General features: G+C 35.5%; 3 protein-coding genes across 10 annotated transcripts; 1 reads left to right on the plus strand and 2 right to left on the minus strand.

Annotated features, from left to right (window-relative positions):
- Positions 1 to 6,537: 6,537 nt before the first annotated feature.
- Positions 6,538 to 48,076, minus strand: LOC128232625 (serine/threonine-protein kinase Nek9-like). Of its 3 annotated transcripts, XR_008260560.1 has the most exons (33): positions 47,994 to 48,076; positions 41,826 to 42,508; positions 40,922 to 41,077; positions 39,497 to 39,597; positions 38,143 to 38,325; positions 37,543 to 37,625; positions 37,105 to 37,205; positions 35,282 to 35,397; positions 34,794 to 34,897; positions 34,189 to 34,308; positions 33,548 to 33,689; positions 31,530 to 31,658; positions 29,911 to 30,036; positions 29,510 to 29,607; positions 29,005 to 29,083; positions 28,650 to 28,804; positions 27,664 to 27,804; positions 27,211 to 27,333; positions 26,055 to 26,241; positions 24,186 to 24,401; positions 23,336 to 23,576; positions 22,840 to 22,995; positions 22,317 to 22,437; positions 20,114 to 20,239; positions 19,595 to 19,709; positions 18,193 to 18,456; positions 17,748 to 17,845; positions 17,019 to 17,162; positions 16,044 to 16,128; positions 15,512 to 15,631; positions 9,115 to 9,219; positions 8,628 to 8,807; positions 6,538 to 8,463 (listed from the first exon to the last, which is right to left on the minus strand). XR_008260560.1 is itself a non-coding variant. In XM_052946290.1 (32 exons), exons 2-32 carry the CDS (start codon positions 42,148 to 42,150, stop codon positions 8,718 to 8,720), a joined length of 4,350 nt encoding a protein of 1,449 aa, XP_052802250.1. In that variant the 5' UTR covers positions 42,151 to 42,508; positions 47,994 to 48,076; the 3' UTR covers positions 6,538 to 8,717. The 3 variants fall into 3 exon arrangements, 2 of the variants coding, with proteins under 2 accessions (XP_052802250.1, XP_052802251.1); XM_052946290.1 differs by having other exon boundaries at positions 6,538 to 8,807; XM_052946291.1 differs by having other exon boundaries at positions 6,538 to 8,807; positions 41,826 to 42,613; positions 47,994 to 48,064.
- Positions 48,077 to 78,210: 30,134 nt separating this feature from the next.
- Positions 78,211 to 186,333, minus strand: LOC128231230 (neurofibromin-like). 6 transcript variants are annotated; one of them, XR_008260320.1, is made up of 64 exons: positions 186,203 to 186,333; positions 181,083 to 181,226; positions 175,267 to 175,350; positions 174,484 to 174,552; positions 173,346 to 173,464; positions 171,129 to 171,235; positions 168,848 to 168,918; positions 168,054 to 168,129; positions 167,589 to 167,695; positions 166,115 to 166,180; positions 165,183 to 165,362; positions 164,257 to 164,469; positions 163,342 to 163,491; positions 161,396 to 161,512; positions 160,748 to 160,864; positions 160,023 to 160,102; positions 159,245 to 159,428; positions 158,543 to 158,729; positions 157,644 to 157,717; positions 149,143 to 149,304; positions 148,711 to 148,796; positions 148,300 to 148,392; positions 147,243 to 147,414; positions 146,643 to 146,782; positions 146,282 to 146,354; positions 145,071 to 145,207; positions 143,493 to 143,645; positions 139,662 to 139,778; positions 138,084 to 138,262; positions 137,163 to 137,374; positions 136,503 to 136,586; positions 135,744 to 135,928; positions 134,995 to 135,087; positions 130,553 to 130,689; positions 128,237 to 128,411; positions 127,571 to 127,717; positions 125,052 to 125,144; positions 124,869 to 124,907; positions 123,126 to 123,293; positions 122,399 to 122,522; positions 122,001 to 122,138; positions 115,780 to 115,944; positions 115,038 to 115,139; positions 114,318 to 114,636; positions 112,277 to 112,460; positions 111,549 to 111,636; positions 110,633 to 110,839; positions 110,359 to 110,476; positions 109,089 to 109,229; positions 108,326 to 108,546; positions 107,868 to 107,929; positions 106,989 to 107,121; positions 105,683 to 105,763; positions 105,175 to 105,315; positions 104,186 to 104,312; positions 101,579 to 101,666; positions 99,026 to 99,204; positions 98,087 to 98,511; positions 96,807 to 97,079; positions 96,298 to 96,398; positions 95,290 to 95,429; positions 88,406 to 88,491; positions 84,760 to 84,806; positions 82,798 to 82,889 (listed from the first exon to the last, which is right to left on the minus strand). XR_008260320.1 is itself a non-coding variant. In XM_052943764.1 (63 exons), exons 1-63 carry the CDS (start codon positions 186,260 to 186,262, stop codon positions 82,554 to 82,556), a joined length of 8,772 nt encoding a protein of 2,923 aa, XP_052799724.1. In that variant the 5' UTR covers positions 186,263 to 186,333; the 3' UTR covers positions 78,211 to 82,553. The 6 variants fall into 6 exon arrangements, 5 of the variants coding, with proteins under 5 accessions (XP_052799724.1, XP_052799722.1, XP_052799723.1 ...); XM_052943764.1 differs by lacking the exon at positions 88,406 to 88,491 and having other exon boundaries at positions 78,211 to 82,889; positions 107,007 to 107,121; XM_052943762.1 differs by lacking the exon at positions 88,406 to 88,491 and having other exon boundaries at positions 78,211 to 82,889.
- Positions 178,366 to 214,419, plus strand: LOC128231231 (protein spinster homolog 1-like). Its single transcript, XM_052943767.1, is given in 14 exon segments — positions 178,366 to 178,794; positions 190,928 to 191,086; positions 191,914 to 191,940; positions 191,943 to 192,115; positions 192,598 to 192,749; positions 193,877 to 193,943; positions 195,792 to 195,928; positions 202,057 to 202,185; positions 202,811 to 203,006; positions 205,468 to 205,533; positions 206,105 to 206,203; positions 207,101 to 207,281; positions 209,444 to 209,467; positions 212,749 to 214,419. Coding segments are annotated over 14 exon segments (1,587 nt in total). The 5' UTR covers positions 178,366 to 178,721; the 3' UTR covers positions 212,853 to 214,419.
- Positions 214,420 to 249,859: the final 35,440 nt, after the last annotated feature.

Here is a 249,859-nt window from a genome sequence, read left to right on the forward strand (position 1 = left end):
AGATATGACAACTATGCGTATTGGCTCGACATGCCGTGGCCAGTCGTCGCACGAACAAGCCGCACCGGAAGTACAGACAGCACTCACTAACATTTTGTACGTTAAAGACTTACTCCAGGGCAGTTTCTTTTTTATGCAGTGTATTGAATGTCCACTATTCTATACTCCTATTGATCATTTACATGAATAAAGCTTTAACAGTGTGGTAGTATATACTGATAATCCGGACTACCTGTGAAGGTTTATTGAATTGATACTTAGGCTAAACCAATAATACCTTAAGTTTCCTGTACTACATTGTATACACATTTAAATAGGTGTATATTATTTTTTTATCTTTCTACATAAACACTTATTTGATATCATAAATATATAGCACACACATTATGTTTACACACACCTTCAATCTAGTGAGGGGTATAGTTATAATAGCTCTCATTTGAAAACATTTAGCATTTCTGTCTCAGAAGTTTTGTCTAAGATATTATATTTATTTGGCTGTGTATTGTGCTTAGTTTTTCATGCTGTAGTGTTATACTTCATACTGTACCTAGAAACTATAATATACAGCATACTTTGCCTTTGATATACAGTACATATGCACTACCAATAATTGTTTAATACAATATGTATTAAGTGTTAAATGTCAATGAAAAATGCATGCACTTATGTCAAACAAACATAGTTATAATGTTGTTTTTATGTACATTTAGAAGTTGGTATTATAATACACATACTTTTTATAACTCCTAAAAATTGATTAAAAAACATGTATTTTTGATAGCCTTACATTACACTATTTTCAAACAAACATAGTTACAATGTGTTTTTTATTTACATTTAGAAGTTGGTATTAAAATACACATACATTTTAAAACTCATAGACATTGTTTAAAGACATGTATTTTTGATAGCCTTACATTATTTAAAAATATCATAAGTGACCGACACAAACATATAAAATTTCAGTATTTTATTCTTGAAATATTAGAATAATTACAATGCTGGACAACAATTTTAAGGCTTAACCCAGACTTTTAAGTTAAAGTACAATATATCTCCCTACATGCAGTTTTGGTGTTTTTCGAGCATGCATTCATGTTTTTCGACCAAAATATGCGTACCTAGGGGAGTAATTATTAAATAAGCCTCAATGTTTTGAAACATGTATAATGTTTGATAAAAAGATATATTACTATATGCATTGTCATGATGCGATAAACATTCAATATATAAAACTATTTGTAATTACAAGTGAAACATTTTTCTCTCTTTTTCCTTTGTACAATATATGTTTTAGTACTACACTGCCCTCTTAAGATGTCAAACTAGTAATTAAATACGTGTAATTCTCTTTATGTTTGTATGCAGGTTGTTCATTGTAATTTTGGCTAGCATACGTTAAGCGTTTATAAATAATACATGCATTAAATGTAAAATATTCATATATAAGGTGTGCATATTCAAGAAGAATGATAATGACAATTCATTTCACCACACTTCCTATCTACATAAGTACATTTTCTGTGCTTTTGCTTTTGTTTTTCACTTAATATGATTTTTAGTTATCACAGTATTTTTTGTAGTACTAAGTGGTTTTCATTCGTTTGCAATCTACGTCTAAAGGAGTGTGTTTTGTACTTGACTTTCTATATAGGTAGCATTAATACTTTTTGGTCTTCACTTTTTAAATATTATAATCAGCACAGTTTATTTTGTATTGTTAAGTGGGTTTCATTCGTAAGTATACTTCGTATAAAAGAGAAAATTGTGAACATGAATACCAGTTATAACAACCATGCCTGTAGATGTATGTACTTTTAATGTTAATGGCATAGGTTCTCGATCTAAGCGCGAAGAAGTTCTAAGCTGGTTAAAAACAAATAACTTTTCAATATGCTTGCTACAAGAAATACATTTTTTGTATTTTTCACATACAGTAAATAATGTTGATGACTGGAAGAAACCTTGGGCAGGCCAGTGCTTTCTTAGTGGAGACAGTACAAATAGTAAGGGCGTGGGAATTTTCTTAAATACAAACATCAATTACACAGTTGAAGAATATAAAGAAATAATACCAGGCCGATTACAGCTTCTAAATATCAAAATAAATGATATGAGTATAATAGTTATTAATGTTTATGGTCCGAATTCAGATGATTTAGAATTTATACAAACTTTAGAAGAACATATTGACGTCTACAAGGATAAAACTCTTTTAATAGGTGGTGATTTTAATACTGTTTTAGACCCTAAAGTAGATAAACTTAACGGTAACATAACAACGCATAAAAATTGCAGGAGACAGCTTAACATGATACTAGAAAGTTATGATATGTGTGATATATGGCGCGTCAAAAATAAAGACAAACGGAGGTACACATGGCACTCTAATAGCAAACCAACAATTTTTTGTAGACTTGATTACTTTTTGGCATCAAATGAACTCTTCAATAAAGTTATCGCATGCAAAATAAAACCCGGTTTTAGATCTGACCACTCACTAGTAAGCATACAAATTAATTTAAATGAAAATAACCGAGGTCCAGGATATTTTAAATTTAATAACTCAATCCTTGCAGATAACAATTTTCAAAATCAAATCAAGCGATGTATAACAGAGATCGTACAATTAAATAGAGAATCAAACCCAAATACCCTATGGGAAATACTTAAAGGCCGCATCCGTGATGAATCTATAAAGTATTCAAGCAATAAAAAGAAAACAACAATAGAACATGAAAAAGAAATTTTGAAAAACATTACTAAAATTGAACAAGAACTTCTGGAATCGAACAACGCCGAAATACTGGATAAACTTAATCAAGAAAAAGAAAAACTCGATAAAAATTAATGAAGAAAAAATAAAAGGTATATTACTACGGTCTAAAGCAGAATGGATAGGTTTTGAAAAGAACACAAAATATTTCGCTAATTTAGAAAAGAAACGTGCACAGCATAAAACAATCACACAATTAAATATTGATGAAAATATTGAAACTGATAAACGTAAAATATTAGAGTATGTAAAGTCGTATTATGAATCTTTATACAGACAGGACGAAAATATAGAAGACTCTATTAATTCACGATTTCTGACAAACATTACAAACACTATTACTGAAGAAAACATGCATCCCGAACATTTATCAGAAACTGAATGCTATAATGCTCTTAAAGATATGAAACTTGATAAAAGCCCAGGGTCTGACGGTTTGACTGCAGAATTTTACAAAATGTTTTGGAATGAAATAAAAACTTATCTAAAAGCCTCACTCAATTTTTCATTAGAGAACGACAATCTTACTCAGCTACAAAAACAAAGCGTCATAACACTTCTTCCAAAAAAAGACAAGGACACAAGTAACATCAGTAACTGGAGACCTATTTCCTTATTAAACATTGACTATAAAATAGCTTCAAAAGCAATTGCTAATAGGATAAAACCCCTGCTAAATAATATAATCGGTACTGAACAAACAGGATTTATAAAAGGAAGATATATTGGGGAAAATGTTCGTATTTTACAAGAAGCTATTAATTTTGTAAATGAAAATGATATAAATGGCCTCATATTTTTTTCAGACTTTAACAAAGCATTCGACAGCTTAGATCACAAATTTATGTTTGAATGTCTTAGAAAATTTAATTTCAGTGAAAATATAATTAAATGGGTTCGATTATTTTATAAAATTGCAATGGCTTGTGTTACCAACAACGGTTATCTTTCTGACCTTTTCAACATTAAAAAAGGTGTACGCCAAGGATGCCCGTTATCTCCGTACTTATTCCTAATCTGTATAGAAGCGCTTGCTGTTGAAATCAATACAAACAAAAATATTAAAGGTATAAATGTATATAATACAGAACTGAAACAAACCTTATTTGCTGATGATGCCAGTTTCCTTATGGATGGAACACAAAAATCTTTCGAAGAGCTTATGATTAGTCTAAACGATTTTGGAAAAGTTTCAGGGTTAACATTAAATAAAGCTAAATGTGCAGTTTTACGATTAGGTCAACTTAAATACGCTGACATACCGTTTTGTAAGAAATATAATTGGCAAATCACCAAAACATCTGCGCTAGGCATTACATTTACCAACGGCACAGTTGAGATGGAAAAAGTAAACTTCACTGATAAGATTTTAGAATTTGAGGCATGTCTTGAAAAATGGAAATATTGGAATCTTTCGTTACTTGGCAAAATCACTGTAATCAAAACGTTTGCGTTCCCAAAACTTCTGTTCCCACTAACTGTCTTGGAAACACCATCTGAGACATGTTTAAAAATGATACAAAACAAAATGTACAAATTCTTATGGAATGGAAAACCCGATAAAATATCAAGAAATCAAATAATTCAAGAATATGAAAATGGTGGTATAAAAATGCTCAATATATCTATTTTTGTCAAAGCAATTAAAGCAAGCTGGGTAAAAAGAATTGTTTTAAACAAACAATCTATATGGGTTAAATTATATATGCAAATGACCAAACAGTTTGGGGAAGATCTAATTTTTAAAAGTTGTATGGATCCGAAAAGCACTCAAAATCTTAAATTAAAATCTGTTTTTCTCACAGAAGTCATACAATCATGGGCATCGTTTACATATAAGACGGATACTGCGATCGTAGCAAAAGAAATGATATGGAACAACAGCAAAATAAAACTCCCTAATAATAAAACATTTTTTTACAAAGAATGGCATAATAGGGGTCTAAAATATGTCGAACATTTGTATGACTACAGAAAAAAAACTTTTTATGACTTTAACGACTTATTGAGACTATACGATCTTGGTACACACGATTTTTTGAAATACCATGCTTTAATCAGCAGTATTCCTGATGACTGGAAATTCCGGTTGAAAAATGAAGGCATATCATATAACACACCAACTTACTTTGTAGATAAAATGGAGGAAAATACAAAAATTAGTAAACTAGTCTACAAGAATCTTATTATACAACTTAAACCTGAAAATAGAACTCGAGAAGAAAACTGGGAATCTCAATTTGATCTTAACTCTATACAATGGAAAAATGTGTACACACAGGCGCTCAAACTAACAATAGATACGAAACTTCGGGAATTCCAATATAAATACATAATGAATATCCTTCCAAACAATGATAAGCTTTACACGTACAATATTGTTGCATCAAGGTTATGTGATTTTTGTGTAATGAACATCGACTCAAACATCCATATGTTTTGGGAATGTCATATTTCGCACACGTTTTGGGGTGAATTTAGAACATTCATAACAAACTCTTTCAATGAAGTGAGCTTTAGAGAACTATCATATAAAACCATTAGCTTTTGTGATTTAATGCCAAACAATGAAAAATTTGGTTATCAAGTAAATTTTATGATACTTCTAGGCAAATATTTCATTTTTAAATCAAAATGTGAAGGAAAAATACCAACATGTGCCAAGTTTGTCCAATATCTCAATAAACGACTAAAAATAGAGAAAACAATAGCAACAATGAAGAATAAAATCAACACCTATAATAGACGATGGCAACAATTAGAACACTTATTATCTTAGTAAAACAGCTCCAGTATATAGTAGTATTGTAAAGCGGATTTGAATGAAATATCCAACAAAGAACTGTACTTTATAAGATCCATTCTTTTAAAGCAAGTAGGTTTTTTAAAGTTAGTAGGTGTTTTTTTTTTCATTTTTAAATTTAACATTTATATTAGGAACACTATTCCGAAACATCAAATACACACCACCTCTCCCATTTTTTTTTATTTTTTTTGTCTACCTTTTTTATTTGAAAACAAGTCCCAAACGCTAATAGGAATTTTCAAACAAAGAGTTAGATCAATATTTATTTGTTCACATTGATATTATTTAGTATAACGGTTTGTATTAAATGGTATACATATATAATTATGTCATTTATAAATGTTTGTATGAATGAACATTTGGGCAATAAAAAAACAGAAACCAGATTTTTAGTCTAGCATATGTAAATGTTGTGGTTTATGCTCAAAATCGAACAATTCGGATTTTTATATAGTTTGTTAATCAGTTTGACATTGTTCATTTTTCTGAAACTTAGTTAGACTATTCTGATAGCATTTCAGTTAATGGTTATAGATTTTTTGGCAAAAATCGTGAATTATTTAAAAGGAAATCTGAAAATGTTGGTATTTTGATTAAAAATAGTTTACTAAAGCACATATCTGTACTCATTGTTAGTAACGAGAATTCTTTATGGTATAAGTTTAATAATACTGACAATATCTTTGCAGTTGTCTATATACATCCCGAGCGATCACCCATTCGGGTCTTTTCAGAAAGCGTATAATTGTGTGTGGTGGGGGGGGGGGGAGAGAGAGAGAGAGAGGGTACATGAATGTGTTGAAGTTCAGCATAACAACGGCATCAATACGATTGTAAACAACTGTGAAATAAGAGTTTGTTCGATGGACAAAAAAAATGGGAAAAAGTTATTTATGTACAAATGAACCAGTATGCACCTATGTAATTCCGTGGATGAACAAAAATGTTGATCACTTCAGCATTTTATTGCATAAATTCAATAACACATTTTCTTTTTGAAATACATTAACAAGTAAATTATACAAAATCAATAACAGTGCTCAACATCAAAGCAACAATTGGCCCTATTTTTAACACGACCTAATTTTTTAGTTGCCACCGGACAACCATTATTTTTTTCTCCTTTTGTTTTAAACATTTTCAGTAGTTTCTTGCGTCGGGCAGACGGTAAATGTTCTGTCTTTAAAGAAAGCTCTAGTTAACGTCAACAAATACTAAATGGTGCCGGTTTTAAGAGTGAAAATTAAAACACAAATCTACTTCAAATAGAAAATGCAGACCTAACAACCCTATTTTTAAGGAGATTGGGGGGGGGGGGGGGCAGAGCAATCGGAACCAAATATTTTGTAGCCACAGTCACTTAAAGGGAATGAACTCCTGCTTTGGTGTCATATGACCTGTACATTTATAGTGACATTTAGCCTAAAAGATTTTCTGACATTGTTAGACTGCAGTAAAACATAGCTTTTTATGTTAGATTGTTGGTAGAAATGACCCCTTTGATACAGCTGAAGAATATTCGTATTTTAAATAGGAACAATGTCACAATATATTTCACAAGTCATATGATATCAAAGCAGGAGTTCATTCTTTTCAAGTGACAGAGGTTATAGCTACGTGTTAATAAACACTCCGAGTTCATGAAAAGAATGTCAAAGCCTCAGCCAACCAGCAGTTCAAGACAAAGATAGTCAGTTGTTATGGGAAAATTAAGACTAGCTCAATACATTGATACACTTGACATTAAACAAAAAGTAAGCAAAACAGTCAGAATACATAGAGATGTAAAATCTGTATAAAGCTAAGATTCAGCAACAGTAAACGTAAAGATCATGTGGCCAGCACATTGGATATACAAGTATAATTGTACAAGTAAACATATAAACATACAGTCTTGGTATAATCAATACATTGTAACTGTTATATATCAAAATGGAATGTTAACTAGTGTCACTGTAAATATATGTAATAATACAATATATATAATATCAAAATGGAATGTAAATAACTTGTGACAAAAGTGTGCACTTTCAATTGACAACTGAAAAATAAGCTGTAAAAACAAAAAATAATAATATATCACTCAATGCATGGAGCATCAATAAAAAAACACATCACAGTGGTAACAAAATCTTAACATGAAATTAGCTCAGTTATGTATAAGTCTGCACCTATGAACATTTGTTGTAGTGGCTCTTCTCAGCCATTCTCGTCCACCAGAGTCATGTTACTATGAGTTGGATAACCATTATCAAACTTCTGATGCTTGAAAATGTTCTCAGTAGGCTGATCTCAATGTAAGAGTACATTTACATATAGGGCAATACACACACACACACAACTTCAGTACATTCAGGTAAGAAGACACACATGCATTCATTAAATGTGCAGTATCGTATTGATATTCATATGTAATGTACTAGTAACTACATTAAACACATTTACAGCAGTAAATAATATTGTAGTTTTTGTACCCTGATTTAAAACATTGTTTTCTACAATTTATTCTTCTCAGACTGACTACAATGAGAGAGTAGTGTAGTCCACAACCTTTCTTCAGACTACAATGAGAGAATAATGTAGTTCACAACCTTCCTTCTGACTACAATTAGAGAGTAATGTAGTTCACAACCTTTCTTCTGACTACAATTAGAGAGTAATGTAGTTCACAACCTTTCTTCTGACTACAATTAGAGAGTAATGTAGTTCACAACCTTTCTTCTGACTACAATTAGAGAGTAATGTAGTTCACAACCTTTCTTCTGACTACAATTAGTGAGTAATGTAGTTCACAACTTTTCTTCAGACTACAATTAGAGAGTAATGTAGTTCACAACCTTTCTTCTGACTACAATTAGAGAGTAATGTAGTTCACAACCTTTCTTCTGACTACAATTAGAGAGTAATGTAGTTCACGACCTTTCTTCTGACTACAATTAGAGAGTAATGTAGTACACGACCTTTCTTCTGACTACAATTAGAGAGTAATGTAGTACACGACCTTTCTACAGACTACAATTAGAGAGTAATGTAGTTCACAACCTTTCTTCTGACTACAATGACAGAGTAGTATAATCCACGACATTTATCATTACTACAATGAGAGGGCAACATAGTTCACAACCTGGAATATCACTGTATCACACAAATTCTGCTTTCTGAGGACCCACTAACTCTTCCAGCACTTAGCTTTTTCTTGTTCTGTAGTTTGATTAGCTGCTCCTATACGTAGATGAAAAAGAAGCATGTTTATTTTTCTGTTATGTCATACATCACATGATTCAAACATGACATAAGAAATCATGTGTCAGACTATTAAAGTACCGGTAAAATAAATCAACCTAATTAGTAATAAATGTGCATTGAAACCATAATTTCTAGCAGTATTTTTAAAAAAGGTTTTCATGTAGCTATTCTGACGAAGAAGCTTGAATGCTACATTAATGTGTCAAAACTAATTTAAACTCATTGAACTCATTGAACTCATTGAACTCTTCCATATAATACAGTAGCACTCAACAGTTCCTACCTGCATTGAGTTTACGACCCTTTGGTTATCCTTGAGCTGTGAGGTCTGGGATTGTAGCTCCGTCTTTAGGAGTTCAATCTGTTCCTGTAGGCCTTTCTCTCGCTCCTAATAAAGTATGTGTGTTTTTTTTCATTCACAAAAATAGATAGTTGACACAAAATAGTGATTAATTACACACAAAAAACATTGTCTATGCAATAAGATAAAACTTTTAATTTATGGAACAATTAATGTGGGGTGTGGTCTTACCCTATATTAGAAATTAGAGATATTAGCGAAACAAATTTGTCAGTCATTAGGCACTTCCCCTACAAAATACCAAAGATAGAAGGCAATACACTATCCACAGTATACCACAGCTAGTAGGCAATGCACTACCAACAGTGTACCACAGATAGAAGGCAATGCACTACCCACAGAATACCACAGCTAGAAGGCAATGCACTACCAACAGTGTACCACAGATAAAAGGCAATGCACTACCTACAGTATACCATAGATAGAAGGCAATGCACTACCTACAGTATACCTCAGATAGAATGCAATGCACTACCCACAGAATACCACAGATAGAAGGCAATGCACTACCTACAGTATACCTCAGATAGAATGCAATGCACTACCTACAGTATACCACAGATAAAAGGCAATGCACTACCCACAGAATACCACAGCTAGAAGGCAATGCACTACCAACAGTGTACCACAGATAAAAGGCAATGCACTACCTACAGTATACCATAGATAGAAGGCAATGCACTACCTACAGTATACCTCAGATAGAATGCAATGCACTACCTACAGTATACCTCAGATAGAATGCAATGCACTACCTACAGTATACCACAGATAGAAGGCAATGCACTACCTACAGTATACCTCAGATAGAAGGCAATGCACTACCTACAGTATACCTCAGATAGAATGCAATGCACTACCAACAGTATACCTCAGATAGAATGCAATGCACTACCAACAGAATACCACAGCTAGAAGGCAATGCACTACCAACAGTGTACCACAGATAAAAGGCAATGCACTACCTACAGTATACCATAGATAGAAGGCAATGCACTACCTACAGTATACCTCAGATAGAATGCAATGCACTACCTACAGTATACCTCAGATAGAATGCAATGCACTACCAACAGTATACCACAGATAGAACGCAACGCACTACCTACAGTATACCACAGATAGAACGCAATGCACTACCTACAGTATACCTCAGATAGAATGCAATGCACTACCTACAGTATACCTCAGATAGAATGCAATGCACTACCTACAGTATACCTCAGATAGAATGCAATGCACTAACTACAGTATACCTCAGATAGAATGCAATGCACTACCTACAGTATACCTCAGATAGAAGGCAATGCACTACCTACAGTATACCTCAGATAGAATGCAATGCACTACCTACAGTATACCTCAGATAGAATGCAATGCACTACCTACAGTATACCACAGATAGAACGCAACGCACTACCTACAGTATACCTCAGATAGAACGCAATGTACTACCAACAGTATACCACAGATAGAAGGCAATGCACTACCTACAGTATACCTCAGATAGAAGGCAATGCACTACCTACAGTATACCTCAGATAGAAGGCAATGCACTACCTACAGTATACCACAGATAGAAGGCAATGCACTACCAACAGTGTACCACAGCTACAAGGCAATGCACTACCTACAGTATACCTCAGATAGAATGCAATGCACCACCCACAGAATACCACAGATAGAACGCAACGCACCACCTACAGTATACCACAGATAGAAGGCAACGCACTACCTACAGTATACCTCAGATAGAAGGCAATGCACTACCCACAGTATACCGCAGATAGAAGGCAATGCACTACCCACAGTATACCACAGATAGAAGGCAATGCACTACCCACAGTATACCGCAGATAGAAGGCAATGCACTACCCACAGTATACCTCAGATAGAAGGCAACGCACTACCTACAGTATACCTCAGATAGAAGGCAACGCACTACCTACAGTATACCTCAGATAGAAGGCAACGCACTACCTACAGTATACCTCAGATAGAAGGCAATGCACTACCCACAGTATACCTCAGATAGAAGGCAACGCACTACCCACAGTATACCTCAGATAGAAGGCAACGCACTACCTACAGTATACCTCAGATAGAAGGCAACGCACTACCTACAGTATACCTCAGACAGAAGGCAACGCACTACCTACAGTATACCACAGCTACAAGGCAACGCACTACCTACAGTATACCTCAGATAGAAGGCAACGCACTACCTACAGTATACCTCAGATAGAAGGCAACGCACTACCTACAGTATACCTCAGACAGAAGGCAACGCACTACCTACAGTATACCACAGCTACAAGGCAACGCACTACCTACAGTATACCTCAGATAGAAGGCAACGCACTACCTACAGTATACCTCAGATAGAAGGCAACGCACTACCTACAGTATACCACAGATAGAAGGCAACGCACTACCTACAGTATACCTCAGATAGAAGGCAATGCACTACCCACAGTATACCACAGCTACAAGGCAATGCACTACCTACAGTATACCACAGATAGAATGCAATGCACCACCCACAGAATACCACAGATAGAACGCAACGCACTACCTACAGTATACCACAGATAGAAGGCAATGCACTACCTACAGTATACCTCAGATAGAATGCAATGCACCACCCACAGAATACCACAGATAGAACGCAACGCACTACCTACAGTATACCACAGATAGAAGGCAATGCACTACCTACAGTATACCACAGATAAAAGGCAATGCACTACCTACAGTATACCACAGATAAAAGGCAATGCACCACCCACAGAATACCACAGATAGAAGGCAACGCACTACCCACAGAATACCACAGATAGAAGGCAATGCACTACCTACAGTATACCTCAGATAGAATGCAATGCACTACCTACAGTATACCTCAGATAGAAGGCAATGCACTACCCAAAGTATACGCCATATAGAAGGCAATGCACTACCTACAGTATACCACAGCTACAAGGCAATGCACTACCTACAGTATACCTCAGATAGAAGGCAACGCACTACCTACAGTATACCTCAGATAGAAGGCAACGCACTACCTACAGTATACCTCAGATAGAAGGCAACGCACTACCTACAGTATACCTCAGATAGAAGGCAACGCACTACCTACAGTATACCTCAGATAAAAGGCAATGCACCACCCACAGAATACCACAGATAGAAGGCAACGCACTACCCACAGAATACCATAGATAGAAGGCAATGCACTACCTACAGTATACCTCAGATAGAAGGCAATACACTACCTACAGTATACCACAGCTAGAAGGCAATGCACTACCTACAGTATACCTCAGATAGAAGGCAATACACTACCTACAGTATACCACAGCTAGAAGGCAATACACTACCCACAGTATACCACAGATAGAATGCAATGCACTACCTACAGTATACCACAGATAAAAAGTAATATCTCACCTCCTACATGAATGACACTATCCGATTGGCCTAGAGCGGTCACGTGCACGACTTGTATAATCCATAATACTCCCCCCCCCCTGTAATTTCCAGTATGTTTCATACCACCCCTGTAACTTTCATACTCCGAAAAAGACATAACAAAATGGCGGCCGAAAAATTTGTACCTTCACTCTCTGGCTTATCCTTTCACTGTAGGGGAGCTAACTCATGCACGTTATTGAATATCCATTTTATTCAAGCAATCTGTTGTGTGTAACCGACTGTTTACATGAGTCAATGGTTACAAAATGGCGACTAAAAACGGATTACAAGCATGATATGGAACCACTGTTGGTGTATATCACATACCCTACCCACCCCCAGCTACTAACAGTGTAACTAATAATGTACTACCAACAGTATACCACAGATAGAAGGCAATGCACTATACACAGTATACCACAGGTAGAAGGCAAAACACTACCCACAGTATACCATAGATAGAAGGCAATGCACTACCAACAGTATACCATAGATAGAAGGCAATGCACTACCTACAGTATACCTCAGATAGAAGGCAATGCACTACCTACAGTATACCATAGATAGAAGGCAATGCACTACCCACAGTATACCACAGATAGAAGGCAATGCACTACCCACAGTATACCGCAGATAGAAGGCAATGCACTACCCACAGTATACCGCAGATAGAAGGCAATGCACTACCCACAGTATACCACAGATAGAAGGCAATGCACTACCTACAGTATACCACAGATAGAAGGCAATGCACTACCCACAGTATACCGCAGATAGAAGGCAATGCACTACCCACAGTATACCACAGATAGAAGGCAATGCACTACCTACAGTATACCACAGATAGAAGGCAATGCACTACCTACAGTATACCACAGGTAGAAGGCAAAACACTACCCACAGTATACCACAGATAGAAGGCAATGCACTACCTACAGTATACCATAGATAGAAGGCAATGCACTACCCACAGTATACCACAGATAGAAGGCAATGCACTACCTACAGTATACCACAGATAGAAGACAATGCACTACCCACAGTATACCACAGATAGAAGGCAATGCACTACCTACAGTATACCACAGATAGAAGGCAATGCACTACCCACAGTATACCGCAGATAGAAGGCAATGCACTACCTACAGTATACCACAGAAAGAAGGCAATACACTACCAACAGTATACCATAGATAGAAGGCAATGCACTACCCAAGTATACCGCAGATAGAAGGCAATGCACTACCTACAGTATACCACAGAAAGAAGGCAATACACTACGCACAGTATACATGCACTACCCACAGTATACCATAGATAGAAGGCAATGCACTACCCAAGTATACCGCAGATAGAAGGCAATGCACTACCTACAGTATACCACAGAAAGAAGGCAATACACTACGCACAGTATACATGCACTACCTACAGTATACCACAGATAGAAGGCAATACACTACCCACAGTATACCACAGATAGAAGGCAATGCACTTTGCACAGTATACATGCACTACCCACAGTATACCACAGATAGAAGGCAATACACTACGCACAGTATACCATAGATAAAAGGCAATGCACTACCTACAGTATACCACAGAAAGAAGGCAATACACTACGCACAGTATACATGCACTACCCACAGTATACCACAGATAGAAGGCAATGCACTACGCACAGTATACATGCACTACCTACAGTATACCACAGATAGAAGGCAATACACTACCTACAGTATACCACAGATAGAAGGCAATGCACTTTGCACAGTATACATGCACTACCCACAGTATACATGCACTACCTACAGTATACCACAGATAGAAGGCAATGCACTACGCACAGTATACATGCACTACCTACAGTATACCACAGATAGAAGGCAATACACTACCCACAGTATACCACAGATAGAAGGCAATGCACTACGCACAGTATACATGCACTACCTACAGTATACCACAGATAGAAGGCAATACACTACCTACAGTATACCACAGATAGAAGGCAATGCACTACGCACAGTATACATGCACTACCTACAGTATACCACAGATAGAAGGCAATACACTACCCACAGTATACCTCAGATAGAAGGCAATGCACTTTGCACAGTATACATGCACTACCCACAGTATACCACAGATAGAAGGCAATGCACTTTGCACAGTATACATGCACTACCTACAGTATACCACAGATAGAAGGCAATGCACTACCCACAGTATACCACAGATAGAAGGCAATGCACTACGCACAGTATACATGCACTACCTACAGTATACCACAGATAGAAGGCAATACACTACCCACAGTATACCACAGATAGAAGGCAATGCACTACGCACAGTATACATGCACTACCTACAGTATACCACAGATAGAAGGCAATACACTACCTACAGTATACCACAGATAGAAGGCAATGCACTACGCACAGTATACATGCACTACCTACAGTATACCACAGATAGAAGGCAATACACTACCCACAGTATACCACAGATAGAAGGCAATGCACTTTGCACAGTATACATGCACTACCCACAGTATACCACAGATAGAAGGCAATGCACTTTGCACAGTATACATGCACTACCCACAGTATACCACAGATAGAAGGCAATGCAATACCTACAGTGAACCAAGCCGTCAGGGATAAAGGGCAATGCACTTCCCACAGTTAACCCATTCACAATGGTAAGATGGCTATGCATCACAGTAGCCCTGGCACCATGGTTAAAAGGCAATGTACTTCCAAATGTAAACCCAAACACAATGGTGAGAAGGGAATACCGGTATGTAATTCACAGGCATTACTGTACAACATGAACCAGGACATACTTTAGCTCTGTATTCAGTCTCTCGCCTCAGTTGCTCCTGACGGGCAATATGATCCCGTTCAAGTTCCTGGAGACGCAACTCAGCTTGGGCTTTCTCCTCACGAGTCGCTCGTAACTCGCCCTGAAATCATACAGCTTTACATTTACCATTGCAGTGATCTCAATACTTCATAAATAAGGCTTTTGCTAATTGATTTTAAGATACTGTCCAGCCACAAGTACAAGATAGCTCTACACTGCATATTTAATACAATTCTGTTCAAGTTGACTTTAATATTATATAAGTTAAAGCTTATTACATCCAAAAAACTATAATTAATTCAAGCTTTAAACGGCAAATCATCCATTTTTCATAAAAGATATAGATATAACCAATACCTACAAATATAAATATTGTTAGATTTCCCTACATAACATACAAAATCATCTCATCACAAACTGGAACAGTCAGTTTTCATTACCAAGACAAATATTGCACTTGGAAGTTCCTTGCTATGAGCTACTATACTTCAGAATGATTACATAGTACATACGATGAGAGCCTCTTCCCTTCGTTTCACGGTGACATCAGAGACAAACCCTCGTGCTGCCAGCTGCTCTTTTAATGCAACATCTTGTCTGCAGAGAGTGATAAAATCTATTTTGAGATATCTGGGATAAACTTTACTTTTACCTTACAAGGTCATAAAGTGTAAGGTCATAAAGTCATAATAAATTGACCTTTACCTTACAGGGTCATAAAGTCATGATAAACTTGACCTTTACCTTACAGGGTCGTAAAGTCATGATACACATGACCTTTACCTTACAGGGTCATAAAGTCATGATAAACTTGACCTTTACCTTACAGGGTCATAAAGTCATGATAAACATGACCTTTACCTTACAGGTACATAAAGTCATGATAAACTTGACCTTCACCTTACAAGGTCATAAAGTCATAATAAACTTGAACTTTACCTTACAGGGTCATAAAGGCATGATAAACTTGACCTTCACCTTACAAGGTCATAAAGTCATAATAAACTTGACCTTTACTTACAGGGTCATAAAGGCATGATAAACTTGACCTTAATATTTCAGAAGCAAACATTCTAACAGAAGAGTATACAAATTGGGCATGTTGTCTGTACACTTTTAACAAAGATGTATTCCAAATAGTTTAACAAGTAACCTACTTTTTGACCTAACATGACCCATCAGTAACCTTGGCCTTAAGTCCACAGATACATTTAAAATTTAAACACTGTTTCATGGTTCTTGGTTATACATGTAACATATTAACAAGGTTTATCTATTTTTTGACCAAATGACCTACTTTTCCAATAACGTCAACCATAATCAAACATGATTTACACTTTCTGAAGATATATTCTGAACAACTTTCATGATCATTAAGCAGGAAATGTAGCTATTTGAGTTTTATCAAGCAAAACTGAAGATGCACAAGACAATGGATAAAGGAACACAATAGCTCATCATGGGCACTTCTGTCTAAACTTAAATACCTGACATGGCCTCTATTCTGCCTGAACCTGTTATGCGCCCACTGTGAAGAGTTGGAGGCACTTTTCACCCTCTGTCCAGCTCCAACTGTACCTTGCCTAGGCCCTTTCCCACTTGTGTATCCAAGCATGTCTGTCTTTGCCCTACTGTGAACAAATATATCAAAATGGAAACAAAATATAGAGATATTGTTCTTATTTTATCAAGGATGATGACAGACCAGAAATACCAATCTTGAAAATCTTAAACATCTTTGAGACAAGGGATTTAGACCCAAAGCCAGGTCATATAAGGGGCTTAGATCCTCCTTAAAATTGTTTTCAAAGCTATGTATATTTAATGGAAATATCCAGCAAAAAACAAATTTAACAAGTTTATCATACTCTGAAATTGATGATCACAATCCTGATTTCAGGAATTGTATCCTCCTTGTATATTATGATCATTAAAGTTATGAGCAATGTGTGATTGCAAGGATTTTAAAATAAAGCTATGTATATCCATTTCAAGCTTTTTCTGGATGTATGTTATGCAAATGTCCAGCAAAAAAACAAACTGAACAAATGTATGGAATTGAAAGCTTTTAATCTTAATCTTGGGATTAAGCCTGAACTTTTCCTCTCTGTACACTATAATTATTGAAATTATGACCAATGCTTTATTGCAAAGTTTTTTACATAAAAGAGGCAAAGTTTTGAAACCAATATATAAGGCTATAGAATATCTTAGACCTGGAGAGCTTAAGGTCCTTGTTGCTGCTGTCAGAGTGGGTAGAGGTTTCTTCACTCTCTGTGGCGACACCCCACGTCTTGCTCTCGCAGGGTGAGGTCTGTAAATATGGTGTATAGATAGAATTTATGTCATCTAAATCAGATATATCAAAATCCCAAGTCCTATAGTTACTGCCAAAAGTTGCCAAAAGTTTACATGAATTATTTCTGCTATCAAAATAATGTGTGAGAGGTGTTTTTGTGGTGTAGATGTCAGCCTTTCACACAATAATCTGTTGGGTGGAGCCTCACCAGATATATGTTCTCATGGACTCTCAAAATGGACACCAATATTGGAGACAAACTCGAGCGTGATTCTATAGGTAATCTGCTCATGCAAAATCATGATCCATTAATTAGTATGAAATATAAAGAAATGTGCACATGTATGGAAAACAGTCCTTACCTTAATGACTATAGAAGGCCTAAGGTCACTGTTCCTGGGAGTTAGATTCTTATCAGGTGGCAGTTTACATGGTGTGAGGTCCCTGTTAATCTGTATACTGGACATGGAAGTGTCAAACGTCTTGGGTTTCCTGTCCTCTTCTGATTGGCCACTCGTGTCGTCTGCTAGATGGCCATCTGACTCTTCAGTCTTGAGGTCAGCTTTCACCATCTCCGATACACTCAGTTTGGTCTGGTCCAGCTCATTTTTCAACCAGGAAGGTACCTGTATTAAAGATAATAAAAATCCTTTAATACAGAAGCATACATTCTTCATCTCTAATATATTCAATAAGCAGAATATAAGCGTAAAATGCGACAGGGACATCTATGAAAGGTTTTACATTGTTCTGTTTCTTGAAAGAAGAAATAGACAAAATTTATTGCTCTTATTAAAAAAACACACAATCATTTTCAAAGGCTTATGAAATACTGGAAAAGACAACAGAGTAGTCAGTTGTACAAAGATTAGTTAACTAGATAATTAGAGCAGATTGGTCATGTTAAGTAGGTCATTGACCACTGCAGTTCTGAAAGCGCTGGGATTGGCAAGCCTGTGCACGCATTTATTCATCAAATGTCAAAAATGTTAGCCAAAAAACTGTAAGTGCCTGCAAGTCTTGCAAATGTGAAATGGTTGTTTAGGAAAGTTTACCAGGCCCTAATTTCTCGAGCTTAACAGGCTGAAGTAGCTTATTTCAAATAGTTAAAACATATACTAAAATGTGGTTTTGGTAAATGAAATATGGTTATTTGTGATATCCATAAAAGAAATTCCTATTTAAGGATGAATAACTCTAAATGAAGATAATATTACGCGAATTATAGACAAAGAAAAATAGTGGGATTAGCTCAATCCTGTAATAAGGGACTTAAGAAGTTTCGAGAAATTGGGGCCAGTTTATTACAATTTTTTAAGCCTGGAACCAGTGTTTGAATTGGGTTTTATTTAATGACAGATTGTTAAGTCTCTTTTAAATAATGCGAGATAACACACCTTTATCAGGTTATGTTCTATTTTAAAATGAAATTTAAATTCTAAATAAGGCCGAAAAACATTTTTTTGTTTCAGATTCAACACAAAATAAAATAAGGGTAGGTAGATGGGGATTTTATTTTTTTAGTTTTAAGGTAATTTTGGTGACATCTGGTCTGTTTACATACATAAAAATATCGCCAATTTGTCCAGGTTAATGTTAAATAGACACTTTAAAACAGTACATGGACATTTCTTGCCAGTAAAATAAAATACAAAATAGGGATTAATAATGTTTAAAAAAAAGGTTGACCAGTGACAATACAAAAATTAGGATCTTGTTTTTTATGCCTATAAAACAAATACTCGGTATTAGAGAGCCACTGACCTGTGTGTCAATCTCTGAGGTCTCTGATGAGTATTCATCTCCTGCCTCTCGGCTGGACGCAGACATTCCTGCACCTGCGCTGGGCACCGGCAGGGTAGAACCACTGTATCGCTTCCTAGGTAACAACATCAGAAATAAATAATTATATGTATCACACCAAAAATTAATGTAATATATAACAAAAGCTCAATTTAAATACATGTTGATGTTTTTGTCACATAGAACATTAAAACAGTTTTCTACTTTTCAAAATAAGATAGCTTTAGCACTGGTCAACATTTAAATAAGACAACTACTTCCTTCTATGTGAAAGAACATACACTGTCATGAATTTAGAATAATCACATAACAGTGTGATTGCTAGATATTCCACAATGATCTACTGTTTCAAAGAGTTTACATTTTTTTCACATTTAACACTCTGAACATAAAACCCATATAAAATCACAATGTCTAACTAAAACTGCTACCTATGATGAAAACCACATAGTATTTTTAAGTAAATGATTTTGTACACACCTTATGCCTCGTTTCTTCCTAGTACGTTTTCTAGGCGGTGGGGCTGTAGTCTCCACATGTATGAAGATGTTCTCTCCATGACAAATAAACGAGCTTAAAGTTAGCATCTCCTCACTTGGAACAATCCTGAAATCAGAGGGATTGAAAAATGAATTCTTATGAGGTTTTCCTCTTTTGGTTTTGGCATTCAAATGATATCTAGACTTTCATGTGTCAAATAGGTTTGCAAGCTCGCATATATAATACTGCATGACAGCACATGAACGCTCATGTGTCCAATACAAGCACTAGTCTAGGTTTGCAAGCTCGCATATATAATACTGCATGACAGCACATGAACGCTCATGTGTCCAATACAAGCACTAGTCTAGGTTTGCAAGCTCGCATATATAATACTGCATGACAGCACATGAACGCTCATGTGTCCAATACAAGCATTAGTCTAGGTTTGCAAACTTGCATATATAATACTGCATGACAGCACATGAACCCTCATGTGTCCAATACAAGCACTAGTCTAGGTTCGCAAGCTCGCATATATAATACTGCATGACAGCACATGAACGCTCATGTGTCCAATACAAGCACTAGTCTAGGTTTGCAAGCTTACACCTGAGCATGTATACTGCATGACAGCACATGAACTTTCATATGTAGCCACTCATGGGTTTGCAAGCTTGCACCTTAGTATGTATACTGCATGACAACAAATGAACTTTTATGGGTCAAATACAAGCACTAGTCCACTTATGGGTTTGCAAGCTTGCACCTTAGAATGTATACTGCATGACAGCATTTGAACTTTTATGTGTCAAATACAAGCACTAGTCCACTCATGGGTTTGCAAGCTTGCACCTTAGAATGTATACTGCATGACAGCATTTGAACTTTTATGTGTCAAATACAAGCACTAGTCCATGCATGGCTTTGCAAGCTTGCACATGAGCTTGTATACCGCATGGCAGCACATGAACTTGCATGTGTCATATACAAGCACTAGTCCACCCATGGGTTTGCAAGCTTGCACCTAAGCATGTGAACTGCATAACAGCACATAAACATACATGTGTCGAATACAAGCAGTAATCCACTCATGGATTTGCAAGCTTGCACCAAAGCATCTGCATGGCAGCGCATAAACTTCCATGTGTCCAACACAAGCACTAGTCCTCTCATGGGTTAGCAAGCTTGCACCTAAGCATGTAAACTGAATGACAACATGTGAAATAAAAATGTACATTCATTATACAGCATGACAGCATATGAAATAGGAGTGTACATTCATTATACTGCATGGCAGCATATGAAATAGGAATGTACATTCATTATACTGCATGACAGCATATGAAATAGGAATATACATTCATTATACTGCATGACAGCATATGAAATAGGAATGTACATTCTTATACAAGTATGAGATCCTTGGAGTTGTTACCATGCAATATAAGCAGTGGTTTATTGTTGTCCTATATTCATGACAGCCATCTTATCAACACATGTATGTTATGATCAAAACTGCAAGTTAATATCATTAATAAGCTAGAAGCTAGAATATCCATTTTCAAACTTACAGTTTTATTGTCAATTTAGGCAATGTTAATTTGAATTTGCAGATAAAACTTTCATTTTAGTTTGTGACTTTTGCTACACATTTAAGTGAAATTTTTCATTTAACAATATTCTGCGATATGCTCAACGATAAGATGGCATTCTTTTCTAGAAGATTCTTAAAATGTGCATCAGTATGATGTGTGCACACAGCTGAGCTAGAGGACTCTTTGATTTTTTAACAAAATGCATGGTAATGAAATATAATAATATAATTCAAGGATTTGCAAATGAACCATGGTGTGAATACAGTGAAGTTTACCTATTCATTCAATGTACATGGCATATTTGTTTACTTCAAGTAAAAACATGAGTATCAATACTAAATAACAATGATTGACATTTCATCCATATACATGAATATCGATATTGTAAACATGCATCAAATCTGAATTTTGTGAACTTATTAATTAATTAATGTGTACTAAGTCAGATGTTGACATCTGTAATGGATTCACAAGATATCCCAACTTTAAAGATTTATGATCGGCACTTCACACAAAACTAAAGCTATATACCGTAAATCATATATGTATAAAGCTACTTCTCTTTGAAAGACAGAGCAGCTTAAACAAGGAAATCATATTTTTACTTCATAAGGTGGTCTGGCGGGAAGATGATCTCAGAGGCATCCGGTGAACCTCCTTCGGAATCTTTCTCTTTCTCCTTACCATCTCGACTACTGGCACTAGTGGACCGTCGAGGCACATTGCCTGTAATAGGGAAACCAGTGAGTAACAGCTAAAAACTCCAGACAGGAATATGTCTTCAGTATAGCTACTTTAAAGCAACACATTTTGGAGATACTTTGTAAGTAACTGTTACCCATTCATCGGTCAAAATGCATAATAAGAGTGCATTAGAGCAAAGCGAAAGGCTCAATTGTCTTTTTAGTTGAAAAAGGGGTAACTCAACATTTATTAAAGCTAGAGTTGTGTGCACTTTCTCTTGCAACATGTGTATCAAGTTTAATGTTAATATCTAGCCAAGGTTAAAGTTTATAAACAATGATGCTGACAACATGGCCAATATGACACCAAAAATATGAAAATATCACGACTTTTTTTCTTTTCAAATCCAACAAGTTGAAAAATATGCAATTCAAAATTATATACTGAGGGGTCTGAAGCCAGTTCGTGCTGCATTTTCTGTGTTCCCAGTACTATCTCCCACTATTCCACTGTCAGCCACACTGTTGTCACCCGTATCCAGGCTGGTCTGTCTATCCACACCACCATCTCCATCCATCTCTCGATCAGTAAGGCTCGCACCTTGAACAAAGCCCGGTTTTTGCACTAGGACCCAGGATTCATCAATTCCTTGACCATTACATTCATTAATCACTGATGGATCTACACATGATTTAATTTCTTCTATACTACTGTCATTTCTAACAACAGCTTGTATCATTAGGGAAGTGGTACCTCTAAAACATACCTACACTTGTGGGGGTGCATTTTGTTTTGAAAAAAAAATCTTACAGAAAAAAATAATATTTTCTTCCAAAAATAAACTGTTTTTAACTCTTTTGTTTCACTGACTATAATAAAAAAATATGATATTTGCAAAACAAATTCATCATTTTTAAAAATAATAATTATCATGTAATACCGTCAACACTAGGAATACTGATGCCACTAGTTGTGCTAAGCTGCCTAGAATGGCCCGCATTCCTGGGCGTCACTGACTCCACCCTCATGTCATCCTTCTTACCATCAGCAACACTTGACCTTGAGCCAAGGTCATCGGTTGCCTGGGAAACTGTGGAAGGGTCCTTAAATCGGAGACCCCAGTAGTAGATCTCATTCTCATTGGTGCTGGCAACAGTGTAATGTTCACCACACTGGACCCTCTGAAACATGAAGTTCGAATTCAATTTGAATATATTTAACAAATAGACAATATACTAATAACTTTTCAACATTTATTTCAGTCATACTACAAATGCCAATTTTGTATTCTACAGATTTAGAATAAGATTATTATCAATAATATTGTATGAATAATTATTTTACTAACTTGACTGCACCAAAAACCAAAACTGTTCAATGAATTCTAGGAAGTTTTTTCTAAAAATTTAAAATAAATAAGTTTTATAATATAAGCTTGTACATCCCAGTATACTGTACAGCCATACATTTAAGGTCATAGTGGTTCCATAACTATTGTAAGAGAACTAAATTGTGATCTGCAGCATCAGTTTTAATAGGGTTCAAATCTAAAAAAAATCATTGCACTCGCATTTTAGCCAAATACTGCCATCCAAAATCTGAACACGAAATTCCAGTCTACAATGCGCACTTAACGTAACATGCTTGTCTATGCGTTATCATTTCATGTGTGTTTAAGTGTGTCCAAAATTTTGCAAGTAACCTTGAAACTCAACACACATTTTCAATTTTCAATTACAATCTGTGAATATGTGAGTGCTAAATGTGAGCTCTGTTTTAACCATACTTACCACAATATTTTTGTCCATCATTGCCTTAACCTCCACCGGAGCGTCGACAGGTTTAGTTTCCCCTACCCCGAGTTGACCTTCAACATTCCTGCCAAACGACCACACAGTGCCTGACTCCACAATGACCGCTGTATGATGCCGACCCATGGAAATGTCTATCATGCGATGTCTCAGTGCTCGAACCATGGTCGGCACTTTCTGACCGTCAACTTCAGTCTGTACAGAGATAATGACTTTAATGTAAAATAACATTTTTTGACATTTAATATGGAAAATTGCAAGCAAGCTAAGGGCAAAAGTATACATATAGAGCTATGCAAATGGCAGACCAACTTTGCAAGCCTAACACTATATAAATATTGTTTTTGGCAGTTACATAGCTAGACTTGTTACAATACTAGTATTTATAAATGGGGGTTTAAATTGATAGCTACCTGGCCACAAATTCCCAGTTAAAAAAGCATCAATATATCGCTAATATTTTTCTATCTGTACACAAATCATATGCTTTTTTATCAACATACTTATGAATTAAAATTAAAAAAAGCATTTGTAATAGGGATGCAAACGAATGGCAAAATTGATATTCGAATATTCGGTAACTCTTTCGATCGAATATTCGATTACCGAAATACGTATTTTAGAAGATGTATTAAATATTATTATTATTCGCTAAAGCAATAGCCGGGGCGTTTTTTACCCTACTTTGTCGTAGCCAGACGCGCAACGGACCCTGATTTCCCCAAATGAGCCTTTGAAATTCTCCATTTTCAGGAAGAAAAAAGCAAAACATTATAAACAACAAATTGAATGATTCAATTCCGCTGCCTTTTGAAAACAATGTGAAATTAGATGGATTCCTAGTCAAACAGTGTTTTGCGCCTATGGAGGGTCTTTCCGTAGGATAATCAGCCTCGTTCTGAGATTGACCTCTAAATTGACTAAATAAAGATATGGAAACCCCAAACCAACTCGGTTCTAGTAAAATAATTAAACGAAAACATAAGTGTATTGGACTCAGCTATTGTACAACAAGAGAGGAAATATATCCTAAAATCCATTTCAAAGCACGAAAATTGTATCGAAACATGGAAACAGTTTATTTAAAAAGCACATATATGCAACAACATTTTTGTAGCACATGGCATTCATATCATCACTTCCATTTGCGCTTTGTTGTACAGTAGTTGCAGCCAAGACAATACATTGGTGTTAAAGCCGATCCCTAGCTAGTTGTTGTAAAAGTAGGGGGACCTTTTATAGTACCCGGCGTTATGTACCTAAATGACACATGACGCGTGTCTAGTCATCACATTCACACCTCTGGCATAAGGGGCCAATCATTGTAAAAACAAGACAAACGAACTTTATAAACAACATCAGCGTTGTAGGCAAAATGTGTTTTATTCTCTTTATTGAACTTTTTTCGAATATTCAATTTATTATTATCATTTTAACAACTTTTTTAGTTTTTGTTTGTCTTGGAATGTACCAATTTCTGCGAAAAAATCTGCAAACCAATGATTTAAGACTGCTGACAAAAGGTCAGATCGCAGATGTTCATATTTCCGTTCGAAAATTAATGTTTTATGGCTAAAAGTGTTACTAAGGGTTTAAGAAAAATGAATAAAACATCAATTTTTGAACTTAAATATGAAAATATGCGATCTGATTTTTTGTCAGCAGTCTTATATCACTGGTTTCCATGCATTTATGCATAAATTGGCTCATTCAAAGACAAAAAGTAAAAAAGTGCACAAAAGTTGTCAAAAGATTCGATTTGTGAGAGTGCCAAGTAGCAAAAACTTGGACTTGTAGATCAAAACTCAAATTTTCATGACTGGTATATGATTTTAGAGCAGTTCTTACCCTGGTAAAAATGTTCCTCATGGCCGCAATGAAGCCTCGTCTGTTGTTGAGTGCCAGTTTATTGTGCTGATTACTACCACACGCAAATGCACACCCTTCGTCTGTTAGCAACATTGTGCCGTCATACCCACAAAATACCTCCCGAATCAACACTGACTCTGTAACTGTAACCTTCATTGGCTGACAACTGGAAATAGGAAGAAAAGTTGTTATATATTAAAAATGATGTTTTTTTTTGCATGGAAATGATATAAATCATATAAAATAATTTATCTTCCACTTTTAGCTGAATTGAACTCTTAGAGGGACAGTACAAGTAATTCTCAACTAGTATTAAAGCTGCACTTTCACTGATAAATACAGTTTTAAAAAATTTCCAGTTTTTATCACAGAATCAGCTGATTTTGGTATCAATGCCTTCAATTCAGTCATATAAGATAAATCACAATAGAACAGATCTCAATTGTTCCAAAAACGGCCAAAACATCAATTTTCATAAAGTGTTAGTTACGTGAAATTTGCTCAACATGACAAAAAACAAAAAGGTTGTCAAAACGAGTTGCCTGTTGCTCATGCAATGTATATTAGGCTTACACATAATCTGTTCGATAAAATCCTTCTTAAGCTTTGAAAGTATTTTGCTCAACCAAATTTTTACCATAAAAAATCCACAAGACCGTCTGACCCCTTTCAAACTATAAAATAAATATTTTTAGCCATGTTCAACTGGAACAAACTTAAGACAGCATTATGTAAACGCATCGAGGTCACCTTACAAAGAAATTATTGATGAATCAGCAAAGACAATAGGCATTCACAACAGCTCTCGGGGCTTAGGTGAGCTGACATTAGTGCCACAGAGGGAACACCAATGTCTGTCCGTATTTTTTTCAAAAGAATGAAAAGCATAACTTAAAAACTATTGAAGCCAGAGTAAAGGACATTGCTTGACATGTGCATATTGTCTAGGGCATTATATTAACCAAGTTCTATTTATATGATCAAGGGTAAAGTTTTGGGATAATGATAATGATGATGACAACGCCAACGACGAGGATATCACCAACAACAACACCAAAGCTATCACAATACCTCGTAACACTGTCTCAATACCTATACTGCTTAAACGTATGAACATGTGTGTTAAAGTACTAACTGGTTATCCTCTGTCCCCAGTCCAAGCCTACCAGCTGCCCCATTGCCCCAGGAGAAGATCTCCCCCTCACTCCCCACAACCACAACATGGGAGGGACCACAGGCCACGGCGATCACATCCACACTGAAATATAAAGGTGTATGTTTACTCAGTTTGTCCACTAGTGCAACTTTGTAAGTGGTATAAGAGGTAATACAAAACCTTGGTGACTATCACTAGAAGTCATACACTGCTTGTGGCAGCTTTTGTTTCAGGTTAATCAACCTCAGGTTATAATATTCCAGAACAAAGTGCACACAATAACTACACATGTACATGTAAAATGTAAATGCTTGAGATTTATGTCTTTGACTGCTTGGCTTTTCAAGAATAAAGGGTTTTCTACTATCTAAGACAAAAAGAACTTCTAAAACAGATTTAAATGCTAGCATTATCGTATTTAAAAGTGCATACCTGAGCAATGACTCAATGAGGCGTGGCCTATATGCAGCTGACCAATCAGCATGCCCGAGACATCCCTGGCTTCCATCCCCACATGTGAGCACAATCCCTCGGTCACTCGTGAACACACTAAAGCCCTCACCACAACATGCTCTGGGGAACAAAAAGTTCAAGTATATGTTATATCCTATTATTTTCACTGCTGATATTTTCACTGCAGTGAAAATATCAATTTTGTGATTTTCACTGCTCTGAAATATTTTGGTTCCCATGTTGCTTAACAAAAATAACGTAACCTTCACTATGCAGGGTTGATTTTGTTTTAATGACATCACCTAAATGACGTCATGATGGTTTGTTTCTTATGGCAATTCCAAACTAACATCAATTAAACTGGCATTTTTCTTAAATTTAAGTATAAATGAAACAGAAATGTTTAGCTGTCAAAAATAATTTCAGCGACTGATCCAATAAAATGCAGTACTTCTACAAACAGTGTAGGTATTTCAACAAATATACGCTCATCATTATCTCAGGTATATAGTCAAGGTTAAGGTTAAGCCAATGGCGAGAGATGGCCATGCCACAACTGGCCTTTTGACCTGTCCCCCCATGTACATGTATACACCTCACAACTAACCTTGTAATGGATTTTTCTGTGGGTTCCTTTGCCAGTTTAGGTTTAGCCAAAGATGTGAGACCAGTATGCCCCAGCTGACCTTTGACCTGTCCTCCATATATACATCTGACAAATAACCTTGTAAAAGTTAAGGTTTACCTTGTAATGGATTTCCCTGTGAGTGCCTCCACTTTAGCCAATGAGGTGACGTTGCCTTGTCTCAGCTGACCTTTGACCCATCTATACACCTAACAACCTACCTTGTAATGGATTTCCCTGTGAGTGCCTCCACCAGTTTAGGTTTAGCCAATGAGGTGAGGTCACCGTGTCCTAGCTGACCTTTTGAACCATCCCCCCAAGTATACACCTGACATCTTACCTTGTAATGGATTTCCCTGTCAGTGCCTCCACCAGTTTAGGTTTAGCCAATGAGGTGAGGTCACCGTGTCCTAGCTGACCTTTTGAGCCATCCCCCCACGTATACACCTGACTCTCTGTGGTCACAACAATCACATGGTCTGCTCCAACTGCCGTCTGAAACAGTGTTTTATCAAGTGCAGTTCTTGTTATGTCCCACATGAAGTACCTTATCTATTTTATGACTAAAATTTGAAGATAATGATGACGACCATTTAAAAATTAAGGACAAAAAAACATTTTTTTCAGTTTTAACTTCGGATTTTTAACATCTATAAACTACTATTCATTCACAGCTATATATTAAATGTACTCACAGTTCTTATCTTGACTTTTGGGTTTAACTCAATAGGTGTCAACTCAGCAGAAGCACTGTCAAAGTAGTACAGTATTGACCTGCAAAAATAGAAGTTATTCCATATGTGCAAGTCACATATACATGTAAATACAGCTACTGCTGATAATGATTAAAGTTGTGGCTTAAAGTCTATTTAATGATAAGATCCAGGTATTGAGTCCATCCTTAGTGAAGCTCAAACCCAGAAGAGTTACAGAAGAGGCAGACATCTATACTATTACAATGGTGCTTTAAATTTGGGAGACTATAATAGAAAGTACATTTCACCTTAACTTTTCTGTTAACATTAGGAAACAAGTGTTACTATTACAATCCATTAACCTAGTTTTCCTCGTCAGTGATGGATTTTATGTATATTTATAATACCCAGTAGCTGTTTATATTTTCATCCTGGTCTGTGGTTGTCTTCTCTTCAACAGCTGAAAAAGACAGCCTTCTACTACCAATACTCTTAAATATGTTACCTGGTTTTCTTCTTGGGTGAGGCATGTTGTGGGTCTCTGTGGCTGTCCAAATCTTCATCCTGGTCAGTGGTCGTCTCTTCCTCAAACTGCTTCAAGAGCTGGTGAGAAACAGTGACAATTCAGGTAAAGTTAAGATTCATTTTAAGTTGCAATGGTCATTGCATGCTTAGTTATTGGAAATACTGGCTGGATTAAACAACTAAAAAAATCAAGTGGAACATGTTTCACTGAAGGTAAATCCACATGCTATGGCGGTCACTTCCACCAAACAATTTAAAATCTGACCATGAATGAGAAAGATATGGACCGGACAAAAATGGACCGACCATTGGATGGATGGATGCTTTGTAAAGCAAGGATATAATAAATAAACTGCCATTTCATTCAAAAGGATCTCTTACCTTTGGTATATGGGTGTATAGGAGATCATGAGCAGACGGTCGGACGGCTGGATCCTGTGACAACATCAGCATGACGAGATCTTTGAAATCCTGGGAATAGTTGCCCTTCACTGGAGCAAACTGGCCCTGTTATTATACACATATAAAGTGAAAAACTGGCAATGGAACAGATTGCTGGATTCTGTGACAATATCAGCATGAGAAGATTTTTGAAATCCTGAGCGTAGTTGCCCTTCACTGTCGCCAACTGGCTCTGTAATAATTAGGGATGCAAACGAATGGCAAAATTGATATTCAAATATTCGGTAATTCTTTCGAATGAATATTCGAATATTGGATTACCTAAATCCATCCTTTAAAAGTTGTAGTAAACTATTATAATGTTTGCTAAAGTAATAGCCGGGGCAATTTAGCCTAACCACTACGCGTGGTGGACCCTGAATTTCACCAAATGAGCCTCTGAAATTTCTCATTTCAGAAAGACAAAAGTAATACATAATGAACAAAGAAAATAACAAAGTCTTCTCATTATATTCCTCTATCTTCATTTTTGTAAACAACATGAACTTGGATGGATTTCTGGTAAAACGGCGTTATGCGCCAATGGAGGGTCTTTCTGTAGGACAAGCAGCCTGGTTCTGTGATTGACCTATACTAAATAAAACTATAGAAAAACCAAACCAACTTGGGAACTAGTTTATTCCTTAATTGGCACAGGCATTTAAATTTAATTAAAATAAAATAAAATCAAAATTAAAATAATTGATTTTTTGTGTCACTTAACTTTTAGCCAGTTATTGTAAAATTACGGGGACTTTTTATAGTACCCATCAATTTGTCCCTATATGACATATGATGCATGTTTAGTGTATTGTCATCACATTCACACCTCTGGCAGTATAGGCCAATCGTTTTTAAAAAAAGACATACAAACTTTAAACACAACAACAGAGTTGTAGGCAATAAGTTTATAATCATATTTATTCAACAACAAAACATCAAATATTCTAATACCGATTTTGACATTTGAATACCAAACTTTTGATCGAATATTCGAATATTCAATGATTTGTTTGCATCCCTAGTAATAATACACATATAAAGTAAATCATTGGTAGTGGGACAGATCACATGACATCAACATGACAATATCTTTCAAAATCCTATGGAAATCAGCTATACAGTCGAAACTCGTTGGCTCAAACCATATTAAAAGGACCGATTTTTTTTTACTCATTGCTCATAACAAATTTGATCGGATGGCTCGATATCTTAAGGGTTGATATTTCTCCAAGCTTGATGACATTTTCACGGTCCCAAGCAATAATTTCACACTTTGTTTTGTTTGCTTTGCTCGATGTTATTTATAAGGGCTCAGTTAAGAATTTCACACCTTGATTTGTTTGCTCGGCTTCATTTAGCACAAAGCGCTAGTCCATTAGATCTGCTTTATTGGTATCATAATAATTATCAAATTTAAATAGTTTAACAGTTTGAGCAAACTTGCCATCATTTTAATTTTTGTCTTTAATTGGCACAAGTACAACTGTCAAAATTATGTCATTACATGTATTAATCTCAATGCATTATAATAAGGCTTCAGTTTAAGGTCTTTGTACCTTCATGATTTTGTTGACAAGCGCTGGTAAGTTTGTGCCCTCAAATGTTTTCTGGAGACACGCCATCTCGTATAAAATACATCCTAGGGCCCAGATGTCTGACTTGTCATTGTACGGCTTACCCTCACACTGTAAGCATAAAACATATACAAAACATGTATAGTAGGGGTTTAGCTAAAGAGTTTTGGAAGGGTGCTGCACACTGTCCTTTTTATGTAGCACCCTTTTGTCCAAATGGAGATCAGCATGTGCACCCTCCTGCCCACATGGAGACCAGTATGTGCACCCTCCTGCCCACATGGAGACCAATATGTGCACCCTCCTGCCCACATGGAGACCAGTATGTGCACCCTCCTGCCCACATGGAGACCAATATGTGCACCCTCCTGCCCACATGGAGACCAGTATGTGCACCCTCCTGCCCACATGGAGACCAATATGTGCACCCTCCTGCCCACATGGAGACCAGTATGTGCACCCTCCTGCCCACATGGAGACCAGTATGTGCACCCTCCTGCCCACATGGAGACCAGTATGTGCACCCTCCTGCCCACATGGAGACCAGTATGTGCACCCTTCTGCCATCTTAGAATTGAATTCTTAAGATAACAAAATATTTCTTTTGTTTTAATTAAAACATATATCAAGATGATAAATACATACAAACTTTACATATTTGGCAGTTAAAACCTGACATTACATCAATTAAGCACAATTCCTAACATTATATGTCACATTCATGATATTCCAAGTTATGCACGTTCCCAAACAATTTACCCCATTCTCTGTTTTATTACCCTGACCCTTCTCTGCAGTGCAATTTCCTTTTTAAAAGCTGGCTATATTTAAAAACCCTATGTATATGGAGATTAGAACATGTTCGTGCATGTGAGTTTGTGCCCTGAAATGTTTTCCGGAGACATGCCATCTCTTACTGGTGCTTTTTTTGTGTAATGAAATGAAACATATTTTATCATGCAGCATAAACCAATATCATTAAACTCAGATCCTCAATATTCACTTCATACTGCTACATTGTGTGTGTAATGAGGCAAACTTCATAACGTGATTCTAATGAGATTGTGGCAATATTATGCAAACTTGTCACCCCTAGCACAATATTGCTTTCATTTTGCAGAATAAGCACCAACTTTTTTTAACAAGCCTTTTCTATTTAAAATCCAGAATTTGAGCAAGCCCGGAAACTGGCTGAAAGTAATTTATTAGTGTAGAGCATGCGGGCTCATGCTAATTCCGACCACTGGTTGTGTCCGAACAATTTGAATTCTTAATTTAAACATATTATACAGACATTACCGTAATATTTGTATGATATATTCAAATTTAGAATTAACATTGATTACATGCAGATTTTAAATCTTGTGTGTGATTTGCGCAGAATTTATTTTCATTGAAAATTCAGCAAATGTTGCCACCATGCACTTTAGGAATATGTTACCATCTCAAAGTAGGGTCATTATTCACTAAAGTCTTTAATCGGAGCTTGAGACACCCGATTATGTATATTAGGTTTGTTGTAAAATCGCACTAACAAGAGCAATACCAATAAAAATTGCTGTATATATTACAAATAACTTGTTCTCCAGTCAGGCTCTTTCCAAAATTGCTAAACTAAATATGTTTTAAAAATTTAACAATTTACTTTTCTCAAACTGGGCCAAGGGGCTGATATTATGAGCTGTCTCAAGTTGGAGTCTGGACTCAAAAAGGCAACTTTTTAAAATGCTAAGATTACATTATTTTGATATACTTGAAATAATTGTGAAATGTTTGAGTGATAATATATACATTAGTTTAACATTATTGCTCCACTAAACGGTTAGCTTTGCAAGTCTGAGTCTCCAGTCACTTTTGGCTTGAGACTGCTATGTAAACACAGCCCCATAATTATGTACATGTAGTAAGGTGTGCCTAAAACCGGGCTAGCCCCCTTAGAAGCTGCAGACATCATTTTCAATGTATCATTTGACCATGATAAAATAATGATTTTGCTTTACCATCTCAGGACTTATGTAGTAGGGCGTTCCAAGGACAGTGTTAGCTCCCTTGTTAGCAGTTGACATCATCTTGGAAATGCCGAAATCTCCAACCTTCACTACACCCTCCTTCGTAAGGAAAATGTTGGCCGTCTTCAGGTCTCTGACAAAAGTTTTGAGTGAATACCATCAATAAATGAAAACACTTGGACTGAAACTGTTCAATCATTTAGGCTTATTAGGATATTTCATGCAATGCATGTACTGTTTCTTGCAAAACTAAACAAATGTTCTATTCACAGGGGACACACAGACAAATTTTATGATTTCCTAGCCAATACATAATATGTACATAGTACTGTGTATTTAGTATATTTATGCTAGGAAAACATATAAATAGTTTGCTTCTCAGTTCCTTGTGGTTTTATTACACTACCATTGAGGACTGTAACTCTACTGAATTTGGTACTTACATTTGTACTGATATTCTAAAAACTTTAAATGTAAGTTTTTATAAAGTAATTCATAGAAACAAGCATAGGAATACTTGATTTGAAATATCTTAATATGTATCTTCAATAAAACAAATGGTTTGCCAAGATATGGCCCATATTGATGTCTATGAAAAACGTACTTCGTAGCTTCTCTTGTCTTAACCGTACCTATGGAGGATGTTATGCTCGTGTATATATCGTATAGCGGAAACAATCTGCTGAAACATGGTGATCACGTCTCTTTCTTCAAACGGCTTCTCTAGGCTAGAAAGATGGTGGGCTAAGGTCCTACAAGGGAAACATGGCCGCATTAGACAATAAACTGGAAATGGTGCAGAAACACTTTATATGTCAATATTATATGAATATAGATTTACACTATATGTAATCAAGTTCAGACTTTTGCCAAAAGTAAGGGTATATCAGCAAAAAATATGGGGAAAAAAATATCAAAACAGTCATATCTCTGTCTAAAATTGAACGATTTTTAAAATATATGCATCTTTGAGTTTGTGTTGAAGTAAACTTTAAAATAATAAAGAGTATGCCATTATAGCTCAGGGTTCTTTTTCATTATTGTTACATTTGAAGCCTCTTACATAGGCATTTGGTAAAAGATACTATATAGAGCCAAGCTATGCAAAATTCAAAGTTTGAGCAAGTCTGACAAACTCTTTTCTAGTGCAGTTCATCATACTCAAGCTGAATTCAATATAAGTATAGACTAATCTAAAATATTTCCTTTCTTATAGGAATAAATTGGTACAATCTACCCTCCATCTGCATATTCCATTTCTATCATGATCACCCCATCCTCCTCAAACGAGTCAAAGTAGCTGATGATGTTTGGGTGTTCCAACATAGCAAGGATGTTCACCTGCAAATGAATATATGTAATAGAATGTTATCTGTATATGTTAATATATATGATTGGCTCTTAGAGATTCATTTAAATAAGCCACTTGGACTGTTACTGTGTCATAATCATAGGTCCAGAGCAAAAATATGAGAATAATGAATACTAAGCAAAAACAATGATTTTAGGATTTGGGACGAATAGCAAAATAACCACTGGACTCTCACAACAAGATAATTTGTAGCCATATGTTTAGTATCTAAGTGCTCTGTTGCCACATTTTTGTCTGGCTTTATGACAATGAACCAAACTAACATATGCCTTTGCAAGGAATTAAACTCGCTATATCACTCGTACAGATTAGCTAAATCAATATCTTCATCAAAGACCAGCTCCCAATCATACCTCATTGAGAGCCATCTGTCTCTCCGCAGCCTTGAGATCGTGCAGGTTGATTTCCTTCAGTATGACCAGAGAGTCATCATCCTTTTTCTTGTATAGCACAGCAGCTCCATACGCACCTGCATGACGTAAATGTTTCATACGCTATTGAATTGATATGAAAATATTTACACAAGTTCTTGAGCACAATAATTAAGTAATGAAAACTATCAGAATTTTATTTTATTGAGGGTCAAGTATCTTAAGTGTGTTAGTCATTAAAGGGACAAGAAACCAGATGATAGCATTGCCAAAAAAAAAAATCAACACAAACTTTCACAAAATTGAAATTGTTGTGTACAACACATTGATTCTTAGCTACTGATGTATCACATTGCTTAGACAAATGTATCTGTCTAAGTTTTTGCGTATTTTTCCTATTCAAAATTTATGGGGTTTGTGTACCACGTCAATCCTAGTAAATTAAAATTAATGTCAGTATGTGTATTTGTACTAATCAAGTGACTTTGACATGCTAAATATACACACTTCAAACTGGGTAACTATTATACCCTATTTTTAAATGTGTAAACTCAGCTGAGACAGCGACCAAATAATATTTTATCATGTAAAATTATATATTATCGGCCTCATACTAGCTGGTATTGATAATTCTAGGCTTGTTTTAAAGAAATACTGTATTTGCTGATTTTTGGACCATCTGGTGTCTAGTCCCTTTAAAATGACACCTAAAAAAATAGTAATGAACCTATCAGAAAAAAAATAGCTTTATCGTGGATCAGATAGGTTAAGTGTGTTATTCCTTTAGCCTTTAATTGACAATTTCACTATTCTATTTTTTTTAGGTTTTGATGCTTGATGACACAATTCTGGAAATTCTAAGCATAGTACCAGATTAGCACATTACATGGACTTATAACTTTCTCTGTATTGATTAGGTAACATTATCACTGTCGGATGATTTAATAATTAAGGCCTTGCTATAAATATCTGTTTGATTTGGATAACAAGTCCATACCTATTAAAAGCTGCTGACTCTAGTGATCCTTTACATTTTTAAGATAACCATTTGACATTTTGAGTTTCAAAGAGGAATTACCTGGTAAGTCATATTCTACATTTCAATAAAATTAGAAGTTACAAGTCAATATGGACCAATCGCGATGCTCATTTGTAAGGCCTTAATTCATTGTCTGTGGAAATATGTCTATGAAAAGGAAATTGCACTCTCAGAATCGAACACCATGTAATTTAAACATGGTGAGTTACAGTAAAAATTTCTGAGAGGAAACAATAAAACCGGCATGTCGGTAATTACTAAACTATATTTGTCAAATAAAAAAAATAGACTTCAGGGACCTTTTCGTTAAGGATCTTATCAAAAGCTCACAAAATCTTAATAATGAGAACATATTAAGTAAAATCTTAATAATTAAGAAGGGCGAAGTAGGAAGTGCAAGAGCGGGGAGAAAATCCTTCTTTGTCATTAAGATTTCACTTACGGCAAAGACTGTCAGTTTGATCATTAAAGGGACAAGACACCAGATGATACAATTGCAAGAAAAAAAGATATGTATCTGTACTAATCACTTGACTTTCACAAGCTAAATATACACACTATAAAATGGGAAACCATTATGCACTATTTTTAAACGCGTAAACTCAACTGAGACAGCAAAAAAATATTATTTCAAACATGCAAAGTGATGTATTATCGGCCACGTATTGACAATTCTAGGCTTTTTTTTGAAATAGTGGAAATGGTGTATTTGTCAATTTTGGGACCATGTGATGTCTAGCTCCTTTAAAAAGACTCAACCACAAACCTTTGCCAACAATCTTGATTTTCTCGAATCCAGCTAGTGTCTGCTGTTGCTGGCCGCTCCAGCCTCGTAGTTTTTCCAGCCGGAAATACTGTTCACCCACACTGCAAGTATAAGATAGCTAGACTAAGTCCTAGGATGTATTTAATGATTATGTCTCATCCATAGATGAGATTAGGCCAAGTAAAACATTGGGTACGAATGGTCTAGTGGTATAGGTGGCCAACCCCTGACCCAAGTGTTTGTGGTTTCCATTCCCCCCCCCCCCCCCCCTCTTCCCACCACCGCATGAACTTTCTCATGGTCATCAGTACTGATTTATACCAAGGAAATGGTCTTGACTATTATTATTATTATTATTATTATTATTACTATTTTTATCATTATCATTAGCAGTAGCAGTAGTAATAGTAGTATTAATAGTAGTAGTATTATATGTACCTTGGAGATTTTGTACCATCATCGGAGTTGTTACTTTTTGCTGATTCGCTACCTCCAAGATCTTTATACAACTTCACTGGAACCTAAGAAAAACAGTAAATAGCTTAAGGTGTTTTATAATGACAGTTTCATAAGTATTTTTAAGTTACCATAACTTCAGGGCTTAGCAATTGTATTGTAAAACCTATATTAAAGGAGCTGGCAACCTTAAAATGTTGCAACTAGCTAAACTGTGAAATAATTAAGTGAAAGACCTTAGGAAGTGGAGTGAAATTTGGTGGAGTTATTGAAATTTTCATATTTCTTGCAGAAGGCAGCCATTTAAAGTGGCTATGAATCATAACCTCTCCAATTAATATGCATAACTTTAATCTCTCATTAATCTTCAACATACATGTCTCAACTTTGTTGTCTTAACTACGGTAATATTTTTTCCGATGATGAAAATATTCCATATACTATAAAACAGTTAGCTTTAGCTTGAACAAAGTGTACAGAAATTGAAATCCATACTGCATACAATGTTCTTCATCGGATATATAATATAAATCATATTGCCTGGTAAACTTATTGAAAAACAGTCACTTCCCAAGCACCCACCCCAACACAAGCCTCTATCTCCCGGTCCACCGATCCCCCATCTGTTTGCAGGAAGAGACTACACGCGAGGAAATCCAGCCTCGCCCCAGTGTTCCCGTTGTCTACATGCTTCTGGACGAGGCTAGTGAAAAACTCCCTCAGCGACTTCTTCTCCATTATGCTTTCCTTGTTGAGCAGTTGGAGCTTAAAGGGATATGAAGACGTTCGATTTAATTGTCAGACTTTCATGACAAAAGCATTATACAGTCCAAACTCGCTGTGTCGACGTCGGATATCTCGACTTTCCGATTATGTCGACTTTTTTCTCCGGTCCCGAATTTATTCCTTCTTATTATATATAAAATAAATCTGCTTGTGTCGATTTTTCTATCTCAATTTTTTCGCTATGTCGACCTCCTATTTCAGTCCCAGTGGTCGATTTTCACATATTTTCCTTGGTTCTTATGTCGAACTGGATATCAATTTGTAGGTGCAAAAATTTTCATGAAGGTTTGCGGCATGTCGCTAAATTACCGTGCGTGTCAAAATAACAAACTGTCATGATTGGAGGTTAATTGGCAAGTGTGAATAATTAAAGTTGTTTGTTTATATTTTTGATTGATCAAGCTATACATTGAAATGCACAATTTAGGTCGACGATGACATCATCGGAAATTCGAAAACATTGAAAGTTACGTGACGAAGTAATTTCTCTACTCTGCATGTACTAAACAGTCGTAACAAATGTACTATTTAAAGTTGTTGTCAGATCTGCTGTTCCATTTTGTACCAATATAAAAGTGTATTTGATTATGGTTTTATATCTGATTTGTGTAATCCTTAAACGCGAATTAAATAAATTTGGCACACATAATTTATTTTTTATCACTTTATTTTCCAATAATACGTTTGCTGTTTCCACAACTGTTACAAGATCGTTCAATTGCAGAAGTCAGATGTCGGATATATAGCACATGCATATGAATGCGTTGGTATTGGTGATACTTTTTTGTTATTCGGATGTGTCGAATGTTCGTTATCTCGACTTTTTTCCCTAGGTCCCGACAAAGTCGACATAACGAGTTTCGACTGTATATTGCTCAAGATGTATCATCAAAACACAAATGTTACTATTCTGATTACTCTATTGAGTTGGGTTTCATGTAATGAATTGCCTTGCTGCCGAAAATGCATAATAAGTATGTTGGGTTGGGATGTGTATTTCCAGACCATAACTTTTAACAAGCCCAGTGAAACCACCACACTGGAAATGGAGTTGACCATATTTTTACGTCTTAAACACCTCCAATCTCCAGGATTCTGACAAAGTTCACTGCTCAAACATTAAAGAAATATTTACACATTTTAACAATACCTTGTCATCCTTGCCACACACTTGCATGGATAGCCCAGAACAGCTGAGGATAAAGGCCATGCTCTCACACTTTCTGCTACCAAGACTTCGAGAAACCAGCTCTACAATAAAAGAGTTATGTATTCATGACTGATCAGAAACGACCCGTTGAATGAACAAAGCTCTGATCATTTCTGGCAATAATATTCCATAATAGTGATATTTTTGGGTGCAATTTACTGCCTTCTAAAGGCTGTTTCCCCTAGCAAAAAAGTGTTCTTTTTTTCCCAAAAGTTCATGATATTTTCCCAACTAATTGAATATAGATCCTGTAAATGAATAAAAAAGCAATCAATTTATTAATTATAAACAAAACCTTGATAATACTAGCTCTTTTACAGCATGCACAAAAAAGTAAAAACATGTATATTTGCTATAATATTTGCTATTTTAGCATGATTTTGTATTTTTCCAAAAGTCGAAAAAAATCCCAATTTGGAAGGAACAGGCGGTGAAAATAATTCCAAATAAAATAACTGCATTGCTTGTTTGATTCCAATAAAACACTTAACATGACCCAAACATTTGACTTGATCATCTCCTCTCTGTAATTTATCAAGACAATTGTAAACAAGTCATGATACTTTTATATCCATTTCTTAACCAAATACGGTTTTCACAGGTGTTCTTCGATCTCTTTGGTCACTGATGAACATTAATTAATTTCAATTGATAGCTCTGAGTTTGCACTTTTGTTGGCCTTTCCTGACACTTACCATTGTGGCTAGACTGTAGATATAAAAAAGTGTGGGTGTGTGTGTGTGCGTGTGTGCATGTGTGTGTGTGTGTGTTAATGTGTGTGTGGCTGTGTGCGTGCATGCAGACGTGTGTTTGTTTGTCAGAGTGCCGTTTGCGAGTGTGTGATATAGTTTGTACCATTCTTGTTCATTTTGGAGTAAATTTAAATATATTTCAACACTTAAATGCAGCAATAATTTGCATCGTTAAAGGCCCATAATATACTGTAGGTTCATGTGAAAAGATAAAAAAAAAAAAAAAAAAATTATTTATTATCATGTAGAACTCATATGACTTTAAAGATAAAAACAAAAATAAAAGCATATGATTTAGGTCCAGATAAAAAATTATCAGCCTTTATAAGTGTTTTTATTAATGAATAGTTACATGCCCACACATTCTCCAGTTAAAAAAGGTCCAAAATGTTTTTTTGCCATACCTAAATCATAAGCATTTTTTTCTTTTGATCATTTTAGTCAAATGAGTAAAACACAAAAATGAATTTTGAATTAAAAAAAAAAAAATGCATCGACAAATATTGGGCGCATTTAAGTACCAATTTAATGACATTGTAATTTTATAAGGCTACTGATTTCATACTGTAAAAGACATAATGCCATTCAAGAAATGAAACATAAAGTGGCTTACCAAGTATGGCATCAAGTGTGGAGGTGTAGTATCTATACTGGATGAAGACAACATTCGGCTGGAGGGCCATGCGGATTGCAGAGGTGTTGCGAACCTTGCTTGACACAATCACCAGTCTGATGGGGGCAGTTTTCTCCACATCTTCATCCTTGTTGCCTGAATGAATGGGAAATGATAATGAGAGCCATACTAAGAATGCTGCAAGTATAGTTTACACTGCTCCTTCCCTAAGAGTGCAATGTTAACTCATAGTACATGTTTCCAGTACATTGTTCCTTTTCATTTTGTCACCCATTAAAATTATAAAAATATACACCTAAATCGTGCAAACCTTTTTTTATTTACTGTCGCTTTAAAATCAAATCAAACTCAGTCATAATTGTATACAGAAAAGATATTCCCATGTTGTACCAACAGAGTGAATTGATCAAATTTGGACAGTTCAGCTTTAACACAGGAGATAATATTGCCATCTGACTGTTGTTCAAACTCCAAAAGTTGAGATATTATGGCAATAAACGTTGTAACCAAGTTTGGTAAAGATTGGATAACAAATTCTAGTTTTAGACAGCAGACATGAAAGTGTGCGGATGATGTCAGACATGATACAAGTACCTATATGTCTGCCATGCATGAAAGTGTGAGGATGACATTAGACATGATACCTATAAGTACATGTATATGAGTCTGCCATACCACAGTGGCTCAAATTTTGGTAATTAAATGTTTATTGACATTAAATCTGGTGACCGTGCTGGAAGACTTTGTTCATCATTCCATCCACAAAAATAAGCATTAACAATGAAACATAAAATGTGAACCTTATACTGGTATAATAGTTTGTCTAAAAAAATGGTCATAAAATTTACAAAATAGAAGATGTAATTAGATCATGATCAAGTACCTGCACCCTGGTCTTCAATATCCAAAGCCTCATCCTGGTACGATATCACCACTTCTTCATCATAAGTCTTGCTGTCACATGAGCCAAACGACCCTACCGAACCTCTGTTGTTACTATAGTCATGCGAAACACTGCGGACATGTTTTGGCTTGGAATTTCCATCCACATGAGAGCTAATAGCTCCTGAAGGAGGCTTTGAGCGCAAGTCATTGTCCACACTAGCCTTGAAAATCTTGCTCTGTGCTCCAGGATCAGGAATAAAATTAGGGTGGTTCACTGCCACTGCTCTTACATTGTCACTAAGACCTCCAGAAGATTCAGACATACTTGTAATACAAGTAATATATCACTATAGATTCACAATACAGTTCTTACACTATTTAAAGAATATGGATGTAGACTCTCATCTGTTATGTAACACTATTTTTACTTCAACACTGTTCAGAAAATTATTGACCTGCTAACTGGGCAGCAGTACGACTTTGCCCAAATAATTGTATGTTGACAGATTTTAGTATGATTTTTGCGATGGCAAATCCATTAGGGATTGGAAGAATTCCGTATAACACGTCTATTATTTTAGACTACAGTACGATTTAACTAGTCCATATAAACAACCGCTTCAGTTTTTGGCGATTTTTGATTTGGCGACTCTACGCGTCCATATCCCACTTGTTGTTTTCCTAGCCAAGAATGAGAGATACCAGCGCTTAGTATATTGAGCAGAAAGATAACGGGTTCCTGCTATATGGTTTCAAAATGGCAATGCTTTATTGACAGAAGTCGATCTAAATTAAGTATTTGTGTTTCATTAAACATGTAAGAGTAATAAGTAATTTTTTACGGTATTGGCTAAAATAATTAAAGTGCCACTTTTGGGCTATTTCAAAAAAAATGGTTAGAAAAGTTGAAAAATGGTCTAAATTTAAATCATAATAAAATACAAGGCTGTATGCCTAGTTTTGATAAACAATCTTTGTAGTGTACAAAATAGGTTTTAAATGGAGAAAACAACTCATATTAACATTTTTATCAAACTTTTATCTAACTAAACATGGAATAAAAACACACAATACATGAACACCTTCAATGTCATTTTTTCTTCAAATAACCTGAGTTAACATGTCTCCCAATTATTATTTTAGTAGCTCTAATGGCAGCATACATTAATAGAATGTTGAATTTACTCAGTCGCTCCAATTTCCTGAAAAATTTGATTTTTTGTACTTTTTTTACCAATGAAATGTGATATTCAAAGGTATTTTTTTATTTTCTATTCAAATTGTGCAATTAAATTTAAAAAAAAATACATGTTCATAGAATTTAAACAACTAGAGATTGCTTTTTCGAAAAAGCGCATGTCTCCCCCATTGTGTGGTCGTAGGTGAGAAATAATCAATGATGGATCCCAAAATCAATAGGGGCCATCAACTAGTCATGACTAACTGGCATACCAAGTATGAAGTTCCTGGGTGTAAACGTTCTTGAGTTATTGAGCAGAAACCGGTTCTTCACCTCAAGGTCAGTGACCTTGACCTTTGACCAACTGATTACAAAATCAACTAGACATCATGACCAACCTCACTTCAAAGTTTGGTGAACCTAGATCAAAGCATTCTCCTGATATTGCACGGAAATATTTTTTTACATTAGAGGTCACAGCGACGTTGACCTTTGACTTTGTGACCCCCCATAATATAGTAGTTTTCTAAACCTCATGATCAACCTCCCTACCAAGTTTGGTGAACCTAGGTCAAACCATTCTCAAGATATTGAGCGGAAATGTTTTTTACATTGGGGGTCGCCGCGACCTTGACCTTTGACCTAGTGACCCCAAAAACAATAGGGATCTTCTACACCTCATGACCAACCTCCCTACCAAGTTTGGTGAACCTAGGTCAAACCGTTCTCAAGATTTTGAGCAGAAATGTTTTTTATATTGGGGGTCGCCGCGACCTTGACCTTTGACCTAGTGACCCCAAAAACAATAGGGATCCTCTACACCTCACGACCAACCTCCCTACCAAGTTTGGTGAACCTAGGTCAAACCATTCTCAAGATATTGAGCGGAAATGTTTTTTACATTGGGGGTCGCCGCGACCTTGACCTTTGACCTAGTGACCCCAAAAACAATAGGGATCCTCTACACCTCACGACCAACCTCCCTACCAAGTTTGGTGAACCTAGGTCAAACCATTCTCAAGATATTGAGCGGAAATGTTTTTTACATTGGGGGTCGCCGCGACCTTGACCTTTGACCTAGTGACCCCAAAAACAATAGGGATCCTCTACACCTCACGACCAACCTCCCTACCAAGTTTGGTGAACCTAGGTCAAACCATTCTCAAGATATTGAGCGGAAATGTTTTTTACATTGGGGGTCGCCGCGACCTTGACCTTTGACCTAGTGACCCCAAAAACAATAGGGATCTTCAACACCTCATGACCAACCTCCCTACCAAGTTTGGTGAACCTAGGTCAAACCATTGTCAAGATATTGAGCGGAAATGTTTTTTACATTGGGGGTCGCCGCGACCTTGACCTTTGACCTAGTGACCCCAAAAACAATAGGGATCTTCTACACCTCATGACCAACCTCCCTACCAAGTTTGGTGATCCTAGGTCATGCGGTTTTCCAGTTATCGATCGGAAACGAAGTGTGACGTACGGACGGACTGACGGACTGACGGACTGACGGACTACCGGACTACCGGACTACCGGACTGACGGACAGGGCAAAAACAATATGTCTCCCCCAGAGAGGGGGAGACATAATAACAAGTAACATTTACAAAAACATCATAGGAGGCATTATGATTTCACTTCACAGAAGAAAAATAAAAACAGGAACAATATTTTAAGAAATTGTTACACTCCTGACATATGTAGATTACAACCATTAAATAGATTTCACTTAGTATTTCTCAGTATAAATCAAAGGAAATGCAATTACAAAGTAATTGATAGCCAGTGAAACATTATAAAACAAATTTAGCAAATGACAAATTGGGATTTTACATAATCTGAGAAAGGTTTTTCAAAACCATACAAAAGTGTTACTGTTACTTAATTCTTGCTCAACTTGTAAAAAATTGCAAAACTCAATTGAAATAACAGTTAAGTGCTACAACAGTAACACTTTTATCTCATTTAACTAATGGTATTCAGTGTTAAGTAACTAAATACAACTGTTCCGAATTGTTACACTCCTGACAAAATATCTCAAGTTCAAGTTACTATGTATCATATTTCAATTTTAACCCCAAACTGAGACACAAGTGTTGGCAGTGATGGTTTTCTTAGTATATCATTCCTGGGATGGCCATGATATATCATCTGCATTTGAGCAGGTGTACATCCCATTGAAGGTAGCTCACTGCATAAATCTGATCTAAATATCTGAGCGATCATCCACTTTTAAGACATGTTCATTAGAAAGTCATATTTTACAACATGTATATAAAATATCTGTCCTATCATATATGATGAATAATATACCCGGTAATAATATAAATTTATTGCACATCTAGTGTTGAATATTTATTTTACATTTGCTACGTAAAGAGACTTACGCTAATACAGTGGCACTAACGTGACACTTGATATATATTGTGGCCACAACTTAGTAAATTGTGTCACCAACTTTGTAACTTGAGGCCACAACCTTAAGTACCTTATATGAGGCCGCAACTTATTAAACCGTGGCAACAATTTAGTTACTTGTGACCACAACTAAGTAACAACTATTAATTTCTATGTTGTGGCCACGATTTAATAAGTCATGGCCACAACGAAGTAACTAAGTTGTGCCCTCAAGTTACTAAGTTGTGGCCACAATATCAATAAAGTGATGTCACCTCTGTGTCACTGTAGAGACTTCTTTCTGCATTAACTGTCAAATTATCAGCCACAAAATGATCCGGTACAAATTGAAAGAAATGGCTCATACAGATTATGAATATTAGTCTGCACCCCAATTCTCACAGTCCCAGGTATAGTGTCAAAAGGACATTATCATACTGATATGTCAGACAGCTCTCTATGGTCAGTAAATTTGCCTGGGCTGCCCTTATCGATTCATTTATCTGCTGTTCTAGACTTCAGTTTTGAACTTAGTAATTGGCATTTAGGTACTGGTACATGACTTCCATTTATATGCAAGGTGTCTCTTTTGTTGGGCATGATTCTGGAATTCAAGAAAAAAACTGTACAGCTTATCTTTCCAAACTGCTTTATATGCTTTTGGTTTTGACAGTGTACTTTCAATTGAGTATCTTTCATCATTATTCTTCATGTATCTATTTAGACATGACTTTCTTCTGGCCTAACTATTTTTCTTGTTTGCAGATGCCAACTTACTTTTGACATTTTTGTTCTCATACTTTTGGACAGCTTACTTTGCTTACTACAAGGGTTTCCTCCACCACTTCATGGTCATCTTTGTCAACCAACTTTGATCGTCTGTTAGCAGTTGCCTTATTCAATAAAAGCTTTATTGTCTTGGCCCAAGCTCTGGGGTTTTCTAAAAGATTCTTCATAACTCGGCAATTTTCTGATTTTTGCTTGCTTCTCGTGTTTCCTGTGTTTTCTTATTTCTTTTTCATTTTTTTAAACTAATTTTGAACATTGTCATTTTTAAGAGTTTCTCTGTATTTCCTAATTCTTTACTCTGATTTACTTTTAATGACTTTCTTCCTTGTATTTAAACTTTTCTTGTTTCTTAGTGCCCTTTTGAAACCTGGAAGGCTTACAATTAATTTGTCCCTATTTTCTATGATATTTCTTCTGTAAAAAAATAGTATTCACACTCATAACCAATACTTGGTCAGGAGTGTAACATTGAAGGACATGTCAATAGTCATGCTGGAAATTAAAGTCACATAGTTTTAAATGAATTAAATTATAGAACAGGGTCATCAGTTTGCCTCATTGTAGCCAAAAATACCATTTGTTGATTGTCTGTCACTGTATGATTTTTCTTTTTGTTGCATATTAATTAAGTTGTTTTAAATTCAAACATTTTTTATAACATTTATACGCATAAATTGGTTAAAACTTACCTTATTTACATCAGATTGAAAATGTATCCTTCACTTCTCATTTGTAATCTTAACATTTGTACAAATATACTGTTATACTTCTGAAAATGATGATATAATAATGTTCCAAAAATTCGCGAAAAAATGTTACACTCCTGACGGGCACGTATAATCTACATGCTCAGTAACCAACCACTATTTTCACTCATGATAATTTTTCATGATCACTCCATGACATAGCCTTCCAGGAAACACCCTAATTAGTACATTTGTTAACTGTTCCCCAACACTGTGTTTCATTTTATACCAAATGTTACACTCCTGACATTTTTAGGCCAGCTTCTTTCTAGAAAGCTAAACATCAAAAAGAGTAATAACACACACAAAATATTGTACGCATGAAATAATGATATATTAACCTAAACTTTAAATAAAAAGATTGTAAGTTATATGATAATTCATCCAAGCTATACTTTAAAAAGATTTTTTTAAAGAAAAAAAAATGTGGAAAAATTCCTAACACACATTATCAGTATCAGTAATATTTCATGCATAAAAAATGGAATATTGCTTAATTTTTTATATTACCTTGAGGTCAACATATGTGTTTTTCTGGTTAATAAAGTTATAACATTGTCATTCGCCAATGTTGTTTACAGTAATGCTTTGAATTGAGTGCTTTTTGTAAAGTGTCACGTTTTTTTGTTACACTCCTGACAATTTTGACCTGTTTTTGGTGCATAACTTTTTTTCCGCTAAAGCTAATTCAGTCAAACTTCCCAGACTTTTAGATGACACAGAAATACAAGATATGGGGAAGAAGAAATGATGATACTTTGTATATTATTCATTTTATTTAGGAAATACTCAAACTAGCCATTTTTTTTGAAATAGCCCTTTTGTGTTTTTATTTAACAGTGAAGTGTTAAGTATTGTGTAGTAACAGTTGAATAATAATTTACATTTGTATGGATCAGTCGACTTGTGGCGTTTAGGGAACAAAATGAATATCCAAACATAAAAGTTCCCAAAACGCATTATTGAGGCAACGACTGAACTGAACAACGTTTAGTAATTCTTTGAGATTCTGTCACAGTAACTGAAAATGTTAGTCAGAATTTGTACGTACCAAACCATGTCAGTGACAAAGAAATAGTTCTTTTATACAAGCATAATTTCACTTTGAAATTTTGACAGGAACTCCAGTGTAAACAATAAACCAAATGTACACGAATTTATATATCGTCATCGACAGAATAACACATCGTCATCATCATCATCATCATCATCATCATCATCATCATCATCATCATCATCATCATCATCATCATCATCATCATCATCATCATCATCATCATCATCATCATCATCATTAACAACAACAACACCAATAACACCACCAACCACCCACATCATCATCATCATCATTATCAGCAGCAGCAGCAATAGCAGTAGGAGCAACAACAGAACCAACAGAAGCGGTGATGGTGGTATGCGTTCATGTTGACATGTAGGGCTGGTATTGGGGTAAATTGTAACCGAATTCGTGGCATATTTGTGATGGCGTCCGCCTGCGGGTCGAAGGTTCGAGCCAAACACAGGCTTTGCTTTGATATGGTAGGTTGCTGACCAAGAGTTCAATGGATGAGTGCTGATTGCCTTCCTGTCAGACAACCAGCATACAGGGTTGGAATCGGGTGTAAAAATATGTATCAATCAACTGGAGCCATGCCATGATTATAACAGTCTCAGGTCCAAGTCTAGACTCAGACTCAAAAAAGCAGGACAAGCAATTATCTTTATTTCAAAAATGAATATTAATAATTGTTCAATTTCAAACAATAATAAAATTCAGCAAATTTCATTATCATATTAATTCAACTAAAAAGAAAGCTACAATGAAATAAATATTTGCAGTCTAAACTCAAATTTGAGAAAGTAATCATGACTGGCCTTTGGTGTCTCATGAATAAATTAAGAGGGCTTGCCCATCATTGGAAGCAGTTATACCATTAAACTGAAACAATCTCTTTACTTTTTCTTTACTTATTTATACATGTTATAATTGTTAGCATACATGTATGGTGTACCAGTACTGCACCAAGCGCCCGCCTCCATCACGTTCGTGGCAGTAGATTAATTGCTTTTAATTCAAAGTGTTTTTTAATCTGATCAAAATTTTGTCCTCATATTCCCTCTTCCATTACCGTAAGCAAATAAGTTTTGTTCCAAGAACTTAATAACAATTAAGCACAGGAGACATGAACTTTCAAATGATTGAGGTTTCTACATTTCATCAATGTCGAGCCATTGTCCAGCATGCAGTGTGAAGGGAATGTTGCAACTATTTTGAAATATTTCGTAAATATTCTTTGTTCTATTGAAGGTCGAATTACGTCCATGAAGTATACTTTTCTTCACTTCGGTGGGGTGGTCTGATTTGGACTGGACATACTGGTTTTTCGATTGGCTCTGAGTATATATTATTTAAATAAAATTGATAATTAGAAGGTCCCTATCAAATAATTACTACCTACTAAATATAACTTTTAATGCAGGTCATGCACCATCATATAAGCATCTATACCAACCCCTGTAATTGCTATGCTTAATTCAGTCTGATGAAGGATGTCTACGGTGCCCCTAAAGACACCCGGCACTTCATTTTATTCCGTAAATTGTTTGAAAATTCGATTTAATATTTCTTAATAACGAAATGTATAACGTAATAACAAATATGACATTTCGAAAATAAGAAATAATATTTCGTAATGATGAGTGCATTTATAAATACAAATAATATTACGAAATAATGATAAGTGTCGGGTGTCACTTCCCAGCCAGCGAAACATATGCGGCCCATATGGGACCCACATGGGTTACCACATGGGTCCCATGTGGGCTATCCATCTGGGATCCACATGGGTTTTGCATCAGGGCTCCATGTGGGTCCCAAGCCCATATGGGTTGAATATGGGACCCATATGGGCCCCACATGGGTTTTGGAACATGGCTCGATTTGGGACCAATATGGGCCCCACATGGGTTTAGGAACAGGGCTTGATATGGGACCCATATGGGTCCTACTTGGTATATGTGGGCTGTATATGGGCCTAGGCAATAAATTTGAGGTTAATTTAGTTATAACATGTTATTATATCTCGATTCCAATTACCTAAAAATATTTGATCTCGAGTGTTCACCTATTGCATAACCATCCTTTCATTGGTTATCTAGACTGACAGCTATGTTGTGAAGGATAAATGACATAATGTCAACATAATATTTAATACACAACAAAATAGCATTTACTCTTATTAAGTTTATTAACATGAAAACATTAGAAATGCAAAACAAAAGATGTACAAACTGAAAAAATAAACACAAATTAAATACTGACAATGTTAGGATTATGCGTAATACTAGTAATATAAAAGTTTGACACACAAAAAATGTGACTAAACTTTAGGGGCACCGTAGAAATCAATTATAACACGACAGTTTGAATTAATGAAGGTATCCTGATAACGTCGAGGTATACCAGAAATCAGTGGCATAATCGTATGCTAAAATATTCTGTTAAATAACGTATTGTTGTTTGTGCAATAATCAGATAAATTCCCTAAACGAGAATTCATATCACAAAACCTCGTAAAATTACCCCTTTCCACATCGTATGTTTGTCTTGTGGTTATTATAGTATCCATGATAATAATATAAATACCATTTCATTGATTGCATCGTTATGTTTGAGGGCACAATGTAACAAGCACTTCAAAACCAGGGTTAGTGGACATTTAATCAATTTATCAACTCCTCATGTCATTTAAATCTGCTAGTTTTTGTGTCTTAATTTGGCTTATAACCTTTGTCCAGACTGTTATAACAACGATATGAATGTAACACTTCGTGATAAAGACCACGTCTGAAAATGCGAGTTTTGAAAGGGGTATTGAAATATACTCCGGAAAAGATATCCTTCAGGAAGAACTATATATTCAGACAGCTTTGACTGCAACCTCGTTTTGATTGAGACTGCAGTCTCAATTTGATTGATATTGCAGCCTCGTTTTGACAGTTTGATTGAGACTGCAGCCTCAGTTTGATTGAGACTGCATTCTCTTCTTGATTGAGATTGTTCCCTCGATTTGATTGAGACTGCAGCCTCGGGTTTCACTGAAACTGTGGTACAGTCCCAATTTGACTGATATTGCAGCCTCGTTTTGACAGTTTGATTGAGACTGCAGCCTCGGTTTGATTGAGACTGCATTCTCTTCTTGATTGAGATTGTTCCCTCGATTTGATTGAGACTGCAGCCTCGGGTTTCACTGAGACTGTGGTGCAGTCTCAATTTGATTGATATTGCAGCCTCGTTTTGATAGTCTGAGGCCTCGGGTTTGATTGAGACTTTGGCAGTGATTGGATTGAGACTGTAGCATTGGTTTTACTGAGACTGTGGTCTCGGTTTGGTTGAGACTGCTCGGTTTGATCGAGACTGCGGTTTCGATTCGAATGAGACGGTGGTATGTGCGACACTGCCATGAAGAGAAAAGGCAAGTTAAACCTTGAAAATAAAAAAGGAGCCAGTGGGTCTTTCAATAAACTTGAATAGCTGTTGCTTACGTTCGATGTCGACAATAGTACAAGTCAATAACCAATTAGATATATATTCAAGCAATATGCATACATGGCTGGTATAGCATCAAGGGTATCAAAGTAATTATGTAATTGAAAGTTAAAACATCAAAGTAGAATACATAGAAAGAAAAGGAATGCTTCTTTTACTTCCGTGATTAATAACTGTTTGGTATGAAAGATTATCTAGATAATGTCAGTATCGAAATGTGTGTTGCCAAGTGTTTATTAGTTAATCACGAACCTCTTTGAGATGTACAAGTATTAATTGTAAACGCTCAATGAAGATCTATTTGGAACATATTTCAGGAAATGGAGTAAAGAACCTTAAAGAGGAAAGTGTGTTTCCCAAATGATATATCTTTATTGTAACCAGAATGACCATGGATTTAATTAATGTTTGGATAAGTGAAAGGTTGAGAAATTAAACCCAGCTCACACCTATTGGAATCTTGTTTTCGATAGTGGTTAAATTCAACAAACTTCACACCACCTGGAAACCTGTGTTCGAATGTTCATAAACTTAACCCAGTACACTCCACCTGGAATCCTGTTTTCGATAGTGGTAAAATTTAACCCAGTACACATCACCTGGAATCCTGTTTTCGATAGTGGTAAAATTTAACCCAGTACACACCACCTGGAATCCTGTTTTCGATATTGGATAAATTCAACCAACTTAACACCACCTGTAATCCTGTTTTCGAAAGTTCATAAACTTAACCAAGAACACACCACCTGGAATCCTGTGTTCGATCGTGGTTTAAATTAACCCAATACACACCACATGGAATCCTGTGTTTGATAGTGGTTAAAGTTAACCCAGAACACACAACCTTGGAATCCTGTCTTCAATATTGGTTAAATTTAACCCAGTACACACCACCTGGAGTCCTGTCTTCGATAGTGATCCTGTCCCAGTTCACATCACCTGGACTCCTGTTTTCGATGGTGGATAAATTTAACCCAGTACACGCCATCTGGAACCCTGTTTCTGATGGTGGTTAAATTTAACTAAGTTTCGATAGTGGTTAAATTCATCAAGTACACACCATCTGGGATCCTGTGTGTGATAGTAGTTAGAGTAACTTATAGATAGTGGCATAAACAAACATATTGGTTGTCTTTATCAAAAAAGGGCTATTCTATTTTTTTAAAATAGGGCAGATAAAGAAACAACTCCAAATAATGTTATGATGATAAAGACATTTTTGGATATGTTTAGTATTTAATTTTGGAGATCTTCAGATAAATCAGTGTACGTTCTATTTTCGGTAGATCGTCAAAGTTGTTATAATGTTTATGTTGGTAAACGTTATATCACAAAGATTTCACAGATCATTTAAAATGCAATATGTTGATGATATATAAAAAAAATCATTAACATGCAGGAGATTTTTTTAAAATATTTACTTTAATAAAAAAACAACACGAAAATGACCACAAACGTAACGTTATTGTTAACGTCAATTATTTCCATGCTGTTGTTATTGCGATAGAATAGTTTGTGTATGTGATATCATACATGCATTATTGTTATTAAAGTATTTTTTCAAGTGTTCCAAACTGTTCTTACTTTTAAGCAATTTGGATTTGAATAAAGAAATGCACCACGTGTCGGTTATACCATGATTTCATTGGCAAAATTTAGACTAAGAACAGTCTGGAAGTTATGGGAGCGGGATAGTTTGAGTAAGAACATAATGGAATGATAAATAACCCCATTATTTGACTTACTGACTGTTCAATAGAGGTTGAAAAGACAATACCAGGAATACATGTATACATTTCTCTCGTTGACCTAGACTGGTACCCTCATTCTATTTTCTCCAATTTTTGTAGGAAAAGTCACGTAGGGTACCAGTCTAATTTGACCCCCAAAACACACTTTAAACGTCGTTTTTGATTCTTGTGACATGAAACCAACTTATGGCATTTTTTAGGCTACAAGGCGTATCGAGCCAATCATCGAGTTGAATCAACACTATAACACGAATAACCAAACTATAAAACTCCCTTTAATGAATATAGAAACGTGACATTAATAAAAGAAAAGCTCGAGAAAAAATGGTATTTGCGGTTCAAAGTGAAACTTATTTCATTAACAAGCGGGAAATTGCCTGAAACACTGAGCATTACGATTCAAAGGAAACTTATTCCATTAACAGGTAGGCAATTTCCTGAAACACTGTTTGTTATTGAGATGACAAAGATTCGATCTACTATGTGATAGCGGAGTTTTTATTCATGCTTCAGGATTTTATAAAACAATGCTGTAGTATAGTTCAAATTGTTTGCAATGTTTTGATGCAGTAAAAAATGGCAATATTAAAGGGACTAGACACCAGATGGTCCCAATATCGGCAAATACAGTACTTACCACAGTGGCTTGATGACTCATTAAAGGCTCATTAAAGTCACGATAAATAATTTGACAAAATTCAAAAATGCCTTATACTGTAATATGAATTACAGTATAGGGTATTTTCAAATTTTGTCAAATCTCATTTTATGTTTATGGCAAGGTATTATATTGATAATATACATGTTCAAGTATGTATAAAATATAATTTTGGCTAGTTGAAATCATTTATTGTGACTTTAATGAGCCTTTGTCATCACGCCACTGTGGACAATCCCAGTAAATTTCGATTTGAAAAAAAAATACGCAAAACTGCGAAGTATACATTTTGTGGTTAGCGATGTGATACACCAGTAAGTAAGATCCAATGCGTTAAACACAACGATATCAATTCTATGCTATATATAGAATATTGCTTTGGTGTTTGTAATATTTGTTATTTTCAACAGTTTAATATCAATGAATATTACTGGTCCCTTGTATAATAAGTAGAAGACATATAGGGAATGCAGTGCAGATTAGTTTGCCGAAGAATAGCATAAGGAAACACAGGTAAAATACATATAGAATGTATTAGCAGATATATATGTACTGATCTTAAGTCAGTACTTTATAAATGCAATTTTAATATTGATTATGGATCTCATAATTATGATATTTTCGTCGACACTAAAGCCATCCATCGATCCTTTCTTGTTTATCGAAATGGATTTATTGCGTTTGAGTATTAGACATCCGTTCAAAAGCCAACATGCATTTATTAATGTTCTTATTCCCTTTTAAACTTAACTTCTATTAACTGCACGAATCCATTATTTCTGGGGTATTGATTCCGAACATAAAAGGCAGAAACAAATCATAAAGTGCAACTCTAAGCTGTATGATGTGACGTTATGATCAAATCACAATCTTATTAAGTTAATTGACGTGTAACCATGCAATATAACAGTGCAGCACATTAGACAATGAAGTGCCGTAGCCAGAGGCACATTTAAACCGAGGCAGTGCAGAGGGGTCCGGAAACATGCGCCCTCCTATTTTTTTTCTATGACTTCTCTTAGATTGCCATTGACGACACCGGCCCTGTCAAACCACCGTAAAATTCGTATTATTGGCACTTTATATACATTTTCATTTTTAATGAGCGAGCGTTAAGAAAAGAATTTCATAGATTCATAGATTGGTATTAGAACCTAGGGACGAGCTCGGTGTAAAAAAGTGGGATTTAGTTATAAAATAAGCAAGCACTGATTCAAGATACATCATATATATAACATTTAATTTTGTTTTCTGAATCAAAAGCAAAAAACAAAACAAAAAAACTTCGATGTCCGGAATCTCAATCGCAGATTAAACGTGCAGTGTATTGAAATGTTTTATGAACAGATATGAAAGTCAAACGATTAAGACAAGCGTCTAACATGGTTGATCGTTTCCATGTTTTGAGTCTTCTGAAAGCGCCAAAACTGCGTTCGCACGAACAGGAACCCACAGGTAATTTTAAAATTAACTTACAGATTGCATCAATGGTGGGGAAGTCGTTTTTTCAACACATTTAAAATCCTTCTTTGAGAGACGCAGGCGTGTTTCCATCTTATAGCGTTAGTTTAAAATTTGCTTATATTATTATCATAGGAAGTTCGTTTGAAAATGTTTGATTGATTTTGTATTCAAAGCTTAACGGAAGATGGTCATGATTTCCAGGTAACAAATATGTCCCCTCTTTTACGTCTTCCAATTGTTCAGGTGAAGTTAAGTGCTGTATTTCGTGGTTCAAACTAGATAGAAGTGATTAAGCTTATAATGGTTCATCACTGATGTATTTACACCGTCATTATCCCTTTGATTTTGTCTGATTTCCCTGGCAATATAGTTATTTGTACAGCTATTATATTACTGTCCTGTCATAAATATCTATAAAATAGTCTTATAAATGCAGTTATATACCGCTTTCCATTGACTTCAAATAACTTGTCACATCTTTTTCGTTAAAAGTATCTTTACTGCGATGAATATATGTTCATAATGGGTAGGGTTCTAATGGAATCCTTTCTTGTAACCGAGAGAATAGGGAGAGTCTGTCCTTTTGAAGTCCACTGAAATATGACATATTCGTTTCCTCCTCAAACTGTGGTGAGTCGGCTCAAATGTCAGACACTGAGCTTTTACATGGCATGTGTATTTTGCGGAGTTGTGACAAGTAAGTTGTTGAAATGTGTTCATAAAATTGCAAATTGATGGAACCTGAGTGCATAAATAGACAACTATTTGATTTAAACAATAATTTCTACAATGCATGACATATTGAGCATAAAGATCAAGGTCAGTAATCCGAGCCTGAACGACAATTGCTTGGCCACTCACTGTCGATGCACCATCAAACACTTTTCCTCGAGAATTGTTAAAAGACTATGTTCCATTGTAATTGGCTCCAGCGATGTAAAAACTACGCAATATTTGGTTTGGAACGTTTTTCATCATAAGTGCTTATCCAGTTCATAAAAAGGTTAGTACTTCCGTCCCCGCTGTTTTGGACTTTTAACCATCTCCCTCTGAGAGGAATTCTCCCTAATGAAAGATTTATAATAACTTAAATTATGTCCATGTGGACATATCTGTGTTTGCTTATTTAAAGGCCGAGTTAAATCCATCAAAAAGTGACCCCCCACCCCCCCCCCACCCCCACCCCCAAAAAACAAAACAAACAACAACAACACACACACAGAAAAAAAACGTGTATTGTACACAACCTCTGTGTATTGATATAAATCTAATTGCCTAATTGTCTTATCAGATCTCTGATCTGAATATCATGCTGTGCAATTTTTGAAGTTTTATTATATAAATGGACCCTAAATGGCCCTGAGCCAATAAACAAATAAACAGGAAATTGGCCCCTACTGTGACATCAGTGCAATTAGCAGGAGATGCACAGCAGGGGATTTTCATGCCAAATATTCCTTAAACTAGGCCTTCAACAAGCGTGCTCTATACATAGCAACCGGGCTTTTCATTCCCTTAAATTTCATTAAATGTTTATATATTTGAGAGATGTTGCCGAAATTTAAGCATGTATAAAATGGAACATGCAAAAATTCGTTGATAAAATGTGTATATATTGTCTAGGCTATTATAAATATACAATATTTGAAATTCATGCGGAATAAATGTTTATATATTTGATACATGTAGCCGAAATTTAAGCATGTATTAAATGGAACATGCAAAAAATCGTTGATAAAATTTGTATTTATTGTCTAGGCTATTATAAATATACAATATTTGAAATTCATGCGGAATCAATTGAATAATACGGAGTGCCATTCTATTCATAGAGCGTGCCCTCAATGCGCGAGCAAAAAGGCATTGCTGTAGGGTTTGATACATTATACAGAGTCCCGGCAGTGCTAAATGACAGCAAAGAAGGTGCCTCGGTTTGGCTCAGTGTCTGTTGCTACGGCATTTTTCATAGTTAAATGTAACATTAATTGTAGTCGGTTCACGAAGTCAGAGGTCGATCTTATTAGTCTTCATTGAATTAGTTATTTTTATTTATTATATTTATTTGCTCTCTAAATATTAATCGAGGCAGCTGCCTCAGTGTGCCTCAATGTGGCGACGGCGCTGTCAGTATATTAAAGCGACTCGTTCATGGTTTGTAAAAATGCACTTTGCTATTATAAAATAATAAAGTGTGGCGAATCGTGAAGAGTACTAAAACTAAGATACTGACGGCTGGAACCCTTCAACAATTGTTGATATATGCTCGAATATTGTCTTTGAAGTCCACTATTTTGAATTTCGTTACTAACGAGATTCCACAAAAGGCTGTTGCGTGATTGGGTGATATTATCACGTGGTGCTACCAATATTTCCATAAAGTTTAAAATCATCAGCTGAGCATGAGTGTCTGTGTGCGAGTGGATAAAGTGTCGGCTTTCTATGTTTTTCTTGACTGTACTGGTGTTTGTTCGCATCCCACTACAACTGGGATGGACTTTGTATACTTTAATTGTAATTTTTTTTCTGCAATTTTGGTAAAAAGTGTAAACCAAAAAAAGTTTTTTTCCTGTAACGAATCTCAGGACAATTATTTGATAAAATGTTTTACTCTTTGATATCATAATTGTAAAAATATACCAAAATGTAAAACAAATTGAGTTGGAGACCGGTTTCGAACCGGTGTTGCCAAAATTGCAGTACAGTGTTGTAACCACTGTGCTACGAAGGCTTAAATTAAGGGATTAAATATTAAAGCTTTATATCTAACTTGATAATATCACGTGATAACATCGATTAGCCAATCACACATAAGGAATGAATTCTACTAGGTTGACATACCTAGTAATATTTGTTAATGGAAAAATACCAAAAAACTGCGAAAAATAATTCTAAAGTAAGTGGTACTTCAGTAAGTGTGTTTCAATACATTCGACAATTTTCTTTTTTCCCCGCTATTTCATCATACGGAGTACAGCCCCTTTAATTGTAATGTAAGTGTTTTCAGATGCATTAGCGAGAAAAAATATGTTGATGCCAAAACATGAGCGATTCCCTTTAAACAATACTACGGAGACAAGTCCATCAGCCACAAAACTAGGTAAAACATTAAGTGTGTTAACAAAAAGTTAAATACCAGGATAATGCTATAATTTAAAAAAGACACTCGTCAACGCCAAATGAATAACAAAGTAGCTAATGGCCCACTTTTTTAGTACTGGAGGTAAAAAAGAACAAATCTGTTAAATCTGATCTCGTTCAATTGAATAAATTAATGTTTGAAGAGTAAAGAGAATTACTTCAAGGTGTATTTCTATTGGCAATTTCCAACTACATAAAGATTTATTTCAATTGGTAATTTCTAAAGGTGATTTTATCAGAGGATTAAAAACATTGAAAATTCTGAACAACAAACGTATCAGAAAAGAGACTTAGTAAAACCAATTATGGTTAATTCTCAATTCTGTTATTTACTCACTGTTTATGCATTACATCACACCTTATTTTGTATTTATGTTATACATCTCTCTAGCTCAAATGCTTATTTACTTTGTTCAATATTTCCTGCAATAAATACTGGCTAAACCAAACGTACCAGAGTATTTTATTAGCGCTTCATTGGGGGTAATTGACAGTAAGTATTGCATTACCAATATTAATTGTTGGCATTGCATAAACCATGTTCTGTAAACATCAAACTTTGCTTTGAAGTTTAACGAGAAACGTGATGATTCTCAGGAATGGCGTTTTTAAAGCTGCACTCTCTCAGATTGACCATTTTTACAACTTTTTTTTTATTTTTTGTCTTGAAAAGTGCATTTTTTGCATAAATATCTCGAAACCAATAATAAAAGATCGCTGACAAAAAAATCAGAACGTAGATTTTCATATTTCTGCTCGAAAATTAATGTTTTATGGCTTATACCGTTTAAGGAAAATGCATAAAACATCAATTTTTGAACTTAAATATAAAAATCTGCAATCTATTTTTTGTCCGCAGTATAACTGGTTTCCATGGATTATCGCAAAAAGTTGCTCGTTCCAAGACAAAAAGTAATGTTTAAAAGTTAAATCGGTGAGAGTGCAGCTTTAAAAAGAAAAACATCTCTTTGAAAACGAGTATGGGTGTATATGCTCTAGGTAGGACGACTAGCTAGTATTTCTTTACGTGACGCTAAAGTGTTAATTTTACCCGTTCTATATCAACCTATGTTCAAACTGAAATGGTATATTTTGGATAAAAACACAGTTTTTAGTCACGCAATTTCTATTTTCACTTTGCAAAAAAACAATCTTTCAGCTTATACATTCAATAACGGTTTTGTTAAGGCCTCTAGAAACATAGGTTTAAAAACCAAGAGGAGCTTACAAGTCTTGCCTCCAGGAAGGCGTATTTATATTACGATAAGAGTGATACAAACCTACATACCAGGTCACAATATCCTTCTAAAATACAAAATACTTCGAGAATCCGCCATTTTTGTTCCACACTGGACAAGTCCCTTTTTTAAATTTCCGCAAAAAATAATGTACATTTAATCTCCTGAACATGTAAGCAACTTAACAAAAAGGTAACAGTCGATGGATCTTTACCTGGTGTAATTTTGAAATAACATTACAAATGGCGGTTCAATTTGAAATGTAAAGGCACATTCGGAACTCCTCGGCTATTTTATCGAAAACAACCTCGGATGTATGCCGGTACATCAGTTGAAGTAGTCCTTAAATTTTTGAATTATATCATTAATTAAATGTAGTGTTTAAGAGTTGTATTCATTGCTCTCGGTTTAAATTGATTGCCATTGAAGTGTATTATTGCAAACCTAATTAAGATTCACAAGAGATAAGTCATAAAGTTTAACTACTAAATACGATTACTACCCGATCTATTTGCAGCGGACTTAAACGTACCACTTTTTGAGTATGTAAACCGTCCAAATACATCCGAGGTTGTTTTTTGAAAATAATGGCCGAGGAGCTCCGAATGGTAAAGGCAAAGGAATGGGAAAGGGTATAGAAGGGGCACGATATAAGTGTTTTTAATTGTATGTTTTCTTTGGTTGAACTCAATCGACTTAGATAGAAAGATATCAGCAATAGTTTGTCGCTGGGGAAGTTGCAGACTCGCAGCTATTAATTGAATACCCAATTTATAAAGGCAAATATATTTTTCTAACTTTGCATAAATTATGTTTTTGATTTTTTTTTATCATTAGGATCAATTAAGTAATACATACTTATGCATTTATGTGATAAAAAAATGTTTGCATCAACACATGCTGTGCACTTTTTAGTACTATTTTCTCTTTTACTAACAATAGTGATCTTTTTTAAAGAAGATTTCTAAATTGATCATGGTCAATGTTTGGTCAATGGCGATGTTATGTTGTTTACTTAATTTTAAGGGTACATACAAGTTAGAATAAAGTCATTACAGAAGAAATAAGCCAAATGGTTCCCGAGAAAGAGTCAGCTAAAGACATTTAAGACAAAGAACAACAGACAACATGCGGCCACAGAAGTTCAACATGATCACTAAACTAGGGCTCTGGTGAGCTAAATGGAGCATTACTAAATTAACATATTTAATAAATTGCACAGAACGACTCTTTTACTGCCATGGAATAAGACAAGCTTCAGTAAAACGCCTAATCATGGGCAAAAATGTGTCATTTATAGAAACATTTCTCCCTATATGATTTAATAAAGTAACGGAGCCAGTAGCTGAATGATTTGATAACATAATGAAGCCAACAAAACTGTAGTTGAGAAAGATGTATAACATATATAAATGTTAAATATCGACTTCAGATATAACGATGATATTTAGCACTGCTATTCTATTTTTGTTCCTATCCATTATTCTTTCTTATTTTTATAGATTTATGAGTCTGGTTTATTGTTTTATGTTCAACCGAGAATATACAAATATAACGCCGTAACAATGCAAAGTATAAATAAGAAAATCGTTTTAAAGTACAACATTAAAAATTATGTGTTCAGTAGGTAACCCAATATGGGATACACGAGGCAAGGGAAACTATAATATACTGTATTATATAATATATCACATACTGGGTGACCTACTAACCCCAAAACGTATATATCACAATTCGACAACCTGTTTACATATGTAAGTAATTTTGAATGCTTAGTTTAAAATAGGGAAAATAAGCCAAAAGGAAAGGGTGCTTAGCAGCCAATTGTATAAAACTGGTTAACTTTTTGGTTAGGTCAAAGTTAGCCAAAATGTTTATTGATTGGTCAATATTCATAAAAAATATTTTCAACCAATCAAATCATTTAAATGTGCAAACTACCCTAATGATAACCTGTGAACAACTTATCCAATATTTATACAATTGGCTGCTGGTGGTATAATTGTCTATTTGAGGGATACTTATGTAACAAACGACACTTTGATTTTCAAGATTATTGACGATATTATATGACATTGTATTTAAATTAATGGTTCGTCTTTTGGTTTAGATGATGATCTATATGCTTATCGTGTGTTATAACGTGAATAAGTAGTAGGCAAAGTTTAATTAAAAGACATACGTTTACGCTTAAACGCAGCAAGTCGGATTACGATCGTGTCACAGATGATATATATATGGTTTGTTACCCGATAATTATATAACTAATGTTACTTTAGCGCAGGGTTCAAAGGATAAAGGCAGCATAAATAATTACGGAGTAATGCTATTAGATATATGTAATTAGACCGGATTAGGAGTAGGAGATGATTTTACAGCATGTTAAATACATAAAGACTTGATAACTCCGAAAAATTAGATGAAATATGGTGAATGCGAGATCTCGGCCGTAGAAGTAAGCTATCTGATAATAAGTTGGAAACAAAGAAGTAAATTGAACCGCGGTATAGGAATGCAAAGTTATATTGAAATATGTTAAAATGTTGTGTTTAAAACCATCGATATATCATTACATACCTTTGGACTGTATTTCAAACCGAAATAACCCCAATGAACCTTTTGAGAATGTATTTGATTTCAAAGATAGATAATACAAAAACGAATTAGATGTTATGTTAAATATTTTGAATACACCCAGGTTCTGAAGGTTTGTTAAAGCTATTTCGCAATAAAAACAAATAAATGTGTTGGACCCGACATGCATATAAATGATTTTTTTCATTCATGGAAAGTCTGTGTTGTTTCCGCAGCTTCTTGCTCTTATAGTTAGTTTTTTGGCTTGATATTACCAAAATGGCTATGTATTCTGATGCCGATGAATTAAATGAGATGAGTATTTATTTGTTAATCTGTAAACAGTTTGTCGAATAATGATATACACGTTATGGGGTTAGACGGTGACCCGACATGGGATATACATGAACAAAGCAATATGGTTTCCCTTGCCCCATATATCACATATCGGGTCACCTAGTAATCCCGCGACTTATAATAGCCATCTATTTCCTTAACAGAATCTACTGAAAACTTTACCCAGTAAAAGCATTATATCGGTTAGGTATTAATATCATTATTATAATATTAATCAGAAACTGGATTTGTATGCGTATGATTAAGAAAAATAGCTTGTATACATCTTTAACGAAATGTAGCACAGTAGATTTTGCAAGACTACTGATAAATGTATGAGATAAATCAATTGCTTGTCTTATTCAAACAATCATGCTTTTATAAAACTTTTAAAATGAAAATAATTTATATTCAAATTTGATTAAACACCACTGTATTATTAGTGGTAAAACACTTGAGCACCAAATATAAAGTCATTAGTTCGATTCCTCGGTCTCACAATAAAACTACTTATAACAGTCTCAACAACAATGTCATATACTGGAGCACGGTCAAGGCCATACAGTGACCGATCTTAGCATGGTAACATCTTGTCCGTGTACTGTGCCCCACAGGCAACCCAATCGGAACACTTCGGCCATCTCCGTTAACAACGAGCCTTGGATGTATGTCGGTTCTTAGTTGAAGTACGCCGTAAAATTGATAATAATAATATCAATCCATTACAGTGGTTTAACGTGTAACTTAAATAAGTATGTCCAAATGGATTTCCAGTTAAGTAAACTATTGCATAAACCAACACAGCCTAATTGATAGTTGCGTCGTTAAATAAATTTACACCCCATCCACGGTGTATTTCCATTAGTGCGCCAAAGGTATTATAAAATCACAATCCTGTATTGCTGGGAATTCTACTTGTCACAAATGAAACTTTGCTTCTTTCTTCCAATTGGGTCGCAGTTGATGGTTGTACTCTATTGCTGCATTTTGAAAACAAAAGCTTTAACGCAGATCTTCCCTTGGTTGAGAAACATATAAAAATGACTGGATCAGACACGACAATGAGGTACATTATAGACATTGCCAACACTCTTAATTCAGCATATTTCTCGTTCCTTTCTTGGTCGCGTAATGTGACGGCGAAAAGCACGATCCAAGGCAACAACATTCCACAGTTAACAACCACAATGCAGATCATTGGCTTGAGGATGGCAGTCGAACGTTTGCGATTGTAAGATACTAAATTCTGATTGCCTGATGAATTCTGCTGACTTCCTCCATCTGAAAAAAGCAATTAAATGAACAGGTTATTTATGGATTGCTCTGTGTTCACGAATTTATACCTACAACATTTATTCTGTGATAGAGTTTTTACATTTTGCTTGTTTTTCATCATAAACCTACTATAATATTGACATATAGGAGGTTGCTTGTCAAAAACTGGTGTAATAAGCGACTATAGTACACTTAGTCCTGCTTTGGAGGCTTTTTTAAGTCATAATGTATGAATATGGACTGTCTGTTGTACCTGTAAACTGTATGTTGACTGTGGTTCGTAAAGCAAGATCACATATTTTTTGGTTGCTTGATTTGTTCTTCCATTTACAATGCGTTGTTTTACCAAACAACCAATACATTACAATCAACACATGACTTTGAGATCTTCAAACACAGTTAACATAACTTATAGAAATAACTGTATTTGGATAGAATATTGGTGTTACCGCCTTGAAATGGGCAGCTGAGTTAACATACCTTTAACATGCGTCGTTTTAAGGGATTTCATACTGACGACAGTGTGACGATATATGATGACATAACACGTGACCATAATAATTATGGACAGGATGGCTGAGCCAATGATGGAAAACACGATATTGAGGACAACCTCGTCCATAAGCCGGGTCCACAGATGACAATAGTGGTCGTCGATAAACTCAGTCTGTGCGCTAAGAATCACAGAAAGACAAAGCACAACAAAGAGGACAATGTATACTTTGTTTCCGATCACGTGGTCTCTGTTTCGTTTTGTAACGTAGTCACATTGTATGACAGACAGTAGCGCAGGCAGTAGGTGTCCAGCGAAGATTGTAATAAAAGTGAGGCTCTCTTGAATAACACACGTATGAAACACCATTGTTGACGTGTCGAAGAGCATTGCAAACGCTAGTGGTATGCAAGTCGTAACTGTAACGATGTTTTTGATTGCCATTGCAATAAGGACGGGGTTTAGATACGGCATGCCAATCTTTTTTCGGTACACTGCGTAGCAAATGAAGCCATTTGCAAGAAACCCGAGTACCAACACAACCACAAGGATGAAAACAGAAGGAATGGTTGTCCACAAATGGAAATATCTGGAAGAATAAGCAGTATATTGTTATGATATTGAATTACTTTCAGTTTCTGTTGATTATATCTATATCTGATAACGTTCCAAACAAAATTTCAAATGTGTATATCTAAACATATATTCTTTCTGTGGGAGTATATTTTGTAATTGTAATTGAGCCTGTTTGCTCAATTTTACCACTTAACAGTTAAGAACTCAAAAGCTAGGAACACCACTATATGACTGACGGAAATGACAAATTATGTATGATGTTGGTGTCTTGTCATGCATAGCTTTTATTAAGTATCTAATAAGTTTTGGATTAAATTAGTGACATTAAAAAAAACAGTATCAGTTTAATGAAGGTGCTCGATGCAGCAACAAGCTCGTTATTTTATTGGACAATGTTAAATTATTGCTTGCTGATTACAGTTGTTAACAAAACAAGAGGCACATCAGTGCCTGTGCTCCACTGGCCAAAAGGTTCAAGCAAAGACCACCTAACGAACATTTTCGTCAAGTTTCATAGAAATACAATCATCAATTTTTGAGGAGAAGTTATTTAAAAAAAATTTTTACTTTAATAGCTCTGGCTGCCATGTTGTGCAGTGGACCGAAATGATTTGGGCAATTTGAGTAAAGGAGCACCAAACAAACATTTCTGTCAAGTTTTATCGAAAAAAGGTCATCGGTTTCGACGACAAGTCGTATAAAGTTTTTTTTATTTTTTAGCTCTGGCAGCCATGGTGTGCAGTGGACTGGAACCATTTAACAAATTTTGGTTAATGACCACCCAAGGAACATTTCTGCCAAGTTTCATCAAAATCTGATCATCGGTTAACATTTAATCTGAATAGATTATGAAGCAAATATCTAACCTGAACAAGAACTGACGAGATAGAATCGACTTGGTGTTTCACTTACACTTTTCGGCCATTTAAGTTACTAAAAATAGCTGTTTCATAAACTTTCAGAATGTCACTTAAACGAAAATTAATGTTCAGTCTATATATACTTTCCTATGTATAAATGTAAGGTTTTTAAATTGATCTTTTTGTGAGAACTTTATGCTTATATGTTTACTCATAAATTATTATTGTTTAAAAATTATTTAAAGATGCTATACGTGAAAAATTAAGACATTTTTTTTTCTATTAAAGGGAGGTAATTCAGTAGTAAAATGTAATCAAAGCTATTAAAGCATGGCATTTCTTTTCTAACCATGTTGATATTATTACAGTCTATTCAAGCAAGATGCCTTTTGTTTTTACATAGTACCCATAGGTTCTGAAAAACAAGGAGCACTATTCCCAACAGAAGGATGTCACTCCCTATCACTGCATGAGCATCATAATAAAGAAATGTTTACTCAAACTGCAAGCTGCTCAATTGAAATAGGTATTTACCTCAAGCATACAGTTTTATAATGTGGCAAAATAGTCGGACTACTAGATTGTCATTCGGACTAGTAAAATATGCCATTATGCTAGTCCAACTGGCTAGTAGGTTAAAATGTTTTTCGTGAAGACTGCGGACGAGAAGTCCTTAAAGGTTTTTCTATTTTTAACTCTCGCAGCCATGTTGTGCAGCGGACCGGAACCATTTGGGCAATTTTGGTTAAAGGGCATCCCGATGAACATTTATGTAAAGTTTCATCAAAATCTGATAATCGGTTTCTGAGAAGATGTAGTTTAACGTTTTTTTCTATTCTTAGCTCTGGTGCCCATGTTGTGCAGCAGACCAGAACTGTTTGGGCTATTTTGGTTAAGGACTACCCAAGTAACATTTCTGTCAAGTTTTATTGCAATACGATCATCGGTTTCTGAGGAGAAGTCGTTTAAAGATTTTTCTATTTTTACCTCTGGGGGCCATCTTGTGCAGTGGACCGAAACCATTGAAGCAAATTTGATAAAGGACCATCCAAGGAACATTTCTATTAAGTTTCATCAAAATCTGATCATCGGTTTCTGAGAAGATGTTCTTTAAAGGTTTTTCTATTTTTTTGCCCTGGCAGCCATGTTGTGCAGCGGAAAGGAACCGTTTGAGCAATTTTGGTTAAGGACCACCCAAGGAACAATTCTGTCAAGTTTCATCAAAATCTGCCTATCCGTTTCAGAGGAGATGTCGTTTAAAGATTTTGCTATTTTTAGCTGTGGCGGCCATATTGTGCAATGGACCAGAACCATTTGAGCAATTTTAATAAAGGACCATCCAAGGAACATTACTGTCAAGTTTCATCAAAATCTGCCGAACCATTTCAGAGGAGATGTCGTTTAAAGATTTTGCTATTTTTAGCTCTGGCGGCCATATTGTGCAATGGACCGGAACCATTTGAGCAATTTTGGTAAAGGACCACCAAAGGAACATTCCTGTGAAGTTTTGTCAAAATCCGCTTATCAGTTTCAGAGGAGATGTCGTTTAAAGTAAAAGTTTACGCACGCACGCACGCACGCACGCACGCACTCACGACGGACAATCTGTGACGACATAAGCTCCATGGCCTTCGGCCAGTGGAGCTAAAAATATATATATACATTAATTGTAGTTTGTGATTTTTGTTCTTGATCTCAATTGAAATCGAACGTGCAAAATTATAATAGTGCACTTTTTTTTTACATCGGATACTTAAATCGAGGACGTACATTGACAAGGTGGTCAATAAGCAATATCTAATGCAATATAACTTGTTCAAGATGAACAAAGTTTACACACAATCAAAGGATTTACCTTGGTATTAATTAATACGTGAAAAATAGACAAGTGATATATGCACAAAACAAAATAAATTCACGACAAGATGCATTCAGTTACTTTTGTAGCATTTACAATATAATACATACAATTGAGATGAATATTTTCATTTAAGCAATTATTTAAAATGCAAACCGTTCAACTAAACAAGTTCAGAAAGAAACATATCATTGACAAGTTGGTAATATGCAACATTGTCATTACGCCCTTAAACCGGGTTAAGCTTTTTTTCTTTTTAAGACTCACTTAAATAAGAGAAAAAAATATACTATTGATCAAGCACGAACCATCTTTTTACTGCAAACAAAGATCACCAAACGCGACGAAATTTAAAAAAAGGCTTACGTTATAAACTCTCCATGCTCTTCATCATGATTGTCCTCTTCCATCTTGCTGCAGTACAATGGCTTCTGCTAGTCCGTAATAGGTATACCTGCTACACTGGCGTCACAGATCGCAGCGATATTGAATGAATCCTTTAATGGTTGAAGTTGATACGTCCAATATTGCTGCTAGACAATCATGGGTAAAGTAATTTGTGAAAACATTTTCTAGCATTCGACTGATATGTGAAGTATATGTATTTGTAAAAATGCATTATATATAGAGGTATAGATATTCCAACCAGGCCAGAATAGTATTATGTACACGAACAAGATTCGTTAATAAGGGTGTTACAGTTAAATGTACTAGCATGACATATGTTAAAGATGAATTATAGTGTTTGACTAACTGGAACTTGTTGGCGCTTCTCAAATAGTTTTAACAGATTACTGGTTGCATAAGGCCTCTTGAACGCTTCTTATTGACCATTTGTCTGTCAGCGAAAGTGGCAACAAAAAGCACGACCTTTATTCAAATGTAAAATACAAAAATATGTTAGCAAAGCTTGTCCTCCTATAATTTGAATATTGAACTGAGTCGACACAACAATATTTCCAGACAAGAAAAGAAATGTACACTTTGTAATTTGAATGATATAAAACATTAATTCCTTTTTGTTTTAGTTTGTGCAACATTCGACGGACTTATATCCCGAGCATTTATATAAGAAATCGAAATGTTAATAAAAAATAGCTTTTTTCTATAGTAAGACTTTCAAGATAGAGACTCAAATGTACGAGTATCTATAAAGACATTCTCACATACAGTGCATTCGGAGCTCCTCGGACATTTTTTTCAAAAACAACCTCGGATGTATATGGACGGTTTACATACTTAAAAAGTGGTACGTTTAAGTCCGCTGCAAATAGATCGCGTAGTAATCTTATTTAGTAGTTAAAATTTATGACTTAACTCTTGGGAATCGTAATTATGTTTGCAATAATACACTTCACTGGCAATCAATTTAAACTGAGAGCAATGAATACAACTCTTAAACACTACATTTAATTAATGCTTTTATTCAAAAAAATACGGACTACTTCAACAGATGTACCGGCATACATCCGAGGTTGTTTTTGAAAAAATGGCCGAGGAGTTCCGAATGGCAAACAGTGCTGTTAACATTTGTTTGATATTGATGTTTGTTTTCTGTATGTTGTTGTGTGTTTGTTAGTATATCAAATTACTTTAATACACACTGATTATTGTATAAACCTTTCCATATGCATAACATATACTATCCATGCATGTCTTGTTTTGTTTTTGTGTCCAATCAATCAATCATTCAATCAATCATGCGCTGTGTATGCTTTAGTTAAATAAACATGCTGTTCTGTTCTGTTCTGTTCTATCCAAAACGTTTCCACTTAATCTGTTAAACAAAAACATAAAATTCGTTGTTCATAATTTTCACTGCAATGTTGACAAAGGTCGATATAACCATTCAGTTTGGTAATAGTGTCATATAACACCTGCAACATAGCAATGCCTCAGCGGTTTAGCGGTAAAGGCCTCGTATAGACACTAGACCTACTTCCTAGCTAAACTTTATTATTTATTTGCATCAGTTTTGTTCTGATTTTTCTATTTGTTTTATTTTATAGTGTATTCGTGTTTTAAGAAGGCCATAACAAAACTTGTCGTCGACAAGTTCATAAGTTAATAAGTGGTCCTTCAGAGCATGTTTTCATGTATGCGTTATGTCAAGGATAAAATATTTTCGGAGACCATTCTACAGGTGGTTAATTCAGAATATGTACAAACAATTCTAAAAACAAAGCCATAATGAGTTCGAATGTTTCTTCTTAAACATGGATTTTCTGTTTATAGTATGTAACATCCGACTCGTAAAATAATGTGCCCATTGAATTATCGGTAACGACAAAGCTTGCCATATATCAAGAAAAAGAAATATATCGACATGGTAAGATGAGAATCTGTTGCATTATGTGTCCGTTGACATATTTTCAATATTCGTTTAAAATATTTTGTCCGAAAGGCATTGTTACAGCATGGCATTTAGTCTTCATTATAAGCTTTTGATTTATTTCATTGTCTGCCGACATCATGTAAAACAACACAACTTTGATATCATTATAAGGACACTCAAGTGTCCTTTTTTGGCTACCGTAGTGTCTTAATTCTATCACACTATTGTAACTATGGGTGGTATGACATTGGAGGATGCCTAGCAGTTTCACCTGCGTCATGGCAAGGGTTTATTGTGTTGCTTTTAATGTTCAATACATTCAATTTCTTGCATCAGAAATGTATAATTAATTTTTACTATGGTAACCATGCAAGATTACCCCGCTCTGCGGCAGCTTGATGTCAGGATTAAGATCAATTATTTTTGTACGAATCCGATTAAGATGATCTACAAAAACAGTTATTAGAATATTTACATTAAAAGTTGTACTACCGATATCAAATGTCAAGTAAAAAAAGTTTTAATTAAAAGAAGAATATTCTCAAACTGTATGTCAAATGCAAGCGTCAGAGAAATGTCAGATTTGAATAGAATTTTGATCGCAGCTTGTACAGCACATATGAGTAACATGTTTGAATATGTAAAATTTAACATCGTTATTGTTTGGATTTTCAATGAACTGACCAGATTGAGTAATATAATCGTAACCAAGCTACAATAATAGACCCAGAGACAGATAGACAGACAGACAGTTAATTTATGAATAGTGCAATGTGCATCGTCAACAATACCTGCTTAAAATGAAATATGTCAAAACGTGTATAATCATAGTAACACACGAGTTTATAAACAAAAACATAACAATTTCATTCGGTATACTTTTTTTTCAAAGTATACCGGTGTACTTTTTTACTCAGTGATTCCAATACAATTTGAACTTTAGTGCAATAATGCAGTGCCGTGCTGTAAAACTAGACAACTCCTATTATACTAAACGCTCCGTTCTAACGATTGATTAAGAGTGCTTTGTATGAAGCTAAGAACTAAATGTGTGGGTGATTTAATGGACTTAAATGCCACTGTTTTCACTTTCAGACTTCTCTGTGTTTGCACTTTTGTGTTACCCAATGACAATCGAGGATTTTTCAAATTTTCTGTTCATTAAATTAACGTAGATCGGCTACATAGATCGCCACAATTGAACTCTAACATATACAGTGTGAGTTTACCACGTGATAAATTACGTCATATATTATGCTACGTCGGAAGACGTCATTTGCTTAAAGCTGCACTCTCACAGATATACCATTTTTACAACATGCGTTATCTTTTGTCTTGGAAAGAGCAATATTTTGCGTAAATATCTGCAAACCAATGATATAAGATTGCTGGCAAAAAAATCGGATCTTACATTTTCATATTTCCGTTCAAAAATTAATGTTTTATGGTTTAAACCGTTTAAAAAAATGCATAAAACATCATTTTTTTTACTTAAATATAAACATCTGCGATCTAGCTTTTGTCAGCAGTCTTATATAACTGGTTTCCATGGATTTTCGCAAAAATGGCTCGTTCCAAGACAAAAATATATAAAAAGTTGTCAAAACGTTCAAACTGTGAGAGTGCAGCTTTAAAATGAAGACTTAAAACAAATATAACTTTTCTTTTTCTCCACCATTTTAATAATCATCATCATCATCATCATCATCATCATCATCATCATCATCATCATCATCATCATCATTTATCATCATCATCATCATCATCATCATCATCATCATCATCATCATCATCATCATCATCATCATCATCATCATCATCATTTATCATCATCATCATCATCATCATCATCATCATCATCATCATAATAATCATAATAATCATAATCATAATAAAAAATAACAATAACAAGAACAATAACAACGTGTATTTACTAGTTAACACATGCATTGAATCCCATTTAAAGGACTCAAACGTTTTGCAGTCTTAAAATCTTTAATTTTGTATGTATTTTTTACTTTTAAAAAAAACTTGTGTTAAAACAAGAGATCCAATGTTTACAAATGCCACAGAAAAACAATCCTTTTATGTATGAAGCGCAATCAAATAAAAATGAATGCTTGAATGAATTTCAAAATGTATTTTTCAGATAAGCGTGAACCTAAACCTAGTTGAGTTGTTTATTTCATCAAAATGATAAAATAAATGAATTTAAAAAACAAAACGATGTTTCCAGCATGCGATATATGAGATAAATCATTTTAAAACAATTCATTTCACAAAACAAATAATAGCATTTTATATATTTTTTACGAAAAATCAATTTGTTTAAAAGTTAAAAACATTTTACACTAAAATACAATACATAGTATGTACGAAAAAAGTACACCTACCTTTTATAAACCAAACAAAACAATGATACTGTTCCTTGTGCGAGTCAGGAATATGAAATTGAGATTCAGAACCTCTATGAAATAGAAGCAAACATTATCAGTTTTTGTTGTTATTCAAATCAAGGCAGCAATGATGTTCATAATGCGTCGGTTGGTTCAAATGAAAGGGAAATTTCTCTCGATATTACTATTTGCATAGTAAGTGTGTGTTTACAAAAAACTTAGTTGTATTTGCTCAACTTGAAAATCGAGTTTGGAAAGGAAAACAATGTATGTGCCGTGAAATAAAGTCTGTAGATAAAACCTTTTGGCTTTCTTTTTGTACTTCAATATACTCTGTGAAAAACGGAAAATGGAAAAGGGACGGAAACTTGCAAGGAAGTTAATTTAAAATATGTTATTTGATATATTTTTTAAGTAAATGAAGTAAATTAAAGCATTCCTCTGGTGTTATCTGCTTGGAAAATCATTTGCTAATACCAACAAAAATATCACTCATAACATCAGAAATGAGTGAGGTAAAAGATAATTGCGATAATCACGTACCATATATTGCCGATTATATTAAACAAGGAACTTTGTTTTAATAATTATTGTATACTTATCAAAACAAGTATATCAATATAATACTTCTCTAAAATCTGTAATTTGTTGAAAGAGATCAGACAGTTACCTTTAAAACATTTTTGTTAATATCCTTCGAAATACCTTGGAATAAATCAAAGCACTGAAGGCGCTTAAATAGCGTTTTCAAGGAAATCATAATTGCAACTCAATTAAATGAAATGTTTGAAACGGTTGGGGAAAGACTGGGTCGCAAGTAGACAGCTGAACAGTAACTTGAATAAAGACAATTAAACATGTTTTGACTTGTATGAGATAGCACTGTGAGTTAGTTTTGTGGTTACCAAGCCGGCCAAGTGCGCTTCCTCCGGGTACTCAAGCCTTCCCCAAAACATAAGGCCGAACTCTCGCGTAACATCGTGCCATCGACAGTGATAAATATAATGTTGTTTAATATGCTTCACAATCGTGGTGTTGAACATTATCGCCATGAAAAAATGTTGACCGCTGATTAAAAAATAGACTTTTATAAATAAATAAATAGATACTAACCTAAAAAATTAACAATACCATGTCCATCGTTAATCAGTTTTCAGGCAAAAATAATTGTTGACTTATGCTCCTTGTCGTAAGTTGTCATTTGCTTGCAAAGTTTTTGTTACCTTTTTGGCGATTCATGCAAATTATTCAAACTCAGTTAATGTGTAATCAAAGCAGAACCGCAAATACCCGTATACTCCTTTCAGTTTGTTAAAGCCATATGACGCTTACGAACGACACGTAAAGCGTCTATCAATAAAGAATTTAAAGGTAGAATGTTTTAAAAAATACTGCTATCCAAATGGCCACAAAATTGTTTCAGCCATTATGTATAACTGTAAATAAGTTTAAACAACTTAAATCAATTTATTGGCTCAATTGTATCTCCTTTTTTTATATCTGGGAGGCTATTTCCGGAAACAAGTAGTCTACCCCATCTGGCGACCGTCTATTCCGGAAAAAGTAGTTTACCCAACCTGGTGACCGTTATACAATTTCCGTTTTTTGCACACTCATTCAGGTCATTGTATTGTAATAACTTGTTTCATAATCGTTGGAAAATATATAAGTTTTAACTAAACTAGGAAAAGGCCTGTTTTAGAGGCAAGTCAAAAGTAATGTTCAGCGTCTAATACATTTTGATAAAGAGGCGTTTTAATGTGTATTTGAATAGACTCCGATATATGCAGATGATCACCTTAATCAGAAATAAGCAATACAAATTATTATTTACGTTTTTTTTTCAATTAACTACTGAATTTGAAAAACAACAACATTATTTTCTGTTGGAAGCGTATAAAATATAAAGGTTATCGGATGTGTATGTATATATTTAAATTAAAGGGGCAGTTTTGAATGTTTCTGATGCTCTCTGAGCTCTTACGAGTTTGATGGAAAATTAGTTACTTTATTCAAATAAATTTTTCATCAAAAAAATAAACAAACATAAACTTATTAATTACTTGCTGGAATATTACCAATAATTACACCATCATCCTCAGTTTGTAAATACTTTGCTGTGCGAGTATATGTCTCTCAGTCGTTTGATTAGGTATTGAAATTATTGACACTGGTGGCCATGATCTGGAAAATGATTTGCTATTTACTTTAATATTGAAAATTAATCTCAGTGGTATCCGTGCCGTGAAATACTCATAAAGTATATTATCAAGAAAACAAGCTTTATTGCTACATAATCTCTTAACATCATTTCCCGGTCACTTATAGGATAATTTTCGTACACCAGAGCGATGATGCTATGCGTTCGATTTATCATTATGAAACCTCTGTTGAGTGAGAATGTTATAGGCTCAGCTTATCCCATTATCGGATTGGTATCGAAATTTTCCACATCATGATTGTCAGCTCTGACATCGACTTTAAACATCTATATTTGACATGAAATCATTCCCTTTTACACATATGATGAATGCTTTTACGCGAACGATAAATGTTCGTTTCCCATAATTAATGCATGTTGCAAAATTAGGATTTGTTTTGACTGCCTTTTGTAAGATTTCATATATGTGTAAATGATTGATGAATGATTTTAAATGTTTATGTGAAAAACTACAGAAACAATCTCAGTAGCCAAAAGTTTAAACATAAATCCCGTTTAATAGCACAGGGTAAACGCCAAAGACATAGAACACAACACAAAACAAAAAATCACAAACAAGAACATGGAACAACAGCACAAACTGCACAAACAACACAGTGCATATGTAATATAAAAAAAACTAGGTGTGTTTATCACGGATTGTTAGGTGTCGTCTTGGAACGATCAGTAAAATGTAAATTTACTGGTCGTTTAAACCAGTGTACGTGCACAAACCTCACTCTCATCCCAACACTCCTGAATAAAGTAAAAAAGTAAAAGGTAAATCTTATCAAAGTATTCATTAACTTTACATTATCATTGAACAACAGCATGGTGGTTGGTTTAAATGAAATACTTTCCTCTGAGCCCTGATTGATAGTGCTGAATATCGCATGTTTACAGTGTGGAAGTTATAATTTATATAGTTGGATGTGGCTGTTTACTGGCATCAAATAGTTTTAACACGTGAATAAAGAGGTGAACTACATCGAACAATGTCTTATTTTGCTCTTCCTCAGTTTTGAATTAAACGACTTTAAGAAAGCTTTAAAACCAGAAAGTGTCAATGGTTTGTGCTTCAACTAGGAGACTATTCCAGGCTGAGATTGTAGATGTAATGAATGAATGAATTCATATACAGTGACGTGTGTTTGTGCGAAATATTTATGCGAAAAGCTAAAGAATCCAGCTCAGTGGCAAAAAGTTTAAACATAAACCCGGTTTAATGGCACTGGGTAAACGCCAAAGACATAGAACAAACAAGAAACATTCGAAGGCTAGAAATATTGGATGAGTGATATTGGTATGCTTGCCCGACTGTCTGAGTAACCAAACTTGAAAGGAGACCGCCATTTTTCATTTTATAGAATAGTACAAGCTTGTGTTTTTCACGCCTTGTATCTAAGCTCTCAAAGCCAGATTTAAAGTGAAACAGTCGCAGAGATAGCGAGTACAACCAGTAACAATTTGTTCCCATTCGTTTCGAATTTTGTCGAGATTTTCTTTCATACTGTGTACAATTATTCCAGATCACGTTCGCATACTCCAAGATTTGCCTAATAAAAGAAAGATAAATAGCCTCCAGATACCTCCTATTAAGTAGATAGCTTAGACGTTTCATGATGTTAACTTTAGACCAAGCTTTTTCTTTAATATAGTTAATATGAGTATGCAAATTGCCTTCATCAGAAAGAAAAATACCTAAGTGTTTGTGAGATTCAAAACGGAATATCAGTGTCAAACATGTACAAAGGCGGGTGAATGGGTTTGTTTCTTTTCCGAGATATGGCCATTGATCCTGATGTATTGGGATTGAACTTAACAAGCCACTTATTAGCCCAGATAGATATTATGTTGATTTAGGTCTGTAGTTTTAAAGATGCATTCTTGGTGAGTCCACTATAACAATGAGTCATTAGCAAATAAGTTGATAATTGTATCTCGTTTGCTATATCATTATGGTAAACAAGAAACAAAAGAGAAGCCAAAATTGAGCCCTTACGAACTCCAGGTTCGATTGATTTTAATGATAAAATGGCTCCCGGAATGACATTGGCGCCTTTTCTATAGGTAGTTGAAAATCCAAGACAACAAGCGACCACTAAGACCTGCTTTTTCGAGTTTATAAAGTAGGCCACGTTGCAAAACGTTAAAAACTCATAGTATTTCGTAGTGGTCCTTAGTGTTCGTCTACTAGCCATGGCTATGCTACATACCAAGTTTAAGCTACGTTTGCCGTTTATTTTTTAACCAGGTTTCAGCGAAAACCAGGTAATTAGAATCGGGATGTCGTTGGGTGGGCGTCAAACATTTGTTTCTGCCAAATAACTAAAGCGAGCATTGATGGATAGTAATGAAAGTTGGTGTGTAGGAAGCTTATGTGAAGAGCAAGCTTTGAATTGCTTTTGATGGTCAAGGTCAAGAAAACTGTTCCTAAAAATAAAAATAGTTTCCGCCATTCATGGATAGTGATGAAGAAATTTGGTGTGTAGGTTGCTAATGTAAAGAACTAGCTTGGGATTGCTTTTGAGGGGCAGGGGTCAAGGTCACTGTTACAAAAAAATGCTATATGCCAAATACTGTAAGGAATTTATAGATAGTGAAGAAATGTTGTTTGAAGGTAGCTTATGTGTGGAGCTAGCTTGGAACTGCTTTTGAGGGGAGCTGGAGTTAAGGTCAAAGTCTCTGAAAAAAGGGAAAATGTCTTCCGCCCATCAATTTTAGTTATAATTGATGGATAGTGACGAAAGTTGATGTGTATGTAGCTTGTGTGAAGAGCTAGCTTGGGATTGCTTTTGTGAAGGATGTGGTCACGGTCAAGAGGTTACTGCAGCTAAAAATAGAATGGTTTTCGCCCAATACTTAAGCCTGTTACGTTTTCCTAACTCATATATGAACTTAATTGGCTTTAATTTCTGATTTCCCATATTAATAATTTAAAACCTTGTTTCTACGCATTGCGGCGTTTCTCGTTCAATTATTCATCGGAAGCGGATTTTCAGCCCAATGTCACCATGACCTTGACCTTTGACCCACTGCTCTCAAATGAAATAGTTCATCTACTGGTCATGACCATGCCGCCTACCATAGTTCGCGCTGCCTGTGCTTGGACGTTCTTCAATTATCAATGGTAAACAATTTTGACCTTACTTTTGATCTCCAAATCGTTATGGTTCATCTACATTGCCGTCATGACCAACCTTCCAAACAAGTTTGAGGTCCCTGTGCCCCAGCGTTCACAGTTATTGATCGGATATTGATTTTCATTTCAATGTACATGTACCACGACTCTAACTTCAAAATCAATAGGGTTCATCTAAAGGTCAAGACCAACCAGCCTACCAAGCTCGAGATTCTGGGCCCCAGTATTCTTCACTTATTGATCGGAAACTGAGTTTCAGGCCAAATTCCCTACTACCTTGACCTTTGACCTAAGAATAGTTTTGGTACTTGGCCTGAGCTTTTTTTCAGATTTTGATCAGAAATAGATTTGTCTATGGTATTTGGGGCTAATCCAATTTTTTATACAGATCCATCTAAACAATAGGAGAGAGCAAAAAATAAGTATTGGTTTTCTTTTTTAATACTTTTAGATCGATCACAATAATAGCACAAACTGTAAAACAATAATAAATGATCATTACAACATATAAATGCAACAAGTTTTAAATGTGCACCATGTATGATTCACAGCTTGTGGCAAGCTTCATGTTAAACATACATTGACAGTTCTAGTGTTGTTGCTCCAGGTTACACTATATGTTTAAATTCCAAATACTTGTTAAATATTGAACATAGTTGAAAGTTGAATAAGACTGTGGTGGAGATGTGGACAAAATGGGACTTATGCTCAGTGTAGCCAGACATTTTCCGAGAAGTAATTATAATAGTTATCCGTTTACATCTGTTTCAGCAGATGAACATGAGCTATTTGCCAAGGTTTTATTCCTCCCGGGGTTTTTATACTTCTACTATTACACTTAAAATTTGAAGCTTACAATCAATAGTTACCCTGGGTCATTTATAATGATTTTATACATTTTTTAATATTTTTATCTTTTTTTAGTAAATTGAAACTTCTAAAGTCCCTTATAACAGGATAATGCTAAGCTCACTATTTTACTTTTTCTATATTTTGCATGATATTACTTTTCTTAAAGTTTTTAAATATGAATTATCTTGATGAAAGTCACAATAAACCATATATCATTTATCAAAGTCAAATTAAGCATAAATTTGGGCTAATTGAAAAAAGTTACTTGAGCGTGTAAAACTAAGAATTTTGGACAAATTGGGGCCTGGTTTCCATGTTAATGTTCAGATATCTGATTGAGCCATTTGTAAAAATGTCTAAAATGTATGCAAACTGACCCCATATAATTTTGATTTAATCTGAAAGGGGTATGATTGCTTGCTGATAACTTATATGTAGCATACATGACAAAACACACGATGCAGATAAAGGTACTGCAGTTTGTGCTTTTTAGTCTTTACTTCAATTGAAATTGGACATGAAATTACCTATTTGGCAATCTATCAAGATTGTTTGTACAATTTGTTCTGTATATGTTTTAACACATTTTTTCTCCGCCATCCTTTTCAAATGACATCAAACGATATGGGGTCTTGAGGCATCAAAAAATAAAATAACTCCACATGGGGTTCTGTAAGTGCCTCATTTGTTTTCTTTGTTAACTGTGTTGTATTCTATAAACATGACAATCTGCATTCAGGTTCAGAAAAGATATAATTAGCAATGATACAGAGAGCATAACAAATACATTATGTGAACATGATTTGAAATCAAAATGTGAAAAATAACAGAAGCTCTACTACAAAAATGAGCCAAATGACTAAAGCTGAACAATGTTTTTAATGAAGAGGTAGATTTCATATTATTTAAGAGATTCATAACAAATGGGGCTATTCGGGAGAGTAAACAAACAGTTGCTTTATAGTTGTTAAAATGCATAATAAATGTCTTCATAAATGTCATACTACGAGATGTTCTTTTTAAAGAGCATAATAATAATTTTTTAATATAAAAAAATCCAATTGAAAAGCATTTTGAAATACAGCAACATCCAAGAATAATTTCATCATAAATGACTTGAATACAGGTTCTAGGTATTCTGGAAGCTTATTAAAATGTCATTTAAAAAGAATTAATGACTTAAAGGTAGTCATTTTCATTAAATCGAAATCGTTTCTGGGATCCAAGTGGCAGAGACATGAGTGTAAACACTGAAGTATTTTTTAATGAATTTGGTACATTATTATTCTTGTCTAGTATTTCCACAATTTGCTCGTAAATGACACTTTTTTTATGTAAGTGACAGTATTTGTCTAGCATTTCCACAATTTGCTCGTAAATGACACTATTTTTATGTAAGTGACAGTATTTGTCAAGAATTTTCACAATTTACTTGTAAATGACAATGTTTTCTTGTAAATGACAACATTAGATGAAAGCATTTGTCTAGTATTTCAGCAATTTGGTAAAAAAAGACAGTATTTGTCAAGTTTTTTCATAATTTACTTGAATACGACATTATTTGCTTGTAGATGACAGCATTTGTCTAGTATTTCCACAATTTGCATGTAAATGACAGTATTTGTCTAGTATCTTATATGACAGCATTTGTCTGGTATTTTAACAAATTGCTTGTAAATGATAGTATGATGTATTAAATTATTAAAGAAATAAAGAAAAAAACTGTTTCCACTAATACATGCAAAAGTACTAAATGGTAAAATGAGTTGGCCACACTATTCCACATAACTTACATTTATATAAGCTGCCGACAACAAATATAGAAACAACATCAGTAATGGGTGAAAGAAAAACAGTTTGGAGTGCTTCTTTTTTTAAGGTTACGTAGAACTCATTTGCTTGCACTGCTAAAAATAGTATTAAAATTTATATTTTGGAAAGATCGTTTGTGAATTGCTATCAAAATATACTTATTTCACACTTAGTTACGGCAGAAAAAGTTGTTATTTTTTTATTTTAATAGCCAAAATATAAAGGAATAGGTTCTGTTGTTTTCTATTTTATTTAGTTGTGTCATAATTCTGTTTTCACACTGAAAACAGTTCTGTATGCGTAAACTTATGCTTCCCTTTTGTGAAAGAAATTAACAAAAATTCATCCCAAGGAGGTAGAAAAAATAAGAACAGTCAGATACATTAATATTTGCTTCCTGGCAATAATGAAATTAGGGACCGGTGCAAACAAAGAAGACTTGAATCAAACACATTTTTTTGTAATGCCCAAGATTATAAAAAAAATTCGTAAAATTGACATTGATTTTCATTAGGCAGGTGTTCTTTCAACTAAAACCAATCTATCTTTGTAGTTCATATTTATTATTATTAGTTCAAATTTGGCAAAATTATCATATCCAGCTAATAAAGGTATGATGTATTTTTTAGTTTTGTAACAAATTGTTGTACTTTGTTTAATTTATATACAGACAAGGATTAAAATTCTTCCATTTAATGAAACAAGTATTGAAACAAGTCATTCCGAGCTTTTTTGAAAACTGTTTTAATATACTACATTTTCTGTTACTTTTGAGAATTTTCATATTGAATTAAATTGAATTGAAGGGGTTTGTCATGATACAAAAAGAAATAAGAAATAAACTTATCTCAAATATAAATACTTAAAAAAAAAAAGACATATTAAATAAAATCTTAAGTAAACCAATATATACAAATAATCAAAAATGGGACTAGAAAATTATGTTCTAATATCTATAATGATAGTAATAATAAAATAACAACAACAGATATCGAATGCAGTTACTGTTACATTGATACCAAACAAATGAACACATGTATGATAAAAAAGTTGAAACCACACAACTTTGACCTGACATAATCAGTAAAATTAGCTGTTAGACAGCCTCAATTCTATAGCTAAATATTAAGTATTCCATCAATAGTGGAATACATCCCTTCGGGCTCCTTATACTTATATTCTTCAAGGTGCAGTCAACAGGTTCTTCCTGCCAGCTGCAGTCAACAGTTTCTACCGGCCAGGTGCAGTCAACAGTTTCTACCAATTACCCTAAAAAGGATAGCATCAGAAGTTCTTCCCCCTCCCTCCCCCATCCCCCATAAAAAAAACACTGTCTGAAGCACTCAACAAATATTCCTTAATTACCAACAATAAACAAAACCGTATCGTACTAATGCTCAAACAATACCTAGCCAGTTGCAGACAATAGTTTTCAGACTATACAACTACAAGTCCACCTCGACAGGTCAAAGTACATGGTATACACGCATCATTGAATGAGGTTTCTCTTTAATGTATGATTAAATGCAAAGTACTATAGCACATAAAACATGATGCTTACTTCACTGAAGTCTGAATATACATAACTGATCTATCATTTATGATCTAACATTCATGTCAATATTTCAACCTTTATCAGAATACATATTTTTTCAATTTTAATCTGCCATTTTGGCACAAATGCAGCTATTTTCTCTAACCATTTTATAATAATCATTTATGATTTCCTTTCTGTCTAAATATAAATCTTCCAAAATAATTGCTTGATGAAATTTCATCAAACTTGAATTTTCATAAAAAAAATTGAAACAATATTCTGTATCTCTTTGTGGAAATGTTTGTACAGTTCAATTATTGTTTACAATTTTCATAAATAATGAACAAGCCAATAATTAATCACAGACATCAAAGATTTGTCGCATTTACTTTTAATTTTCTATTTTTCTCCAATAACACGACTTTAATATAATTCCTTTTTTTTTTGGACAAAATTGAACTGAAAATGTCAGAAAAAATCTTATACAGTAAAATACAAAGAAATCATCATTCTTAAACAACTATCATCAACGCTTTAAATAGAGGCCTTCAAACAGTCTTCATCCAATTAATCGAGACTATCAATCTTCTTTTTACTATCCTTTCTCTTAAAACTCCCAGCACGGTTTTTACTGGCAACGTTATTGGCTGACCCGTGTCGGATACGGCCTCCGTTTCCTGCAGCGCCATTTTTGTCTGTATCCTTGTCCGTGGGCGAGTGCATGGAGCTCACGCTCAGACTTAAGCTCGACATTGAGCTCGAGAGATTCAAGTTTGATGAGATGCCGAGACTGCTGGGATAGGGGTTTAAAATGTCAAGGTCGTCACCAGGGAGACATGTTTCGACCATCATCGCCTCAAGACAGTTGACAAACAGCTCTGCTGTGTCGTTACTCTGCGCCCCCTGCAATGCAAGAAAGTGTCATTGTTATTACTTTGTGACCCTTCTAAGCAAGTGTAATTGTCATTATTCTGCGCAAGCAAGCGTTATTGTTTTTCAAACTATTTCAAACACATGCAAAAAAGCAAGACAAATTATAAAAATCAAACAAAATAACTGTTTATATGCTTTCCGTTGTTTTACAGATATGAAAAATATTTCAGTAAAATAAAAATGATATTTGATCGCACTTGCACCTCTCAAATCAGACATCAAGTGCACAGGGATTGGACACAATTCTAACAATAACATTTCTGTAATAACATTGCTTTTGCATACAATTTTGTGCACTTTTCTGTTAAACTTCAACTAAATGTCATTTATATTATTTTTAAGCGTATAATAAAAAGAAAAATTGTTTGTATTAGTGAAAGATCACAATGTATTTCACCTTGTTAACACCAAAAGTAAATATAACTTTTGGTGCTTGCCTGGTGAAATATATTATGATCTTACCCTGAAACAAACATTAACGTCTATATTATCTAAGTATGATAAATATGAAAAAACAACTTTCATCAAAAGCAGGCTTCCAAGTGGCCCATAATAAAAGAGGTAGAACTGGCGCAATTATTATTAATAGTTGGTGCAATTATTATTAGTAAAGTGGGGAAAAATAGGGAATTTGAGTAGTAGATCCAGGAATTCATAACAAGGGGGGCACAACTATCAAACCCCCTCAAAACTGCTATTTCAATGATGTATTGACAGGACACGTATAAAAACCTTGATACATTTCAGCCCATCATTCATACTTGTATACATTCACATCATATATATATATTATCAGTGTTTTAATTATTCTGGTTTTATTTATTGATAGATTCGCCACTGATTTTAAGGGCAAAAAGCCGAGATAGTACTAAAACTTCATTTTTTAAATTATTTGTTATGGATGATTCTAAATAAGGTTTTGTTTCACTTAACAAAATCTGAATTACTGGGAAGATAGGGGACTTTTCGGGCTTGACCCCCTGGGTTGCTTTTAATTTGAGCACTTAATTTCTAGCATTCTGGGCATTTTAGAACAGATCGTTATCTCTCAAACTACTTTCACATAGTTGTTTTCCTCCGCATTATCTGGCTTCCCCCACAACACAAGACCACATTTTTGGGTGCCAACAAAGATTTATATGATCTTGTAATTATTTGTTTCACAATCATTGTAAAATAAATAAGTTTAAGCTAAGTGGGCTCAAGGCGGAAAAAAGTGCCTGCTTGAAAGCCTGCATAAATATTTTGACATATCACACAAAATAGAGATATTTTGCTTCGTCAAAACAAGTGGGTGTTATTTTAAGTTTCTTTCTTATAATGCTACAAGTTTTTGTCTTGTATGAATAAGGGGTGGGAACAGCTGAAAAAAGAAAACTTGCTGAGCTTTACAACAGGTTTTTAATCAGAGCTTAAAGGGACCCATCCACAAGTTTAATGTTGGCAACAAACTTTTTTGGAAATTGTTGAAATTAAGTTATTTTACTTACTATTATGAACAAAGACTAAACAGCACCTGCCAGATACTCAATTGAACAGAATTTAGTAAACCTAAGCGTAAATTTGTAAATTTTCAAAAGCGTTACTATCACTTTTCAGCATAATAGAGCATCTTCTGTCATATTTCCCAAGAAGAAGAGCTAATTTGAAATATTGTAGTTGTTTTATCAATGCAAAAAGCATTTTTTTTACCTTTTTTTTATGTCTGAGCCTATAACACGTGAATGAGTCCCTTTAAGATCGCATTAAAACACATCTGTATCAGTTATAAAAAAATATGGGATATTTTCTATCTTTGGAAGATTCTTATCCCTCAGAGCTTACATGAAGCACTACTTACCTTGGCAAATATTCCTGCAAACCTCCATAGACCTCCGAATCCAATGCCTGAAATAAACAGGAAAGATACCAATTGAAATGACCAAATAATAACAAAAATCATCACACCAACAACATGTTTCAGGGAACAAAGCAACAATGGAAAGAGTACATTGACAATAGCAAATATGAGCTGGTTGATACTGAATGAAGCAACATTATCTAGCATTTAGAGGATACTTGTATATCAGAATTTTTCTTAAGGCGAAAATTGAATGGTAAGTGTAATTATTTTTGTTTATGTGAGAACATGCAAAAATATCATGCAACTATTTGACGGTATCAAAACATATTAATTATGATTACTGAAAAAATAACCAAACTTTGATAACAAGTAAGTACAAATGTTAAGGTAGTGGTTATACTGTACCAGGAAATGTTTTACTATTCTAAAAGCTGTAGTTATGCTAACATGAGGAAATAGAAATAGTTCATACAACACAGAATCCCTTTCCTCTCTTTAAGGTAAGATTTGCAGGGCGACATGTACGTAGTGTAACAAACAAATGCAGATGTGTACACATTTCACCAGAAGAAAACAAGAAAAAAAAAGATGTTGATGCAAATCTCTTTTGAATTGAGTAACTAGAATTCCACCAATTGAAAAATGTCCCCTGCTGGAGAGCCCTCTTTTTGGAAAGGAAAATTATAATGAAATTTCAAGGGCCATAACTACAAAGTGAATGTTGCAATAAACGTGTGTGTTCTATTATGCTGATAAACATTGCTATTAAGTTTGGTAGTGATTGGATAAGAAATTACTGAGTAATGAAGCTTACCAGTTGAATTCAAATTTGAAAGTTTTTTAGAGTTTATAGCACAATGTGGCTATTAATTTAGCCAAGTATTGGATAAGAAATGCCCAAATAAGAGAGTAAAAATGAATTTGGATAGAACTCCTACATCAGACTGATGAAAAAACAAACAGGCTGATGATCCAAAATGGTTGAGGTATTATGCCAATAAAATGTTCACGAGGTTTAATATAAATTGTATGCTCAAGTTTGAAAGAGGACAAAGTGGATTTGACAATTCAATGACCCTAACTCTCATGATGGGAATTTTGAATCTGGCTTTTTTCATCGAAAGAGGTTATGCTATTATTTCCACAACATTTTATCATTTCAAAGAAGAAATTAATACATCAAGGATCCAAAGTTGAGATATTTATTATAATGCCTATAAACATTGTGACTATGTTTGGTCAGATTTGAAAAGAATGCTTAAGAATGAGAAAAGACATAGCAACTTCAGTAAAATGTTGAAAAATCATGAGTCATAGCTCTAGAATAAATACTGTGATCAGACTCTTCATCAAACCAATATATTATGGCAATACACATTGTTGCCAAGTTTTGTGAAGACTCGATAAGAAAAGCTTAAGTTAAAAAGCGGACACGAAAGAGTTCTGCCGCTGACACCACTGCCTGACATAATCTCTTTATATCTGCCATACTGGCAATGTAAAAATGCCACAATTAGAAAATGTTCAAAACAAAGTATTTCCAAATGTTCAAAACAACCTATCACATAACTGAAACAAGATCACATCCCATTTATTTAGAAATAGCAGAATATCCCCACTTTACTAAGAATCCATAACACCATACTGAGATCATTCATCTGGAAATTGGTTTTAATTCTAACTCATTTCATCAAGTGTGAAAAGGAAACCAAGAGTTATGTTCTTGATGGTGGTGACAAAGAAAAAACCCAGATGGTTTTATATGAAACTAGCACAATGTGGACATTTAAATTGAAAAGTGTTTTGAAACCAGAGTTCACTACTATGGGGGCCTAGTTTCTAATTAGTTGATTGAACCCCTGGGCAAAAACAGCAGTTTTTTTCATGGCATTTTAAACTATCATATTATGGGAGCAATCATTCAATGATCCATTTTCTGATAATTCTGAAAACAGCAACATTCAAGCTCTCTGGAAAGTGTTCCAATTAATGCTAGGAGCTTTAATGCATTATACTGGTAAGCTGGTATGCTACTTGTTCATTTAGCAGTACAGAAACATAATTGATTATGTATACCATTATACACAAGTTACAGTCTGTCTAGGATCATTTAGTATTTCAGGGATGTGATTGACCTTGCAGCTGAAGGACTGAAACCACTTTGGCCTAGGTGTTTAGGGGCAGCTTTAGGCCCCAAATGTGGGTCAATAGGGGTGAAGCACCCCATCTCAGAAGCAAAACTGGCTTTTGGGAAGCTTTTTTAAACGGTCTCCTGACTTCAAATTAGAAGCAAACTAAAGTGTTAATACTAACAACAAATCAGTAACAACCAAAAGCAACTAGTCAATTTCTTTTTAATCAATTAAAAGAAAACATTGTTTTTAATTAAATTTATCATCAACTTTTAAATTTTTTTTTTTTATTTATTTTTTTTTTTTTTTTTTGGGGGGGGTCCCTGGGGCTGACATCTGTGCATCCCCAGACAAATCACATCCCTGTCCTTACAAACACTCATCTGATTAGTCTAAAGCGGAAAAATTAATTTTGGAAAATCTGTTAAGATAACAAGGGCTTGCATGGTGACAGAACAACTATTCCCTTGTTTCATGTTATCTTGTTTGGGACTATAGATACAGAATGAATTGTTCAGGTCGTTTTTAGTGGTTTGTTTTTTTAAAAAACACAGCAAAACTTTTTCCAATCTTGAAATGACTTGTAGCCTAGTAAAATTAGTGCTAAAAATAGCCAATCTTCAACAACGTTTGGCTAGCAAAAAGCAGACTAGAAAAAAGTATGATAATCTGAAATTGAACAATTTCAGGGTTAATCCAGAATTTCATTATGATAATCCCAGTTTTTAAAAAAAAATAATGTAACATAAAACCCATTTTTTTTTAAAAATCCTTTCTGCGGACTCTTGAAAACACATGGAAATTAGAATCAATAATTATTACTGAATATCAAAGTCTAGTCAATGTTCTTACAAGGAGTCAAGTATATCTGTACCTATCAACGTTTTGCCCCACTGTGGTGGCAGTGGACATGAAGGGGACACGTTAGACAGTGTGTGATATCAGACGTGTGCAGTTTGACAGGCCCAGTGAGACCGCCACCTGAGAAACAGACTCCCACTTGATTATTATTTCATGAATCTTTGATGCCTGGAGCACCCCAGGCCCCCATCCTAAATTTTTCGAAACTTATTAAGTTTCAGAGGCTTAAGAAGTTTATTTTAATTAGCCATAATACATACCAGTACTCTTAACTTGATGGTGATAAATGAAAAAATAAATATTGGGATTATCATGAAGATAATTCCTAGCTTAAGTCTAAAACTTCTTAAAGGATTAAATTTTACAATTTACATGATAGTGAGATAAGCTTAATCCTCTTATAAGACTTCGAGAAATTGGGGCTTGGTCTGACAAAATTCCATTGAAATTTGGTGAGATTTAGACAAAAAACATTTGCAGATTATGTACATCCCCTGGGTTTGCCTGCTGCCCCAACATTCCCCCCCCCCCACCCCCCAGATGGAGCAAAACATTGATTGTGCATTCGGCAAATAAAAGATGCAAACAGTCCTTAAATTCAACCAACCCTGAAATGTTGTGATGCCCCCCAAAATTATAAATGTCCTTACCGCGAGTGTACAGGTTCAATGTGCACAGAGCGTGAAGAGCTCGGCGAGGGCAGGATCCCCAAACTGTTCCAGGGAGTCGGGGGAACCTGGCAGAGAGGAAAGGGACTTGTGGGAGAGTGTATACAACAACAACTACAACAACACCCACACTACAACAACAGAATACAAAATGAGATGGAGAAATAGCCATACCCAAACTTCTAAATTGTCTTCTAATTCTAATATTAGTAATTGAGGAAATACATATCAGAGCAAAAAACATTTTAAAGTCTAAAAAGAAATGTTTGCCAAACAATCCCCCTGCATTTACTTTTGTCAGAAACTGATGATTAGGAAGACTGAATATTAATGTGTCTTTCATAAGGCTGTTGAAGGTGACCTTGTCTTTTACTCTACTTACCACCCCATAACAAATAATATGTGTCATCAACTGGTCAAGGTTAACATGACACAAGTTTCATGGTCTTGTTTGCACCAGACTGTTGACAGTGACCTTTGACCCAAGGACCTAGAAGACAATATGGTTCATCTACTGGTCAAAGTCAACACAAATTTCATGGTTCTATTTTTAACAGACTCATGACAGTGACTTCCATTGACCAAGAAGACAATATGGTTCATCTACTGGTCAAGGTCAATATAACAAGTTTCATGGTCCTATTTTCAACAGACTGGTTACAGTGCCCTTTGACCTACTGACTTAGAAGACAATATGGTTCATCTACTGGTCAAGGTCAACATAACAAGTTTCATGGTCCTGTTTTCACCAGAATATAGACAGTGACTTTTGACCCATTGACCTTGAAGACAATATGGTAATCTTCTGGTCAAAATCAACATAACACACAAGTTTCATGGTCCTGTGTTCACTAGACTGTTGACAATGACCTTTAACCCATTGACCTAGAAGACAATATAGTTCATCTACTGATCAAGGTCAACATAACATAAGTTTCGTGGTCCTATTTATACCAGACTGTTGACAGTGACCTTTGTACACTGACCTAGAAAACAATTTAGTTCATCTACCAGTCTTAAACCAAATGTATCTTGTGATGATGACTTCTTCTGGTAGAATATATGTTTTTAGATACAGTGAAACTGCGATCGCTCGAGGTGGCCAGGGACCGAGCCAAAACCTCAAGGGAACCGAGGTTTCGAACGACCCGATTTTCAATTTTCCAGTTTGATATGAAATATCTTTGAGTGTATTTTAAGTTTGAAGTCGTCAAACAGACTGTTTACTATAAAGACACCGATTATGTGTTGCGTTGTGGAAATCGCTAATATGTTCAAAGGTTGACGTAAACTAAATGTAAAACGCAAAAGAATAAACAATACATTAATAAACAGAAATGTTTATTTTAACAAAAAAGCACATTTTCGTAACAAGCAACATTTGAATGACAGTACATGTTGTGGCATTAGTCAGATTTAAGTTTCGCAAAATCAAGGATTGTTGATTGGCGCATCTTGTCGGTTTCGCGAAACTGTTCAATCGTAATGTGACGTGACAGCGTACAGAGCGTCAGAAGATCACGGTCAGCATCGGCAGTGAATTCAAAGAACCTTCTGACCACATCTTAAGCGTTAACTTTTAGTCATTAACTTCTCATAATTATCATCTCAAATGCCCATATCAACTAATATTGGCCATGCATTAACAGTGAAAAACGGTTTTTCACACTTATCAAATTGCCTTTCAACTGTCATTGCAATTTTTACAACTTGCGAAAATTTAAACACCTTTTAAACAGCAATTGTTTGTTTATTTTGGAACACGCGTTCGGGAAAATGTGTGAAATTATGTCCTCGAGGGAGCCATAAGGTTTTGTGCACGATTTGTGTACTTGGGTCCGAGGATATTGCTCGACTGCTCGGCATAATTAGGTTTCGATGCAGCGTGGGTCTATTTTATATGAAAATAGAAGGAAAAAAGTTCGGGACCAAGCTTCGACCTCGAGGGAACGCCGGTTCTCGAACGACTGCTTGTTTGAGGGAACGCAGTTTCACTGTAGTAAAATAGCAAATTCATTAAAATCAAATATTTCTCAATCTTAACAATACTTCTAAGCAATTATCCTAAATGGTATTTCCTGAATTGTATTTCCTGAATGATGATGGAAAAATCAAAATTGGAATGATGCGTTTTATTTTTTATAATTCTGAATGCACCAAGCTAGCAAAATGAGAAGCAAAGCAGTCTACAGGGGTACATTGTCTACGAGTGGAGATTGCAAAAAAGATTATTAATTTCCTGACATTGAAGGTAAAGTTTCTTGATCAGTTTTATATTATTCATTTATATAGAGGGATTGTTTTCCTACAGCACATGAAACCTAGTAAATACTCAAAGAAATTTACAAAGAAGTTTTTCATAATGGGTTTTCAATAATATTCAATTCAAAGGTTTCTCCTTATAGACACACTAACATGTACAATATCAATGCTAAAAAAACCTTTTGACTGCTTCTACCAGGAAACTAACCAAGCTAAACTAAGGCTGTTACTACAGCGGTAGTACAAGTAAGTTAATGCCATCTTGCATGCACAACATTATATCTCACAACACACCCTTCAAACCAAAAACCATGCTGTCGAGTTCAAAGTTAAATGTCACAGATTTTAATCAATATTTGGCAGACTTCTATCTATTTGCCTGTCCTCAACAAAAAAAAACAATTATATTTTACTTTAATCAATCTTTGGCAGACTTCCCTTCTTTAATCGGTACCCATCAAAAGTACAACTTCATTTCACTTTAATCAATCTTTGGCAGACTTCCCTTCTTTAATCGGTACCCATCAAAAGTACAACTTCATTTCACTTTAATCAATCTTTGGCAGACTTCCCTTCTTTAATCGGTACCCATCAAAAGTACAACTTCATTTCACTTTAATCAATCTTTGGCAGACTTCCTCTCTTTAATCGGTCCCAATTAAAATTACAACTATATTTCATTTAATACAATCTCTGTCAGACTTCCCTTTCTAAATGAGTTCCAATCAAAAGTACAACTATATTTCACTTTAATCAATCTTTGGCAGACTTCCCTTCTTTAATTGGTACCCATCAAAAGTACAACTTCATTTCACTTTAATCAATCTTTGGCAGACTTCCTCTCTTTAATCGGTCCCAATTAAAATTACAACTATATTTCATTTAATACAATCTCTGGCAGACTTCCCTTTCTAAATCAGTTCCAATCAAAAGTACAACTATATTTCACTTTAATCAATCTTTGGCAGACTTCCTCTCTTTAATCGGTCCCAATTAAAATTACAACTATATTTCATTTAGTACAATCTCTGGCAGACTTCCCTTTCTGAATCAGTATTTCACTTTAATCAATCTTTGGCAGACTTCCTCTCTTTAATCGGTCCCAATTAAAATTACAACTATATTTCATTTAGTACAATCTCTGGCAGACTTCCCTTTCTAAATCAGTTCCAATCAAAAGTACAACTATATTTCACTTTAATCAATCTTTGGCAGACTTCCTCTCTTTAATCGGTCTCAATTAAAAGTACAACTATATTTCATTTAATTCAATCTCTGGCAGACTTCCCTTTCTAAATCAGTTCCAATCAAAAGTACAACTTTATTTCATCTTAATCAATATTTGGCAGACTTCCCTTTCTAAATCAGTTCCAATCAAAAGTACAACTTTATTTCATCTTAATCAATATTTGGCAGACTTCCCTTTCTAAATCAGTTCCAATCAAAAGTACAACTTTAATTCATCTTAATCAATATTTGGCAGACTTCAATTTCTAAATCAGTTCCAATCAAAAGTACAACTTTATTTCATCTTAATCAATATTTGGCAGACTTCCCTTTCTAAATCAGTTCCAATCAAAAGTACAACTTTATTTCATCTTAATCAATATTTGGCAGACTTCCCTTTCTTAATCAGTTCCAATCAAAAGTACAACTTTATTTCATCTTAATCAATATTTGGCAGACTTCCCTTTCTAAATCAGTTCCAATCAAAAGTACAACTTTATTTCATCTTAATCAATATTTGGCAGACTTCCCTTTCTAAATCAGTTCCAATCAAAAGTACAACTTTAATTCATCTTAATCAATATTTGGCAGACTTCAATTTCTAAATCAGTTCCAATCAAAAGTACAACTTTATTTCATCTTAATCAATATTTGGCAGACTTCCCTTTCTAAATCAGTTTCAATCAAAAGTACAATTTTATTTCATCTTAATCAATATTTGGCAGACTTCCCTTTCTAAATCAGTTCCAATCAATGGTCCACTTATGAACTTACTGAGCCTTAATGACCCTCATTTCTTTTGTCATAAGATTGATTGCGTTTGATAAGAGCAGTCTTCAACAACAGCTATCACTGGATGTGATTAATATCTCCAGTACACCACTTTTCTTGTAATAAGAAGTATCAGTGGGAGAGATTTATGCTCATATGATGCCCTATGTCATTAGAAAGCATCAATTACGTTAATGGTCCTACAATAAAGAAATAAGGCCTATAACATCAAGGAAATAATGTATGAACTGTTCTTTTTTCATTTTGTTATGCATAGCATAGTTTTTAATTAAGTTGTTTTTTTGTACAGTTGAAGTCGGTACCTAAAAAAATGTTTTGGAGAAAGTTATGGAGGGAAGTTAAAAATAATAGTGTAACAAGGAGTTATTGTTCCTGTACACTGCACTTCTCTTCAATGAGATTTATCTGTATATTAAGTTTGAAGTCAATACCTCAAGATACTTTTTTCAAGTTAGAGGAAAGGTACAAACAATAAGTACGCAAATCGACAAAGAGCAATAACTAAAAACATATTGCACATAGAGTTATGGTTATTCTGCACTTCACTTCTCTTAAATTAGATCTATCTGCTTATGAAGAAATAAGTTAATACCTCAAAAGACTTTTCAAATTATGCTCCGGACAAAACTGCTCGGTGGAGAAAAGCAAAAAAATAAGTATAAAAATAATAAAAGGGCAATAACTCTAAAACTACCATCCACAAAGTAGTGTTTATATTGTACAGCACTTTTCCTCAACATATATGTGTATGAAATTGGAAGTCAATACCTCAAACACATGTAGTCATGGAGAAAAGTAGACTTGTCCCGATGTCCAAGGACAGACGGACAAGGTGATTCTTATATAGCCCACACCACTACATGGTGGGGGTATAACCAACAGAAAAAGAAACAACGTTAGTAAGTCCATACAAAGCTGGCTAACGTTTTATTAAAGTATCTTAGTTGTAACCTAAATCCTATCAAACATGTATTAATGTCACAAACTGCAACAAGATGGGTATTTTCCACAACTTGTTGCATCATCAGTTCATTTGTAATACCAGCTGAAGTTTAATCACACAAATATGTAGCAGAACTATGAAAAATATAACACTAAGATTATTTCAACTGCAGACTACAGTCAACATAGATCCTTCAATGAACCGGACCCCAGGGGCGCAACTAGTGATAAGGACAAATGCCGCACATGAATAACATTTGTTGCAGAATTAAAGAAAATCATTTCAAAAAATTGCAACATGCAAAATGATCTTAAGACCCATTTCAATAAAGATTTTGACCAATCTTAGTCATAAAGTGAAATTAAAGTATGATCTGACCTTAGGCTAGTATTAAAGTTGATGAACAAGTTGCGGAAATGACAGAAAATAACTTGTGCCATCTGTGACGTTTCTACGGACACAAGATTTATGAAGTTTCAACAAAGACCTTTTAATAAAATGTGCCTCCAGGGCAGTATTCATAAAGCGTCCTAGTAAAACTAGAACTCCGCGAGTCGGATGTGTCGCCTGACGAATTATTTACTGTCGACATTATAGCTGTTAGATTGGCATTTTATTCATTTATAGACAATGATGTTGCCATTTAACTTTCAAGTGTAGGTGGCATTTGAACCCTCAATCAGATATATCTACGGAATAAGTTTCAGGTTGAAACCTCCTATAGTTTACGAGATATGCAACGGACAAAACCTAAGCAAGAAAATTAACAAAGGGCAATAACTCTAAATATATGGCAGCAATAGTAACGGTTCTTGTGCACTGCACTTACCCTCAATGAGATATATCTAGCTATGAAGTTTCAAGTTGATACCTCTTATATTCTTCAAGATATGCCCCGGACAAAACTTTAAGCATGAAAATTAACAAAGGGCAATAACTTTAAAACTAAGAAAGTAAGAGTTACTGTTATTGTGCACTGCACTTGCCCTCAATGAGATCTGTCTAGCTATGAAGTTTCAAGTTGATACCCCTTATATTCTACAAGATATGCCCCGGACAAAACTTTAAGCATGAAAAATAACAAAGGGCAAAACTCTAAAAATATGGAAGCAAGAGTGTCAGTTCTTGTGGACTGCACTTGCCCTCAATTAGATCTATGTACATATGAAGTTTCAAGTTGATACCACTAATGGTTTAGGAGATATACCCCAGACAAGCGAAAATCGGACGCGGACGCCGCCGCCGCCGACAAAAGTAACCCCTATATGTCGTCTTTTCAGGCGACACAAAAATCAACTTAGTGAAGATATTCTACTTTTTTAAGTTAAATTTGAAGAAAACTAACAATGTTCGTCCCATCAGACATAAGGAGAAGGGTCAAAACAAAAAATGCTCGAGAATAAATTTGATTAAAATTACTGAGTGTTTAAAAGTATTTAAGAAGTTAAGAACTTGGACATTTTCACCAAATTGAAATGTTTCACTAAAAGCTATATGAATACCGCTCCTTGACTCTGGAGTGGATGTCAAACATCGAAATTGGTCTAGCCACACCACCGCAATGAATACACGAGTCTATACAGTGATACTATGAATCTACATGTATACAATGATCAAATATAACAGACAACACGTGACTTACTCTGGAGGTACGAGAGTTGTTGTTGTGATGGGTCTTCGCATGCGATCATGTTTTGAATGATACACTGTACGGCATTCAGGATAGCTTGGTCATGGCACAGGTTTAGCACATTGTTGATCTTGGCATCCATTAATGAGTGGCTGAAAGTGAATACATGTTCATCAATGACACAATGAATCATGCATCTTGTTCTGAATAATACACAGAATGGCTCTCAGGATAGTCTAGTAAAAAACAGTTTGCCTTTTAATGCTAAATTATGATCACCACTGCCTTTTAAGTGTGAACTATTTTCACTCGTTATGATTTCTATCCATTGTAAATGCCCTACCCTAAAGTTTTGTGCACAAAAAGTATAGCTGTGACCTACATATATATAGTTTTTTCTCCTCAATTCTAAAGTAGTGTGCAATAGCAGAAGTTCTAACAATTTTTAGCTGAAGCATTTGCAACTTGCAATCCTTAAAGTGGTTCTAGTAATAAGTTAAAACTTGAGTTCCATAAACAGGATGGGTTGCCTTTCGGAGCATTCATGATAACCATGACCTTTGAACTACTGACCCCAAAACCAATAGGAGTCATCTTCTGACCTTGACCAATGTGCATAACAAGGTTACTCGACAATAAAACTGATGCTGGAAAAGTAACCCCTATCTGTCTGCCATGCTTTGCAGGCAACACATAAAAACTGTTTAAATATAACATACCAGATTAGAGTACATTAAAGACACACAATTTAGGTTGATGCAATTTTTTAATTTTAATGCATTATCATGTTTAACTCACTTGAATTTAATGATCAACACCTAAAAATAAAGCATATGATTTAGGTGCAGACAAAAAAAGCCTTTATATAATATCAATCATTAGCTGTGGCCACAAATTTCCCAGTTAAAAAAGCACCAAAATATCGCTTAATTATTTTAAACTGTAACTTTAAATTCAACCTATACCGTGCTCCTTAAAACCACCAACACTAACACAACAAGACGATCAAGGGGGACTTACATGACAGGGAAAACTTTTGGGAAGACGACAGACGCCTCTGCCAGGTATTCATACAGAATCCTTGCCTCATTCTCATCTGTTGTGTTCCTCACCAGTGTAGCCTGGGGAAACATGAATCATCTAGTTATTAAGTCTTACATATATTAAAGTCAATAAGTAACAATTCTACCAATTTACTCACATATAAACACAAGTCATACACACTGTACATGTGAACTAAATTCTATAACTTTGTTTCTGAAGGACTAAACTTTTTTAACAAATAAAAATTACATAAAAAGCTTTGGCTAGTTTTCACCCTTTTCACTTCGTAAAATGGTGTTTTGGAGTGCCATTTTCAAGTAAAGTACAATTAAATACAATGATTTACCATACAGATTACAACGTAACGTATTAACCATTTCTTGTTTCACTGACATTTTTACTTTATTTATCCAATCAAAGTTTTATGATTACACGTTTACTTTTTTCTTTCATAAGTTATGAAGAAATATAACAGCCATACATACCAGCACGGTGAGTACCAACACCTGGGTGGGGTAATCTGTAAGCACCTCTGGATCCAGCAGAATATTATTCTCATTTGACACCGACCCCCGCCCAACTCTGGTTTGCGACTTTCCATTGTCCATTTTCTTGGTCCCTGGGGCAGGCATGGAGCTGCTACGTGTCTTGAACAGAGGGGGTCGGGCTGCCGGGATTACTGCAGTTGCATTTGCCGTGTTGTTCGCCGACTCATTATCTAAACTTCGCCATACTTTGGAATTGCTGGAATTCTGTTGCTGTAGAGAAAAGGAGCAAAACATTACTGTTTGGGTGATGTGCATTAGTGCGTTCAGATTATGGGTGGACAGTTGTTGGACTGTTTTAGATGGGTTTATGGAAGATGTTTATTTAAGAAATTCTGCTTAAAGCTGCACTCTCAGAGATTGACTGTTTTGGTAACTTTAAAAAAAAAAAATGTCTTAAATTTAATGAGCATTTTTTTTTATCTTTTATCACTATTTTCCAGACATTAACGCAAAAACAGGGATGTGATTGACCTGGCAGCTGGAGGGCTGAAACCATTTCGGCCATAAGTTCTTGGGGCACTTTTGGGGTCAAAAGCACACTGCCGTAGAAGAAAAACTGACTTTTTTGAAGCTCTTTTGAGGGTTCTTCTGACTTTAAATTTGAAGCAAACTAGGATATCAGCTCTAACAACCAAAAGTACACTAGTATCTTTTTTAATCAGCTAAAAAAAATTTTTAATATATTTATTTTATTTTATTTATTTTTTTTTATGGGGGGGGGGGGGGGGGGGGGGGGGGGGGGGGTCCCTGGGGCCATTAGATCCGCGGACAAATCACATCCCTGAAAAATTGGCTCATTCCAAGACAATGAATAAAGTTGTCAATTAGTCTGTGGAAGTGCAGCTTTAATGCCTGTAATTATTTTCCAGCCTCATCTAACAAAGAGTCTGAAAAAGCCTGTAACATAAGACATAAATTGTAACAAGTATGAGGTTCCTGGGTCAAAGCGTTCTCAAGTTATTGATCGGAAACCGTTTTTCATGTAAAGGTCACACTGACCTTGACCTTTGACCCACTGACCTCAAAATCAATAGGGTTCATCTGCTGGTGATGACCAATACACATACCAAGTATGAGGTCCCTCGGTCAAAGCGTTCTCAAGTTATTGATCGGAAACCATTTGGTATTCCGACCGACCGACAGACAGACCGACCGACCGACCGACATGTGCAAAACAATATACCCCACTTTTTTCAAAAGGGGGCATAAAAACTTACTGCAACTACAGCAGCAGCGTTTTGTATTTGGTGCGGTGCTGATGTTGCCTTTTTTGCTTGAGCCATTGCCTGCTGGTCAAGCAGTTCCCAGGATTTCTGACGTATTGGCCCACTACTGGTTGGTGGGGAGCCACTTTGACCACCTTGACCATCACCTTGACCTTTGGGGGTCGCAGTAGACTGTGTGGGCTGGGTGGTTGGTGTTGTTGTGGCAACGGTGGTAATGGGAGGGGTTGGGGGGACAGCTGTCTGGGGTGTTGCGGGAGAAGCGGGGGTGGGAGGAGATGTTGCCACATTGGGGGTGGAAGATGACATTGTCGTGGACACAGAACCAGTACTATGGGCCTGGGAGTTTCCCGTCATGGTTGGTAATGAGCCATTACTGGTGCTAGTCACTGATGTGCTGGACCCTTGACCACTGATACCTGCAACAGAAAATGTATTAACAGCAAAATACCAAAATTGCGATCATTGTTTTCAAATATTCTTTTTATAGGATTAACCAGTTAGCAAATAAACAAATACAACTTTAACAATTTTTACTGGCTGTGATATGTCAGCAATGGGAGACTGTCGCTGGAGGCAGGGGGATTTGTCACTAACTGGCTTGTGCAGTGTTTAAGGTGGCTGCACGCCCCAGCCCCTCCCCTACACACTCAAATACCTGCAGAGGAGGGTACAGACTGTGAGATATAGGCTGTGAGACTGTCACTGGAGGAAGACCTGGTCATCAGGTACTGGCATGTGTCGTGTTTGAGGTGGCAGAGCGCTCCTGCCCCCTCCCCTACCCTTCACATAACATACCTGCAAGGGTCTAAAATGTCAGCCCTGAAACTGTCCCTGGTGGGAGAATCATCACAAACTGACATGTACCCAGTTTAAAGTAGCAATATGTCCCCACCCCCTGCCATACCCTCTCCCTAAACATACCGAACATACCTGCAGTGGAGGGTACAGACTGTGAGATGTCAGCTGTAAGACTGTCGCTGGAGGGGGACTCGGTCATTACGTACTGGCTTGTGCGGTGTTTGAGGTGGCAGCGACTCCGAACCTCCTCTGACACTGACACCAACGCTGCCAGGTATGGCACAGTCTGCGGATTCACCTCAAACTTGTCCCTGGAAATAATGGTTTGCACATGCAAATGACAGGACCCATGTTTGTTTGCAGTAGGGATTGAAAATCAGTCTGAAATCATTATCGATTATCAGAATTTATTGGTCAAGTCATTTCCATCATTTTCGGCCATGTTATTAAAGCTGCACTCTCACAGATTGTATGTTTTGACAACTTTTTTATGTTTCGTCTTGGAACGAGCCAATTTTTGTGAAAATCCATGGAAACCAATTATATAAGACTGCTGACAAAAAAATGTTGAAAAAATGGTATATCTGTGAGAGTGCAGCTTTAAAATAATGGTTAAACAAATACTATCTAAATTTAAATGTTAATAAGGCCACACCAAATTAATGTTTAGTTCCTCGGATTTTTGCCAAAAAAAATTGGAGCGAGTGAGCAAAAAAAAAAAAAATTTTTTTTTTGTCAGTTTTCATAAAAACCGAAGCGAGCCAAGAGCGAAAAACATATTTTTCCTTTTATTCAATATAAATAAGAACGATTGTTCAAAATAATTGCCCTTAAACCCATTTTAATGCCATCTTGAACTGAACCTCTAATGGACATCGGGGAAAATGTCGGAATACATACTATTTATTCATCCGTGTTTAGTACAAACATTAAATGGATAAATCTAATTTCTTATATTATTACAACGTACTTTAATATGACGATCCTTCATAATAATAAATAACCCTGCTTTTAGTAAAAAGTTTGAAACGACTTATATAAATCTACCTGAATCAGTTTAACATCATATGCAACTGTATTTAGACATTGATTTTGGATTTGTAAAAAATGATCACTTACACAGGCATCATCAAACACCAGACTCCATATAACATAGACTAAATTTTTTTTTATCATCACAGGAAATGCAATGACATGTGCTTATTAAAACAAAATGAACAAGGGTATTTTTTAGAGTACTTTTTTTGGTTTTTATGCACCAGCCAATTGTATATGCCCCCCCCCCCCCCAAGTCCGGAATAGCGGGGACTTTGACTTCCGGTCTCTCAAAACCCGGGTAAAATACCCGACCTGCAGGGACACACTACTAGTAAAATCCCTGCCAAATGGCCCCGCAACCCCGAATTCCTATGTGAGGCCCATTCCCGACTATTTTCAAAATGAACAAAACCACATTCACTAGGCACTGCGGGGCCACCTGAAAGGTAAAAACACAGCCCATTGCCTCTGCTGCTCCCGGTATACCCCTGTAACAAGGGCGAGTGGTGGGCGGGGCAGAGGTTACAGTTGACAAGTGCATTAAAATCCCGGATTATGCTGCAAATAAAAACAAAATATAAGGTGATAAACTTAGGCTTACTTATGTTGAGGTATATCCAGACCAGTGTTTATATCGCTATTTGTGGAAAGGTATTTGTTCAGTTTTGTCAGAATTTGATCAAAAATGAGCTTGATACATCAATTTGGACCAAACAATGACTCATGTTCCAGTTAAGTTGACCTGTCCATCTTCAGCATCGTCGTAACCAGGTAAATTTTTGTCTCTTGTATTATGACTTGAATAAAATAGTACTAAGTTGATCATTCCAATTTCCATTCAAAACGAGTCACTAATTACGCAATATAATCGCTACCAGTCTCAGATACACATGCTTTATTGCATAATGATTGCTTTAAATAATTATCCTTTAGTGCATGAGACGATCAACAATGACTTCAAGCATGCTCAAAACATATTTATTGTCAAAAATAAGATTTAATCTCCAAACTTCGAGCCACATTGTTTATACCGGAAGCCGCCATTTTGATTGAATTTATTGAAACCCATGCTAAACCGATCGATATACAGTATAAAAACAATACGCATCGGTAACTTCCCTTTACAAAAACACGAAAACTAGCGTAGAAAAATTATACTTGATTATTTTTAGCCTTTTAATAAATTATTACCTGAAAAAAATCTGCTTGGCGATCAAAATGGAGGTGCGGGCGCACAAAAAAAAAAAAAAATCTTTTTTTACATTTTCCAAAAAATAGGAGCGTTAAATCTGCGGAACGAAATATCAATTTGGTGTGGCCTAAGTGTACTCAAAAACAAATTGACATAAAAGCAATTTTTTATGCTGTATTTTTGCTATTTTTTCATTGTATTTTTAAACTCTTTGTATCAGAAAATAGCAAAAATCCATACCCAAATTCAATTAAATTCTATGAAATAATAACAGAAATTATACGAGATCATCATGCTGTTTTTGAGATCTGCACTTTAAATATGGCTTAAGTAACCTCTCTCAATTCCAAACTCTCTCAATTCCAAACAAGTTTATTTACAGCTGCAAAAAGTATCCAAAAACAACGTGGTATGTATCTCAAACAGTCTTTTGTACTTTCAAGGATGTTACAAACCTTCCCAGGGGTTTACTGGTAATGGCCAACAGATGGTGAAGGACCCGTATAGTCCGAGACACAGTGGTTTGGATGGGGTGGCGGAAACCTGAAACATACAAAATCTCATAACAAATAATGATGCTGAAAAGCTGCAAGTCCTTCCCTGTTTTACTAGTCAGGGATGATAAAAGAGCCGAGTTGCCAATCCTGAAAATGTCTGCGTGGGGTTCAGGGGGCCGCTCAAGGCCCCCGATGGGTCCAGGGCAAAGCCCTGGTGGGGGGATAAGGGGGGCGAAGCCCCCCCCCCCCCCCCCCCCCCCCCCGAAGCTTTCCGTATTTCAGGGATTCCAATACCTTTTTTTGCCTTAGAATAGTGTTCAAGGTTACACCTATCGGTTTGGTAGATATAATTATGTTCAACACGAGACAAAGTTAAATTTACTTTTTTTACCTGAAGTCACAGGCATTAGACATGTACCTGACATTTTGGTTCAGTTGTCCACTTCCCATAAAACTCAACTGGCTATGATCAAATGCATGCATGCATGTGTATGAACAGTCTACACTGTGGGATGTTTGATTTATAATAATGAACAACATATCAATTATCATGCTTGCAAATGCTTATTGTAAAAGTGTTATTTATTCAATTTTTATGTATCATAAGAGTATTTAATCCATTTCCTGCACATTTTCCGTATAATGTTATTAATTATTATATATATTATTCCAAGTAATATCCAAACGGGACGTAAATGCTTTGGCAGCGTAGCCGTTGTGGACATGGTGGACTTTGACGTATTCTGGTCCCCAAGCCAGATTTTTTCCACTAGTGGTGTTACAGGCCCAGTAGTACACAAACTAGATTGTCCCACGGCAGTTCAAGTCTCTCAAACAGGCTTTCAAATTCTATGAAAATTGATTCAGAATCAGCCCTTGTGAATTTTAAGGAGACCAAATGTCTCAACACTAATTCTTTCTCTATAGCAGAAAAATAGCAGCAACAGTTTTCTCATTGTTTGTGTTTGTTGACTTGTCTAAGTTGAAACAAAACCGAGTTTCACGTAACTCCTCCACATGTTCATCATTGAAATGGCTAGCCACTCCGTAAGTCATCTTGTATGATGCTGTACACCTTTGAAGTTTTAATTCGCTGAGAGCTTTTGTATCTTTGGCAAGTGTCTTAACTTCTCTTAAGTAAGACTCACTACTGCGGTGCCAGGGAGCATGTTCAGCCATAAATCCAAGTATCGTGGCCTCTGCATTGAATTGTCAGTCATTGACAGGAACAACTGGATGCACTGGCTAAGGTGTCTGTTCATCCCTGACTTTTGGAACCATCAACATACCTGGAAATACAAATTACAACTATAGAATTTAAATCTCAATCAAACTGGGTCCTTAAGAAGTTTTGTTGAACTGTCTCAAATAGAAAATAAAATGACTGCTCCTACGTAATATATATTACTACTACAAAATATTTATTCATTTTTTTTTTTTTTTTGAACCAACCCAATTTTCATTTGAACCTCCCATTATAGTCAACAGCCACTTCTTATTGAGAACAATGCTTCAAACATTATGAGAACAATAAAGAAACGGTTTACAGCGTAAACTTCAATCGGCCAAATAAAATTTGTAAAATAATAATTGATTATTATTACACAATCTGAATCGGGATGTCCGAAATAATGCTACATGCGCAAAAATCATTCTCAGTTTGATCATATTCTATTAACTTAAAAGGAAACGTTTCGGGAATTTCTCTTAAAAATAAATGCCAAATATACCCTTAAAATCGACGAATCAATGTTTTTAGAAGTTGGTGGTGGTCGTTTTTTTCCAATTTTCGTTTATTCGTCTTCTTCCTCGTCTGTCATATCCGGATACTGTCTTCTAGTCCCATCGGTAATTTCCGTAAACACCGGATGCTATCTTAACCAATCATATAGCTCGATTGCCAGGACGTAAATAGGTTCGTTAATTTCCGGCTGTACACTTCCGGAAAACTCACCTTTCGTACCCATATTGTTCGAACTGAGCTCAAATCGCTCCCTGTACCCCCCCCCCCCAAAAAAAACACACACACAAAAAAAACTCAACGGATTTACATTAATCTCAAAATCGATCCGTGAGGCCTTAAATCCGGAATTCCGGATTAATCCGGAATTTTATCATCCCTGACTAGTACTACATGTATAAATTAAATAGAGGATAATTGATTCAGTGTATGATCACAATGTATTTCTCAGCGTCGGCACCACAAGTTGCCTCTGAGGAGTGGTTTTGCCATTGATATATTTTCTTTTGCTGTTCACAAAACAATTGTCCTTTTAATTTCATGCGTATTATTATTTAATAAATATAACAATTGATATTTAATTGGAAAATCAAACCAAATTTCAGCAAAATGAAATCATTCAAAAAGTGACTGTCACTGATTTTTTCCTAGCAATATGTGCATTTACATTCATTTCTCAAAGAGAAACAGGCTTAAATAAGAAAAACAGCGAAAAAATATTTTGACAAACAGAAATTTTGAAAAACAGACTGTTCCAAATGGTGAGTTTATCAGGATATCATCCATCATTTCTTTTCATTTAACCAATAAAAACTCAAACCAACCTTTGAGAAGGTGTCCAACCAATGCGAAGTTGAAGTTCGCCTTAAAACTCAGTCCCATAGCATGGTCGAGTTGTTTGAAATGCCATTGCAGTGGGTCGCGCGTCTCCATCATGATCTTCTCAAGGGACTGAATAATATACAATCAAGCCTTCATTCTTAAACAATGTTAAACATGTTAAACATTGCAGTGGGTCGCGCGTCTCCATCATAATCTTCTCAAGGGACTGAATAATATACAATCAAGTCTTCATTCTTAAACAATGTTAAACATGTTATACATTGCAGTGGGTCCCTCGTCTCCATCATGATCTTTTCAAGGGACTGAATAATATACAATCAAGCCTTAATTCATAAACAATGTGAAACATGTTATATAGAAAGATGATAAAAGACCGATAGTGTCAATTCTCAGAATGAGCGATTTAGGCCCAAACTAGGGGCATAAAAAATCACAACATTGCTTTAATTGTTTTTCAAAGCCTTGTATATCTATTTCAAGGTACATTTTAATTTTTTTAACTGCAAATGACCTGCCAAAAATCAGGCTTAACAAATATACTGAAATCTAAAATTGAAAGCTCTCAATCAGGATATATCATCACTGTATACATAAGACGACCCCACTTACTTGTATATTTTATTTTCAGGAAACTACAATTAAACGCATATGCACATAGATTCTGAGAAGTGACAAAAACAGAACAATTTCAACTTGACAATTATTAATGAAGTTGACATAACTAATAAAAAAACACACTCAAGGGCAGTAACTCTAAGACAAGATAGCTATTAGTCACACCAGGCACTACTATCCATCGTGATAGTAACATGTACCAATTATCGCAGTGATATCTTGAAATCTGTTAGAGAAGTTACACACTCATTTTCCAAAAGACTGGACACCTGATTGACCAATGGACATTATGGTAGCGTGTCTCAAATAAAAAAACACCTTCAAACCTTGTTTACTGTGGTATTAATATTTTTACCTCATTGTAGAGAATGCCTATGTTGTCGAGCGTGTGAAGGTTTTGTTCAAGGAGAGAGAGTCCAGCAGCATAGAGGGAAACTTCGTCTAGCTGCAACACCGAGATGGCCACCCAGAACAGGAACTTGTGGATGGGAGAGTCCTGTTATAGGGAATATCCTACATTAAACATCAAGTCAAGATTTATCAAAACTGACAAAATTTTGAGGCATGCAGTGACCTTGACATTAAAATTAGGGATCCGCGTCTTGGGCATGACATGTCATCATCTCATGGTAGTCAATTTTGCCAAATTATTTCAAAATCCTGCCATGAATGTCAAAGTTATTGACAGGATGTAAAAACAGGATAGACAGACAGACATGATGACATGCAAGGGTCAATTATAACACACTGTGGTAATTGTATAATGTAACCTTTTCCCATACTGTGCTTAAGGAACCTGATGTTTTAATTCATCAATATTGACCAATCAAATTTGTTCTTTTATTCACTTAAGGGAGACTTACCGCTCGCAGCATGGGTTGTAGCCTGGTGAGGCACATCACAATGGATTCTATCAACACCAAATCCTGGAATGACTCGAGCGCCTGAAACATATGTACACACCTTTTTGTAATACACAGTGATAGCATCTGTGAATACATGGGAAAAGCTTGTGTGAGCTTAAAGCTGATGAATTAAACTACCGAATTTTACGATAGATAAAATGCTAAATAATATGCAGGGAAAAATTAGATAAAAAATTTAAATTTCAAGATCTTTGCTTATGTCAGCCAGTACCATCTACAGTAAAATTCAGTAAATATATTAATATTCTGATGTCTCGGACATCTAGAAATCAAATGCCTTAATGTCAAAACCTAATACACATATGAAAATAATATTTAACATAAATAGATCTCAACAGACATCTAAAATGACTACAGTTATTACAATCAAGTTTTATAAATGCCCTACTCCAGAATACTAGTTTTCAATCATAATCTATCTACAATTCCAATCCAACTGTTCTAAATGCTATAACATTAAAGGCCCACAATAAAGATTGATGCAAAAAAAACCAAGAGAATCTCCAGACCCGTTAAACCTACCAGACCAACCATGTCTACTATTGCCCTCTATCAACATACTAAGTTTCATGAACCTAGCTTTGATACTTTTTGAGTTATCACAGGACCAAATTGGCTATATTTTTAATAAGTCAGGGGCCATAACTCTGCATTACTTTGTCTGACAAAAAACCCAAACTAATGTGCATAACCTCAATGCTGCCATCTTTCCACATCCTAAGTTTCATTAACCTAGCTTTGATACTTTTTCAGTTATCCCAGGACCGAGATTTTGTGGACGGAAGGACAGCCAGATGGAGGGTTAACCTTAAGTCCCCTACGGTTGAATCGGTAGGGGACTAATAAAAAATAATAATTTTAATTCATTATCGTGTTTAACTCATAAAATTTGAATGATCGAAACAAAAAAAGCATATGATTTAGGAAAGATAAAAGCATATTAGCCATATTTTGGCGCTTCAAAAACTGTGGAATTTGTGGCTAAGTAAATATTACAGTTATTAAATAAAAAATGTTTACAAAGGCATACATTTTTTTATTTGTACTCAAATCATATGCTGTTTGTTGTTGTTGTTGTTTTATCAATAAAATCAAATGAGTAAAATATGATAATGCATTAAAATTTAAATAAAAAAATAATTTCATCAACCTAAATTGTGCGCCTTTAATAACAAATACATGGAGCACGTCCAAATAACAAAATGTGTACAATATCGAATAAGTAGAAAAATTGGGTTATAACTTTTAGCGAAAATTCGACCTTCATGAGTATTTTCAACATCTGTTTTATCTCAGAGTCAGTAACCGACTTGCTGATACAGCCGAAAACAATAATTGCCCTCGGCTGTAGTGCCGGGTTATACTGGAATGCAAATCTGAAACGAATAAGGCAGAAAACATTAGATTTAGTCAAGACTATTGCAATGGTCACAGTAAGCACACGCCCAAAAGCCCTACACAGGTTTAATGCTTTATGGGCTTGTTCAAATTATTGATTTTATAAATTATAGCAGGGCTTGCTAAAAAAATTCATGCCAAGTGTAAGAATTTAGTCTTGTGCACTTATAGAGCTAGAAGGGTTTTCAGTTAGCCAAAACCTTAACTAATAGAGTATCCAAGCCAACGAGCACTGAGCTGGGGAAATGGTTAATGGGCTTGCTCAAATTACTGACTTTAGCTAGCTGGGCTTTTTGAAAATTGCTTATGCTGAGCACTAGTGTTCATTTAAAAGTCTATTTTCAACGACTGCAATCACAAGTGAGTACTAAATAATGGTCTGCTTTTCTCAGTCTCTTATCTCAGTTAATCTAACCAAAATGTATTTTTAATCAGCAAGCATGTTGGTACTGAGATTGACTGTCATTGTGAACAAGGGTACCATATTTCATATCAATATCTTGCATGTTTGTTTTGGCCAACATTTAGATCATTGTACAACCCCAAAACAAAGGCTTTAACAATACTTGGACATTTCTTTTTCCTAAAACATTCTCCAGCCAGTTCGAAAGTATTTGAGGGGCCATATTTAAAACCAACCTAATTTTAACTTACAATTTAATACTAGAAACTTCAATACATCTAACAAAATATTTACTGATACAAAACTAACAAGGGCTCTCACCTCTTAGACAAATCAGTCCACTGTTGCAACCAATCACAGTTCTTGATATCCTTCATGCACGCCTGAAAACAGGACATCCTAGTTGAGTATCAATACAACCATGCATGCTTTAGATGTTACAAAACTTAATTCGTGGTTTTGGGCCCAGCAAAAACCATGACCATTCAATACAACAAAATGCTATGTTAATTTAGCGCTATCAAAATGCATGTAGTTCTTTTGTTCTTTACTGATGTGCTTTGATTATACATAAAAGGAAAATACATTTTTTGTATAATTGCCCTTACAAAATAGGGGTAATCTCATCTTATTATCAACAAAATAATTATGTTTTGTTCATAGAAATAATTATACAAAAAAAATATTTAAAAAAGAAGTATTAACCAAAGATATTTCTGGAAACAGCAATTTTATGAGACACAATTAAATAGTCAGAAAGGCAATTGTTGCGCTCATACTTCCATAATTTCCAGCAGTGCGTCAACAATGGTCTCCAAGGAGCACAACGGCATCTTCTCGTGTTCTGGAGGTGACATGGTGAATGATCGATCACCAGGCCTAAAACTTGTTCGGAAAGCACTGACAGCCGCGGACTTGACCTTGCTGATCCCAAACAGCTGGTAGAACTTGGGGAGGGAGAACTCGGCCAGGCTCATCTTCAGCACTTTCAGTGTGTTCTCTGTGAGTTACGAGATATGTTAACTGTATTTTATTGTTCTTTTGAAAAGACTTTTGAAAGCTGCACTCTAACAGATTGACAGCTTTGACATTTTTTTTAGTTTTGTCTCAGAATCAGCTGATTTTGGTATCAATACCTTCAATACAGTTATATAAGATAATTCAAAAAAGAACCGATCTAAATTGTTTGGAAAACTGTCGAAAAATAAATAAATCTTAAAGTGTTTTTAGCCATAAAACATCATTTTCAAACATTTATATGAAAAACTTCAATCTGATTTTTTGTCAGTAGTCTTGTATCATTAGTTATAAGACATTAATGAAAAATTGACTCATTCCAAGACAAAAAATAAAAGAAACTTGTCAAAACGGTCAATCTGTGAGATTGCAGCTTTAACACTTTAAAATTACACACACTACAGAACAAATGGGTTGGGCTACAGGTAACAACATAAGTTTCAGCCCATTCTGTAAATGTTATGTGAATTATTATCAAATCTTACATATAAGTACATGTAAGTGGGCTAGCAAATATTAACATACCACCAAACTGGAGCTGTGAGCATGTACACAGTGAGTGTATGATGTTGATGACCAGGCCATGGGTTGAAGCTCGCAGGGACAGAGGGCCCGTACACACCAGCAACGTCACTATGTGGAACAGGAACGGCAGGTGACTCGCCACTGAAATGTGACACGTTATTTGTGTGAAATGTGTGAACAACACCAGAAGTGGATGCAAACGCTTCTCCACTTTCCGCATTTGTTAGGCTCAAATTTCTCAAACGATCTTAAGTCCCTTATATCAAGATAAAGCTGAGCTCACTATTTTTGTTTTGCTAAACATTGAGTAATTGTCTTGTTTTGAAGAGTTCTTAGGCTTTTAAAAGGAAATTATCATTCTGTTAATCACAGAAAAAAAATTGTTGTGAAGTTGAAATAAGATATTTTATTATATGAATTATAATAATTGAAATACTTAAGCTAGTGACTGGCTTTAGACTTTTTGAGAAATTGTGGTCTTGGAATTATTTTTTTAGAAAAAGGAACATAACAAAACAATGATTTCAGTCAGAATAATGGGCCTTGCTACAACTCTGTGTATTGTGTCTTAAAACCTGTGTACCCAATTTCATTTGAAACAGCCCACTGACACTGTATCAATGAAATTAGTGGATGTTTTCTATTTTTTCTCAGTCAAGGGCCATTACTCCAAAAATATTTTAGCCAGAGTCATTGGATTTGCAATATGCCATCACTGGTATTGTCTTTTTCACACATTTAAAGAGATATTGCCAACAACAATGCTGACACAAAGGCTTGTTCAAATTACAAATAAACTAAATGATAGTGTAATCATAGGGATTTTGTATGCAGCTGACATTTAATACTTTAAATACAATGTGAACAATTCACATTATGTTGCTATTCAATCCTGATATGACAATAAAGAAAGCTGACCAAGAGAGCTGAGATATGACAAGGTGAGAAAAATATCTGGCCAGGATAGCAGTGTCATCCCCAGAAACTTCCCTGACACACAAAGCTTACGCCCCTGACATTCTTTTTATGGCTAGGAACCCCCATTTCCAACAATCATTCATCCCTTGAACCCCAAAAATAACATTAAATTGAGTATTTACTGTTATTCTGGGACCCTATTCAATTACATAAGACCCAAAATTTGTCAACCACCAGACATACCCCTACCCCCCAGCAAAAAGAAATCCTGCATCCCACATAAGATAATGTTACTAAATTGGCCTGGGTGACGTTCATGTCTTGCTAAACAACATAGAGGAGGTAAACTTACCATCAAGAGAGTTGTTGAATGACAACATGAGGAGGTATCTGGCCAGGATGGCAATGTCGTCCCACATCAGATGCTGTTCCAGGGTTGGCGTGGGTGACGTACACGTCTTATCTATCAACTGGTACATGCAAACAAACATGGTATTAGGCCTTTTTTTCTCAAAAAATTGCTAAAATTATGTCCTCATAAATCTAATCAATCTAAAATATTTATTGCATTGTGTAGAGTCCAAAGGCATCAGTTATAGACATAACAAATGTGTTAAACCACATACCCTACACAGTCTGCCTATCACTTTCCGTGACACCAGCTGCACGTTTGCAGAAGTGAGAGCGACGGCTGTGTCAGCCATGATTTCTGCCTGTATGGAGCCGAGGCCCCCTGTCACACTTCGCTTGATAAAGCTGTCTAGGACCATGTCCAGTAGGTCCGCAACTTGGCCAATGTTACCCCAGATCTTAGCTTGGATTGAGGGGTACATCTGAAGGAAGAGAACAGATGGAGGATGATATATTTGATCTTTAATTATTTATGTAGCAGGATCACCTGGTCATGCTTGATGAGTGTTGAGGACAATATTCGGTCAGGGACATGGCTAATGTTACCTTAGATCTTTGCTTTGAATGATGGGTACATCTGTGGGGAAAAGATGATGGCTGTTACATGTTGTCTTTCATCACTTGTGGAGCCATAAACCCTAGATCAAGATGTCTAGGACCATATCAGTCAAAGTCTGCAACCTAACCTATATTACCTCATGTCTTGGCATGGATTTAGGGGTGCATCTGTTGGTTGAGGAAGGGGCGCATTCACTTAAGGTTACCTTTTTAAGTCATGTAACCAGAAAGCATAGCTGTGAGAAACCTGGATGCTTAAACTTGGCCTAAAGCTTTATGGTCACAGATCAGAATGAAATTCAGGAAAAATCCAGAATGTCCTTTTCCACAAATTATGTTTCATGCATGGCTCTTTTCCAACAAAATGAAAGTAAAAAACAACAAAACAAAGGCCCATAATTGACTTTTCTTATACAAAAGCTTGACTTGGTCCTACCTAATTGAGATGATATGATAATCAATAATCATGTGACTAGTGATACCGCAAGGAAAGTTTTCATGTTGCTCCAATGGAATGTTTGATTTGCATATGACCGACTTTTCTGTTATCGCAAATATGCAACGAGATCATACCTCAACTTCCTCTATTGTCATGGTGATCAGTTTGTCCAGGATGAGGGCCACCTTCTGCCTCTTGTTTTCATCTGTATGCCGACAAAACCTAGAAATACGCATTAACTTTTATTACCAACAATAAATCCAATAAAAAAAAAATTGTTTTGCCTTCCACTACCAACAAAATTACTGAGACCCAAACAAAATCAATAAGATTTTTTTTACTTCCACAGCAAATCTGTCAAAATTTTGAGGAGCAATCGGAATGTTTATTTATTCAATTTAAGTTTATATAATATCTAATTTTCATTGGTTTTAAAGGATAGTTATAGTTATTTAACCAGTAATGCACTCCTGCAATTTCGTTCATGTAAATGAATGTGTCACTGGTTCAAGCAAGATTCATGTTAACATTCAAACAAGGTTTTCAAGATTTGACCAAAGTGCGTCATCTGCATAATGAAGACACTGATATCTCCAACAACAAGGCCATTAATACCTGTAGGGCATTTCATCAAGAATTCTAGGAAGAATTTGCACCTCAAAGATTTTAAACAGCACCAAACTACTGCTGAATATCTCTCCTAGACACAAAATTACGTCTAGATTTTCTTGATAAAACATTCCCTAGGACTTTTTCCCTTGGAACAACTGTCAGGGTCATGGTATAGAAATACAAGGTTGTTGTTTTAGAGTTTCTGCCCCTGACCCTGGCAGTAAAGTGAGCCTCAACTAAGGCTTAATACCTAGTGAGGTTGGGTAGCCATGGAGTAATGTACTCTAGACACAAGTGTTTCAACTCTATGTTGGAGTTTCCAAACCCTTGGATACATTCCTCCAGGAACTCCAAGGTCAGGTGGGGCTCATTAGCGGCCAGCGTCTCGCTGATTGACTTGATGAAGATTGTGTTGTTCGCAGGAATACATAAACCTGCAAATATGGAAGTTTGTATTTCTATGTAAACAAAACGCTGAGAATGTGAAAACTATTTTGCAAGGCAAGTACACTGCATACTGATCATACTTGTATTTATTGTATATTTTATAATGTTACATAAATGTTATAAACTGAAGGCTTTCATTTTTCATGATTTTTGTTGGCAGTACTGTGAATAATATTGTTCAAATAGCAATCATTTCTCAAAATACCTATTACAGATGCACTCTTACTCCCAAATAAGATGTACCACAATTAATATCAGGGCTTCTAAAATTTTGGAACCTCAATCGGTCCGGACACGGCGACAACCCCCCTCCCCCCCCCCCCCAACTAAAAAAAATACCTGTTCATAAGTCTGATTATATAGAAATGTCACACATTTTCGCGACATCTTTTCTGTCAATATTTTTTAGCGATGTGGCAATTCATAAGTTGGCTCTAGAGCCAGCATAGCCGAATCAGATTCTGCGGCGTTTCTAACAAGAACGAATGCGATCGTAATTAACTGTGGTCGGCTGGAAGCGGTCAGACGACAAAAAGTGGAACCGTATTATGATTTATTTGCTTAATGCCTCTAGAGTGGGTCAACATTCAACTAGAATCTTGAATAATAATATATATCTAGATAACGCTTTCTTCCTTACTGCGAATTATAATGACGTAAACGGCGCACTCCGCTTTCAGACTATGTAGTTAATCAAGCGTGTCGCTGTTGATATCCTATATGTGACTAGGTTAATTAATTTGGATTTTTAATGCTTTCGCAAATTAACAATGAAAAATGCATTTATCTTTAAAGCCGTTCTTAACAAGCAATGGTTCTTTATTACAATTTAAATTTAACAGTTCGGTAATGTAATGGTTGACGGCGTCATAGCATATGTGAAAATATGGACCGATTTAAACACTTAATCAGGATCAGGATAGCTTAATCAGGATAGCTGCAAGCACATAATTTACACATAGTTTGTTTAGTTGTGTCTTCTGCGACCTATCAATACATGTGATTGGACCGATTGCAAGCGTCTGCTAATTAACAGATAGGCTATATAGAGTGATCAGCATAGCGGAAAAAGCAGCTGGTTGCATTGGTCTGATGGTAACTAAGACACTTTTATGACCTATTGGAGGTAGTTTTGAATGTGTGAATGACCCATGAATGTTTGTGTATTACAAATACTACAACTTTTACTGACTTAGTCGTTTTGGACCGAAATAAAAAATAAAAAAATTGGTCTGTTTTTTTTACAATTTTTGAAACTGAAATCGGTCTAGCTTAGAAGCCCTGATTAATATAATTGTTATAATTTAACGAAAGGGATGAATAAATATTGAAAACAATGGTTCTTATGAAGGATATTGTGTTTAATTTGAAAGAAAGGTACAGAAAACATGGTATTTCTACCTTATGAGACGGTTAATCACTGTAAATCTTTTAGGACCCACCAGTCATTTAATATTTGTGCGTTTTCAGCTATTAAAAACACAGTTACAATCTTGTTTTCAGTAATTATTTTCCATAAATGCATTATTTAGTTAGTAGTTGAAGGTTTATCACTCAAAAGTAATGCTTGTTATACATGTGTATGCATTGATTTTAAATATTAGTATCACTTTAAACCATTTTTTACCATTTATTTCAATAATGTGTTCAGGTACTTACATACCTATAGCATATACAAACAAAAACATCTTTGGATACAAACTTCATACCAGATTAACTGACAATTTCTTCTATAAATAGAATCAAGTTCTACAATTTGACTCTGGCATTGTACATGTGGATTAGTTGCAACGACGGTATGTTTTATTTATGATTTATTGTGTATACAAACATGTCAACCTCACCCGTAGTTTCCAATAGCTGTCCTTCAATCTTGAGATCAAACGTCTGTGTGAGTGCGCACAACAGGTTATAAGCGGCGGATCGCAGGCTCGGGTCAGAGCTGCCAAGATTCAGGAGGGCGACGTTGAGTAGCGTCCCAGGGACGTCCTTGGGGCGGATCTTGGTGTGGACCGTGACGGTGTCAGGCTGGGAGAGCTCCCAGCGTGTGCGGATGTGGATGATGTCATGGACGATGTTGTCGCAGTCATTATGGATGAAGGAGAGAGGGCCTGTCTCATTTGAGATAGTCAGTGTGAATTGGTTGTCATCGACTAGACAAACCTGTAGTAAGATCCATACATTGTATAAGATTGACTATTTGCCTGTGATTTTAGCTGTAACATCAATTTTAAGTAATACTAGAGCCATCACAGGAATGATAAGGGCCCCAAATGATGGCATATTTGAAAGGGGGTGCAATTGTTTTCAGCATAGAACCAAGACTCTATCTGTCTTTCGTCATGCATCATGAAAACAATGCTACTTTGGGCATTCATCTAGAATGACATTTAACTTTGCGTGTTTACCTATGTAATTGCGGGGCACTAATTAGAATGGCTACTAATGATGTTTCTATCTTTAACATACAAGATTTTAAAGATTTCAAACCTTTTAAATGTACACGAAGTAGAAATAAAACAAAATTAAACAGAAGGTCAGTTGTATCAACAGAACAAGCATACCTCTTCAATCTCGGAGGCGTAGTAGACGTCATTGAGGAGCACCTGGTGACCTAACACCTTGCTCTTCTCTGCTGACGTTATCTGGATGGCGTTTGGGCCTACCTGTAAACACATTTATGTAATGAGGTCAATAATATTTTCGTCTTTTCAAATACCAACCAGATGTTTGCTTCAACATGGTCACAAACATTTCTTGCATAAGTTGGTCACTTGCATGTAAGTAAAACACCTTATAATTCTAGCCAAAACCTGATATACCTGCCATAACCCAGCTACATTCACTGTTCACAGATCTACTTAACAAGATTTTCTTTCAAAAACGAGAAAAGCTAAAATCGAATGTGTCGCATGTCATGAGCACCAATGAACTGACCCCAAAGTAAATAGGGGTTATCCATGACCAAAGTGCATACCAACTTTGAAGACTCTAAAATTCGTTCAATCAGAAACAAAAGTGTGATGATGACATGGATTACAACGCCACCACCAGACGATACAGTCAGTATGTGTTTGCCATGCTTTTCAGGACACACAAAATGAAACAAGTAGCCTCCTTGATTTTTTTAACAAGCTTTGCAAACTCATGACAAACAACTCAATATGTACTGAAGTGCAATTCAATGCAGGCCACTGAAAACGAAGTTATCCAAACCAAGGACATATATTCCAGGGAAGACCTTACTATGGAACATTTTAACCATTTGACTGGATATCGCTATGGCTAAATGGGTCAGTATCTCACCTTAATGGTGACTTTGGTATCTTTATGAGAGAGTTTGAGAGCGTTGTTGGAGATCTTGAGGTCCTCTTCCAGGGCCACGGTAGAGCCAGGGAGTTTCTGATGGTCCACTTCAATGTAGTCGTTAAGCCGTGCAGGATGGTCAATAAACACCAGTTTACGGTTTCCCTGAAATAGTTTGGTTAAGAAAAATTAAGTCAAACTAGCATCATCAAATCTTAAAAGTTTAAACTTATTTATTTTACAATGATTGTAAAACAAGTTATTACAACATTATATTAATCACTCTCGTTGGCACGAATTTGTGGTGAGAGTGTGGTCTTGTGTTGTGAGGGAAACCAGGGTACCCAGAAACAAGAGGCACATCAGTGCCTGTGCTCCACTGGCCAAAAGGTTCAAGCAAAGACCACCTAACGAACATTTTCGTCAAGTTTCATAGAAATACAATCAGGGCTATTCCAGTTAAACATATGTCCCACCCCAGGACGGCAAAATAAAGAAATTCTGTAGGGGGTAGGTCTTTTTCTTAATTTGCTACTGTAGGGGGTGGTGATAAGTCCAATTTCGCTTCTATAGGGGGGCGTCATTTTCTTTTTTGCTTCTGACCGTATCTGCTCATTTATATTCACTGCCCGATGGTGAAATACCGGTTTTTTTTTATCCATATAACATATTTTACCGAACGTCGTGTACAGAATTGGTTTGGATACAAATTTTCGCGATATTACGAGTCGGTTCCGCGGTACCGGAAATCAGAAGAAGTTGCGTCCCTTGACAACAAGATGGCGGAGGCGCCAGAATTTGTAAAGTCGTGGTCGAAGACCAACCTACAAAATTGGCTAGAAACCAATAGTTGCGCCGCATGTGTGGATACGTTTCGTGGTAAGTATACCAACTTGCAGTGTTCGACACTAACGGGGTCCCGGGATCCCGAGGACACCAGTTTTTCAGGAGGGACACCTGAACTTCGAAGTCCGGTATTCCGTCGGGACACTTAAATTTCTGACTGATAAACGCTAAATATCAATAAATAAGTAGCATTTAATTAATTTATTACCTAAATTCGGGCTCCCTAAATTTCTTGACAGCACATGTCAAAACAATATTATTAATTATCATTATCGGACTCATCAAAGCGAAAGTATAGCTGACTATTTGACTATAGTTACGTCATGAATCTATAAATAAACAGGTCATTTCACAGGCGCATGCAGGTTAACGCTTCCGTTTTGTTGTTTACATTTTAAACAAGGTCAGAGCTGATAGAGATTTATTATCGGTAAAATACTTATGTGGAATTGTTTTGCTTATGTGTCAGAACCGCCCAAAAAGATGCCAACTCTGATGATACCTTTTATATAATATGATGCGACCTTTGAGTATTTACAGTAACATTTACGACACAAAAGAACTGCATCCTACATTCAGCATTCTTTGTTAATTGGCATTCAACTTATCAATATTCTTTGTTAATTTTAAAGACATATATTTTATGCCTTGATAAAAAATAATAGAAATAAAATTTGCAGGGTTTTATTCATTAATTCCATAAATTTATAAAATGTTATGATTTTTTGGCGCGAAAATTAACATGTATACACAATTTTTGGTCGTCTGCTCTTCCAGTATGCACTACGACTGTTGGGCAGTCTGATTGATTTATCAACAGCTCTACTAAATATTGATTGGAGTTTTCACAAGCCAGATGTAATATTCCTACAGTTTCTTAATGAAAAGCACCGACATTTGACAAGACCCTGAACCATGATGTATTTTATGCGTATTTTCCAAAAATCTAAAAATAGTAACAACATCAAGTTTTTGTTTACATTGTATCCATCTCTGTTTTTGACTGAAAACAAAAGGGACTTAGACATTCTCCCGCTTTTGAACCCAATCTACCAACTAAGAGACCAAAATATACCTCACTGCCATTCAGTGCTACTAAGGCCACTCCTTTTTTATTTTTTGGTTTACAAGAATTTTTGGGAAAAATGTCCACCGGGCGGTCGAAAAAAAAAAAAAAAAAAGGAAAAAAGTCACAAAACATACTCTTAAAGGGTAAAAATCAGAGAACAACATAAAAACATTGAAAATTTATATCATTTACATGACATTTTAAATTTTTAAACTGCTATTAATGCATGTTTTAATACACTCAAAGTTTCAAAGTTCTAATTAAACACACAGTTTAAATCTTACATACTGTGCATATAAAACATCAATGAAATTGACTATAAAACATGTTTACATGTATAAACTACACTTTTTATCATAGATACATTGAATATCACTCAGCAAGACATTTGTTAAGCTTCAAGGGTATGCTAAAGCAAAAGTGAATGCAGAACACTAAACTGAACAATATTAAATTGAAAAAAAGAGAAGGCAATTTTACGCATTAAAATACATAAAATTGCATTGTATTTAAACAATACATAATATTTTCTAAACATTGTTTCAGTTATTTCAATATTGGAAAATGCCAATAAAGTGAAATAATTACCAATTTTGTAAATTAGGAAGTAAGTAACATTTTATGAAGACATTTGAGCTTTAACATTGTGAAAGCAATTCCTGAAAAACTAAAAACCAAACTAGACCTTGATTTGAGTTTTAATAAACTTTACCATGGTGGGTCCTAGTTGTGTGTAACCCGATCCATGCTAAGTTCGGATATTTTTGGACCGGGATATTTACCATGGGATGTTCACCAAATCCATTTCAAATTCAAATCTTGCAGCAAATTACCACATCAGTACATAAAAATCACATAACAAAATAATAAATCTAGCATGTGACTTAACTTTATGTACCAATGATAGTAACAGAGAAATCCATAATTATGTATCGGATATTTTCATCTTCTCCCAACTCCGCCATTTTGTGTATACACGAGTTCACAGGGCATCTATACTTCATGCTTGTTTATTTTTCATTTTAAAGAGTATTCCTTAGTTACAACAACAAATCTCATTTATAGTGAAATATCAAGTTCATTACAAATTGAAATGGACTTATTCAAAATAGTTTTCCGTGTTGTTTTATCTAAATGTTTTGCACACAACTCCTGGCATTAGTATTAAAATGTCATTGAGACATGTGTTCAACTCTTTCATTGTTTTTACTCTACTATTAACCCAAACATGAATAAACGTGTAATCTAGAATAAACACAAGCTTTACATTGACTCAATATTTAACAACAAGTATTTCCAAACCATTTTGTGATTTCAAATCCATAAACACCATCGACCGAACTTGTGATTCTCACACATAATTTACAGATATTTGTGTCTACTAATTCGATGGCAGCCGCTGACAATTTTATTTTTTATCTATAAACAATAATATTTTCATGACCTAAATTGGCGGGGAATAACAACAATCACGTGACAGTTATTGTTTGTATCGGCTGTTAAATTTGCCAATGTTTATTGCTATTGTTATTTTAACAACTCCTGCATATTTTAACTAATTATTTCATACAAAGAATGACTGCTATCGTCAATTCCGCCATTGCCAGCGACGCTGCCATAACAGTTGACTGGCTCACATGCTATCACTATAAATTGGCAAATGCGGCCACGGAACAACAAACCAGTCGAGATCTACTGCATTCGTACTCTTATCTGTGCGTTTTTCTTTCGTTTCGCACCAAAATCAATACGGTCGGGAAAATCATTTTAGAAAAAATAGTGAAATTCATTTTTATTTTTTTTGTACTTTTCGGAAAATTAGACCCGCCGGTTTTGTAAACCAATTTATATAAAAGTAGTGGCCTAACCTGTCATTACATGCTGCTGAAAACATGTATAATAATTATGGTGGTTTATACTTGCATTACAAATTGAAAAGTAAAAGGATGTTGAATTTAATATTAAAACAGGCTCAACAATGAAAAAATGTAAAAAGTGGAAGGGACTCCTAATTTCAGGAAGGGACACCTGATTTCAAATGTTGTTGTCCCTTCGGGATCCCTTGGAAAAATGGTTAGTGTCGACCCCTGAAATTGACAACAGTTGTATAGAATTTTATTAGAAATCATAATTTGTACGTATTGCGTAAATGTTATAAATCCGAATGTTTCGTCCCCTTAACATTTCGACCACAAGGTATTTTTAGGTTGTATATAATTACATGGGTGAAAGTTTCAGCCTCATGTGGCTTAATATGCACTTATAGCAACATATGAAGAAACAAGAGAACCGTGGTGTGTAGGTTATAGTCCATATAATGGAAAATAACCAAATTTATTAATGGAAAATAACAAAATTTATTACAAGCAAAGCCCAGTAATAAGTTTTGTTATTTTCCATTACATGAGCTGTAACCGACTTATAGTTCACCCTAGTTTCTAAGCCAATCATCGAACAAGGCCGTATACAGCGTGCCCATTGGCTGCTTTAAGTTCATTTGGCGCGCGCCATGTCTGTTGACCTAGTTATAATAATTAACTTATTGGGTGCAGATGTGATCTTATATGAAACCTATTCGAGCAAAGATTTGAAAATCTCTGGTTGATGATTGGCTTAGAAACTAGGGTGAGCTATAAGGTCCTATATAGCTCACCTGATCAAAGAGTTACAAAAGAGTAATTGCAAATAATCTTTGCATATAGACGTATAAAAAAATAAACTTCTCAAGGGGGTCCGAATTTGCTCAGAAAATATTCTAAAGGGGGTTCTTTTCTCATCAAATAAACTTCTGAAGGGGGATGGTCCATTTTGAAAGTGCCTTCCTGGGGTGGGACATATGTTTTACTGGAATAGCCCTCATCAATTTTTGAGGAGAAGTTATTTAAAAAAATTTTTTACTTTAATAGCTCTGGCTGCCATGTTGTGCAGTGGACCGAAATTATTTGGGCAATTTGAGTAAAGGAGCACCAAACAAACATTTCTGTCAAGTTTTATCGAAAAAAGGTCATCGGTTTCGACGACAAGTCATATAAAGTTTTTTTTATTTTTTAGCTCTGGCAGCCATGGTGTGCAGTGGACTGGAACCATTTAACAAATTTTGGTTAATGACCACCCAAGGAACATTTCTGTCAAGTTTCATCAAAATCTGATCATCGGTTTCTGAGGAGAAGTGGTGTAAAGGTTTTTCCTATTTTCAGCTCTGGCTGCCATGTTGTGCAGCAGACCAGAACTGTTTGGGCTATTTTGGTTAAGGACTACCCAAGTAACATTTCTGTCAAGTTTCATTGCAATACGATCATCGGTTTCTGAGGAGAAGTCGTTTAAAGGTTTTTCTATTTTTACCTCTGGGGGCCATCTTGTGCAGTGGACCGAAACCATTGAAGCAAATTTGATAAAGGACCATCCAAGGAACATTTCTGTTAAGTTTCATCAAAATCTGATCATCGGTTTCTGAGAAGATGTTCTTTAAAAAAGGTTTTTCTATTTTTTTGCCCTGGCAGCCATTTTGTGCAGCGGACCGGAACCATTTGAGCAATTTTGGTTAAGGACCACCCAAGGAACAATTCTGTCAAGTTTCATCAAAATCTGCCTATCCGTTTCAGAGGAGATGTCGTTTAAAGATTTTGCTATTTTTAGCTGTGGCGGCCATATTGTGCAATGGACCAGAACCATTTGAGCAATTTTAATAAAGGACCACCCAAGGAACATTACTGTCAAGTTTCATCAAAATCTGCTGAACCGTTTCAGAGGAGATGTCGTTTGAAGATTTTGCTATTTTTAGCTCTGGCGGCCATATTGTGCAATGGACCGGAACCATTTGAGCAATTTTGGTAAAGGACCACCAAAGGAACATTCCTGTGAAGTTTTGTCAAAATCCGCTTATCAGTTTCAGAGGAGATGTCGTTTAAAGTAAAAGTTTACGCACGCACGCACGCACGCACTCACGACGGACAATCTGTGACGACATAAGCTCCATGGCCTTCGGCCAGTGGAGTTAAAAAAACACTTGTCCGACTTGGTGACCACAAACCAAACTCTCATGTGCCCAGGCCAGATATAAAACCCAAGTCGCCTAGGTGAGAAGTGAGTGCACTAAAAACTGCGCTAACCAGACAACCAATCAAATCCTAATGGTCGACACTTAATGACTTCATTTTCTGCATTTATCGAGATTTGTAAAAAAAATAACCAATACTAAAATGACATAATTTATGCAAAGATATCTAGAATAATGCGCACGCAATTCCTAAATAAATACTCAATAGACACATAGAATATGATGATCATGATAATTTCCATCACATACCTTGAGGGGGGTGAGAATGCGGTCATGGAACTTGGTGTACTCGCGGACCCAGGAATTACAGTTGTAGATGTATGTGGACACGATGTTCTGGTACACAACCTCCGGCATCACCACAAACCACTTGGACAGGAAGTCAGTCTGTAAGGGGAGACATGTTTGTTATACATGTGTATGTATTAATTTTAAATATAAGTGTCACTATAAAGTTCAATCAAAAGACTTGGATTCTTATCTTAAAATTCAATTAAATCTAAATGGTTACTGAGTACAGCTCCTGGTGTCCTTTTGAAGTTATTACCCGTAGTGGGGCTCAAACCCACAAACTTTCGGGCAGGTGGTGGAAATCTCTATACCACTTGACCACTCTTATTCTGATAGCTACTGAAACTTTTACATACCCTGAACCTGTTTTCTGCACATGTGTGAGTGAAGTCTATACACAGCTCAAAGGGCTTGTTGTAGAAAGGTTTCAAGGTCAGCAAAACATGGTAGATGAGCAGGTCTCCGTTAATTTCACCAACCCTGAAATATGATATCAGGTATTGAACTGACCACAGATTACAATTATTGGAAACATCTATATTAATTGGTCCCCAGAAATGTTCATTTTCAATACTGGCTTAAGTTTCATTCACAAAATTATGTAACAAAACAAGAGTGCAGCACCAAACCAAATATTTTAACAGAATGGCGCAATTGTAAAACCATTTGAAATAAATTACAAGTATTTTGCATAAAAATATGCATATACATCAAAATCAAATATCAGTCTGACCCCTACTCGTACAGGTATATCCTTACTTACTTCACAGTAGAACACAGGGTGGCATACCCTGCTTGTGCCAGCTTGATAGAATATGTGCACGATGCCCTGCCCTACACTTATAGGATCTAATGTACTAAATTCTATAAGAACACAAACTTAATTCTTATTTATCGTAGAACTCAGGGTTTCCTGCCGTGCAGCATTGTATATGAGCACAAACTTTATTTTCCCTTACTGGGTATATAATAGAACACAGGGTTGCTTCCCCTTCTTGCGCCTGCTTGGAAGAATATAAGCAAGGTCTTAACTAAAAGGTTGTTATGTACTAAATTCTAAAAACAAACTTAATATTCCCTTACTTGTATCTCCTGGCTATATAGTAGAACACAGGGTTGCCTGCCCTGCTTGTGCCAGCTTGGTAGAAGATGTGCAGGTTTTTCAGTGATTTGAACTCATCTTTCTCGTGCATGTTGTGTTTCGACATGATCTCCTCAAACTTGGTGCTGGTCATGTCCATACTGCTCCATCTGTATTGGGGGGAGCGTCAGATTTGTTAACGAAAGATCATCCGAGGAAATACTGATGCTCGTCCATTTTTTGTGTTTTTATCAGTCAAACGAAGGGAAACAATAATAAAAGCCAAAGATAGTTACTAAAAAAATGCATATCATCTCTGTCAATAGGTGTACCAAAATTCACTTGAATATCTTCAAGTTATGGCCCAACTTCCAAGTCTCTTTTATGTACATGCAATGACAAAAAAACTATGATAATACCCCTTAAAAGAAAAAAAATGTTTTTTCCATTTATATCATCTTTAACATAAATTTATGTTTTGTATTTTTTTGACATACTTCACTCCATAGCCCTTGTGCACAGAGCTTGAATGGTTTGATTCATTTCAAACTGCCTCTTAAAATGTGTGTATTGGCTTGTCATGATGCGTACCAAGTTTCATTTGTAATCTTAAATAATTTCAAGTTATGGCCAAGTTTTTTTAACAAAGAAAGGTGACGACACCCATGCTATAATAATAAATCAATCTGTTTTCTTAAGAAACAACAGCAGACAAACTTAGTCTCATTTCTATTTACATCAACTTAACTTTGTCTAAAAAATATGATGTTTTTATTATATTTGACATTCTTTATACCATAATACAGTGGAAACTCACTAAACCGGACAATGCCCGAGCTGGGCAAAATTTCCGGTTTAGTGAGGAATCCGGTTTAGTGAGGATTTGATGTACGGAGTAAGTTGACTCAAAATATTAACTGAGTTAACCTTTAAAGGGAAGTTGACGTTTAGACGGAGGTTGAGACATGATTCAAGCACATGCGAAAGTGATAAACATAATTAAACATTTCTGCGTTTTTATAATCATCTTTTTTTCAAAGTTTAAAATAAAACAACTCGCGTAATTTAATGCTTGTTTGATAGTTTAATTAACGCACCGCTGTAATTTGATTCAATCATAGAAGTCTTTAGATAAAACAACCCTCCAAAATGATCACTTAATAACCGTTTCTTGTTCTTTATTTTCTGCAACTAACAAATTAATGTTTCAATCAATTTTCTTTTCACAAGTTTGATTATCGTTTGATTATCGTGCGGCAGTCAATCCACAGCGCAATCATCATAATCGATTATTGAGTTAACACAACATCACAGGTGCAATATTTATCGACGCACCGGCTGTCAAAACAAAGTGACAAAGTGACATGCGATTCGCGAATTCCTAATACACAAAATCATTTTGACATGTTTGAATAAATATAAGTCCGGTTTTGTGAGGTAAAATTACGTTGACAACTAACAAATTTTCTCGATTTTTTGTCCGGTATCCGGAATTCAGAGGTTCCGGTTTTGTAGGGATTATTTTACATTGAAAATAGAAGGGGAAAACCGGGACTCTGAAAAAAGTCCGGTATCCCGAGGATTCCGGTTTTGTGGAGATCCGGTTAAGTGAGATTCCACTGTAGCTTGCTCACAGAGCTTGAATGGCTTGATGTTATCTAACTAATAGAGCCTGTAACAGATTCATAGAGTGTTACAAATACATAAGTGTAAATCTGCTAATTAAAAATGCAAAAACAACAAACCTTGAATCTGCCAGCAGGTGGATTTTGGTCATGGACAATCTGAAATTAAATGAATACATTAATTTCATGTGAAAAGGATTTCAACAAAATACACAAACACATCAATATTTGTAATTGTACCAGACTCATTGTTTCTACCCCAAAGAAAGATTCTATGATTAAAATTCATGAAAGAGTACATACTGTGAGTCAAGAGGTCTGTGTTCCGGTGGTCCCAGGTATGCCAGCAATGTGGCCATCTTGTCAAACGGGCGACGCCCCACTGCCTTGTGGTCCCTTAAACAAGTGAAACATGGATGCTAACAAATTCTGTTTATGTGACACTTTCACAATCCTTTGGAAACAGTTGTCTCATTCTGTTCCGAGGCATTCAAAGGTACAAGACATGGAGCAGATTTAGGGTGCTGTCGATAAAGTGAACATTTTTCACTTTCATAGCGAGTTAATTAACCCCCTAGCGCATGTATACGAGATAGGCCGACATAGCTCATTAGCAGATGTATACGCATCTGGCCGACCGTATCCATTACTGGATGTATACGCATCACCCGCATATTTCAATAGGGTCATTTCAATATTTCAATTTTGCATCTTTCTTTCTGTAAACAATATCCCGGATGTTTATAAAATTAAGGTTTAACCTTTTGTGTATTGATTTTCCCTTGAAAATATCGTCTGCTAAAATGAGAAGGTATTTATACTCCCAATCGCAGGTGTGATATCCCATTGTGACGTAATAAGACCACGAGCCGAGTACTGTATGGAAAATCCCTCAAATTCATTGATGCGTAAATCATTAAATATATTACGTCAGTTCAGTTTACAATTAAAATCAATAGAGATTATATTTATTTACCGCATAAGGGTAATTTTTTGTTTACAAACAATAGAAACAATTAGTAGCTGAGAAAATGATGAGTAAAATTTCATCATTGACATCATGTATTAGATAATTTAATTATCTATAAAAAATGTATTCACATAAAAAAGATTTGGCCACAATTATTTGGAGTAATATTGATTTTAAGGTCATACTGCTGTATTCATTTCCTCATTTTCAAATCTCCTAAAAAGTACCTATACAGATAAGGACTGCTTATCAGTAAGTTGGCTATTGACTGGGAGGTGTAATCTGGCCACTTGTCTATGACTGTGCTAAAGGGTTAAAGGAAATACCTTCATATATAACATAACTATATTTGTATATACCTGCAGTGCTCCAGCCAGGATTTAAAAAGGGAAGGGTGCTAGGTCAGAAGGATACTTTTGATGTGCATTGAATGAGCCTTAATGTGGCACTTGCAATGACTAATGTTCAATTCATATTGTGTATTTGTTGTAACTCCTCAATACTAATAGTTTGTTATGAATACCTTAGCTGTTATCTTTACTTTTGTGTCAAAATGATGTATAGTTATTATTTTTTGCTTATTTCTGAAAATTGACTATGTCAAACACAAGGGCACAGCAGGGTGTAGTAAAAAGGCAGCAGGGTGTGGTAATAAAGGCAGCAGGGTGTAGTAAAAAGGCAGCAGGGTGTGGTAATAAAGGCAGCAGGGTGTAGTAAAAAGGCAGCAGGGTGTAGTAAAAAGGCAGCAGGGTGTAGTAAAAAGGCAGCAGGGTGTGGTAATAAAGGCAGCAGGGTGTAGTAAAAAGGCAGCAGGGTGTAGTAAAAAGGCAGCAGGGTGTGGTAATAAAGGCAGCAGGGTGTAGTAAAAAGGCAGCAGGGTGTAGTAAAAAGGCAGCAGGGTGTAGTAAAAAGGCAGCAGGGTGTGGTAATAAAGGCAGCAGGGTGTAGTAAAAAGGCAGCAGGGTGTGGTAAAAAGGCAGCAGGGTGTAGTAAAAAGGCAGCAGGGTGTGGTAATAAAGGCAGCAGGGTGTAGTAAAAAGGCAGCAGGGTGTGGTAATAAAGGCAGCAGGGTGTAGTAAAAAGGCAGCAGGGTGTGGTAATAAAGGCAGCAGGGTGTAGTAAAAAGGCAGCAGGGTGTGGTAATAAAGGCAGCAGGGTGTGGTAATAAAGGCAGCAGGGTGTAGTAAAAAGGCAGCAGGGTGTAGTAAAAAGGCAGCAGGGTGTAGTAAAAAGGCAGCAGAGTGTGGTTATAAAGGCAGCAGGGTGTAGTAAAAAGGCAGCAGGGTGTAGTAAAAAGGCAGCAGGGTGTGGTAATAAAGGCAGCAGGGTGTGGTAATAAAGGCAGCAGGGTGTAGTAAAAAGGCAGCAGGGTGTGGTGATAAAGGCAGCAGGGTGTGGTAATAAAGGCAGCAGGGTGTGGTAATAAAGGCAGCAGGGTGTAGTTAAAAGGCAGCAGGGTGTAGTAAAAAGGCAGCAGGGTGTAGTAAAAAGGTATCAGGGTGTAGTAAAAAGGTATCAGGGTGCCTCACCCTATTATCAGCCCTAGCTCAAGCACTGTACCTGCATCAGTCTTCTTTAAGTTGTCACAGACATAATATAACTTGTATATGCATTGATTTATGAAACATGGATCAAATGAAAGCGGTTTGGCATTTTATTCTATTTTGGGTGAAAAATAGGAGCACTTATTATTTTGGAATTTGAACCTGCTTCTGGTGAGATAGTCGCCAATCTTATCCTGTTGTTCCCGAGTAGTCGATGGAGTGCCAGCACGTTCGCATCGTTGATGAACAAGAGACAGCGGTGTCATGTGTTGGTGCTAATATACCACGAGAGGATGTTAAATACGTACCTGCTGCTGGAGAGATAGTCGCCAATCTTCTCCTGGTTGTTCCAGAGTAGCCGATGGAGTGCCAGCACGTTCGCATCGTTGATGAAAGAGAGACTGTGGTTCCCCGTGTCTGGAATATCTACGTCCGACGCTATCTCAGTGAAAAACCTGAAAGTATGAATGGCTAATACTGGGAGAATTCTGTGAACATAGATATTTCTTGTGTAGTGTCAATTGAACTTAAAGGTCACCATAGGTACTCCTTAATCCTTAATAAGTTTCTCACAGCCTTTTCATTTTCCTAACCAGAGTTTCAGAAAACCCAAGAATATGAATTGTTGATCTAATGAATGGCATTTTTCAATTGCTATGGTCAAACTAAAATATACAGTCTAGAATCCGTAATTATTATGTCTTTCTAACATGTACAGTGCTTATGCTAGGATTTTGAAAAGGACAGGGTGAAAGCTCAAGAGGGCAGGCACTTTGAGCCACACAGCGTGGAGTCAGGGGAGGCTTGATTATTATTTTTAGACCTAAATTCATACACTTCCTTCGTTTCCAGTGCATATGGATACCATACTGAGAACAGGAGTAAAGCTTTCAATTTCTGCATACATCGTTGACATTGAAAACACTTTGAGCATTACATTTCTTTTACAAGTCTTTCTCTTTTGATATTTTTACCTTCTTCCAGCCTCAAAGTTGGTTTTCAAGATGTCATTGAACCCCCGCATGTGGTTTTCCTTCGTGAACAAGAGATGGTTGGCAATGTTCTGCATTATCTTACACATCAAGGTAAGACCCCTCTTGATTTTGGGCGTCGGCTCTACATCTATTATGCCTGATTCATACGGGGACACTGCAATATGGGTTGAAAGATCTTACTCTATGCCAAACCATCATTTCTATATGCATATCACATTGTTAACAACACTATTTTAGTTGATTTTTGACTTATTTATAAAAAAGGGTAACCTTAAATGCTATAATATTATGTTTATATTTTACGAAAATAAATAGAATGGGTTCAGACTATTTATATGTATGAAATTAAAAGATTTCGTTTTTAAATCACATACTTTGTATCAAAACGTAGTTATAGCCTTCACATAAAAACAAGAGTGCCATGGAGCCAATGCCAACGCTCATCAATTTTTTTCAGTCCAAAAAGGGGCATAATTCCACAATAATTAAAGTCAGAGTTATGGGCCTTGCTGTTCATGAGTATATTGACAATGGCAACATGTGAACAAAGTTTCGTTTCAATATCTTGAACATGTTTTAAGAGATGCAAAGGCTATTACAATGGGCCGATTATTCTGAACTTTGTTAAAGTTAACAACATTGCTAACATCATCGTTGTTAACTGTAAAAAAATTATCACTGCACCGAAAAATAAATGGTAATGGATACACTTGTGATCTGCAGTTTTTCTAACAAGATTTAAAAAAAAACTGTTTCAGCTGTACTTGTTTTATACAAATATATGAGCACTTAATAAAATATTTCCCATTTCAAATGATGTCATTAACAGCATTGTTAACTTTGACAAAGTTCTGAACAATGGACGCGGACCTCATATTATTATTATTTTTCAGAACACACTGGAGCTTACATGGTACTCAAAACAATCCAGATAGTATAGTTAAAGAAAGGACACATAAATGGTTTGTATCCCTTAATTATTCATATTTTTGAAGTACATGTGAAGGTACACATGTAGAAACTCTTCTAAAATCATCTTCAACAGAGATCCAGCATAAGATTTAGAGTAAAAAGATTTGTACCTTTTCTAACCAACAGAAAAACATACTGCATAAAACATCATATGTACAGATCTGAAAACCTTTAAGATACAAATTGGAACCATAGTTACATGAAGTATACTTTCTTCATACATGTGTCAGTTCAAAGCAAAATAAGTTCAAGAATGTGTTAGGTTAAAACGTCTGTTATAAAAGCAGCAGCACAGATTAGAACGAAGGTTAGTATAACGGAATAACAAGAGAAACATGGGTCTATTTCATTGAGATACAAAATGGAAAACAGGAGAAACAAACACGCAAACATCAACAACTGTGTGACCATGCATTAAACGTGCTAAAACTGATAGGATCTTCTACAATTATACATAATTTTAACATGCATGTTTTTATTCCATTGTTTTTTAACTAAAACAGAACAATATTCAAGACATGCAATATCGGAAAAACAAAAAGGAAAATTGTTTTGAAGATAAACAAGAGTGCAAACTGTTGCAAAATATGCGTCTCCTATTTTTAGGACACCAAGTTTAGTGGTAATTGGTTGTACCTTAGCCAAATTTAGAGAACGGTCACTGTAAATACATTTTTTGCCATTTTGAGGGTCATAACTTGGGAGTGACTAAGACACTATGGCTGGTTTTTGAACCTGACCGAGATATTCTGCCTATGAACACATTGTCAAAATTTTGGCTTAACAATAAAGTGGTCACTTAAAAAAACTTTTAAAATCTTAAAAGTTTGTATGGCATATATAGACAAAGACATAACCGTACAATTTGACTTTTTAGTTCAAGTCATTAACATTTACACTCCATTCACAGGATCAAATATACACTAAAAATTGTAATTTTTAAATCTCTGTGATTAATTTACTGGCACAAAAAAGTTATGTTTAAATTATGCTTTTAGACAGAGGAATCATGCTCAAGTCTTATACATGCAAATTATCACTGTCGCTTCTTTTCTTCAGTATTTAATAGCACTTAAAATTCAAATTTAACCAAACAAAATCATTCCAAAATATGGGACAAATATCCGAAAAACCATCACTTCACTCAAAACTCAATACAAAAACAGCTCATAGCTGTTTCTTTTTATAATATTTAAATAATTATCATTCCCACAAAAAATGAAAATATACATCAACACCACATTCCCCCAAAAATAAATATGAACTGCGGTACACACCAATAACTGACTACACGGTTGTACACACTGTCTATACACACGTTACCTATGGCCGGGTTGATAAACCGTAAAAATATCACGGTTCCAATCACGGTCCACACCGCTTCCCCCGTGCTTTGTTGGAACCGCTGATTAACTACGTGAAACAGGCAGTGACACATGCTTCGTAATTTTGAGGGAAACCTGTACGGAATATACGATACACATACATGTATAGTCAAATGAAGACCTCGTTTTCGTGACCTAGCGGTGTTCGATGAAGATATAGGTCAAGTTCAGGTTCTAAAGATGGAAACTATGGTTCCCGTCTAATTACAGAATGGTTAGAGAGTATCTTCAGTCCGAAAAGTGAAAACTGTACAGAGGTATCCCAAATATTGACTTAAGTACAATTTATACATTCTTATAGTTTTACAGTGAGCGAAATAAGCACAAGCCCGGAAGGGCTGCACTGGTAAAATGCTTTCTGGGCTTGCTTGAATTCTCAATTTTATATAGCAGGACTTGTAGAAACAATGATGGCAAGAACTTGTATAAGGACTCGGGCTCTTTCATCCAAAAGTCTCATTTTGAGGACTGGTTTTATTTTAGTTGATCAACATGAGGCCCATTTCCAGTTTAGATACAAGTTCTGGAATTATTTTGGAGGGACCAAAGAGAACATACTACTGGTGAGACTCTGAATCAAGACCTCTTGGACAAGAGGTGGATGCACCTATCAATATTTTGCCTCACTCGGAGGGTACTAGACATAAAAGGAACTCTAGACAGCAGATGATTCCAGATAGAAAAAAACTTCACAGGCCCGATGTGACCACAAATTTGGAAATAGACTTAGCTTGACAAGGCACTAATTCCATTTTTTAAAGCAAGTGTCCAGTAACAACTCACTTTACAACTATATGATAGCCTGAAACTGAAAGCTTTCAAAGATTAATCCTAAACTTCATCATCCCTGTCACTAAAACACTGGACAACTCTCATCTCTTAATCTATATTTCAACCAAAGAATATTGAGGGTTAAACTGTCTTTGATATTAGGATTACCTCTGTACAACAATCACTCCTCCAACATGAAGAGTAGTCACTAGACCAGTCGAACCATACTGCGAAATAGATAAAATCATAGTTTCCATGGTTAGCGCCCAAACTTGGCCACAATATGAAACTCAATGCAGAACCTTAAACTGTTATATGAATGAAAATCTCTTGCAACACAATGCCGGCATAAATCTGTAATATGTGGGTGATAAAAAAGCTGTGAAAGAAATAACTTCCATGCTTTCATTTCATAAAACATTCAACTTGAACATTACAGGCAAATATATATTTTTTAAATGATCACACAGTTATTTTTTCTGCTCAATAATACAAGCAAAGCAGGCAAAATTTTGTTATAATTCCATCTGTAAGTGAAAACTGTTAGTTGCTAGAAATATGCAGATGTAATGCATGAAATAAGTTGACTTTCTGATGCCAGGGATTAAATGAACCCAACTAGCAGACTCCAGTGCTCATATGGGCAGTCTTAAGTCATTGCTTAACATAAAACAATTTCCTAAAATTTCCATTGTCATATTAAAAGAAATGTATATGTGATTTTTCAATAAAACCCATGAAAAAAATCAAGAAATAAGAAAGAGATAATACCATATGGCTAGTGAGGTACTTGAATTTGAAAAATGACTAACGCTAGGGAATGATTAAAAAGAGTCCTGTTTTTTTTGTGTTTTTTTTTAATTCGGCAAGAATCCATTAAAGATTTAGTCGGAGGGATGAAACTTGCTATACATATCCCTATTGTGATTGTGAATATATTTACCAAACTTCATACTAACATCTTTAAATGATCTTTCCAATTATGACAAGCCATTCCATTTTTGAAATACGTCGATATCAAGGATTGCCATTATCTTGACGCATTTGAAAAACAAATAGCTAAAATGTATAGAAAGGTCATATTAATGATATCATCAAAGGTTTGGAGATTCTGCGTGAAAGTCAAATGTCAAATTATTTCACAATTAGTTGCTGTTATTAGTCAAATGATTCTGCTGATATTTATCAGTGAAGGCCATGCCAAATTTATTCTATGCTAAGTGTCATCCAGCAGGTAGGTTTTCGTCTTTTAAATTTGTAAAAAAACACACATTTACAATGCTCAAATTTGAGCCCATTAAATCAGATATATCAGGAGCTTATAGTGATAAAATGAGCTAAGGAAAACAATATGTACTGTGAAAAGTTATTATCAGGTATGGAACTGTAAATGTCTATGAGTCATTTAGTTTTCGAAGTAAAATCTGCTTAGCAACTGTTGATTCGGATTAAAAGATGATGTTTTTTCAGGGCACTTTGGATACGCAGGTATTTACATTAGAACAAGACCCTCAACATAGAATCAACTTGGCATGGCCTAAGGAAAGGAAACACAGACTCAAATACTCCGATACTTACTGCTAATGCATGTTCATACATACAAAACATTTCATTCTGTTCATATTTGTTGGCTTATATGTTCCTATATAAAGGCAATTACATTTTGAAACATTTCATTAACACAGCTGACATAAGCTGAAAAAAGGTCATGACTCGAGAAGAAAATGTACATAATTCACTTATCAAAAATCTTTGCCAGCCAACAAACATATGTTTCCAATCCAACTGTCAAAAATCAGTAATAAATTTCTGATCAAAAACCAAAAGAAAAACGCTAACAAACATAAATAGTATACAAATAATAAATAACATATAGCACATAGCAGTCGTTAAATGCTGGGTGGGGTGATAAGCCAGTTTCTCATGTGTGTCTGGCTTTTGGCAAAAGGGGGCAGGACGCGGAGGGAGTTACCTAATGCAGGGTTAAAGAACCGCAGGAATATAACGGTTCCCGTTGCAAAAATACTGTCTGGAGGGAACCGGAGACTGATCACCTGATACAAACAGTGGCACATGACACGCAGTTTCGGCGGGAATCTGTTAAACACCGGAAAACCAAACACTCACGTGTTAACAACAATTTTTACGCAAGAATAAAACAGAGGGAATAAATGCATGTTCAACTTCAAATACAAACATATGTCAGTAAATGAATTCACGTGTTAAATGTTCCACAAAAAAAAGAAACTCAAAACTCCTGACAATATCACTTTTTTGCAAACATTTCCGAAAGTTTCTTAGATTAAGAGTAACAACAACATATAAAACAAGGGCCGTTTTCATACAGCATCTAAATGAATACTTTCAACTTATTGAACATTTCGTAATCGTAACAATTATTTCAAATACCCACTACCAGTACACACATGGACTACCTTTCATCAGATTTCTTCATATGTTTTTTATATGTCCTATATTTTTTAGACCATTCTCGTGCTAATTTTCAAATTTTCGGTGTATTGTTCACTTTCTTAGCATTCAAATTAGATAAAAAGGCAATTTTCCACTAAGTTGAAAATTGTCACTAAGATGCTTAGTGAATAGGACCCCAGATATAAGAATTCTTTTCGAAGAGATTTTGAAATATTTGACTCTTTTTATACTTATTTCCGTCTTGAAATTCTGTCCGAGAAATGTTTGCAAACATACACAATGTACATACATGTTTAGGAGACCATAAATAACATAAGAAACAAGTGCATTTTTTATGATTTACTTGTAGTCGAAACTTCTATTAGTATTGTATGCTTTTTTGCACAATCACAACTCTCACACAACCAGAATTTACTTTTAATCATTGAACACATTAGAAATGAAACTGTTACTTTGTTCATTAATTGGCTTGAATTCAAGTAAAACCAAACTCCAAAATGCACCAAATTACAAAACTGAATAACCAAAAAAAGAGCAGTTTTTCCAATGAATAGATGTATATTAATTTATGTGTTAAACAATATATATTATACTAGAACCATTTTACACAATCTTTAAATATATTATGTCCTTAAAAACATTTTATTCTGAAAAAATAAGTAATAGCCAATCAACTTTGATAATCATGATTACAATCATGTAAATGTTCACTAGACAAGTATTTATCAACAGGAGATTTTCGTAATTTTTCACAACAAAGAGACACTCCAGATTTCACAAAATGCAGGCAGTAATGCCGTTATATAAGAGGCAGTCTTGGACAGCACATTTTCCAGTTTGTTACAGCCTGGAGACAGCAACCCCTCCCCACCACCAATTTTTTTTTTTACATAATTCCCCTATGTGGTGTTCAACTTTCCTTGCTTTTATGGAAGGTTACATACCATATATATATATATATCAAACTCTCAAACAACATTAAGATGGTTTAAAAAGCATGGGGGGATTTTGTCTGTCTTGGCAAAAAATGCTGGTGGGGATCGAATGTGGGACTATTTTGTTCAGGGGTGGTTTTGTGAGGGGAGGATTTTGTCCTATACTCCCTAGCAAAGAGACACCCATAAATATCCATCACGGGCATTTAACCCTAGTACAAAAGCTGACCACCTGACTTACTTGTGTGCAGAGCTGACTATGGCATTGAACACTTTCTGGGTGATGACCATCAAGTTCTTCTTGTTCTCTTCAATATTCTCACCAGTCTCCAACCTTGAGATAATTCAAAATAAAATTCAGAACATTATTTTATGTAATGAACAAAGAAAAGCATACCCAGTACATACACTCTCATATACAATGTATAAAAAAATTTAATACAGTAAAATAGTGGTCGTTCCAACAGGCAATCGTGCAAGAACTGGCAGTCAGTTGAGGTTGAATCTTAGTCCGACCATTATTCCTTCTGTTATCAAATAAAATATACTGACGCTGGATTGAAACCTAAATAAGTCCAGGAGTTGAGCACCATTGCCGGTCCTAAATACACAAATCATGCACAAAACCTTATGATTACTGTAAGGTCATCATTTCACAAGTAAAAAATTGGTATGACGACTTCAAACTTTGAAAATAAATTGCAAGACATTTCATAACAGACTAAAATGGAAACTTGGGTCTTTGGAAACATCGGTTAACTTGAAGTTTTGGCTAGGGCCCCTAAGTCCTCAAGCGATAGCAGTTTTACGGTACAACAATGTCAAGGCTTTACCTAGCAAGGTAGACTTCATAAGAGATTTATTGACAACTGTATTGCATCGGAAACATCTCCATGATGAGAGGACTAAGCAGCTCACTCAGGAAGCCGAAACTGTACAAACTGAATATCATGATCTAACAAGAACGCCAAACAATATATCATGTCTTACCTTGCAGGATCAACTTCAAATGAGATTTGTTGAAAACTGTGTTCCTTTTGAAACATCTCCATAATGAGAGGATTAAGCAGCTCACGCAGGTAGCCAAGACCGTAGAACCGGAAACAGTACGCCATGATCTTACTGGCTAGGCTGTTACCCCGGAACAACGTCTGCATGCAGTCTGCTATCTCAACCTGCAGATATAAGGAATGAGTCAGATGCTTAAACATACTTTCCTCTTGTCATACAAGTCGCTAAATTTAAACCTAAGACCTTCGATAATCAAAACAGTATTTATACATCATACATTTCATATTGTTGGCTCAGAACAAAAGTGGTCCATCTCACATTTTATGGAAAATTACTGTTTGGCATTTCTTATAAAATTATAGCCACGCCCATACTCCGTATAAATATTACACATGTATTCTAACTACTTTTACAATAAAAGTTAAATACAAATAGGTTGTTGAGGACATCAAATATTTATGCAAAATACATTTTTGTAAATCCATGCAGGCCTAAGGGGCTAAGACACTAAGAAATTGTTTCAAAAGCCATTCATATCCATTTCAAGATACTTCTTACTATTTTAAAGCAAAACGTCAAGCAAAGTTCAACTGTACGATATCTCTCAATCCTGATTTCAGAATTAATCCTGATCTTAAACACAACTCTCAATCCTTGTTCAGGATTAATCCTGATCCTTAACATGCCTGTAGCCTAGAGGTCAGTTTTGAAATGGCAACAACAGTTTATTCACTATACCTCCTTTGAGAACATGTTCCACAGGAGCTGATACAGCAGATGTTTGGCATCAAACAGATTCACAAACACTCGAGCCAACTCATCCTGAAACGTTATGAGGAGAAGATTTTTTTTATGTCAGGATTTATTTGTCTCAAATACAACAGAAAGCCTTTCTAATGTGTATGTATGTCTAACTTTCAACACATTATGTTAAAATATTTCATTTATTAAAAAACCAGGAGCCACATATAAACAGATGTTCTGGAAATAATTAAATTGTAAATCTAGTGTATTTGATTGCACACTTTTTTCTCTTTTTTTCCAGCAGTCCTATTCAGTAAATGATGGTTTAAATAAAAAGTTTTTTTAATATGAACAAGCCAGTGCCATGGCAATTATACAAGCCATAATTCTAGAAGATTTGTGAAGTGGGTATAACAGTTGCCAGCACCATCGGAATGAGGTTAACAGTGGCCAGCACCATCGGAATGAGGTTAACAGTGGCCAGCACCATCGGAATGAGGTTAACAGTGGCCAGCACCATCGCAATGGGCAGGAGCCTCTGATCCCCATCCCGAATCATAGAGACAAGTCTTTATAGTATACAAACATCTTATCAAACAACTATTTGGCATTTAATTGCCTAAGTGTTTGAATTAAACTAAAACCACTCCTTACCATCTGAGAGGTGGGTACCACAGTGGCCAGCGCCATGGCAATGGGCAGCTCCCCTTTGTCTCCAATCATAGTAACAAGCTCCACAAGGCGCTCAAACCGGTCCGCTAGGGCTGTCTCTGCTAGGGTCTCAAACTCTGTCCCCTGCTGCAGAATCTTGGTGAGAACCTCCATAAAGGCGGCCCGTGTCTGCGGGTCCTTGTGGTAGCCCAAGGCTGTGGGGAGACATGCATAATAAAGGTAACTTTGCATAACACAACGAGGGTTTAAAGCTTAAAGGTCCTATCTGCTTGTTTATTTCTTGTAACTTGAAACCTTTTCCCTCCATGAATTAAAAGGATTGATAATATACTCCGAGATTATGTTTCAGGCAGTGAAGGTCTCTAAAATTCTAAATATATTCATTTACAGGCTCTATTTAAAGCTTTATTTTCGCCTTGTATCAATGATAGACTTATTCAGATAAATAGCATAAGACAAATTCATACACAATCAAAAATGTTCAAATACAGAGTGAACAACATCAACAACCTACCTCAAACCATATTGCCATAAAAAGCATATCCCTTAAGACTAATTTTATCACCAACCTATGTAGTGCAAGGGGCCGCTGTCAATGTAAGTGCTGAGGAGGTGGACATTGCCTGCACAGTGCAGTTTAAGAGAGCACTAAAGATGCACAATTGGTTTTTCATTCCCAGTCCAAGTCCATTAACATGAAGTGTATCACAACAATCTATTCTAAACCCTCCCTAAATTTTTGGGAGGCCGTCTTTGATTTTGGCATCCATATTGGACAAAATATAGATGGTTCCTGGGCTTTTTTGTAAACATACTATACATTTCTACCAAATGGCAAAGTATTATACTTTTATGACTATGTGCACAAGGTGATATTTGTTCAGTATATGACTAAACCATTACCTATGGAGTGCATGAGGCCGCTGTCAATGTTGGCATTGAGAAGATTGGACATGGCCTGCACAGTGCAATTCCTTAGGGCACTCAGGTTTGATGTGCTACGCTTCCGATTTGGGTCCATAGCCTTGTCTTGTTCCTCCTCGGAACAGTCATTTAGCAGGTTCATAAATAGGGTCAGATACCTGAAATGGAAAAAAATGGTTGTTGACAATTAAGAAAGCATATTTATTTTCCCTTTACAAACAATATTTGAACATACTACGGCACAACAATACATTAACCTTGTACAGAGTACCTATGGTTGCTTCCCGGAACAAGACGCCAAATGGCGATATGTCGAGCCAATTAAAAGACCCTTTGACACAGACATTTAATGCTCTTCCATGCAATTGCAAAACAGAATAACATGGCATTGAACAATCAGCGGATAAATATCATTGCATGGTCACGATATACCCCAGACAAGATCCAGTCCGGACAGACAAATACTGATGCACATACATGGAACCTGCGAGTATCAGCCTCATCATGATGAACCTCCATGGCAATCCTATAATCCATTGTCAATTTACTACCAGGACAAGGATCAATTCAACCTTTGACCTCTAAGCTTGACCTTGACCTCAGAGGTACAGACCTGGGTCTTGAGCACAACACACCATTTCATCATGGGGAACCTTCATGGCTATCTTTTTAAAAATCCTATAATGCATGGTAAAGATACTCGAACAAGGTTCAGTCCGGATGGACGAACATACACAGAACCACCATTGTGACAACTATGTCTCGCTCGTCGCACAGGGCTTGATAAAAATTAAGAATACAGTAGCTAACACAGTCAGACCTTCTGGAAGTATTGAAACCTGGTTTCTCATAAAATGACTGAGTTACCTTTTTCCACCATAGAAAGACCTGGTAAGCAAACAGAATATCTTGCACAAAACAAACCAAGATATATCTTACTTGAGAAAGTTGATACATGTATATGGCTTCGGCAAGATCCCCCCAGTTGCTTTCCTTCAGCTGCCAGAGCAGGCCGGCCAAACAGAGCTGCTACATACTCAATATTAGCCAGGACACAATATTGAACTTTCTTGAGGAAGAGTTGAGAATTGGCCTCCATGAGATGACAGGCTGGCCAACAGAGCTGCCATAGCCTTCATACTAGCCAGGGCACAATATTGAACTTTCTTGAGGAAGAGTTGAGAATTGGCCTCCATGAGATGACAGGCTGGCCAACAGAGCTGCTACATACTCAATATTAGCCAGGACACAATATTGAACTTTCTTGAGGAAGAGTTGAGAATTGGCCTCCATGAGATGACAGGCTGGCCAACAGAGCTGCCATAGCCTTCATACTAGCCAGGGCACAATATTGAACTTTCTTGAGGAAGAGTTGAGAATTGGCCTCCATGAGATGACAGGCTGGCCAACAGAGCTGCTACATACTCAATATTAGCCAGGACACAATATTGAACTTTCTTGAGGAAGAGTTAAGAATTGGCCTCCATGAGACGACAGGCTGGCCAACAGAGCTGCCATAGCCTTCATACTAGCCAGGGCACATAAGCTCAAACTTACTTGAGAAAAAGTTGAGATTTGGCCTCCATGAGATCTCCGCGGTCACTTTCCTCTGGTTGGAGGGGCAGGCCGGCTAAGAGGGCTGCTACGGCCTCCATACTGGCTTGGTCCAGGTCCCTGAAATACAGGAAGGGAAACTGAACATTTGCATATCATATTGAATGTTAACCTTTTTTTGTACATGTTAACAATTTCGGCACAAAATGTATGAATAAAAGTACTTACCAGATTATTCTATGTCGCAATAACACAACATTAGAGCCGAAAGGGTTAAATTAAACATGCTTTGTATTTCTTAAATCATACGGCCCAGGATGATCCATGTTGTTTTTTGCGACATCAGAGCCGAAAGGGTTAATGTAAATACATGTTATCAATAGCATTCAACAGGCGATCAGTGACTTGCTCTACTGGTGAATGTTTATTTGTCCCGAGTATCCAGGTCATTGTTTCCCTCAAGGTTTTTACGTACGAAGTCAATTCCCACTTACCACATCTTTTACTCCACCTTATCGATCATTTTTTTACAAATTTATAATGACCACAAAAAGGAAAAACTATTTCTTTTCAATCACCCTTCACCCTCTTAGTCTATTTTTCGCAAATTTATGACCGCCAAAAAAATCGCTAAAAATTCATGTTCAAATTCTATTCAGCCTAACTGAGTGTGCCATTCCATTTTTTTTACCCTGTCCCTCTTGCAACTCCCTATCCTTCCAAAACCCTTAATTGGTATATGTTGCTTGTATTTTGTAATGTATTGTATGGCATAATTATGAATTAAGTTCATATTTGCTCTTCGTGTAAATATACTTTATTTACCACATGTTGTTGCTTGTGTCAAGTGTAAAAAAAATCATTACAATCTTTTTCTTATATTACACTAGTGTAATGTAACCTGCCATTGATGTCATTTGGCCCTTCTAATTTGGCATTAACTTTTCTATTGAAAAATCATTTTTAGAGACGATTTGTCATTTGATAAAAGATTGTTGCATTTATTGCCACCATTTAAGGCCATCGGTCATAAGGATGCAAAGATGTGCGCATTTTTTATATTAATATCAAGATTATTTTTTTTGGTCAATTTATACTGATTATTAAACCATTTTATTGTTTTTACATGGATTACATTTTTGAATAACACCATAATGAGGCTATTATTACGATATCATATATTAAAGGGAGGTAATAAAACCAAATTTTACTATGATTACATAGCAATTTAATTAATTTGTTTTTTAAATAAACATTATGTACATATACAAAAAAGCTCACAATGAAAACATAAAAAAATATGAAATTAAAACAAAAAAAACTCAATCATATATCGTTTACCGATTATTGTTTTTTACTTACAAATTTGTGCGTATTTTGATGGCATACCACTTAACGTAATCATAAACAACTTATGATTTCGAGGAGGCTTCCCCAAATTGTCACAAAATAGATCCTGTTGTTTAACAAAAAGCAGCTTGTTGCAAAAACTTTTTTGTTTAATCTTACTGCATAATCATCTTCATTTGACTTCAATAATAAAAACATGTGACAATTTATAATCTCTTTGCCAGTTGACATTTATTGGCATGTCATATGCAAGTGAGGGTTGTCTTTGAGAGGTATAAGAGAAAAAAATAATGATTTACTTTGTTTTTAAATTATAAATCTGCGAGTTCATGACCACGCAAATAAATCCAAAAATCATGATTCTGCTAAAATTGAACCCCGCAAAAAATATATGATTTCACAGTGAATGGGTTTAGAAGTATGGAGCGAAAGGCATGCACTTTGTACACAAGTTTTTCATCTGGGCATTCTTGCATGATATACAGAATTTTGCATGCCATTTTAATGTATTCCACCCTTTACAGCGAGGATTTAGAACTACAGTGTTTGTTGTTATTTTTTTAACATCATATACGTATTTTGCCCATGCGATTTTGATGCCAAATTATTTTATTATTTCCCGAAGCAAGCCGCATGAAATCCAATGTTGAGCTGATATAAAAGAGGTTATCGGACGTCGTTATGGGTGGAATACCTGAACACCTGTAACAACCTCATGAGTGCATTAATAGGCTACATTAAACATTCTTTAATTGCAACGAGCACATACGAGCACAACCTCATGAGTGCATTAAAAGGCTACATTAAACATTTTTTAATTGCAGCGAGCACAACCTCATGAGTGCATTAAAAGGCTACCTTAAACTAATTTGTTTAATTGCAACAAGCACAAAGCTAGTGCACTGTATCCCTACATTTTAATGCTCCATTCATCTATGGAATGTCATCTAAGCAGTGTCCATAATTATAAGCATGCTCAGATGCATGTAGCAGTCTTGATGTAACATACAGGAAAAAATCTTCCTCACCAAATAAATTCTGCAAATTCCCCACCCACCCCCATGCATCTGATCTATCTTTGATATTGCTGGTGAGAAGAAATGTTGCTTACTGTAAAATATAGCAGTTATTAGGCAATTAATATTATACATATGATAAGAAACTGGCAGTATTATATGATCATATAAAGGAGACTTCTCAGCCCATGCAAATAATGCTTGAGGGGATTTTGTGCAGAGGAAATTCTCCCTTTCATTTCAAACCTAATTATACCCTTTTGACTATGAATGGATTATTCAATTTTCAATTGTCCACAATACAACTCATATCCAACCCCCTCCCCCCCCCCCACCATAATGTATTGTTTTATCAATTATTAACCTACTAAATATACCAGTATGGTGCAAATCCCCCACCCCCACCAAACCCTAAAACAAATATCCCTCCCACCAAAAAATTTCAAAACTTTGAGGGGTATGGTGGGCTTGGTTTTTTTCAGGCAGATTTTGTATTTTGTTTGTCCCGCTATACTAAATCTACACATCACTTCTCGGCCAAAGTCAGGCAATCAAAAAATATTCTTGTCCCTATCAATCAAAAAATATCTATGTAATAGTAAGAACACAGTGCGTAAAATATTATTTATAAAGAAGGGCGGACCAATCGAAGCAAGCTAACCCTTTTTGGTCATTAAGATTTTACACAGTATGTTCTAACTGAATTAGACTTAGACTGTAACATGTTTCCATCAGGTTGGAAACCAAATAAGAACATCTCATCTTATGTTGTGCAGCTGTAATTTTTAACGCTTAAGCACCATACTTATTGAAGGTCGAGAGATGTATTCATTTGCTGGAAATGTAGGCTATAATCTAAAATAAGCGAGTATCTGTATTAACAATTCATTTACACTATAACATACATGTATTAACAATTGAAAAAGATGTACATGCAAACTATTAAGGTAGCTTATTTACCTTAAGAAATATATCAAGACAAGAAAATATTAATTAATAAAAACTCAAAAATCAAATAAGCAAAGCTGAAAATCTTGCAACAAAAGCTTCTAACATGCACAGTTATTCATGCAACATTGCACATGCATTTATCAGTTTCTAATACATGTCATGGGAAGTATAAAAAATATTGTCAATAACGAACAAAAACGATAAAATTCCTGTAAATTATTTTTTAACAATTACAAATACTTTGCAATAAATTCAATCTGGGATTAAGCACAAGATAAAATGATATTGGCAGTAAAAGTATTATAAAATATTACTGTTGTCAGAAAAACAAACAAAAAAGGGTAAATATTTCAACTTTAGCGTCAAGAAATATTAAGAGATCTATATTGCACAGCAAAGATTCAGTGAAAAAACAAATTACTTTCATACACACAGGAAATGACATCATCATAGTCACACAGTCAGACTGGAAGTGACATCATCACTTTCAAGAGACAGGAAGTGACCTCATACTTACACAACGGCAGGCTGGGTAAGGAAGAACACGGGTTGGTGGTGTATAACAGTTGGGGCTGAGCCCTTACTAGAGCCCAAACTTTGTACGGGGTTCTGGTGAAGATAGCGTTGAAGCCCGCTCGATGATCGTGACATTCCCTTGCTCTCATGTTTCCTAGACAACGTGGAAGAAAAAAAGGTCACAACAACAACAACAACAACACAACACTGAAATGTAAGGAAATAACTGAACCATATATTCATTTGTTTTCTCTGCTCAAAATTCTGTTGGTATGTCCCCATGGTATCTTCATTTTTTTTATGTTGAAATCAATATTTTCTTCATCTAAAATTCGGTTTCAACTTGAAATCTCTAATACTTTTTAAATAAAAAATCAGAACAATACCTGTAATTTCACAAGCCATTTTTATGTTATTTGGTTAATGATGTTTAGTGGAAATGCCAAGCAAGCCAACTTTGAAATCATGTTGTTGATACAAGTAATGTTAAATTACAAAACACAAATGCTGCTGACCATTTGCAAACGCAAATCTTTTTATTTTGGGAGGTTTCTGTTAAAAAGGGGCATAACTCAGCAATGATTATAGCCAGGGTTATGGGCCATGCTGTACATTTGCATATTGTCTCTAGCAACATGTTTGCCAAGTTTCATCTGAATATCTTGAACATATTTTTAGTTACAAACAAAATTCAAGATTCTGCAGGCCGATAACATCAATGACAATATGACATATGACAATTCGTGATTTTTTTCATCAAAAACAACAAACAGACCAGCTAATAAATGTTCAGGGAAGTAAATCTTACTTGAAGATAGAGAAAACTGTTACGAAAAAAATAATATCAATCGAAAGTGATAAGTTTTAGAACAGCCAACAGTGATTTTAAAGTTTAACATACATTTAGAAGTTTGAGCAGGCTAAAATACTATCTAAAACCATTAAGCAAAATGTCTGCAAATAATAATCAGCACAAGAAAATTTGAACGAAAAAGACAACAACTCCGCATAAAAATAATACCTTGGAATATAAAGTATAAATTTTCATCGAAAAGAACAAAAGAAAAATCATTAAAAATAACAGACCACATTTTAAGTCATTATCACATGCTACCAACACAACAGTAATATTTCAGTGAATATAGTACCACATTATCCGTGAAAAGAATATTATTACTCTAAATTGATGCCAAAAAAAGACATTCATACATACACATGTAAAGAGACTTTTTCTATACTAAGTACAAACATAGAGCTTTCAAAACTTTCCTCGGGGGAATGGCCTTATATCTGTTTTTTTTTTATATCAACCAACATTATTTCACCAAACAATCTATCAAATTAACAATCAGTGAAGAAATAGCAAAGAACTAACTCATGAACAAACCACTGAGAGACAAAAAACATCAAAACACTACTCAACTAAAAAAAAATCAAAAAGAAACATCAACATCACTAACCATTCACAAAACTCATGGAGAATACAAAACAAAGGGAAACAACTCATGAGAAACAAAACAAAGGGAAACAACTACACCATCACAAACTTATTCATTGAGAGTAATCTCCCCTGACTAACCTGGACATACTGCAGATGTCGCCTTGTATGTTGACTTGGTGTGAGTTTCCCATTATCCAGTCGGTGAGGTACTCGACGAGTTTGTTACGGAACTTCATCTCCTGTCTGAATGTTAAGTCGTCCCTACGCAACATCATCTGCAAAACAAAGTTTAACTCATGGATAATACGAGTGGCAAACAGTCAGGGCTATTCCAGTAAAACATATAACCCCCGGGGGGAAGGCAATTATTTTTATAGTATATGGGTGGGTGTCTTTTTCCGCTAATTTGGACAAAGGTAAATTTGCTTCTGTATGGGATGGAATAATTTAAAAGTGCCTTCCCCCAGGGTTATATGTTCAATGGAATAGCCTTCACAAGATATGCCTGTCAAAATTATGTTTTTTTAAGTTTGTATTATTCAAGGACAAGCACTCTGAAGTGACTGGGACAACTTGGTAGCTTATCGAACCCAGCCGAGATATTCTTCCAATTCACATATTGTCCAAGTTTGGTTATAATCCATCCAAAGCTCCTTGAGATACAGGACGGAAACATACAGTTTGCATTATGAAAGCAGCTCAAGAGTCATAAGTATGAAGTGACTAGGGCGACATGGCTTGTTATCTATCTTGGTCGAGATATTCTGCCCATACACACAATGTCCAAGCATGAAAAGATTGGACAAAAGCTTCAAGAATTAGAGCACAGACAACTTGTTGGATTCCCTCCATCCACCGGCCACCTGTTTCAGATTAATCATAAAACATCCTGTTTTACAAAATTGGCATATATGAATGGAGAGAAAACATTCAATACAATGACTAAACAGCAGAACTCACTTAGATAAAGTAGCGACACCAATAAAAAGACAATTTCATGTATGATAAAACATAAACCACAACCACCAAAGATACATTAAATCATTTCACCACAAATTATTTCCACCTGACATGAAACTGCAAAATTATAAATACTTGTACAAAAAATTGCTTTTACTTTAAAATCATGTAAGTATCTATATCACAGCCTTTGTCTAAAGCAATCCAACATTAACATCAGTTTTCAGTTTAAGATGGAAGTAACATAGTAAATAGGGTGGATTATGTCTGACAATGCGAAAATTAGAGTATGTGTGGGGGAGGGTGGATTTTGACGGGAGGAGTTGGGGGGATTTTGCCCGTGTCCTGTTTAAGATTGAAGCCAAAACATATGTCTGATGTGTACTTACAGCTTCGACTAGCTGGCACAGTTTGATCTTGATCTGTATGGCATGTACGGTCGAGTCCAAATGACGGACATATCTACAAAAAGAAAACACACAGTTTAGATTTTTTGCCCATAAACATTTCCAGATCATAGTGACAGGTGATATAACTACAGTAAAAGCAATGACAATTCAAAATGTTAATGTTTAATGTTGTGAGTGATTATCACAATTAATATAATCCAATCATAATTATGTAACCAGACAACAGCCAACATGAAATGCAAAATGCTGGCCACAACTATGTGTTCACAGGACTGTTTGGGTTTTATCTCCAGGATGTTCTTGACCCTATCTTATCTGATATAATGTCATAATATCTCACCTTACAACAGCCAACATGAGTTGCTCTATGCTAGCCACCCCAAGGTGTTCACACGGCTGGTCAGGTTTCATCTCCAGGATGTTCTTCATGATGAAGATCACATTCTCAATGAACTGGGTGCTCAGGTCTGTCACTATCACCTTAAATCAATACAATATAACAGATGACTTTTGAACAAAAATAGTTTTAGTTGTTTGCCAAGCAATGATCAAGTTCAGCTGAACTAGAAATATTTTCATTAGCAACATTTGATTACTGTACAGCGAATCAGAACCTATTTGCATTTGTTGAAAGTCTCGCACCATGCCATTCCGGTTATTTAGCATGTTGCAATTTATGGTCCACACGCCTTCATTTTACATATAATGATACATTGACATGTATCAAGTTTCAATGCCTACATACACCCTACAGAGATTGTAATTGTCTTTTTTTTTGCAAAATTATTTTAGCATTATATATTCTATACTTATTCGAAACATAAGCGCAAATTAGACTCTTGAGCTTATGTAAAACACAAAGAAAGCGGAGTTCCTTTCACACACAGATCATTGAGGCATGGTTAACATACATTCAAAATATCAAGATCAATTTACTGACCTGTCCAGAAGGGTCAAAGTATTTATCAACGCAGATCTTGATCTGGTCAAACAGTATAGGATAGAGTGCGGAGTTGAGCTCATGTCCAACCAGTTCCTTCACGTGTTTCTGGATCTGGGCTCCAAACTTCTCATTCTGACACACCAGCAGCTTCAACAGGTTACTGATAAACCTGGGAGGAAGAGAAGAGAAAAAGTTTAGCAGGCTCTTTTATGATCTAACCCAAATTTCTCCAAACTTCTTAAATCCCTTAAAATAGGATTAAGCAAAGCGCACTACATCTTTTATATTTCTATAATTTGCCGTTTTTTGTTTTTTTACTGAGTTTTAAGACTTTGAATAGGAAGTTTTGTATAATATTTACAGTGAACCATTTTGCATTTTTAAAATTCAAATTTAAGTATGTATTTTGGCTAATTGAAATAAGCAACTTAAGCCTGTTAAGCTTAAAGGAAGTTTCGATAGATCATGGTCAGGGCTGAAAATGACTTAAAGCCAAAAAGACTTATTAACACTACACGGGGGGACAAGGAAAGGCCATTAGATGGGAGATGTGATAGCCCCCATTGAGCCTTTGGATTTGAGGCACTTGAAGTAGAGCGTCAGATTGTCTTAAAACACATCGGTACTAGTTGATAAGAGTTGAAAACATACAAAAGTCCTGGAAATGCAATATATTCTTATAAAAGTATATCTCATTCAGTTTAGCCTACTATAGATAAAACCAGGGTGAGAGTGGTCTAGTGTTATAGGTGTCCACCTCTCACTCAAGAGGTTGTTGGCTAGATCCCCACCAGGGGGTACGTTCTCATGACCTCTCTTCTGTCCAAGTAACAGATTTGAGACTCAGAGAGTGAACAATATCAGATTTCAGCCGTCCAAACAATAGAGCTTAAAAAAATTATGTATGAACCAAAGTGAGATTGAACACACTAAAACATAAGGGCTCTATTTATCCCTAAAACATAGGGCACTATTTTTCACTACACCATAAAGCACTATTTATTATATAGTCCAATACTCAGTTCTAGAAATGGATTTGTACGTATATACTCACTGTGTGACCGGACAGTACTGGGAGTCGGTGGTGGCACAACTCTGCATCAGGCTGCTCTTTCTATTATCACGATTGTCCATCAGACATTGAGAGCTGAAATTACATAAGTCAGATCTGGATTATATTTTAGGACTGGAAGTTAAAGCTTCCCAATATCAATGGGAACAAATCTTTCTAGTACCAGATATAGGGTCGATTACTTGAAATATTTTTATTTCACTTCCTTCCAGTAATCAATTTCTTCATGTTAAAGTATATTTGCAAGTATTCAATAAATATGATTATTTTTAAATCTTAACTGTTCTATACAACATACAATATTAACTGTTAAGGCATAAAACTTGATCCAGCTCAATTTTCCAGTCTTACAACAAAGCAAGAGAGAACACATGCTATATGAGTAGTACGTACCTGACCCTGTGAACCTTGCTCTGTAGTCTCACCCCACCCAGGGCACACAGGAACCCCGTCATGTTGGCCCACTCATTTAGCTGGTCCTGGAACAAACAATTATTCTTCATTGCCACTCTACCAAAGTTTTCTATCTAAGACACATAGCGATAACGGAATCCGAGATAACGCAAACTAGTATCGTCCTATCCAACCTTATCATTAGATCCATGAATGCATCTCCATCTTTCTAAGCCATGTTCAAACTTTCCAAACCCAGCTGTCAACTACAAGCATATTTTTATAAATATTCATTCACTTTTGTTCACTTCAAGTTTATTTGTAGTTTTTGTTGATGTTGTTTTTTGAAAGGGGTACCTTTTATTATTTTATCTGCATTAACAGAGTAAACCCAGAGTATTTTCCCCTTATAAGACACATTTAAGGCCCTACCTCCAGTTCATGTTCGGTGTTGGCATGGTGGGGCGGCTTCCGTTTCGCCCTAATGGCATCCCCAACCGCTGCAGTGTCATCAATCTTGACCTTGTGGTCCTTAGGGTACGCCTCAAGGTAGCTCGTGACCACGCCCCAGTTACGAAATGTGTCGTCCCACGCCTGCAGTATAAAAAATTGTGAATAAAATTGTCACTGAAAGTTATATCTGTCCAAACTAATGCAATGGTTTATCATTCACTTTATTTTTTTTGCTTAAATGTGACTTACGTTGATAGCTTATGGAACCACTGTTAATTTGGAAAGAACCCAAATTCATTTTGAGATGCAATGAATACTGTGAAATCATTTATGTTCGTGGGGCATTAATGTTCGTGGTTTTTGTGGGTTGGGTTGGGTGATCCACAAATTCTAGATCCCACGAAATATAGACCTTTTATTCACTTTTTCAATTGCAATGTTATGTACATAGTCTAGATATTCGTTACAGAGGCCGCAGTATACAGGTTAATATACGTCTCACTGTATATCTTATTATCATCGTTTTGTTAATATATTATATCTGCCTTTAAAAATTAATAAATCAAATCATTTTAATGTGTTTTATGAACCAAATGACAGAAGCGCGTGCCTAAATGTGTGCTGTTCATGAAAATTTCCAGGCTAACAAGATGTGAGTGATGACAGTTTTCGATTTATTTCTTCAATGAAACAATTAATCGATTACATGACCTTAATTTCCAATTAAATTGATTATTGACATGGATATATGCACTAATTGGCTTGTCCTACCACAATAGCAAGTGTCATAAACCATGTGACGTAGAAGACGGAAATCAAGGGCCAGCGCGTTGAGATAATGCAGACGATCTAGGACGATCGCAGCTTCTATTTTTTTTCCAAAAATGAAAAACCACGAATTCAAGTACCCACGAAATTGTATTTTTTCGGCAAACCACGAAATTTCATGCCAACGAATATAAATGATTTCACAGTAAGTAATCCTAGCGAGAATTGAACCCACAGCGCTTTGGGTGATAGGTTGAAACTTATACCACTAGACCTGTCTGTCTTTAGGGTTACTGGTAAGGACCACTTTTTCGCCCGTACCAATTATTAGCACACCCTGTAAAATTGTTCTTTAGCAATTCCAGTATGATTGTTTTTCATACAAATGATACTGTGTTCAATTGAAGCTTAAACTTAAGAAAACTAATATTTTTTTCAGAAAATTAGCTCTTTATCACCAATATTTAAAATACACCATATATGTTTCAGGGGGGGATTATAGACTATAGACCATCCATATACGAGTACTATTTAAATAATTGCCTTCCCCCCGTGGGTTATATGTTTTACTGAAATAACCCAGAGCAATATGTAAGATTTTATAGAAAACAGAAAGAAATAACAATTTTGTTGCCAATCAGGAATATTGTTTCCAGATTTTTTTTGAATGATTACATTTTACTAAAGTGGGCGAAATAATGATACAGTTCATTGTCAATTTCAGTGGATTTTACTTATGTTTTGCACATGATTTCATGTGAAAATAACCATACATTATAAATATGATAAAACTGAATTTTAGATCAGGCACCTAACTTTCTGTCTGTGAAATTTCATTCAATGATATTCAGTATTTCTCAAGTTATTAAAGAAAACCCTCCATTTCCGGGCGAAAAGAGGTTTCTAACCAGTACATGAAAAAGGGGAATGTCTTAACAGTGATTGTATATATGCCAAACACAATGGACTAGCATACTCAATGCCTTTTAGTATGAAGCTCAATGAGACTGGATCAAAGTACATGTCTGTCACTGCTGTATAAGGTTCACTGAGTAAACCAACTCCTAATAACACATTACCTTCAAGCAGTATATTAAGCTTAGAAAACATAAAAACAAGCAGTATATTAAGCTTAGAAAACATAAAAACAAGCAGTATATTAAGCTTAGAAAACATAAAAACAAGCAGTATATTGAGCTTAGAAAACATAAAAACAAGCAGTATATTAAGCTTAGAAAACATAACAAGAGGGCCAAGATGGCCCTATATCGCTCACCTCAGTTAAACTTTGTGCTATAGACTTGTTGATAATTAAAAGGGCAATAACAGGGATTTGGCTTCTCTGATGTATGAAATTGTTACCTTGAGAGTGTTAACAAGGTATTTCCATATTTGGGCTCTGTGACCTAGTTTTTACCCCAGATTACCCATATTCGAACTTGAGCTAGAAATCATCGAAACAACCTTTCTGACAAATTTCCAGGATATTAAGGCTGAAAATTTTGTCTGGAGAGTGTTAACAAGGATTTTCCATATTTGGGCTCTGTGACCTAGTTTTTGACCCCAGATATATGTGACCCCTAGAGTGTTAACAAACTAAGTGTGGACAACGGACGACGGACAATCATCGATCCTAAAAGCTCACCCTCAGCCTACGGCTAAGGTGAGCTAAAAAGTGAACATGCAAGATCTTAATACATGAAAAGTTGAACCTGTCAGTTCTTAATACATGGAAAGTTGAACACGTGAGTTCTTAATACATAAACAAGAGGGCCAAATGGCCCTGAATCGCTCACCTGTCATATATTGCACATTCTTCCATTATATACAAATATTGAAAACCTAAGCCTATGAACACGGGGCGTGGCCAATTTTGACCCCAGGGCTAAAGTTTGAACAATCTTAATAGTGGTCCGATAAACGATGCTTCATACCAAATATCTAAGGCCTTCGCCTTTTGGTTTCGGAGAAGAAGATTACTTAAGTTTTCATCATATACATATATAAGGAAACCCATGACCGCCCGGGTGGGGCCATTTTTTGACCCCAGAGCCAAAGATTGAACAATATTGGTACAAGTCAACTAGATGGTATATCATGCCAAATATCTAAGCTCTTGTCACTACTTGATTTTACGTGTGTATCTATATATGTATATTTGTAATTAATTGTTGTATGTGGCCCATATTGAAAATTGGTATGTGTACTAAATATGTTATCCAGTTTAAATTAAGACGTTATTTGTCTTTGTGAGTTCGGAGAAGATTTTTTAAGTTTTCACTATAACCCATATAGAGAAAAACCATCAGCCCCGGGGTGTGGCCAATGTTGACCCGAGGGCCATAATTTGAACAAACTTTGTAGAGGTCCACTAGACGATGAATCATGCCAAATATCTAAGCTCTAAGCCACGTAAGTTCAGAGGAGATGATTTTTGAAGTTTTCACTATAAACATATAGAGAAAACCCATGACCCCCAAGGGGGCGGGGCCAATTTTGACCCCAAGGCCATAATTTGAACAATCTTTATAGAGGTCCACTAGATGATGAATCATGCCAAATATCTAAGCTCTAGTCCAAGTAAGTTCAGAGGAGAAGATTTTTGAAGTTTTAACTATAAACATATAGAGAAAACCCATGACCCCCCGGGGCGGGGCCAATTTTGAACAATCTTTGTAGAGGTCCACTAGACGATGAATCATGCCAAATATCTAAGCTCTAAGCAACGTAAGTTCAGAAGAGATTTTTGATTTTATTTACTATAAACATATAGAGAAAACCCATGACCCCCCGGGGCGGGGCCAATTTTGACCCAAAGGCCATAATTTGAACAATCTTTGTAGAGGTCCACTAGACGATGAACCATGCCAAATATCTAAGCTCTAGTCCAAGTAAGTTAAGAGGAGAAAATTTTTGAAGTTTTAACTATAAACATATCAAGTATACCCATGACCCCCCAGGGCGGGGTCAATTTTGACCCCAAGGCCATAATTTGAACAATCTTTGTAGAGGTCAACTAGCCGATGAACCATGCCAAATATCTAAGCTCTAGTCCAGGTAAGTTCAAAGGAGAAGATTTTTGAAGTTTTCACTATAAACATATAAAGAAAACCCATTACCCCCGGGGCGGTGCCAATTTTGAATCCAAGGCCATAATTTGAACAATCTTTGTAAAGGTCCACTAGACGATGAATCATGCCAAATATCTAAGCTCTAGTCCAAGTAAGTTCAGAGGAGAAGATTTTTGAAGTTTTAACTATAAACATATAGAGAATACCCATGACCCCCCGGGTCGGGGCCAATTTTGACCCCAGGGCCATAATTTGAACAAACTTTGTAGAGGACCACTAGACGATGAATCATGCCAAATATCTAAGCTCTAGGCCAAGTAAGTTCAGAGGAGAAGATTTTTTAAGTTTTCACTATAAACATATAGAGAAAATCCATGACCCCCCGGGCGGGGCCAATTTTGACCCAAGGGCCATAATTTGAACAAACTTTGTAGAGGTCCACTAGACGATGAATCATGTCGAATATCTAAGCTCTAGGCCAAGTAATATCAGAGGAGATGATTTTTGAAGGTTTTCACTATAAACATATAGAGAAAACCCATGACCCCTCGGGGCAGCGCCAATTTTGACCCAAAGGCCAAAATTTGAACAAACTTTGTAGAGGTCCACTAGACGATGAATCATGCCAAATATCTAAGCTCTAGTCCAAGTAAGTTAAGAGGAGAAGATTTTTGAAGTTTTAACTATAAACATATCAAGTATACCCATGACCCCCGGGGCGGGGCCAATTTTGACCCCAAGGCCATAATTTGAACAATCTTTGTAAAGGTCCACTAGACAATGAATCATGCCAAATATCTAAGCTCTAGTCCAAGTAAGTTCAGAGGAGAAGATTTTTGAAGTTTTCACTATAAACATATAGAGAATACCCATGACCCCCCGGGACGGGGCCAACTTTAACCCCAGGGCCATAATTTGAACAAACTTTGTAGAGGTCCACTAGACGATGAACCATGCCAAATATCTAAGCTCTAGGCCAAGTAAGTTCAGAGGAGAAGATTTTTTAAGTTTTCACTATAAACATATAGAGAAAACCCATGACCCCCCGGGGCGGGGCCAATTTTGACCCCAGGGCCATAATTTGAACAAACTTTGTAGAGGTCCACCAGACGATGAATCATGCCAAATATCTAAGCTCTAGGCCAAGTAAGTTCAGAGGAGAAGATTTTTTAAGTTTTCACTATAAACATATAGAGAAAACCCATGACCCCCGGGACGTGGCCAATTTTGACCCCAGGGCCATAATTTGAACAATCTTGGTAGAGGACCATTTGGTGATCCTACCTACCATATATCAACGGCCTAAGCCTTGTGGTTTGGGAGAAGAAGATTTTTAAAGTTTTTCCTTTTGGTTGCCATGGCAACCAGAGCTCTGTATGGAATTGAATTCTTTGAACAACTTTGATAGAAGACAACCCAAGGAACCTATGAAGTTTTATTAATATTGGCCTAGCGGTTAAGGAGGAGATGTCTTTTAAGTAAATTGTTGACGGACGACGCACGCCGCACGACGGACAAAAGGCGATCACAAAAGCTCACCATGTCACAAAGTGACAGGTGAGCTAAAAAGGCAATTTCATAAAAAAAAATCTAAAAAGATATTATTATAAATTGGAAATAAAATTTAGTAGAATTACGTATGGTTATGTAAATCAATAATAAATCCAAAAATATTTATATAATGTGATTGTAAGTCTTAATAAGAACAATTAATATCTGCCATAAATAGAATGATACAAGAAAATCCAAATAGACATTATTTAAGAGTCGGTAGTTGCACTTGCAAAATGATAATCATATTTATCAGATATATGAAACAGCTGAAAGTTCTCAAACATAGACATTTATGTTCAAATATCACCGGTAAATAAAAATAATTGACCTAGTGACCTAGTTTTTGACCTGGGTTGACCCAATATGGAACTTGACCTAGCTTATGTTAAGATGATCATTCTGACCAAGTTTCATTAAGATAAGGCTAAAATTGTGACCTCTATTTTGTTCACAAGGTTTTTCTAATAAATGACCTAGTGACCTAGTTATTGACTGCGTATGACCCAATATCGAACTTGACCCAGATTTTATAGAGATGATCATTCTGACCAAGTTGCATTAAGATTAGCCTAAAACTGTGACCTCTATTGTGTTCACAAGGTTTTTGTACTAATTGACCTAGTGACCTAGTTATTGACCGCAGATGACCCAATATCGAACTTGACCTAGATTTTATAGAGATGATCATTCTGACCAAGTTGCATTGAGATTAGGCTAAAATTGTGACCTCTATTGTGTTCACAAGGTTTTTGTACTAATTGACCTAGTGACCTAGTTATTGACCGTGAATGACCCAATATCAAACTTGACCTACATTTTACAGCGATGATCATTCTGACCAAGTTGCATTGAGATTAGGCTAAAATTGTGACCTCTATTGTGTTCACAAGGTTTTTCTACTAATTGACCTAGTGACCTAGTTATTGACCGCGGATGACCCAATATCGAACTTGACCTAAATTTTATAGAGATGATCATTCTGACCAAGTTGCATTGAGATTAGGCTAAAATTGTGACCTCTAATGTGTTCACAAGGTATTTCTACTAATTGACCTACTGACCTAGTTTTTGACCCCAGATGACCCAATATCGAACTTGACCTAGATTTCATAGAGATGATCAGTCTGACCAAGTTTCATAAAGATTAGGTCAAAATTGTGACCTCTGTTGTGTTCACAAGGTTTTTCTAATAATTGACCTAGTGACCTAGTTATTGACTGCGGATGACCCAATATCGAACTTGACCTAGATTTTATAGAAATGATTATTCTGACCAACTTGCATTGAGATTAGGCTAAAATTGTGACCTCTATTGTGTTCACAAGGTTTTTGTACTAATTGACCTAGTGACCTAGTTGTTGACCGCGGATGACCCAATATCGAACTTGACCTACATTTTATAGAGATGATCATTCTGACCAAGTTGCATTGAGATTAGGCTTAAATTGTGACCTCTATTGTGTTCACAAGGTTTTTCTACTAATTGACCTAGTGACCTAGTTTTTGACCTGGGTTGACCCAATATGGAACTTGACCTAGCTTATGTTAAGATGATCATTCTGACCAAGTTTCATTAAGATAAGGCTAAAATTGTGACCTCTATTTTGTTCACAAGGTTTTTCTAATAAATGACCTAGTGACCTAGTTATTGACTGCGTATGACCCAATATCGAACTTGACCCAGATTTTATAGAGATGATCATTCTGACCAAGTTGCATTAAGATTAGCCTAAAATTGTGACCTCTATTGTGTTCACAAGGTTTTTGTACTAATTGACCTAGTGACCTAGTTATTGACCGCAGATGACCCAATATCGAACTTGACCTAGATTTTATAGAGATGATCATTCTGACCAAGTTGCATTGAGATTAGGCTAAAATTGTGACCTCTATTGTGTTCACAAGGTTTTTGTACTAATTGACCTAGTGACCTAGTTATTGACTGTGAATGACCCAATATCAAACTTGACCTACATTTTACAGCGATGATCATTCTGACCAATTTGCATTGAGATTAGGCTAAAATTGTGACCTCTATTGTGTTCACAAGGTTTTTGTACTAATTGACCTAGTGACCTAGTTATTGACCGCGGATGACCCAATATCGAACTTGGCCTAGATTTTATAGAGATGATCATTCTGACCAAGTTGCATTGAGATTAGGCTAAAATTGTGACCTCTAATGTGTTCACAAGGTATTTCTACTAATTGACCTACTGACCTAGTTTTTGACCCCAGATGACCCAATATCGAACTTGACCTAGATTTCATAGAGATGATCAGTCTGACCAAGTTTCATAAAGATTAGGTCAAAATTGTGACCTCTGTTGTGTTCACAAGGTTTTTCTAATAATTGACCTAGTGACCTAGTTATTGACTGCGGATGACCCAATATCGAACTTGACCTAGATTTTATAGAGATGATTATTCTGACCAAGTTGCATTGAGATTAGGCTAAAATTGTGACCTCTATTGTGTTCACAAGGTTTTTGTACTAATTGACCTAGTGACCTAGTTGTTGACCGCGGATGACCCAATATCGAACTTGACCTACATTTTATAGAGATGATCATTCTGACCAAGTTGCATTGAGATTAGGCTAAAATTGTGACCTCTATTGTGTTCACAAGGTTTTTCTACTAATTGACCTAGTGACCTAATTATTGACCGCAGATGACCCAATATCGAACTTGACCTAGACTTTATAGAGATGACCATTCTGACCAAGTTGCATTGAGATTAGGCTAAAATTGTGACCTCTATTGTGTTCACAAGGTTTTTCTACTAACTGACCTAGTGACCTAGTTTTTGACCCCAGATGACCCAATATCGAACTTGACCTAGATTTTATAGAGATGATCAGTCTGACCAAGTTTCATAAAGATTAGATCAAAATTGTGACCTCAATTGTGTTCACAAGCAATTGTGAACGGACGGACGACGGACGAAGAGTGATCACAAAAGCTCACCTTGTCACTACGTGACAGGTGAGCTAAAAACAAGCAGTATATTAAGCTTAGAAAACATAAAAACAATCAACAAAACAAATAAAAAAAATCCAAAACAATTCTCATTTCTATGACTTACCTGTGATGTGCCCGGAGTAGACTGGTCTATCTTGCGCAATAATGCCATGATTCTTTTCTGAAGGGCAGCACGTCCTGCAGAGAAATTTTTTGAAGAATATGCAAAACATGGTCATGTATAAATAAAGACAGCAGAAAGCATGTTTGGCTTTTATGTCATCATTTAATATGCTGTTAATCATATCTCTACTTGGCAACTTAATCATGTATCCATCTGATGCATCGCATATTTAGCTTTCAGACACAGTGCAATGTGACCTCATTTTTAAATATAGTGTCATGGCCAGACTGATTATCATAACAGAAACTGGTATTAAATGTTATTGCTTTTTTCAGCTATGGCAGCACAAAAAGTACTCTCTTTTTTTCATAACACTGACTTTATGACAGGAAACTACTTTAAAACAGGAAGCTGTTTTGTTTCTTCTGTTGAGTTGTCAAGTTCACATCGTGATGTAACAATAACTCTTCATCTATCAATGCCATACAATATTTATTTCTATTTACAAGGGACATGCCACTGCTGGTTCAACCATTTTAAAATATGACCAAGATTTTTTTACTGATTTAAACGTCATTAGTCAAAAGTACACCAGAGGTCGATTACGAAAATAGGACAACGAGAGAGCCTTCAAAAAGCTCTGTGTACTTTAAAGCACTGGGACTTACCATGGTGGCAATTATTTCACCACAGCGATTTAAAGAAAATAAGTCTGCCTTAAATTAGGCCACTTTATATTGATTAAAATAATATTTCATTTGCACATGTCATGAGCAGAGTTGACGCAGCTGCCAACACAGTGTACCATTATAGTTTCGCAGTAACTCGGGCGCAGCCATCTTACCAACCACGCAGTGAAAAAGACAAATACTAATAATGTACTCTACAGAACATCATACCTGTCGTCAGCACAGTGGAGGCTGCTGCAAGCTCGGTATATACATTGTAGTTTGGCAGCAACTGTGTGACAGCCATTTCATCGGCTCCGCAGCGTATGTCAGCTTCTTCACAGAGGAGGTGGAAACATGACATGGCTGTCAACACTGCGTCTATGTCAATACTCCACAGATACATGAAGAACACAACCTACAGGGGCAAAATAAGGACAAAAATGTTGTAAATGTTTTTGTTAACATTTTTGACGTCTCCAAAATTAATTCTTAACCCATGTTTGCAACAGGTAACGGCAGTTGTATCAATTCTTTAATAGGATGAATTTCTGATTCTTTGACTTTTTTTTCTTTTTTTATACCTCATGTCTTGAAAGTACGGTCAAATTATTTGATTCAATATTAGTAGTAATCAGTTGGTTGTCTGGTTAGCGCAGTCGTTAGCGCACTCGCTTCTCACCAAGGCGACCCGGGTTCGATTCCCGGCCTGGGCACATCTGAGTTGCATTAGTGGTCACCAAGCCGGACAAAAGGGTTTTCTCTGGGTACTCTTGTTTTCCCCACAATACAAGACCAAACTCTCGCGCAACATCGTGCCAACGAGAGTGATTAATATAAGTTGCAATAGCTTGTTTCACAATCATTGTAAAATTAAATAAGGTTAACTAAACTAATATTAGTGGAAAGAAATTGAGACATTATTCCACACACCTCGAGTTTGATGTGTGCTTGTTTGCAGACAGGTATGTTACTGCCGGCGTTCGCATTAGAGCTGTGTTTCTGAAGAAAAGCGTTTCGACACACAAGGATCTCTTGTAGCCATTTGAGGATCTCGGTGTAGTTGATGATCTGATGCTGAATCAACTTCTGGGATATGGAGAACAGAACCTGGGAACTGAAACACAATGGATAGGGTAGGCAAGGAATTATCAATACTATGTGTGGTTTATTCAACACAGATTGTCCAGTTAGTGCAGTGGTAAGTGCACTTGGTTCTCACCTAGGCAACCCAGGTTTGATTCCCAGCCTGGGCGCATGAGAGTTTGGTTTGTGGTCACCAAGTGGGACAATTGGGTTTTCTCCCAGTACTCGAGTTTCCTCCATAACACAAGACCACACTCTCGCGCAACATCGTTCCACTGAGAGTGATTAATATAAGCTGCCATAGTTTGTTTCCAAAAAAATTGTTGTAAAAATAAATAAGTTTAAACTTACACAGATAATATCTTCAGGCATGCTTAATGATTCATTTTTCACTTTTTCAAAGCCTAAAGAAGAACTTTACACAGCTGATGACACAATGTAGCAAAACAAGAGCAACACAGGCAACAGATGCTGACATTGGATTGCCAATTTTATATGCACAGAAGCTCTTAAGCTGGCGACAGTAATTCTTTACTCACATTCATTTCAGACCAGTTTTAACACTGAAAAGTATATCTGTTTACTACAAACTAAATGATTTTAACAGCAAGTTGCCTAAGCTTACTTGACATCCCAGAAAGTGTTGATGGGTGCCTCTGGGTTCCACAACTCAATGTTCACAGGCTGGTGGAGACAGAGCAATGCCTGCAAAGAATATAATTAATAGTTACAGCACCCCACAACCAAGTTATTGAAATTATACACATGCAGGAGTAATATTTGTTTTCATCACAAAAGTTGGGTGAAGTAACTTTTTTGTACCATGCCCCATGCTACATTGTGAAACATCTTCAGTCACTTATAAAAGGATCAAGCCTAAAACGCTATTTTTGGTTTTGTAGACACCGTATATTATTTTCTTTAAAGAAAATTTTGTGGCTTTTAAAGGAAACAATATTTGAGATAAATAAGATAAACTACTTGTTGTTTCATAAAATCATATTTATGTAAGAAATATTGTTAAATGACATAAGATACAGTTACACTAAAGGATTTTCAAGAAATTGGGACTTACTAAGCAACAAATAGCCTGCTTAGATGGAATTATCCACACACCACTTATTGCAAGGCAAAAAGTATGCCCATTGGTTACCTTTCTCATACAAGAAATACAGAATGATATATACTTTCAAGTCAATGACCTCAAATTCAATAGGGGTCATCTACTGGTCACGCCCAACCTTCAAGTAAAGTTTGAGGACCATAGGTCAAGGCATTGTCAAGTTATCACTAAGACAAGCTTTATTTTACAAAAAAAAAAAAAATGTGCCAATCAACAGTTAATCATACCTCCATGGCTTCCTGCGCGACATCCTCGGGCATGTACTGTTGATGTACCAGTGATACGAGGCCATTGATCAGCTCCAGAGTGCTGCTCTGTATCTCATGGCCGGGCTTACCCTGGTTCTGCAATAGTTACATACTTCATGTATCAACAAGAGCACAGCTGAGCGAATGTTTTCCTGTTTATTTTAGTCAATTAAGGAGCGTAACTAAACAAATATTACAGTCAGAGTTTAATTTATGGGCCTTTCTTTATATGTTTTATTTTGTCTCTGGTTACATGGGTTCCAAGTTTCATCTGCATGCCAATAATGTTGACAACACGGCCAATGACACCAAGGCTATAATCTCGACAATTAAAAAAAAACACTCAAAAATTGTAATACGAGTACTCACAAATTGGAGAATAGATTTACCAACTGCCAATATTAAACAGACTGATTTTTTAAATGTTAGCAAAATATGGCCAATGGCTTGAATTTCACAATCTTTGATAATTTCTTACATATATTCTTTCTTAACTGCAACGAATCAACATAATTAGGACAAAGGTCAAAATCAAAACAAGACACTTGATTACATCATACCAATAGTGAAAAATAACAAAACTGCTCTCTTATACGGAGCACAGCCATTGTCTATGTCTATACTTACATGAAGCATAAGGTTCGGGTCAGCGTGTATGAGTCTCACAATCCATAAAAGCAGGTAGCGGTAGGTTGTCATGGTTTCATCAGGCTTGCCCAGTTTGCTGATGGTGAACCGCGTCATCTGAATAGAATTATTCATAGTTAAACTTATCATCAGTATCTTACGGACCCTTCAATCTGCTCTATCACACTGAGGAATGCCGTGGCTCCAATGCGATTCTCACATGGGTAACCACGGGTCACAACCGATGTAAAGAAACAAGTACATGACATCAATTTCTCAACAACTTTTTTTACAAAAAGACATGACCCATGTGAGAACCCCTTTGAAGTCACCTGATTCCTCACACTGCCTATCTGCTCGACTACGCCGCTTTGACTTCGAAGTAAATATAATAACGATGTATTAAGTGCCTCTCAAAAGCAATAAAACTATCAAATTAAAAAGTGAACAAGAATCGCGATGTGACAAAACCAGGTTTTTAATGATTGGCAGAAGAGATTCAGTTTCAACTTCTTTCTTCTATTGTTTGTAACAGTGACCTTGATCCTAAGGGCCCCAAACACAATCCCATGGAAGTCATCCATAAACTCTTCCTACATATCAAGTTTAGTCACAGTATGTCAACCATAACTGAAACATTAATCTCTTTAGAAACAGTGACCTTGACCCTAGGGGGCCAAAAGGCAATCCATGAAAGCTCTGCATAAACTTGACCTATATACCAAGTTTGGTCACACTATGTAAACCCTTACTCGAGTTATTTAGTACTAACCATATTTCTATTTTTAGCAACAGTGCCCTTGACCTAGACCATAAATCTCGGAGCCCAAAACACAATCTCAGGAAAGGTCTCTATAAATTCTTCCTATATACCAAGTTTGGTCACAATATGTAGACCCTTACTTAAGTTATTCAATACCAACCCTTTTTCTATAAATAGTAACCTTGACCTTGATCCTAGGGGCCTCAAATGCATTCCAATAAATGGTCTCCATAAACTCTTCGTATTTACCAAATTTGGTCTCTTTATGTCAAACCTAGCTAAAAAGCTAAAATTATTTGATACATAGGGTGACTTTGACGCTGCCCTCCCACCAGCCCGCCCGAACAATGATGCAAGTCATTCAATATGAAAATGCGGTTAAGAATATAAAAATGTGCCTTTCAATAGAAATCAAAAGAAAAATTTTAAAAAAAAATCATTCAAGGGCCATAATTTGTATGTAGGGTTAAAATGGAGTTACGTTCCTTGTTGTGAGATGGTCGTCAATAATTCTGCGTAGTATTAAGTGGATTAAATGAAGGGTATATAAGTTTTTTTTATTAAAATCCCAACTTGCCTTTAAACTTTAACCTGCCCTAAAACTTTAACCTAAGTCAATCAGGGGCCATAACTTGTATTAAGGATAATATGGAGTTATGTATTATTGTGTGATGGTCCTGAACAATTGTGTGAAGTATTAAGTCAATTGAATGAAGGGTATAGAAGTTATCAATAAATATCCCAACCTGCCCTAAATTTTAACCTAAGTTCAACAGTCAATCAGGGGCCATAATTTGTATAAAAGATGATATGGAGTTGTCTAACCTCATTATGTGATGGCCCTGAACAATTGTGTAAAGTATTAAGTCAATTGAATGAAGGGTATTGCACTTATAAGTGAAAATCCCAACTTGCCCTAAAACTTTAACCAGAAGCCGACGCCTGGGTGAGTAGTAAAGTCCTCCATATTCTTTGAATAGGCGAGCTAAAAATTGATTGTTCAGTGGTCAAAATAAGCTCTAGCTTTTTAGCTGAGCACTGGTAAAATGCACTCCTGGTTCCAGGCTTGTTCAAATTCTTGAATTTATATAGCAGGGCTCTTTGAAAGTTTTGGATGCTAAGCATTAGTGAAAAAATTCAGAACTTTGTCATCCAAATGTACAAATTTAATGACTGAACTTACATAAGAAAGGCCGCCGGCGACGGAGGACTTGGGTGCGGTATGGCTTGTCATGCCTTGTGTCACTTTGTTCAGCGTGTCTGTGAACATGTTCCGCAGTTCTGCCGCCTTGTTGTAGATTATGCTAATGTTGGGCCACCATGCTAGCCTCCGCTGAAAAGATAATTCTTCATTTTAGAGCCTTGTAAAAGTTGGACATATTACCAGAATAAAACTGTATTTGTCCCACAAAAACATAATCTTCCAGACTTATTAACAGTGACTATATACACGTCAGAAGTATTTCAGATAAATCTAACCTCTGATTCAATCGCTGCAAAATCGAGTGTAACACTATGTTAGATCATTTCCCTGATATCATCATTTTGCCGCTAATTTAGTTTTCATAATTTTTTTTAAAGTTAAGCATATTGTTCTGATATGAATACGACTGTTCTTAGCAAATGTCATTGACATTTAACACACAATGCATTCTGGTACCTCATTTCATTTGGAACATTTTTTTTGCCAACCAATGCAATAACAAAAGATGACAAGACTGTTAAAGCTGCACTCTCAGACGGTTTTTATTTCAGTTTTTGTTTCAGAATCAGCTTATTTTGGCATCAATGCATTCAATTCAGTCATATAATATAACTTACAATAGCACAGATCTCAATTGTTTGGAAAACTACCAAAATGTTTCATTTTCATTCTTACAGCTTAGTAATTCTTTTAGCCATAAAACATCCAAATATGAACCCAAATATGAAAAACTGCGATCTGATCTTTTGTTGGCAGCCTAGTTGCTCTGATTTCCAGAGATTTACGTAAAAATTAGCTCATTCCAAGACAAAAAGATAAAAATGTTCTCAAAACGGTCAATCTGTGAGAGTGCAGCTGTAATCATTCATTTACCAAAAAATCTCAAACACGTACCTGTGTAATGATCCTATGTAGCGCGTTGACGAGGACAAAGTGGTAGATGGGTGGGGAGTGTGTGTTGAGGCACACCTTCAGCACATCGTTATTGTGCGGGGTGATACGGAAACAGGAGACGAAGCAATCAATGTAAAGGTCCAGATCCTGTCCCACAATATTCTGGCCCCGGGAAAATGTCTTACTGTTGGGCGGTGGGTTGAATAGAAGTGACTGAAATGGAGCAATAAAATTATTTAAGTTTCAACCTTTTTCTTTTACAACTTTACAAAACAGATTATTACAACATAAAATAAATCATTCTCGTTGACACAATGTTTCGGGAGTCTGTGGTCTGTTATTGAGAAAAGTTAGTCTCCCCTTATAGGATTAATTTCTCTTCCTAAAATGAGACCAAAATTGGGACCCATTAACAATATCAAGAAGACTACCTTTTTCACAAGAATATAAGCAAAAGCAAAAATGTAAATACTTGTAATCTTGTATTAATTTCTGCCATTGTTTGTCAATGCCATAGATTAAAAATAAATTATAGTTAACTTGTATTTACTTAGTCTCTTGTTTCTTTATTTTCACAAAACATAAGGTCCAGCCTCATTTACAACAAGAATTCCACGAAAGCATATGTCGCCGCTGGGAGCACCCTGTTTGAAAAGTCAGTTTGGTAAAATTCACTTCAAGGGCCACAACTCTGGAGTATATAGTGTGATCTTGCTGTTGATGGAACTCATTCAAGATATTTTGACCATCAACATTGTTAAAGCAAGTTCAGTAAAAAATTGGAAATAAATCCTTAAGGAAAAATAAAAATGAAAATGTGACGCCACAGATGAGGACAAAACACATGATCCCTATATGTCTGCCATACTAACCAGGCAACATAACAAAAGTGAGAGAACAAAATCTCACCCCTCTTCACTCCTCACCTTCAAATCCCCAATGATTGACTGCACGAGACTAAAGAGCACATTGAGCCTGTCGTGTATGGAGATGTAGGTGGATGCTTTGCACAGACGAACGCACAGCACTGCTGCACCCTCGGCAAGTTGTTTGTTACAGCTGTGATGATTGGCTATAGTTTTCTTCACTTCGTCAATGAAATGTTTCTGAAAAGATGAATGGAAAAACATATTATAAAAATTTGTGTCTGCTTAAAAAAAAGTTGGCACAGATGGACACACAACATCGCTGCACCCTCAGCAAGTTGCTTATTACAGCTGTTACCATTGACTACAGTTTTCTTTTCTTATCAATGAAATATTTCTTTTGCAAAATGGAATCATTTATTCTTGTACGTGAATGCAGTGGTCGAAATGAGCATAAGTCTGCAAGCCATGCAGTGGTAAAATGCTTTGCAGGCTTGCTCAAACTCGAACAGCGGGGTTTGTTGATTTGTTTAACGCTAAGCACAAGTGTAAGAATTCAAGCTTGTTCATCCAAAAACATAATTTCAATGACTGTGAAACTAGCAAATAAAGCCTAGCAACGATGGGCATACAGTACCATTGCACCTTTGCCAACTGTAAGTTACAAATGTAATGGTTTGTTATCATCTTTATAACCTTGTCTATTAGACATTTCTAGGGAAACATCAGGAATCAAGTCATAAATCACTGCCAATGCTAAGGGACCCAAATTTCTATGCATCATGACATCAGTTATCAATAATGTATGTGCAGTTTTATAAAATGGACCAAACTTAATTTTAATACGTTAAAGGTTTGTTTACAAGAATAAGTATTTGTCATATGCATCCAGATCAGCAAATTGTACCTCAAGCACAAGGCAGGCCTCAAAACAAATGCAAGATACTTATAGTCTAAAAAAAAACAGGCCTCGACTGTTCAAGATTCCCTACCTTTTTCAAGTGTTGTTGAGAGCAGGGGGCTCCACCATCTGCATTGTTGATCTCCTCCAGGATTTTCTGGAGAAAAAAAAGATACCAATTTTGCCATCGATGTCAACATTAATAGTATATCAATTACAATTACATTTACAAAGTCAAATTTTCATTTACAGTCAAACCTGTATTTAGTGGCCACCTTTGGGAAAAGGTAAAAGTGGCTGCTTACTACAGGTGGACACTTAGTCCAGGTTGGACTTTTCTGACACTTAGGCTTTGTTCAAACAGAGGTTGATTATGTATCTTAACCACCACCTCACCCCACAATCAGTATCATCAGAACCATTAAAGAAGGTTGAATACAAATGTAGAAAAAACAACTTTATTGCAAAATTACAAATATAATGCAATCTATAAAAGCTAATACATAGCATAAAAAAAAAATAGTCCACACAACTACATGTACATTTTTAAGTTCAATTTTTAATGTTATCATTCATTTTCCTTTGCGTCACTTCATCTCAAGTTCATTGAGTCCTCGTTTCCTGTTATATTCCTCTGTCTTTTAGTGTTTGGATTTCAATTGTTAGCATAAGCAAGAAACTGATTTGAGTCCGTCCACAGTTTTTCTTGCACTACGGCCGTTTTCTAATAATTGAATATACTCGACACTTCTTTTAGAGTCAAACTCTTCTGATTTATTTTATTGTCAGCCATAACCAAAATTAAAAAGAATATCAAAAACAAAGCAATGTAAGTATCTGTTTGTAGAAGTATGAAGCCGAGCACTTTGACAATTAATCAGAAATGAATACACATCGTAACTCGTTTCACACCATCAAGTAACAGTGCAAACTTTAAATTCATAATTATCATATACAGCGTTCTTTATCGGTATTTGACAATTATCTTCGTAATTATCAAAATATCTTCATTAAGTGTGTCAATTCTGATCGAAACATTCGCTGACGTGTTATAAACATGATCTCTCGATAAGTGAACACGCATGGTAATCATGTGATGTTATAGGCATTTTCATTGGACAAAGGAAATATCTGAGGCTGTTGTTCTTTTCCATCAACTTCAGTATCAGTTAAAGCTGTGTATTGGCAAACATACTTAAGGAAGTGTTAGTGACAAGGGATTAGTGGCCGCTAATTAGTGTTTTTATGGCTTCACAGGGAGAAATAATAGTGGCCCCGGCCACGTTAAGACAGTTGGCCACTTAATGCACATACTTTATACAGTAAAAACGTATGGGGGGAATTTGGAGTGGCCCGATAAGGCAGGTGACCCTTTAAAGCAGGTGACCATTCAACCAGGTTTGACTGTACATTGCACAACAATTCAATAACTGTCAACTACATTGCTGACCCTATTAAGTGTTGATACTTTAGGGACACAAAAGATGTTAGAGAATTTAATATGGACTTGTACTAGGCATTACATAGTATGTGGCCCCAAATGTAGGTGCCCTATATGTACTTACAGGACAGAGGATGAGTAGCATCATTTGGAAGGGCCAAACTGAGGCCTTACGCTTAGCAGAGTTCTCCATGTATGATAGGTACTGCTCAAACAGCTTGTCACAGCACTCTGTAGATAAATACAATACTTTCAGAATGTAAAGTAAAAACTTTAATCTCATTTGCCAAAACAGCCATAGGACTGGATGAATTTTATTTGCCAGTCTGTTATCTGTGGTATAAGTAAGTGCAAAGAGCTGGAAGGTTCTAATTGATGGAGAGAGACAATATCAACCACAAACCTGTCTGTTTTTCACTTCAAAAAATCTAAAAAAAAAATTCAACAAGCTTGCCTGACTTATTTCTACCACAAATACATGATATTTAGTGATCCCTCACATTTTAAGATTAAGCAGGAATGTGAAACAAGAACCTGCGTTCTTGCTATTTTCACAATTAACAACACATTACAGGTGTTGTGTACATACCCTGTAGTTCTTCATTGGGCCTTTTCTGTAGGTCAGTGAACTCTTCAGGGTAGTTATCCATCCAGTTCCAAATGGCCTAGAGTACAAATATATTTAAGATATAAAACTGGATTTCCGATGATTGGTTAAAATCGAAAATTGATTGGTCTGGCCTGATATCGCTGACAACTGATAGTACTTGGTCATAATCGATCATCAATTCAACCAGAGTTGTTTTTCTTCCTTATTTTTGTCATCAGCATTTGGTTAATTTGCTAATTTTCTCCTTTGAGTTCATTCATACATTCTGAAGTGTTCAGATGTTATCGTAAGCAATATGGGCTCAAGCAACAACAACACATACAATACACGTTGTTAAGGATTACTGATAAATTAAGGTATTGTTGAAAACCAATTGTACTATCGATAATGGGTTTCTTGAGTGGAACCGATTATCGATTGTCAAATGGAATAGATTCCCAACACTACAGTTTATACATCATTGCACATATATCAGATTAGGGCAACAGATGCATAAGTGTTTCAACTTGTTAAATTCCAAAAAAAATCAACAAGAAGTTTGATCAATGAAAAATGTAAGCAAAAAAATATGCAAACTATCTTATTTATTTATTTCTTCTACATTCTGTTACAATGGTAGCAACATCAGCTTCAAAGTCTTCGAGACAATGAGATAATTTCAAAACTTTGCACATGTGGCACAAAGACTCATTTGAATGGCAACTTAAAACAAACAAAGTTGCATTATGACTCTTAGTAATTGTTAACAAAAACTGTACACCAGGTTTCATTACCTTTTCCAGGTTATGTGCAAGGCTAGAGATGACCTGCTTGGATTTCAGGAGTCTGAACTTGGACACCACATCTGTAAACAAACAAACATTATACATCAATGTTAAGCCCAGCACGGGGAAAAGAAGGGGGGGAGGGGCCAGACAGAAGTGGAATTTTGTCAGACCTGTTTTGTCCACCATTTTGGACATAGACTTGGTCTTGGTTAATTTTTGAAAGGATTTCTGATACCTGGAACACTTCCAACCCCAGAGATTTCGATAAATGTCCCTTCTCCAGGGAAAAGTTTTAGACAACAAAATTCACAGTCTGTCTAAATCCCCTTTGGAGTGACCGATATCTTGACACTAACATGATTTTAAATAATCTCTTCTCCTATTACAAGTCAATACCTTTCTTAAATCAACATTTTGCGTGCAAAAGTACCTGAAAACCGCATTCCCATTGTCTTCAACCCAGAGTCTTGCCAAGAGTTCTCAATGACCTTAAAATTTAAGTTATAAATCTACTTCCATTTAGTAAAGCACCCGAGTTCCATCTAGTACTTTCAACGATAATTTATCAAGCCTAAACCACAATGCACTAAAACCCTTAGGTAACTGTCATGTATAGATTTCAATTTAATGAACCACATATCACGAGCTCTACTCAACACCTGTGCAGTATTTTTTTTAATAAAGAAAAACAAGTTAGCACAAAAAGTGAATACTACTTAGCACATATATCTCCCCATCCTCATTAAGGCCAAAAAAATATGGTTTTGGTTTGGTTTGGTTTGCTTTTGGTTAGGGTTTTCAAAAACAGGTAGAGTAGGTAGGCGTTTAAATAAAAAATTTGAGTATACCATCAGTGATTTTTTTTTGGAAATATTTTTACCGCCTGTGCCTTGCCAATTGGGAAAAAAGTTGACTTTGGGAAAAATACAAAATTAGGCCAAAATAGCTAATTATAATGGTAAATATACATGTTCTAACTTTTTTATGCAGACATTATGCTGTGAAAGAGTAAGTATTGTCAAGATTTTGTTTATATTTCAAGAAATTCATTTTTTTTTATTCATTAACGTAATCTACATTAATCAAATTGAGAAAATAATATGAAATTTTGGGGAAAATGGACATCTTTGCGCAAGGGGAAACAGCCTTTAGAAGGCAGTGAATTACACCAAAAAAAAACACTGACTATATATAAGAAAGTAATTGTCATCATTAAAGAATGGTGTTAAAGTAATATTCAGTATAATCTTCAAAGGTTTTAAACTATATAAAGCACACACTAAAAAAAAAAAAATAAGAATATTTCTTTTAACAACTGACTATAAATAGGGTAGGATCAGCTCCTATTTCATAGGTAGGGTCGGGTAATCGGAACAAAATGTATTTTTATTAGGCCTTGTTTCCATATAATCGAGAAGTCACTGAGAAGCTTTGGAGTGTCTTCATCAAGTGCAAGGAATAAACAGTGAAGACTGATGCAACTCTTTCTATTATAATATACAGTTCAGTCCGTCTTGCGCCAAGCCATCAGTAAGTCTTGGATTTACTGCCACACTGACTTTTATGTAATTCTATCTTTCTTTACTAAATGCCAGACTAGAAGAAATTCATTCAAAGTTCTTGAACTACTATCTAGGTCAGAATATCACCTATAAAAGAAAAGGGCAAGGCAAAATGCTCTTCTAAAAAGAATTCAAAGTTTTTAGATCATTATTGTATATTTTAGAACACATATCTAGGTAAGAATATCACCTTTAAAAAAAAGGCAAGGCAAATTGCACTTCTAAAAAGAATTCAAGCTAACAATTAAAAGTTTTTAGATCAATATTGTATGTGAAACAGAACTACTTTCTAGGTCAGAATATAACCTTTTAAGAAGAAGGCAAGGCAAATTACTCTTAAAAGCATTGAAATTCACAAGATTTTAGAACCAATACGGCAATGTGATATGAATAAGCCAAGAATGAAAAGAATACAGTTGGAGTTTCGCCCTTTCCATATGCCAATTTCCTAAACTTTTTAATTCTTAAAGAAGAATTATGCTAAATTCATACTTTCAAATTGAAACCAGGGCAGTGCCTAGTTGGTGGTCAGAGGGAGAAAATCCCCCATTAAGCTCCTTGGTCTAAAGCATTTAAAGAGCCTAAGATTGCTTTTAAACATATATGTTATAGTAGCTAAGGATCAAAAAAAAAGTTAGAAGGAAACAAATTCCAGAAATCCATAAATCCATGGAAGATTTTCACACCTGCTTAATTACAAATCATGATATGAGAACTCTACCCACCACTGAGGAGTTTTGTAAGCCTGTTCACGTCCACATTGAGGTGCTGAATGAGTTCAAGGTCCGAGAGATCTGACTGGTCCTCACTACAGGTGGACAGCGTCATCAGCCTGAAACATCAACATTGAAATGTATACTTCATAGCTTTATGTAACCCAGTAATCAATTTAATTATATCATTGGGAGAATTTAAGGTACAACAGTTTTTATGAAATATATCCCTTTATATGTATCAATAGGCTGGTACCAACAACACATTTTCCACAGACATCCTTCTGAAATTGGTGGAAAAAAACACAGTTTAACAAACTAAATATCCAAATCCTCAAAACCCTCAATGCAATTCATACACAACATAACCTGCAATAATAGCCTATCTAAGCATAAAAATTGAATGTTTTAGTATTCTAAAGTGACACTTTTATTCAAAATCACTACATACACATGTATAACAAACATAAATTTTGAGTGATAAACCCTCATCCAGGGCTCTCACTAGGCTGAAAATTTTGGGAGAAGTGACTTCTCCCTTCAGTCAATTTAGGGAGAAGTGGGGAGACTTTAGGGAGAAGTGATACTTTTCATAACACCTGATACAAAAACTATGCCATACCACACACCTCAGTTTATATTCACATTCAAATTGATTGCTATAACTATATAAAATGTTCATAAAATAATGTATCATTTTTGGCTCAGCAAAAGTGTATTTGTCAATGTCACATAGTTTATCTCCAAATAGCATCTAAAATGAACCAAAAAAAATACATCTAAGGATTTGAAATAATCATAATAACCTCATAAATGAACTGACAATAAAGTAGGGGGACGAATCTTGTTTTGGTACGTTCGGGATAGGGTACGAATGTCACATTCAGCTGTGCTGTTATTTACTTGTCTCTGGCTAAATAATTTTAAATATGCTGACATTTAAGAACCAAATGACATTTAAATCAGTGTCCTTGATGAAAACTTTACCAATACATAATGGGAAGTTGATAAATTAACTCGGAAAATTGTTCTGACAAAATGGCGATCTCGCCGATTTTTTTTGACATCTAACTGTGACAGGAGAAAATTACTGTAAGTAAACTCTACATAAAGCAAAAAAATAAATATTATTTTGTGTTTACAAATAATTTTTTACATGAACATTTCACTAAAACCAATCAAATATTTGGTGATACAGTCATGTTATTGATTTTTTTTAGCGCCTACTTGCCGATGGCCCGAGATGGCTATGACCGTCTGCTTCAAAAGCAACAACGTTTATTTGTCTTGCATTGTTTGTTCAATACATATATTAATTACTTTTTAACTTAAATTAATGCTTGACACGATTTTCATAATTATGTCTCCAATTCTATCTCATTTTAACGAACTTATATCATTTGATCAGGATCTTCTGAATGTTCATTCTGATTGGTTAACTTTCAATAGCTCCGCCTACTGGCGATGCTTTGGTAATTGGATGACACGGCCCAATTATCGGATTAGGAGATTACTGATTTGTATGAATGGCTTATTGTGATGTTTTGACTAATGGGACATTGGCCAAATACTCGCTGATTGACAGATTTACAATGTGCTAAAATTTTCGACGAAGTCAATGTCGCTTTGATGATACAAATGGGCGAAGTCTGGGAATTTTAGTCGACCACTTCGCCCAAGTCGCCCCCTCGCGAGAGCCCTGTCATTTACTTACTAAATGATACATTTATGCAAACTATTAATTACTGATAACACTATTGTAACTGTGTGTTTAATAGCTCAAAACGCAAAAATATTAAATGATTGGTGAATGCCAAAAGATTTACTACGGTCTACTATCGTCTCATAATGTAGCAATACCGTGTTTTCTGCACATTTCTTTCAAATAAAACTAGGTATCCTTCATAGGCACCATTGTTTTCGACATTTATTCATTCTTTTTGGTATATTAAAACAATTATATTAAATGTGTTAAATCTTATTTGGGAGTAATATTGCATCTTTAAACACAGAATGACATGCATTTCAAATGGCATACATTGCAGAAATCCCGTTAAACACTTCAGTTTTGGGAGTGACCACAATCATGACATCATTTTAGATACAAAGTTATTAAAAGTAAAAGCGTTCCTTACAGAAATCTTGCTGAACACAGCATTAAAATGCGTTGAGAATAACTGAAATCATTAAGTCGTTTAAGATCCAAGATGATTTGTGGTAAAAGTGTACCTGGCGGAGATCCTGCTGAACACAGCATTGAAAGCGTTGAGACTGAGAGCAAAGAGCACCTTTGAGGCGAGACTTTTCAGCTGGAGCACGTACGGAGTGTCATTCTGCATGTTCAGGAACTGAAACGCAAAATAGAAGTCGGTTTTACTTCAGTTGTCAGAATTGCACAATCCCGCAAGCCCTGCACTGGTAAAATACTAACACAAATCCTGCATTCTATACAGCATGGCTTGCTGAAACATTTTAAATCGACCTATAGTGTAAGATTTCAGGCTTGTCCATCCAAAATCCATTTTGGAGTATTACTTCAACACTTCACAAACCAACTGGTTACCCAGACTACTAGCCCATTCACAAAACTGACCATGACTTCTGTTTTGAAAAAGCGAAGAAGTAACTGTACTTGTCCAACCTATCTTAGACTTATCTTCGCTTGTAGAAATTTTCCTTATGTCTGAATTTCAGACACCCTTGTTTTCGATTTCAGACACCCTTGTTTTCGAAACTTTTGAAAGTATTCCTTTATCAGATTTATTTTGTGTCTGCATTACCTTAACTTCTAAAATAATAGCTTTTGATATAGTTCTGCTAAAAACGATCTTAAGCTTAAGGTTTTAACAAGCTATCAAAATCTGCCATGCTGTTTCCATGGGTTATCGTTTAGGTTTTCAAAGGGCAGTAACCCATGGAAATAAAGCATAAAAAGAGCCATGGAGGCCACAACTTTTATAACTAACATATTTTTCAACCATCAATTTCACCCATTTAAAGCATGAAACTTACTATGGGCTATTTCATTTAAACACATAATCCCCGGAGGGAAGGCACTTTTAAAATATACCACCCCCTACAGAAGCAAATTTACTCTTTCAGGGTCCAAATTAGTGAACAGACACCCACCCATATAATATTTAAAAAAATTGCTTTCCCCCCATGGGTTATAGGTTTCACTGGAATAGCTTTATGATGTCTCTAATCTAAACCCTTATTTATTTGTTAGAGCACATTTGCATCAAACCCACAAAACCACTGTTGTGATAAAGGGCAATACTTTTACGATTAGTATTAGCGATTATAGTGGAATTTAATCTGTCACAACTAAAACATTCCATTGGACAAACAATGATGTGAATGTTACCTTGCAGATTTCTGGTAGAAGCAGTTTGACATAGATGGCTTCATCCAGTCTTGATGTGTCTTTTGGTTGCTGAAATGGATATGGCATTGTTTCACAACTTCATCCTTTAGTATATAATGTAGATTAGAAGTGGTCGAAATGGTCACAAGCCCTGCATTGGTAAAATTATTTCCAGGGCTTTTTAGAATGAAATTGATGCTTAACACTAGTGTTAGAATTCGGGATCTTTCGAAGGACTTATTTTGATGACTGTTAAAACGCCACAACATGAGTAGAAATGAGAGTTACAATGTTCAGGCAAATAGATATATGTCATAAGTCATGTTGAGGTCCTGGACCCATGTAATTTAACTCATGAAAATACAGATGCATTCATTGACAAACATTGTTTGGGATCTTTTGAAGCTTTTTCATCACAAAGAAGCAAAATGAGGCAAAGACATTGACCTTGACCTGTTAAGTGTTACCACCGTCAGCAAATATAAAGGAACCTGACCAGGGTTGATCGATAATGACCAGCTGGGACACAAGCTTGTTCCTCTCATATATTGACCATAATACCATTTCTTGATACTCAAAGACCAACATTGACCTTAACCCTGACCCACCAAATGTCTGGTCTAACTGGTAATGGATACATACTGAGTTAGGGACCTTGACAAGCATATTAAGTACGAGTTGGGACTCAAAGTAGTTTCTCTTAGATTGACCAATACCATTTGAACATACTCAAGAGCAACATTGACCTTGACCCCAACCCGCCAAATGGTATTTGCTACTTACTGAGTTAAGAACTTTGACCAGCGTATCGAGTATGATGAGTTGGGACTCAAAGTAGTTCCTCTCTGCCTCCTGTCCAATAATCCTCTGTAATAACAAGAAGTAAACATAAGTTATATAATGCACACTGATTTAAAAATGCACTTTCACAGATTTCACCATTTGACAACTTTTTTTTTCTTTTTTTGTTTTTGAATGAGCCAATTTTTGTGTAAATGTCTTGAAACCAGTGATACAACATTGTTGACAAAACATCAGATCGCAATTTTTCATATTTACATTCAAATAATCTATTTCATGGCTAAAAGCCTTACTTACTCTTAAAGAAATATGAGTTTTTCAGCATATATCCACACAACTGAGATATGTTCTACTGTGAGTTATATAAATGACTGAATTTTTCTGAAGGCATTAATATCAAGATCAGCTGATTCTTACAGAAAATTAAAAAAAAAATGTCAAAACATTCAACCTGTGAGCAACCTTTTGTGCTTAAAACTCAGCTTTTAATGTAAAATTTAGCTAATGCTTTAAATAATCAAGAAAAAGTTTTTTTAATTAAAGAACCTCTTTCAAAGACATTTGAAAAATTATGATCAAATTTTCAATGTTGAATTCACTTTAATACGTTGTATTAATGTATAAGAAAAAAAAAAAATGTAGCTAAAAGTATGTTTAATTAGCTCTTAAAACATTTCAAGAAGATGAGGTTTCAAATTTCAGCAGATATATTTAAAAAAAATAACCTACTTTTCAGTCTTTATAAATTTGAGTAATTTTGGCTTTTTGGTTGCATGTATGTATGACATGTTTTGTCAATTTAATTGTGTACAAGTCTGTGTTTCACTGCTACTAATACTGCAATTGACATCATGCATAAGTGATTCATTTGAGATCACTAAAGTGGTTAAGTGATACAATTGAGATCACTCAAGTGACTTCATTCAGCTAAGGTGGTATATGAAGTCGTTCAGATAATACATGTACAAAAGATAAAAATATAATCTACAACTATTGTTATCACAATAGTCAAACCAAAATTTCGGAGGCCCATCTGTATGTAAAACAAATTTAAGGTTTGAAATAGGGCTCAGACAGGTACCAAATTTTGGGCCAGGATGCCTGATCATCAATTACCCGCGGGTACCAAGGTACCCATATATTCATGCGACAGATATAACATGGCGTGTAATAGTAAATACAAGGTTTTCTTGCTTTTATGAAGCACCATGAGGTAACCATGTTGACTAAAATAAAACAAGTATGGTTTGGAATTTATTTTTATTGTTTGCCAAATGAAAAACAAAATGAAAATTATTCAAAATACATGAAATAAAAACACAACATTATAAATATAGTTTTGATGTATTGTTTAATTCATTATTGTATTTGGCAAGGTAAGGAGTAATCAAATTGTAAAAGTCAAAGTGTAACTAACCCGGGTACCTGGCTACCTATCCATGCCCGAGTTTGGACAGTAATAAGGCGCAATGTAACACCCAAAGCAAACAATAAATTAAAAACAATACAACTTATTTCTTTAAGTTTGAAGAAAAACATCATGAAACAAAACTAAACAATCAGCAAGGAGAGTAAACAATGAACACAGACAGTGATCAGTGAGCAATCAGTTCCGTCAGTGAACAATCAGTAAGGTCTGTCAACAATCAGCAAGAACAGTGAACTATCAGTAAGGTAAGTGAACAATCAGCATGATCAATGAACAATCAGCACAATCAGTGAACTATCAGCAAAGACACAGCATGGTCAGTTTACAATTAGTGATGACAGTAAAAGATCAGCATGGTCAGTGATCAATAGAAAAAGGTCAGTAAACAATGAGCAAGGTCAGTAAACAATGAGCAAGGTCAGTGAACAATCAGCAAGGACAGTAAACAATGAGCAAGGTCAGTAAACAATGAGCAAAAACAGTAAACAATTAGCAAGGTCAGTAAACAATGAGCAAGGTCAGTGAACAATGATCAAGGTCAGTGAACAATGAACATGGACAGTGAACAATGATCAAGGTCAGTGAACAATGAGCAAGGTAAGTGAAAAATCATCATGGTAAGTGAAAAATCAGAATGGTTAGTGAGCAATGAGCAAGGGCAGTGAACAATGAGCAAGGTCGGTGAACAATCAGCCAGGTCAGTGAACAATGAACATGGACAGTGAACAATGAGCGAAGTCAGTGAACAACAATCAAGGTCAGTGAACAATCAGCAACATCAGTGAGCAATGAGCAAGGTCAGTGAACAATCAGCAAAGTCAGTGAACTATTAGCAAGTTCAGTAAACAATCAGCAACATCAGTGAACAATCAGCAAGGACAGTGAACAATGAGCAAGGTCAGTGAACAACAGCAACATCAGTGAGCAAAGAGCAAAGTCAGTGAACAATCAGAAAAGTTAGTGAACAATGAGCAAGGTCAGTGAAGCAATGAGCAAGGTCAGTGAACAATGAGCGAGGTCAGTGAACACTGAGCAAGGTCAGTGAACAATGAGCGAGGTCAGTGAACAATCAGCAAGGACAGTAAACAATCAGCAAGGTCAGTGAAAAATGAGCAAGGGCAGTGAACAATGAGGAAGTTCAGTGAACAAAGAGCAAGGACAGTACACTATCAGCAACAGCAGTGACCAATCAGCAAGTAAGGACAGTAAATAATCAGCAAAAGCAGTACACAACAGCCAGGACACAGCATGGTCAGTGAGCAATCAGCAAAAGCAAGGACATTAAACAATCAAGGAGGACAGTAAACAATCCAGAAGGAAAGTGAAATATCGGCAAACAATAGTTTACAATGAGCAATGACAGTGAATTATTCCATTTATTTTAGAATGAGGAATAAAAACTTCTTGATATTTGCTTAGCTCATTGTAACACATCCTAAAGCCAGATAGATGATGCAATAATTGCACATCATTGAACAAGGAAGGCATCCGAAGACTTTTACATTTTGTTTGCACATGTACATGCTCCAATTATGTTTGAAAGGGCCTCGGACAAAGCAAATGTACATGAACCATTATCTTAAGTTCGCCATTGCTCCCATTTCATACATAAGTTAGCAATAGTGTTTTAAATATATGTATGAAATAAAGTTTTAGAATCTGTGTCAAGTGAGATGCCTGTGTTGTTATGGAACTAAGATAACTGTTGAAAGAAGTTCATGTCGGCTTAACCTTGAGTACACACTACGGACCTTATCAATGGAAACCGAGGAAAATTGTAAAAGAACCAAAACATACACACAGCAAGATAACAAATGATTTCTATTTTCAAATTCAAAGTGGAATGACAATTTGAACGTATGAAATACGAGATATTAATTAATTGCAAATGTTTATAACAAAGCAGTGACCTCTAATAAATAAACACCAATATCAGATAATAACTGAAGTTATATGGTAAAACTAAGCCGTGACCAATGAGTTGATTATATGGATATTGTAATTCAATATGATGGATAAAAGAAACAGAGAAGATAGTAGCATCAATGGGAAGGTGGAGTTGACGCAATACAAACAAACAAGTAAGTCCACCTACAAGTTCATGTATATTGATTTCAACTTCATATTTTTAAGATACATTGTAGAGTTCTTCTAAGATGCCTAAAGAAATGTGTACTATAAACATATATATGCCATAATATATTTCTGCACCCTTAACCAACTGTGTCTAAGTTTTTCACATGTTTTGAGATGCTTAAGGTTTTGCTTTTATGCTAATTTTGCAATTCAATATTGTTGTTATCATATAATAACACATTTTTAAGGGAAGATTGTGGAACTTGTATCAAACATAAACGAAGTATCCACTTTCTGAAATCATTTTTTAAAAAAAACATTTTTTTGGTTGGCCTTACAATTCATGGAAAAAAATATTGAACAATGGATTGCAGAATCAGCTTTTGCTTTAAATATGCTTCTGGCTATAAAACATTGAATTCATTATTTCTTTCAAGGCTAACATCAAGTCGTGCTACGTTTACCGAATTTCACCTTGAGCGACTTGATTTAAAACGGAAGAGAACAATTAAACATATAAATGTTATTACATTAATTAAGCTCAAGACATCAGTTTTAAATGAACTTCCTAAAATAACAAGAAAAACTGTCTTGTCAAGCATCATGACATAAATTGTTTCTCAACTCTATTTATAGATTCTTGCTTTGTCACTTCAATGGTAGGTAAATAATTGTGCAGTTTCTTCAAGTTCATTCATTTTTATTTCAATTAAAAAATTTCAAGTGTACCAAGGATAAACGGACACCAGTACTCGTCTATTTTCTCAATTGTCCAAGGGGTTCTTAATTCATTAAATTGTTGAAAAAGTTGTTGATGTGTGTACCAATGCTTCTTCAAAGAACAGCATACTAAAATTATTTGTTCAAACTTGTCAAACTTGAAGTGTGATTAAAATGTGTAGTGTGTATTTAGAAAAGGTCACCATGACCTTGAACTTTGACCCCAAGATCAGTTGGGGTCATCTCCTGACCATGACCAATGTGTACTATACCAAGTTTGTAGACTTTACACCAAGTTGTTGATTCCACACCAAGTCAGTAAAAAGCTGTTAATCTGTTAAGAAAGAGCCCATATTTTTTCTAGCCCATATTCTTTTTAGAAGGTCACCATGACCTAGACATTTGACCCCTAAATCATTAGGGTTTCTCTTCTTACCAGGATTAATGTGCATACCAAGTTTGAAGACTCTACATCAAGTAATTCAAAAATTATTGATTAGACTGCATCCAAGTACCAGAACCAAAAGAATCCTGGGTTTCAATAATTTTGATTGAACCGTCTGACATAATAACCGACCAGCTACTACTTATTCTACTAAAAATACACTTATTTTTCCAAATTTTAACCTGCCCAGTGTTTTTTCCACTTTTAAGGGAATGGTGGCCGGGCACTTTTGTAGGAGAAAATTAGCGTCAGTTTGGCAAAAAGTGTAAAAATACTATCACAATTCATATCATGTTCAACTATTTTTTTACACGGATTTGTTTACCAGTAAAAGTTTATACTTTTTTCACAAGGGAAATGGGGCCAAAAACACACACTGCGGCCCGATTGCCAAATGAACCATCCATTTTGGTCGGCAGCCAGTGAACACTGCAAATCATCATCCAACAGTTAAACATTCATACTTGTCTATGTTAAGTCACTAATTTGAAATGCATTTTACCTTATAACGAAAAAGGTAAAGTATAATCAAAGACTCTGCATTGGCATTGTTGACATTAAACCAGTCTTCATCGTAACTGGGTGTTTCGGACAAGTTAAAATTCCATGATGGTTGCCCGAACGGGCAAGTGCATTTTCCGAAATTTAAATCACTCAGTTTTCACAATTTCTTCAGCAACAATTCACAAATTCTAAATGAACATTCTAAATATTGGCTTTCGCATATTTACTCATGAATTGGTGACGTCACAGCATTCTGCGTGCTCAGCCTTTGTAGTATTCAATTTATAAGTGTCTAAGCATCTCCCCAACACTTGGACGCTTATTAATAAAACACTTCTCTCGTTTGTGTTTTTGTTTGTTTTATTTTTTTATTTTTTTGGGGGGGGGGCAAGTAAAACTTTTTTTGGGCAAGTGGTTTTCTTAAATTACTTGCCCAAAAGGACAAGTGCTGAAATTTTTTAAGGCAGAGACTGTTAAACCGGTCATTACTCAAAGGAAGGCCTATCACTCTGACTGAATTCATTTAGGTTTAAGGCCCCTTGGTCAACTCAAAAAGAATGAGCACTGCCACCAGCCACTGTAAACAACAGACAAGCTTAGAGTGGACATATCTCAAGCACCTACCGTGTTATTGACTGACTGCAGAGTTTTCGTAAGTCCATTGATGACTTCTCGGAACTTGTATCTTGAGACATTTATTAGGCATTCTTTGTTCTGTTCCACATTCTGAATAGCCTGTGTTGTGTGAAGGCCAGTTTTGATGGGCAGCTGAAATTAAAAAATTAAAATAACTGTGCAAAAGGATATCTTGACTCGAGTTTTCCAAAACACATAAATCACTACCTTTTTCCTGTTTTCATGTGCAACGTAGTGCAAAGTACATTTATTTTTTTCTAACGATACAATAATACTCGTAAGATTTTTTTCTACTTGCATAATTGTCAGATACACGGTAACAGGTTTTGGATGCAATTTAAATGTTATCTGAATGCTCTGGTTTCTGACCCACTCAAAACTCCAGTCACATCATTGAAAAAATATTTTTTAAGATGGCTTTGATAATGAGCTTGAACAATAAATAAAAAATTAAACTAAAGCAAGGGCAAGTTGAGCAATTGGTCCATGGCAAAAAAAGTTTGTTTTGAAGGACAGTCCCAAGTATGGAACCCACCACTCTTCCCAGGGATGGTTCATCACCAGGTTGATCCACTGATATGAACAATAAACTTCATAATTAAATAGCTTTTTTTTGCTGAAGAAAAACTCCCCAAAAGCCAGACCTTTTACTGGGCAGTTGCCTAAATCCAGATAAATTTTGAGTTTTCTTAAAATATTGTCTGAAGTACTGACCATAAGTACATGAAATTTTGATAGAAAAATGTTGAGTCCTATATTTACCAAAATGGAAAAAGAATAAAATTAAAATAAAATAATTAGGATATAATATTCTTTATGAAATGAGGACATGAATGACTTCCGAAAACATGCATTCAGAGCCTAAATATTCCGATTTTTTTAAAGAACAAAGTTAACATCATCAAGGCAATATACAAATATTTAAATGTTATTTAAATGAAAATCATGTATTAAATATTTAACCTGTATATAAATTTTATCCTTTCCCAAAGTATTCGTATATGTATTTACAGCCTATTCAAACTACTAATTTGTCCGAATTAGAAACGTTTTCATATCAAATGCTACACAAAACAAACACTATGGTATCAGCAGTTTATTTACTTTATATGTATGTTCGCATTGTGTTTGGTGATTGACGATATGTCATAAACTTAGTATAGTAGTTCTAGTATTTAAAGACACCCTAAATATAAAAGCTTGCGCCATATGACGTCATCCCCCATGTGACTAAATATTGACATTTGGAAAAGCGACATTTTAGAGGTATTTATTTAGTGATTATACTCAAAAAGCTGCACTGTTGAGTTGTTTTTTTAGCTATAAAGGTCAGTTGTGTTTAAAGCGACAGTCCGCAAATCGGGCAAATTAGCCATGAAAAAAAAAAAAAATTCATCTATGTGTTGATAAGCATTCCTGACTGACGAATCCAAAAAAAATTTGGTTCAAATCGACCTAGAAATGAGTTTTTCGTGTCATTTTCAATATCTCTTCTTAACTATCGGCCCCCGAGAGTTAACGGTTATATAAATAGAAAAAACAGTGGGATTCCAAAGTTCTTGCGCATGCGCAGGGCGATACTATTTCCCGGTCTCTCCTCGTAAAATCCAGTCTCATCCGGTCTCATAATTCCCGGTTCATAACTTATGGCCCCAGGCAACGGATTGTGTTGCTGATGTTTATAACACGATTTTGACAATCTTATTTGTTTTTATATGTAACAAAATGGTATAAAATATATAAACATTATGTCTTAATTTATGCAATTTGTTATAGGTATACACTATTTATGCAATTCGTGTTAAAGGTGTAGAGAAAGATGCGATGCAGTACAAATGCTCATGTTTTTTGCATAAAATTGAGGACGGCTAGAGTATGAAGTAACTTAGAATTGCACCTTTTAAATTATGTTATGTTATGTTATTGTTCTTCCTTTTATGTTTACCCCCCCCCCCCCGACATAAAAATTTTTAAGCATAAATGATTACAATTGAAAAATTCCATGTTTGCATATCCGACTCATATCGATACGATACGATATGTTTATTGCGTAAAACATTATACAATGTTCATCGCATGTAAACAAGTAAATCAATGAATGGAGAAAAAGTACACAAACACATTTTCTGGAGCTAAAAGTTGCAATGTTATAACATCCTATTATAGTAATTATGCGTGTGCTTAGACATTAAAGCTACTAGATGAAGAGTGTTTCTTTGAAGTTGCGCCTTTCTGAAGTAATCAACACATTATGTCTCCATTTTTCGTTTATAATTTTGTGCTATTCGCTAATGCTAGGTTTATATTAGGCCACGATTACCACGATGTCCCCGATTCCAGAGCATCGTGGCGAACGTAACAGAGCGTGGAGTCGAATCGGGGTGATCGTGGGGGAGCGTAACGGAACGTGGTTGAATCGGGGACATCTTGGGCATCGGGACAGATTTTAAATCAAACTTAAATTTCACCACGATTGCCCCGATTCATTTTCTAATCATGACATAGCGTGGCCTTCGTAACAAAATGTAACGGAACGTAATGAAGCGTAACAGAACGTGGAGTACAATCGCAACAGATCGGGACCAGCGTGGACACATTTTTTCATCCCGCTTCGCTGCGATGTCTCACGATAGCTCCACGCTCTGCTACGATCTACCACGATCTGTTACGATATACACTTTTCTACCATTTATTGCTCCACGTTGCGTCACGCTCTCCTACGGTATCCCCGATTGTCGTTTACGTTCTGATACGCTCTGACACGCTCCAACACGTTTCCTCACGATAGCCACGATTTCCACGCAAGCTGCATATACATAACAGCTTTATCTACTGGTACTCTATCGTTTAATCATGACAGCGAAACGAAAAGGTTCCAAAACTTCAAGAACTGTTGTGGTTGATGTTCATCCGCCACCACCCCCTCCCCCACCTCCACAACCGGAAGAAATTGAAGATGCTCCGACATCCCGACACCGGAGTTCGGCGTTTAATAGTTGTGTGTAATGTCCATATTGAAGCCTACTTTCAACACTTAACCATGGCTTAACCCAGCATGACCTAGGCTTTCTATTTCTTCTTCTGACTTCTAATCCGATATTTATATCACGTGTATGCTGTGACCTTTTCTTTCGTTCAACAATATATGTGTAAATTAAAACAGCCAATTCAGGATCGTCTATATCCAGCTGGTTCATTGTTGCGAATAATAAGCCTAAAGTGAATTATTTCTTGCTTAAATTTCAAATCGTGACGTAAAACGTGGGCATTTGTCTCAAATCGTAGGTCAAATCGCAGGAGATCGCAACAAAGCGGCTTTGTCGTGGGAGATCTTAACAGGACGTAACGGAACGTGGTGGAGCGTGGAAGCCAATCGTGTTGATCGCAACAAAGCGTAACAGAACGTGATGCAAATCGTGGGCTCGATCGTAGCAAAGCGCAGCAGAGCGCAACAAAACGTGCTGATTTCGTAAGGAAGCGTAACAGAACGTGGAGTAGACCATTTAATCGTAGAGCTCCCCGATTTTTTTAGCCTCTGGATAATCGGGGAGATCGTGGCCAGATGTAAACCTAGCATAACATTGAATACATTTGAATACCTTCGTCATTATTACACAACTTTAGCCGAATATATTTTCGCCCGATAGCTACTATAAAACAGAGACCGGAGGAGACCGGGACCGGAGGAGACCGGGACCGGGAAATAGTATCGCCCCCAAGAGTAGTCGGAAAAACCGTAGACCTACTTTCTCTTTTGCCGTCTAAAAATAGCAACTTTCGGCAATTTTCAATTTGTTAAATCTAAGTTATTAAAGCGATTTTTTAAAAAATAATTGCGGTTCAGTCGGTCTGAAACAATGTGGAACTTATTAAAAACTTTTGAAATACGGTTACTTTTGCGGACTGTCGCTTTAATGTGATCATTCTATATTAAACACGGTCACGGAAACCCTTTTTTAACGATTTCCGATTTTTAGGCAAATCCGGAATAAGGCAACTGCCAAGTATAAGCTTTTCAATTTTGTCTAAAATACCTACATACTAAAATGCATTTTTGAATGTCTTATTTGTTTACATATCTCATTATATTTGCTTGGTCATGCATAATGTTTGTATATTCTTATGACACAAGTTAATTAAATAAATACTGTTTAACCAAAAAAATGTTTGTTTCAAGCCTCACCCTAATTTTTTCAACCCAACCCTAATTCTAGTATTGCCACCAAACATTTTTTTTAACTCTTCAGTTTGTTTTCAGACCAATTTGGAATAGACTTACAAAAAATCCCTAAATGTGAAAATAAAATTCCCAATTTGTTTTTAAAAAATGGACCCCAAAAATGTTTCAGTATGGAGAAGTTCGAGTTTTCTTAAAGAAACAAGCATTTATCATAGTTGTATAATCTTATTTAATAGTTTACAGTCACACTCCTAAAAGTTAATATACATGCATGAATTTAATTTTAACTTAAGTTATATTGGATATTTATACAAAACATGCCATTCAATTAAAATAGACTTAATTTCTTCAAAACACTCCTTTATGTAGCTTATATTTTGTTTGAACCAAGACTGAAAACTAAACATCATTGTTGGATTTGAGCCAACACATTCACACACTTTTAACCTGCACTGTAGTTTTTACAAACATTACTGCTCAACAAATTTATGAATGAATTTCTTTTTGACATTTGGCATATGTCCAATCATGAACTAATTGATCCATAACTCAGGTCAATCGTTGATTGAACAGGTGCCCGTCGGAGCGTGACTAGTTAAAGCCAGTATCCAACCGCAAACAGCTGATGTAAAAGCCAGCTAGGTGCCATAAAATATGCACGAATATGATAATAAATATACATGTATTTAAACAGCTTTCGCCGAATATCAAACGAATGACCTTCAAGGAATACATTCATATAGTTATTTGAGCATTGTTACATCACAATTACTTTGCACAAACCGTCTAATTATAGTACTTCCCACGCCTAGAGCGACTAAAGCGAATATTCATTCATAAATTTTACCGACCGATCCCTGTTCGGATTTCGGGTCAGATTTCGAATACTTAGCAATGACCTACAGAGTTAAGCATATAAACATCTCACCTGTGCATCAAATCGGTTGATGAGGGACTGAACCCATTCGCCTGGCTTTTGTGTCGCCATTATAAATGAATGTTTAGCAGACAATTATCTTTCTCCGTGCTCAGCCGCCATTTTGCTTATTTTGATAATTGCAGCGCATGCGCAGTGACTAACACCATAAAAGGAAAATAGGCCAACGTTAACAAAATGTTCGTTTTAAAATTCTTTAGTTTTTCAATAATCTGCATTTATCATTTATACAAACGAATTCATTTCAAATTCATATATTTGTAAAGTATATGTTAAAGACATCAATACAATTCTATATCAAAACCCCACCAACCCAACCTAAAACACATTTCGGCATGGTGCACGTGCAAATTGACAAAATACATCTGAAGTAAAGCTAAGCGACATCAGTCGGTGGTCGGTGTTAAGAAACTGTTTATAAACGAAGTTTCAATAGTTACATAAAATAATCACAAACAGACAAGGTGGGAAAATGCCGGTCATCTGTGTTTACATGTACAACAGTCTCCCGTGTTGTTGACTCATTTTAGACCGAAGTAGCTACCTATTTTTGAAGTAGGATCGAAACCCAATAACCGCATTTTAAATAAACTTTCCGCTTTGGAGGTCGTTTCTGCACGTCTTTAGTTGCTTCCTCTCTAACGCCTGGTAATGTGAATAACGCTCACTATGCTGCTCAATGTTCAAAGGTCAGGGGCCACTAAATAAATTCCCTATATATTCTGAAGTCAAAGTTGACTAAATTGCACGCGAAATAACACTGATTTCTAGTGCTTCACGACTCACAAAACTACATGATGAGGAGAAAGTTCCACTTCTGTATTAAGCATTAAACAATGTTAGAAAAAACACATTACGTTTCTCATAAGAAAAATAAGATTGGTTTAACGTTAACACTGTATTCGATAAAGTTACCAAATCCGGTGTAGGAGTACAAACAATAAGGTGAAAATGTAACCAAAAAAGTAGATCAAGTAGATCGAGCATGTTCAGCCTAGTTTTTTTTTTAAAAATAACAAACCATTTAGCTTCGAAACCTATTTAAGTATTAAGATTGAAAGTAGCCAATGGTCTGAGATGGTATAACCGTGCGATGATTCACTGTCATTTGATAATAAAAAGAAAAAGGAAAATGAGTAGTCACTTCCGAATGAGTGTAATTTGACTTCAAGTTAAGATAATCCTTTAATTTCCGTTCTTATAAGATTACATTTTTGACATGCGCAAATAATTTCTAAGTAAAGTAAGTTTGATTCAAAGTTATATTATAAAAAAACAAGAATTTTAGAGCTCTTTGAAAATAGCCGATTCAAGAGTCAAAAACGTGTTTCGGCGAGAACAAATATAAAAATGTTCTTATATACATATTTGTACTCGAATTCACCTTTACTTGTCTGCCTTAGCAGAACTTAGCTATATTTTTTTAATTAAATAAATGTCACCCAAACACACGATTTAACTTTAAACCATGCAAGAAAGTATTCTAGTCCATTATGATCCCCATGTCCTTCCATAGTTTTTACCGAAATTTTCAAAAATCCGTTGTTGTTTTTTTTCATATTTTAACGCTGGGATTGGTTCTAAATGTCTCAATTCTACTGTTGGGATGTCAAAATGATGTAACAACATACAATTTAGTAGTTTGGGGTTACTCTGGGTTGACCCTCAAAGCAACAGGCAATTTTGCCACAATGCATATATTTAAGCGCACTTCATAAAAATGGCTGTAAACGTGTGTGTTTTTTTTTAAAGTAAACTTAATTGTTTTTATCCTTCATCAACAATGTGGAGATATGTTTTTTTAGTCTTCTGTAATTCAATTTTATGAATGGATGTGCACTGAACTCTTAGATATTTGTATTTTATGCTTGCTCATGCTGTGTACATATGTCGGAGACATGAATAAACTATAAAACTGTATGTCAATATTCGGGGAGAGGGCGGCAGTTTTGACGAGTCTGTCTTGTCAATTATTTATCGCCAAGTTAAACTAATTTATTCGAATTGGGACGATAACAGAGAATATTTTTCAAGCTTCTAATTATCTTTCTAAAAGTAAACATGACTAAGATTTGAAACGAAAACCTCTTAAAACACGCCACAAAACCACCGAAAAGAACAAAACTATGACGCGTTGCCTAACGTACCAAGCTAATTTTATGAATTGCATGATGTCAGCTACAAATATAACATAATCAAAACCGTTAGGCCGGACAAACAGAACTAATAACATGAATGAAAACATCTCCGAAGTCTTGCAGTGTGACATGTACCCAATAGACCGGTATGCGCAGAATAACCCACCTAATGTTTTTATTCCTATATATAATATATAGTATATAAATGTGATAAACATTTGTCCAAAATAAGTTTTACTGCGTATAACATTCAAACAAACCAAGATACATTTACTTTTGAGTGCATGTAATTATTGAACTAATTGTAGACTCGAACACTAAATGCTGTGGGGTTAGTAGCATGTACAAACGGGAACTGAGGGGTGGAGATGGTTGGGGGGGGGGTATACAAGGGATTTATAGAAAAATGATTTAACCCAATCTCATAATTTAGGTTTAACTCATTGGTTTAATAAAACATACTCTAGGTTCTGTAATCCAAACACACTCTGCAACAATTCTGTACACATGCCCCCCCCCCCCCCCCGAGGTCCGGGAAATAGCGGGGACATTGACTTTCGGTAAAATTCCCGTCCTGCGGGGACGAACTGATGATTAAATACCCGCCAATCCCCCCCCCCCCCTCCCGTACCTCAGGGACCTTGGTAAGGCCTATTCCCCGCTATACTTTGCGCGAAGACAATCCACCGCATTCACCCGGCACTGCGGGGGCACCTGAAAGGTAAAAACACGGCACATTTTTCCCCGGCTATCCCCGGTATACCCCCTGACCTGGGTGGGGGGGGGGGGGTGCGTGGTTACAGTTGACTGTTGCATTACTGTCAACAGAAAATAAATCTATTTTTTCATGTTAAGTATATATATATATATATATATATATATATATATATATATATATATTATATATATATATATATATATATATATCCGAAGCTTCAAAGGCACGTTCATAACAATAAGTATAGTGAGATATTTATCTAAGATTTATACCACTATTTTCATTATGTTACTATTTACCATGTTTTGAACTGAACATTCCAAAATTATTTGTTAAGTGAACATGCTATATATCCTTTACTCGTGAAATGGTTTAAACCTATATATTCATTATAAGATACATTCTGACTCTGTACTATTACCTTAAATTATGTCTTGTAGCTTGATTTGTTTAAATGTAGTTATATGTCACAAGAAACTATGTAGTTTACGTGAATAAAAAACTGTTCTGTTCTTTTCTGTTCTATAATAAATGTATGTTTACTTCACGTGCAAAACGACTGACGAGGATGCACACAAGCGGATTATAAAAATAAACAAAAAGTGTTCAACTTAATATTTTATGACAATTTGGCAGAGAAACTACGCATAAAGTGGATATAGTCGGTTAAAAATATCTGCGAGCTTATGTTATTTGTAAAATGCCTTGATGACTCTTAATAAAACTTATATTATCCCCCAGAGTCAAATCATAAAACCTGCCTTGATGCATACCATACATGTAGATGTTAACGATAATACAATCGTATATACGCGTTCATATACTTCCGCTGTCCGAAGTACATGTACATGTATCACTTAAATTGTAGTTAAGTCACTTAAAGTGGTTTATAGATTATTTTTTTAACATACACAGCAATTATTTCCTTATTTCGTTGAAACGTTCAACATCCTGAACAATTATTGCATACATATTATTTATGCATCTGAAAGCATGTTACGGGACATATTATATAGAACACACGCTTGATCGGGCATATGATATTTAAGGTAATGGTCATTTTATATTTACACAAACTATTGACTGATAAACTGTTCGAGGAATATTTTATTTTAAATGATAAATAAATTGAATTTATAGTACAATATCTGGGTGTGAATGATAATTATTGGTCCCAGAGAATATTCATGCTATTCTGTCCTGTATCCCGGACCCAAATTAAAATATAAACAGCGGGTATTTCCCAAGTGAACTCTTCTACGTTTACCAACAAAATGGCGAATATACTGTATAAGTGATTGCTGCAACCGAGCTGGGACCAATGATTAGACATAATACCCGAAGAACAGAGGTTCTGTATTCATGTGTTCATATTTCTATATATCGGAGTCACGGACATATTAAATTACTTAAACGGCAAAGTTAACTTTTAAGTTTTGATTTACAAAAGAAGACCGCTTCAAATGGGTATCTGTCTGTTGTTGTAACGTTGTTGTTTTTTATGTTTGGTGTTAATGCAAATAAAATGCTGGCATATATGCCTCAATTCTTGAAACACTTAAATATAAATACTTCAACCACAAATTAATAGTGTGGTACAGCCTAGAAACCGTGTGTCACAGACGCTTATCAGTTTTCGTTTAAGAAAGCGTCTGTCAAATTGAACGATACACTTCCGGGTTAGCAAAAAACTTGTGACTTTGTTTTTACGCAAACCACAATGTAGAAAACTACAAGTTTGACTTATGAACTGGTGATCTCTGCTTTATTTTATTTAGAATATGTCCAATTACGATTCTAACCTAACACCACCATTCGACGATTCCGTTCAGTTGTCAGAAATGCAGGTTGATGTTTCAGACGATCTTCCGATAGACGCGGCTGGTGGAGATATGGAGCTCCCTGAAGTAGAAATCGTTGAGAACACAAACCATATCAGCACAAAGAGGGGATATGTTATAGTGGCTATACTGTTCTTCATTAACTTATTGAATTATATGGACAGATTTACCATTGCAGGTGTGTTCTTGTAACTGTTAGCAACCAAATTTAAGGAAATTTATTGTTTAACAGAAAAAGTTGAGTCAATCAAACTTGAATGGGTCACATATTTATTATTGATAGGCAGGATTGTAATTTAAATGGATAGAAATGGGTGTCACCTTTGTAGAATCTATTTGTCAATTTATGGTTTATTAAATCTTAAAAATTCAAGGCCGTTTTTCCATGAACGAAGATGTGAGACGTGAAAAATAAACAAAGTAGAAATCTGCTGTGGCTTTTCCACAAGTAAATTCTGCTTCCATGTTCCTTTGGCAAAAAATTTGGCAAATCACTCTATGTACTATTTTTTAACTGAAATAAAACAGTTACGTATATGGGAAGTGCGTATGAAATGTTCATGCATATGTTTTTATTTAATGTTTTGGTGTCAAGAAATACTGGGTGATTACCTAAATCGGAACACTTTCGGCACTATTTTTTAAATATTTTTAGTTAGATTTGCACCGTAACCCCAGAATTTTTCATCAGCATATAAGGATTTAAGACCAATTGTTTTATATTAATGGTATAGAAAAAGGGTAAACTGTTACAATATTGTGGACCCCTTAAATTACTATAAACTCTCAACATGAAGGGTCCCATGGACTCTCAGCTGAAAAATGCTAGGGAAAACCCTGGTATCATGCATAGAGCTTTCATGGAAAAAAGGCTGAATTCTTTGCATTTGTTATTAATAATAGCGACAATGTGAATAATTTAATAACGTGATTTAAGTTGCACCTTAAAGGAAAACCTAATAATCAATTAAATTCAACTATAAACCATAACATTTTACATTTCAGGTGTCCTTAAAGATATACAGGATTATTATAAATAAACAATTCTGAAGATGGTTTACTGCAGACAGCATTTATATCATTCTACATGGTTTTCTCACCAATATTTGGCTATATGGGTGATCGATTCAATAGGAAAATAATCATGGCAGGCGGAATCTTCTTCTGGTCAATAGTCACACTTGCTGGAAGTTTTGTTCCTGCTGATGTAAGTTTAACTACGTAACACCAGTCCCTGTTTTAGAGGCCTAATTTCCAAGCAATCTAGTCTATATTTTTCTCAATCATCAGAAAAATCTTGGAAAGGAGAAATGTTGAAATTTACCAGGTTTTATATGACAGCACCATATTTTATCCAAACTTTAAGTAGGGATTTTAACAAAATTACGAGAAAAACCCTATCACTAACAGGACCTATATTTGCTAACATTTTCCGTCTGAATTTGAGACTCGTACAAAAAAATGCATTTGTTTAAATGTTAAAAAAATAACTTTTATCTTATTCTGATTCACAAAAGATGTTTGGATGATAAAAACATGGGATTTTACCTACAGCAATTTCAGCATTTAATTACCTTCTGATAATTTTTTAACATAGAAATTAAAAAGAGACGTTAAGAGGAGTCTCAGATGCAAGACATCAGTGAATATAAAGCCAGATCTAATTTGAGATATTTCAATATATTCCAGTATTTCTGGGGTTTCATCCTGATGCGGGGTATGGTTGGAGTGGGGGAGGCCAGTTACTCGACCATCGCTCCCACTCTCATCGCCGACCTGTTTACTGGTGGGCTGAGGACAAGGATGCTAATGGTCTTCTACTTTGCCATTCCAGTTGGCAGGTAAAGTCACAAGTAGTTCTAAGGATTCTGACCCATAAATCATAAATTTATAGAGGTAGGATCTGTCCAAGATTTGATGAATTCCACGGGAGTCATGGCTCCAGGGACCAAAAAATATTTGTAAAAATGAAATAATAAAAAAAATATTAAAAAAGGTTAGCTGGTAGCTTTTGGTTGTTACTTTTATTTGTTATAAGTACTGCACTCCAGTTTGCTTTGAAATCAGGAGAGCCCTCGAAAGGGCTTCTAAAAAGCCAGTTTTACTTCTGGGGTAGGGTGCTTCAGATCCTTTGACCTCCATAGGGTCCCTGAAACCATTGCCAAAAAGGATTCGGCTGCCTGGTCAATCACATGCCTGAGATGAGCTAGTTCTCTGATAATTAACCTAAATTCTAAATTTCAATTTAAGTATCATTTAAATGGTATTTGATGATTTCTATCTTATAAAAAATAGCTGAAAGTACAGTGTACATAAAATGATGACTGTTTGTATGTTTGCTCTTTATTTCAAATAAAATTGGACGTGAAATGGCACATATTGCATTGTTTGAAAAACAAAAAAACTTGTTTGTCATATCATTTGGTTTTGTTTTACAAAAAGAATCTGCAAATAAGAGCTTTTCAAATGTTACAAAAATAATATGGGGCTCAGAAGGCAATTCAGAATTCATACTTTGTTTATTTGATGCCGTAACACAAATCTGTTCAGTTGTGAGAAAGGTTCTTGATGAAAGAAAGATCAGCCATCAGACATGGATGGGAGCCGATTAGTTTTCAGTATGCTTTTTAATTAAAAAGATGTTTATTTCTTTTCTGTCTTTTATTGTTTCTTGAGTATTTATTATGATGATATTTAAAGGAATTGAAGTCTAATCTGTTAATTGTCAAGTAAATCTTGTCTAAGATACACATTTGGCTGAGTCAATTTTTGGCATTTTCATTGTGTTAATAACAATAACATTAACTATTACGGTATTCAATCATATTTACACTTTTGTATTGAAATGGAAATGAATGTGGAAAAAGATGTTACCACCTTTAATATTACTTAACTTCATTGTATGCATTTATTTCCTCAATAACTTTGTCTCATGGACTTTAACACTCTACATTTTTTTTTTTACCAGTGGCCTTGGTTACATTGTGGGGTCCAATGTTGCAGAAGCTTTTGGACAGTGGCAGTATGCTCTAAGGGTAAGTAGAGATAGCTTAAACAGTATTTATTTAACAACTGTTGTGAAGAGAGTCTGCCAAGTCACTCTTGTTGGCACACTTCTGCATCACCATGTCCCAAGGGGTCGACACTAACCATTTTCCCAAGGGATCCCGAAGGGACACCAACATCTGAAATCAGGTGTCCCTTCCTGAAATTAAGAGTCCCTTCCATTTTTTACATTTTTTTCATTAATGAGACTGTTTTAATATTAAATTGAACATACAAATCCCGTTCCTTTTACTTTTCAATTTGTAATTCAAGTATACACCATATTATACATGTTTTCAACAGCATGCAATGACAAGTTAGTTATAGCACAATGTCACCCATGTGAACCTCTGACAATGGCAGAGAGGAAGATTTGGGTCTTAAGTCGGTAGATTGGGTTCAAAAGTGGAAGAATGTCTAAGTCACACAATGGGTACAATGCAAACAAAAACTTGATGTTGTTACTATTTTTAGATTTTCGGAAAATACGCATTAAAAATGCCATGGTTCAGGGTCTTGTCAGATGTCATTGCTTTTGATTGAAAAACAGTAGGAATATTACATCTGGCTTGTGAATCAATCAGACTGCCCAACAAGTGTAGTGCATACTGGAAGAGCAGACAACTGGAAAATAGTGGATGTTTATTTTCGCGCCAAAATGTCATAATTTTTTTATCCATTGATTGAAGATAAATAATAAAACTTTGGGAATTTTATTTCTATGTTTTGATCAAGGCATAAAACAAAGAATGCTGAATAGTAGGATGGCTTCCCAGTAAACTAGTTCCGTAGGATGCCAGTCTTTTGTGCCGTAAATGTTACTGTAACAACTCGATGGTCGCATCAAAGTCAGCAATTTTGGCATCTTTTGGGGCGGTTCTGACACATGAGCAAACTAGTTCACCATAATTATTGTACCGATTATAAAAGTCTGTCACCTCTGACACCATAATTATTGTACCGATTATTAAAGTCCGTCACCTCTGACCTTGTTGAAAATGTAAACAACAAAGCGGAAGCATTAATCGGCATGCGCACTGTGAAATGACTTGTTTATTGATTCATGACGTAATTATAGTGAAAAAGTCAGCCATACTTTCGCTTTAGTGTGTGCGACGTATTAATATTAATATCTTTTTTACATGCACTGTCAAGAAAGTTAGGGGGACCCAATTAATTCATTCATGAAACGCTATTTATTTATTGATATTTAGCTTTTATCGGTCAAAATTTAAGTGTCCCGACGGAAAACCGGACTTTGAAGTTCAGGTGTTCCTCCCGAAAAATTGGTGTCCTCGGGATCCCGGGACCCCGTTAGTGTCAAACACTGTGTCCCTCTTCTGCATCACCCTGTCCCTCTTCTGCAGCATCCTGCCCCTTTTCTGCAGCATCCTGCCCATCTTCTGCTGCACCCTGCCACTCGTTTGCAGAACCCTGTCCCTCACCTGCCATACCCTGCCCCTCATCTGCAACACCCTGCCCCTCTTTTGCAACGTCCTGCCCATCTTCTGTTGCACCCTGCCCTGTCTTCTGCAGCATCCTGCTTCTGCTGCACCCTGCCACTCGTCTGCAGATCCCTGTCCCTCACCTGTCATACCCTGACCCTCGTCTGCAACATTGTCAGCAGCATCCTGCCCATCTTCTGCTGCACCCTGTCCACATTCTGTGACACTCTGCTCCTCTTCTGCAGCACCTTGTCCCTCTTTTGCAGCACCCTGTCCCTCTTTTGCAGCACCCTGTCCCTCTTTTCCAGCCTCTGCCCCTCTTCTGCAACACCCTTATGTTTTTATTTGCAACATTTGAGTCTAGTCTCATCCAATTATTTCTCATTTGTCCAGGTGACCCCGCTGTTGGGGATCGTGTGTGTGGGTCTCATCCTCATATTGGTAAGGGAACCAGTACGGGGTGGGGCGGACGGGGCCCACCATCTTGTCAACACTTCTTTCTTCACAGATCTCAAGGAAATCGCCAAGAAGTAAGGCTTCATATATCATAAGGATTATGTTTTCAGGGTAATAGCTAAACATACTATGCTAGGAAAGATAATATGCCGGAAAAAACTGAGATTTTTTTAATACCGTAAATGACTGGGTATTAGACACACTTTTTCCCCCTCAGATTTCGATATAAAAAAATGCCTGCGCATTATAACCAGTAACAAGCTTTTGAACTTTTTTTCTGAGGTCGATTTCATGCTGAGAGTTTGTTTAGATTTATGTAGAAATGGATGTTACTCGCGTCATATCGATCAAGTATATACGGGTTAAAACGGCAGTTGAAGATCGGGATATGTTATATCGTAATTTAAAAAAAATTGTACGATTAAAATTATTCAATATTATTTTGAATATAACAATTATTAAACATGCATATAAAGAAGCAAAGCTGTGCACTGTCAAAAGATTTTTTGTCAGTTGTATGATAAGGTGTAAAAAAACTTGCACTGCCTTTTAAGCGGTTTAACATATCAATACTACAAACTGTTGCGATAATGGTCTTGTTTTTTTCGCACTTTGCCACATTCTTTATTCTTTTCTGTAGGTGTTGACATTTTGAGAACAAACCCGTACAATATAAGGTTTTTGCATTACTAAACTTTTCATTCTTGACAGGTTATCATTTACGATATACTGTCAGAAAGAACTCTTACAAATTGTCATAAAAGGTACCCTTCAGTGCCATCCAGCTACAAACTTTAAATAATTTGTTATGTTTTATATAACATGAAACGAATAAACAATGAAACATATTTTGCATTGTATTAGTATTGTATGGTTTTAAAAATAACCATTGCCATTTTCACACAATTTTTTTTTTCGTCACTGTCAACAAACATGGTGGCCGATCGCAGCAGACGATTTTGACATTTTTTTTATGCGTCCTTTAACCCAAAACATGGATTAAAAGTTTTTCCCATAGATTTTTTTGCCTGCGTCTTATAGCCCTATCACCTTATACCCAGTCATTTACGGAACTATGTTTAGCATGCAGGAAAAAATAAAATTTAAAGGTATCCAAGTAAGTAAATGTTCTTGTTTTTTTCCTTTCGGGAAAATGAGACAAACACATTGTACAGGGTTTACCATGGCTGTAATGGTTATAGTCAGGCTGATTGTCAAGAACTGTTTAAGTAATCAACATGATTAACAAGCATATCCATTAAACTTCCAGAGCAGTAACAACTTGAAAGTTAACAATGATGACATAACAATGTTGTTAACCAGAAATCACGAAAGTTCAAATAAAGTCTCGGTCATTCGGACCGACAGCCTCTGATATTTTGTTGGTCCGGAAAAAAAATTGCTGGTCCGACAATTTTTTGTTTGATAACTTGCTTTTTCAAAGCCTTTTTTGCTAATTTTAAATTTACGAGAAATAAAAACGTATTAAGATATTAACCTGAGTTAAACTTGAGCACAAATACCAGTTCACAGAGCTTTATTTGACAAAATATTATTAAACCAGCTTTATTTAAGGTTGCCATATTTTGACAGACACTCGCACTTAATCGTAACGAAAATTTCGATTTGGCGATTTTTTGGCAATTTGTATTCTTTGGACTGTACCGGTACTGTTTTCGTAATCAAATAGCATGTTCCAAAGGATAAGATTATTGTTTGGATCATTTTGAACTATCATTAAAGCATTCCAATGTTTATGACAAAAGTTTATCATTTTAGCGTTTCAAAACATCGCGCGATATATACACAGTAGTAAACATTATTTGGTACTGTATTGCAAAGGAAGGCAAATGCTGCATGGTGTTTGATTTAATGCGGTACGCATTCCGACATTTACACTATCGGAAAACGACATCGGATACGTAAACAAATGGTTATTTGATAATTTCATTGATAAAAACACGATTTTCTGTTAAACCAAATAAATTATTCTTACATTTAAGCGGTGTTTGATAATTGATAAAGATTAAATCTTCATTATTTTTTACACCTAGCTGTGAATACTGTCGGTCAGACAGACAGACCCCATCACAAATTTAGTCAGACTGAGTCAAAATTTACCAGTTAGGACCGTCTGACCGACGGTTTTTAGCTCACCTGTCACGTAGTGACAAGGTGAGCTTTTGTGATCACTCTTCGTCCGTCGTCCGTCCGTCCGTCCGTCCGTCCGTCCGTCCGTTCACAATTGCTTGTGAACACAATAGAGGTCACAATTTTGACCTAATCTTTATGAAACTTGGTCAGACTGATCATCTCTATAAAATCTAGGTCAAGTTCGATATTGGGTCATCTGGGGTCAAGAACTAGGTCACTAGGTCAATTAGTAGAAAAACCTTGTGAACACAATAGAGGTCACAATTTTAGCCTAATCTCAATGCAACTTGGTCAGAATGGTCATCTCTATAAAATCTAGGTCAAGTTCGATATTGGGTCATCCGCGGTCAATAATTAGGTCACTAGGTCAATTAGTAGAAAAACCTTGTGAACACAATAGAGGTCACAATTTTAGCCTAATCTCAATGCAACTTGGTCAGAATAATCATCTCTATAAAATCTAGGTCAAGTTCGATATTGGGTCATCCGCGGTCAACAACTAGGTCACTAGGTCAATTAGTACAAAAACCTTGTGAACACAATAGAGGTCACAATTTTAGCCTAATCTCAATGCAACTTGGTCAGAATAATCATCTCTATAAAATCTAGGTCAAGTTCGATATTGGGTCATCCGCAGTCAATAACTAGGTCACTAGGTCAATTATTAGAAAAACCTTGTGAACACAACAGAGGTCACAATTTTGACCTAATCTTTATGAAACTTGGTCAGACTGATCATCTCTATGAAATCTAGGTCAAGTTCGATATTGGGTCATCTGGGGTCAAAAACTAGGTCAGTAGGTCAATTAGTAGAAATACCTTGTGAACACATTAGAGGTCACAATTTTAGCCTAATCTCAATGCAACTTGGTCAGAATGATCATCTCTATAAAATCTAGGTCAAGTTCGATATTGGGTCATCCGCGGTCAATAACTAGGTCACTAGGTCAATTAGTAGAAAAACCTTGTGAACACAATAGAGGTCACAATTTTAGCCTAATCTCAATGCAAATTGGTCAGAATGATCATCGCTGTAAAATGTAGGTCAAGTTTTATATTGGGTCATTCACGGTCAATAACTAGGTCACTAGGTCAATTAGTACAAAAACCTTGTGAACACAATAGAGGTCACAATTTTAGCCTAATCTTAATGAAACTTGGTCAGAATGATCATCTTAACATAAGCTAGGTCAAGTTCCATATTGGGTCAACCCAGGTCAAAAACTAGGTCACTAGGTAAATTAGTAGAAAAACCTTGTGAACACAATAGAGGTCACAATTTTAGGCTTATCTCAATTCAACTTGGTCAGAATGATCATCTCTAGAACAATATAGGTCAAGTTCGATATTGGGTCATTCGCGGTCAATAACTAGGTCACTAGGTCAATTAGTAGAAAAACCTTGTGAACACAACAGAGGTCACAACTTAAGCCTAATCTTAATGTTACTTGGTCAGAATGATCATCTCTATAAAATCTAGGTCAAGTTCGATATTAGGTCAATTACCGTCAATAACTAGGTCACTAGGTCAATTAGTAGAAAAACCTTGTGAACACAATAGAGGTCACAATTTTAGCCTAATGTTAATGCAACTTGGTCAGACAGAAATGTTCCTTTGGTGGTCCTTGTTAACTCAAATTGCCCAAACCGTTCTGGTCCGCTGCACAACATGGCCATCAGAGCTAAAAATAGAAAAATCTTTAAATGACTTTTCTTCAGAAACCGATGATTGTATTTCTATTTAACTTGGCGAAAATGTTTGTTAGGTGGCCTTTGCTTGAGCCTGTAGGCCAGTGCAGCACAGGCACTGATGTGCCTCTTGTTTGCAAAAATCTTAAAAATATGTCACCAATGTGCTACTATTCAATATAATTTCATGTTCTCATTTGCAATTGGCTGACTACTATTGAACGTTTCACATTTGTACTCAACAGTATGTGCAGTCTACACAAATAATAGTGTACATATTTGTACATTTTTGTTAGCCTATCTGTCTGTCATAGTTACCTTGGCACAAGAATACTATTACTGACACATTTAAAACATTCAAAAACCAAAGAACTAGTAGAGCTCAGTTGTTTCCTGGAAAAAGTAAAAATGTTGTCACCAACTACATTGTGTCTGCATTGATGTTATCATTGTCATTATTGATGTAGTTCCCATTCACTTACAATTGTGACCATCACCTTCATGTTACCTTGACGTTAAAAGTCCAGTGTTAGAACTGTTAATGCCCTCAGTATTTGCAGCTAATACCAATCCCTATTCAACAAAACATTTCTTCATATCATTCCCTTGAACCCATCTTTTCCATCATACTTTTCAAGGTTTGTTCCCACAACTTTTTGATGCATTCTGTTGATTTTGAAGATGTTTGTTTTTATAGAAAATTTGGCACAAGTAAATGTTTAATAAACACATTAATAAAACCCTTTGAAGATGTTGTTTGTATTTTGTTTGCTCATTAATATACTATGACAACTTCCATTCATTCATGATTGTTAACAACAAAGTAAACTTGTCGCCTGGTGGCATCCATTAATTACTAACAATTAAGGAAGAACCAGTAACTCAAAATATTGATGCATTGCAATCCTGAAAGTCCCAATAGTATGGATCGATGGCAGGTAAGCGATACAGGGCCACCATGGCCCTATGGTTAGCTCACCTGTCACGCAGTGACATAATGAGCTTTTGTGACCGCTTGATGTACGTCGTTCGTCAACATTTTGCTTCGAACAACATCTCCTTAACCCCTTGGCCAATCATGATGAAACTTGGCAGGGATGTTCCTTGCATGAAGCTCTACCAAAGTTGTTCAAAGACATGGATTCCATGCGAAACTCTGGTTGCCATGGTAACCGATAAGAAAAACTTAAAAAAAATTCTCCTCCAAAACCACAAGGCCTAGAGCTTTGATATTTGATATGTAGCATCACCTAATGGACCTCTACCAAGATTGTTCAAATTATGCCCCTGGGGTCAAAAATAACCCCGCCCCGGGTCACGTGGTTTACATAGACTTAGATATGGAAAACTTAACAAATCTTCTCCAAAACTAGAAGTCCTAGGGCTTTGATATTTGGCATGTATAATTACTTTATGGACATCTACCAAGATTGTTCTAATTATGCCTCTGGAGTGATAAGAGGCCCTGCCCGGGGGTCGCAAGTTTTACATAGGCTTATTTAGTGAAAACTTAAAATCTTGTCTAAAACCACAAGGCCTAGGCATTTGATATATGGTATGTAGCTTTACCTTGTGGTTCTCTACCGAGATTATTCAAATTATGCCCCTGAAGTGATAAGAGGCCCCACCTAGGGGGTCACAAGTTTTACATAGGCTTATATAAGGAAAGTGTTTAAAAATCTTCTTGTCTGAAAATGCAAGGCCTACGCATTCAATATTTGGTATGTATCATAACCAAGTGGTCCTCTACCAAGATTGTTCAATTTATGCCCCTGGGGAGAAGAGGCCCTATCCTGGGGGGAGTCACAAGTTTTGCATAGGCTTATATAGAACAAAAAACTTCTTGTCTAAACCAACAAGACATTGGCATTTTATATGTGGCATAACCTAGTGGCCCGCTACCAAGATTGTTCAATTTGTGCACCTGTGGTGAAAAGAGGCCTCACCCTGGGTGTCACAAGTTTTACATAGGCTTATATAGGAAAAAACTTTAAAATTTTCTTGTCTGAAGCCACAAGGACTAGGTCTTAAATATTTGGTTTGAAGCATTGCCTACTGATAGGGTCATGTGGGGTAAAAAACTAGGTCAGTGGGACAAATAAAAGAGTGGCCTCTAGGCCTCATACTTTTCATTGGATCTTTATGATAATAGGTCAGAATGTTCACTTTATTTAGCAAAGCTACAGGTGAGCGATACAGGGCCATCATGGCCCTCTTGTTGCGATGTCTGGTTAACTAACAAAGTTCTAAACAATCGGCCCAATTATTGACAAGTTACCTTGTGACTTGGTACTGATAAAAAAGAGTTTGTTTTTATTACTTTTACGATACTAATTGCAGATATTATTTAAATTTACAGCAAGAGTTTTATGCTGTCATCCTTTGGGTTCACCTGTGTGGCATTTACTGTTGGAGCCCTGGCTCTTTGGGCTCCCATATTCATGCAGGATGCAATGTCGGTCCTGGGACATCCCACGAAGGCGTCCACGTAAGCTTGGTTTATATTATTGATATCAAATAAGTGGGACAATAAAATGGCGCAAAAACCATTGTAAGGGCCAATATTTATAATTAATGAATTCAATGGCATTATAACCATTTGGTCCTTAGACAGATGTTGGACAATAAAGACAGCACATTTTCATATATGGTGTAATCGTATGCAGGATGTGATTTATAGCGGGGGCCAATCTGATGGCGCCAGCCCCGCTTTTTCAATGGCAATTACATCCCTGTTATGTCAAAACTGGTCAACTTTGTGTATAGCTGCAATATTTTACAGGATCAAAACTTATTTTCACTTATTTTTGTTCATTGTCTCTTGTAAATTTGGTGAGAAAAAATGTCAAATATAGCAAGCCTTAGAATGTGGGTCTGACAGGTTTCACAAACTTTGTAATGGTCTATGAATGAATATTAGAATTTATGTTATACAAATAAAAATTTGAAACATTGAATGAACATAGATTTCTAGTAGCATTATAAAATTGTCTGGGCTTATAAGTGTCCAATATCACACAACAAAAAGACTTCAAAGATATTTCTGGCAGTGGAAAGTAAAACAGTCATACCTTTGTTTTCTTGATGAATGATAACTAATCATTAACTTTCAGGGTATCATTCATATTTGGTGGTATCACTGTAGCAGCAGGGTTTATAGGCGTGGCTATTGGGGCGGAGTCATCTCGACGGTATAAGCTCATCAACCCACGTGCCGACCCTCTAATATGTGCGATGGGTCTGCTAGTGTGTACTCCTTTCCTGTATTTTGCCCTCGTGTTGTCAGGAATAAATACAACAGTAACATGGGTGAGTGGATTTATGGTTGTTTTTATAGTACATGAGTATGATATTATATTTTTAGCTCGACTATTCGGAGAATAAGGAGAGCTATCCTAATCACCCGAGTGTCGGCGTCAGTGTTGGCGTCAGCGTAACCACTTATGTTAAAGTTTGCGTACCACCTCAAATATTTTCTAAGTCCATTGACATATGGCTTTGAAACTTTGCACACTTGTTCAAAATCATGCCCCGAACCTGTACACAGAAGGAGGTAACTCTATCAAGCATTTTGACAAAATTATGCCCCTTTTTCTACTTAGAATTTATGTTAAAGTTTGCGTACCACCTCAAATATTTTCAAAGTCCATTGACATATGGCTTTGAATCTTTGAACACTTGTTCACCATCATGCCCCCAACCTATACACAGGAGGAGGTAACTCTATCAACATTTTGACAAAATTATGCCCCTTTTGCTACTTAGAATTTACGTTAAAGTTTGCATACCACCTCAAATATTTTCCAATTCAATTTATGTAAATATCTCAGCACATCATGTATTGCATTGAAATCTAATCTAACAGTGACCTATGCATGCTTCGCCAAAACTTTTCAATCCATACACCGAAAAGCGGCATAATATTCGAGCTCTGTGACAGCACTTGCTTATGATAATTGTTTATTTCAAACAGTTTACCATATGATATAACTATTTATGGTATGTTTTGCATTGGTTAATAGAGATTTATCAGTGAAATAAAATTGATATTTCACTGTTTAAACAGAAACAATGTTATATGCAAGTTTGAAATAACATTTTGTGCGCATACAAATTGGCACGTTTTTATAAAAAAAAATGTAATTGAATGATTTTTAATTCCAGTGTAAGGCATAAAATAAAAATAAAAATTGTTTGTTTGAGTGTAAGATATAACAGCAATATATTTCACCTCTTGAACACCAAAAATAAAAAGAATTCAATATGAATTTTGGTGCTCAGCTCACTTGGTGAAATATATTATGATCTTGCACTGAAACAAACGATTATCCTCTACTGGTTGAGAAGCAGTTTCCGACAAATCGCTTTTTCGAGTACTTTCTTTAGATCTTCATAAAGAAGGTACTGCAATTCAACTATATTGTAACTAGGCAATCAAAAGATGAAATTCTTACCGAGACACGTAACACAAACTTGCAGGTGGGGGATAGGCACGCGCAGCGTATTGCGCATGCGTGTGAACCTTATTTGCATATCTATGAATAGCTACAAGGTTTTCCTAAATTAACTTATACAAACGATGATCATTGTGTACATATTTGTGCATGCTGGTGTCATGCTTGTTTCGCACCCACATTCACTAAATTGTATACAAACACAAGTTTCTATCAGAAATGAATCAAAATATCATTGATATTCAGTGTCAACCTGATTTCGAATATAAATTGACTGTCGTAAATTTTAAGGTTTAAATTTTTCGTAAATGCTGAAAAATTAAAACATATTTCTCTTATTACAGTCTTATATTTAGTTTATTAAATAAACGGAAAATAAAAACACACAATAGGCACCTTAAGTCTGCCCCACATTCGATTTGTTGGAAACAGTTTCTCATCGAAATCAATGTAAGTACCCTCTTTGCGACCCTATTAGATACACTATATGTGACGTCACACATGTGAAAACTATATCGACAATAGCAGCTTGAGCTGTAGTTATCTAAAATGTGAACAATTTTAGTAGATTAATATATATAGTTCAATAAAAACGTATAAAAACTGTCGGAAACTGCTTCTCAACCTGTATTGAAAAGTGCACAATAGTTTAAAGTTTGATTACTGCCCAGTTATATGCCTAATACAGATATAATTTAGTAGTTCTGAAATTGAATTTAAATTTTGTACTGCTTTTTGCAAATAAACTAAGTGTTTCAAGTATTAACAAAGCATTCAAAGCTTTAACTCTGCCACAATCAGTTGATTACATTTTAAATTGACTGCAACATCCATAGCCTATCAATTGACTTCGCACTTTAAAGAAATTGACAGCCATCATCAGCAATAACATAGACTTTTATTTGTTACATAGTATTAATGACTGCACAGGTAAGCTCAAACCGTGCAATGCATACATGTACAGTTCTACATTTCTCTTCAAATGACCAATTAAATAGTATCCTGATGTTACTCTCAAAAGAACAGCACAATGGCAAACAGTACTCCTGAAAGTGCTGAAACTGACTGTTTGAAGCCCCTTTTGGGGTCATACAAATTCATCATCTCTTCGTTGTGAAATGGCATTGCAATTCTGCTTTGTGTAACTGATTAACAAACATGTTTCGTCAAGTTAATTTGCAAATAGTATTATATTTTGTATCCTGATTAAGATGTACTTATCCCTTAAGTTCTCTTGCTTGTTTATGCCATGTCAACATTTACATAATATATCAGTTTATTCTGTGAATTAATTGTTTTTTTTGTTTTATTTTCAGGTTCTAATATTTTTCGGTGAAGTTGCATTGTGCTTGAACTGGGCAATTATTGCCGATATTTTATTGGTAAGATAACTTGTTATTACTGCGAACAAATACATTACTATAGACAACAAAATGGATGAATAGTGTCAGCCTCTAATCCAATGGGTTACTTAGCTAAATCACCACAAAGGGTAATGATTTCACCTCTTAAATGGACTTGTCAGATAGTCCACCAATCGGCAAATACAGTATTTCCTCAAAACAAGCCTGGAATTGTCAATGTGATTTAGGAGGAGGTCGTTAATACATCAATGATCATTTTACATGATTAAAAGAATAAATGTAATGTGTCATATTGCTGTCTCATCGGAGTTTCCCCGTTTAAAAACAGTGCATAATGGTTTCCCAGTTTAAATCATATCTGTTTATGAGTACAAAATTTAATTAATACACCGACGCTATTTATAAAATTACCGTAGGCAACCTAAATGGACACATGCAATTGTCTTTACCCAGGAAAACTTATATGCGTTTCAGCTTAAATTAATTGTTAGAAACTAAACAGTAGGACGTTTCGGAAGCTTTGACATGAATAGGACCATGTGAACTCAATCATTGACGCTGTTCATTGTGTGACATTTCTTTCTTTCAGTATGTGGTAATTCCGACACGCAGGTCAACAGCAGAAGCAGTACAGATTCTCATGTCCCACTTGCTGGGTGACGCAGGCAGCCCTTACCTTATTGGAGTGGTGCGTAGATTTGATTCTTCCTGGGCCCATGTGTAGGAGCAGTCACTGTCTCAAATCTATATGTTTATATTCCAATATTTCTATTAACTGTATGTAAATAAAGTGAATCTTCGGGACTGTCGTAAACATGAGCCCAAGAAATTTTGATATGAGTTCTGGTCTTTAGCTTTTAATTTTTTTATAAAAAATCTTTCAGTGATTTGTGCATGCCATTTTTCTGGGCTTCAAAGAGGATTTCCCATAGAAAAAACAGGGAATTTTTCGCTCAACTAGGGTGATTTTTATAGATTGTCTTGAAAATCTATCGAAGAAATCTAGTCTTAAAATCTCCATTTACACACAAGTTTTTGAAAACAAATATATTTTTTATTTATTTTTATATTGAATTTAATTATTACATTCATACAGTTGGACATCTAAGAACATGAGGATACTGTTTTACTTAATGTGTTGAATTCTAAGTGGCAGACATACTTTCAAGGGTAATCCCTAAAAAAGTTCAATCGCTCCAATATTGGCAATAAAATAAATGAGAGTTTAAAAATGCAAAAATACTGTCGAAACTTGTTGGCTTGATTTTCAATTGTTGGCTCGAACTTGATTTTGAGGACCGATTTTGTTTTACTCCATGTAAGCATTCCCACTTGGCTCGAAATTGGTGAGGCTCAAAGTATTTTGATCAATCGCTAGGGGTTACGACTGTACTTACAAATTATATTTGATAAAAAGAAAATTAACAGTGAACCAAATTGCATTCGAACAAAATTCCGCTTAACTTTTTTTCGTTTATCAAAAATAGTTTGCGAAGTGCATGAATCTCTCAGTGTAATTACTGTACCTCACTACGTTTAAATGTGTTGTATAATCTATTGATAATCCTGTTACCTTTTCTTCTAGATGGCAGACGGACTGTCAAAGGGATACAAGGGGAACCCGAGTAGCCCAGCCATACAGTTTGTTGCGCTCCAACAGTCGCTGTATCTGACCACATTTATTTGTGTAATAGGCGGAGGGTTCTTCCTGGCGTGTGCTCTCTTCATAGTTCAAGACAAAAAGAAAGCTGAGCGCCAAACTAAAGGTGAGTCTCTTGATTTAAGCTGAACTCCCACAGATTGACAGTTTTGACATATTTTTTATTTTTTACTTAGAATCTGCTTATTTTTGCGTCAACCCCTTAAATTCAGTCATATAAGATGACTCACAATAGAACAGATCGCAGATCGGAAAACAGCCGAAAAAGTAATAATCCTAAAGCATTAGTAACGCTTTTAGCCATTAAACATAAATTTTCGAACGTTATTATGAAAATCTACGATCTGATATTTTGTCAGCAGTTCTTTATTACTGGTTTCCAGACATTTACGCCAAAATTGGCTTAATTCAAGACAAAAAAAATTTAAAAAAGTTGTCAAATGGTCAATCTGTGAGAGTGCAGCTCGAAGTTATCCAGTGTACAAATATGTTTGTCATTTGATCAATCATAGGCAATATTGTTAAATTTAAGTGCCATGTAAGCCCATATAATTTTTGTATAGTTTAAAAGGGCATTGCATGCTGTTTATAACTATGTTAAATAAATAACTGGAAATACATTATAAAGTTCTGTTTGATATTGCTTTTTGTTATATTCTTAACAAATCACTTCTTTACTCATTAAACCTTTTCAAATGAAACCAAAGTAAAATTGGGTCTTGAGGCATCCTTAATTCATAATTGTACACAGAACACCTTAAAGCTGCACTCTCACAGATAAAATATTTGAACAACTTTTTTTTTTTTTATCTTGGAAAGAGCAAATTTTTGCAAACAAATGATAAAATACTGCTGACAAAAGATCAGATTGCAGATTTTCATATTTCCGTTCGAAAATTAATATTTTATTGCTTAAACTGTTACTAACATTTTTTTAACGGTTTAAGAAAAATGCATAAAACATCAATTTTTGAACTTAAATATATAAATCTGCGATCTTAGTTTTTGTCAGCAGTCTTACATAACTGGTTTCCATGGATTTTCGCAAAAATTGGCTCCAAGACAAAAAAAAAAAAGTTGTCAAAATGTTCAGTCTGTGAGAGTGCAGCTTTAAGGTGGCACAATATGGGTTTATGCCCAAACAAAATTCCTTTGATTTTGGTGCATACTTAGGATTATCTCATTCGACTTTTATGATCAAAACAAAAAAGCATGTGATTTGCGTACAGTTGAAACCTGTTGATTCGATATCCCCGTGACCAGCCAAAATGCTTCGAGCCTTGTGAATATGGAGCCAAGCGGGAATTTTTATATAGAGTAAAAATAAATTGGTCCTTTACACTACGTTCGAACCAACGAGGAAATCGAGCCAAGCATTATCGAGCCAATGGGTTTCGACTGTTAATATAAAAAACCTAGCCTTTATAAAAAAAAAATGTATAAATAGCTACGCAAGTTTAAAAAAGCTCCAAATTATCGCTAACACTTTTTATTTGTACACAAATGGCATGCTTTTTTGTTTTGATCATTAAAGCCGAATGAGATAAACATAATAAAGCATTGAAATAAAAAATATTATACGTTGTTATCAACCTATAATGTGCTCTTTTAAGTGAAAAGACAAATAATTTGTATAAAGTGCATGCACAATAACACAAGAATATATATGATTTCAATAAATGCTTTCTTCAACAAAGAGTAACATTCCTGAAGCTTATTAATAAATCCAGTAGTTGAAATAAGCACAAGCCTGCAAGGCCCGCACTGGTAAATTGAGATCCGGGCTTGCTCAAATTCCGGACTTAATACAGCAGGGCTTGTTCAATTTTTTGGCTGCTAAACACTTTTGTAAGAAATTTGGCTTGTTCATCCAAAAATGTTTATCTATTAAGAATATATTTTAATTGTCAGAAATCATATACTGTACATGTAATATACATGGCTGTCAGAGCAAATGGTTTTATACATATAATAGTGATTAAAATACAGTAGTTTTATGGAAAAAGTGGTTGAAATAAATGCAAACCCCAAATTCTTTTCGGGCTTGCTAAATGCTTTCCGGGCTAGCTCCAATTCTGGGTTTTATACAGCAGGTCTTGTTCAAAAATGTAATGCCAAGAAGTAGTATATGAATTCTGGCTTGTTCAACCAAAAGACTAATTTCATTGACTGGTATATTGCATTGAAATCCGAGTTAAACTATTAAAATTATGACTGTTATTTATATCACTATATATTTTCAAAATATTTGTTATAAACGTATTTTAGAGCAGTACAGCCTACTAAGAGAGGGTAACACTGTTAAATACCTCTACTCTCACTTTCTTAAATGCCAAGATTTCATACATTATTATATACTTTTCTGTTTCAAGGCATGCATTGTCTTTTAACACTGTGAAATGTTTGGAAAGTTTATTAACAAAAATAAATGTCCAATATTGGTAAATGGTTAAAATGTTGTTGTGTCAGATGTATTTGTTGGAATTCAATTTTTGTGGTAAATACATATGTATATAAAGTTTCACTACGGACATTATTTTTAACTTCCTTACGGTTAAAAGTTGTTGATTATCATAATCTAACATGCATGATGTGACAGAAATTCAAAAAATAGTAATATAAAGATGTTAACAATATGGTTTCTTGTATTACAGTCTTGTATACTATACATGTTATAACCTTGCATTTGTTTTTTCTGCGACTGTTCCAGAAAGCAATCTCATTGTTATATCATAAATATATCATACAAACAATATCAGTAAGGCTGGTTTCCATGTGCACACTGTGTTCGCATACGTCAAAACCGAACTAGTAAGAAACCAAACTAGTTAGAAACCAAACTAGTTAGATACTGTGTGTCTATACCATGCGTATGCTTGCTCATTTGATTCTTGTACGATTCCGTTTCTGCTTAAATCACCATTTTAGTGAACTGAGTGTGGCTTTAAAAAGATAGACAAAAGTGGCAAAAACTGTATTTTGTGAAGAATTACGGAACTAGATTTCATTTAAACATGTCACAAAGCATAACATATGAATGAAATTTTCAAGTCTACCTATGGTTTGAATGTATTTCTACCTGAAAATGAAACATTTCAGTGAAGACTATGATTGCATATAAAATATTCGTATTTGTATATGGGAAAAACAACTGAATAATATTTTCTTTTTTATCATGTGGTATTTTTTTATCAAATATATCATTTTTGTGGGCAGATGGAATATGGTTTCCATTTCAAAATGCGGAAGACAAATGCAAACAGGATAGGGTGCACATTGAATACCAGCTTAGCAAGTTAAATAGTTCATAAAAGTTAATGAATTTCAATTTGAACAAATTGATAATAAAACTTATTTTTTGATAGACAGCCAATGCTCAAAGTTTCTAATATAGTTATATACTTTTCTACAAAATATGATTTTTCCCAACACCAGGACTGGCAATAAACGATGACAGCACTTCGGACGACGAACCTATTGATATTGGGGATGAAAACGTCAGCGATTTGCGACCGATCGTTTAGTTTATACTCAGGGACCATAGCTTTGATTTCATGTAATAGCAACACTTGAATTTTTTGTGTTAACAGTAGTTTTCTTTTGGGCATTTATCTTGTAGCTTTTACAATTCTTACATAGTTCAAGCATGACCAGAAGGAGAGTAGTTCTTGGACAAATTCTCTTTCTGGGAAACATTTTCTTTCGCGGACACATTTTCTCAGACACTTTTTGAGATTTTCTCAGATACCAGTACTATTTCTTGGGATAAAAATAATCCTGACCAGTAGAATGAGCTCTATTAGGAACATAAAAAATAAGCTAAAATTGTATCCTTAATTCTATGGTCCGGAATTAGGTTTATAAAAAGAAGTCATATTCTTGGTTAACAGTAGTGGTTGAAATGACATCACTACTGGGTTATAAGAGTTAATTATGGTCTTGATTAGTTAAAAATGGTCTAAAATATCTTGTGTCTTATTAAGCACCTACACGCTTGGAGCTTCAGATGCATGTAGATCAGCATTGGCTGATGTTCATCTGCTATTTTAGTCACATTTCACATAGACTTACAATTAAGTTATGGCCCTTATATTAGTTCAACATGTCTAAAATATCTAATGTAACATGAAACACCAAAAGTATTGCACCTACACACTTGGAACATCATCTGAATGTTAGTCAGCATTGGTTGTTGTGCACCTGCTATTTAAGTCACATTTCATATTGGCTTACAAGTTCAGGCCGTTGCCATGGTAAAAAATGGTCAGAAATACTATCTGTTGCATAAAGCACCAAAAGTAGTGCACCTACACAATTGGAACTTAATATGAATGTTGGTCAGCATTGGTTGTTGTGCACCTGCTATTCTAGTCACATTTCACATGGGTTAACAAGAGTTTTGGCCCTCGACTTATTAGAACATGGTCTAAAATATATTGTGTGGCATGAAACACCAACAGTATTGCACCTACACACCTGGAACTTCATATGAATGTTGATCAGCATGGACTGTTTGTGCAGCTGCTATTCTAGTCACATCTCACATTGGCTTACAAGAGTAATGGCCGTAGACATTGTAAAAATGGTCTGAAAAACTTAATGCACCACAATACACAATAGAAATAACAAAAATGCCAATGCATCACACTACACAATAGAAATAACAAAAATACCCATGTTTTTATTTTCAAAACACGACATTCAACCAATCCTGCCCGACATCTAGGCATTGTTTCTGGGGATAACATCATGACTGTGAAATAGTTCAATTATACCATTTCTATTTTCATGTCTCTGTCCAAGATCTACTTCTGTCAGAGATCTCCCCCCCCCCCCACCTCCGAAAAAAAAAATGAGTAGTTAATTGATGAGCTAAATGCCCAATAGTTTTGCATGAATCTTAGTTTCTGTTGTAAGCAGTGGTTGTATTATTTTATTTTTGTTTTACTCTATATTTATTGCTGCACTAACATTTTGCTTTTGATTATCTGTTCCTCTGCCTACTTTGTTTTAATTAATACCAGCTTATTTATATGTGTTTTATTACAATTTTCTCTCTAGTAAAAAAAACAATAGTTTCGTGTGGGTTGGAAAAAAATATATTGGTATATATTTGTACTGTTTAAACTTACAGGCTTTTGTTTGTTTTTACTGCGCTTTAACTAATCGCTAATTTTTGATTAACTGAAATGTATTTTTGTTTTGTTGGTCAAAAACTCTCAAATTTATTATAAAATTATATTTATATGATTTTCACAAGATGTACCCAATGGTTTAGGGCCGTAACACAAAATATACTGTAGAGTATCTTAGAAAATGTATATTATATACATATATATTTATTATATAGAGGCAATGAATTCTAATAAGATCTCAATGGGATGCCAAAAACAAATAAGTTTAATGAAGAACTGTAGTAGTAGCAACAACCAGGATGAATTTGTCTTGAATATTTGAAATTGTTGATAGTTTGATTGTATAAAGTGGAAAAATGCTTGCAAGCATTGCATCAACTTATAGCTTTCGCCCAAATAAAGTTTAAATAAAATTATAAAAATCTGTTCATATTTCAGATATGTCGATGCAGACAGGGGCAGATAACCCAGCCTTTGATGATTTTGTTAACTCCACATCGTCAAATCGTTCATCGGAAAAAACTCCAATAAGGAACCCATGAGAGAAGGAATTTGTAGCTAAGAGCTATATGTTATGTTTGAACTCAGTAAAGAAATGCTGTTTTAATCTTGTTCTGACTGAACTGTAGCTAATGAGATTGTGTTGATGTATTTTAGTTCTTTTGCTAGAGCTGAAAGTGCTGTTTTGTGACAAAAGTATTTTAAGTGTGTTAGAACATGGACTGTATTTTTTTTGTGTTCATGGAATGGAGTTACATTGAAAAGTGTTTTTAAAGTTTTATTATATTGAAATGTAAGGGCAATCACTCTGTACAAAAAACAACAACAAATTTTCCCGCTTTTTTATACCAAGCTCATTTTCATGTTGCTTCAAGGTGGTGGTGTTGTCAAGGTGACATTATACACCTGCCTTTTTTGTAGCTCACATGGTCCTCCAAATATTTTGACCCTTGACTTTGTAAAAAATTGTTTGAAATTTGTGTGTGTTGCATGAAGCGTAAAAAACATTGCACCTATAGTCATGAAACTTCATTGAAATATTGGTCAGCAAAGGCTTTCGTGCACATGTTCTTTTTTTCACATTTGACTTCCTATTTCCCCATCCAGACATTTAATCATTCCTGTGTCCATGCAGTGTCTGGGGGAATTTATCATGTGTGTAATAGCTCAATTATATTTGATTTCAGAATAACTTTGTTAAATAAGAAACACAAATCATGTTTTAAATTAGTATGTTGCCAAAATGTTAGAAATTTTCATGTAAAAAATTGCAGCATTGTTATAAAGTGAAACTTGTTGAATATTCTTGTCCAGTATTTGATTTTTTATTAGATGATTATATTTTTTAAGAAAAAAGTGTGTGTTGTCATAGTGCTTTGTTGACATGGCAGTGTGTAAAAACTCAAGAATATTGAAGATATTACCATGACTTAAAGTGTAATCAATTCATCAGCATGAGGAATCTATGACCTAAATGATTCAATTTGATTTAATTTTATGGATAGATGCAAAGCTGAAATTTTGTCCATGGATAGCATCATTAAAATACAAGCAAATATTTAATTGTTAACACCTTTAGAAATAGAAAATAGCATTGTCTTTTATAGGTTTAGAAATATTTTCATATCTTTTCTGCCAAAAAAGGAATTTAGCAATTAACATCACTTCTTTGTATACATTGGTTATGACCTGTGGTCAACCGTGTGAGAACCCCTTTGAAGTCACGTGATTCCTCATGCCGGCATCCGTCATGTAGGCATCCATTTAATTTTTCTTTTGTTTGTCTTTTGAATGACAAATGGAATTATGTGCTTACACTGTTTATTGTTAAGATTGCAAAGTTGTTTGTTCATGTATTTCTAACAATTGTACAACATTATTGAATGAAATGATGAAAATGTTTTGTAAATGGATAAAACGAGCTAAACCACTGAATAATAAAATGTAAATAGGTTATTTTGACAGATGAATATATTATTTGTCTGAAAAATTATTTTCTTTATTTTCACTTCTCATTTTTTGCATGTAATGTTCTTAATCGATGCAAATTATTATTTGTTTAAAGTCTCACATAACTTATTTACGAAATAAATGATGGATTGAAACAACTATGATTGTTTTCTTTGAAAAAAGAAAAATGACATCATTTTAGCTTAGAAAGTGCTTCTGAGCTGTTGTGATCAGCCTTGATCAGTTGTGCATTTAACTAGCAGCCAAAGTACTTGTTTCACTTGTCAATGCTGTTTTTGGGTGTTTTTCAGTGTATTTATTGCTTATATGACTGCTTACCATTTTTATTAACAATAATTTATCCCAATATTGGCCAACTGATAATTTGATGTTGCATTTTAAGACTGTTCTAGCTGCATTTTTTCCCAATCTTCATGAAACCTGGTCAGATGTTTTTTTCTCCATGAAATGTACATCAACCTTGATTATTGGTAACCATGGCCATATGGACAGAATAACTACAAATGGTGCTTATTCTTTTCTGTAGCCCAGAAATTTCATAATTGGTATGCAAGTTAGTCATGATTAGTAGATGACTCATATTGATTTTATGGTCAGAAGAAGGTTCCTGTGACCTTCAGGTGAAAGACGATTAAGGATCGCTAATATTATGCAGTAAATGTTCACTATTGAATGCATGTGAATAGCCCAAACTTCAAGGTCACTGTTTGTTTGTCTCCAGTCCAAAAGTACAAATTTCATGTAAATCAATGATAAATTCTCAGTACGACCACACAATGGGGTACAAATTTAACAAAGGGCTTGGTTCACGAAAGGTAAAAAATGGCCCCATCTGCAATGTGCTTGATTCCCGTGAATTTTGGTAGAACAACCAATGGCAGTTAAAGAATGAAATGTAATATGATGATTCTATCAACATTTCGGTTGCCATGGCAACATATCAATCAAGGGGTATTTTTCAGTTAAAATATATAAATGACAATACCCTGAACATGAATGATGATATATTTTACTTCTAAAGCATTATTGCAACATATATATAAAAAAAATGTTATATACCAGATTTCTGTACTTAATTCAATTAAAAATTAGGATGTTACCATGGATACAATTGCAGTAAAATCATTCTTTATATATATTAAATTAATCAAATATGTAATTTTATATTGATATTTTGCATTGATATATTATAAATTGTTACTTCAGATAAAGTGATAATATTTCATGTCATTTACAACATAGCTGTATGATGGTTGCTATGGTAACAATGGAACAATATGTATTTACAGTTCATATATGGATTTTTGTGAGTATGACAAAAGCTGTTGTAATACATGTTTTTAAAATTTGTTTCATAGTTTTCATTTTACTCTGTGTAAATATAATTATATAAACAACAAATTAAAGCATTTGAATTATATTGGTAATGAATATTTAGAGAACCTTTTAGAGAAAACATATTTTAAAGTACTAATTCATTAAAAATGACAAGCTAACTGGACATAAAAACAACTTAACAATTCCCAATATGGACTTTGTATAGTCTATTCATATAAATTACCATTAAGCATTTCTGATGCAAAATAACAACTGTTGAAACATGAACACTAAGTCATAAGGTTTATCCTTCAAAAGAACATTAGCATATGTTTGTAGGCTGTTTAAATGCTGCGCCATTTAATCGCTGTCCGAGTCTGAACTATCAACTGTTGGTGGAACAACACTAGCATCATCAACATATTCACTCCAGTCACGAACACCAAGAGCACCTAAAAATCTGTGCTTTCCATAACCCAAGTACCAAATCACTGCTGCACAGTGTGCACACATTCCAACTATCCTTGAACCAGATCTACATTTGCAATACCAACCAAGAATTTCATAATTGTTGAATTTAATCCAAAGATTGTATTGTTTCGCCGAGACATGACGACTTTGTAAACGCACACGAATCAGCCCACTGCTTTCTTTATGTACACGAATGTCTTCATCGCCCTCAAGGTGTTCTTGGATGTATCCAGGGCAAAGCTTCAACTGATAGACACCACATGTGAGGGTCCGTAGTATGTCCTCAGTGAGACGAGGGAAGTCTTCAAGATCAGTGTCAGAAACTGGAACCCACACGGCTGTGAAAATGATTCTGGGATGGGAAATTTACAATATGGTGAAAACCGGTGCCATTCATGTACTTTCGTGAACCAAGCCCTTTGAAAATTAAATTTCATTTCATTTTTTCTGTTACTGATGTTTTATGAACAGTTGCATTACTTGGCCATTTCTTTTATTGGGATAGAGCTACCTTTTTTTAAACTGTGTACTCATATTTTGATTATTCGCAATACCTTAACTACAAACGAAACACAAATTACCAATGACATGCTGGCGCGTGGCTGCCTATACTCGAGTATGCGGCTGAATCCACATGATTCAGACAACAATTTCTTTTTAAAAATAAGCCAAAATTGTAGTATGCGTTGGTTTAACCAGTATTTATTGCAGAAAATATTGAACAAAGTAAATAAGCATTTGAGCTACAGAAATGCATAACATACATACAAAATAAGGAGTGATGAAATGCATAAACAGTGAGTAAATAACAGAATTGAGAATTAACCATAATTGGTTTTACTAAGTCTCTCTTCTGAAAGTATGCGTTCTTGACTACATGATTCTAAAACTGTCCATTTTCCAGCACCTCAGAACGCCCAGGATGCACCAGATAGCACCCTGGTTTTCAAAATTTTCTGCGGAGGCATACATGCCCCCAACTCCCCTAGCACAATAACTGAATCCACACGAATAGAGGGCTAGCTACGCCCCTGACATGATATGTTTGTTAACAATCCTTCTCCGATGGTAAATTGTTGTAAATCCAATACGTTGCCAAGTTTGTGCACTGGTGGATTATTTCTAATAATAAACATGTTACTATATATAGTAACATTTTACTATAGAAATTCGTTTCCGCAAAATGATAATCGTTTCCACCCGTGAGATTATCACGACACGTGGAAGTCCATATAAACAGCCGCTTCAGTCTTTGATAATTTTTGTGTTGGCGACTCTACGTTATAGGGAACACAATAAATATCCAAATGTTAAAAAAGGTTCCCTAAACGAGCATTATTGTGGCTAGGCACGTGGGGGCGATTATGGCATAATTAGGAAGACGAGCAAGTGCACCATGAGGTCATTTTCACGAAAAAAGGCGCACGAAAACCTGGTAGGCAATTATTTATACAAGCAAAACTATTAAGGGATTTAAACGGAACTATCGGTGTAAGGAAAGTGAAATTAGGTTTACCGGTAATGACACCTTCCGTGATTCAGGAACGAGTACTACCTGGATCCGTACCGGATGTTTACATTAGGTGAAGGTCAAATTGCACTGATACAATGAAGTGTTTTGGTGAAACGGTTTGTGTTGCTTTATCCGCTGAGAAATGTTAATTATTCCAGCGAAATGGTTGTGGTTATTCAAACATCGGACCAATTATCCTACTCTCAGCTCAAGTCGAGATTCTTATGAAACTGTTTCAAGGTTAATCAACCCTAGCTATCCTCACATAATGAAATGAACGTCAAAATCAGCCATAATAAAACAAGAAGTATTTGAAGAATGGGAATATTTCAGTTTAATTCCGAAAACACGTGAGAAAAGGTTTGCTTTTTTATTTTTTCCAGCTCCTCGATATTTTTTACAAGCTTAAATGCATTTCAAAACCAATTTGTTCTCTCTTTTTTTTACTTTTCTGTCTTCCTGCTAACGAAATCACTTGTTGTTCCATAATTTAATTTTCAAAACCGGTTAAAAGCATTGACAAATGATAAAACATATTATACCTATCATAAAACGTATTATACAGGACAATTCATTGTTGACCATGTCTTTGGTTGATAATTACCCCAGTGAAAAAAATAATAACCCTCGCGCTAAAGCCCTCGGAAATTATTCTTCCCAGTGGGACAGTTATTATTCGAAAGCCATGGTCAAACATGTATTATTCCATAACAACATATTCTAAATTATATTCAGTCCGTGCATTTATATACTAACGCGAATTCAACACTTCGCGGAACTGGATCAAAGGAATTGAATTATGTACTAGTTTTTCTTATATTAAAAGTATTGTATGAAAGTCCCGTACTTGACTCATTCAGAGGGACCTTGTACTTGCACTTGATGTGACATTTCTCCGCAAAGGCCACAACTGTCAGAGTTTGATTGCCCTCACATTCATAGCACCAACTTCCTGGGTATTGGTCCTGAAAGGCAATTTAAACTGCTCGCAAGCACCACTCCTCTGGTGAATTGCAGACACTCATGAAAGAAAAACGCATTGAAAACAAAAATGAACATTTAAGAACATGATGTATTTATCTATTTCCTATAATAAATTCATTTGAAGGAAAACTCATGCTCTTCACAGTGAACATTCGTCTGCTGATTTGTTTCTTTTTGTCTGTCGAATAAAAGACAAAACCCGACATTTATATATATTATAATTTGCGTATTGTCTTTAGCAAAATGTTACCCAAGATTTATATGAAACGCTTCAACGGTTTTGGGTAATTGTCGAGTTTAAAGTCTTTGCACTACGACACCAATACCAAGGCTCAGTGATTTTTTGAGAATTATTCTAACGCCTGTACCTTGTAAAAAGGGAAGAAAGTCGACTTTGGGAAAATACAAAATCGGGCCAAAACTGCTAATTAAATGGCAAATATACATGTTTTAACTTTTTTTATGCAAACATTATGCTGTGAAAGAGTAATTCTTGTCAAGATTTTGTTTATATTTCAACAAATTCATTGCTTTTTTTTAAATTTTTATTCATTAACGTAATCTGCATTTGTCAAATAGGGAAAAAATATATAAAAAAGTGGAAACATGGACAGTTTTTCGCAAGGGGAAACAGCCTTTAGAAGGAAGCAAATTGCACCAAAAAAATCACTGAGGCTCTAATAAAATTTCCACCCGTACACACCAATGGCTTGAACTTAGCCCTTGGGTACAATAACGACGGTTTCCTACGGTGATAAAATGAATATATAATTGTATATCTTGCGCTGCAATATTTAAATCGTGGGTATTTCGGTATGAGCCTTTCCATGTCTTATTTACAATATAATTTACTTTAAGAGAACCATTATGAGAAGCATAATAGTTTTGCATAGAGGGCTTAAAGAAATCAAAGGGTCCTGATGCAACTTTATAAGACGCAATCAGTTATGATGTTGATTGGCAATCGTAGTAAAGCCGCAATTTGTGGAAATCTCGAAACGAATGTGTCCCGATTGGTTGCCCTAGGTTATGTTGGGTAAGCGAAAAGTACAATTTTGAAAAAAAAATGGACTGGACAACTGACATTTTATTTTAATATGCGTCAGGATATTTTCTATGCAGTCCACTTTTCGGACTGGAGGGTGCAAGAACTACCGGGTTGGCTCCTTGTACAGTTGCGGCGAATGGATGTTACAGTTGCTGACCAGCATCTCGAATCGCAACAGGTAAACTGTTCAGTCTAAGTTTTTCTTAGTTTTTGTGTAATACCTCATTGTCATAAACGTATTTCTTAAGGTAAATGAACAATGTTTCAGGGGAGGACAACATCAAATTAATATTGCACATGAGTGTAGTTACTTTATTTGACCATTTTTAGGCATTAACCCCAAAATGCACACCGGAAAAACCCAACCCGTTCACTGTGGTCCGATTTGGATTACTTGGGGTGTATTAAAGTAAATTGAAGATAGTAAGACCCTAGAGGGAATTATTTAAAAATATTATCAGCTTGATGATTTCTTATTGTGTATTATACCTTGCATTCAAAAAGAAGATTTAAAAGAAATTTACCATCAAATAACAATATCATTTAAAATTGAAATAACCTTCTCCTAATTTTTTTTATCTAAACGACATTAACCGAGAGATAAGAAAAAATCCTTTACGTCATTTATATTTTAACTTTTTTGGTATTAATCATTTTGATACCAGAATAACAAGAAATATATTTAATGCCAGAAATCACATTGATCACATCATCAACAAATATAACCAAACTGTACTGAAATAGCCAAATGGTATTACAATTTAAACATGCTGTTTTGACCGCGTAAAATATGGAACATCGTCATTTCAAACATAAATCAACTCGTTATAGAAACACCCATGACCTATTCTTTATTGATAATTTACTTTAACCTTTTGGAAAATTATGCCACAAAATCTAAACTTTTTACCATCTTTTACAAAAAATCCCTTCCCAACCACCTACCAGCCGTACATGCTTGCAAATAATGGCATCTTCAAAGAAGTTAAATCAATAGCAACTTCTGTAAGAAATGTTAGCTCATGAAAACAAAGAACAAGAAAAAAGAAAGAAAATATTTGTGCTTATCTTTAAATATGGATTCGAACCACTACCCTGAAACCCTTAAATTTTGTTGCCTCGTTATTAACAACAAAGATTGAAGCATTCAAATTTAAAAGCTTCAAGTGGAGGTTTTCACTATTAAACTAGGGTTGTGCTACCTTTATATCAATCATTTATCGCAACATTGCAAGTACATATTGATGTACACCACACTCCACACAGCAGTTACTTCCCTTGTCGACAGGAATCAATGTCAGCGCCAATCACGTGATGATTATAATTATTCTCTTTTTCACAATAATTATTATCCATAAATAATATCATTTTAGGGGGAAATTACGTCCCATTAATTGTGTTCGCATTTTTTTACCTAAGATAAATATTCATTTCCCACAATCTGCTTTACTAAATGCGGCGCATTGCTCTTACATTAAAGTGTAGAAAAATGCTATTCTACACGTCTGGCAATGAACGAACTTCTATGGCTGAATGTTTGGACAATTTATCAAAAGAAAGCATTCTCAATAGCTTTAATTTTCAATAGCTTTAATTACTAACGAGTTACGTCTGTTACAAACAATTTGTTCTCAAAACACAACCTGAATCATATTTCGGTAGTTGTCCACAGTAAACATGATAGTCCCTTATCCTTTGTAGGTACCAATTAGCTACACTTTTCAGTCAACAAATCTTTATTTATACATACATTTATTTTTGAAAAAAACAAACTTAAAAAAGGTTTATTATTATATTATTATTTGGAACTGAAATAATTGCATATTCCATGAAGAACAGACTTATCGGAGAAGAATGTACATATATGGTTAATTGTGGAAAACTCATAAGGTAGGCATTCGCCCATGCGTACAAACTACAATGATGAATAACAAAATATTGTTAGGTTTTTTTTTTAAACAAAACTATTTTCTGAATTAAATAAGTCTTTAATCTTAAAACATAATTATTGGTACCGTATCTTTTTATAAGTGATTGTCCTTATTCTTTATACATGTAGCATAAACATTCAGATATTATTTGAAATCAATCTTCTAGAGTGTCACAAAATGAGCAAAGTTTGAATATATGTAGGTTTGTTTCATCTACCTGTTTCTATACAACGTCTTTGTGAAAATTATTTTTTTTACTATCTGCATTCAATTCTTCCTTATATTAATAACTTATTCTTTGTTTTACATGATATAAAAACATATTAGCATTCCTTTCTGTCTGGAATAACCCTGCGTTGTAAACTCGTTTTAATTCACTTTTTAAATATCTTTAGTTTAGTTTTTTGACGTTTACATTTAGCTTCTATCTATCACAATATTCTTCCAGTATATCTAAACCATATTGCAATCTCTTTTATGTTTCAGAAAGAATACACATATCATCTGCATTTAAAATAAGATTTAGATTTAACAAATAATTATCAATGCCATTAATGCCATCATGACTTTTAATGGTCAATGCTTCGTCCAAGTCATTTAGATACATTAAGCAAATGGGGAAGACGAAGAAGACGATACATTTAATACAAAATACACAGTCGTAAGAGTTCAATTATGGAACACTGATAGATCGAAACCTTTCTTCTAAATATCGGACTTTGCTTGACTGAAGGAGTGCAGTGAGAACGGTCAGTTTTTAGAATCACAACTAAGATGAAATGCAGAAATCTACGGTTGCTTCGAGATCGCGAGTGCGTAACAACGTGCGTCGTTTTTTTCTCTCAGCTACTTATCATGAAACTTGATGCCTATAATGGTTATTATTTGTCTCGAAAAGGATGGTCCTTTAGAGGGAAAGCCTTCGATTGAAAAAGGCAATATCTAAATATGTAATTGAAATATTTAAAAACGTACTTGCATGCAGCACAATTGCATTTCCGTCTTCTCATATGAATTTTTGTGTCTGTATTTTTTTTAAACGCTGTGTATGTTTAAAGTCCCAATTTAAAACAAAAGTGGCATATTATTAGGTTTTCAGACGGTTATTCCATACGATATTTCTTATAACAGAGCTTAGGTAATCTTGCTTTCAAGGTCAAGGGACCACGTTGCGCAAAACTAAAATCATAAATCACTCAACATCAGATCATCAACTTAGAAATTGTTAAAACATATATAGTTGTTTTGTCTATTCTTTGAACTGTAAACTGTACATGTATATCTTTAAGGACTATAAAATAGACCCATTTTTTTACTTGGAATGTTTAACTACATTATGTAGCAAGTGTTTACGTATAAATGTTACTTTGCTTGATCTGTATATACTTTGTACTTACTGTTGGAAGCAAGTGTTTACGTATACATGTTACCTTGCTTGATCTGTATATATACTTTGTACTAAATGTTTGAATAAATGAAATGTCCATGAAAAAAAGAAAACAAGAAGAAACAAAAACGTTGCGCAAAACTTATGTTGTTGTTATTGCATTAATTCTTGTGTTCTTTTCGTGTGGCAAATATAGCAGTGGCGAAAGTCTTGACATGTCCTATCTTAACGCGTCTCTTAAAATGTTGTATCTCCCAAACATATTTCTATGAACTTTTATAAGAATGTTTGAGTAGTTATATACCTGCGATTTGTAGACCATTTGATTCGTTATGGGCCATGAATTTGAAAAAGTGGTCTATAATAGTCTACAAAAAGTTAACCATTCGGTTCGAGCGGCAATCTTTCACCTCTGTCACGGTCTGGCATAGGTCTAGTTTATTTATTTTAAGAAAATCTTTGTAAAATTTGAAACACACGTCAGATTTTTATGTAAATTACTGTTGATGTTTTTATTAGATCGTCAGAAAGTTGGTGTTCAACAGTTATCAAAGTGTTGGTGTTATTGATGTCATGACTGTATGTAAAAATCCTTTCAAAAACTGAAAACATATTCAAGATATTCCCTCGAAACTAGTATAAATGTCACCTATGACAACACAATATACCTGTGAAGCAAGTTCAATAACTGTGACTAGAATTAGTGCAAGTCAAGCTGTTCGATCAGTTGAAGAAGACTGAGGAGCTTCGGTATCCACTTGTGTTTTCTGTTGTTTCTGTTTTGATTGACAAACGAAATGATGTGCTTGCGCTGTTCATTGTACAACGCTGTTAAGCAAATCGACGAAAAGATCATGTTAAGGGATAAAAGGAGTGAAATCACTCATGAATTAAAAGTAAATGATTTTTCGACAGAATATTTAACATGCCTAAAATTACTGAAACTATTACAAAAATATATTTCTTTTATTGTGTCTCATATTCTCAACTGATAAAATAATTAAGTCGTATTTGTAAATGTTACTTTATTTATTTACGAAATAAATGATGGATTGATACACTGTGATTGCTTTCTAGGACATAGATACACTTAGTATGCTCACAAAGTGCTCCTCCACTTTTGTGATCGGCCGGTGTCCTAAGTATAATTAACCAGTCGCCAATTAATGCACTTCTCAATGTTTTTGGAAGTTTTTCAGCTAATCAATATGACAATAAGATGGTATGCCATTATTATATATATTAACAATATGTAATCCCAATATTTGCCACCTGATTACTTGATAACCAGCTCTCGACCTGTCAATTTTTGATGCTCTGTCATCTGTCATAAACATGTTAAAACTCTAGCTGCCATTTTTTACCAAATTTTCATAGAACTTGGTCGGAATGTACTACATTTCTTTGAAGTATATAGTTCAACCATGCTTATCGGTCATCAGGGATATTAATAAGGGCAGAATTACACCAAAAAAAGCGTTCCATTGTCACAACATGATACTATCACATTTGTCAAGAGCGAACTCTTATGTTATTTACTACAAAGTTAACATTACATTTCTTCATTGTCAGCTCTAATATATGGCTAATTGGGTCTGAGTACAGCTCTTAGAATATGGTTGTGTTGCGGCAGAATACAGCTCCTCGAATATGGTTGAGTTTTGTTTGCATGCCGGGTTCGGCCCTTGTGCATATCAAAAGTACTGGCGCAGATCTGTGATTCGGTATATAAACAGAGTTCTTGGCAGTTATTAAAAAAAATGCGAACACGCGTCTCGTTTGTGCTTGTTGAGCGATTGCACCTTCTGAACATGCATGCGACGTATACAGTTGTTTTATCGAAAAAATCTTGTAGATCGGAGCTCGTTTCCATACATATGTCTCAATCTCACGGCCTGTAAACGCCAGCTCCACCACTTTACGGTGGTGCAAAGAAAAAGAGCTGTCGACACTTCCGTGGTGGAGCTGTGCCCTATATTTACATGAACAAACGTGAGTATGATTTATATTTTATTTGATAATTTTATTTAACGGACATATTTCGAAAATCGGAGAATGTGGTACCGCGTAAGAACACTTCTACTGTAGGCTGGTTACTATTTCGTTTAAATATTGTGCAAACTGTGGTGTCAGGAGCTTTTCTCCCGAATCGAACTTGTGCATATTTTGAGATCTGATTGCATATCAAGTACATTTCGGTGCTTACTCACCCCGTAAGAACATTCTCATGCATGCAAACATTACTGTTATGTATAGCACCTATGTCGGAATACAAAAAAAAATCTGATAAGCACTTCTTAAAAAGGAAAAATGCACATATTTATAAAAGTGGTGGCGCTGTTGCCCTAGTGGTGGCGCTGTCGAGGAGTGGTGGAGTTATCGTGTATGTTTTGCGCTTGAAGTAATATAAAAAGTTAACGCTTTTGGAATGAAAACAAAAGTTGCTATGTTTATCATTCATTGTTATGCTGGTTATGTCTACTACTTGCGTAAACAATACTCTTCACGAACAACCTTAACCTAACTGAAAACTATTTTGATAATAATAAAACGGCTAGGTGCTGTTAATTTTACCATAGAACTTTAATTATCTATCATGTGTGTCCGGTACGAATAGAAAATCGGATTTTTCGATCTGGACAGGAAAACCATGATTTAAGTTTTTTCTTGCATATCTATCATTATCAATTGGTGGCAAAATTGACGTAGAAAACTCACTTTTGTACATTTCACCACAAAGCGCGTGCAACGTTGTTTACTGACGTTATAAAGCGCAGTAATTTTATATCACTATTGACGTCAAACAGTACTTTTTAAAATAGCGTTTTTACGATTATTTATTATCAACTTTAATTAAGAGTCTTGCATACTGATTGCGCGTTATTGAATATGTATGTATCCGCCTCTCATCGATCCCGCTCGGGATATGTGTTCTCTTGGCTTTTCAAAATTGACGCCAGCTATGGTATCTTTTGGAGTCTGATACACGACAGCCATTCTTTCAACCATCAAGCTCTTAATGAATTATAATAAATGGATCACTCATTTAAGAAAAAAAAGACATGCCTCAAACGATGCTAGAGTAAACCTCATAATTCAAGAGCCGTTGAGAACAAATGCAGTGAAATATGAAACACAAAATGCTGTTGATATATATTTATTCTGGATTCAAATATTTATTCATCTATGTTCAATACATAACATTTGTATAAGTTCAGATACAATAATTGATTATTTTCTTTCATAATTTATTCTTTCACAAAACAATGACACCCTTATTTCATGTATTTGGACGGTATTTGAACAAGGCGTTAAAAAAACTTATACACAAATAAAGCACAAAAATCATACACAAATAAAGAATCATACACAAATAAAGCACAAAAATCATACACAAATAAAGCACAAGTACAACTCAATAATAGCTAAACTATAAGAAATACTGTCAATAATTGAAATAAGCAGAAACAATTAAAAGTTAAACAATTAAAGATTAAAATAAACAAAATGAGTTTTAAAAATGCTGGATATGTTGAACTTAAATGCTAATGATAATACTAAATAGCAATATATTTTGGTTGTTTTAAATATGGACATGTTTTTGAGGTTCTTTTTTGTTCTGTAGCTATCATATATTGTGCTTTTCAGAGTATGTTAAGACAAAAAAGCATGCTTTCATTCCCCTGCATACGAATTTTAACATGAGGACTTGTATTTTGATTAATTTGAAAATAGCAATATTGGTTTGTATCGATAATGTCTTAAATATGCATTTTTTCTTCTTCCATGCTATTGAACACACATATCAATGTGTAAGCATCATGATAATGATTGTTTAACGCAATTAGCAAAATCACAGAAAATATCTCAGTTTGCCTAAACAAAATATTAACTTTAAGGCTTTAGTAAAATATCCTAAAATTAATTACAATTCAGGACATTCATGATACATTTTCATTTAATTTCCTTAATTGCTAAACTTACTCTGCCCCTTATGCTATATGTTCTCATTTACATAAACTGTATGACAGTTTTTTTCCAATTTTTTTCATGGACATTTCAATTATTCAAACAGTTAGTACAAAGTATATACATATCAAGCAAAATAACATTTATTCATCATACATTTTCTTTTAATTTCCTTAATTGCTAATCTTACTCTGCCCCTTATGCTATATGTTCTCATTTACATAAACTGTATGACTTTTTTCATGGACATTTCATTTATTCAAACAGTAAGTACAAAGTATATGGGTGCTTTTCAAAATAATGAGGCTTTTTTCTTTTATCTCTCCTCACTTTTATTCCTTTCATTTTTGGAAAGTGTTTGCATGCAAATTATGGGCCAATAAATTGTGTTAACATATTGGTTGAGTTTCAAATGGATGGCTCAATCGGCAAAAAAGTTATGTTAGAATATGTTGCTAAATTTGTCCCCTGTGCACCCCAAAAATTGTGACATTTTACATGAAGGTCTTAATTCAAATGTGTTTTATTTTTTGAAACTGAATTATATAGTATTATGATTTTGTTTTTTTATGTAACTTAACCCTTTCTCATTTTAAAAAACATACTTCAAATAAAAAATGATGTATTATTTTTACCAAATTTTAATGTCATATGACGGACCCCCATTCATTTAAAAAAGAAGACATATTATTCAATTTACATTGGGAACACTACCATTCCATTTAAGCACTATTTATCTTAAATGTTTATGTTATTTTAATAATTTTAACCTGCTAGCTTTAAATAAATAACATAGTTTTATAATTTCATACATTATTTTGTCCGGAACTCAGATGCATGTCTTATTACCCCAAAATGTCCCATGTGCACCTTTTCGGTTGTTAGTTGTCAGATTTCTATAATTTCTTCAATAAAATGATATTTTGCTGTATTTCCCTAGAAAGGAAGTGACAATGGATGCAAAAACAGCTTTCAGCCTCTCACAAACAGAGATGTAAAGCATCTGCATGGTTTAAAGCAATGTCCCCTGTGCACCCTGTTTTAGCAGATTTGTAATAACTGACCAATATGGTGCTATTTCCACATGCTGAGAAGTGTGTATGTTATATTTAGGCATCACTTGATAGTTTAGCAATTGGATGTTAAGTGTATTATAAATACTGTTCTTTATTATTTAATTATAAAGCCATTAAATGTTTACTTTTAAAGGTTTATTTAATTAATTTAAATCTAGTTTCAATATTGAGGCACATAACATATTTTGTTTTAATATTCTATTTTAGTTTATTATCACAATTAAAAAAACATCAAATCAAATTGAAATGATTCACCTAATGCTTTTATATGTGCAAGGTATTATATGCATCAATTCGGTGCACAGGGGACACATTTTTTTTTATATGTATAGCAAATATACCAGATTATAATTTTGAACAGGAAATAAGTACCATAGTGGAAAAGCTGGTAGTTAAGCTTCCTTTTCCAAAGAGATCACATAGAAAATATGAAAACAAACGAAGAAAAGACTCAGAAAACATTAAATGAAGTCTAGGAAGTGCAGAGAATGACTTGGGAATAATCAAAAGTTGCAAAAAAGGTATGGCAGAGATCGAGATACTGAGAAAAAGAGCAGAATTTGCCGGGTATTGCTCCAACGCTAAGAACGAAGACAAATAGATCCTAAATATGATTTACAAATAAAAGAAAAGGAGAAACTAAAAAGGCAGAGGCAGAGAAGAAATTGAATTAAGCAAACAAAACAAATCCAGAAAATGACAGGCAGAATAAAAGGAGAAAGGTCAAGATAAGAAGGCATGAACGCACACAGTTGAAGCAGCATCAGTACGGAGAAAACACAACATGCAAAACAATCCCTTTGGAGGGTTTCCATGGCATGGGCCTCCACAATTAACCATCAGGTAAAGAATGCTACACCAAAGAGAAGGTCTTAAAATAAGTCATGTTAAAGAAAATTACACTATTGGTGATGTCTGTCACTAGAAAAGTAGGCACACCAACTAAATCTGGAAAAGCTTTAAAAAGCAGCTAGTATACACAAGCAATGCTAAGAATATGTGGAGTTGCAAGTAAAGGCTTTGACAATTCGAGCAGCGAAAACGGACCAGAGTAAAACCATGTCAAAGCCAGGTGAATTTAAATCCTTGTGGAAACCAAAAGTTGAGAATATTCTTAAATTTGATTCTTGAGTAATGCCTACTGAGAGAGATACTATTCTATTGAGTAGGATGAATTTAGACATGCTCACAAAAATGTTAAATGGTAACATTGAGCATTGAGACCAAAAACTTTATTTCACTCTATGGACACATTTTATTCCATTGTTTATAAATTTGGTTTTGTAGGCTCTAATGTACTCTTTCAAACATTTACAGTATTGTTTCATGCTTTACTGAAAGTACAGTTCCTCTTATTGTTAAAATGTTTACACGGAAAAGTCAAGTTACAAAACAATACATAATTAAAAAAATATTACTTGAAGTATGAATTCCAGTACTTTATATTACCATTTATGAAAATTTCTTATTTTTATACTCAATATGAAGTAATAAATGTTATATGTGTGATTGTTCGCTGTTAGTTGTTCTCTTAGCCACTATTTTCCATTTGCATCATTTCATGCTGTTGGATTTTGAGGAAATTGTTGTGAAAAAATGTGATACTGAAGAAATTTTGAGGAATGCACTCTATCATATACCCAGAAATGTCTTAAGTTGATCACAAATAATTATTTTATTAACATAAAAGTGATTATAAATGCATATTATATGGGCTTTTAATATGTGTCCCCTGTGCACCGAAGAATAGTTCAATTTTGAAAAAAAATGGCAGTTGTAAGTTACAATACATTCTTGAAATTTGGTATGTGGTCTATAAAGATGCATAAGGTGAGGTTAATGTAGATTTTATCCTTATTTTATACTTGTTTGAATTACAGCAAAAACTTTGTGAGGTAACAATTTATTTTTGGTTTCAAATTTAGACAAAATGTGTTTTTTTCTTTATTTTTCTTAAACAACTGAGTAATTATGCATATGACTACACACAGGTACCAATTACTGATTATATGATTCAGAAAAATGCATTTGATTTTGTCTTGGTTCTTGTCATAAGACACTTTTATAGATCATCCATATTGTTAGAAATGTTTGCAATATTTGGATTTAAGGTCAAAATATTTTTTTATTTGTATTTCCTGATACTTTCCCAAAGTTATTTCCGTGTAATTTGAAGTATTTACTTTCATGTAAAATAGGTGACAATCATGAAAACTGGGTTTGAATTTTCAACCCCTATGTCACACTTTTGCCTCATTATTTTGAAAAGCACCCATATACAGATCCGGCAAAGTAACATTTATACGTACACATTTGCTATGTATTGTAAGCAATTAAAGCTTTCTAAGCAATAAAAAATAATTGGGTCTATTTCATAGTCATTAAAGATAAACATGCACAGTACAGTTCAATGAATGGAAAAACTATATATTTTTTAACAATTTTAAGTTTATGATCTTATGTCGAGTGATTTGAGTGATTTAGCCTCACTCAATAATAAAGCGTTTTAAATTATAATGCTTTAAACGCTGAATTAATATCCATGTTTTCAATGAAAAGAAAAAGGGGAGGGGATAATAAAAAAAGAACATGCAAGTATATCACATATTGTCAATGTTAGTTATATATAGAATTATTATTCTAGTAAAACTTTATTAGAAATATAGTTACAATAGAAAACGTTCTACAACTGTCCAATTAAACTTTCTTTTATCTGATCATTTTGTGTTGTTATAAATGTTCAGAGCCAGTCTAAGGCTATTATTAAACTCTTATACTGTTGGAATTATATTTTTTTTTTCTTTTTACAGAGAAAAATGAATCTTTTGATTTCAAGGAACAATAAGTCAAAACTGAAAATATAATTTCCAGACCATAGCTAAACAAACATACTATCTATGGCATTACTCGGATTAATGGAATGCATCAATCGTAACAACTCGGCCATCTCCGGCAAGCTTCGAGATAGACTTATCTTGATACTAGCCGAGGAGTTCCGATTGCGAATGCATGTGTGACTGGTTGGTGCAGTGTGACATATGTAAAAGCTTGGACCCATTCGGAGCTCCTCGGCCATTTTTTTTTTCAAAAACAACCTCGAATGTATTTGGACGGTTTACATACTCAAAAAGTGGTACGTTTAAGTCCGCTGCAAATAGATCGCGTAGTAATCTTATTTAGCAGTTAAACTTTATGACTTAACTCTTGGGAATCTTAATTATGTTTGCAATAAAACACTTCACTGGCAATCAATTTAAACTGAGATCAATTAATACAACTCGTAAACCCTACATTTAATTAATGATATTATTAAAAAAATTACGAACTACTTCAACTGATGTACCGGCATACATCCGAGGTTGTTTTCGATAAAATGGCCGAGGAGTTCCGAATGGCTTGGACCAATATTGATTGTAGATTTTATTGTATTATTGAACCTTGAGACATATGATTTTTTTAAAAGAAAATATATTAGAAGATGGTTCTGCAAAGTTGTGCTTATAATATGATATCGTTATCTTTAAGTTGTTTCACTTGTTTTCTTTCTTTCTTTTTTGTAAAATTACTTCAGTTGCTAGACCCTAGATACTTGCCACACAACCATATACTAGGAAAAGGGGTAGAGGTTGTGTACTGGAACCCACTTCTTTGCCCTTAATTTAAATTCCATATGTATCAAATGAGAACTTTTATTATCATTATTGTATATAAAAAATCGCTATTTTTTGGGATTGCATTTACAATTTTCTGTTAGAATAAGTATCGGTCAGATGTGCTTGGTGTTTATTCATAAAATAGAATAACAAATCAATTTTAATACATTTTGAAATATACAAAAGGAATTATTATATGTAAGAATCCCTTTAACAGGCGTAAAACAAAATGTTTTAATGTTTTAAAACTTGATGGCAGGATCTTTTTTTAAACAATAAAATAAATTCATTTTCTTTGTTAATATATCTTTAACTTTTAAGTATGTCTCATATTTTGATTATTCGCATATCCTTAACAGCAACATATTTAAAATTATCAATTGCATAATGTGTTTTTTAACATTTTTTCTTTCATTGTAAATTGTTCTAAAGTCGGATTATATTACGCTGAAAAGTCCGTTAAATGGTTGCCTATTATGTTGGAATCTGTTTTATTTCACGTTCCTAAGTTCGTGCATCGAGACATAAGTGCGTGTAATTTTAACTTATATTACGATGCGAAGTCCATGCATTGGCAAATACTGTTTTGATCATTATTTTACAATGCAAAGTTCGCGCATTGATATACGATTGCGTGCAGTTCTAAATGAACTGGATTTCTGCATCCAATCTTTACACTAAAGTCTCTGTACTTGACCATGTCAGAGGGACCTTTTATTTGCACAAGATGTGAACGGCCTCCGCACAGGTCACATGCTGTCCGAGTTTGTTTGTCTACACATCGAGCGCACCAATGAACTGGACACTGGTCCTGAAAGGCAATGTAAATTGCGCTGACGAACCACTCCTCTGGTATATTGCAGAAATATTCTCCTGAAAGAAGAAACATAAACGCTGGTCTGTTTTTTGTTTCGTAATCGTTGAATGATGCAAATATATCGACACTTGTTGAAGCAAGAATAGTTGATCTAATAGGAGTTGCCAAGAGTGATGGGTCCGGCTACAGATGCTCGTTTTGTCTCTATCTGAGCTTTAAAAAAATATTCATCGATTATTTTATTTCCATCCATTGACATAAAGGGTTTCGGATTGTTTATAGGTTACAACAGCACCTGTTTCCCGGAATTGATAAGGATAATATATAACTGACAAGTACCTTGTGTCGCATTTTTCAACTCATTGAAACTTCAGTATAAGCATTTCAATGTTTTATTTACCATAAATGTACCATGCTAAGAAACACTTTTATTAAAAACAAAAAAAATTCTCATACAGAGTTTTGAGCATAAGATAATAACCAATTGTCTTCCGATGTGTTGGTTAAAATGTAACTTTCCGGCGCTTTATATTTTAATTGAGCGTTTGGTGGTGCGGAAACGTGACACAAACAAGTTAAAAAAAATCCGCGAATAGGATTGAGACGTTTAATTAATCTAATTATCAACGCACTGAATGTGTCAGGATATTAACTACACTATCAACATTACGGACCTTTTCGAACTGAAGGTCGCAAGAACTTACCGGTTTGGCTCCTTTTACAGTTGCGGCGTATGGACGTAACAGTTGCGGAACACCATCTAGAATTAATACAGGTATACTGTCCAGTGAAGTTTGTCTTAGTTGTTGAGTATCTCTTCATTTTCGTGAACGTATCGCTTGGAGTATACGTGTTTTTACTTAAAGGAGGACAGCAAACGCCTGAAATAAACAGCATTCAATAAGAAGTACAACAAATGAAAACGATTGATGGCAACTGCCATGCTTTGTAGTGTATTTCCAAATTGACCGTTTCTTGACATTTAATAACCCTGATATCCACACCAGACAAACGGCGTCGTAGTGACCAACCCCGTCATTTAGGGCAAAGTATTGCAATTGGATGTTATTGTACAACGTTACATGCTTTATTCTTGAATATTTACACCTCAACTTCCATTCCTTAAATGAACTGCCTTTCGGCAATTGCGTTCATCAATCGATGAACGCAACATCTTCGGATATGTTCGGATCGTAATTCATTGCATAACAATATACATGAAAGCTATTGATCTTGTTATTGGTTGTATTGTGTCTGCAGGTCCCGTAAAATATAGATCAACATTTTTAAAAGTGTTAGTTTATTATATTTTAAATATATTGGTACCAGAAGTGTTTTAATTTTACGTTTTAAAGTGATTTCAAGTGGTTGATCTTTTCCCGCGTTATTGTGACGTCATTTGAAAAAATGTTTCCGGTTATAGTCGGGTCGTTCTATTTACAGAATGGGTAAAAACGGATTACTGAAAGGTTTTCTTAAATGAAATGAAGTATTTTTTTTAACAATTCTTGAGTGAAATAATGAACTATTGGTGTAAATATAAGGAATGAATTGCGGGGTTGATGTCATTATCGGGGATATGAACGCAATTGGGTTGGTCCAAGTACGCGTGGAGTCCTTCGGACTCCACACAAATTGACCAACCCAATTGCGTTCATACCCCGATAATGACATCAACCCCGTAATTCATTCCTTAATTAAACATTCTAAATGCTGCTGTAAAATAGCTAGAAATGATACGGAAATCATATCCATGTCATATGGACATATAAATAGCTGAAATATTGAAGAAACTGTGGGAAAGTCATTGGACTGTTTTATACATCTTTATTAAGATGACGGTATACCAGCCTGTCTGGATGCGCTCAACACAGTTTTGGTATTTTATGATGTTTGTTTCTAGAAAGAAATTGTTTTTGTATACATCGAACAGATCTTATTCATTATGAAGGTTTTAAATACTACATTTTAAAGCCATGTATGATTTCGATGCTTAATTATCGCTCTGATAGCGTGTTATAAGCCTATATTTACACCTCAACTTCCATTCCTTAAATGAACGTCATTTCGGCAATTGCGTTCATCAATCGATGAACGCAACATCTTCGGATATGTTCGGATCGTAATTCATTGCATAACAATATACATGAAAACTATTGATTTTGTTATTGGTTGTATTGTGTCTGCAGGTCCCGTAAAATATAGATCAACATTTTTAAAAGTGTTAGTTTATTATATTTTAAATATATTGGTACCAGAAGTGTTTTAATTTTACGTTTTAAAGTGATTTCAAGTGGCTGATCTTTTCCCGCGTTATTGTGACGTCATTTGAAAAAAATGTTTCCGGTTATAGTCGGGTCGTTCTATTTACAGAATGGGTAAAACGGATTACTGAAAGGTTTTCTTAAATGAAATGAAGTATTTTTTTTAACAATTCTTGAGTGAAATAATGAACTATTGGTGTAAATATAAGGAATGAATTGCGGGGTTGATGTCATTATCGGGGATATGAACGCAATTGGGTTGGTCCAAGTACGCGTGGAGTCCTTCGGACTCCACACAAATTGACCAACCCAATTGCGTTCATACCCCGATAATGACATCTACCCCGTAATTCATTCCTTAATTAAACATTCTAAATGCTGCTGTAAAATAGCTAGAAATGATACGGAAATCATATCAATGTCATATGGACATATAAATAGCTGAAATATTGAAGAAACTGTGGGAAAGTCATTGGACTGTTTTATACATCTTTATTAAGATGACGGTATACCAGCCTGTCTGGATGCGCTCAACACAGTTTTGGTATTTTATGATGTTTGTTTCTAGAAAGAAATTGTTTTTGTATACATCGAACAGATCTTATTCATTATGAAGGTTTTAAATACTACATTTTAAAGCCATGTATGATTTCGATGCTTAATTATCGCTTTGATAGCGTGTTATAAGCCTATATTTACGCCTCAACTTCCATTCCTTAAATGAACGTCATTTCGGCAATTGCGTTCATCAATCGATGAACGCAACATCTTCGGATATGTTCGGATCGTAATTCATTGCATAACAATATACATGAAAACTATTGATCTTGTTATTGGTTGTATTGTGTCTGCAGGTCCCGTAAAATATAGATCAACATTTTTAAAAGTGTTAGTTTATTATATTTTAAATATATTGGTACCAGAAGTGTTTCAATTTTACGTTTTAAAGTGATTTCAAGTGGTTGATCTTTTCCCGCGTTATTGTGACGTCATTTGAAAAAAATGTTTCCGGTTATAGTCGGGTCGTTCTATTTACAGAATGGGTACGAACGGGTTACTGAAAGGTTTTCTTAAATGAAATGAAGTATTTTTTAACAATTCTTGAATGAAATTATGAACTATTGGTGTAAATATAAGGAATGAATTGCGGGGTTGATGTCATTATCGGGGATATGAATGCAATTGGGTTGGTCAAAGTAAGCGTGGAGTCCTTCGGACTCCACACACATTGACCCAATTGCGTTCATACCCCGATAATGACATCAACCCCGCAATTCATTCCTTAAGTAAACATTCTATTTTGCATAAGCTATGGAAGAGTAAGTGTTCTCTAACCTTTATAGCAAAATTGCAATTACATGTTCAAAGACATGAAACTCCACACAACGGTTGCTTCTCTGCCATCACGCAAAATGATGACGCGATGCTGATCAAAATCCAGTGATGTCATTAAAAATAAAAATCTTCATTTAAAATAAGTCTCTATTGGTTAACTTTGTAAACAACGTTATTTTATGGAACTTAAATAATATATTGCACAAATACGAGTTAAGAAATCTATATTTTAATATAACTGAATATCCGCCTTTTTCGTACGTCGTGGCAGAGATCTTCTCTTCTCGTTGAGGGATCACTCTGTAGGAGATCGTAAAGGCAATTCGGAACTCCTCAGTCATTTTCCATCGACAACAACGTCGGACGTATGCCGGTACATCAATGGAAGTAGTTCGCAAAATTTTAAAAAACAATAGTATCAACTTATTGTAGTGATGAACGTGTATTTTTATTTCTTAGTTTTAAAATGATCACAATAAAGTGTATTATTGCATTAATAATTAGAGTATCAAGAGTAAAGTTATTAAGTTTCACTGCTAAATTTAAATTACTACGCGACCAACTTGCAGCATACTTTAATGCAAAGATTTCTGACATTGTAAACCGTCCATATGCATCCTAGGTTGTTTTCGATAGGAATTGGCCGAGGAGTTTCAAATGATATACAGTAATTGTTGCCCACATTTATTTAGAGCATGCGTTAATGATGAAACTGAAAAGGATGAGATGAATGATAACACAACCGTTAGTCAGTTATCTTACCTTGGGGATATTGGTTGAACGAAACCCTTCCTTGTACAATCACGGACTCTGCTCGGGTGAATGACTCCTGTGGTAGAACGGCCTGTTTAAGAATCACAACTAAGATTGAACGAAGAAGTAAACTGTGGCTCCCAGGTCGTGAGGTTATTAAACCACTTCCAGTTCTAGGTGCCATTCTCGACTTTCCAATAGACCATAATCCTTTGCGGCATGGTGACTTCCGGTTTATTTCCGGGTTATGACGAAGTACAATAACAGCGATAAATACGGACAAATTATCATTCCAGGTTTGTTATAATTTATTTATTTTTATTAGATTTGTCATTTTAATGAGTTTATATTACATTATTGTGATATTATTTGAATGTCATGAGCTATAAATCGCTTGACTGTTTACTTGGACAGTTAGTTCTGGTGGGTGGGGTAGATGGTTCAGAAAAGACTGCAGTTACGCTAACGCCAAGCCAGCAGCCAATAGCTAGCAGCCAATAAGTGTTTGCGTTGACTTACGGAAATAGATACGACGAAATAGAGAAGATTGCCAAATACATTAAGTCAGCAGCCAATAAGGAATTTAATCATAACCGCAATAAATTTTGCACTGAAAATTCTTGAAATGCAAGAGATTGTGGAAGTAAAAGGAAACATAAAACACATTTATTGGTGAACGCTGAATAAAAATTGGACGTAATTCAGTTTAATGCAATAAAAAAAATGATGAAAGAATATCGATTAAAGAAGACAACAAGTCTGGTTTGATATCAATAACATCGATCGCTGTATAAATGTATTAGTAACCACTAAACGAGGACTGGACGTTCTGTATGATGCAATAAATGTAATATTAAATGAATATTAATGAACAATTAAATAAACATGCAATCATGATCAATCTATGTTTAGACGTACAGGCCACCACAGCCTAACCAATTGAAACCAAACATCACGGAACTTGGGTGGCTGTTACGACCAGAAGGAGGCGATGTGACGCCCCAAGACCGGGTACTGGCATGTAGGGGACATCCAGGGCTATCACCTAGCACCGCCCAATAACTTCCATCTTGGGGTGAGCTTGACCAAAATTGACCCCCAACGTCCAGGACCCCCTATTTGGGCAAAACAAGCACATGGACCTACTTTGGGTGGCTGTTACGACCAGAAGGAGGCGATGTGACGCCCCAAGACCGGGTACTGGCATGTAGGGGACATCCAGGGCTATCACCTAGCACCGCCCAATAACTTCCATCTTGGGGTGAGCTTGACCAAAATTGACCCCCAACGTCCAGGACCCCCTATTTGGGTAAAACAAGCACATGGACCTACTTTGGGTGGCTGTTACGACCAGAAGGAGGCGATGTGACGCCCCAAGACCGGGTACTGGCATGTAGGGGACATCCAGGGCTATCACCTAGCACCGCCCAATAACTTCCATCTTGGGGTGAGCTTGACCAAAATTGACCCCCAACGTCCAGGACCCCCTATTTGGGTAAAACAAGCACATGGACCTACTTTGGGTGGCTGTTACGACCAGAAGGAGGCGATGTGACGCCCCAAGACCGGGTACTGGCATGTAGGGGACATCCAGGGCTATCACCTAGCACCGCCCAATAACTTCCATCTTGGGGTGAGCTTGACCAAAATTGACCCCCAACGTCCAGGACCCCCTATTTGGGTAAAACAAGCACATGGACCTACTTTGGGTGGCTGTTACGACCAGAAGGAGGCGATGTGACGCCCCAAGACCGGGTACTGGCATGTAGGGGACATCCAGGGCTATCACCTAGCACCGCCCAATAACTTCCATCTTGGGGTGAGCTTGACCAAAATTGACCCCCAACGTCCAGGACCCCCTATTTGGGTAAAACAAGCACATGGACCTACTTTGGGTGGCTGTTACGACCAGAAGGAGGCGATGTGACGCCCCAAGACCGGGTACTGGCATGTAGGGGACATCCAGGGCTATCACCTAGCACCGCCCAATAACTTCCATCTTGGGGTGAGCTTGACCAAAATTGACCCCCAACGTCCAGGACCCCCTATTTGGGTAAAACAAGCACATGGACAAACTTTGGGTGGCTGTTACGACCAGAAGGAGGCGATGTGACGCCCCAAGACCGGGTACTGGCATGTAGGGGACATCCAGGGCTATCACCTAGCACCGCCCAATAACTTCCATCTTGGGGTGAGCTTGACCAAAATTGACCCCCAACGTCCAGGACCCCCTATTTGGGTAAAACAAGCACATGGACCTACTTTGGGTGGCTGTTACGACCAGAAGGAGGCGATGTGACGCCCCAAGACCGGGTACTGGCATGTAGGGGACATCCAGGGCTATCACCTAGCACCGCCCAATAACTTCCATCTTGGGGTGAGCTTGACCAAAATTGACCCCCAACGTCCAGGACCCCCTATTTGGGAAAAACAAGCACATGGACCTACTTTGGGTGGCTGTTACGACCAGAAGGAGGCGATGTGACGCCCCAAGACCGGGTACTGGCATGTAGGGGACATCCAGGGCTATCACCTAGCACCGCCCAATAACTTCCATCTTGGGGTGAGCTTGACCAAAATTGACCCCCAACGTCCAGGACCCCCTATTTGGGTAAAACAAGCACATGGACAAACTTTGGGTGGCTGTTACGACCAGAAGGAGGCGATGTGACGCCCCAAGACCGGGTACTGGCATGTAGGGGACATCCAGGGCTATCACCTAGCACCGCCCAATAACTTCCATCTTGGGGTGAGCTTGACCAAAATTGACCCCCAACGTCCAGGACCCCCTATTTGGGTAAAACAAGCACATGGACCTACTTTGGGTGGCTGTTACGACCAGAAGGAGGCGATGTGACGCCCCAAGACCGGGTACTGGCATGTAGGGGACATCCAGGGCTATCACCTAGCACCGCCCAATAACTTCCATCTTGGGGTGAGCTTGACCAAAATTGACCCCCAACGTCCAGGACCCCCTATTTGGGTAAAACAAGCACATGGACAAACTTTGGGTGGCTGTTACGACCAGAAGGAGGCGATGTGACGCCCCAAGACCGGGTACTGGCATGTAGGGGACATCCAGGGCTATCACCTAGCACCGCCCAATAACTTCCATCTTGGGGTGAGCTTGACCAAAATTGACCCCCAACGTCCAGGACCCTCTATTTGGGTAAAACAAGCACATGGACCTACTTTGGGTGGCTGTTACGACCAGAAGGAGGCGATGTGATCGCTGGAGCTTATTTTTGAGTAGTCGAAGCATTGGCACGTACATATAAAACAATGATTGGTAATGCCACTTTCCAAGGTTGGTAGGCATTTGGAATTTCTTCAATCACACATGGGCTATTGTGGTCGGAAAAGTTTGGTTTGACCACATTAAACATATTATCATTTTTTTATGCAATGCTATATTGTTTGAACATACACTATGCAAATCCCGTGACCAAGGACAAAAAATAGAATTTTTTTTCGATAAATGAAATTATATGTAAATTATGTATTTCCATCTGTAGTTAAACTAAATCCTTTGGCTAATTGCAAGTTGGTCAAAACTACCAAATGAAGGGGGAAGAAAAAGCATTTAAAAGGTGTATGTCGCTGAATTCCAGCCTTATGCAGATATTAGGGATGCAAACAAATATTCGAATATTTGAATATTCGATGGGGTTTTTTGGTATTCGAATGTCAAAATCGGTATTCGAATATTCGATGGTGTTTTGTTTTGTTTAATAAATATAGTAATACATATTTTGCCTACAACGCTGTTGTTGTTTTTAAGATTCGGTTGTCTTGTTTTTACAACGATTGGTCCATAATGCCAGAGGTGTGAATATGATGACAATACACTTAACACGCGTCATATCTACGGGTCCTATAAAAAGTCCTCGTAACTTTACAATAACCGGCTGAAGGACACTTGACACAAAAACATCAATTATTTTCGATAAATTGCCTCTAATAATTAAAATTTCTAAAATAAACTAGTTCCCAGGTTGGTTTGGTTTTTCCAATGTTTTTAATTAGAGGTCAATCCCAGAACGAGGATGCTCGTCGTACGGAAAGACCATCGATTGGCGCATAACGCCAATTGACCAGAAATCCATCTTAGTTCACGTTTTTTACAAACATGAAGGCAGGGGAATATAAATTAAAAGTTTTTTATGTTTTTCTTTGTTCATAAAGTATTACTTTTTATTTTTCTGAAATTAGGAATTTCAGAGGCTTAATTGGTGAAATTCAGGGTCCGCCGCGCTTAGTGGTTGCGACAAAGTAGAGCTGAAATGCCCCGTCTAGTACTTTAGCGAATATTGCAATAGTTTACAACAACTTTTACAAGGTATATTTTGGTAATCAAATATTCGAATATTCGTTCGAAAGAATAACCGAATATTCGAATATCAATTTTGCCATTCGTTTGCATCCCTAGCAGATATCTTTTCTGCTTGTCAAGGGGGAATACTGCGTAGGAGATTGATTTACACCGGCTAGCAGACAACAGGTTTGAAGCCTAGACGCAGATTTGTATTTGAGGGTGTGTCCACCAATTTCGAATAAAAATTGCCCAAAATAAAATAAACAATAGTAAAAGAGTAGTTGTTTAGCAGAAACAGTCGCATTATATAGTTTTTAGAAACAGAAAATCCCCAAATTTACCTCAAATGCTTTATAGATTGAAATTTGGGATCCCCAAATCGCATCTAATGATCCCCAATATTAAAGCATCTTACTATGACCAAACTATTGATTGCTAGCAGATGTCCGTATCATCGGAGGCTGCACAGGGGTAACATTTAGGTTAGGATAAGAGGTACCGTAGAGTAAATAGTGGTAACTTTAAGGGGAACAAGGTTTTTTCGATAAGAAGTATTGTTGAGTATCGAATATGTTTACTTTAAGTTTGAATGAGCTAACATAGCTTTTATTTTTAGGTTTATAAACTAGTGTAACAGATATTATGTACATATTTTCATAAATTTAATTAATTATTTAAATTAAATAAAATAAATAGAATAATATTTTGTAAAGATATAAATGTGTAAGTATCATTTCCCGAATTTTGCCATTTGAAGCGGTAATTTATCAAAGCCTCTGTCATTAATAATCTTTCATCAAGTGTATACATATGTAGATATCGCAAATCAGCATTGTAATCCGGGATATGACATCATGGATCGCTAAAGATCATCACCGTAGTCCCGGATAGTTCAAAGACTCTGACATTAATATACATACATGCATTAAGACTTTCGTTATACATGGATATACATATATAGATATATGTGTTTATGTCACATAAACCGTGTTGTAATCCAGGATATGACATCAATGAACGCTAAACGACATTTCCTACCCGGGATAGTTCATAGCGTATGTCTGTCATGTTTCTTATTGAACATCCATAAATAAGAAACAATATTTCCAAAAACAATCATAAACAAAAATAATTCAACACATATTTTTGTTAAGTTGGCCAACCATGTTGTTATTGAACTTAAAACGCCGCAATGCGATATCAAGATTTTAATATATGCGGTCATTATTTATAGTCAATTAATTTCTTGTATGAATTAACCTAAAGCAATCGGGCAAAAACCATTGTTTCTATCTTAAGTTACAGTGACTTTTAATCTGACCCTGACCCCACCCCGTCAAAGGCAATCCTAAGCGAGCTTGTCGCATAATGTACCGACACATCAACCTTCATTACACTTAAACTGATTAATAAATATCCATCATTTCTTACTTTAGTTTGGGGCGGAAACCATGCCTTAATTTTTAGTAACTGTTACCTTCACCTTGACCTCGCTCCCTTGAAAGCAACCTAGCTTAACACAAAAGTTATCTACACATTAATTGCATTATTATCTATCAACTTCTTACTTAAGTTATTGAGCGGAAAGCGGTTTCTTCTATTTTAGTAAGAGTGACCTTTACATTTACCCCCTACTTAACCATACCAAACTAGCTCTTAACATAGCTACGTACCCAACAACTTTCATCACTATCCTTAATTTTTTACTTAAATCATTGGACAGAAACCAATTTCAGTAACAGTGTCCTTGACCTTTATCCCCTCAAAAGCATTTTTAAGCTAGCTCTTTACATTTTCTATCTACACACCAACTTTCAATACTAGCCATCAGTTCTCACTTAAGATATCGGGCGGAAACCTTTTTATATTTTTACAGTGTTCTTCAGTTTTACCTCAGCCCGCTCCTCAAAAGCAATCCCAAGCTAGCTTAACACATAAGCTACCTACAAACCAACTTTAACAACTATCAATCAATACATACTTTAGCAATTGTACGGAAACCAATTCCGTAACAGTGACCTTGACATTAAGCCTCTCAAAAGCAATTCCAAGCTAGCTCTTCACATAATCTTCATAACTATCTTTCAGCACTATCCATCAATTCTTACTTAAGTTATTAGGCGGACACCATTTTTTCATTTTTTATTGTCAGTGCCCTTGGCCGAGACCCCATCCCCCATAAAACTGTTTCATACCCATAGAAATGATCATTTAAATAACTGATATAAGGCTCTTTATGTCACTTTCTTAAATTTCATGACTTAGAATGCACACGGATTAGTAGTATTCAATATGTTTGTCAAAGACCAGTTGATCCATTTTAAATTCACTTGTATTGAGCGACAACTGCCCTGTGAATCCCTTTCTGACTTGCTACTATGCCATGTGATTGATTTGTGAATCTACTTATTTTGCGCTTTCACACTAGCAAACTTAAAACATTCAATCAACTCCCCTGTGACCGACATATTGAATACAATCTGCCATGTTTATTAACGTACAATAATATTTAATCTCATCCAATTCAATTCAATTCAATTCAATATTTTATTGCCTCCAATATTGAAGATAGGAAAGTACATATGTAATACACGAAACACATACAAAGGGATTTGGTGAATAAACATGCATTTATATAATATATATATATATATATATATATATATATATATATATATATATATATATATATATATATATATATATATATATATATATATATATATATATATATATATATATATATATACACACACACACACACACATACATACATATATATATAGATATATATACATATATATGATAAATATAAACTATTGTCAAATGAATATATATGAACGAAATAATGAATATAAGCAAATATACAAGGTGATCAATGAGTTAAATACCTTAGCGAAACGAAACAGAAGGTATTTGAATGAACACATAAGAAATCAAGTTAACAATAGAGAAAAACACACACTATATAACAATTGTGCCATATCCAATCGATATGCAATATACAGTACATAATTGAGGTAGTAATCATACGTTGTTTGAACGCTTTCGAAATAATTTAACACTTGTGTATCGGAAGAGAGCAAAATATGCTTAGGGCCATTTATAAGTGAACATGTACCTTGACATCGGACATACTTCTACTAAGAGAAGTAAGCTTTCACGCATTTCACAATAAAAGAATACGACACGTTAAGGAATGCGTATTCATCCGAACTATCAAGTAATGGCGGCAAAGGAGCGCCAAGGAGACGGAGGCAGAAACCAATGGCATCAAGACTAGCAAGTTCGGTTACAAAGTCATTTGAACAAATTGACAATACATGCACTAAGAACTCATTAAGTAGGTGGACACTGTTGTCGCATTCGGCAATAACATGCGACAATTCTTCTTGGTAAGTACAATTACATTTTATACAGTACATGTTTCTTAAGACAGTTGGTTTGCACCATAGTTTAGCAATAGCTAGCGTCGTGTTTCGAAATGATCGTTGTTTACTTACGACGTAAATGACACATGGTTGGATACATGGATGCAGTATACGAAACAACATAAATTCTGGATCATTTGCTATTCTGGTGTTCCACATGTCGATTTCATAAGCATTGATTGTTCTTTTGATATGTGCTTTCCAAACGTATTTGGATGGCAAAACAGATTCAACAATGTAATCATTTATCATATGAACAATATTATACTTTTGTAGGATGTAGCAGATATCGGGAATAAATCCTGATCTAACTGTATTGCTATCACGTATAAACATATAATACTTGCAAGTAAATATTTGTTTCGTATTACAATGGTCAGGAAGGGACAATATTTTATGTAAGAGCATAAGCTTTCTACTATCAATTTCAGAACATATTCTGTGTAGCCCTAGCATAGACTGTACCATATCTGAACGCGAACGCAATGCCAATCCCTGAATTTTCTTTGATACAAAGTGTTGGAAGACATCAATTTTATTTTCATCGGATTTAGACATGTCATTCCATAGTTCAGATCCATACAGGAGGGTTGGTAGAACAACCTTTTTATACAAACTTACTGAGGTAAGAGGGTTCACGCATAAGGGGTGAACGCCCTGTGAAATGATTGAAAAAAGTGAGTTTCGAGCCTTTTGAATTCTACCACTTATTCGTTCACCTATTTCTAAGTTCGACTGTTGAAGTATGCCGAGATGATTTGCAAAAGGTGCATTTGATATAAGAGCGTTGCCATAGACAACACTTATCGGGAGGGGACGACGACGTTTTGAAAATGTTATGGTTGACGATTTTGTTACATTAACTTCGATATTCCATCGGCGGCAGTATCTATATACGATGTCGACCTGACTCTGCAGACTGTTGGGGGAAGTTGCTAGTAAGGAGATGTCGTCTGCGAATGTAGGGTTATTACATTTAACAGACATCACCTTTGCACCATATTTACTTTTTTCTAGAGTATGGAGTAGCTCGTCGACGTAGACTAGATACAAAAACGTAGACATGACCCCACCCTGACGGACTCCACGCACAATTTCAAAGGCGTTGGATGACTGGCCGTTATATCTGATGACGCAACGCAAGTTATTATATGACGATTGAAGCAGGCGAAGGGGCTTACCCCTGACGCCAAGACGTCCGAGCTTCAGCATTAAAGAGCCGTGCCGCACGGTGTCAAAGGCGGCGCGCTGGTCCAAACACGCCACGTAGACGTCGCTGCCACGTTCAATATTGTACAGAACAGTCTCTTGAAAGTTAAAGGACGTTGTTATGCAACTTAAGTTTTTCTGGAATCCGTGTTGTTGTTGGGAAGGGAAGTCCATTTTCATTTGTTTTGTGAATGTGTTAAGCCTATTAAGGATAACTTTTTCGAATATTTTACAGAAACATGGTATCAAAGAAATTGGCCGATAACTAGCGGGGTCCGATTTATCCTTACCCTTTCCCTTATAGACGGGGATAAGGACACTCGTTTGCCACGATAACGGGACGCGCTCGTTCGCGATAATGCTATTGAACAGTAAGGTCAATCCCGAAGTGAACTCAGTGCCTGAATTAATTACGTGTTCATTTAGTACGTTGTCTAAACCTGGGCTTTTTCTTCGTGCAAGGCTTTTTATGACGTTATTCACCTCTGTGAATGTAATTAATTTAGTAATAGTGTTCGTGGCATACGTATCTTCTTGCAAATAGTCATTTAATTCGAATTGTTGCCTTGAATCTAGATTATCAGCCGATGTCATCGCACTAAATACTTTCGAGAAATGGTGTTTGAAACCCTCAGCGACCTCTTCATGTTTGTAAGAATGGTTATCTACGGAAATACAATTACATATTTCAAAATTTTTGCCACTTCTTGTGCGCAATAATTTCCAAAATGTTCTGTGATCCAATTCAGCGGATTTATCAAGGTCATCAAACACTTTGTTTTCGTACGTATCACGATGGTGTCGCTGTGTGCGCCGGAATTCACGCTTGGCGCTTTTATAGTCCCAAAAAGTCTGCGAATGGACGTCGCGGGGTTTACCTTGATCATACCATTCTTTCTTTGCACGTCGGGCATGCGCATAGGAATGCTTAACCTCCGCAGACCAGTATGGTTTTGCGTGCTCGTTAAAGGTGCTTATAGGAAGGTGTACCGAGGCTGAATGAAGCGCACTGACGAGTCTCTCGTTTAACTCGTCCGGATCGAACGTTACTGTACTATTACAGAGTATGTCAATAAGGGTATTGGCTATACATGTTTTGTAATTTACCAAATGAGCGTGCGTGCACTTCGTCCATGATATACACTGTCTTTTAATGATCGTATCGGATTTAGTTATTGACGTTTGCATTTTAAAAGAAGTTATTATGGGCAGGTGATCTGATGTTAAGATTTGATCAGGTGAAAGAGTTCTGTATGAGCACACGTCATTGATCGTTGACTTTTCAATAAATACATGATCGAGTACCGTACGATTAGGAATAAACGTAAAATCAGCGTTGAATTCATTCACACTCTGAGCAGATTGCAGGTTATTCTGATGCATAAACCGTTTTAGTAATACAGATTTAGGTGACATAACACCTTGAGCTATTTGCCCGTTCCAATCGCCTGCTAGAATGACGGTACCTATTCTAGAATAGAATGCGTACAGGGCGTTCACATCATTTAAGGTTTCTTTGTACAAATCGAGATCGTTACAGGCAGGCATATAAATACAAAATATATATAGAGGCAGGTGATTTTCAATCTTAAGTTCAATTCCGAGAATTCGGCTGTTGTTAAGATTGTCTAGTTTTGTTACATAGTTGCACAAGTGCTTATTTATCATAATTGCAGTACCAGCTTTTCCGCAACGTAACATACTAAAGGGATCTAATGAATTGTCTATATTCACGTATGAAACATAATTAGTTGTAATAGAATCAAAGAAGTTCACTGATCTATGAAGCAGTTTGTGTTCGCTTATAAGTGCTATGTCCACCTTATACGTATCTAAAATAGTGCTTAACGTGTAAGCAGATGACATAATACCTCTACAGTTCCAACATGCAATGTTTAAAATCATAATTGTAATTAGTATTATGTTAACACTGATCATGATAGTTGTAAGTACATATACGGACTAGATGCGGTCAGTTAATGGACACTATCGAACTAATACTCGTCTCTGGCTGGGTCCCAGTCGTCCTTTTCTTCACGGTCGTACCAATCGTCGTTGGAGCGGCCCCCTGAAGAATGACCTTGGTTGTTGCCATGGTAACGTTGATAGTCGTCGTCCTCCCTGATGTAACCATAGCGCCGGACGTCCCTCTTGCGTCTCTCCCACTTCCGCTCATGCTCAAACTCTGCCTTGCTGACCCATTTGCGAAAAACTACTTCTTCCGGCCAAAAGTTCTCGCTTTCGACAACGGATATGTCCTCGGGGTAAATATTTATTCTGGCAGAAGAACCATACTTTCCACGAAAAAGTCTTACTTGTTTGGCATGTACACCGCCCTCCGTGAGGTAGTCGACGATATCATCCTCGGTAACGCTAGGATCAATATTCCCGATATGATAGGAGAATGTCTTCTTTCTCCTTACGGCAAAAAATCGTTCGGATTGCCTATGGTTATAGTGATGGGCTTCCGGTTCGCTCAAGTGCATGTCAGACGTATTTTGAATCGTGACAGTACTGGTATGCTTTTTCATATTGTCTGTTACATTGGGTTGTTGGGGAGTTGCTTCAACGACGGCGCCAGCCTGGGTTTGTTGGTTATGCACCGTGTTCATCGTCGCTGGTTTAGCCCCTTCAAGGGTTGATTGCATTTTATGGTTACCACCTAGCGTCAGTCGTGTAGGGTTATCTCCCGTGTTGCATTCGTTGACAACTATTTGATTGGGCGAGGAGCTTAGAACCTCGCTGTATGTTCTTGTGGGGACTTCATTAAGTCGTTGCGCAGTGTACTCAGGTTCCTTTGGCTTAACAATATGATTTTCGGTCGGATGCTCTTTAGCACTTTCACTGTCGTTAGCCACAAAATGCTTGTTAATATTATTTATGCTCGATTCGAGCCTCGATACATCAGTCTGTAGTGTTTGTAAATGTAAATCAGTATTTTGCCTGGGAAGGCCTGCTAGAACACTGTTTAACGTTCCATTAAATCTTCTGAAAGCGACGCTTACATTGTTAATATCAGTCTGCAACTGCTGGAGAGTGAATGAGTCACTAGCTTGCTGTCTACCGATTTCCTTAATGTCCGACTGTAGTTGTGATAGGATCACGTATATGTCCGGCTGGAGGAATTTGTCATTTGAGAGATCGTCGTCAATGACCACAGTTTCGTTCTGACTACTCGCTGTTGAAAACACTTCGTTAATGTCACGCGTTCTTTCGCCATTAATGAATGCCTGGATAGTGTAACAGTCACTTGCGCATTTATCCTCTCTTCTCTGGTGGCTTGTATTACGGCGATTCACGAGTTTACCTTGTGGGCATCCCGGAAGTGGCCGCGCTCTAGTCACCAGGCGCTCGCGATACTCATTGATTCTAGTATAATCACCGTGGCAGACTTTGAGGATGTCCTTTATGAAGGTTTCCTTAGGCAGATCAAACAGTTTATCGTCTAGCTCCTCGAAGAACTGCTGCGGCAGAGGGGCTTGCGACCATTCGCCATCGGATCTGTCGAGTTCAGAGTAGTTGGATAGGTCGGATTTATCGAGCATCTCCTTTTTAATATTTAGTAATTCGTTGTTGACAGCCACCCTCGGGTCGCACGGGCTTAGCAACGTTGACATGTGTGGCAACTCCTTAATTGTCGAGTAGAAGTTAAATCCTTTGATCGGGTCGTGAAAGGTGTTCGCTACTTGATGTACCGTAATCGCTCATAGAGCACTGTAATCCGCAGTAAACCAATAATGATACCCAGCTGCGCGCGAAATATAACTTTCCTTTGTTTGAAACGCTGTTTGTTTATTTTCCAAGATATTTCCTCAACTAACTTATTGGTATCCAACTAGAAGCATTAGCGATATTCCTCTCACTTTTACGAATATGCACATATAAATTTCAACTCTATGTCTTAAGTGCAACTTATGAAATTTTAACCCTAACCCTTAAGTATAGGTTATATTTCATGTAATAACCCTAACCCTAACCCTTACGTGGTGCAGGAGTAAGACTCAACCAACGTCGAATAGGACTTTACATAAACGAGCAGTTTCCTTCAGAAATAGAGGAACGTCGAAGATATTTATTCCCCGTCATGAAATGATTTTAATTGAAT

The sequence above is a fragment of the Mya arenaria genome, chromosome 4 (genome assembly GCF_026914265.1).
Source record: "Mya arenaria isolate MELC-2E11 chromosome 4, ASM2691426v1".
In the NCBI taxonomy this organism is placed as follows: domain Eukaryota; kingdom Metazoa; phylum Mollusca; class Bivalvia; order Myida; family Myidae; genus Mya; species Mya arenaria.

What these genes read in the sequence shown, in the direction of transcription:
- LOC128232625 (XM_052946290.1), bottom strand. Translation starts at nt 42,150, where the DNA reads ATGTCTGAATCTTCTGGAGGTCTTAGTGACAATGTAAGAGCAGTGGCA. An exon ending in GATGGTACAAAATCTCCAAG is followed by an intron (nt 37,206 to 37,542) that starts GTACATATAATA and finishes TTATACTTGCAG; the next exon opens with TGTGGGTGAACAGTATTTCC. An exon ending in CTCATTGAGTCATTGCTCAG is followed by an intron (nt 27,334 to 27,663) that starts GTATGCACTTTT and finishes TTTATATTTCAG; the next exon opens with TGTGGATGTGATCGCCGTGG.
- LOC128231230 (XM_052943762.1), bottom strand. Translation starts at nt 186,262, where the DNA reads ATGGCGACACAAAAGCCAGGCGAATGGGTTCAGTCCCTCATCAACCGA. An exon ending in CTCCACTGTGCTGACGACAG is followed by an intron (nt 157,718 to 158,542) that starts GTATGATGTTCT and finishes ATTTCTCTGCAG; the next exon opens with GACGTGCTGCCCTTCAGAAA. An exon ending in GTCTGTACCCTCCACTGCAG is followed by an intron (nt 98,512 to 99,025) that starts GTATGTTCGGTA and finishes TTTCTGTTGCAG; the next exon opens with GTATCAGTGGTCAAGGGTCC.